This window comes from Polypterus senegalus, chromosome 3, assembly GCF_016835505.1.
Source record: "Polypterus senegalus isolate Bchr_013 chromosome 3, ASM1683550v1, whole genome shotgun sequence".
In the NCBI taxonomy this organism is placed as follows: domain Eukaryota; kingdom Metazoa; phylum Chordata; class Cladistia; order Polypteriformes; family Polypteridae; genus Polypterus; species Polypterus senegalus.
Window position 1 is genome coordinate 38,945,081 of NC_053156.1, and position 255,633 is coordinate 39,200,713.

The 255,633-nt window shown below is 41.2% G+C and overlaps 4 protein-coding genes and 1 pseudogene across 5 annotated transcripts; 2 read left to right on the top strand and 3 right to left on the bottom strand.

Annotated features, from left to right (window-relative positions):
* Positions 1–616: 616 nt before the first annotated feature.
* LOC120525040 (fibronectin-like) lies at positions 617–84,660 on the top strand. Its single transcript, XM_039746990.1, has 10 exons — positions 617–671; positions 4,957–5,011; positions 20,402–20,770; positions 43,440–43,679; positions 50,758–51,024; positions 55,115–55,384; positions 60,365–60,634; positions 69,832–70,101; positions 75,889–75,986; positions 82,930–84,660. The coding sequence occupies exons 2-10, from the start codon at positions 4,975–4,977 to the stop codon at positions 82,990–82,992; spliced, it is 1,884 nt and encodes a 627-aa protein (XP_039602924.1). The 5' UTR covers positions 617–671; positions 4,957–4,974; the 3' UTR covers positions 82,993–84,660.
* LOC120526961 lies at positions 36,826–36,978 on the bottom strand (annotated as a pseudogene).
* Positions 84,661–104,737: 20,077 nt separating the features above from the next.
* LOC120525041 lies at positions 104,738–138,996 on the bottom strand. Its single transcript, XM_039746991.1, has 7 exons — positions 138,821–138,996; positions 129,024–129,179; positions 122,719–122,823; positions 118,133–118,189; positions 117,825–117,980; positions 109,004–109,126; positions 104,738–105,479 (listed from the first exon to the last, which is right to left on the bottom strand). Exons 2-7 carry the CDS (start codon positions 129,174–129,176, stop codon positions 105,447–105,449), a joined length of 627 nt encoding a protein of 208 aa, XP_039602925.1. The 5' UTR covers positions 129,177–129,179; positions 138,821–138,996; the 3' UTR covers positions 104,738–105,446.
* A 7,357-nt stretch (positions 138,997–146,353) lies between these two features.
* Positions 146,354–188,108, top strand: LOC120525042. Of its 2 annotated transcripts, none has more exons than XM_039746992.1 (6): positions 146,354–146,635; positions 156,997–157,090; positions 172,128–172,390; positions 177,538–177,996; positions 184,380–184,676; positions 186,054–188,108. In XM_039746992.1, exons 1-6 carry the CDS (start codon positions 146,471–146,473, stop codon positions 186,570–186,572), a joined length of 1,797 nt encoding a protein of 598 aa, XP_039602926.1. In that variant the 5' UTR covers positions 146,354–146,470; the 3' UTR covers positions 186,573–188,108. The 2 variants fall into 2 exon arrangements, with proteins under 2 accessions (XP_039602926.1, XP_039602928.1); XM_039746994.1 differs by lacking the exon at positions 146,354–146,635 and adding an exon at positions 160,433–161,235 and having other exon boundaries at positions 156,992–157,090.
* Positions 188,109–188,259: 151 nt separating this feature from the next.
* LOC120525043 (macrophage-capping protein-like) lies at positions 188,260–228,172 on the bottom strand. Its single transcript, XM_039746995.1, has 9 exons — positions 228,051–228,172; positions 198,687–198,880; positions 196,573–196,727; positions 196,061–196,222; positions 193,842–193,991; positions 192,452–192,538; positions 191,645–191,777; positions 189,193–189,284; positions 188,260–188,516 (listed from the first exon to the last, which is right to left on the bottom strand). Exons 2-9 carry the CDS (start codon positions 198,877–198,879, stop codon positions 188,451–188,453), a joined length of 1,038 nt encoding a protein of 345 aa, XP_039602929.1. The 5' UTR covers position 198,880; positions 228,051–228,172; the 3' UTR covers positions 188,260–188,450.
* Between the last annotated feature and the right edge of the window lie 27,461 nt (positions 228,173–255,633).

Below are 255,633 nucleotides of genomic sequence, written 5' to 3' on the forward strand. Positions count from 1 at the left end.
GTGTTTAAGATGGAATGAAGAGTGAAAATGAACAAAGGCGGGGAGCATTGGGGTCTGCCACCCTGTTGACAGTAACATGTGCCATATATATCCATCCATCCATTTTCCAACCCGCTGAATCCGAACACAGGGTCACGGTGGTCTGCTGGAGCCAATCCCAGCCAACACAGGGCACAAGGCAGGAACCAATCCTGGGCAGGGTGCCAACCCACCACAGGACACACACAAACGCACCAAGCCCAATTTAGAATCGCCAATCCACCTAACCGGCACGTCTTTGGACTGTGGGAGGAAACCAGAGCACCAACAGAGGAAACCCACGCAGACACGGGGAGAACATGCAAACTCCACGCAGGGAAGACCCGGGAAGTGAACCCAGGTCCCCTAACTGCGAGGCAGCAGCACCACCACTGCGCCACCGTGCCGCCCATGTGCCATATATAGTTTTAAATAAATAACATTAATTATAGATATCCAAATGTGAAGCTCCTGAATGTCTGACGACCACACACATTTACTTATTCAGATCTTTGCTGCACTGTCACTTCCCAGCTTTATGCAAATCGCTGTCTGCATTTCAGTCCCCTTCATAAATTCTGGCCGCCAAGAGCTACGGGCCATTGCTGTTCTCTTCTCCACGGCTGCATCAAAGTGTCTGGGAGCTCCATAAGGTATGGCATGTGCCCGTCTTTATCGGATTCAAGGCTGCTACTGATACAGTTTGGTGTGGTTTGAAACCTGCCACCTGTGTTGGTTTGATGGCACTTTGATTATTTTTTGACAAAAACTAGAAATATTTCATTCCTCTTTGTTGTTTAAACTGCACTTACAGGAGCAAAATGGTACAATATGTTAATATTTAGCCTATTTATGAAAATTTTTATTAAAATGGAAACATATGCAAGTGCCCTAAGGCAATATTCAGTGAAGAGCGTTATACACAAATCAGTTGATCTGAGCAGAACCAATTAGGAGTAAAGTTCAGATGTACCGAGGTGTTTGTTTTCTTTTTTATTAGTGATGTGCCGCCTACGAGGTCACTTTCACATGTAGCGTCTGGTCAATGGAAAGAATTATTATGGGAAAGATTGAGCAACACATAAACAGGAGTTTTACTGAACAGTCAGTGTGGGTTCAGACGAGGGAGGTCGTGTTTTACTAACATGCTGGAATTCTAAGAGGAGGAAACAAAGATACGATCAAAGTGGAGCACATGATGTTATTTATCTCGACTTTCAGAAAGCATTTGATAAGGTGCCACATGAGAGGGTGGGCATCAAAATAAAAGAAGTGGGAGTGCAGGGTGTGGAGTGTAAATGGGTGCAGAACTGGCATAGACACAGGAAGCAGAGGGTGATGGTGTGAGGAACCTCATCAGAACTGGCCGATGTTAAGAGTGGTGACCAGCAGGGGTCAGTGTTAGGGCTGCTGCTATCTGTAATGGATATATAAATGATTTAGATAGGAATATAAGTAACAAGTTGGTTAAGTTTGCAGATGATACCAGGATAGGTGGATTAGCAGATGATCACAAATCCGTTTGGACAGCATACAGGCTTGGGCAGATTTGTGACAATGTAAATAAATGTAAAGTATTACACATAGGAAGTAAAACTGTTAGGTTCGAATACACAATAGGAGGCCTGAAAATTGAAATTACAATTTAGAATGCATAATGGTTTAGACATGTGCAGAGGAGAGATGCTGGGTACATTGGGAAAAGGATGCTAAGGATGGAGCTGCCAGGCAAGAGAAGAAGATAAAGGCCTAAGAGAAGGTTTATGGATGTGCTGAGAGAGGACATGCAGGTGATGGGTGTAACAGAGCAAGAAGCAGAGGACAGGAAGATATGGAAGAAGATGATCTGCTGTGGTAACTCCTAATAGGAGCAGCCAGAAGAAGAAGAATGGACTTTTTACTAACAACTGCCAGAGAGTGTTCAGGAGCCATTAAGAAGGCTAACAGAATGGAGTACAAGTCCAAGGAGGTTCTGCTCAAGCGTTATAACACACTGATGAGGCCTCATCTGGAGTACTGGGTGCAGTTTTTGGCTACAAAAAGGAAATAGCAGCACTAGAAAAGGTCCAGAGAAGAGCGACTAGGCTGATTCCAGGTCTACAGGGGTTGAATTATGAGGAAAGATTAAAAGAGCTGAGCCTTTACAGTTTAAGCAAAAGAAGATTAGGAGGTGACATGATTGAAGTGTTTAAAATTATGAAGGGAATTAGTACACTGGATCGAGACTTGTATTTTAAAATGAGTTCATCAAGAACACGGGGACACAGTTGAAAATGTGTTAAGGGTAAATTACGCACAAACATCAGGGAGTTTATCTTTACACAAAGAACGATAGACACTTGGAATGAGCGACCAAGTAGTGTGGTAGACAGTAAGACGTTAGGGACTTTCAAAACTCGACTTGATGTTTTCTTGGAGGAAACAAGTGGATAGGACTGGCGAGCTTTGTTGGGCTGAATGGCCTGTTCTCATCTAAATTGTATGTAAAATGTAATGCTGTAATGGCCATTCAAATCGGGGAGGATTTTGTTTTACTCATCTCTGCTGTGAGTTGGATGCTTTAAGATCATAACTAGTATTTGTTTATTAAATCCATGTATCTGTACTTTGTGAATATCCATCAGTCCATTTTCTAGCCTGTGTCTCTAGTTCAGGGTCACAGGTAAGCCAGGGCCTTCAGGATTGTATTGATATTTTGACGTGTATATTGCAGTGTTTTTGTCTTTATGATTGTGCATTTTGCATGTCAGTTTTAGGGTTGGCTCATGCTTTGTGTCTTAGCTACTGAAGTCGAATCCAGCTCATTCCCTGAGTTCTGAAAACAAATGCATGGTGCCTTAAGAAATCCATCCAACAGGGAACTGGACAGGGGCAACATCATCGTTAGACTGAATCTTTATTTGGATTTTTTCAATATTGTTATTATTATTTTAGTGGTTCAATTATAAAAATTGTATGTTTTATTGAATGACTTTTTCTAATTAGTCAGGCCACTATATAATGCCAATTATGTAATTAACAACTTTGATTGAGATCATGCAGCTTATAGTAAACATAATGTTTTATTTAATTAGGATTTATTTAATTTATTAAAGTGGAAAATCTTGACATAAAAAATTAATTCAAAGATTTATTTTTTAATGTAGTTGCAATTATGGAATAAATTGTAGTAAACTCTACCCAGAATTGTTGAACAGATTCAACTAAAAAACAACTTACAAATGAAATATGATTATAAATTTGGGGATTTTCATGGAAACAAATTGTACAAACACTTATCTTAAAAATCGGGCGTGGTCTTCCCGAGACTTTCTCGTATACTCAGATATGGAGATGGATATTTGAAGAGTAAACCACAAGACAATGATTATATTTTTATATTATGTACATTAAAGAACCATCAACAACAAATCAAATCAAATTATTAATATATTGAACAATTATTATAAAAGTTGAATAAATCCGACTCTGCAGCTGCATAAATAAAAGGTAAAGTACCACTTCTGGTTAACGGAAATAGCCCAAAATTTGATAGAAATCTACGTTTTGTACCTAATACTTGTAGGCAGAATTTGGTTGACCTAACTCCAAAAATGGTATAATCTGACTCAAGAGGTTTAAAATAAATCTCGACGTTGAATCTTTGGACGATTATAGCACTTTCCCTATACTTCGTATACGAGAAAGTAAAAAATGAATTACCTTCAAAAAGCCATTTTAAGAAGGGTGAAGAATTTCGATATTTGAGGCAGACGTTTCCATAAATAACTGATGGTAAGATTAAGGAGGCCATTTTTGCTTGCCTACAAATCAGACATGTCATCGATGACAAGTTATTAGGAGATCTGCTAAAGCAGCCGGAGGATATCACATGGAACTCATTCAAGGATGTTATCGGCACCAAACGACATCCAGCCTGTTGACAAGAAGCTTCAAGCCAGCACATTTCAGCAGGGCATTACAAAGATGAAAAACCAAAATCAGGGCAAGTAGAATTCATCAATGCCAGCCAACCATTGTTGGTCACTGAAATGAGAAGCAGCACAAATGCTCTTAAAAATGCTGGATCTTTAATGGCACTTAACTGGGTTCAGTGGTTCCTCATAGACCCATTACTTGATAAAGACCCATTTCATTCTGGGAAGGCTCTTTTCGTATGAATTTGGGCCTTTGGTAGTTGAAAATGTGACTGAGAGGTGGACAAAACAGAAATCTGTAATGTATAGTAGCAGGAGACTAAGAAATTGAGAAATGCTGACCTCGGCCTTTGTAACTGGAAGCAGCAAGAGTCCTTTTAAAATGAGGAACGTACTGGGATTTCACAAATTTGTTATCACCAATGCATTGCTGTTTGTGAAGCATGTTACAGATATAAATATGTGAAGGTCATTTCTTGAACCTTCATGTGGACTGTTCTTTTGGGAACAAAGCTTGTTTCCCCCATGGGAGAACCACCATGGAGTATAAACAAAAATCTGCAGCAAAATAATTTTATCTCAACTGAACTCATGCAATGTGTCAGCATCATTAAGCGGTTAAACACACTAAATTCAATGAAAGTTAATTTCTCCAAATGGCTTTGTGATACAGTTAATCTGAAATTACATTTGTGTTCAGCATGAAGCTGTCATAACCACCAACACATGTCTTTGCAAACGTATCTCAAATTCAGACCCATCCTTTGTCCTCACCATTCTCTACTTTTCTACCCCAGTGCTGGGGATGCAGATCTAATTCCTAATCAAATCAGTTCCTCAAAGGCCTGGCACCTTTTCCTGAGCCATTTCCTGCCTTGGCCAGGGGTGACAGGATAAGCTCCATCCCTGTTTACCCTCAGTTGTGGTGCTGTTTCTTCCTTCTGGGCTTCAGGAGTATTTTCTGAGATGCATTACTGGTGACACAGTGTTTGACGCTCCACCTTTCGTTATTCTTTTACAGTGCACTTTAACTTTGAATATGGAAGTCAAGCAGTTGGCAGCATTTGTCTTCTTAGGTGAGTACGACTCTCTGATCTTAACATGTTCTACTGGATATGTTACCCAGAATTGCCCAAGTCAGAAAGTGGAATGGCAGAAAGGAGGGGGAAGTTGGGAGCATGTACTGATAGTTCATTGCCACACCCACCACATGACAAACCACCTGGATTGGGACCCGAGTGGAGTGGGTGACACCTCAGCACCACTCTAGAACAGTGTGAGGTTTTTTTTATGGTGTGCTAATCCTGCCACTAACCCCCAAGTGTCCCCTGTAAATTGGAGAGCTGGATGCAGATTAACGTCATACCCAGGAGAAAGCAATTGGAGATTAAGGGTCTTGCTCAAGGGCCCAATGGAGTAAAGTCACTTCTCGCATTTATGGGTTTCACACTGACACCCTTCCGATTGTTGGCTCAGATCCCTAGCTTAAGAGCTACCACTCTGCCTAATGACAGAAAGGAAAAAAGTCATTTCAAATTATACGAGGGACGTTCCCAAAGTTTTCAATTTTCATTGGAAACAGTGAAGGTGGGAGGAAATAGTAATTAGTCACGTCTGAGAGTGTCATGTGACTAGTTCTGTCTGGCAAGCTGGCTGCCCTTGCAGTTTAGTATAAGAGTTGTCACCCTGTGGTGAAGATGGCTATGAAACTTATAAATTGTACCAAAGAGGAACAGCGTTCTGTCATATGCTTTGTGTGGGCAGAAGGTGTGCCGGGAACATAAATTCATCTCTGCACGCATGCTCAGTATGGGGATAAAGTTCTCTCTCGTAGAGTCATCTATAAGTGGATTGAAATGTTTGAAAATGGCCGTACTAGTGTGACAGATGCAGGGGGCTCTGGACGTCCAGCTACAGCCATGAGGAACGAAGAAAGAACCCTGATGTGAAAGCAGCAGCGCATCAGTGGCTACTCGCTCAACCAAAAACATTTTTTGCTGATGGCATTAAAAAGTTGGCACAACGCTGGGAAAACTGCATTGCAAAGGAAAGTGACTATGTAGAAAAGTGGTGTAACTTATTTTTGAAATTCTTAATAGAGTTAAAAAAAAGGTGAGGAAACTCTTTGAACATCCCTCGTAAATTACTAACCTCTACTACTCATACATTTTTTAAAATATTAGTACACATCTGTTTTTGGGCTTTGCATCCAACATTCTTGGTTTTTACATCTGATGTGAAGAACCTCAAATAGCAAAAAGTTGCTACAGAAACAATACGGCCCCGCGAAGGGTGGAACTGCAAAAACAGTGAAGGTTAAAAAAGTTAAATGCGGTATCTGGGAATTGAATCCAGATTTCTTTGTTAAACTGCAGACAGGGCAATCACAACACCATCCTCGTAACCTCTGCAGTGCCAGATATCACATCATTTTGAAACTGTAGCTCTCCTTCCAGCTTTGCCTGGGCATTATGGCCATAGTTCAAAGTCAATTTAAGGTAGGAAAAATGATTCTGTTTATAGCAAATACAATCATTAATGCCAATTCATTAGGAGATTATGAGTGTTACAGTTCTGAGCCAACTGTCCCCAATTCTCTAAGAGGGGCCACTTGTCAAAAACCTGACATGTGCTGCAGCTTCAAGTACGACAAGGAAACAGTGGCACCCAGGGTGTGATGCTGGTGTGATGGTGAAAGGGTGAGACTGCAATAAATTCAGTGCCATCAGAAAGTATTCAGACCCTTCACTTTCTTAGCATTTTGTTATGTTGCAGTCTTTTGCTAAAATAATTTAAATTCAGCGTTTCCCTTATCAAACAACACTCAATACTCAGAAATGACAAAGTGATAACACGATTTTTGCAGCTTTATTACAAATAAAAAATGAAGTATTACCGTATATACTCAGGTATAAGTTGGGTCTTGAAACCCGAAAAATCGACCATAAAATCAGACTCCGACTTATAAGCCCGTTCAAAAATACGACACTTAATTTTTTTTAACATCTTCTTGCCTCCTCCAATCTCACACCAGTTTCTCAGATGCATCGAATTTTGTTGCAGCAGCACAGTTACCAATTTCTTTCGCTACTTCAATGACATTTAATTTAAAACCAGCTTCATATTGTCTTCTGATTGAATGCTCCATCGTACATAAGGGATGCTGTTACGATAATGGTGAATGAGGGTGTGAGATACAAAAAACACAAATCAGTGCAAACGTTTCTTTGGAGTAGTCCGGGTATTACTCCGTGGTCACGTGGGCACAACAGAGAGCGAGAGGTTAGGAGCAGAGCCAATACGGCGCAGTGCCGCACCCACATACAAAAAAAGGCCGTGTGCTCCGTGGTTACTCTCTCAGGTGGGCGTTAGCATATCATAATCCCTTGTACCCATAGGTGAGTTTTCTGCATTTGACTTATATGACCAACATTATAAAATACCAGAAATTATACTGTAAAATCAAGTCCCGACTTATCTGCGGGAGTATATACAGTAGTCAAAGCTTCATTAGCAGCAGTTCCAGTTTTGGGTCCGACTTGCCACGCTTCAGACACCTGGATTTGAGAAATTTCTACCATTCTTCTCTACAGATCCCCCCCAAGCTCTGTTAGGCTGAATGGAGAACATCAGTGGGCAGCAATGTACAGGGCGCTCCATTGGGCTCAAGTTCGAACTCTGGCTGGTCCACACAACGACATTCCCAGAGTTGCTTAAGGTCATTATCATGCTAGAAGGTAAACCTTCAGCTCAGCGTGTGGTCTAGAGCCCTCTGGATCAGCTTTTTATTAAGGACATCTCTGTATTTTGCTTGTTCTGCTTTCCATCAATCCCATGCAGTCCCTGCTGCTGAAAACCAATCCTACATTATTTGCCACCACCACACTTCATTGTTGGAATGGTATTCTGCATTTGATGAGTGGTGCCTCATTTTTTCCAGAGAAGGCACTAATCCTGGTTTCATCAAACCAGAGAATCGTATTTCTTACAGGCTAAGAGTTTTTTAGGTGCCTTTTTGCAAACACCAAGGGGACTTCCATGGGTCTTTAACTGAGGAGAGGCTTCTGTCTGGCCACTCTTTATAAAACCCAGTTCAGTGGACTTCTACAGTGATGGCTGTTCTTCTGAACGTTTCTCCTGTCTCCACACAGATTTTCTCAAGATCAGCTAGAGTGACCAATAAGTTCTTGGTCACCTTTTCTGCTAAGGCCCTTCCCTCTGATTGTTCAGTCTGGCTGGCTGGCCAGCTATAGAAAGTATTGAGGTTGTGCCAAATGTCTTCACTTAAGAATTACGGAGGCCACTGTGCTCTTAGGAACTTTTGTTGGAGCCTTCCCCAGATCTGTGCTTTGATACAATCCTGTCTCTACTCTCTGCAGGCACCTCCTTTGACCACATGGCATGGTTTTTTCTTGACTGTGAGACCTTCTATAGAAAGATGTGTCTTTCCTGATCATGTCCAGTCCATTGAAATGACCACACGTGGGGGTATTGAGTGTTGCTTGATGAGGGAAATATAAATTTAAATGATTTTAGCACAGACCCGGGTTCGCTTCCTGGGTCTTGCCTGCGTGAAGTCTGCATGTTCTCCCCATGTCTGCGTGGGTTTCTTCCTGGTGCTCCAGTTTCATCCCACAGTCCAAAGACATGCAGGTTAGGTGCATTGGCGATCCTAAATTGTCTCTAGTGTGTGCTTGGTGTGTGGGCATGTGTGTGTGTGTGTGTGTGCCCTGTGGTGGGCTGGCACCCTGCCCGTGGTTTGTTTCCTGCCTTGCCCTCTGTGTTGGCTAGAATTGGCTCCAGCAGACCCCTGTGACCCTGTAGTTAGGATATAGCGGCTTGGATAATGGATGGATGATTTTAGCATAAGGCTGCAATATAACAATATTTGAAAAATGTGAGGGGATCTGAACTTCTTCTGAAAGCTGTGTAAACGCTAAAAAACAATATGGCTCAACTCAGGGTGGCTTGGAGCCATGACAAAAACTAATGAGGGAAATGCTTGATGAAAAGCAAAAGTATTGGGTGTGGTCGCTGAAAGTCCTGAACGACAAAGAAACGGAAATCAATATAAAATACAAAGACATTTCTTTATTCTCGGTGAGTTAGAGGGACTGCGAGACTGCCCACAGCTCAGAGCAGCTGACTTGGGCTGAGGCAGACGGCTCTAAAAGAAAAAAATTCTCTCTTTTATCCCCTAGCTTGTTCATTAGCCAAAGAGAGAAGAGAAAAAACATAGCAGTTCATTTTGACTACATACATAGATTGCTATAAATTACGTTTACATCCTGATTTATTACATGCAGGAGTGCCCAGGTTCTTCCCAAAATAAAGAGTTCTCGGGGCACTCGCATTCCTAAAAATACGCCGTTATCAGCACAGAGACACAACACCAGCTTAAAGCAGTTTCTTATAGTTCAGTACATTAGTTATAAAGAGATTACATTCTTATAGCTTTAATATCTTCATTAGATTTTGTCTGGTTAGATGAATAAATCCTTATTTATTAATCCATAAGGGGCATGTTTCTTATAGTTTTAAGCAAGAAACTGCTCACATTGATTTATAATATCACAGGGTGTTCTGTTAATATCAAGAGGTCAGCATTTTCTCATAAAAGAATGCAAGTTAAACACATAATTCTGTGCATAAACTTAATTCCTTTTCTACCTAAATGAAGATCAAATCATATAGAAGTAAAAAATCATATAGCTCTCTGCAGCATGATTAATACAAAATACAGTCCTTGAGTTAATTACTTATAATCATTACATTTAATGTTTTTTCTTCCTCATGGGTTAAAATCAAACGCTAATTTCTTGGTTGAAAGGTAAGTGTTTTAACAATCACACTCTGCACAGCATTGCTTCTGTGTTGATACTGTTATAAATAGGAGTCGTGGACACAGCAAAAAAAGGGGTTGAGGCCTCCAAAATAAGCCACAAACACAGTCTAGGACCTTCACTGACATGCCCAGAAGACGTTCACCCCAAGGTAGCCTCACCTCCACACTCCAAACTCCACATGCAGGCTTTAGCCTAACTAGGCCCAAAATGGAGACTGTCTTTTAAAGTTCAAAATAACTTAAATGTCCCAAAATATCAAAGCTTCAATTCAAAAGAAAGGAACCATAAAAACCCTGGCTTGGAAGAACAAGTCCAAAGTAAAATCTTTCAAAATAAAAATATTTATTTGAAAATCCCAAACGAATAAAAATAACAGAAAAGGGCAGTGATAAGGAAAAAAGGCTTTGCCTAAAATTTCACTCAAAGCAAACAAATCCCAATACACAATACAAAAATCAAAACCCAAAAGGAAAAGCAAAATAGTCCAGAACCAGAAAACTCACTGCTTATAATAGTGTATACAGTAATCCCTCCTCGATCACAGGGGTTGCATTCCAGACCCCTCCGCGATAGATGAAAATCCGCGAAGTAGAAACCATATGTTTGTATGGTTATTTTTATATATTTTAAGCCCTTATAAACTCTCCCACCCTGTTAACATTATTAGAGCCCTCTAGACATGAAATAACACCCTTTAGTCAAAAGTTTAAACTGTGCTTCATTACAAGACAGAGATGACAGTTCTTTCTCACAATTAAAAGAATGCAAACAGATCTTCTCTTTAGGAGCAGAGAATTTCAGAGAGAGAGAGAGCTCGCAAAGAAAAGCAAACAATCAAAAAATCAATACGTGCTTTTGGGTTTTTAAGTATGCCGAAGCACCGCGAAAAAGTGGCATTTTTTAGAGGACCATCCGTATCCACTGTGCAAACAGCCCCTCTGCTCACGCTCCCTCCGTCAGGCGCAGAGAGAGTGAGAGAGACAGAGAAAAGCAAATAATCAAGCTCCACTCGGGAAGCATATCTTATAGCACTGAGGAATTTTAGTTAATATGTAATACATGTTCTGATTTGGTAGCTTCTAAGCCATCCGCCAATAGCGTCCCTTGTATGAAATCAACTGGGCAAACAAACTGAGGAAGCGTGTAGCATAAATTAAAAGACCCATTGCCCGCAGAAATCCGCGAACCAGCAAAAAATCCGTGATATATATTTAGATATGCTTACATTTAAAATCCGCGATAGAGTAAAGCCATGAAAGTCGAAGCGCGATATAGCGAGGGATCACAGTACTCCAGAACAACGATAAATGACCCACTGAAGGACCAGCATCCCAGCTTCAAATATTTGAAGGCCGTCCTACCATTGTGACATCAGGGAGGCTCCGCCTCTTGGGGTTTCACCCACAAAATACAACAAACAAAGAAGAACATGTAAATGCATACTGTTGTGAACTAGGGAGCTCCTGCCAACAAAGTCTCAAAAACTGTAGCAAAAAAGTCCCACCAGTGTAAGGGTCTGTCATCCTTCAACTTGTGTAACAAAAAGGACAAACAAAGAATCTTCATAAAAGGAAAGTTTTATTACACAAAAAAAACTCTGAGGAGCACAAAAGACAAAGAAGAAGTAGCCTTCAAAATAGATAATCTCATGGCAGAGAAATCCTAAATACACAATTCCCAAAAAGGAAAAGAGGTTAAAGAAAATGGAGCAAAACTGGTCAACATGCAGAACACAGCAATAATCAAAGGAGAACTCACCAGAACCAGGCATAAAAACGCAATGTGCTGCCAGGGGCTGTATAAGCAAAGGGTGCCTCTTGGGGAACTGCCCACAAAACACATGGAACATAAGAGAAGGGGCTTAGACACATAGAAATTAAACAACACAAAAATTATTTTAAAAACAGAGACCAATGCAAATATTTAACATAAATAACAATATTAACAGGGGCGGCACGGTGACGCAGTGTGTAGCGCTTCTGCCTCACAGTTAGGAGACCTGGGTTCGCTTCCCAGGTCCTCCCTGCGTGGAGTTTGCATGTTCTCCCCGTGTCTGTGTGGGTTTCCTCCGGGCGCTCCGGTTTCCTCCCACAGTCCAAAGACATGCAGGTTAGGTGCATTGGCGATCCTACATTGTCCCTAGTGTGTGCTTGGTGTGTGGGTGTGCCCTGTGGTGGGCTGGCACCCTGCCCGGGGTTTGTTTCCTGCCTTGCACCGTGTGTTGGCTGGGATTGGCTCTGACAGACCCCCGTGACCCTGTAGTTAGGGTATAGTGGGTTGGATAATGGATGGATGGATGGAACAATATTAACACTAACAAAAATGACAGAGAAAAGGAAGTTGAGAATCCCTGGCTGAAAAATAACACATAGACAGACAGAAAGACAGATAGCCATGAAAAGCATTATAGATCTTTTTATTGCCGAGGAAGAAATTTGGCTATTTACAAATATTCTTTAAATAAATATTGTAATTAAGGAGAGCCAGAGACTCAAAATCGTTTGGGGATGGCCACCCCATATAAAACATAGATTCATAGATAAAACTGAGGCGTTTATATGGAGGAGACAGGAAAGGGGTCGAAGATGGCCAGAAGAGGAAGTGATGTCTTTGGTAGGTGGGTTCTGAAATGAAAGTTGTCATCAGGATAGGCAGGAAGTGACATCATCAGAGGACAAGTTTGTGGTTATGTCACTCTTTAGTTGATTCTTCTGCTGGTCTACAGAGAGACAAAAGGAGAGATGGTTAGGTAACAGTGCCAACTCTTGGTCCGGCTGAGAAACCAAATTATTTGAGCGCACGTGTCTGACAGTGTAAATATTATGGTCTGAACACACACGAGAATGGCCAGGTTTACACTTCACGTGAAGCGACGTATGCTCCAGCAGACGCTCCTGCTACGGAACTGTTTTACTGTTTATACTATAAGAATCCAGCAGGTGGCAGTGCGAGATATTATCACGGTGAGAACAGGTTCGGCTTTGCTGTGTTGTGAATTGCCTAGAACAGCCATTAAATTCTATTAACACCTTACCACCATATCTCTGAAAAGGATGTTTAATGATTAAATCCATCAATCCAGGGATTTGTGCAAGTCAGCAAGCATTGGGCACGAGGCAGAAACAATCCCTAGACATGGCATCAGCTCATCGCAAGGTGAATACAAGCACTCACATACAGTTAGGTTATATAATATTTGGACAGAGACAACTTTTTTTCTAATTTTGGTTCTGTACATCACCACAATTAATTTTAAATGAAACCACTCAGATGCAGTTGAAGTGCAGACTTTCAGCTTTAATTCAGTGGGTTGAATAAAAATGTGAAGCAACTAAAGTATTTTTTTAACACAATCCCTTTATTTCAGGAGCTCAAAAGTAATTGGACAAATTAAATAACTGGAAATAAAATGTTCATTTCTAATACTTGATTGAAAACTCTTTGCCTGCAATGACAGCCTGAAGTCTTGAACTCCTGGACATCACCAGATGCTGGGTTTCCTCCTTTTTAATGCTCTGCCAGGCCTTTACTGCAGAGGCTTTCGGTTGCTGTTTGTTTGTGGGCCTTTCTGTCTGAAGTTTAGTCTTCAACAAGTGAAATGCATGCTCAATTGGGTTAAGATCAGGTGACTGACTTGGCCATTCAAGAATTTTCCACTTCATTGCTTTAATAAACTCCTGGGTTGCTTTGGTTGTATGTTTTGGGTCATTGTCCATCTGTGTCATGAAACGCTGCCCAATCAGTTTGACTGCATTTAGCTGGATTTGAGCAGACAGTATGTCTCTGAACACCTCAGAATTCATTTGGCTGCTTCTGTCCTGTGTCATATCATCAATAAACACTAGTGTCCCAGTGCCACTGGCAGCCATGCACGCCCAAGCCATCACACTGCCTGACTCCACCGTGTTTTACAGATGATGTGGTATGCTTTGGATAATGAGCTGTTCCACGCCTTCTCCATATTTTTTTCTTGCCATCATTCTGGTAGAGGTTGATCTTGGTTTCATCTGTCCAAAGAATGTTTTTCCAGAACTGTGCTGGCTTTTTTAGATGTTCTTTAGCAAAGTCCAACCTAGCCTTTCTATTCTTGAGGCTTATGAGTGGCTTGCACCTTGCAGTGCACCCTCTGTATTTACTTTCATGCAGTCTTCTCTTTATGATAGACTTGGATATCGATACGCCTACCTCTTGGAGAGTGTTGTTCACTTGGTTGGCTGTTGTGAAGGGGTTTCTCTTCACCATGGAAATGATTCTGCAATCATCCACCACTGTTGTCTTTCATGGACGTCCAGGTCTTTTGTGTTGCTGAGTTCACCAGTGCTTTCTTTCTTTCTCAGGATGTACCAAACTGTAGATTTTGCCACTCGTAATATTGTAGTAATTTCTCGGATGGGTTTTTTCTGTTTTCGCAGCTTAAGGATGGCTTCTTTCACCTGCATGGAGAGCTCCTTTGACCGCATGTTGTCTGTTAACAGCAAAATCTTCCACATGCAAGCACTACACCTCAAATCAACTCCAGGCCTTTTATCTGCTTAATTGATAAGGACATAACAACGGACTTGAACACACCTGCCCATGAAATAGCCTTTGAGTCAATTGTCCAATTACTTTTGAGCCCCTGAAATGAGGCGATTGTGTTAAAAAAATGCTTTAGTTGCCTCACATTTTTATGCAATCTTTTTGTTCAACCCAATGAATTAAAGCTGAAAGTCTGCACTTCAACTGCATCTGAGTTGTTTCATTTAAAATTCATTGTGGTAATGTACAGAACCAAAATTAGAAAAAAGTTATCTCTGTCTAAATATTTATGGACCTAACTGTACAATGGAGTCACTTTAGTGTCACCAAATCTGCATACCTTTTGAAGGATACTGGACCTCACTGTGGAAACCAGCAGGAAAACATGTACACTCCATTCAGGGAAGATCAGTGACGTGACTCCCTGTGAGACAGCAGTGCTAACTCTCCGCCACCATCTTTATCTGTAAAATGTAACATACATACTTTAATGCATTTCATCATGAAAGTGATCTCATGTATAAATCTAAGGATTCTAAATGTGCAAAGAGTTGGAATATCACACATTTAATGTGTTCAGTGTGGTGATCTGTTGCTGCTGTTGTCAGTACCGGAGGAGGCCCCAGAAAAAAAGACGACGCAGAAGGTGGCATGTGAGACTTTTAAAATGTATTGTGTCATTACGATGGAAAATATGCGACGCTTGAATATAAAAGCACCACGAATGCATCTATTTGTCGGCATTTTGCTTCACCACATCAAACCATTCATCAAACATCAAAGAGCGCACATGTGGACGATGACTTCAGACAAGACAGCAGGTGTGGTTATAAAGCAGCTTTATTTTGCAGTGTCACAGTGAGCAGAGTTTCAGAAAAGCAGACAATCAAATATACATGACAGCGTCAGGGCTCTTCTGAACCCCGTCTGTTGGGTGGGGTCCAGTTTTATACCCCTAGAATGCGTGATTTAATATCATTTTGAAATGTAACAGTCGACACTTTATTATACACAATCCTTGAGCCCCTTCAACGCCCCTTATGCAACTCGATTTCTTGGCCCCTTTTGTTATGCCGTTCAGATGTAAGCTAAGGGAAAACGTGATAAGGCAGACTCATGTGTGGAATGCTTAGACCTTGAGTCCTTTGGACAAATATTTTTCTGTTTGCTCGACCTCTCCCCCGGCCTCGGAAAAATCCACGTCCTCGGCCCCTGTCTGAGGCGGCTCCACCTGCATAATAGTTCATTTGTGCTGCGATTAACTTGGTCTGAGTATCTGACTCTTTTTGCTTAGTCTGTCATTCAGCATGCTCCGAGTGTCTTTTAACTTCATCAAAAGTGGCACTTTCCCATCCAATACAGGACATGCGTACCTTATTTTGGATATCACTTCTGAGTCCTGACACAAAAGGAGGAACTGTTGCCTTGGCACGGTCGTCTGGGCTGTCTAAACCAGAATGGTTTTTCATCAAGTCCTGAATGCGGTGTGCCCATTCATCTACTGTCTCATCTTTCTTTTGTTTGGCAGCTGAAATAAGGGACCAGTCGGTGCCCTTTTTATATTTTGCGGCTATTGCAGTTTTCATGGGTTCCCATTGGGCAAGGAAAGGACCATCATTATTTTGTCCACGAGGCAATGCCTTATTCCACTGCCACTATACTCCATTATGCTGCCCATGGTTGACAGTATCCCAAGTTGTGCCCAACTTTCTGCATAGCACCTGGGTCCACTCGGCCGCACTGGGTTTGTACATGTCGTCTAGTTGCTGCAATTGTTCCACAAACTTCAACCCCCCGATTACCTTAGGATCAGGCAATTCGGACACTATGTCTTTCAGCTCTTGAATATCCCAGTTACGATGTATCATATAGTGGGATTATCATTTCTTGGGGGTAGTGTGGGATCATGTCGGGGTTAGGGATCTCAATTAAAGGGCATGAAAATGTGGGTGCTAAAGGTTTTGGGGACTTAAATGGGGTAAAGTTTTCAGGGGAATTCTTTCGGAGGGTCTTGCTTCTAGTACATTGTGAAATGGAGGGCTTTTTGTGTGAATTAGAAGAGCCTCCCATAGCCCCTAACAAGTGGCCGTCAGTCTCATCATCCGGATCCGTAAGTGAGGAGGGGTCGCACTGATATTGTTCATCAAAGAAATCATCAGTAGCTGGGGCATCGGTAACCACAAGAGCCATTGGGGCAAGGAGTAAATGTGGCAGTAGAAGGGGTTGTGGGTAAAGTGTTGGGGAAGAGAGCACGGGATATAAAGGGTCTTTTTTATCATTCCTCTTCCTCCTTCCTTCAGACTGGGGTCCCGAATCAGCCTGCACTTTCTGTAAAGCTATAAGCAGCTCTTCCTTTTCCTTTCTAGTCTTCACTACAGCAGCTAAAAGCTCATTCCGTTTTTGTGCTGCTTCCAACGTACGGTCTTTAATAACCAATTCCCATCTGTCATACATATCCATCCGATAAGGACCTCCATTACAACAACCCTGTGTATTTCTGCACAGTATTTTTCTAATATTCTGTATCTCACTCATATCTCCGGTTCCTTCCACTGGCCATCTACCTCCACTGTCCTTATTCCACTTCCTACATGCCTTTTTAAAATCGAATCCTGTCTTCTTTTCAATGAGCTTTCTAGGGGACCCGCCTTTCGATCCCGACGGCGTACTATGAGCCTGGTGATTCCCCGAAAATAATCCTTCTAACATTAGGTTTTTAGGACCCTGGGGGGACTGTTTGACTGGCTTGCTATTTGTTTTTCCCATAGTGAGGTAGGCAGGATCTCAGCAGAAAGTGACTCAGCCCTTGATAAACCCCGTTCCATCCGCTGTCCGCTCCTATCCCCGGATTCTAGCTTCAAGTGACTTCATGTCCATTTATTCGCATCAGCAGAATCCTACATCAATACGCCCCGTGGAGTCCGGGATATGGAGGTTTTTACCCCGATCCCATCATCAGACGGTTTGTATGCGTCAATCTGCCAGGGTATTGTCTCCTTCACCTTAGCAACCCATTAAAACAAGAGTATAACTAGACAGGGGATGAAAAACTCGACCTCCCATTTATGTACACACACATTCTCTAAATACACCCTTTCACCCCATTCCTCTAATTATTATAGGAGCGTGCCACTCGCCCTTTTCTATTCCACTTCACAAGGGGTGACTTGCTAACATTCACACTGTGCCATTTTCCGTAGTGTCCCAAAGCCACCTTCCGTGAGTCCCTATAACCCTCCTATGGGTCTGATAGAGTATGTTCTCTTATTCTTTATTTTGCATATGCTTTCTATTCTTTTTTCTTTCTATATTCGTATTACGTCCGGCACACCAGTCAAACTAACAGGAATCCCCCAATCTACTCACTGTGACTCCATCCACCTGCCTGGAAATGGCCGTCAAGTCGTGCCTTGTATCGGCTAGGAGGAGGTCAGGGACTCCCCACGCATGAAACACCCAAGGCAGGCCATTCCTAACTTTTACCGAAGCTGGACCCAATCCAGCCGGAATCGGCTCCACCACGGTCCTCTGGACGATCCTGCTCGAGGAGTCGTCTGCCCTTCTCCTGCCCCACGTTGGGCGCCAAAAAACTGTGGATGAAGACATCAGACAAGACAGTAGGTGTGGTTATAAAGCAGCTTTATTTTTCAGTGTCACAGTGAGAAAAGTTTCAGAAAAGCAGACAATCAATATACATGACAGCGTCAGGGCTCTTCTGAACCCCTCTGTTGGATGGGGCAAGTTTTTATACCCCTAGAATGCGTGATTTAATATCATTATGAAATGTAACAGTCAACACGTTTATTATACACAATCCTTGAGCCCCTTCAACGCCCCTTGTGCAACTTGATTTCTTGGCCCCATTTGTTATGGCGTTCAGATGTAAACTAAGGGAAAACGTGATAAGGCAGACTCATGTGTGGAATGCTCAGACCTTGAATCCTTAGGACAAATATTTTTCTGTTTTGCTCAGCAAAGCATGCTTTTACATCAGACATCAATTAGTACAAGGGAACGAAGAGAACATTCATTTTCCACACACATCAGTCTCATAGGTTCGACATAGAGACTTTCTGTCACATGTAGATAGTATCCAGAGAATGTGAAGTCACTTTCCATCTTTTTGCACACTGTGCCCCCTTGTGCACGCGTCGCATTCATTTCTGAAGACGTTCTCAGCGGACGCATCAAATGAACGCTGGGAATGCATGGCAGCCATGATACGTGCACGTACGCGTTCTGAGCATGAAGTATGAACGAGCCCTAAAAGCAAAGAGAAATAAAAAGAAAGAACAATTCTGACTTGGCAGTCCCAGTCTCAGTGAGGCACTATAAAAGAGTTTTGCTGTTGCTATAAAGGAGATTCCATATTGTTTCTTGACACACTTCTATTAAATGATTCGTTGGCTGACAGTCCTGAGTGTTGATGTGTCAGTGAGAAGATATGCAGCATTGTTCATAATGGCACTGAGTTTGGTTTTACTGTACTTCTCTCCTTTGCCACAACCTCCAAGGAAGGGAGTAAATTCTATATGACAAAGTGGATCAGGAGAAGTCTACAGGGAGCGGGGTGAAGTCTATGAATTATTTTAAGTTTAATGAATTGGTAGTGTGTGTGTGGTAATGTGATATTCGTAAAAATATTTGGCCAAGACAGTGGAGAAGCCAGTGGAGCAAACTCACAGGACAATTGTGAGATTAAAAAAAAAGGTTTTGAGCTGATTTACAGAGCGTTTTGGGAGAAAAGGAGCAACATGGAAAAAAGAACACTGATGGTAGCTGTAAATAAAAGAAAAAGGAGTAACTGGGAAGATGGAAAACAAGATTATAGGGATTGAAACGTCAAACAGATCACCAAGATGACTGACTCCTTGGTGGTGCCAGAGAGGAAAACTGCAAGTCTTTCTGCCAACTGAGAAGACAGGGTTACAAAAGATGAGAGTACAGATGTGCCATTTTATAAGAGAGGCTAAGAGTTTCTCAGCATAATGCCAAAAAATCAATGATATAAGATAGCAGTGGTCCTAAAAACAACCTTGATGTTTTTCACTTTAACAATATTGACACTACATGTTGCAAAGGGAGAGGGGCAGTTAAATTAGATTTGAAAAGGAGCCATGCAGGTGTATGGGAAGGGAGATAAAGCCAGAGCTAGAGGGATGCAGGGTGAAGAGAAGCCACCAACTAGCCTAATACACATCTTTGAGATGTGGGGAGAACGTGCAGGTTCTGGAAAAGATTGTATATGGACATCTGAGTCTTTGGTAGTGTTGGATTGGTACTAACATTTTGACTTTGATATCAATACCAGCTTTTGGACCTCCTTACTAGTACCAAAATAGTTCCTGAAGCACATAATAGAAAACTCCAATATCCTCCATCTTTCGCCAGCCTCCCTGGTGCCGACACACTTTTTCCCTCTTGATAGCTGTGAAGTACCATTCACATCAAATCAATAAGTTTTGGGGTCTCCCATGAAGTCCTGATCACGTCAAAGTAATAAGGGGGATGGCAGGGGTTTCCTGTGAAGCCCTGCTTGTGCTGCAGCATGTAGTTTAGTTTCATGAAGTCTATGAAATGGTCTTTGTCCACACCTGCAATAGAAGGTGTCGAGGGAAGATTAGGGATGATGGAGAAGAAAGCTGATGTTTACTTCCTGTACTGGAAATCCTGAAATGCCGGTACTGTAAGATTTGAGTTTTTCAGTACTTTTCAAGTAATGATATTCCACACAACTGTGGTTGTAAACACTCTGTTGCCACACAATCATGAGCAGAGTCCATTCAAAACAATGCAGACCCATCTTGGTATGGAGGAAGCCTTAATTCACCCAGCCAGGTCTGTGTAATGCATAAGTGGGCAAAATGTGTAGAATAAGCCCATGAGTTTCCCGTGCAGGTGACTGTCAAAATGGCTGCCATGAAATCCTTTGTGACTGATTTTGCCTAACGTTCTTTAAACTAATCAGGGTCTTTTTATTAGTTTTCCTAATGTTGGTGCATCTAGACCAGTGAAACAAGATATAACAGTTGAGACCCTCATTGATCCTGCATTGTACTTTGATTTCAATCCTGTTCTCCATTTCAATATTTTACTTTGCAGCTGCAGTGATTACCACCCAGCTGGGTGCAGCAGAAAGATTGTACTTCAAACAGAACAACAACTTGTCCTGGGATAACGCGAGGAGTTACTGCCAGGCCTGTTTCAAGGAACTTGTGAGTGTGACACCTGACAACAGTGCTGTGCTGGGGAATATCCTGACCAATGATTCTTGGATTGGGATGAGAAAAAAGCTTGGTGGTCCTATGGGCTGGTCCCGCTGGTCAGACAATACTTTGCTTGTCTTCCAAAACTGGTATCCTCAAAGTCCTGACCCTAACAATACAGAAGACACCTGTGTCAAGCTACTTAGTTTTGGAGCCTGGCTTGAAGAAGACTGTAACTCCTTGCTGCCTTCCATATGTTATGAAGGTAAACAACATCTTAGTTTAATAGGCACAAATAAGACTTTTTATAGTGCCTTTCATTTCTATCTATCTATCTATCTATCTATCTATCTATCTATCTATCTATCTATCTATCTATCTATCTATCTATCTATCCATCTATCTATCTATCTATCTATCTATCTATCTGTTATATAACGCATTTCTATCTAACTATCTTTCTATCTATCTGTCTATAGTGCCTTTCACATTATCTATCTATCTATCTAATACTGCTCTGTACCTCTAAAATTTACAACTTACCCTAATAGGCAAAAATAAGACTTTTTATAGTGCCTTTCATATCTATCTATCTATCTTTTGTGAAGTATAGCGGCGCAGACACACACAGACGGACACTATTTTAATCATCACCCACGTTTATTTACAACTATATTACAAAAGTGCACCGCCACCAACCCCCCAGTCTCCCCAAAGTCAAAAGTCACAGTCCACACACAAACACTCGGGCCTCTCCTCGCCTCCTCTGCCACGACCTTGTCCTCCTCCTCACCCGACTCCAGCCTTGATTACAGGGCGGCGGCTCCTTAAGTAGGTGGCTGATTGGTGACCACATCCAGCCACCTGCGACAGTACTCCCCCACTAGCTGGGACCTCCCGGTACCAGCAGACCATTCCACGAGGACGAAGACGCCTCGGCGCCAAGCTGACACATTGCAGGGTAGGGCCCGAGCCTGTAAAGAAAACAGAAAAACAAGGGGCGGGGACGTTGCCCTGACGCAGCCCCTTGGCTCGTCCTTGCAGCTGGGCCAACATTCTCCGCTCCAATCGGCACTCTGTTGCTCCCCCATTCGGCTTCCTCGTTCGGTAAGTCGGTGGTCCCTGCCAGGGTACCACCCGTGGGCTCAGGCGTTGTGTCCACCTCCCACGCTGCAGGGTTTTCCTCTGCCTCCGCAGAGGACAGCCCTTCACGGGACGTGCGCACTCAGCGACACGTCCTCCCATGTCGGAGGAAATGGCTTCCCCAAGCCGCTTCCTCCGCCTAATTTGGGATGCCGCAGTGGCTTGGATCTGCTCATTGTAAGAGCGCAAACCCGGCCCCACGGGGTCGGTCTCACTTACCTTCCCCGCTGTGTCTCTCCGTCCAGGAGCTCCCGCTGTGCGCCAATCCTCACTTGCATGCGGCTCTCGATCTGATGCCACTGCCATCCCTCCTGACTGCAGCTTCTCCGCCCGGAGGGCACATCGCTCGGCCGGCGGCGACAGCACAAGGCGCAGTTCTTCTTGCAGCTCCTGTAACACAGCTGCCAAGGAGAGAGAAGCAGCCAGCGGTGGGCTTACCTTGTGAGTGGTTCCACCGACCGACTGCTCTCTATGGGCCTTTCCCTGCGGCCCACTCGGGTTTCCTGGGTGCACGGGATGGACATTCCCTGCTCTCGCCTTTGACCAACTGCTGGCAAGAGAACAGGGCACACTGTCCAATCCCGTGCCTGTATTGAGGAGGAATTTCTGGCTGGCCTTCTCGCTCTCCTCTCTCACTGGAGAGCGTCTCTCTAGGCAGCTCCGCTGCTGCTGCGCTTCCACAGCCCCAGTGTCACCTTCTCGGCAGCCCCCGTCCTGGGCTCCTCATCGGTGGGCCGCCCCTTAGTCCCAAAGTCCTTCAACGGACCCCCAATGGTCCATACAGCACTTTGTTGCTGCGGGGTTGGGTGCACGCCGTCCCTGCGGCACATGGGTGGGCTCCCCTGTTGCGCCGGGCCTTTCACAGAACATTTCTGGAATGCAGGTCCCCACCTCGACCCAGGTGGAGCATCCTGCCGGCTACACCAATGTGAAGTATAGCGGCCCGGACACACACAGACGGACACCGTTTTAATCATCACCCACGTTTATTTACAACTATATTACAAAAGTGCACCGTCACCAACCCCACAGTCTCCCCAAAGTCAAAAGTCACAGTCCAACACTCGGGCCTCTCCTCGCCTCCTCTGCCACGACCTTGTCCTCCTCCTCACCCGACTCCAGCCTTGATTACAGGGCGGCGGCTCCTTAAGTAGGTGGCTGATTGGTGACCACTATCTATCTATCTATCTATCTGTTATATAACACATTTCTATCTATCTATCTATCTATAGTAACTTTCATATCTATCTATCTATCTATCTATCATCTATCTATCTATCTATCTATCTATCTATCTATCTATCTATCTATCTATCTATCTATCTATCTATCTATCTATCTATCTATCTATCTATCTATCTATCTATCTATCTATTATATAACGCATTTCTATCTATCTGCTGCTCTGTACCTCTAAAATTTACAACTTAGCATTTCATGTGGTTGGTTTATAAAGGCAAATTAAGCAGAAAAGAGATCAAATTCCTAAATTCCTTCTTGACGCAAAGTTTATAGATTAAATACTCAATTTCTCTACATTTACATAGATGTGATAAAGAGAAAGTGAATACCAAGAGAATGAAAAAGAAAAAGACACTTTAAAAAAATGTGGAATGCTTTTCACTTGGCCAGCAGGGCAGCTTTGTCTAATGGCCGAGGGCTTCAACTGGCCAGATCAGGCACTACCACAGACTCCCGATGTGACTGAACGAGCCTACTAACCTCCTAGTGTAGATACTCGGTCACAGTCACTCTAGAGTTGTACCTGTTATGATGCTAGACAGGCTAGCAAGGATGAAATATAAATAATATTAAGGAGAAAAAGGCAAAGCCAAAAAAAAATTGTTGGAAACCAAGAAGTCAGGCACACTACTCCCAAGGTGGAATTCAAGGATAAAAACAAACTGAAAAAATTCTGCGTTAAGACAAAACTAGAGAAGCAGAAGTAACAGGATTTAAAGGCACAAACAGGTTGTTCTAAATCCACAAACTTGGATAAGGAAGTGCTACCAAAGACAATCTTCTAAACTGCTGCATTGTTAAGCAGAGGTCAAAACCACTAAAGAAAAAAGGGTGAGGTAGATGGATGGAAGGAAGAGCTTACACAAAGGAATTGTTGATGTTGGTGGTAGTGAAGGTGTGCAGTCCTCAGTCACATTGCTTCACTTTCTGGTGGGACTCCATGTGTTTGGGTGGGCTCTTGTTGGGACATGAGAGGGATGCTGACTCAGTCTTAGTCAGGACCTCACCACTGACCCTGTCACCATGGGTGGCCCTACAAGGAGTACATGACTCTGACATCACTAAAGGGATCATTGATCACACAAACCACTCCACCATGGTAAGGTATTGGTTCAGTGGAAACAGACCAAAATAAAGAACAAAAACAAAAGAAAGCATTAATTATGAATACTCTTGTGAGACTGAGGTTCTAGGACTCAAGAAACCCCCTAATGGCTTCTGGATCTTGTAAAAAGATGGAGAAAAACATGCAAAAATGAAAATAATAAACCCATTCACAATACACCTGTAAACTGCCTTGGAAGGGGGTTCACCGTTTTTATTTCTGATTCTCCGTCTGCATAATGTTTAAACTGAAGCAAGAGACCCACCAGTTCATTCATGTTTTCTAGAACTGATATCCGTCCATCCATTTTCCAACCCGCTGAATCCGAACACAGGGTCACAGGGGTCTGCTGGAGCCAATCCCAGACAACACAGGAACCAATCCAGGGCAGGGTGCCAACCCACCGCAGGACACACACCAACACACCAAGCACACACTAGGGCCAATTTAGAATTGCCAGTCCACCTGACCTGCATGTCTTTGGGAGGAAACCCACGCAGACACGGGGAGAACATGCAAACTCCATGCAGGGAGGACCCGGGAAGCGAACCCGGGTCTCCTAACTGCGAGGCAGCAGCGTTACCACTGCGCCACCGTCTACTGTTGTCCATTTTCTCTAAAATAAGGACATAAAAACATAAGAAACCTGACAAATGAGAGGAGATCATTCACTCCATCAAGCTCATTTGTTTAGCTAATAGCTAAGCTGTCCCAATGTCTCATCCAGGTTCTTCTTAAAGGTCGTCAAGTCTCCAAGTCTTGGTGGCTTGTCTCAGATTTCCCCAACTATTTGTGTAAAGAAGTGCCATGATGAAAACAATACCATGTGGAGCCATGATAAAAATGATAATTAAATGCATATATAAAATATCAAGGTTACACTAAAATGAGGTTATAAGAAAGTCATATTAAAATAATGAGTTTTTAGCAGTATTTTAAAGTGCTCCACCGTATTAGCCTGGTGAACTTCTTTTGGTCAGCTATTCCAGATTTTAGGTCCATAACTGCAGAAGGCCGCTTCACCACTTCTTTAAGTTTAGCTCTTGGAATTCTAAGCAGACACTCATTTGAAGATCTAAGGTTACAATTTGGAGTATAAGATGTCAGACACTCTGATATATAAGATGGAGTGAGATTATTGAAGGCTTTGTAAACCATAAGCACTATTTCAAAGTCAATTTTAAAAGACACAGGTAACCAGAGTAGTGACATCAGAACTGGTGAGACGTGCTCGGATTTTCTTTCCCTAGTTAAGATTCCGGCAACTGATGTAACCAATTGATATTTTTGGGGGAAGTCATGAGAGGAGTGCATTACAGTAATCTAGTTGACTAAAAAGAAAAGCATGGACTAATTTTTCAGCATCTTGCAAAGTTATAGGGATCTAACTTTTGCTATATTTCCTAAGTGAAAAAATGCTGTCCTAGTGATCTGATTAATATGTGATTTAAAATTCAGGTCAGAGTCAATAATTACCCCTAAATTCTTTGCCTCCATCTTGACTTTTAATCCTAATGGATAAAGTTTATTTCTAATATCCTCATGATATCCATTGTTGCCAGTCACCAAGATTTCCAATTTCTCTTTATTTAGTTTGAGAAAATTACTACTCATCCATTCAGAAACACAAGTAAGACTTTGGGTCAGTGAGCCGAGAGAGTCGGGGTCATCAGGCGCTGTTGATAAACACATAATTAAATGCATTTCCCCTCATTTGTTCTGGTATCTTCCGGTGTTGGAGTCACTCTTTAGTTGTAAGAATTCTCTAGGATCTACTTTATTGTTGCCTTTGAGGATTTTAAAGACCTGGATGAGGTCCCCATGCTGTTTCCTCTGCTTGAGACTAAACAGGTTTCATTCTCTGAGTCTGCCACAGTAGGACGTGTCCTTAAGTCCTGGGATGCACTTGGTTGCTCTCCACTGCACAGCTTCAAGTGCTGCCATACCTTTCGTGAACTTTACTGTTCTTTACTTTGTTGTAGCTTCTCTTGTTTCAGTTGATTTATTTTTTCCACAATAGATGGCAGGGGGCTAGTGGTTGAGACTCTTCCTTGTCTCTGTGATTGTTACAATTCTCTCTGCATCCAGGTGGATTTTCTCCCATGTACCAAAGATTTGTGTTAATTGAGTATATTCATTGATGCCACCAAATTGTGATGGTGGTGTGTGTGCAATTGGCACCCAGGTTGGTGTACCATCCAGTGTTGGTTCTAACTACACTTTTAGTGCTCTCAGGGATACACAATGGCATCTAGGGACTCTAATGGAATCAGCAGGTTCTGAAAATGATGGACATAAGCATCACAATTCTACTTCAGCATAGATTTCTGGTGCTTATTAAAAATGAATGCTGAGAGATTTGCCAATCTTGTGTGTTTTTTTAAGGAAGCAAAAAAAATCTTTGTTGCTTTTTCAGGAGAAAGTATATATATTCCTTTCTAATCAAAATATATTTTTGACAAATGGCATTATATAGTAAAACCTCGATTATCTGTCAGGGGTTGGGACCGATGCAGTGACGTTTAAGAGAACAGCTACTTTAAAAATGATATATGGTAGATTAATTTAGCAAATATTTATTTACAAAACAAAACTATATTAACAAAATATAATATAGTATTAACAAAATTAATTATTGAATTATAATATTGTAACAACCAACGTAAAAAGCAAACACAACTCAGAGGTACTGGAGTTTTCTACGCTTTACTTGAGTCTTTGTTTTGTAACAAACGATGGCCCTGTCTTATACTCCATTATCTGGGTTGCGGAACACACCTCCAAAACAATAAAAGAAAGCTCTCCCTACCAATCAGTTTATCTCCTGCCACTCATGTCCTTTTCTTCTCTATACCACAAACACTCCTGCTTATTGTCTCCTCACTTCCTACTGCCTTCCACCACACCTTCCTTTTTCTCCTAACTTCTCCTGTCACTCATGTCTGTTCCTCACAGAACAGAATTACTTCACCCAGTCCCATCACTTACAGCATTACACACTTTCTGCTCTCCTATAGCACATCACAAGATGCCTGCATGTCACAATATATTAACAAAACATAATATAACAGAATTTGAAAAGAAAATTACAAGACAGGAGAACATTAACTTAATACATTAACATTAATGCAGAATAACATTACTGTCAGTGGTTTCGATTGTCAACGTTTTTCACATTTGTCAGCATCACGCTTTATAACGTTCAATGTTGTTCTTCCTGCTCCATAAATTGAAGCTGTACTTGAAGGACTTTTACCATTTTGTAAACGTTTAATAATACCAGTTTTTTGATGATGATTTCAATAAATTAATTATAACAAAAGAGAGAAGTTTCGAAACGTTATTAAAACTGAAGGTACGTGACTGACACTGTGATTTCAAAATGCGACCTGACAGCTGGTGTTGGGGAAGAAGACTACACGCTAGCAGAAGGGAGAGCCGTTCCAATGTGCGGAGCTCACAGCGTACCACACGGGAGTAATAGTGCCGTAATACAGTAGGTAGGCACTGGCGTGGGCATTTTTTTTCTTTGGCCCTGATGGTTAACAGAGACTGATGGTTAATCGAGTGACAAATAATCAAGGTTATACTGTATTAGAAAAAAAGTTACAAATAATCTTTTCAACAATTTACTAAACACCCAAGAAAACCATCATGGAGACCACTATAAACTGGGCCTAGATTTCATTTGGGGTTCTATGGTCTATTGCCAGGGAAGAAGCTGGCCAGCAAACAAAAGCGTCTGTAGCTGAAATGACTTTTCGACTAAATATCACAAGAGTTGAGGACAAGAACGGACAGATTTAAAGGGATACTTTAGTCAATTATAATTCTAAACTCCACAGAATGTTAATTCAAGGTGAGCAGTTTACTTGAAAATTGTTTAAGAAATGTTGTTCGCTTTTCGATTCCACTCACTGATGCTTTAAAAATCTTTCTCAGACTCTGAAATTTTAGGTTTTTTAATTTCTTTGTTTGTGTCCTTGTTTTACACTTTTTTTTGCATAGAATTACGAAACTGTATTCCCCGTATTCAGTCAGTCAGTCATTTTATAACCCACTGGAGTCTATTCCTGCTACTATAGGGTGCAAGGCAGGAACAAACCCTGGACAGGATGCCAGTCCAGTGCAGAGCGAACACACGCACCCACCAACTACAGACCAGGGCCAATTTAGGATCAATTAAGGGACCAATTCACCTGAGCTGCATGTCTTTGGACTGTAGGAGGAAACCCACACAGACACAAGGAGCTAACTTCATACAGGGAGGACTAGGGACACAAGCCCTGGCCTCCATACTGTGTGGCAGTAGTGCTACCCCTGCGCCACTGTGCTACAGTATTCCCCCAAAATTTGCTGTATGGACAGCTTAAATTAATTTTTTTTGCCTCAGTGCCCCATGATGCTTTCCAAGGCCAGCAATGCCATGACGGAGCTGAAGCAGCCATGCTGGATGGGGATCTTACTCCCTGATCTGTGCTACCTGCCTGATTGGGGTGTCACATGTACAGGAGTTTCACACATTCATGCTGTAGGATTACTTGCTGTGTACACGTGTGAATAATTTACCGCATACACACACATGCATGATGTCCCTACTCGATAAAGTAGTTTGCACCCTGCATGTGTTTAAATGAGAAGTATTTTCATTTGAGGGCTACTTTAGCTGATCATAATGAGAATATTATGAGAATACTTATGCATCGATTTATTGTGTCTTGTGTGTTCATTTCTGGATTAAGCATGTCAAGCTCCTCGCTATGTAAACTCGAACATTAGAATGATTTAGATGAGAACAGGCCATTCAGCCCAAAAAAGCTTGCCAGTCCTGTCCACTCAATTCTTCTAAAATAACATCAAGTCGAGTTTTGAAAGTCCTTAAAGTCTTACTGTCTACCACACTACTTGGTTATCTTATTTCAAGTGTCTTTGGTTCTCTGTCTGAGGAAAAACTTCCTAATGTTTGTATGAAATTTACCCTTAACAAGTCTCGATGAACTCATTTCAAAGTAACAGTCTTGATCCACTTTACTAATTCCCTTCATAATTTTAAACACTTAACATTCTGTTAGGTTAAACTTGCTTGTTTTCACTTTGTAATTATGGGTTAATAAGTGTAGATGAAATGGCAAATCTATCCATTTAAAATTACACAATGGTGTAGTGCAGGTAGTGAAGGAGGCTTTACGGATCCTTTTCTAGTAGAACTGAATTATATTTCTTGGGTATCATATTTTATTTGCTGGATCAAATCCCGTTACTGCCAGAAGGGATCCTTCTCTATTGACTTCTTAAGCAAGGCCCTTATCCTAAAAATATCTCCAATATCTCCAGAGACTCTGTACAATGGCTAACCAAGTTTATCTAATCAAAATCAAAATAATCAAATTTGCAGATTTAATTAAAGTGAAAACAACTAAAATGGATTCCATTGCTTTTAATAGAAGCATCAATCACAGAAATAATGTATAGGGATATTGGGATATATCACCCAACTGCCTTATTAGACCATTAGAACATTAGACCGATCTAGATGAGAACAGGCCATCAGCCCAACAAAGTTCACCAGTCCTATCCACTTAATTCTCCTACAATAACATCAAGTTGAGTTTTGAAAGTCCCTAACGTCTTACTGTCTACCACACTACTTGGTCACTCATTCCAAGTGTCTATGGTTCTCTGTGTAAAGAAAAACTTCCAAATGTTTGTGTGAAGTTTACCCTTAACAAGTTTCTGTGTCCCCGTGTTCTTGATGAGCTCATTTTAAAATACAAGTCTCGATCCACTGGACTAATTCCCTTCATAATTTTAAACACTTCAATCATGTCACCTCTTAATCTTCTTTTGCTGAAACTGTAAAGGCTCAGCTCTTTTAATCTTTCCTCATAATTCAACCCCTGTAGCCCTGGAATCAGCCTAGTTGCTCTTCTCTGGACCTTTTCTAGCCCTGCTATGTCCTTTTTGTAGCCTGAAGACCAAAACTGCACACAGTACTCAAGATGAGGCCTCACCAGTGTGTTATAAAGGTTGAGCAGAACCTCCTGTGACTTGTACTCCACACATCAAGGCGCTATATAACCTGACATTCTGTTAGCCTACTTAATGGCTTCTGAACACTGTTGGGAAGTTGATAGCTTGGAGTCCACTATGACTCCTAAATCCTTCTCATAAGGTGTACTCTCGATTTTTCGACCGCCCATTGTGTATTCAAACCTAATATTTTTACTTCCTATGTGTAATACTTTACATTTACTGACATTAAATTTCATTTGCCACAAATCTGCCCAAGCCTGTTTGCTATCCAAGTCCTTCTGTAATGATATAACGGATTCCAAATTATCTGCTAATCCACCTATCTTGGTATCATCTGCAAACTTAACCAGCTTGTTACTTATATTCCTATCTAAATCATTTATATATATTAAAAATAGCAGCGGCCCTAGCACTGACCCCTGCTGATCACCACTCTTGACATCGGCCAGTTCTGATGAGGTTCCTCGCACCATCACCCTCTGCTTCCTGTGTCTGAGCCAATTCTGCACCCATCTAAAAACATCACCCTGAACTCCCACTTCTTTTAGTTTGATGCCCACCCTCTCATGTGGCTCCTTATCAAATGCTTATGTTGACTTTACTCAAAATACATGTTTTTTACATTTACGTAAAGATTTTCCTACTTAAGTGTTTGCTCCTATTTTATGTAGACAGTTGCGAGGATGAGTAATGCACGGTGCGATTTTGAACAAATCGTGGTCAGGCGACTATTCACACTACATGGAGTTGCCAGTTGTGCCTGTGCTCAAACTGCATGGACACGTTCAGTCCGATTGACATGCCACGTTGTGGGTGCTCAGACTAGATGTGCATGTGGCCGGCCACGACAGACAGTTTACGTGTTCAAAATAACATGATGGCCACAGGCTTCTCTATATGTCAACAAAGAACTGGCTCTTGATGTAATGTGTTCTGAAAGTACAACGAAAAAGAAAAAAGGTGTAGCTGGACACACGGATGGCTGAGGCGCAGCAAATCTGTTTTTGTTAGAGAGGTACTTAGTCTATGTAATTTACAGTTCTGTGTGTTTATTTCAGGTTGTTCCAGTAAATGTTCCCTAAGATGCTTTTGCCATTGGCTGTTTAGTTGTATGTGTTGCTATATGATATTTAAATTTTTGAAATCAAAAATGTGAAAATGAGCAAGACAACAGCAATAACCAATGTACTGTGATCAACATACAATGAAATTTTATAACAACATCAAAAAGTTAGGTCGGGAAACTGCTCACACTATAAGATGGCTGACTGAAATTTCAGACATGACACAAATTTGTCCGATCATGCATAAGATGCAATATGGCCTCACTTTCTGTGGAACCTAAAGAAAGCCCAACTCCTGGTTAACTTCTTCAGGGGCACCGTAGACTCTGGTCAGGTACTGCATAACAATGTGGTACCTCTGAGAACAGGAAGACCCTCGGGCGTATCATAAAAACGGCTCAGAGAATTACTGGCACTCAGCTACCATCGCTGGAGGAAGTCTTCGCTGGCCGCTGCAGCAGAAAAGCAAAGAACATTTGTAGAGAGCCAAGCTGCCCCGACCATAGCTTTTTCACTCCTTCAGTGCCCTGCATACCCGCACTACCAGGGTGAGGAACAGCTTTTACCTCAAAGCAATCAGCCTATGAAATGCACAGCGATCACTGGCCCTTCCCATAACAGAGACCACCACTGAGTGAACTGAACGTCTGCATCAATCACACACAGTCACACACTTCTACATGACCCGTGTGGAACTCATGCATGGCCATTACATTGACTGTAATCTGCACTATGACTTCATTTATTATTTATTTATACTTGCAGATTTACCTTTACTTTTACTCTGAGTATATTTGGAACTGTTTATTGTAACTGTACTTCCCATATTTTAATGTCTACTTTTAAATTTGTGCTTCTTGTAGTTTAGTGTCTACTTATACATACGTTTATCTAAGACATCTACAGGCTCACTCCCAATGATATTTTATTGTTTCGTTTTATTGTTACTCTTACTCTTACATCACAGCCCTGGTCACACTGCACGTGAAGCGATGGTTGATGGAGTTGAAATTTGGGCTGACTCAGAAAACCAGTCAGCCATTATAAATTGGGATTAAAATTGTGCCAATCTTATGGCTGGCATAAGAGGTTGGCACCCTGTCCTAGGTTGGACCCTCTCTTACACCCAGTGCAGCCAGAGACCCTGATGGACACAACAAAGCCTTGTTATAATAATCCAAAGGTAAATGCAAAGCCTCCATTATTTCATTACTGATGATTATGCTACTGTGTTAAGAAGTTAATAATCTCACCATTCACTCAACAGTTGATTACTCACATCATCACTCTTTTAAAGCATAAACAAACCATTTATAATTCTCTAATATTATAAAAGTGGCATTAATGAATGTCTGTTTATGCACTGAAGGCGTAGATGTCAGATTTTTTTTTAAATGGGTGGGATACCTACAATCCTATGCCGAAATTCAAGCTCTTTTATGTTTTGTATCACCATCTTCTGAATGAGAAAATTGGAACCCAAAGCTTTACAAACTAAAAAAACTTAAAAACCAAGAGTTTCAAAGGTTAACAAATCATTTTGAACACTGTGGCAAAATCAAGGGAAGTGAAAGAGACCCAAACAAAACGTGAGGGACGACCTGCAAAGCACACGGACATCACAGAGCGGTCCGCCCCACTCGAGGCCCACACTCCATCAAGTTTGGGAGGCTGACCTGGATGAAGGCAACAGCCATTCTTTGGAAATTTGTCTTTAAAAGTCACGCTGTCTGCAAGCAAATGAGCCAAAGCAAGTCTGCCATTTTTAGGCCTCAAACTCACAGTTCATATTCTCTGGTTTATGTCCTATTTGTTAGTCAATGTGTGGCCACCACAAGAAAAAAGTAGACAACATAAAGTCTAAATTTAAAAAGCTGATAGGAAGAACCGTAAAATGGTTTCATTGCAATGTCTGCAAAGGTAGCAAATGCAAATAAGAGATAAAATCATATTGCAATTAAGTTATGATAAAATAAAAAGATCCATACAAGAGACTAGTGGGACCTGAAATGCTGACCAACAACCTTAACCCAAGTTAACAAAGACAACGCGTTGTACCGTAGTACTTATTATTTACATGTGTATTTGCAATATGCAAATCTCTGAAGAATTTATTTAGTTGCATTTTGTTCCAGGGGAAAACCCATCAGTCATAAAAGGAACTGCTGTAGGGTGCGATATGAGCGCGGTGAGGCGGTGTGCTGTGGCTTTTAATTTGGTACTGCAGGCTCTATATGGAGCCTTTGGGAAGCCTTCACCCCTTGTGGACATTTTCACATTTTATTGTCATACTACATTTTTTAACATCGATCATTGCAAACAGGTCTCTGCAGACTGACCTACGGAAAATGCAAAATAATTGGATTGAATCGATTATATCGCCCCTTGACGTCCATAGTTAGTAGATGCACCTTTAGCAGCCACGACAGCCTTGAGTTTATATGCACAGGTGTCTCTCTGTCATCTTTGCACATCTGCACTTGTCCGTTTCTCTCCATTGTTCTTTGCCGAACTGCTAAAGCTCTGCCAGCTCTGATGGAGATCCTGAGTGAACAACCTTTGTCAAGTTCATACACAAATTCTCAATTGGATTCACATCTGGTCCCGTATTCATCAAGCGTCTCAGAATTACTCCTAGGAATTACCCAAGAGTCACACTCTCTCTGTTCTTATTACTTTTTGTGCCCAGTGGTACATAAGGGGCTCTATTCAATAAGGGCGAGCACAAAAAGGCGAGCTTCCAAAGGGCGACCTCAATTGAGTGCGGCGAATAAAGGCGTTCGTAGATAATTGAGTTCAAATGGCTCTGGAATATGTGAAGAGCAACAAAGGTGCAGATCTGCTCGTAGTCGAAGGCTACACATTCAGAAAGGAGAAAACTATCAACGGGAAATGCACTGAATCTAGGATTGGAAAACGTTCGAAATATAGAGAGCTTTAGAAATAGTTTGTTAGAAGTTCATGCATTAATTAATTGGATGTTTTAATATTCTTGCTTTTGCCTTTTTAACGTTTACGTTCAATCATTGCCTTTCTCTAATAAATTTTCTGTAATAATTTTGTTGCATTTGCCTTTATTCGCTGCGCCTAATTGAGGTCACCTTTTTGAAGCTCGCCTTTATTTACGCACCCTTATTGAAGGCAGGAATATGATGACGCCAAGCAGATTTGTCATGTCCCAGTGATTGTGCTTCTGTCCAATTCACACCCAGTAAGTGAAGGTCTTCATTAATGTTCTGCAACCAGGTTGTCCTTGGTCTGTCTAGTCAGCATTTTTCAGGAAGGGCCCACTGCATGGCCTGTTTGCGTAGTCTGCCATTGTCCATTTGTATTAGATGCCCGAACCAAGCCAGGCGTCTTTTGTGCAGTCTGAAACTGATGGGCCGATGGGCAACTCTTGTTTAGACCATATACGTAGTGGTCATTTCTTGAAATTGTGTGTGCATGATTTGGCGTGGACAGCATGAATCAAAGCCATCCAGTTTAGCTCATTGTGCCTTCATGAGGAACCATGTCACACCTCCATATAGAAGAATTGGGATGATAATGCTGTTAAATGCTGGAGTATATGAAGGGCTGCTTGTTGTCCCATATTTTCCTCAGGATGCCTTGAGTCTCAGTGATGAGTGGGACTTCATGTTTGAGAATGAATGATGTCATGACTACACAACACCTCGAGCCATTCATTTATACTTATGAAGACATTTGTAGTTTTCTGATATTAAAACTAATGATGCACCTCAAAGACAGTAATAATAATAATAATAAGAAGAAGAAGTGTAAAGTATTACACATAGGAAGTAAAAATGCTAGGTTTGAACACACGATGGACGGTTAGAAAATCGAGAGTACACCTTATGAGAAGGATTTAGGAGTCATAGTGGACTCTAAGCTATCAACTTCCTGACAGTGTTCAGAAGCCATTAAGAAGGCTAACAGAATGTCAGGTTATATAGCGCCTTGATGTGTGGAGTACAAGTCACAGGAGGTTCTGCTCAACATTTATAATGCACTGGTGAGGCCTCATCTTGAGTACTGGGTGCAGTTTTGGTCTCCAGGCTACAAAAAGGACATAGCAGCACTAGAAAAGGTCCAGAGAAGAGCGACTAGGCTGATTCCAGGTCTACAGGGGTTGAATTATGAGGAAAGATTAAAAGAGCTGAGCCTTTACAGTTTAAGCAAAAGAAGATTAAGAGGTGACATGATTGAAGTGTTTAAAATTATGAAGGGAATTAGTACAGTGGATCGAGACTTGTATTTTAAAATGAGTTCATCAAGAACACGGGGACACAGTTGAAAACTTGTTAAGGGTAAATTTCACACAAACATTAGGAAGTTTTGCTTTACACAAAGAACGATAGACACTTGGAATAAGCTACCAAGTAGTGTGGTGGACAGTAAGACGTTAGGGACTTTCAAAACTCGACTTGATGTTATTTTAGAAGAATTAAGTTGATAAGACTGGCAAGCTTTTTTGGGCTGAATGGCCTGTTCTCATCTAAATCTTTCTAATGTTCTAGATTACATAGCGAGAATCTTGACATGCTAAATCCAGAAATGAACACACAAGACACAATAAATCGATGCATAAGTATTTTCATAATATTCTCATTATGATCAGCTAAAGTAGCCCTCAAATAAAAATACTTCTCATTTAAATGATGTTTTTTTGGAAGAGTTAAGTGGACAGGACTGGTGAGCTTTGTTGGGCTTAATGGCCTGTTCTCATCTAGATTGTTCTAATGTTCCAATAATAATAATAATACTAATAAGAAGAAGAATATTGAAAGTAGTGGAAGTAGAGGAAGAAGAAGGAAAACATAATAAGGTACTGCGCTAAGCTGCACATGGTTCTTGCCAATTCGCTACTGACACTGACATCGTCATCTAGTGTTTTAAAAAACATCCCATTGCCTGTGCAATTCACACTTGGGGCAATAAATTAATTATATAAAAAATATCACAATACAGGGGTGGGCAAAAGCAGATTTACAGTTGTGAGTAGGATTTGGACCCTTACGGGAGTGTACCTTTTAGTGTCATTAAGACATTCTTTTGAGTTAATAAAGCTTTTATAATAACGATAACCTACATGTCTTTTTCCATACAAACATCACAAACCTACTTTTGCCCACCCCTGAATATACCAAAAGCCCCACAAGATGAAGGGTATCTGACAGCCTTCAGCTTATATAAAAGGGAAACCAAATAATCTTTATAGATTAAAGATTTATTTCCAAAGTAGCAAAAATTACAGAAAAGACGCTCAAAAGAGCACAGACACAATGGGGTTGCCAAAAAGGCAATCCCAAGAAAACAAGTTCCAAAACTAAATCTAAAAAATCATAATCCTTTAAACCAGGGGTGTCCAGCTCCAGTCCTGGAGGGCCGCAGTGGCTGCAGGTTTTCATTCTAACCTTTTCCTAATCAGTGACCAGTTTTCACTGATAATTAACTCCATTTTCCTTCATTTTAATAGGATTCGGTCTTCTCAGTTTATTTGTTTCTTCATTAAATGGCAGCCAAACAGAAATGAGATGTCAAACAAACCAACAGATGATCAGCTAAACTGGAACATCAAACTCCCAAACAGTCAATTTCACTCCAACCAGTTTCTTAATGAAAAGACAATTCTTGCTGTTAATTAAATGCGTTATTGAATATCATGACTTGTTGCTGCTCTCATTCTGCCAGCAACAAGTTGATTTTCTGTTTTTTCTTTTTCTTTTTTTCTTTTTTTCTTCTTTTTTCGGAGCAAGCCCCTATTCCATCTCCCTGTTCCAAAAATCAATTTAATATATGGTCCCCAGATAGGGGACGTATCAGATATTAAACTGTTAAGAACAGATACTACACTTGATCTTAGCCAAAAGGCCGAGAAGTGAAAGAGATTTTCTGTTTTTTCTAAGACCACCATCAAGATATTTTGGTGACCTGAGCAGACCAACATGACCAAGACTTTCACCTTTCTTTATTTTCAGGTTAGCTGGTCATGTGGCAGCTTGTTTTGTGTCTCGTTATTGCTTGGCTGCTCATTAAGGAAAAAGAACCAACTAAGGGGCCAGAGTCATGTCAATTAAAAGTAAGGCCAAACAAGTTATTCAGCAGCAAAAATGGCTCACTAGTTAAGAAGATGGTTAGAATGAAAACCAGCAGCCACTGCGGCCCACCAGGACTGGAGTTGGACACCCCTGCTTTAAAAGGTGCAAAAAAGATCAAGAAAGCCAACAAATCCAAGATGGAAAATTCAATAATTATTAGATCTCCACAACACATGAACGATTTCCACTCTTCTCATCAGTTTAAATAGACAGAGGGGGAGGGCCCAAGAGTGGTGATGTCATTGTGGCCCCGCCCCTTGTGGCCCCAGGCACAAAGAACATGGAACTGAACTACACTTTAAAGGAACAGTACATAATTATAAACATAACAGAAAATACATAAAAATAAAACACATAACAAAAACAAAACAAACTCTGACCCTAGGACCGCCCTGCCAGGTTCAGCCAGTGCAGACATGAGCTTCTGGCTCTTAAGTTCAAAGGTGAAGTGTCGCTGAGGTGGAATTGCAGCCCCAGCTGGGACTACTTCTAAGACAATCCAGAAAAACTTCTAAGGTCAGGAACACTCCTAGTAAGTCCTCAGCCTTTCTTCAAGAGCAACCTCTGCCATGTCTGCATTCAGAGCCCCAGTGCTTACTGTCACATACAGTATATGGCCAGGGACCCATTGTGTTCCAAGCCTTGTCTGGTCCATGAAACAAGACACCAAGCTGCACCTCTGTACTGGTACCATGTGCTAAAACCCTGCCAGTTTGTGGGAATTGTTCCAGTCATTTGTGTCCGGATTACCCACCTCCTAGTGTCCTAGGGAAGCATGGCACGACTGACTCCATACAACAGCTCTCTCTATTTTGTTCTGGTGTTCCTGTCTGTGATGGCTGTGTTACCTTCAGCCTTCTCACCTTCTTGAACCTGCGTCATTGACAGTCATGACCGGGATGGACTAGAGCAATGAGAACACACAACACCAAGATTGGTGCAAACAAAAGTGTATCTGCGGTATGGCAGTGCACACGAATGAAAGGGTCTCAAAAATGTAAAAGTTGTAGTCCCAACTAGGTTGTCCCATTTAATTTAACAGAAAAGTTCAACACAAAGCCAATGCCCCTGAGCTTTATAGGTGTCTTCCCTCAGGCTTTCAAAAAAATAAAAAGGCTCGGCTTTAGCCACAGGTTCAAGGTTTTTTTGCTCGGGAGCTCCATCCGGTGGGTGCACTCTTTACAAAAAGACGAGGTTCTTCTAGCTGGGGAAACGGAAGGGGCGGAGCTTAGTGACCTCACTGGGCAGTTTCTTTGTGCTTTGGGGAGAAAATGAATAGACAGTGTTAACGACTGACAGCGCCCTCTCTCATCCTGGCAGGTCATTACATACCTTGACTGATCCCAAGAGGAGATCCTCTGATGCACATGTGTGACAACAGTTTTATTCATAAACAAATTAATCCCATAAATAGTCCAATCGTGTGCAGTGTGGCTCAAAATCTTCAATAAATAAATAATCCAATAAAAAACTGTTCTGAGAGAAAGCTAAAAACGAATAAATAACGATAAATAATCTGTTAAAACCAAGAGTAAAATGGAAGTTACTGTAGAATTGCCTTTTAATTCGTTCTTCAGTGGTTCTCTCTCACATCTTTACTGCACACCCGTCACCAGGTATACCAGCAGCAGTGAACGTGGCCCACAAACCACTCGCGTCCTAGCCAGCTTCCGTCAGCAACCGTCTGATTCTATCGTCCTGCCGCCATCCCTCAGCATCTGCTGGATCCATGGACCACTCAATTGCTCCTTATGATGCCTGGGTTGCACATGGCTGGTATAACATTTATCATGCATGTGTGTCTGTGGATCATCCTCAGGGTTTGTGGCACCACCCCGGGTCAAGAGGGGCCGCTGTCGTTAACCATGTCCTCTCCTATTCCTCCAGAAAAAAACATTCAGAAAAACAAAGAAAAATAGCATAACGTTATGGTTCTGATTTCTGCATGGGTGTTAGAGGAAGAAGAGGGAAGGACTAGGAAATGATATGCAGTTGAAAACAAAGCCAGGGTCAAAAAACAAAACAGTCCATCAGTTTTTTCCTTTCAAATACATTTTCAAAACTTTCTCAAAGTATGTTTCTACTAAATTACAAAGGGAATTAATATAGTGGATTGAGACTGGTATTTTAAAATGAATTTAACAAGGACACAGGGACACGGTTGGAAACTTTTACTAAATTTCGTACAAATATTAACAAGTTTTTCCTCAAAAAGAGAACTGTAGAAACATGGAATAAGTGACAAAGTAGTGTGACAGACAATAGGACTTTAGGGACTTTCAAAACTCGAGCTGATGTTATTTTAAAAGAATTAAGTGGATAGGACTGGTGAGCTTTGTTGGTCTCAATGTCCTGTTCTCCTGTAAATCTTTTGAATGTTCTAATGTATGATGACCTGAGTTCTGAGTCTTATTCAGGAGATTTTGAGAGTTGTACTTGTGCGGTAATATAATATAATCCTTTAATATACTTTGTCAAATTAAGTGACTCAATGTGAAATTGGGAATCTCGGCAGAGCTATGAATCAATGGCCTTGTGGTTACAGTACATTGGCGTTGTATATTAATAGTACTATTAACATTCATCTTTGTATATAGTGCCTTTCCATTGAGAATGACATCCTTGCTGCATTATCAGGCACAACATAGAATAACTGTTTCTGTATTTCTACCAAGTGAACAAAATGGAGGGCACTGGAAAACCTTTTGCTATATTGTCTGGAACCTGCCATTATCTCACGTTAGGATTAAAATGAGAAATCAAGCAATGATTGGGACTCACCAAGTTCGTTATTTTATTGGTCGAATCTTGCACTCTAAATTTCACACACATACACACACACATATATATATACACACACACACACACACATATATATACACACACATATATATATATATACACACACACATATATATATATATATATAAACATACACACACACACATATATATATATATATACATACACACACACACCCATATGCACACGTACACACAGACCCTATCCACATAAGCACTGATTTGGAGTGATGCCTGCACTGCCTAACACTCTTCAGTACTCCACATAGGGACTCCATAATTTCAGTGCACACAATACACAGGTGTCCCCAGATATAACCTACAACTAAGGCTACCTTGGTTCCCGAGAATAACTCAGACACATGGAGAGTCATAAACTTTGATTAAAACCACTTACCAACCAACTACACTTTACATGATACCCACCCTAATGGGGTGCCCTCCTCTGCCTGCTAACCCTGTATGAATATGACAATCTCCCCTACACCAGGTATCCAGAATTTATTTTATCATTTTAGTCTCTCTAGATAACATAAAGTATAGAAATTTTATTAAAATAGAATAATACCAAGAAAATTTAACAGATAGCAAAGTCTGGGGTGTATATATATATATATATATATATATATATATATATATATATATATATATATATATATATATATACAGTGCATCCAGAAAGTATTCACAGCGCATCACTTTTTCCACATTTTGTTATGTTACAATTTATTCCGAAATGGATTAAATTCATTTTTTTCCTCAGAATTCTACACACAACATCCCATAATGACAACGTGAAAAAAGTTTGCTTGAGGTTTTTGCAAATTTATTAAAAATAAAAAAACTGAGAAATCACGTGTACATAAGTATTCACAGCCTTTGCTCAATACTTTGTCGATGCACCTTTGGCAGCAATTACAGCCTCAAGTCTTTTTGAATATGATGCCACAAGCTTGGCACACCTATCCTTGGCCAGTTTCGCCCATTCCTCTTTGCAGCACCTCTCAAGCTCCATCAGGTTGGATGGGAAGCGTCGGTGCACAGCCATTTTAAGATCTCTCCAGAGATCTTCAATCTGATTCAAGTCTGGGCTCTGGCTGGGCCACTCAATGACATTCACAGAGTTGTCCTGAATCCACTCCTTTGATATCTTGGCTGTGTGCTTAGGGTCGTTGTCCTGCTGAAAGATGAACCGTCGTCCCAGTCTGAGGTCAAGAGCGCTCTGGAGCAGGTTTTCATCCAGGATGTCTCTGTACATTGCTGCAGTCATCTTTCCCTTTATCCTGACTAGTCTCCCAGTTCCTGATGCTGAAAAACATCCCCACAGCATGATGCTGCCACCACCATGCTTGACTGTAGTGATGGTATTGGCCTGGTGATGATTGGTGCCTGGTTTGCTCCAAACGTGACACCTGGCATTCACACCAAAGAGTTCAATCTTTGTTTCATCAGACCAGAGAGTTTTGTTTCTCATGGTCTCAGAGTCCTTCAGGTGCCTTTTGGCAAACTCCAGGCGGGCTGCCATGTGCCTTTTACTAAGGAGTGGCTATCGTCTGGCCACTCTACCATACAGGCCTGATTGGTGGATTGCTGCAGAGATGGTTGTCCTTCTGGAAGGTTCTCCTCTCTCCACAGAGGACCTCTGGAGCTCTGACAGAGTGACCATCGGGTTCTTGGTCACCTCCTGACTAAGGCCATTCTCCCCCGATCGCTCAGTTTAGATGGCCGGCCAGCTCTAGGAAGAGTCCTGGTGGTTTCGAACTTCTTCCACTTACAGATGATGGAGGCCACTGTGCTTATTGGGACCTTCAAAGCAGCAGACATTTTTCTGTAACCTTCCCCAGATTTTTGCCTTGAGACAATCCTGTCTCGGAGGTCTACAAACAATTCCTTTGACTTAATGCTTGGTTTGTGCTCTGACATAAACTGTCAACTGTTTGACCTTATATAGACAGGTGTGTGCCTTTCCAAATCATGTCCAATCAACTGAATTTACCACAGGTGGACTCCAATTAAGCTGCAGAAACATCTCAAGGATGATCAGGGGAAACAGGATGCACCTGAGCTCAATTTTGAGCTTCATGGCAAAGGCTGTGAATACTTATGTACATGTGCTTTATATATAAAATCCAACATCTGTCTGTATGTCTGTCCTCATTTCACAAGATTGAAATTGTTTTTTTTTCTATAATTTGCTTGAACATTCCGGTTGATTTGTGACTCTCTCATTGCGCTAAATATCATAGCTCGCTTGCCATAACGATTTATTTGTGCAAATTCAAGAGAGAGGCTGCGGGCCAAGGGGCGGTGCCCTCCTCTCTTACGTGCCAGCCTCCATTTGAGTCACCATGTGTTGGAGCGTACCTGTTTGTTCAGCAGACATTATCATCTACAGATTGTTAAGGAGTAACGTTTGACATTTTTGAGAGAGAGATCAGAGCTACGTGTGTTTTAGAGGGTAGCTGCTGATTAGCAGAGACATGGGGTACGCTTTCCTGTCAGAGCTGAACACGATCAGATACAGTGGCAACATTTAATGTTAAAGCGTACTACCTTCTGCTTGGCCAGAATTACATATTTTAAAATTTTTTTCATTGATTTTTAAACTTTGTCCTGTTTGAAGAAAATAACATTCCATACAATCAAGTTGAACTTAACAAAACAGAATTCAAACCCCATCCAAGAGAAAGAGAGGAGAGCCAACAACAAAGAAGGGAAAATGTCCTTGTCCCCAATATAAATGCTTATTCTAAAATGTTGTTAATTAATTCTTGCCATATTTTAAAACAGTTTTGAACACATCCAATTTATGTCAAAAATTCACATGGGTTCCAGACCTCCTGATATTACCCACATACTGTATGACTGGCTAGTCATCCTGGCGATGGTTAGCCCTGCCCAAAAGGTTTGATTCTCATAGTTTATCTGTGTGATTTTGTGCTGTCTCTAACTCTTTTACTATTAAGTTTTGAATTGTTTGATTATTTGAATCTAAAAAAGCCACAAATTATTTACATAAGAAGAAAGAAAGAATGCCAATGTAGCTTGGTAAATTGCCTTCAAGAGTTCTTTTAGTTAATCCCAGTCCATTTGTAACTGAGGCAGATTGCGGCTTGTTTTCATAGAGTTAGAGTTCATAATTCCAAAATTATGATTTACTTCCTCCAGAATAGAAACCAACAATCAATCTTGTGATCGGATCCCCAGATTCCTTATACATACGGGGCTGTGGAGTCAGGTGAGGTGACTTGGTCATTCATGGTTGGAAACAAAAATGACATTGACAGTGTTGGAGTGTCCAAAGTCCAAAGCTTTACTACATAAAATGACTGTTTTGTATTTTTGGTCTCTTTTTCAACTGACTTGATATTTAAATGAGAACTAATGACTGGTAGACGTAGACCACCAAATCATACGCTTTGTTTTATCTCATTTGCCCATGCAGATCGTTTCTATGGGATGCTGAACATCTCCAATATCAGAACAAGAAATCTTACTCTTCAGTGGACTGCAGGCCCAGGCAACATCTCTTACTACCGGGTCACGTATTTATCGAACTCTTTGAATGTCGTGGCTTTGACATATAATATTCCTAATCTGCTCCCGGGAACACTTTACGAGTTCAAAGTCTACCCTGTGAAGTGTGGCAGAGATCTCAACGCAGAGAATGCATCAGCGTATACACGTATGTCTGTTATTTAAGTAGCGATGTTTTCAGCAGCCATGTCTTCTTATCTTTGCAGATTAAAAAGGGAGGACTTGTGTCTTGGACTATGTGTTTAGTTGGCTCTAACAATGCAGTGCCTGCTGTCATTGTTAGAGCAGTAAACTTCTAATTGCTCTTTTTGTTACATACACAAGCAATTTGGTCTGAAATGGAAAAATGAGTTAATACTACAGAATGTCATATTTTACTTCTACCTATTTTTGCACAGAAATATTTGAATATTTTTGAAACAAACTTTCTTTTGCAGATGAAGTAAGTTCAAGCAGTATAAAACTAAAGCCGATTTCACATTACACGACTTCCAGTCGGAGGGGATGTCAGACTTGATGGCTGCAGGTGCTGATCTCATTAACTGAGAATGTCAGATAACATGACTAGACATTGCTGGGGATTACACGACTCCATGGTGACTTTCCAGCACAGTTTCACATTTCCAAAGTATCGTGAGGTTGCCCCTTTATCTGACAGCCAATAATGTGCTGCCTGATGGAGCTTGTAGCATTATAGGGTTTATAGGTACAGGGAATTCTGCCACAATCGTGGCCTGTTGTTTTGTATTATATCGTGGTTTGTAAAACACAAGACATCAGACAGACAGGCCTCTCTACTGGTCTAAAATAGACAGACAGATAGATAGATAGATAGATAGATAGATAGATAGATAGATAGATAGATAGATAGATAGATAGATACTTTATTAATCCCAAGGGGAAATCCACATTTAAAAATAGCCATATTGCAGGATTCCATGCATTGTAATTGTGGCTGAGCGCTCATTGGTCATCTGCTGTCATGCACACAGAGCTCACCAGCACAACTTTAGGTAAAATCATACCTGTTTGACTTGTCGAGGTGAGTCGCAGCCTTGTTGGACTGAGACGCTGGACTTGTCAGACTACATGACTGAAAAGTCACAGGAGTTCACAGTGACTGTCCTCGACTCACAAAGATTATATAAATGAAGTCTGTGACTGAAAATCTCTGGAAAAGTCGTGTAAAGTGTTCAGTATTTTTGTTGCAAATACTTTACAATAAATAATTACCCGAAGCCTTCAAACCATGCCATGCATTTGCTACTGCCATGTTCAGCCGGTTTTTGGTTTGCTGGTTTTCTTGATTCACTAAATATCTGATTGAATTTAAACTACAAGATCAATTTGCCCAGTTTTTTGGTTTTCCACTTTTGCCCCCGAATGCATTACCCGGTTGATTTGTGTCTTGGATCTCTTTGACAGATTAGATTTCTATCTGCTTTTGAAATTGTTATACTGTACCACTCATTAGCTTCAGTACCTTCAGAAAGCCCTTCAGATCCCTTCACTTTTAACACATTTTGTTGTGTTGCAGACTTGAGATAAAACCATTTTAATTCATCCGGTGTAAAATTTTGCCAAATCAATATGCGGACAACAATACAAATTTCCATACCGGATCGGTCGAGCCCTGGGTTAACAACGACTGCCACCAGTACTGTTAGTCAACAGGGAGCTGGTGGAAATTGGGCTACTGTTGGCTGAAGAAAAAGAAGGGGGATGTGACCGGAGGCAGGACAAGAGGAGAAAGGTACAGAGAGTGGAACTGAGGGTAGGAACTTTGAATGTTGGCAGTATGACTGGTAAGGGGAGAGAGTTAGCAGATATGACGGAGAGAAGGAAGGCTGATATATTGTGCGTGCAAGAGACTAAATGGAAGGGGAGTAAGGTCAGGTGGATTGGAGGTGGATTCAAATTGTTCTATCATGGTGTGGATGGGAGAAGAAATGGGGTAGGAGTTATTCTGAAGGAAAAGTATGTCAAGAGTGTTGTGGAGGTGAAAAGAGTGTCAGGCAGAGTAATGATTATGAAGCTGGAAATTGGAGGTGTGATGATGAATGTTGTTAGTGCATATACACCGCAAGTTGGGTGTGCAATGGGTGAGAAAGAAGATTTTTGGAGTGAGTTGGATGAAGTGATGAACAGTGTAACCAAGGGACAGAAAGTGGTGATTGGAGTGGATTTCAATGGGCATGTTATTGAAGGGAACTGTGGAGACAAGGAGGTGATGGGTAGATATGGTGTCAAGGACAGGAATGAAGAAAGTCAAAGGATAGTGGATCTTGCCAAAAGGATGGACATGGCTCTGGTGAATATGTATTTTAAGAAGAGGGAGGAACATAGGGTCAAGTACAAGAGAGGAGGAAGATGCAAACATCCTATGCAGAAGAGTTGATCTGAAGGAGATTGAAGACTGCAAAGTGGTAGCAGGCAAAAGTGTAGCTATGATGCATAGGATGGAGGTCTGTAGGATGACATTGGAGATCAAGAAGAGGAAGAGAGTGAGGGCAGAGCCAAGGATCAAATGTTGGAAATTGGAAAAGGAAGACTGCAAGGTTGAGTTTAGGGAGGAGGTGAGACAGGCACTGGGTGGCAGTGAAGAGTTACCAGACAGCTGGGAAACTACAGCAGATGTAGTAAAGGTGACAGCAAGAAGGGTGCTTGGCATGACATATGGAGCTGGTGGAAGGAGGAAAAGGAAACCTGGTGGTGGAATGGGGAAGTACAGGAGAGTATACAGAGGAAGAGGACAGCAAAGAAGAAGTGGGATAGTCAGAGAGATGCAGAAAGTAGACAAGAGTACAAGGAGATAAGGTGCAAGGTGAAGAGAGAGGTGGTGAAGGCTGAAGAAAAGGTGTATGATGAGTTGTATGAGAGGTTGAACAGGAAGGAAGGAGAACAGGACCTGTACCGATTGGCTAGACAGAGGGACCGAGCTGGGAAAGATGTGCAGCAGGTTAGGGTGATAAAGGATAAAGATGGAAATGTACTCACAAGCGAGGAGAGTGTGTTGAGCAGATGGAAAGAGTACTTTGAGAGGCTGATGAATGAAGAAAACGAGAGAGAGAAGAGGTTGGATGATGTGGAGATAGTGAATTAGGAAGTGCAACGGATTAGCAAGGAGGAAGTAAGGACAGCTATGAAGAGAATGAAAAAACGGAAAGGCCGTTGGTCCAGATGACATACCTATGGAAGCATGGAGGTGTTTAGGAGAGATGGCAGTGGAGTTTTTAACCAGATTGTTTAATGGAATCTTGGAAAGTGAGAGGATGCCTGAGGAGTGGAGAAGAAGTGTACTGGTGCCGATATTTAAAAATAATGGGGATGTGCAGGACTGCAGTAACTACAAAGAGATTTTGAAAATTGATTAGCCATAGCATGAAGTTATGGGAAAGAGTAATGGACGCTAGGTTAAGAAGTGAGGTGATGATTAGTGAGCAGCAGTATGGTTTCATGCCAAGAAAGAGCACCACAGATGCGATGTTTGCTCTGAGGATGTTGATGGAGAAGTATAGAGAAGGCCAGAAGGAGTTGCATTGTGTCTTTGTGGACCTGGAGAAAGCATATGACAGGGTGCCTCGAGAGGAGTTGTGGTATTGTATGAAGAAGTCGGGAGTGGCAGAGAAGTACGTAAGAGTTGTACAGGATATGTATGAGGGAAGTGAGACGGTGGTGAGGTCTGCGGTAGGAGTGACAGATGCATTCAAGGTGGAGGTGGAATTACATCAGGGATCAACTCTGAGCCCTTTCTTATTTGCAATGGTAATGGACAAGTTGACAGACAAGATTAGACAGGAGTCCCCGTGGACTATGGTGTTTGCTGATGACATTGTAATCTGTAGCTATAGTAGGAAGCAGGTTGAGGAGACCCTGGAGAGGTGGAGATATGCTCTACAGAGGAGAGGAGTGAAGGTCAGTAGGAGCAAGACAGAATACATGTGTGTGAATGAGAGGGAGGCCAGTGGAATGGTGAGGATGTAAGGAGTAGAGTTGGCGAAGGTGGATGAGTTTAAATACTTGGGATCAACAGTACAGAGTAATGGGGATTGTGGAAGAGAGGTGAAAAAGAGAGTGCAGGCAGGGTGGAATGGGTAAAGAAGAGTGTCAGGAGTAATCTGTGACAGACGGGTATCAGCGAGAGTGAAAGCGAAGGTCTAGAGGATGGTGGTGAGACCAGCTATGTTATATGGTATGGAGACGGTGGTACTGACCAGAAAGCAGGAGAAAGAGCTGGAGGAGGCAGAGTTAAAGATGCTAAGATTTGCACTAGGGGTGACGAGGATGGACAGGATTAGAAATGAGGACATTAGAGGGTCAGCTCAAGTTGGACGGTTGGGAGACAAATTCAGAGAGGCGACATTGTGTTGGTTTGGACATGTGCAGAGGAGAGATGCTGGGTTTATTGGGAGAAGGATGCTAATGATAGAGCTGCCAGGCAAGAGAAAAAGAAGAAGGCCTAAGCGAAGGTTTATTGATTTGGTGAGAGAGGACATGCAGGTGATGGGTGTAACAGAACAAGATGCAGAGGACAGAAAGATATCGAAGAAGATGATCCGCTGTGGCAAGCCCTAAGAGGAGCAGCAGAAAGAAGAAGAAGATCAAGCTACACTCAATACTCCAGAATGAAAAACAGCATGTTAGAAATGTTTGCAAATTTATTAAAAATTTTAAAACTGAAATATCCCATTGGCACATCTATTTACAGTGGGGGAAATAATTATTTGATCCCTTGATGGATTTGTACATTTGCTCACTTACAAAGAAATGAACAGTCTGTAATTTTTATGGTAGTTTTCTTTTACTGGAAGAAGACAGAATATCAACCAAAAATCCAGAAAAAATACTTTACATAAAAGTTATAAACTGATTTGCATGTCATAGAATGAAATAAGTATTTGATGCCCTACAACCCAGCCAGACTTATGGTGTCCACAGATTGGCTGTGTGCTCATGTGGCACACAGATTACAATCAATCGATCAATCAATCAATCAATCAATTACAGATACTCCTGATCTAAACTTGTTATGTGTATAAAGCACACCTGTCCACAGAATCAATTTCATCCATTCTAACCTCCCCACCACCATGGGCAACACCAAAGAGCAGTGAAAGGACGTCAGGGACAAGACTGTAGATCTGCATAAGGCTGGATTGGACTACAAGACCATCAGCAAGAAGCTTGGTGAGAAGGTGACAACTGTTGGAGCGATTATTCAGAAATGGAAGAAATATAAAATGACCATCAATTGCCCTTGATCTGGAGCTGCATGCAAGATCTTGCCTCATGGGGTTGCCTCATGGATTGAAATTTTGCAACGCCCGCAAGGTCCCCCTGCTCAAGAAGGCACATGTACAGGCCCATCTTAAGTTTGAGAGTGAACATCTGGTGTAGTTTTGGGCTGATCCCTCACCTTTCTCATGATTATCCCCACCCCATGAGGTAAGATCTTTCGTGGAGCTCCAGACTGAGGGCAATTGATGGCCATTTTGTATTTCTTCCATTTCTGAACAATCACAGTAACAGTTGTCACTTTCTCACCAAGCTTTTTGCTGATGGTCTTGTAGCCCTTGTGCAGGTCTACGGTCTTGTCCTGACGTTCATTGACAGCTCTTTGGTGTTGCCCACGGTGGTGGAGAGGTTGGAATGGAAGAAACTGGTTTTGTGGGCAGGTGTGCTTTATAAACATAACGAGTTGAGATCAGGAGTATCTGTAATTGATTGATTGATTGATTGATTGATTGATTGATTGATTGTAATCTGTGTGCCACATGAGCACACAGCCAGTCTGTGGGAGCTAGAATTGTGGCTGGGTTATAGGGGATCAAATACTTATTTGTCAATGATATGCAAAACAATTTATAACTTTTATGTAATTTGTTTTTTTCTGGATTTTTGGTTGATATTCTGTCTCTCTCCATTAAAATGAAACTACCATAAAAATGAGAGACTGTTCATTTCTTTGTAAATGAGCAAACTTAAAAATTCAGCTTAGGATCAAATAATTATTTCCCCCTTTACTCAGGACTTAGCGATTCCAGCCTGGAGTCTTCTTGGGTCTGACACAACAAGCTTCACTCACCTGGATTTAGGGGCTTTCTGACATTCTTCTTTTTCGATCATCTCAAGCTCTGGCAGTTTGGATGGAGACTGTTAGTTGCCGGATATTTTTAGGTCTCTCCAGAGATGTTCAGTTGGATTCAAGTTGTTCCTAAGCCACTCCTGTGTTGTCTTTGCTTTGTGCTTAGGGTCATTAGAAGTTGAATTCTGGGGTTCTGACTGCTCTACAGGAGGTTTTTCATTAAAAATACAGTATCTCCGTAATTTGCTCCATTCATCTTTTTCTCATTCCTGCTATTCTCCCAATCCCTACCCCACAACATGATGCGGCCACCACCATGTATTACCGTCGGAATGATATTGCACAGGTGATGAGCGGTGCCTGGTTTCCTCCAGACGGGACACTTATAATTGAGGTCAGGCTGCTAAAGCCTTTTCAGTTTAAGCAAAAGGAGATTAATAGGAGACATGATTAAAGTGTTGTGCTGGGCTGGCGCCCTGCCCAGGGTTTGTTTCCTGCCTTGCACCCTGTGTTGGCTGGGATTGGCTCCAGCAGACCCATTTGACCCTGTAGTTAGGATATAGCGGGTTGGATGATGGATGATTAAAGTGTTTAAAATTATGAAGGGAATTAGTCCAGTGGATCGAAACTGTTATTTTAAAATGAGTTCATCAAGAAGATGGGGACACAGTTGGAAACTTGTTAAGGGTAAATTTCGCACACAGAGAACTACAGACACGTGGAATAAGTGACCAAGTAGTGTGGTAAGACTTTAAGGACTGTCAAGACTTGACTTAATGTTTTTTTGGAAGAATGAATTGGATAGGACTGCTGTGTCTTGTTGGTCTGAATGGCCTGTTCTCATCTAGAGTGTCCTACTGTGTAGTTTGTATGTTCACCCAGTTTGTCTTCATGACCTTAGTTTGGTTTTCCTCCCACATTTCAAAGACATACATATTTTAGTTACTTGGCTCCGTGTGTGTGAGATTGACCTGCACCTGACTGGCGTCCAGTTTAGAGTTGGCTTCCAACCCAGTACTACCCTGAATTGGATTTAACAACTGTTGAAGGCTGCAGGTTAAAAGTATAACAGCTACTTTCTATGTTCATAGAATTCAATGAATTAAATAATCCTTATTTCTGTGATTATTTTTCCATTCAGAACCTGAGGCGGTCACACAATTGTCTGTCACTAATATAAGCACAACTTGGGCCTTACTCACATGGAAAGAGCCGGAGGGGAACTGCTCTCATTACCAGGTGAACGTTTCCATGAATGGCTCCTTTGTGAAAACTCCCCTTGAGTTGAAAAATTTGAGTACAAACATTACAGATCTTCAGCCAGGCACCAACTACACTTTTACTGTCACTGCCCTGGTGGAGGACCGGTCCATTGAAGGAGTCAACACTTCTGTCTGTAGCACAACATGTAAGAATCAATTCATTTATTTATTCCTTTTCTATTTATAAATGATTCCAGTTTTGGTGTGGTGGGCACAAAGATTTCTGCTATGTAATGTAAAGTGACTCAAAGCCTCATCCAGTAAGCTGAAAGAGTTCACATTGAATCTGAATTACTGATCTGTGCCAGACAAGTGAAAGTGCCTGACGTGAGATCCTGCAGTTCAACTTCTTGTCCTGTACATTTAAATACTTGTAGTAAAATCCCACAAGTCTGGGACTGAACTGGAGCTTCCGAACTATCAAAGGGGCTTTATATGCACTGCAGTATACTAAAATAGTTAGCTTTTATGTTTGTCAAAATATAATGCTATGAGGGACATTCAGAAAGTTTCTGCACTTTTTATTTTTATTATTATTACCACACTTATTTTAACTTCACCTGTTTGTTGTCTGGTACAAATCTTGTAATCGATATTTAACCCACTTCCTATTGTCCAAATGACATGACATTTTTCACACTGACTCACTTCCAATGACAATACATGAATCAATAATCAGTTTCACTTATTGACCAATTAATCCATGTTAATTAAGAAATGAATTTTTCATATGAAGATGGCACTAGTAACAGATAGAAATATTAAAGGAAGTGTTAAAATATTGATTCCAAAATTATACTAAAACAAACCCAAGACTAAAAAGTTGAAAATAATATATATATATTGTGAACGGGCCCAGGACACAGACAGACGGACATCGTTTTGCACCCAACACACACGTTTATTTACAATATTTACAAATACGTTCGTGCACAAACCCAGTGCCTCCAGCACCAATCCCCCAAAGTCCGGGCCTTTCACAATCTCTTATGCCTTTCTTCTGGCCGCCTCCAGTCCTCTCTCCAGCTCCGTCCTCTTCCGCTCTCGAATGAAGGGAGGCTGCCTCTTTTATCACACCCCGGAGGGGCTCCAGCTGCTTCCCTGTATTCCTCCGCAAACATGCCCCAGTGTGGCGGAAGTGCCGGCTGCGCACCCGGAAGCCCTCCGGGTGTCCCCTGTCTTCTTCCCCCACCAGGTTTCTTCAGGCACCGGGGCGCCACCTGGTGGTGGCCACGGGCCCCTACAGGGTTGGTGCTTCCAAGCCCCTTACCCGAAGCCACCAACAAAATCAAGGGGGTCGCCCCCTCGTGGTCGGAAGGAGGCATCAGCCCTCCTCCGATCCGCTCGGGTGTCCCGGCTGGGCTGTAACAATATATATACATAAATACTTTTTAAAAACCACTCGTATATTAAGTTAAAAACTAAAAAATAAGTCTCTCATACATCACTCGTAAAATAAAAGCATGGGTGCTTTTCATCAATCAACATTCAAAAAACACTTCTTAAAAGTTTAGCAAAAGCGCCCACCTTTTATTTTACAAGTCATTGCAGGAGTTCAAACCGCAGCAGCAGTAAAACTGTCAATGGTCAAATAACATGTAGCCTCCAAGAGGCCTAAAAATCACAAAGTATCTGCCAGAAAAAATAACAGATACAATTCAGGGCTTACAACCTTTGCTAGTCATACATTTTCTTTGATTGTGAAAGACTTAAAAGCAAAAGAATAATAATAATAATTAACAACAAAAAGTAAAAAATGATGCTACAATTCATAAAAAATATTCACATGTGTATGTTTGTGTAATAATAACCTGAAATGTCTAAACTGTAATCTACGTTCATTTTGATTTAGGAAGCTACAAGCTGCGTTGCCCATTTATGACGGGTTGAAATCTAAATAATCAACACAGCCCTCCTGTTTCTGATTGGATACATCGGTTGCCCATTTGGTCACATTTAATAAGACACACCTGTTCTTGTTCCCTCATGGCAGCCTTTTCTTCTTCAGACACAGCCACTCTCTCAGTGTCGCTCTTCAAACTGACCACTCTTACAGTCGAAGTGTTTTTCTGGGCTCAAGCGTGGCAATGGTCGCTACCACATCGGCCTGGTTTAGCGGCTCTAGTCTAGTCATTTCAGAGCTTTGGTTTCCCAACGTGTATGGCCATTTGCTCATCCATTGCCCACCATGTGAAGTTCTCAGTCTTTAGCATTAGAGCTATCATCCTCGTTCACGTGGTCCAAATGGGTACAAGAAAGTCGCCACCACCCTGCAGTTTCTAGTATATAACGTTGGACAGCAGAATAGGCTGATAATTTTCTTATTTTTAGCCCCTTATTTGGCATTCATATTATCATTTTTGATTGTTTTGACCCTTCTTTTACATTTTTTGCCAGTTTTTTCATTTTTCTTTGTAATCCTAGCAAACAGACCGACACACAAATACACAACAACCAAAACAATGACAACAACTTTATTTCTATAGCACATTTTCACACAAACAATGTAGCTCAGAGTGCTTTATAACATGTCGAAGAGAAAGCTGCCAGAGAAGAGAAAAAAGTAAGATTAGGCAATAATATTAAAGATAAGTAATAAAGAAAGAAGAAAATAAAACTGAATCTAAACAGTCATATAAACAGATAAATAACAAGTAGAAGAGCAGCGTCCTTACATGCAGTGTCATGGTGTAAGTCTCTAAAGATGAGTCCAGTGACATGGTTAGATGGCTGAGAGGACAGAAAAAAACAAAAGAGCACTCCAATTAGGGTAGATAAAAAAAAAAAATACAAAATCTGCAGGGGTTTCAAGGCGAAAAGACCACCCAGCTCCCACTTGGTATTCTACCTAACATAAATGTTGTTAATTCATTCCTTTTTGTCACCAGGCTACATATGAGAGGATTCGATGAAGTTGGTCTTGTGGGCAACCGCCTTCATTCCAGCATTACAGGTGGCTGCATGGTGCCCTGATCAGGTGGTGGCAGCGCAGATCACCACCTCAGAAGAACTGGAAAAGACAGCAGAGAACAGTAGAGAGAGATTAGTAAAGACTGCAGATCCCTGAAGAATATGATAACTCTATGCCCCATATAGACTACCAGCTGTACCCGGTGCCTTTGCCCACATAGTAATGAAACAGGACAAACTTTAAAAATCAACAGACGTTGGCACTGTATCAGCTCTGACGGGAGAGTATTCCCCGCATGGGAAGAAAAGCACATGGCCCTGATATCTCTGGCAACCAGCAGCTACCCTCTAAAACACACGTAACTCTGATCTTTCTCTCAAAAATGTCATACGTTACTCCTTAACAATCTGTAGATGATAATGTCTGCTGGACAAACAGGTATCGCTAGCTAAGCGGAGGCAAGGTGCACTCCAGCACGTGGCGAGACGTAGATTATAACTCGAATTGAGGCTGGCGAGTGAATGAGGAAGGCCCCGCCCCCCTGCTCTCGACCCACAGCCACTCTCTTGGATTTGCATAAATACATCGGTACCGCAAGCGAACTATGATACTTAGCCCGATGACAGAAGTCGCAAAATCAACCGGAAAATTCAAGCAAACTATCGAAAACAAACAGATCTAAATCCGTTAAGTAATTCTCTCGAGAAAAGCTCACAGACATACAGACAGAACACACTTGGACCACAAAATTTTTAAACCCGTTTTTTAGCGAGCACCTATTGGCCAAGGGTAACCTACATTCCAAACTTCAAGTCCCAAGTCATCATGGTCCGGGAGATTTCGTGATGAGTGAGTCACTGATATTTGGCTTTTATATATTGTGAAAGGCGCTATATAGGCACCCAACCCGACACAGACTGACACCAGAGGCACACGTAAAATGTGCAAACAAAAAGATTTATTTTTCTTCATCTGGAGGGCACATCTTCCCCGTGTCCCCCAGCTACGGCACAGTCCAAAACACCAACACAATATCACCAAAGAAATATCCTCCAATGCTCCCAGGCAGCTTCGTTGTTCCAGAGTATTAACCTGGTGATCTTCCACTTCTTTTTAGCTTGGCTCTTGGAATTATAAGCAGACCACTATTAGAAGATTTAAGGTTACATCTTAGAGTGTAGGGCATTCCAAAATATAGAAAGGTTAGTTAAGACTTTATAATATTTTAAAGTCAATTCTAAATGTCAGACAGACAGACACACACACACACACAGACACGTGTCCTTTTATTACAGTGCACATTTATTTTTGTTCTTTCTTTCCAGACCCAGCTGCTGTCACAACCTTCAGTGTGTCAAATTTTAACAGCACATCAGTTGAGATGAATTATACCAAGCCAGAAGGAATAATAAATGGATACAACATTTCAGTCAGTGAATATAATTCTTCTACATTTGTTAGAAACGTTCTATTGAGTGAATCAAGCACAAATACATCCATCACTAATCTTAATCCTGGCCTCAGCTACTTATTCAGCATTGCCACCTTTTCTGGGAATCTTTCGAGCCTGTCAAAAAGTATCATTAAGGCAACCAGTAAGTTTCATTTAAATCTATTCATGTTGATTGTTTTTAAAAGTGCATTTCTTCTTTACTTTGTAGTAACATGTTAACTCCTGTTACATTTCATGATCATCGCCATCCTAATTTTCTTTCTGCTTTTCCTGCTGAGACTCATGGTAGTGTTATGCTGATTCGGGCTGACCAGGTCTCCTTATTCCCATAAAGTTTCTCTACACATACCTAAGGAATACGCAGACACTCCCTGGACAACTGAGACATATAATCCCAGGCCATGCCTTTTATACATCTCTTGTGGGGGGGGGGTGCCAAGTGGGTATCCTAACTGCATGCCCAAAACACCCTAACTGGTTCTTGTCAAGTCACAGTAGCAACATTCCTCCTAAACTGCTGAGCTCTTCACGCTATCCCAGTGAGTGAGGCCGGCAGTCCTGCTCAAGAACCTTGTTTCAGTTGCTTATACTGCTTATACAGAAGGACTGTCTCTTGGGGCCAAATAGTCAACCAGTATGCCAGGTGGATTTGTACACCTGCAGGGAACCTTGGGAATTGCAGTCCTGATGGACAGCCTTGTCTGGGTACATGAGTGCCACCAGAGGGAGATGTAGAGAGAAGACTCACACGCTTTAAGGAGGCTCTGCCTGAGCTGGAAGTGCTCCCAGGGTGGAATTATGTGGAACCAGAATAGCTTCCAGGTCTGGTATAAAAGAAGCTGCTTGACCTCATCCATGTGAGCTGGAGGCAAGAAGTAGCAAGCAAAGCTTTGCCTGGAGAAGAGTAGAAAAGAACCATTATTGGAATCGTGCTTGTGAATATTTACTTTGGTGGAAGAATCTGCAAAAAAAAATTTTTGTATATAAAAATTCACTTTATTTGACCCCTTAATTGTGTATGTGCACTTGTGTCAGGAGTCTGATGTTCTGATGTGACCCCTCTTTGGTGATGATAGATAGATAGATAGATAGATAGAAAGATAGATAGATAGATAGATAGATAGATAGATAGATAATGTGAAAGGCACTATATAATAGATAGATAGATAGATAGATAGATAGATAGATAGATAGATAGATAGATAGATAATGTGAAATGCACTATATAATAGATAGATAGATAGATAGATAGATAGATAGATAGATAGTTAGACAGACAGATAGATAGATATGTAAGGCACCATATAATAGATAGATAGATAGATAGATAGATAGATAGATAGATAGATAGATATGGAAGGCACTATATGATAGATAGATAGATTCGGTCTACAGAATATATATACAGTATACTGTATATTACTCTCAACATGAATGCATTATAAATCTTAAAAGCAAAGGCAAATTTTGAGTATACATAATTATATAGTTAGCTTAATTATGTATGCTTTTGTTTATTCTATTTTCTGCCAAATACCTTCATTTTAAGCCAAGTAGTTCATGATGCTAAGTCTTGTTAAGAATAAAAAATCAAGCACTGTCACTTTCTGGGGTGGTGCAGTGGTAGTAAGGAGGCCAGGGTTTGTGAGTAGTAAGTAAGTAAGTAAGTAGTAAGGTTTGTGTCCTGGGTCTCCCTGCGTGGAGTCTGCGTGTTCTCCTTGCGTCCGCATGTATTTCCTCCTGTAGTCCAAAGACATGCAGGTTAGGGGATACAAAATTGGGTGTAGTGTGTGGTCAGGGTGTGTTTGTGTGTGTTTGCCCTTCAATGGACCGGCGCCCCCTTCAGAGTCTGTTCCTGCCTCCTTGTGCCCTATGCTAGCTGGTATAGGCACAGCATGCCCCGTGACTCTGTTCAGGACTAAGTGCTTTAGAAAATGACATGACTTTCATTTTCTTTTAAACTTAAATTTGATACCATTTTTCATTTAAGCTCTAAAATGAAAGACTTGCACTAGAAAATTTGCTCATAAAAATAAAGTATCAAAAACCATTTAAGGTTTTACATTCTGGAGGGGTTGCATTGGGATAAAGGAGCCAATCCAAGGCACACTGAAAACAAGACAGAAATGTCGATGCCGGTGGCATATACTCATATGAGGCTGAACTTGACATCACTTGTACACACTTCAGTGAGATTCTTACTCAGTTTTTGAACTGCACTTCAGCCTCTCCAGTATGTGCCTTGTTAACGCGAGGAGACTGGAGTCCCCACATCTATGAAGAGCACAGGCACACTTACTGTGCATAGCACTACAGAATGGTGCTAACCTAACCTCAGCTCTCCTGTGCCACATATCGTACAATGTTGAGAGATTACAATTAATCATAATAAACCAGCCATGCTCTGATAAGCTGTATGGACACTGGCACCCTGCTACACTCAACTGGAAAAAGCAGATTAAAAATGAATGGATGGATGGTTGTTGTCAAAGTTGCTTGCAACTTATAGTTTACCATACTGAAAAAAAATCTTCAGTACTTCAGTTGTAAGTTAAAAAATGTTTAATAATTGGATCTTAATGCTGAATTCTGCTTGAGACAAGCTACCTTATTTTCTTATTATTTTTCTATTCCTGGTCTTCCAATTTATAACTTATTTACATTTTTCTTACTGTGCTTGTAATTATTATGAGGAAGTGGGAAAGTTTTGATGTAATATGAAAATTAATTGCTTTATAGATGTGTATATACAAAGTCTGTCTGGAAAGTATCCAGCCATGTATGTAAAATAGACACATTTACGGAAGAAGATACAAGAAACATTGTACAAAGAACAATGACTCCTCAGGCCCCTTCAAAGCAGACACCTTGGGACCTCACACAGTTTTCCCAACACTCTGCAAAATCCTTTGCTGAAATCGCCATCAGCTGCCTTCTCGTATTTTCCTGAATCTCATCTACAGTCTTCCCTTTCAAAGGTGATTTTATTTTTGGGAAAAGCAAGAATTCCAGAAACTGGATCACTTTCAACAGATTCTCTGCCATCTTTGAAGCATTTGTTCCACACTTTTATTTGTGCTGCACTCATTGCATCGTCCCCGAAAGCCTTCTGAATCATCCATTATCTACTATTACAGTAATAGAATTAAAGAAAAACATACAACTAACATGAATAACAAAATAGAAATAAAATAAATGAACATAAATAAAATAAATAATAAATAGAAGTAATGTTACATAATCACAATTAGGAAGCCATCAGTATTACTGAAGTGCAAGTGAATACAAATGAGTCTTTAATCTTGTTCTGAACAGTTCAGTTGTAGACGACTCCTTTATATAATGAGGTAAAGAGTTCCACAGGCGAGGAGCAGCAACTGCGCAAGCCCTCTCTGTCCCCCTTGTTGTCCCCCCCCCTAGTTTTACACTTGGTACGAGGGACAACAAGAGACAACTGACCAGAAGATCTAAGCACTCTGGATGGCTGGTGTAAAACACACAATTCAGATAAATAGGCAGGAGCAAGCCCATGTAAAGATTTAAAAACTAGCAACAAGATTTTAAAATCAATTAGAAAACTGACAGGCAGCCCATGTAAAGAAGCTAATATTGGAGAAACAGAATCAGACTTTCTTTCCCCAACCAGAAAGCAAGCGGCAGCATTCTGGACCAACTGTAACCTGTGTATAACGGATTTGCTAATCCCAGAATACAGCGAGTTGCAGTAATCGAGGTGACAAAAAATAAAAGCATGAGTAACTTTCTCAAGATACCTAGAAGATAAAAAAGGCTTGATCTTACCTAATAGACGAAGCTGGAAAAAGCAACTCTTGACTACCGAACTAACCTGTTTCTCAAAAGAGAGGTTACTGTCAAAGATAACACCAAGATTGTGGACTTGAGGTTTGCAAAAGACAGAGAAAGAGCCAAGAAGTTTAAGGGGGGTTTCGGAGGAGCGGCTGTGTCTCCTTGGGGTGCGTTCAAGCCCCCCTCTTCACAATGCAAGTGGCAGTTGCGAAGCGAGCAGGGGGCAAACCCCCTAGTACATATATATATTGCCACAAAAGCCACAAAGAGACATAGCAAGGTTTGGGGTAGCCACCCGTATAATTTGGTTTCCCGGCTGGAAATCGTCTTTTTTAAATGCTAGCACTGCTGTGCACAAAACTGAGTCCAATACAGAACTGAGGGAATAGGGAAAAGGTGGAGGCTTTTAAAGGGGAAGACAGGAAGTGAAGTCAAAGGAGTCGGGCTCATGAGGGTCTTCTGCCATTGGTGCGAGCCCGGACGTGACATCACAGGGGCCGGAGCCGGCAAGGTCTCCTTCCATTGGCTCAGTCCCGGAAGTGACGTCAAGAGGACCAGGTGAAAACTCCCATGAACGGTCTGCAGGCAAGGGAGAAAAAGAGTCAGTGCAATCTGCCACATCCCGGTATATCTCGGAACTGTCCTTACTCAAGCCCTTTAGCTGCCTCCCATGCGCACGTGTGAGACAATATATACAGTGGTAAATAATCAAGCCTTGACTTAACAGAAAGGTTTGGGGCAGCCTCCTGTATACTTGAATGTGAAAGTTTGAGAAAATGGTCTTTACAGATAAGAGTCCAAAACAGAACTGGCAGGCAGACAAAAACATGGCAGATTTAAAGCTGGGCAGGGGAAATGACATCGTCTGGGCAGGAAGAGGAAGTGACATCATCCTGGCTTGAACCGGAAGTGATGTTATTGGGCCTGGAACTGGAAGCGCTGTCATCGAGCCCAGGCGGAATTTCTCATGTTCGATCTGGAGAGGAAAAAGAGATCAGTGCAATCTGTCATCCCCTGGCTTGGAATTTTTCTTTTATGAGCTCTTTAGCTGCCTCCCATGCACACAATATATATCTTCTTCCTTTGGCTGCTTCCATTATTGGTCGCCACAGCAGATCATCTTTATATATATATATATATATATATATAGTGTATACAGTATATATATATATATATATAATATATACATACTATTTATATATTTACAGTATACTATATATACTCCAGAAGAAAAAGTGTCAATTTGTTGAAGACATGTGTGTACCTTGATGATACCTTTGACTAATCGTCTCTCTGCTTGTTTTTCCTCTTTCAGCTCCTTCTCCTCCCACCAATTTGTCTGTAATCGAATGGCATAGTGACAGCATTACTGTGGCATGGCAAGCTCCGATTAATAATATCTCAACTAACTATAACTTGAGTGGCAACAATTTAGAAGTCATTCTTCCAGCCTCCACAAACAACTACACGTTTAAACAATTGACATCAGGAACTAATTACACAATTAGCATCTACAGCTGTGTATTTGATCCATACAACAAAAGCTACATCAGAGGAAACGCAGCATCCATTAACGCACATACAAGTAAGAAATTCTTTTTTTATGTGTTTTTGTATTGGGGTGGGGGTTGAGCATTAGCTAGCAATGTTTTCATCACTGTTTATAGGACTAAAGAAACAGAAACAAATTAATGAAATTGTTCATTTGTTTAAGAAGCAGATAGCACAGTGGCTGGAATTGCTGCCTCATATCTGCTCAGACTTGGATTTCAGTTTTCAGTTGCTCTCTAAATGGCGTCTACACATTCCCTCTGCCTTTGCGTGTTTTCTTTGGCCACTTCTTTGCTTCTGACTGTGTTACCACTACCTTGAAGAATTAGAATAAGTGCACAAATCACTAAACATTAACCTGCTTAGTCCCTGACTACCAAATTGAGGCACTCATAGAAAATCAATTGCACAAAATACTGATGTTATGGTGTCACCCCAAAAAGGAATTCAATACACAGAAGATGAAAAAAGACAAATTACCAGTGCACAACCAATAACAGTCAGGTGAAAACGTAAGCACACCTACGACTTATGGGAAGTGCAGTCCCTTGCGGTTCATCTGAATGTGCTCTGGAGAAGGTGGTGGTCATTAGCTGTAAGTTTTGTACCTTTTGTTTTTTTCTGCTCCTCTATTTTTTTTAACGTCTCTACTCTGATTTTTGGATTCTCCAAATTGGATTTGTGTTTTTGGGCTCATGTTGCTTAGGACTGCCTTTTGGGGATTTAGTTTTTTTTTTACTTTTTTTTGAGTATTTTGCTGTTTTCCTTTCAAGTTTGGAAATACATTTCTTTATTATAAAGATTCTTTATTTTCCCTGTTTTGTAGAAATCTGGGTGTTGATGGTTACCCCCTCCGCATTCTTATTATTTTTGGATCTTTTGAACTTAAGAGAATAAAGCTACATAAAGACCAGGGGCCTCATGTATAACACCGTGCGTAGAACTCGCACTATAACATGGCGTAAGCACAAAAGCCGAAATGTGCTTACGCACAGAAAAATCCAGATGCAGGAATCTGCGCATCTCCAACTTCCACGTTCTTCCGCTATATAAATCCCGATCAGCGTGAAACCTAACGCTCGTGCACGCGCATTATGTAACGCCCCAAATCCTCCCAGAATTACGCCTCTTTGAATATGCAAAATAATATAAATCTCCCTTAAGCGCAGCCTTCTGTGAAAAGACAATGGGAAAAGCACGGGGGAAAATATAAGAATTTCAGAGAATACCGAAGTGGAGGCAAAGTAAAAACATACTATTTGTTCAAATAAACCGTGGTATAATCAACAAAATCAAGTTGATCGAGTGACATAGCGTGTTGGAGAAACTTGAAAGCTCACATCCACAAACCGCACAGTGCCGGAAATAAAAAAGAAGTCACATATCAAAGTCGCCGTGAAAAGCCGAGTTGTAGCCCACTGTCTGAGTGTCATATGAAAGTTTATTAGGGTACAGAGAAAAAAGGCACACGGTGGGAAAAAGCACGAAATGTCCACTTCAATCTCGACATTTCCACTTTAATCACGTAGTTTATTTTGTCATTTAGTAGAAAATCATAAACTTCATCTTAAAATCGTTTAAATAACCAGTTTCTCAAATCACATCGTAATTAAAGTAGCACGTTAAATGCTTTGTTTTGTATTTGATCTTCTACTCGTATGTGATCTATGTGTGTGAATCACTACTTGCTTCTTAAATCGGCTCTCTTCCTCCAACTGGACACAGAGTCCATTACATTTGTGATATTACATTTCTCTGAATAACTAAAATACTGAGATGTATATGTGATATCATTTTCATGATGATAGGAGCTAAAGCACGTTATTAAACATGTGTTTCACTTCGATGAAATAATTTATTGCAGCAGTACTCAGGGGCGGCTCTAGGCTTGTGGTGGCACTGGGCAGAGGAAGAATCGGTGACTCTTTCGCCCGCCAATGTCATGCACGGTGGATGGCCACATCCGTTGCAGACACTGCATAGCCGCCTCGTGCCCATGACACAAGCATTTAACTTTGGCCGCTGTGTTGTTATTTTCTCTTTCTGTTTTATATTCAATATATATTGGCGTAGCCGTCACTGCAATCAGTGCTTTTCTTTCCCCAAGTAACCGATCGCCACACAATCAGCTCTGTAATAGAAGTTAACGTTTAAGGAACATTGAAATATCTTCGTAGTACATGTGTAATTATTCTATCCTTAACCACACTCCCAGTGAAGAATATAGATTATTTAAATGAAGTTAAAGTTTTATCTGTATAATTTAATAAACATATTTTGCTGCATTTCACCTTAAAAATGATATCGTCATCATATGTAAATACGCGTTTTATAAAGTGGCTCAGGTTGTGCGATATTATAACTATAGTGCAAGTTTACAGTGGGGTGATTGTACTTATAAGTACAAACAGATCTACAAGGTGCAATTGATTGAGTGCGTTTAAAGTTCTTGGGATGAAACTGTTTCTGAACCGCGAGGTCTGTACAGGAAAGGCTTTAAAACGTTTTGCAGTGGCTGAGACACTAATAAACAATATGCGGTTAGTTTCAGTGTATTTATAAAGCCGGGAAAAGGAAAATAAGGAGTAACCACACAGGAACAGTACCATTGCTTTGACGCTGGGTGCCGCCAGTCTGCAAAACCGAGCGGAGAACTTGCGTACGACAAGGTATGAGGTACCGTGGAAAAGTGCGTGGCTTTACGCCAAGTGTAGGTTTTATACATCGCGATTTGAACGTGGAAAAGTTCTTACGCAACATTTCTGTGCGTACGCACCGTTTATACATGAGGCCCCTGGAGTCAGATTTGTAAAAAAGAGGCATATAATGTGCATGTACAACTTTCCATGAGAAAATTGGGATTTACATAAGAAGACCTGACCTCAAAAGTGATGAATATGATGCACTGACTGTATTTCAGTTCCCTTTAAAAGGTCCAATGCTGCATATTTGCACTGAAGACCCTTCTTAGTCAGTTTATATTAGCTACCATTGTCATTTCTCAGGATTACAGACCAATGCAGTCTCTTGTTTCCAATAGTTGAATGAAGTAAAACCACCGGTGGGATTCACTCCCTGCGTACAGAAAACTCTAAATCTTACGCCCCACAGCCTATTCATAACTTAATGCTTTGACACAATATGGCCTGTTTGGCACCGCTTGAAGATTATCCAAACGGCCCTATACGAAATGAACGAGCTGTTAGAGACTGCAGGATTTTTTTTGCCCATGATGATGACTGGCTAATGAGCTGATCCGGGCTCCCATGAGCCATTTTCTTGGAACTATGTGTTGAGTTGGGCCAGGCATTCGAAAGACAGATTGTTCAAAATCACACTACACCTGATCATACACAGGTTAGGTTTTGGGTAACGGGCACTTAAAAGACCGAACTGGCTGACAGATCAGTAATATCTCTTTTTTTTGTATTAATTTTATTGCAATCCATACAAAGCAATCAAGTTTTTACGAAAAGAAGAATTTAGTTAAGAACAGATCGATCCCTACTCCTGAGAGAGAGAGCAAGCCAAACGGCGTAAAATTTAAGGCTTGTAAACATACCTAAATTAATAAATTCTCTGTGCTTCATGACCTTATTTTAAAATATTACTGATTAGATCCTGCCATATTTTGAAAAACTCTAACTGAGTATTTGATTTTTTCCAATTTCAAATAGTATAACACATCGGTTTCCCACTGACTTAAAAGAGGAGAGTTTGGATTCTTCCAGTTTATCAGAATAAGTCTGCGTGCCAACAGTGTAGTGAATGCAATCACAATTTGTTTGTCCTTCTCCACTTTAAGCCCCTCTGGAAGAACCTCAAACACAGCTGTTAATGGGTTAGGAGGGATTGTGAGTCCAAGGCTGTCTGACAGGTAATTCAAAATTTTGGTCCAGAATGATGTTAATTTGGTGCAGGCCCAAAACATGTGACCCAGTGAGGCTGGGACTTGATTGCTGCGTTCGCAGGTTGGATCTTGTCCTGTCTTGTGCTCGATATATAATTTTGAATTGTATAATTGTATGCTTTGCGCATGTGGAGCTCGAGTGAATTCTCTGCATTGCTACTTTTCACTCCTTTTCTGATATATTAATTGAGAGATCTTTTTCCCAGTGTACTCTTGGATCTTTGAAAGGGAGGGATTGTAAAATGATTTTATATATTGTAGAGATGGAGTCTAAGTCATTTAGATTGAGCAATATTTTTTCCAGCATGGATGAGGGTGCAAGATAAGGAAAATCTGGAAGGTTCTGTTTAACAAAGTTCCTGATTTGAAGATAGTGAAAGAAATGTGTAGCTGGAATGTTACATTTGGAATGTAATTGTTCATAGGAAGCAAAGACGTTGTCTATATAAAGATCTCTAAGCAAGTTAATTCCAATTTTTTCCAGATATTAAAAACTGCATATGTTTGTGAAGGTTGAAAGAGATGGTTCTCTTGCAGAGGTGCCACAGATAGAAGCTTCTCCGTCTTAAAATGCTTTCTACATTGGTTCCAGATTTTAAGTGAGTGGAGCACAATTGGGTTATTAGTGTATTGCCGATAACGTGTGTTTATTGGAGCACAAAGCAAGGAATACAAAAGTACTGCAAGATTTTACTTCTATTGCGGTCCATGCCTGTGTATGTTCTTCTATTTGTGTCCAGGTTCTTATCGCCTGTATATTTGCTGCCCAGTAATAAAGCTGGAAGTTAGGTAGAGCCATGCCGCCTTCTGCCTTTTGTCTTTGTAGGGTCGTTCTTTTGATGCGTGGATGTTTTGAGTTCCAAATAAATGAGGTTATTGTTGAATCTAATTGCCTAAAAAATTATTTATTAATGTGAGATCAGTAATATCTCAACCGAACTTCAGCTCCATCATGCCCGCTGTGCTGACGAAGTGCTATATTCTGATTCTGCATGGTGTGAGTGTACAGGTCAACCATTCAGCCATGTCCAGTTTTCTTGATATAATCAGGTCAATCGACAGCACTCCTAAAGCAATAAGGGCCCCGACAAGTATGACATTGCTTTCACTAACCATGAGCAGTTTCATTCCTCTAATGTTCAATTCATCTGTGATGCCACAATGAGACTGACAAACACTGTGGTTTGGTTGGTTGGGTCAGCCTATGATTCATTTATTTTGAAGCAAAGTAGCATTGATTGTATGACTTGTTGAAGGTGCCGTATGTAACGGCTGGAGGTATCAGGTGGGAGGCTGCTCTACCAGTCAGTGAAGTTCTACAGCATTGTGATTGCAAATGTATGAGGTTGATTAGCATACTCCATATTTAGATGTTTCAGAGTGGCATTTGAGGCATCGTCACGTGCGCACATTTACAAGATGATTGTGATCTTATTTAGGTAGGTTGCGTACAAATGTGCACACACAGATTTGATAACAGATTTTGCTATTTTTTGCATTACAACAACAACAACAATATTTATTTATATAGCACATTTTCATACAAATGATGTAGCCCAAAGTGGTTTAAATGATGAAGAAAAATAAAAAAGACAAGATATAATAAAGATATAATAAAAGATAGACAAGATAGAATAAAAGTAAGGCCCGATGGCCAGGGAGGACAGAAAAAACAAAAAAAAAACTCCAGATGGCTGGAGAAAAAAATAAAATCTGCAGGAGTTCCATGCCATGAGACTGCCCAGCACCCTCTAGGCATTGTACCTAACATAAATGACCTCAGTCAGTCCTCATGGTATTCAGGGTTCACATGGAAGGACTTGATGATGATGGTCATGTGGACCTCTGGCCTTTAATCCATCAATGTAGGAACAGCATGGTGCTTTGATCAGGTGGTGCAGATCTCCACCACAGAAAACCGGAAAAAGAACAGAAGAGAAAGTAGGGGTTAGTGTGGATTACGGAGTCACCAGGAATAATCATTATAATTAAATGCATATACAGAGTATCAGTATTAAGTTAAAGTGAAGTTATGAGAAGGCCATGTTAAAGTAATGTGTTTTCAGCAGTGTTTTAAAGTGCTCTACTGTATTAGCCTGGTGAATTCCTATTGACAGGCTATTCCAGATTTTAGGTGCATAGCAGCAGAAGGCCGCCTCACTGCTTCTTTTAAGTTTTGTTCTTGGAATTCTAAGGAGACACTCATTTGAAGATCTAAGGTTACAATTTGGAGTGTAAGGTGAAAGACATGCTGAAATATAAGATGGAGCAGATTATTTAAGGCTTTGTAAATCATAAGCAGTATTTTAAAGTCAATCCTGAATGACACAGGTAACCAGTGTAGTGACATCCAAACTGGAGTAATGTGTTCGGATTTTCTTTTCCTAGTTAGGATTCTAGCAGCTGCATTCTGCACTCGTTGCAAGTGATTTATGTCTTTTTTGGGTAGTCCTGAGAGGAGTGCGTTACAGTAATCTAGCCGACTGAAAATAAAAGTGTCAACTAATTTCTCAGCATCTTGCAATGTTATAAGAGGTCTAACTTTTGCTATATTTCTTAAGTGAAAAAAAATGCTGCCCTAGTGATCTGATTAATATGTGATTTAAAATTCTGGTCAGATTACGCATACTTTTACACTTGAATCTGCGTGAAGTTTTATAAATGAGATCCCTGGTATAGGCTAAAGCCATGCTGCCCTTTAGAGTACCTTTTCTGGTCCAAAGACATACAGATTAGGTGCATTAGTGATCCTAAATTGTGCTTGGTGGGTGTGTGTGTGTGTGAGTGTGTGCCCTGTGGTGGGCTGGTGTCCTGCCTGGGGTTTGTTCCTGTGCTGGCTGGGATTGGCTCCAGCAGACCCCCGTGACCCTGTGTTAGGATATAGCAGGTTGGAAAATGACTGACTGATGACTATGCAAAGGAACTTCAGAAAGTAGAATCTACTGAAGGGTGAAGACTGAATAAACCGCAGCCCTCATCTAAACATATATATTGCAACAAGATCCGCATGATTGTCAACTGATGTCAAACCACAGCGTTTGTCAGTCTCATTGTGGCATCACAGATGAATTGAACATTAGAGGAATGAAACTGCTTATGGTTAGTGAAAGCAATGTCATACTTGTTGGGGACCTTATTGTCTTAGGAGTGCTGCAGCTGTCATGATCTGGCTATTGTTTTTAATTTATTAGCTTCTAACTGCTAAAATGATTGAAATGTTTTTGCTGGTTTTAGAGGTTGTAAACATCTGTTTTTGAGTCAGACATGTTTTTGACAATGTTAAAAATAAATCATGTTCTCCTGTTCGGCCATTTTGTGACTTGTGTTTTCTTGGCGGTCCAGACAATTGCTAGGCAGGATGGATCATGTAATGTCATTATCGTAATGGTCTGAAGTGGAAACCAGTAAGCGCTCTATTTGAGCACTTATCTAATAGTCCATTCTAGTAATGAGATTATTTCCTAACTGGCTTAACTACCACTCAGTTTTACAGATATAGCAAAGGAAGTTCTATTTCAATGTTAACTTACAGGAGGTAAAAGACTATATATCATATTCTAAATAACTATAAGAAACTGATACTCTGTTCTTGAAAGTAAGTAATTCTTACATTAACATTAAACTTTCTAGGACTGGCTCGTACAATGCATATTACATCATACAGGTTGTCCCCTTGGAGTTTCAGTCACGATGGCGGGAGTTTCAATCTGGATGATATTTGTACATTATGTTGGATCAGGGGGATTGTTCCCCCTTGAAGGTCAGAGCAGGAAGTATTGGTACAGTAGGCGCCATGGATGAAAAACGGGCATCTTTGGCGGGATAACGGATGGGCTGGGTGAATGTGCAGAATTGGAGCAGTTTATTCCCTCACACAGCAGGTGGCAGTGTTCCTCAGGGCTGAATCTGATTAAAACACTTGCAGGGTGACATGGGAGTTGGAGTCTGGAAACGCAGCCCAGTTGAGGTCTTTGGGTACCACCAGAGGGTGCTGCCGGGGGGTGGTTGGGGGATACTGCCATGATTTCCACACGATTAGGATTTGTTCTGGATGTCCTGGTAATGACTGCAGAAGCAGCCAAACCATTTACTTCTGATACCCGGCAACGAAAAAGCTAGTGAGAGTTTTTGTGTCTGCTGAAAGTCTCTTCAAAGGAACCTTTTCCATCATTCTGGCTCTTCTGTGACTTGATTTTGCTCTGTCTCGTGTCTTGGATTTCGTAAAATTCCTACTGTGTGGTATCAGTGATCTGTCACCCAGTTCCACAACTTATTCAAACCGCCATTGCCATGTGTAGCCAGTAGTTCAGCAGCACAATATACCCCGAAATAGCAGCACTCTCAAGAAAGGTCAGAAACAAAATGGCACCAAAAGATAAAAATAAACAACATAAAGAAAAAAAATCACTAATGTGCAGCCTGGCGATTGGAGATGCGGAGAACATCAACTTAGCATTGCTTGCAAGGAACCAGAAGATAAACTGGTGAACATCTCATCTGAACAATTCCATAATTTTATTTCAAGGATAAGAATTTTCCTCAGAGTAAGTATTAGTGGCACTGTATACTTCTTTGTGGGCTTTATTGATTTTGCTTCCTGTGTGGGGTCACTTCTTGGAGTCTTCATGGTGCTACTGGCAAATAACACAGCAAATTTGACAAACGAGAGGAGACCATTCAGTCCATCAAGGTCACTTGTTTAGCTGTCCTAATATTTCATTCAGATTCTTCTTATAGGTTGTCAAGAATTCTGCTTTAGCTCCATGTCTTGGTAATTTGCCCTGGGTTCCTACAACATTTTGAGTAAAGAAGTGCTTCCTCCTGACTTCTGTGTCTTCACTTCCATTGGTGTCCTCGAGGATGTGATTCAAAGAATTCTGCTGGATCTACTAAATTAATACCTTTGAGGATTTTAAATACCTGAATTAGGTCCCCACGCTGTCTCCCCTGCTCGAGACCAAACGGGTTTACTTCTCTGAGTGTGTCAGAGTATGACATGTACTCAAGTCAGGAGACACACTTGGCTGCTCTTCTCTGCACGGTTTCAAGTGCTGCTATGTCTTTTTTATCGTGGTGACCGGAACTGCACAGAACACTCCAACAGCAAGGACATTATATTCATCACATCTGCTCCAACTCCATCGGGGGATTATTTTGTCTGTGGCAAAATAATGGATGAATCTACTGTATGTGACCAAAACGTTCCTCCAAATCAGAATTAGAGGACATCAACCATTCAAATCCCATTATTAATGTAAGGCATACTAAGATTCACTGCATAATACAAGTGGCACTGATTTTGTTTTTTTATTTCTTTTTAGGGCCAAATCCTCCTACCAATCTTAAAGTCACAAAATGGAACACCACCTGCGCCATTTTGGAATGGATGAAACCAGCCAACGCAGAAAATGCTTTAAATGAATTTCAAGTAAACTATACAAATGTATACTGGAATGACCTGAAAAATTTTACAACACATGACACTTCAGTCACATTAAGTTCCCTTTATTCAGGAGCAATTTATACAGTTTATGTGAGGACTAAAGCACAGGATGAATACAGCGATCCAATCAGCATTAACTTCACAACTGGTAAGAATCATTCATTTGGAATTTCAAACTTTTAAATGGGGGCGGCACGGTGGCGCAGTGGTACTGCCTGCGTGGAGTTTGCATGTTCTCCCCATGTCTGGGTTTCCTCCCGCGGTCCAAAGACACGCAGGTAAGGTGCATTGGCGATCCTGAATTGTCCCTAGTGTGTGAGTGCTTGGTGTGTGAGTGTGTGTCCTGCGGTGGGTTGGCGCCCTTCTCAGGGATTTGTTCCTGCCTTGCACCCTGTGCTGGCTGGGATTGGCTCCAGCAGACCCCCGTGACCCTGTAATTAGGATATAGAAGGTTGGACAACCGATGGATGGAACTTTTAAATGGGGATTACCTTCTCACCCATGCATAGTCATGGGATCAAATTCATGTGGAATTTTCTTATTCTACGTGTACCTCAATGTGTTGTCTTCAAGTATTCTGCTTTCCTCTGACATCCTAAAGACAAAGCAGGCTGGACTGAGTGAACATGTACAGTTTATGTCCATGAGCGTGCCCTGAGGTGGACTGACATATCATCTGGGTTTAGAAATGAACCACAGCATTTGATTTTTTTCCGTTTTTGCTACAGTCTTTCCACATGTCATCTTGTTATTTATCTATTCATTTTGTAAAATGAAATGTACAGAACAAAAGCTACCAACCAAGCAAAAGAGCAAACCAAGTGATATCAGCACACATGTGACACTCGAAACTTCAGCTAAACCTGAATGTGGCCTTCAAAGTATTGCAATGCTTGTGCCCTTGGGATAACCGTCACAAGACGTGGAAATGGGAGTCTGTGGGTCCACCATCTCTTTCCAAATCTTTGAATGAGGAAGCCGAACGATTCTCCAGGTTTATGTTTGGAAGGTACTCTCCGTAGAGATTTGGAGCTGTGCTTGGTTTGTTACGGCTGTGGCCAAGGAATAGAAATTACATACAGTGGACTCAGAAAGTATCCTGACCCCTTCACTTTCTGCACACCTTAATGTGTTGTAGATTTAATGTTAAATGGATAAATTGGCCATTTTTGATCATCAGTCATCACTCAATAACCCATAATGACAAATTGAAAACATGTTTTCAGAAATGTTTGCAAATTCTTCAAAGTCAAAAACTGGCTTTTGAGCCGTGCTTACCTCCATGAAGGCCATTCATTCACTTTAGTGTTCATTCTGAAATGCATTTTGGGCATACAGCTGGCTTTCTGCATTTCTGTTAAGTCTGCTCTCTTATGTGCCACAGAATACCTAGTAAAATGGTGAAAAAAACTCCACTTTACCTGATGGTGACATTGACCAAAGTGGCGTATCTACAGTGGACTCAGAAAGTGTCCAGACCCCTTGACTTAGTGCACACTTTACTGTGTTGTAGATTTAACTTTAAATAGATAAATGTGCCATTTTTGCCCCTCAATCTACACTCAATAACCCATAATGACAATGTGAAAATGTGTTTTCAGAAAGGGATACAAATTAATGAAAAAACAAACACCTGTAGGTCCCCAGACCTTTGATTCAGTACCCTGTAGAAGCTCCTTAAGCAGCAGTTCCGGGTTTGAATTTTCTTGAGTAAGACTCTAAAAGCTTTGCACACCTGGATTTGTACAGTTTATCCCATTTTTCCTGGTCATTGCTTTCTTAGCATTTCTCAATGCACTGGTGTCAAATGACAATCTGAGTTTGTCTAATGTGGTTGGCAGGATTGACCTGGCCAAGCCAAAAAACCTCAAACCATTCCTCAGAAAAAAGAAAGTGGTCATAGTATCATTTATTAAGGGATGGGCACACATGAGCACACCACTTTCTTGTTTGTTTAGCTCACAGGTTAATCTCAATTTCTCTTTACTTGGTCGATGAGCCCCTTAGTGAGGACATGTGGCTTCGCCTGGGAAGCATTACCTTATTTGAAGGGTGTGTTATAGACCACCCAATACAGAAAGTAATTTCAATGCACATCTATTTAGTAATATTAAAAAGGCAAGTTTACAGGGGGATATTATGGTCAAGGCGGACTTTAATTACCCGTATATTAACCCCATTAATATTTGTGTAAACATTTCACGTCTAACTTGAGTTTACATGAGTTTAAACACAACACACACATTTCAAAGACACACAGCTGACCCTGACTGTTAAGGCTAAACTCGACACAGAGACTATAGAGGTATGCCTGAGTGTGAGCCCTGGGTGTTGCCAAGACAGGCATCTTCCCTTGAGAGCCTGATAAGGTAATTGCGTTCCCAAAATCAGTTCATAAACTTTCAAGGCACTGCATCTTTTCTGCAGAAGAAAACTAATAATACAACGTTTAGTTAAAACCACTGAGTATCATTTGTTAATGGAATATTCCACACAAATATTATATTTTTTTATATGTTACTCCATGTAATTTGTAGTGATGGACAAGAAAAAAATGTAATCTGATGTTTTCATGCAGAATGGAGATCACAAAGTTACTGATAAAGTATGGGCCTATGGTGGCCAGTGCTGGACAACAGCAAACCCAATCAAAAAGTCCATGCAAAAATCTCATGTTACTCATGCCGCATAATCCACATGTCAAGTTGTCCAGTTGTATGCTTACAATGTCCAAAACAAATGTATTTTCTATATAAAATATTGTTAAATACTGCGGTGGGTTGGCACCCTGCCCAGGATTGGTTCCTGCCTTGTGCCCTGTGTTGGCTGGGATTGGCTCCAGCAGACCCCCGTGACCCTGTATTCGGATTCAGCGGGTTAGAAAATGGATGGATGGATGGATGGATATTGTTAAATAAGCCACTTCTGGTAAACAATCTCACGAATGTACAGTAAGAGGACAGCACTCAGATACGTCTAATCATAAAAGACTGGCTCATTCATTGCTCAGGTGTCCAGTCCATGTAAACTGTAAATTTATATTACAGTATTACAGCATCCACAACGTTAAAGTTGATACATTCTGTTGCTTGCAAGAAAAGAACATACTGGGTTCAGGACCCCATTAATCTGCAACTTACAAGGATGGTGACAGTTAAACTGCTCAAAGAATTAAAGGAACACTTTGAAAACACATCGGATCTCAAAGGGAAAAAAAATCCTGCTGGATATCTATACTGATATCGACTGGGTAATGTGTTAGGAATGAAAGGATGCCACATTATTTAATGGAAATGAAAATTATTAACCTACAGAGGGCTTAATTCAAAGACACCCTGAAATTGCAGCAACTCCAAATCGTATTCAGTAGTTTGTATGGCCCCCCACGTGCTTGTTTGCATGCCTGACAACATAGGTGGCGGGGGGGGGGTCTAGTGGTGGTGTGCTCCTAATGAGATGACGGATGGTGTCCTGGGGGATTTCCTCCCACATCTGGACCAGGGCATCACTGCGCTCCTGGACAGTCTGAGGTGCAACCTGGCGGCGTCAGATGGACCAAACCATAATGTCCCAGAGATGTTCTATTGGATTAAGGACAGGCGAATATTTGGGCCAGTCAATGGTATCAATTCCTTCATCCTCCAGGAACTGCCTGTATACTCTTGCCACATGAGGCCGGGTATTGTCGTGCACCAGGAGGACTCCCTGCACCAGCATATGTCTGACAATTGTTTTTAGTAGTATATATATATATATATATATATATATATATATATATATATATATATATATATATATATATATATATATATATATCACTTATGAGATTGTACCTTAATGTAGTGTGCCATTGTAACATTCCTTTCAGTTAATAAATTTAAAAAAGCTGTTGACATAATAAAGCTATTGTACTAATCATACCCTGCATATCTTTTCCATACTGTATATATATTAAACTTGCTTTAAAATGCAGCTTTCACCCACAGTGTACATTGTAGTTTAATCATTTATACATACTGTGCATATCCAGGTTGAGGAGAAGTTGTTGGAGCAGTACCTTCATCATCCAGCTCTTCAGTGGGGAATGCGGGTGATTGTACGTCTGGTGTGGCAAACTGCAGGAGTCATTCTTCTTGTAGATGGCTTTTGCCTTCCAGTAGGTCCTTTACCTTTAAACAGGGGTGTTGAACTCCAATCATGGAAGGCCACAGTGGCTGCAGGCTTTCATTGTAACCCTTTTCTTCATTACTGACCAGTTTCTGTGGGTGATTAACTTCTTTTGCCTTATTTTTAATTGACTTGCTATTTAAGGCACAGACCCCTTTTGTTTCTTCTTTCCTTAATTAGCAGTCAAACAACAATGAGACACAAAGTGAGCCAGCACATGACCAGCTAAACTGTGTGCTTCATACAATATCTGAAAATAAAGAAAGGCAAAGGTCTCAGTAATGTAGATCTTCTCAAATCCATAAAACATTTTGATGAGAAAATAAACCATTTTTAAAATAACTGCTATGGCAGAATTTGAGCACCAGCAAGCCTTTGAGCCCAACAACAGGTTTAATTAACAATGATAATTGTCTTCTTATTAAAAAATAGGTTGGAATTAGCTGATCTGTTGGCTCACTTCACATCTTATTTTTGTTTGACTACCATTTATGGAAATAAAAATTAATTCAGATTATGGAGTCTTTAAAAACATGTCAATTAAAACGAAGGGAATCGAAGTCAATTAACAGCAGAAATTGGTCCCTGATGAAGAAAGTGGCAGGAAATAAAACCAGCAGCCACTGAGGCTCACCGGGATTGGAGTTGGACACGCCGGCCATTATAAATACCCACACATTTTTTCATATTCAGAGAGCTTTTCATGAAACTTGCCAGGTATGGGTAACTGCCATCTGAGTTTTTGGTATATAAGGACTCTGCTCTTCTGACACCCGAATAGTATATTTATTTATTTCATCTGTCTATACACAGTGGACCTGCTCTAATCACGCATGGTGTCTGCCTGAAAGTGATGGGTCAGGCCTGCTTTAATCAACCAAGATCTTTACCTGAAGGAAATGTCCTTACTTCAGCTGCATGTATGCAAACACAGGATCACAAATGAAAATTATCAAATAGTTATTTTTCAGTTCTGGTTGCACTGACAAATTTCTAGCATTCAGTCTTCAAACAGATAATTATCTGCAGTAAATCACGTTCACTAATACCAATTTATCCACAAATACTTGAGGAGAACGTACAAATTCCATGAAGACCTTTACCAAGTCAGCAGTCACACCTGAGCTCCTGGTGGGGTGAGGTAGGAATGCCAGCTTTGCACCTCCGCTTCACCCTACACACTAAACTATAATGTGATGAAAAGTAAATGTATATGGACATCATCCGTTTAGTTGTCACTTGGTTGCATGCTACGTGCCTCCTAAGCCTCTCTGTCATTGGTGTCACTAGGTGACCGAAGCACATGTATGCACAATGACAAAGTCTGTACAAAATAACACAATCGTAATTGCAAAAGAGCACAACTGCTATAATGGCACGATATTTTTGTGAAATAACACAATTTCTTTTATGAGTTCAGAGTGTAAGTTTCTCTAATATGATGTCTTTTTGGTTTGAAGATTTATTTGATTTATGAACAGTCATTAAAGTAAAATTCTTCAGCCCTTGAATGTACACTTGCTCTCTTAATTCAGACTGCACTCTGAAAAATCACGTAACACCATGAAGAAACTGCTGGAGAACTTTGTCCTCTCTGTCCATCCATGCATGTGTCAGCAGCACAGCGTGGTTTGACACAGTTATAAACTGTTTATGATGGTGTAGGCTTGATGCAGAACTATAAATCAGCCTTCAGATTTGTGAAAGGAAGACTGTGGACTGGACTGAGGCAATCTTTACTAACAAAATGTTCTTTTGCATCCCACAGAAATGAATGAAAAAGTTGTCATATTTGCTCTTCGTTGTACTTCCAGTACACTAAACGGATGTGACGGAAAGGATGCCATAAATGCAGCTAACTCTTCGGTAAGAAATCACATTCATCTAAATAGAGCTGAATTCTCTGAGAATCGCTAGTGCTAAAATTTGGAATCTCTCAGCCTGCTTATTTCTGCTTTCTGTGTGTTCACTGGTCTACAACTTGGTTTGTTCTTTAACGCTAGTTCACTGTGCATTTATGTGTGACAATGTCTCCTGGACTGGCTCCAGCCAGAATAACAAATGCCATAAGAATTGTCAAATATATTGTGACCATGGTGGGGTAATGAAGCATCATGAATAAAAGTCGATTAGATTTTCCACCCCAGACTTAAGGGATGCTTTAATTAAAGTGAATTCAAAGCAAATAAACAGTCAGTGCTGGACTCTACACATATATTAAATGGACAGATTTGTCTTCAAGTTTTCATCAATGTTTAGTGCGGCCTGTGCCACGGTCTAAATATTAAAGTCCCCAGGTAGCCTGTCCAAAGTATGTGAAGCAAGTCTGATGGCATTTTTCTAGCTCCTTGTTCTAGCTGCTTGGGTAAGCCCTTATGATATCAGATTTAATTGATCAGGTTGTCTAACTGTCCTTCTCAAAGACATCTCCTGTTAGGGTGTATACAAACCCACCTTTCACAGATATACTATACATGTTTTGTAATTCAATTGATCAATGTGTAATATTGCTATTTTGCTTGAGGGGTCTACATGCAGGGCATGTCATCAACCTTCTTGAGCTTGTGATGGTCTGGGACAGCTCCACTCTCCCTGGCTTCTCGAACCTGGAACTGTCGATAGTCAGAAACTGAAATGAGCCGGGCAAATGAGGATGCACACAGTTAGCAAGGGGTTGGTGCAAAGTGCTTCAAGTGCTTTTAATAAAATCAAAGAAAGCAAACAGTGTTCTAAAGTGCAGCGCATACAAATCATCAATAAATAAATAATCCAATACAAAGCAAATGATCAAGCCCTGAGTTAAAAACCAAATAAATAACCCATGTATAAAACCAATATAAAACACAATCATATCGTCCGAGATCTTTCTCCCATTCTTTACTTCCTCTGTCTCCGCAGATCACTTATAGCTTGCTCAGCTGGCAGAGACACCAGCAGCCACAATCCTCCTTGCCGACCCCCGTCTTCTTGGCTGCCTCTGTCGGCGTCTGCCAGACTGCTCAGAGTCAGCTGTACTCTCACCTTCCTTCTCACAGACTCACCATTCCTCGATCCCTAAGGAGGACTCCACCACCATCCAAACTGCTCCGTATATAAATCAGTGGTGACGAGTTTCAACCTTTGCTCTTCTGTGCTGTCGCTCTCTCCTCAGGTACTGTACCTGATACTGCGCTCACTCATGGTCTTCCATTCTTTTGCTCTGATTCTGTTTTTGATCTGATTTTGATTCCCTCCTTCTACTGTGCAGGCTCCTCTTATATTGCCTGATTGGGTGTAGTTGCTGTCCTACACGTACTCCATGGTGTGAATGAGGCACCTGACTGTCCCGCTCATATCAGCCAAGCATCCCAATCAATCCCGGATTGGCGCTGCATGCACACACATGCACTCGCAGCCCTTTGGAGCCTGCACACTCTGAGACCCGATTATTTAATTAAAACCGTGCTTCACCTCATTCCCCTTATCACAGGGCGTTGTTATAAAAAACATTCTGTGACATTCACAAAACGGATTAATGTCTTCATAGTGTGTGAATCCCCTTGTGGTTCTTTTTATTATTTTTTATAAAAAGGCTTGTAATTGTCTCCCCTAAATTAAGGGTGAAGCTAATCTCTTCCACAGTATAAACAGAATGCTTCATGCCCTTCATAGAGATATTTAAGAGGTTGGTCATAAACTAAGTTTCTCCTGTTTGTTTAAACTAATCCTGTGTCACGTGATTGGACGTGTTTGCCCTTTGGCCTCAAGAGTGAGGTAAATATGAAATCGAAAAGCATGAGTCAAAGCCAGGAAACCTAATGATCACGTGGTGAAACAAACCAAAACCCAAAGTCAAAGGATTCCCAATCAAAAGGTCTGTTAAAAATGTCAGACAATTAAGCACTAGTATAAGGATTTTGTTTTCAGATCCAGAAATTTGGGAGACTAATAACATGTGGTGCCGTTTTTTAAAAGCATTGCATTAATGACGTCATGCCATGCGGCAGGGCAATAGAGACCTGTGTCTCAGCAACAGTATGCATATTTTACGAAAAATTACACTGAGACACAATGATAAAGTAAAATAAGTTTTAACAACAAAAGAAATTTGTAGCAATTGTGTTGTCTGGCAATAAAAGTTCAATTTTATCTTCAAAAATAAAACTGAGAAACAAATTGAAAAAGTACTTTGAAAGTACCACTTGAAAACCTAAAGAAAATGTAAAAAGTCCAAAATAACAATTCTTACAGCTCAAGAAAAATGTAATCAAACCAGCATACACTGTCATGAGTGAAGCGATTCCCCACTGACTTTGCCCTCCCGTCTGAGATGGTTCTGTCTGCTTTCATTCACCTCCTACAAAAACAGAAGAAAGTTTGAAGCAGCTGGAATTCCGTGTTTTTTCTCTCTTAATTTTCCCAATGCTCCTCACTTGATCCTCAAGGTAAGGCACAGTAAACTGTAAAAATATAAAAACAAATAACTTTTATTACACACAAATACAAAGGAAGCATAAGTGCAAGTGGGGCATATCATATCCAACAGATGGGAACATAGTAACACTGGACAACACGTGTTTTTCTTTTCAAATATTTTGCTTCTTGAAATTTTGTTTTGGTGAGTATGATGAAGAGCTTCAAACTAAACAAAAAATGTAATTTCAGATTGATGGTATCGCATAGAAATTTGGAGAAAAATGAAATTATCTTTAAATAAAATTAGTGTGTTTAATCACTTAATGATGTTGACGCATGTTTTACTTTGGATTTTTATTTGATAGATAGATAGATAGATAGATAGATAGATAGATAGATAGATAGATAGATAGATAGATAGATAGATAGATAGATAGATAGATACTTTATTAATCCCAAGGGGAAATTCACATAATCCAGCAGCAGTATACTGATACAAAAAAACAATATTAAATTAAATAGTAATAAAAATGCATGTAAAAGTAGACAATAACTTTAAATAATGTTAGCATTTACTCCCCCGGGTGGAATTGAAGAGTCGCATAGTGTAGGGGAGAAACGATCTCCTCAGTCTGTCAGTGGAACAGGACAGTGACAAACATCTGTCACTGAAGCTACTCCTCTGCCTGGAGATGACACAGTTAAGTGGATGCAGTGGATTCTTCATGATTGACAGGAGTTTGCTTAGTGCCCATCGCTCTGCTACAGATGTTAAACTGTTCAAACTTTACTCCTACAATAGAGCCTGCCTTCTTAACAAGTTTGTCCAGGTGTGAGGCGTCCCTCTTCTTTATGGTGCCTCCCCAGCACACCACCGCGTAGAAGAGGGCACTCGCCACAACCGTCTGGTAGAACATCTGCAGCATCTTATTGCAGATGTTGAAGGATGACAACCTTCTCAGAAAGTATAGTCGGCTCTAACCTTTCTTACCTAGAGAATCAGTATTGGCAGTCCAGTCCAATTTGTCATCCAGCTGCACTCCCAGGTATTTATAGGTCTGTACCCTCTGCACACAGTCACCTCTGATGATCACGGGGTTCATGAGGGGCCTGGGCCTCCTAAAATCCACCACCAGTTCCTTGGTCTTACTGGTGTTCAGGTGTAAGTGGTTTGAGTCGTACCATTTAGCAAAGTCTTTGATTAGCTTCCTGTACTCCTCCTCCTGCCCACTCCTGATGCAGCCCACAATAGCAGTGTCATCAGCGAACTTTTGCACATGGCAGGAATACGAGTCATATTGGAAGTCTGATGTATATAGATTGAACAGGACTGGAGAATGTCTAGTCCCCTGCGGCGCCCCTGTATTGCTGAACAGAATGTCAGACCTGCAGTTCCCAAGACGCACATATTGAGGTCAGTCTGTAAAATAGTCCACGATCCATGCCACCAGGTGTGAGTCTACTCCCATCTCAGTCAGCTTGTCTCTAAGGAGCAGAGGCTGGATGGTGTTGAAGGTGCTAGAGAAGTCCAAAAACATAATTCTTACAGCACCACTGCCTCTGTCCAAGTGGTAGAGGGATCGGTGTAGCATATAGATGATGGCATCCTCCGCTCCCACCTTCTCCTGGTATGCGAACCTTATCTGATACTTCTCTTTTCATGTGTCTCATAAGAGTCAACCATAGAAGGATTGCACTTGTATTGATTTTGTTTTTTCATTGTTGCCATGCCCTGCTGAAATCTTTTACAATATTTGTCACTGATTGCACCAAGATTAGCATGGAAGGACTCCAAGTGTAAATGCAGAGAATGAACCTTTGGTGACATGTTGCCAAAGTTAGACAGTCTGCCTTAAATGTCTAAATGTTAGTGTGCTGCTGAGATGGTTGTCCTACTAACATGTTCTCCCATTTCAGTACAGGACTTCTGAAACTCTTTTAGAGTGACCATTGAGTTCTTGGTCACCTCCCTGACAAAAGACCTTCTTGGAACAGTCCTGGTGGTTCCAAACTTCTTCCATTTTACAACTGTTGAGGCCACTGTGCTCCCGGGAACACTGTAAGCTTTAAAAATGGTTTTATCCAATTGCCCCGATCTATGGCCTCACCAAAATTTGATCCCACAGGTCTACAGAAGTGCAGAAAGTAAAGAAGCCTGAATGCTTTCTGAATCCACTGTGAAATGGTGGGGTCTATGAGAAAAATCCAATTCTACAATGGTGCAACGATGATAAAAATAATTAAATCCCAGAAACAACTCATAGCATGATAAAAATATAGCTGGGCTCTGGAGAAAGCACATAACTGAGCACCTCGATTAGACTCGAGGGAAGAACACATTTTGGGACCTCTGATAAGCAGGACCTTACTAGTCCCAACTGGAGCCTGTCCACAGCTCGTTACCGTCATGGAGGAGTATTCTGGATTCCTTCCAATTCACCACCGTCAGAGTCTCTTCTCTGGGGTCCTCTTAGTATTCTATTTCTGGACGCTTTTAGCTGAAACTGGGCTTAACGTCTTCTGACGAGTCACAGCAGCTTTGTAATGGTGCATTTCATTTTTCCACTTGAGTTCTTCTGTCTTTGTATGCCCCCCATCAGCTTTGTGCTCCTTTTGGATCCTCCTGGGCTGTCCATAGTTTTGTTTTCTCTGCAATTGCTTGAATTGTTATGCACTTCATTAATTGGTACTTAAGAAGTACAGTGGTGCTTGAAAGTTTGTGAACCCTTTAGAATTTTCTATATTTCTGCATAAATATGACCTAAAACATCATCAGATTTTCACTCAAGTCCTAAAAGTAGATAAAGAAAAACCAGTTAAACAAATGAGACAAAATATTATACTTGGTCATTTATTTATTAAGGAAAATGATCGAATATTACATATTTGTGAGTGGCAAAAGTATGTGAACCTTTGCTTTCAGTATCTGGTGTGACCCCCTTTGCAGTAATAACTGCGACTAAACGCTTCCGGTAACTTTTGATCATTCCTGCACACCGGCTTGGAGGAATTTTAGCCCATTCCTCCGTACAGAACAGCTTCAGCTCTTGGATGTCGGTGGGTTTCTTCACATTAACTGCTCGCTTCAGGTCCTTCCACAACATTTCGATTGGATTAAGGTCAGGACTTTGACTTGGCCATTCCAAAACATTAATTTTATTCTTCTTTAACCATTCTTTGGAAGAACGACTTGTGTGCTTAGGGTCGTTGTCTTGCTGCATGACCCACCTTCTCTTGAGATTCAGTTCATGGACAGATGTCCTGACATGTTCCTTTAGAATTCTCTGATATAATTCAGAATTCATTGTTCCATCATTGAAGGCAAACCGTCCTGGCCCAGATGCAACAAAACAGGCCCAAACCATGATACTACCACCACCATGTTTCACAGATGGGATAAGGTTCTTATGCTGGAATGCAGTGTTTTCCTTTCTCCAAACATAACGCTTTTCATTTAAACCAAAAAGTTCTATTTTTGTCTCATCTGTCCACACAACATTCTTCCAATAGCTTTCAGGTTTGTCCACGTGATCTTTAGCAAACTGTAGACGAGCAGCAATTTTTTTTTTGGAGAGCAGTGGCTTACTTCTTGCAACCCTGCCATGCACACCATTGTTGTTCAGTGTTCTCCTGGTGGTGGACTCATGAACATGAACGTTAGCCAATGTGAGAGAGGCCTTCAGTTGCTTAGAAGTTACCCAGGGGTCCTTTGTGACCTCGCCGACTATTACACGCCTTGCTCTTGGAGTGATCTTTGTTGGTCGACCACTCCTGGGGAGGGTAACAATGGTCTTGAATTTCCTCCATTTGTACACAATCTGTCTGACTGTGGATTGGTGGAGTCCAAACTCTTTCGAGATGGTTTTGTAACCTTTTCCAGCCTGATGAGCATCAACAACTCCGAAGGTCCTCCGAAATCTCCTTTGTTCGTGCCATGATACACTTCCACAAACATGTGTTGTGAAGAGCAGACTTTGATAGATCCTGTTCTTTAAATAACACAGGGTGCCCACTCACACCTGATTGTCATCCCATTGATTGAAAACACCGGACTCGAATTTTACCTTCAAACTAACTGATAATCCTAGAGGTTCACATACTTTTGCCACTCACAAATATTCAATCATTTTCCTCAATAAATAAATGACCAAGTATAATATTTTTATCTATTTTGTTTAACTGGTTTCTCTTTATCTACTTTTAGGACTTGAGTGAAAATCTGATGATGTTTTAGGTCATATTTATGCAGAAATATAGAAAATTCTAAAGGGTTCACAAACTTTCAATCACAACTGTACATTGCATGGCTTACTTTACAGCTTCCTCCCTGATTTTATCCACACAATCATGACTTGTTAAATAAATAAGAGAAATGTATAAACAGCTGACTGGGCTTTTTCTTTGTCTTTTACAGCTGCAGTCTCACTTTGAACGCCAGTTACCAGGACTGAATTTTACCTTGAGTTCTTTCAATTGATAAATGAAGATATCTTAAGGAGTAAACAGAAGAAACTACAAGCTTTACTGTGAACTTTACCAATAATGTGGGTTATTATTATGTCAGATGCTTTGTCATTCTAAAGGATGTCTCAGTTGCAGCTCTGTTTGTATCTTTAATGGAAACCTTTTTAATTTTCTGCTTCTATTTCAGGACTTAGTTTGCAGATTTAGAATGCTGGCACAGAATAATATGTGAGTTTTTTAAAATGTGTCATAACTGTGTGTATATTTCAAGTTTTTTTTTTGGAAGTGAAATGTAGAAGGTGTGCTGGGATAGGTTTAAGAAATGTACTAACAGAATTACTTTTTTTTATGCTTCCATTTTTGCTCTGCTGTTCTTGCTTGCTCCTTCTGAACCTGTCAAACCCAAATTGTCCAACTTCATATGCAAGGAACCCTTCACAACCTCCGGCTCTCGCCACCGCTGTCTCCATCGGCATCTGCCATGACACTCTGAGCCGTCTTCGACATTCATAAATTCGGCTAGGATGATCCACCCCTGGAGCGCCAATCACTTGCCCCTCCATGGGGCTCCCAACCGCTCTGCCTCTTCTCCCTCACGCCAGCGCAGACACCTGATACCTCGTTCTCACTCACTGTTCTTTTTTCTCCTCTTGTTCTGATCCTTTATTCCCTCCTATTTCTGCTGTGCAGGCTGCTTTTATACGGCTGACTGAGAGCAAGTGTGATACGCTTCGACCTCTGAGGTGTGAATGAGGAACCTCACTGATCCGCTCACATTCGCATGTAAGTGCGCGATCAGCCAAGCACCCCAATCAGTCCTGGAGTGATGTGTGCTGAACAATACAACAAAATTTAAAACAGCTTTCCCAGAGATGCATTCATCACTCCCACACATAACCCTTATACATACTCAGTTAAAAAACTGATTGGATTTGCAAAATAATGTAAACAAAATTAAAGTGCATAAAATATTTAAAGTGCATTTGAGTAATTGCACACAGGTTCTCACATGAAAACAAGTCCAAGGCTATTGAAAGTGAAAGTATGGGCAATGGGATAGAAGGCCGAGAGTGAAGTTCTTGGACAGCTGAGGGGTAAAAGCTGTTCTTCAGTCCCAGAGGGTAGCAATGTGAAGACGTGGAGTAATGTCGCAGATAATTCTGCAGGCCTTGTTGTAGAAGCGTGACCTGTAGATGTCTTTTACATGGAGGAGAGAGAGTCCAATTATTTTTTGTGCTGTGTCGACCACCCTCTGGAGGGCTGCCCTGTCTGCCTTTGAACAGTTTCCAAACTATGCTAGGATGGAGTAGGTCAGTAAGCCCTCTATTGAGCAGTGATGTGGTTTTTCCTCAGTATCCTGAGGAAGTTCAATCTTTGCTGGGCCTTATTCACTGCAGCAGTGGTGTTTATACTCCATTTTAGGTTACTGCTGATGTGGATCCCTAGAAACTTAAAACTGGCACCTGCTCCACCTCTTGGTCTCCTATCCTGAGTAGCAGGATAAAAACCACACTTGGCCACTGTCGGAGATGGCTGGGGGGGCGACCCATCTGGGACGCCCAGGAGGACCGGAGGAGGGCTTATGTCTTCTCCACGGCGACCGCCCTGGTACTTTTGAGGGCCACGGGTACAGAGCTTTGAAGCTCAACCCAGTAGAGGCCTATGGTCACTGCCAGGGGGCGCCCCTATGCCTTGGGAGCCCTGGACCTCAGCACTTCCACCACAACCAGAAGTGCTGGGGGGAATATGAGCAGGGACACCCAGAGTGCTTCCGGGAATGCAGCCGGCACTTCCGCCACACTGGGACGTGTCGGTGGAAACACCTGGAGCACATCTGGGGGAGTATAAAAGGAGCTGCCTCCCTTCATACAGTGACTTGAATCGGGTGGAAGAGGACGAGGTCTCTGGAGGAGGCAAGGAGGCGGCCTGAAGAGAAAGTGAGACATTTTGATGTTGGCCAGGACTTTGGGGGACTTTTGGGGTTTGTGCACTTATTGTAATTATAATTATGTAAAATAAACGTGTTGCGGGTGAACCTACGATGTCCACCTGTCTGTGTCCAGACCTCACATCATACGCCATACCCTGGTTCAGCAGGGTAACTACCATCAGAAGAGCCCTTCAGCAGCCTTCCAAAGGCCCGCATGTGACACTTAATATTATATTCTCAAATTTTCTGACCTAATTTAGACTTCACTCTGTCAAAAACATCATCAGTTTCAGCATCAGGGTTATTCTGAGGTGCTGCATGTCCTTTACATTGTCATACACCTTTAGATGACCACAGGTAGTGATCTTTGTGTACAGCTGCATTCAAATTTGTTACGCTTGGACCATCAAGTGGATCCTCATGTCAGTACAGATGAGGCCTAGACACACTATGCCGTCTTTGGGCTCATGGTAAGGATCATTTTCACAACCTCCAGTATACCAGAGATGTCGGTTAATGGTGACCATCTTATTTTTTATGCAGTTCTTCTCTGTGACTGCATAAGGCAAGATCTGTTTGTAGTGAAGTATCGGCCTCTGATTCTGAAAGGCTGCTCTCCACTTCCTAAGGCTGAACAGTTGTGACAAAGTTACTGTTGGAACGTTCAGGCCATCACATGTCATCAACAAGCGCCATAATTTTTTAGGTAATTTTATAAGACGTAGCAAACCCTGTCAGCTGAAAAGAGCTACTTGCTGCATCAGTGTATATTTTTGTTTCAAAGTTGAATGTCTTAGAAAAATCACCGGGCACCGTATCGGCATTTGTTAGATCTTGCAGGCTGACTAGTAAGCAGTCGAATGTGGCTGTGCTTTCTCAACTTCTTAGTTCTGAAACCATTTTTGCCCAAAAACAATGGACCAATTTTTTTTTTCTTTTGACATTTTATTGAATTTATTAAAATCAAATAACATTCTATACAAGCAAGTCAAGTTTTACAAAGCTAGGTTTGAAACAAATCAACCCCCACCCATGAGAAAGAGAGCCAGGCCAGCAGAGTAAAACATTAATATTAGTAGGAAAAATAAGTAAATAGATAAATCCTCTTCCTCAATTTAAATGCTTATTCTAAAATGTTATTGATTGTATCCTGCCAAGTTTTCAAAACGTTTTGCACAGATCATCGAAGAGAGAATTAGATTTTTTTCCCAATTTCAAATGGTATATAACATCAGTTACCCACTGAAGTAGAGGTGGGTTGGGATCCTTCCAATAGAACAAGATAAGTCTACGTGCTAATAGTGAAGTAAAGACGATTACAGTTTGTTTGTCTTTCTCCACTTTAAGCCCATCTGTGAGCCCACCAAACACAGCTGTTAATGGATTAGTGACACCAAGGCTGTCTGACAGGCATTAAAAGATTTTGGTCCAGAATGTTTCTCAGCATTAGAAAAGGAGAGGAATGAGCGAACACGGGATATGTTATGGAGGTGGAAGTAAGGAAGTTTCTTAATGTGATTTATGTGGGTGGAATAAAAAAGGAAGGAATCAAAAATGACACCAAGATTCTTTGCAGTAGAGGCATGTCTGATGAGATCACCATCAAGAGTGACAGAAAAGGAGCTCATTTTCTTAAGATGTGCTTTAGTGCCAATGTGCAGGAGTTCAGTTTTGTTGCAATTTTTTTTTAAAGAGTTCTGTTCCATCCAGGTTTTAATTTCACTGAGTTAAGTGGTTAGCTGGGTAGCAGTACCCTTATTAACCAGCAGTGGACAAGAAGTCCTTCAATACACCAGACAGGAAGGCCATAATATAAGACCTATTACAGAGTCTGAGGTTCCCCAGACAGCTGGGGGTCTTCACTGCCATATTGGGGAGGACAACTGATCAGGCCCCCTTCAGCACACCTCTGTAGAGAGGCTAACATGCTGTAAACTTTGGGGATGTCCTACCCATGTGACACCAGAGAGTGTTGTCAGCTGGGACCCTAGATATGCTTACAGCAGGGTACCCCAAAGGTCATGGGGGCACAGTGTAAAAGGGCTTTGCTTCCTTTCCTTCCTCAGGGACCTTAAAGTTGGTAGGACAGCTGGTGACAGGAGCTCAGCTGGACTGTATGGAGGAAGGAGACCCAAGTAGTGGAAAGTGAGCAGCAAAACATGTTAACAGAGTAGCCAGGGGTTACTATTGTTTAGTTTGGACCTAGCTTATTATTTTTTGTATTGATTGTACTTTATTGTTCCCCTATATCACTCGTTTAGATTTTGTTTTTAAAGCGTTTGTTTTATTTTATCATTTGAACTCCTGAATTGGTGTTTGGACACAACTCCAATTCAAATACTCAAAATTCATTACACTTTATAAATGTGACAGATGATGTAAATTCTTTATAGTCACACAGTGGGGCAATGCTGGAAATTTTACACTCCAAATCATGTAATGATATTTCATTCTCACTTAACTTTGAGCATCACAGAAACTTATAAACTGTGACGTGAAGATAATGGTAAATACAAGAAGTAGCAGTCTGTCTCTCCAGTCTATTTGAGCTTCAATCATGGAAACAGTTTCAGAAAAACAGTTTTCCTTTCTTCTTAATGCTTAATATGAATCCATGTTTAAAATACATTTGAAAATCAATTAGAGCAATGAAATCAAGACAGATACGAAATAACACAGTGGAAGGGATTAGAAGAGTGGGAGACAATGGAAAACTGGTGTGATGTGGGCTTCACCCACAATCATGCGCAATCCCTACAAAGCATCTGATAATGGTGTGAGCTGTTAATGGTGTTACATGAAATAAAAATGGATTGATTGCCCATCCTGTTTTTTAGTATAGAAAATTGTATTCTTAAAATTGGTAATATACACATACTAGAAAAGTATTATAAGCACATAAGAAAGTAAGCTTTGTTTTATACTAAGCATTAAGAAGTAAGAGTTAGGATTAAAAAGACTTATGCCTACATATTCTTTATTATTTTGTATGAGCCAGAAAACACCAGTTTTTCATAAGCCAAACTTCAGACGTGCTAGAGAGCCGTAGAATGGACCCCTCACTTAGAGAAGGAAATGTGAACTCTTTGATTATAAATCATGGTATAATAAGTACTGTACTGTGGAATATGGCCAGCCAGTCATCCCGGCCAATACCCCCAGGCCGCCAGGTGGAGCTCTCCATACAGCATGGAGGTGCCCCGAATGGCAACAGGGAATTATGGATAATGGAGTTTTCATCCACAGACCTGCTGGATACCACAGGGACCCCCTAGAGGACGCTGCAGGGAGGCCCAAGGACTGTTATGTGCCCTATAACCCAGAAGTACGTCTTTCCTCCCGTCGCTGTGACTAAGATGTACTTCTGGGATGAAAAGAAGACTTTTGATCTGACCCTGAAGTTCTAGGAAGTCACATGGACTACGGGTTCAGAAGCACTTCCGGGTCATGAACTATAAAAGGACTGTGGGAGATCCCAGATGTTGAGCTGAGCTGGATGGAAGAGTGGCAACGCGTCTGGGAGTGGAGGATTGATTATTGTAGTGTGTATTGATTTATGAGTATTGTGGAGAGGAGGGTGCTTTGTGCACTGTATATTATTCACAACTGGTGGCATGGATCATGGACTATCTTACAGACAGACCTTAGTATGTGCGTCTCGGGAACTGCAGGTCTGACATTGTGGTCAGCAACACAGGAGCACCGCAAGGGACTGTACTTTCTCCGGTCCTATTCAGCCTATATACATCAGACTTGCAGTACAACTCAGAGTCCTGCCTCGTGCAAAAGTTCGCTGATGACACTGCTATTGTGGGCTCTGACCACTATGGGAGGGATATCACCTCTTTAGAATATATCTATTTAGGTTCAGGTTACTTAAAACGCCACAATTGCAAAACGAACGTATTTCCAGGGAGCTAGCGCCTCCAATTGGAAGACACATGGTAACAAGAGCTGAGATAGTAGGGGGAGAGAATAGCCCTTATCAAAAAGATAAGATGAACAGAACAGGGTTTGACACCCCCTCTACTAAGAATTATTGGAGGAATTAAATAGAGGTGAGACTAGAGCAATGGAATGCTAAAAGTCAGATGAGGAAGAATAATGGCTGAAATGATAATAATTGTAAAAAAAGTAAAAGGTGCCCAATGCTAGGGGCTCATTGTTCCATCTGAGTTGAGTCTGTATGTGCGCCATACAATAAAGCCTGATTCTGCTGCCTGTCCTGAGTCTCCAAGGGCCTTCATTGGGGCTAAGGGTGCTTGTGTCAGCCTGCTTCAACAATCATTAGCTGTGAACTTTTTTCCCTAGATGTGCATTGTTATTTTAAATAAAAAAGATTTATTAAATCATTTGCCTAAGGGTTTGAATTATTTTTTTTTAACATTTTACTTTTTTTGCTTAACAGACATGTTTATCCAAATATTAGATTAGAGCAACTTTATTAATCCCATGGGGAAAATCAGATGCATACAACAGCAGCAAAATAAGATATAAGACACCTTTATTGTCACTGTACAATAAAATGTAATATTGTTTGGAGTGAGCCTGTAGACGCCTTAGGTAAAGGTATGTAAGAGTAGACATTAACCTACTAGAAACACACATTTAAAAGTAGACATTAAACAATGAGAAACACGGTTGCTATAAACAGTTCCAAATATACTCAGAGTAAAAGTAAAGGTAAATCTGCAAGTATAAATAAAGAAATAATAAATGAAGTTCACAGTGAGAATTACAGTCAAATTTAATGGTCATGAGTTGCACACGGGTCATGTAGAAGTGTGTGACTATGTGTGCTTAATGCAGGCATTCAGTTCAATCAGTGGTGATTTCATGTATATGAAGGGCCAGTGATCGCTGTGAATTTAGTAGGCTGATTGCTTTGGGGTAAAAGCTGATCTTCAGCTCGGAAGTGTGGGCGTGCAGGACTCCAAAGGAGGGAAAATACTGTGTCCGGGGTGGGTTGGATCTCTACAAATGTTCTTTGCTTTTCTGCTGCAGTGGCCAGTGAAGATATGTTCCAGTGATCGTAGCTGAGTGTCAGTTATTAATGATATGCTGAAAGGCCCTTCTGTTCTCAAAGGTGCAGGAAGAGTACCCCTCTGTAATACAGTATGTGATGATAGATTCTATGGTGCACCTGTAGAAGTTAACCAGCAGCTGTTATAAGAGTTGTGCTTTCTTCAGGCTCTTCAGAAAGTGAAGCCTCTGAAGTCCTTTCTTGGCCACTGCTGTTATGTTTGTTATCCATGACAGGTCCTGGCTGATGTCTCCACCCTCTCACCGTTAATGTGTATGGGATAGTGACCACTGTAGTTCAGTCTCCTGAAGTTCAGAATCAGTTCCTTTGTTTTCCTTGGAATTGAGTGCAATATTGTTGTTCTGAGTTGTTCTGAGTCTGCTTTGTCAATTTTGGAGATCAGGTCTATCACTGTGGTGTCATCTGCAGACTTTATTATGATTTTAATATCATAGTTAGGTTTGCAATCGTTTGGGAAGAGGGAGTAAAGGAGAGGGTTCAGTACACAGCCCTGTGGTACCCCAGTGTTCAGTATTATGGATGAAAAGAAGTGCTTACCCGTGTACACAGTTTGTGGTCTGTTAATGAGCTGCATGGTTGTGAGTTGATACCCAAGTTATTTAGCTTAATAACCAGTTTGCTGAGGAGGGTGGTGTTAAAGGCAAAGCTGTAGTGGATTGTGGTGTTATGGGTCCACAGCTCGTTGAGCAAAAGGCCATTCATTTTAAATAAATAATCACCGCACCCGAGGCGGCTTCGTGAGGGGGGCGTTAGCGAGCAGCGCTGGCAGTCGTCGATGTGGGCGTTTCTCACCGTGTGCACAGGTGAGGAACTGCCCACATTCGTGATTGCTCCCGTGGCTAATGCTACAGCTGTAATGGCCCCTCACGTTTTAAAAAGAAGCGCGAGTCGGTTGTGGAGAGGTGTAAAAAAATGGAGAGAGGAGAAAAAGAGGACGGAGGTTACAGGGAGCGAGGAAGCATGCGGTGCGGGAGAGACAGACAACGCAGTGCGTGCGTGTGGTGAGCGCGCGATCGAGCGCTCGAGGGCAGCTGCAAGGAAGCTGGGTGTTAGGCCGACACCCAGGTGTTTGAGTTGAGGTTGCTCCCGCTGAGCGACCATGTAGCGGGAGTGACCAGGTGAAAGCGACGAGCCGCAGAAGGCCGTGGAAAGGCAGCGGAAGTCGGGAGGCTTGGTGGTGGAGTCCCCAGTGTGTGCGTCCTGGTCATTGGTGGACATCAAGTCTCGGGGACTGGGATGAGTGCCATACCGAGCCAGGGATCGGGAGGTCTCCAGTCTCGTGAAAGTGTAGAGGAGGGCAGCTGCAGAGAGCGTCTTGCCTGCTGCTTGGCCCATACGGGATAAGCAGGTGAGACGCTAATAAACGATGCACCGGATTTGTTTGTTGTTTTTTTAAGACTGCTTCCATAAGAAGATTTTAACCTCTGGTTTTTAAAGGATTGTTTTTTCTATTGATATTGAATGAACTGCACTATTTATGGAACACTGTTTTTGTTTTGATGGACAGTTTGTAATAAAAGCACTATTGCACTTTTTGCACCACCCCTTGCTCAATTGTTTATTTGCCTCCACTGACTAGCTCACTTGGTTTCATTATCGACGGTGTTGGGTTCAAGGGTTCCCAAACAGCCATGGGAGCGTGGAGCCAGAACCCACATCGTCACATGGATGAACAGTATCCACACATAGCTGTCTCTCTGCTCCAGGTGTGGCAGGGCAGTGTGAAGGGCAAGTGAGACAGCGTTCTGTAAGCCAACTGGTATTGGTCCAGGGAGGTGGGGATATTAATGTGTCTGTAATGTGAGGATACAGACTCACAGGACAGATAATACAGCCAATCAATCAATCAATCAATCGATAAGTCAATAAATAAATTTAAATTTGCACAGATATTTCAAAATGAACTTACAGTGTATGTTTGGAGGAAGCTTTTGAATTGAGCCACACTGTGGTGGCATGAGCCTGTGGTTAAAAGTGCTCCAAGAGAGTGCCTCCTGAAGGGGATTTTTCATGACGGTGTACAATTTTGCCATAATTTTCTTTTCCACAAAAAGCAACCTACAAAAGAGGTCAGCATAATCAAGTAAACATCAGTCTGGCGGCTTTAAGATGCTACAGGACAACGTTATAAAACTGACCATCACAACTAAACAGAACAACACAAGACTAGTGTGACCACCAGGGGTGCTCCAGCTCACCAAATACCTGGCACAAAGGCTCGGACATAAGTGTAAAAGCACAGGTGAGTTTATTTGGGGGAAACTCTTTTAAAAAGTGTTTCCCATGCAACAACCACAAGTACAATAAGCACAACAAATAGCAAGCACACAGCAATACTTTGTCTTCTCTCTCCCTCTGACTCTCTCTTGGTCACTGCCTCCACTCCTCCTTGCAAGCATTGTTTTCCTTTCTCCTGACTCTGGCTCTTGGAGTTGAGGCAGCTGGCTCCTTTTATGTAACACCTGGGAGTACTTTCGGTGTCCTGTAAGTGTGGTCCAAAAGCAGGTCCAGGTGAAGCGGAAACCCCATGAAGTAGGGCTCCCCAGCCACTGCGGCAGCACCCATGGAATCCAACAGGGCTAAACTGGCAAATTCCGAGGACTGCTGCAAACAAGGAAGGCTTCTATCTAGGGATCCATGTGGGATAATGCCCTGTGCATGCCTTCTCCCCTGGTCCTTCCATTGCATAGGTTTACCTCACACTAGTTAATCTTATCTTCGCTGCTAAGAACCTTGCATGAAAGCTATCATCAATTGAAAAGATTTTCACAGAACAAGAAAGTCCTCAAATGCTTCTCAAACATATTGAGAGAGTCAGCATTATGGATTGAGGTGGGGAGCTCATTCTACCAGTTTGCAGCTACACATGAAAAGAGTCTGGACTGAGATTTGATGCCATGCAGTGGTAATATCACCAGGCACTGTTCATTCTCAGACCTGAGTAGGCGAGAAGGACCATGGGACCTCATGAGTGCCTCCATATACACAGGTAGATATACTGTATTCTTTGACTACTCTGTAGGCAAGCATCAAGGATCTGAACTTAATGTGTACAGCATCAGGGAACCAGTGGACTGACCTGAAAAGAGGAGTGACATGTATCATCCTTGGGTGTTTGAACACAAGAGATTCTGCTACATTTTGAATCATCTGTAGTATCTTGGTAGTGTGTGCAGGTACTCCTGGTTTGTCCATCTGACTATGACTCTTGCTTCATGTTATCATCTCCTGATTATATTCAGTTCTCCTTCAACAACAGCGTGTCATAATATAGAGTGAGTCTCCTTGATAAATCCAAAGACACAGCGTAACTTTATTAAATAAAAGAAGAGCAAATGGTGCCTGTAACAGAGTCTGCCATAACTTAACCTGTCAGAAGTTGCCATGAGGGGCAACTCAAAAGCCTTCAAGCTGAGGAGTCTCTTGTGGTTAAGCTCACCAGACCTGAAGATAAGTCCTGCTATTCTAATCTCCATGGTTTGGGTCTTAAAGAAGGTCTTTCTTGATAATGTTATAGGCTTAAATAATTTTGATGCAGATAGAGAGAAGCATTGGCTCCAGCAGACCCCCGTGACCCTGTAGTTAGGATATAACGGGTTGAATGATGGATGTATGGATGGATAGAGAGAAGCTGCAGGATTTACACCAGGACTCATATCTTAATTCATCAATGGCCTCTTATTTTAAAATTTCTGAATTATAAAGACCATCAGCAGGCTGCAAAAAATTTACAAAGGATGCCACCTAACCTTTGCTCAGGGCTTTGGTGCCACCACTGCTACTGTGAGATGAGTAATGGAAATGCCAAACTAGTAAACAAACAGATGAGGCAAAATTACTCATTTATCCAACATGCCTGAAATTTTTCATGGGAGCAGTCATCTTATCTACAGCTCTCTGTATGATGATTTCCAGACATCGGGTGTATTCCCTTATAATGGGGTCCTGTTCATGTTGTTTCTCTTTCTTTACATTCATTGAACATCCTCAGCAGCAACAGAGAGACATTTTGTGCTTGGATGTAACGCTTATACTCCTCTGCCTCTTTCATTGAATCTCAGCAAGGTTTTTGATGGTTTTTGGTGTAACTTTGTCAGCATCCTCATTACTACAGACATGAATGACTTGATACAGCCATTTGACTGGATTATACTACAGTAGATTTATAAACTGTTGTTGATATCGATGACGTGTATGTTTTCTTAATGTTTGCATTTTTTTTCTCTTTCTGGGGTAGTGTGGACAGAGGCATGCGTCATTTTCATTTTGGATGCCAGATGCCGCTTGGCTGTTCATCATTTTTCTTTTTTATCGCAGATAGCAGTAGGCCTCTGTAAGCTTTCACCTCATCGTATCTTGGCAGGACAGAAGCTGGAGGGTAAAGACCTTCTGACATGACTTTAGAAGAGTAGAACATTATAGTTTTCGTGGAGCATGGAGTTGTTTTTATCCACTTCAGGACATTTTTTGGGATGAGGGTGGAAGCCTTGACAGACAGGAAAATAGAATGTGAGCGGACAACTGCTGTGGGTTGCAATCAGAATTTGGAGGAGATGTCAGTAGCTTGTTCTCTCTATTAGTTTCGTCTTCATTTTCTTTGTTTCTGTTTTTTCTATATAGATGACTAAACTGAACATTACATCATGTTAATAATAATAATAATAATAATTCTTTACATTTATATAGCACTTTTCTCACTACTCAAACCGCTTTACATAGAGAGTGAGGAGCCACTTCAACCACCATTAATGTGTTGCATCCACCTGAATGCTGCAACGGCAGCAATTTTTTGCACCAGTATGCTTACTCACATTAGATGTTAGGGGGTCAAGGGGTGAGACAGAGACAGAGACAATTAGAGACAGGATGATTAGGGGGATTAGGGGAAAGAAATACATATTATCTTTCTTCAAAAAATCTACTTAGGACTTCATGAAATTCAATGGGTGGTCTCCAAACAGTACTCTGTGGTTGCTGCATCTTCAGCCCATAGTAAAAGATGTGGATTGTCATTCTTATAGGACGTTCTCTACAGCTTAAGGTTAGAGGTAGTGATAAGTGGAAGTTTCAATCTGCATGCCACTTCATGAAACTGACAAATTCTTTTTGCAGGTGATTTTGCAACTGGGAAATGGAAATTAATTATAAGGAGATTTTTGAAGGTTTTGAAGATTTCTACTGATGGAAAACAAGGAATGCTTCTCCTGTAGGTCTTGCTCACACATCCATTTCATCCCAATTTCTTTTCTGCAGTTATGTAATGCATGTAGTCTGCCGCACATCAGTAAAATCAATTCTATTTATACCTCTCATCCACAACCTCTGTGTTGTTTAAAAATACTTTTCATACAAAGACACAGTAAAACACTTCACTCTGCACATTTCTGTGTTTTCTCACTACCCAGGAGACGCCTATCCGCCCTTTCCTGTTTCTTGACACTTGCAGAAGATGTTGAGGGTGCACTCTAAATGCACTTTAAATTCCTCTTCTGTTTCCGACCCATCTTTAGAAGTGCAATCACCAAGATTGCCATCATTACTGGCAAAGTGTGCATCATACTACTAGAACTTGTCTGCTGCACAACAAAATGTCAGCGCTTGACAAGAGATGCGTTTGGTATTTTTTTTAACTAAAGATCTTTATTAAAATACTAAATGACAGAAAAATAAGTGTGGAATTAAGATATGTAAATGCTTCTAGGCAAAAGTGAATATCTTTCTATCTGAGTCAACTGCATGAAGTTTACTGGGTATGAATCACAATTCTTTTTGCAAATTTTTTTGAATGTCACTGTGAATTATTTTTTTTAGAAATCATTTCAGTTATTACTAGTTAGAAGATCAGAAGGGGAAGCTGTAAGAAGGTTCTGTTACCTCCTGTCTGAGACAAAAAAACAAGTTGCTTTAATTGTCATTTATGCCACACACCATTTTAAAGTTCCTTCCACCAGGACATGACCAAAGAACGTCTCCAGTTTCAGTGTAGTAATGTGATGATTGGGGCTGATGCTAATGCTCTTTTAGACTGATTTCCTGCGCCTTTCCATTTAGGCACTCTGCACATTCACTGCTGGTCTTAGTTTAATTTACTCGTTTAGATTATTCGATTCAATGGCTAAAATTGATTTATTCTTTTTCAACAGTTCAAGTGCCAATCTCGACTGGACTATATTTTTATTTCTTAGTCATTGGCACACCTCTATAACTAATGCCTACATCCTCTCTTCTTACCTTTTGGACCAGAGATGTACCGTTTAACAATTCCATTACAATTCCCTCCCTTCCTTCTCTGTATCCATAAGCACAAAGATGGGCGATTAATGCAGCCTTTCTGCAGAATTCTCCATTCTGTGAATGCTAAGAGACTAAATTACAAGAGTTATCTGAATTAATACCAGCGTTATAATTCAGAAAAAATACAATTTCCTGATCAGTCTAAAATTTTATTTCATGGTTAGTTGACATTTTGCAGGGAATTTGTCTGTGTTGTTATTTTTTGTTATTGTTTGTAGACATATTGTTATGCTCCTTTCTGGCTTTAATTTTTTTCGCTTTTCTCCATTTACTTTTTTTAATGAATTTTTGAGATTTATGTTACAAAATATGTTCTTGTTTTCTTTCATTTTGTATTATATTGTTTTTAATTTAGTATTTTTTGTTTATTAACAGTTTTATGCTCTTCCTGTGTTTTGTTTCATGGTTTTTGTGGCGTATCTGGATGCTGCAGCTATTACGTCTGTCTTTGGTGTGGGTCTCTAAAAGGCCTTGGAGGCCTCGGACTGGTGCAGACCCTGCTCCTCTAGTTTGGATTCATGTTCAGCCCTTGAGAAAGTTTATAAATCTTGTAGGTCATTTTGTTTGAGCGTTTGGTTTTCTGGTTTTTGGAAAATTGCCTCTATTTATAATGATCAGTTTTGTATTTCAAATCTGGTTTTGTCCTCCAATTTTTTTATTTTATTTTATTAATTTTATTGTAATCATTCCATACAAATCGATCAATTTTTACAAAAAATAGGATTGAAAACAAGTCGACCCCCACCCCTGAAAGCTTAAGGCTTGTAAACATACCTAAATTGATGAGTTTAATAGGCCGATAGAGAAGAACGGAGAAGAAAAAGAAATGCGGAGATAATTGCTTCCTCTGTGCTTTAAGAGCTTATTCTAAAATATTATTGATTAGATCCTGCCATGTTTTGAAAAAAATCTGTACAGATCCTCTAACTGAGTATTTGATTTTTTCCAATTTCAAATAGTATAATACATCGGTTTCCCACTGATTTAAAAGAGGTGAGTTAGAATTCTTCCAGTTTAGCAAAATCAGTCTGCCCAATGGAAGTCCATTATAACAGGGAGATTGACTCCCTGCAGTGCCCTCTTGTGGCACCCAGTGACTCCAGCAAGGCTGCTCTGCCCGACTACATCTCCCGGCATGTCCTGCTGGCTTCCCACTGGGCACTGATGACTGGGGCTGCTGCCATCTAGCGTGCTAGGGGAGAAAAATGACCCCAGCGACATCTTCCCTTTTTAATGGGCTGCCCGTCCAGCCTATGTGGCATATACAATTGATACAGATTGTATGCCAGCATTGCCAATTTTGTATTTATTTTTCAGTTACTAATTATGGGATACTACTTTATTGGGTATACTTACAAAAATGTTATGTTTAAGAAAATCAACAATAAATACTCCCTGACCCTCCACCACTAACACACCTCAGTTGATGCCATTTTCCCATCACTTGAATTGCAGTCTGCTGTGTATGAAAGCTGTTGAGCGACCACAAGCCTCTTTGTTCTCCACTATTGCCGCCATTGTAAAATGTTAAAATTGTAAAATAACAAATACAATTATATTCTGTTATCGCTATTACTTAAGAATATCACTTATTGTTACAAAACTATTTAATAAGTAAAAATTTAATAACTGACCTATGGGTGAAGTAAATAAAAAAATATGAACGGCTCTAACTTTCACATCATTTAACTTAGTTGTCGAACACTCCTGAATGTAACGCCATGCATTAAAAGGTCTAAGTTGTGTGTAACTGCAGGCCTTGAAATCAGAACAAGTACGGCTTCACTCACCTCCGTCCATTCTTCCTTTTCCAGGCTTCTCCTCTTTGTCTATTAGCATTGCAGTCTTCTTCCAGCTGCTCTCGGTTTTCTTTTCATTCACTTCATAAATTTTCATTTCCAGATTGTAGCGTGATATTATTTTTGCACAGGGCCCTGTGATGATGTCTGTTACACTCCTCTGCACCAAAATCCTCCATGCAAAAAAATCTGTTTCCTTTATAGATTTAGGTGTGCTTCATCCATTTCTGAAATTGGAATTCACCTGTTTCTGTGAGCTATCACATTGGATGAAAAATGTTGTTTTCAAAAAAATGGTTAATTTAATAAAAATGTGTTATGTTTGTTTAATGGCATTACTATTTTTCTGCTTAGTATAATATGTGAAGTATAGTTTTCTCTCAAAAATGTCAGTCTTCCTCATTCTAAATGATAGTTGAGGTGTAAACAACCCAAAATAAATTATCTACACATCTTTTATGCTGAATCTACTGTATATACTTTCTCTCTTGTTAATTCTTCAAAATAGCAGAGAATGTATATAGTAGGTTAGAAAGATGCCTTTTTTATTATTCAGATCAGAGAAAATTTGTTGTTTAAATGTTTTTACCAACATACTCAAGGTCTGATTGATCCATTCGTTGCCTTGGCCAGGTAAGAGCGTCGAAGACATTGAAGAGCATGTGTCACAATATTCTTGGGAATATGAAAGTGGAAGACTACAAGGAGCGAACTGAAGAACTTCTCTCTTCCGACCGAGCACTTGGGTGTCTTTAAAAATCCCTTTCCTATACTCTCATCTGGATTTTTACTCCCGTAACCGTGGCAGTGGTCACTGATGAACACCACCAGAATTTTGCTCAAATGGAAAGATGTTATAGTGGAAGTGGAGTGAGTCTGTGTTAGCAGACATCTGTTGGTCATTCCACCATCAAACTCCTTCAGAGGACAATCTTCTTCCATATTTTTCTGTCCTCTGCATCTTGTTCTGTTACACCCTTTACATGCATGTCCTCTCTCACCACATCCATAAACCTTCTCTTAGGCCTTCCTCTCTTCCTCTTGCCTGGGAGCTCTATCTTTAACATCCTTTTCCCAATATACCTCAGCATCTCTCCTCTGCACATGTCTAAACCAACACAATCTCGCCTCTCTGATTTTGTCTCCCAACCGTTCAACTTGAGCTGACCCTCTAATGTCCTCATTTCTAATCCTATCCATCCTTGTCACACCCAATGCAAATCTTAGCATCTTTAACTCAGCTACCTCCAGCTCTGTCTCCTGCTTTCTGGTCTGTGCCACCATCTCCAACCCATATAACATATCTGGTCTCACTACCATCCTCTAGACCTTCGCTTTCACTCTTGCTGATATCCATTTGTCACAAATCACTCCTGTCACTCTTCTCCACCCATTCCACCCTGCCTGCACTATTCTTCACCTCTCTTCCACAATCCCCATTACTCTGTACTGTTGATCCCAAGTATTTAAGCTCATCCACCTTCGTCAACTCTAAACCCTGCATCCTCACCATTCCACTGACCTTCCTCTCATTTGCACACATGTATTCTGTCTTGTTCCTACTGACCTTCATTCCTCTCCTCTGTAGAGCATATCTCCACCTCTCCAGGGTCTCCTCAACCTGCTCCCTACTATCGCTACAGATCACAATGTCATCAGCAAACATCATAGTCCACAGTGACTCCTGTCTAATCTCGTCTGTCAACCTGTCCATCACCATTGCAAACAAGAAAGGGCTCAGACCTGATCCCTGATGTAATCCCACCTCCACCTTGAATGCATCTCTCACTCCTACCACAGACCTCACCACGGTCACACTTCCCTCGTACATATCCTGTACAACTCTTATATACTTCTCTGCCACTCCCGACTTCCTCATACAATACCACAGCTCCTCTCGAAGCACCCTGTCATATGCTTTGTCCAGGTCCACAAAGACACAATGCAACTCCTTCTGACCTTCTCTAAACTTCTCCAGCAACATCCTCAGAGCAAACATTGCATCTGTGGTGCTCCTTCTTGGCATGAAACTGTACTGCTGCTCACTAATCATCACCTCACTTCTTAACCTAACTTCCACTACTCTGTCCCATAACTTCATGCTGTGGCTCATCAATTTTATCCCCCTGTAGTTACTGCAGTCCTGCACATCCCCCTTATTCTTAAATATCACCACCAGTACACTTCTTCTCCACTCCTCAGGCATCCTCTTACTTTCCAAGATTCCATTAAACAATCTGGTTAAAAACTCTATTGCCATCTCTCCTAGACACCTCCCTGCTTCCACAGGTATGCCATCTGGACCAACGGTTTTTCTTCATCCTCTTCATAGCTGTCCTTACTTTCTCTTTGGTAATCCATTGCACATCCTGATTCACTATCTCCACATCATCCAACCTCTTCTCTCTCTCGTTCTCTTCATTCATCAGCCTCTCAAAGCACTCTTTCCATTTGCTCAACACACTCTCCTCGCTTGTGAGTATGTTTCCATCTTTATCCTTAATCACCCTAACCTGCTGCACATCTTTCCCAGCTCTGTCCCTCTGACTAGCCAATCAGTACAGGTCCTTCTCCCTTCTTAGTGTACAACCTTTCATACAACTCATCATATTCCTTTTCTTTAGCCTTTGCCACTTCTCTCTTCACCTTGCACCTTATCTCCTTGTACTCTTGTCTACTTTCTGCATCACTCTAACTATTTCACTTCTTCTTTGCCATCATCTTCCTCTGTATACTCTCCTGTATTTCTTCATTCCACCACCAGGTTTCCTCTTCCTCCTTCCTCTTTCCAAATTTCACACCAAGCACCCTTCTTGCTGTCACCCTTACTACATCTGCTGTAGTTTCCCAAATGTCTGGTAACTCTTCACTACCACCCAGTGCCTGTCTCACTTTCTCTCTAAACTGAACCTTGCAGTCTTACTTTTTCAAATTCCACCATTTGATCCTTGGCTCTGCCCTCATTCTCTTCCTCTTCTTGATCTCCAATGTCATCCTTCAGACCACCATTCTATGCTGCTTAACTACACTTTCCCCTGCCACCATTTTGCAGTCTTTAATGTCCTTCAGATCAACTATTCTGCATAGGATGTAATCTACCTGTGTGCATCTTCCTCCACTCTTGTACGTAACCCTATGTTTCTCCCTCTTCTTAAAATACATATTCACCACATCCATGTACATTCTTTTGGCAAAATCCACTATCCTCTGACCTTCATTTCTCTCCTTGACACCAAACCTACCCATCACCGCCTCGTCTCCTCTGTTCCCTTCACCAACATGTGCATCGAAATCGGCTCCAGTCACCACTTTCTGTTCCTTGGTTAAAGGGGAAAAAACTGATCAGATTTTGTAAGTAATGAATAATATTTTTGCATGTTAGGATGGCTGTTCTCACTCTCAATGTCGCTCATTATGCCTCTCTCCCCAGGCATCACTTAACATTCTCCACATTCTCACCACTCTCTGTCACTGGCATTTCCAACCTCCTCTCCAGTCTTCCCACTACCTTTCCATTTGTCCCTTTCCTCTCACATCTCCTTCAGGCCATCTCCCCCTCTCTCATTTCTGCAATTACACACATCATTAACACCTCACTCAGCTCACGCACATTCCCTAACATCTTTAAACTCACTCTGATATCCCCACTTCTCCAAAAGACAACACTCGATCCATCCCAAGTTAACCATTATAGGCATATCTATCTCCTTCCTTTTCTTTCGAAACATTTAAACGTGCTGCTTCTAACCAGGTTTCTTTCTTCCTTGTGCAGAATTAATTGCTTGATAACATACAGTCTGGCTCCAAGAGGAACCACTTGACCAAGATGGCTTTACTAACGGTGGTCAACCAGCTATGACTATCTACAGCTAACAACATGTCATCAGTCCTGATCCTGCTAGATCTCTCTTCGGCCTTTGACATGGTCAACCATGACATCCTTCTTGCCATCCTTTCTGACCGTGGCTTTACTGGGACTGCTCTCAGAGTCCTACATCTCGGGCAGATCTACAGTATGTCCTGGAGAGGCAAGTTGTCAAAGGCACACCAGACATACACAGGGGTGCCCCAAGGATCGGTGCTGGGTCCTCTACTTTTTTCTTTGTACACCACCTCACTGGGCTACATCAACCAATCCCACAGGTTATCTTATCAGTGCTATGCTAATGATACACACCTGTACCTGTCACTCCCTCTGGAGGACAACACGGTATCGGCTAGAGTCTGTGCATCTGTTACTGATATCTCAACCTGGATGAAGGACCACCAGCTACAGCTGAAAAACAAAACTTTTTGTGATCCTGGCCAGCCAATCTGTTCAATGCCCCATCTCTGCACATCTTGGCTCACTGCCACTAAAACCTGCCATGTCAGTATGCAACCTTTGGGTAGTGATTGATGAGCAGCTGTCTTTTTCTGTCCACATTTCTACTGTCTCTCATTCATGCAGTTTCACATTAAACAACATCTTCAAGATTAGACCTTATCTGACAGAGCATGCAACACAACTTCTGGTCCAGGCTTTGGCTTTGTCACGTCTGGACAACTGCAACTCGCTTCTGGAAGGAGTACCTGCATGTGCTATCAAGCAGAATGCAGCAGCCCATCTTGTATTTAACCAGTCGAGACAGTAACATGTCACTCCTCTCTTCAGGTCGCTACATTGACTCCCTGTAGCAGCAAACATTAAGTTCAAATCCTTGATGCTTGCCTACAGAGTAGTCAAAGGGTCAGCACCTGAGTATATTAAGACACTGGTGAAGTGAACTATGCCTGGTCGCCCACTCAGGTCTGCTAGTGAACAGCATCTGGTGATACCACCTATTTGTGGCATCAAGTCTCAATCCAGACTCTTTTCCAGTATATATCCTAGTGGTGCAATGGGCTGCCCACCTGCGTCTGTACTGCAGACTCCCTCAATGTATTTAAGAAACAATTGAATACCCTTCTGTTTTGTGAATATCTGTCGAATTGATATGAAAAAAACTTTGCTCTGTGATATTATATATTATTTAATTTGTTGTTAGATTAAGTTTAATTGCTTTATCATTTGTAATCTTTGATTCTAAATTATTAGTTATTACCTTTTCATTTGTGGCAATCAACTTTAGTTACCTGTCCTATTACACTTGCTGAACAAATAGGCCCAGCATCATGTTACTGAATTATGTTTAATTCTTTTGTAAGTCGCTTTGGATAAGAGCACTTGCCAAGCAAATAAATGTAAATGTGCATGTAGTAATGATTATGTTTAAAATAATTATGTGTGAAATTTATCATTTTTTTAAGGCTAAAATATTAAATAAGAAATGGATGACGCTTTTTTCTTAGAAAAGTGTTCTTTTGTTTTAAACTGTGTGGCGGACAGCCGGGTCCCATGCCCGGCAGGGACACCCCTTTTGCATTTTTTCCGGGTGAGCAACCATGGGCAGCTCAGTACCTCCCCCGGGACGCTTGGTGGCAGCCTCCCTAGCCGACGGTGATTGCCCAACCTCCCGCAGGGCTCCACGTTAGATGGAGTCCTCCACAGCCTGGTTGGGGCCCGGGGGGGCTGCTAGGGGGGGCTGTCTGATTTCAACAGCCTGGCTGGATGAATCTTTAGCCCCACCCGGAAGTGCAATTAAGTCAAGGTGGTCAACCACCTGGAACGCTTCCGGGTATGCTATAAAAAGGGCCAGCCACCACCACTCAGGAAGCCAGGGTTGGGAGGAGGAAGACTACGCTTGAGGAGGAGTGGTGGTAAAGGAAAAGGATTGTTCGTGTGTTTGCTGTGCTTATTAGTGCTTGGGGACTGTGTATTGCCTGTGGGTCACAGGGAAGACGTGCACCCACGGGTGAAGAAAAAATAAAGGTCTTGTTTAGTTTATACGTGCCTCTGTGTCCATCTGTGTCGGGTCAGACGCCAATATAGCGCCTTTGTTACAACAGGATCTGAGAGAGCAGTTCTGTTGACAGATTTGTATTTATCACCCTTAAATCTATAAAGAACACCTAACGTTTGCGATCAGAGATAAAAGCAATTTTTTTCAGGCAGACCAGATTTTTTAATGACTCTGAAAACAAAGAATAATTTAGTCACTGTGTGTGTGTGTGTGAGTCATTAATTATTTTTCATTTTGAATTTGGGTGGGTTTATTTTTGGCCTGCGACAGACATACAATATCCTTCACCACACATACTTCCCTCTTTTATGTACTTTGCCTTGCAACACCGCTTTCATTTTTTTTTTATTATTCTTTTATTGTAAAAAACTGATAAAATGTTGCATTAGTAGTAGCAGTATAATTTTTGATTACAAAAGCATTTGGTTTTCAGTTCCAACAAATATTTATTTATAATGGCTATTGAATATTGCATAATGAGCTAAATGAAAAATGTACAGTAATTAATATAACTTAAAAGGGGACAGCAAGGCTTTTGCATGGGAGAAGATGGCACCTGGGTGTCACGGGATACTGAAAGACTGCAAAATCTGCTCTGACAAGTAGGGGTGACCTGCACTGGTCAGTTTGGGCATACATGGGACACCCTGGCAGCATTTTCCGTCACTATGGATGCATTCTTAAGAGGTAAATCTTCTCAAGGTGCTGGAGTGAAAGAGAAGCCCAGTGAAGCTTCTACAGTCCAGTAGGGTAGCACAAGAGAGACAGCAGGCAATCCGATAGTGGGATGGTTCGTCCAGGGTCTGCATAGTCATATGGAACATCCTTAACCTTGGTGTCATTTCTTCAGGATGTGAGAGAAAACCTAATACTGAGAGAGAGCCCATATGGACGTGCCAGACCAGCTACACTCAGGCAGTGACTGGACTGGGCATTGAACTGAGCTTTGTGTCATCAAACTGATCACTGTGCGCTCACAGAGTTCCCAATTGAATTCCATTAGAACAGAGTAAATTCCTAAAATGGAAATTTAAGTGGACAAATTAGCAATGTGCCTTCATTAAGGTAGGACAACCCAAAATCAGTCATACAGACCTCAGGTGTTAAAGCTGGTGAACCTTGTACCCAATCTGTTTGCATTTCCTCCAGTCTCCTCTCCTCTTTGGCAAAGTCACAGTTTCCTAATCTTGGAGTATTGGAGATTCACAGAAATGTTTAAAACAAGAGCCCATGTTGCTGGCATTATATTAACTTATATGGTCATTACTGCCATGTGCATAGATTACAGTGAAATCAACATGTGCTTATCAGCATGTACCACACTGCCACTCCATGGTGCCACCATGATTAACGTGTGTACTGTATAGGCAAACCTACAGAGGTATGAAATGGCCTTATTTGTACGTGTGGTTGTTAACACAAAATGTGTATGCAGCAGTACACTGATTTCACTTTATGGTTTGCTGAGCATAAATGCGGTTAAATTAAAGTTTTCATTGTCGTCCTGTTCATTCCTTTTTATTGCGAAGGATTGGTCACCAGTGCCACCTCCTGCAAAAGAAATGAATCACATTGTTAATAGAGTGAAAGAGACAAAGACAATAATCCAAACCTCCAAAATGAAACATTACTGTACTACTACTCCATAGATCATGTGGAATCTTACTTACGCGTAATAAGGTTCACTTACTTTAACCACTTGTATGTACAAATTATATTCAGTCAGTCACGCATCAGTTTTACAAATTTATAATAACAGCTCTGGTAGCCCAAGATGGAAAACTAGAGGCAGAGATAACCCAGACTGCATTGTGGATGGAACAATTGGAAGAAGGTGTCAAGAGTATAGCGTGATTAAAGAATTAAGGTGAAGGTTAAAGGTGAGGTTTTTAAAACATTCATAAGACCATCAATAATATGTGGAGCTGAAACATGGGCAGTAAAGGGAGCACAGAAGAAGTAGCAGAAATGAGAATATTAAGATGAATGTATGGAGTTACAAAAAAGAACAGAATTAGAAATGAGGCAATCAGAGATATCTAAGAAAGTAAAGGAAAAGAGGCGGAAGAGGTATGGACAGGTGATGAGGAGAAACAATGAATAAGTGGACAGAAGGGAAGTACAGGGGAAGAGAAAGGGAACGAGGCAAAAATGGATGGCTGAAGTAAAAGAAGATCTGAAAGAAAAGCGTCTGACTGGGGAGGAGGTGCAGAGCTGAGCTGTTTGGAGAAGGCTGAACAAGCACATCAACCCCAGATAGAAGAGAGCAAAAATGAAGAATACTTCTTTAGGTGTTTATTTGTGTAAAGTGGTTTAATGAATATGTTAGGTGGCAGAGGTTGAGTTTTTCATTAATTTAGGCAACATTTTTAAATGAAAATGATTTCTATCCACACTAGCATTTTCACATTATTTACAAAACGCCCCCTTCCACACTAAAACAACTAAAAACACAAATGACAAAGATGTTTGCCTACACTGGGCATGCCCGTTTTAGCAGAAATGTCCTTGAAAGGATGGTAACACCACCTACCACAAGATTTATAGCCAAATTGCAGGAACCAGTAAATTATTTGCCTTTTAGTGCATGTACGCAGCATTCAAACTGTGCAAAACGGAATGTCGATGCATAAAAAGGTGTGAATGAATGAAAATCAGAAGATGTCATGCACTGTTATCAGTGTCAGAAACCAGTGGGATGCTGGTAGACCCATTTACAGGATAATAAAGTCTACATAAAACATAAACCCTAAAGTTCAGCAACACAGCAAGCAACTCTTCTGTGTCTGCCATGTGGGAATCTGATGCTCTTCTGTAAAGACTAACCAATCAATGTAATGAGCAGCATCCAATTAGGGAGGGGCCATGTAATAAGTATGAACAAATCAGAGGCTGTGTTTTCAAAAGTGTACATTTTCACCCATCCACACTATAACTCTGAGCAAGCATTTTCAGAAATATACTGTACATCTCTGGAGGGCGCTTTCAAAGCGTGTCTCTGTTTGAGGGAGTTAATGCTGAGGTAGTGTGGATGAAAATGGAGACTAATGTCTGAAGAAATTACAGTGGCGTAGATGTAGCCTTCTTCAAGCAAAGCTCTTTGAAATACTGAAAGCAAAACACAATGCAGGATCAGAATTAAAAATGAGTAAAATATGTCAAATGTATCATCAATAATCGATTTTACTGAATTGCAATGTTAAATTAAAATATTTAGGTAAGATAAACGTATGTTTCAAATACTGGGCTCAGTTTACAGTGGGCAACGAGACACAAAAAAAAGGAAATGATCTATATATTAATAGATGAAATGCTAAAGTTTAGACAAGACACTTAATGAGGAGAATGGAAGGGAGCGAGAGAGGCAGATTGAATGTGGGAATGTTTTCAAAAATAATGACAGGAATAGCTTTATTATTGAATACAATTTCTAGAAAGTGCAGTAAACAAAAACAAAAAAGAAATGAAATTAATTTTTTGTCCTAGTGACCACTCTTTACCTTTCTCTTCTCTGAAGGTCCTCAGTTGTTTGTTTTTAATTATGTTTTGTGAAGAATTTGCGCCAGTTCCACTGCAGACTTTGGCTATTATTATTATTATTATTATTATTATTATTATTATTATTATTATTATTACCACGCTTTTATTAACTTCGCCTGTTTGTTGTCTGGTACAAATCTTGTAATCAATATTTAACCCACTTCCTATTGTCCAAATGACTTGAAATTTTGCACACTGACTCACTTCTGATGACAATACATGAATCAATAATCAATTTCACGAATTGATCAATTAATCTATGTTAATTAAGAAAATACATTTTCACATGAAGAATAGTTCAAGATTTCACCAATAGATGGCGCTAGTAACAAATAGAACCATTAAAGAAAGTGTTATAATATTGATTACAAAATTATACTAAAACAAACCCAAGACTAAAAAGTTTAAAATAATATATATATATATAATACTTTTTAAAAACCACGCTTAAGTTAAAAAGTGTACTAAAAAGTAAAAAATAAGTCTCTCATACATCACTTGTAAAATAAAAGCGTAGCTGCTTTTCATCAATCAACATTCAAAAAACACTTCTTAAAATATTAGCAAAAGCAATGTGTAATCCCACATTGGCTCAAAAAGTTGAGATCAGGGCTATGTGGGAAGTATAACATCTGTGGCAGGACTCCCTGTCCCTCTTTTTATGATTGTTGGGGTCGTTGTCATGCTGCAGAATGACGTCAGGACTGATCAGTCACCTCATGCATGATGGGTAAGAATCTGCAAGTATTTCTCAGCAGTGAGGGAGCTAACAAATCTGATCAAATGATGAAGTCTTGTTTATTCTGTGCTCAGTTTTTTATATGAACTCTTTCAGGGCAGGAGTCGACTAATGTCGACACATTTAGTTAAGGCAGATATTGACATTAGTCGACATCCAGGGGCAGAAGGCGGTAATCAGCTGTAAACATTGACAGAACCCACTGTTACATTATAGTTCAGCTCTATTTGTTAGCAGTATACTGCTTCTAGTGTACATTACACAGGTGCTGCTGTTTTAGGCGTCTGTTGCTGCATGCTGTGACTGTCGGCTGTGCAAAGATGGCTGAACAGATGTCTGAAACAGCGGCACCAGTGTAACACATACTAGAAGCAGTGTGATGTGGCAATGCACACCATTGGCTGCTTCTGACATTAACATACCTTGCAGGACTATGCTGTGTAATAGGTATGTCAGTCAGTCAGTGAATTCACATAATGTTGAACCTCATGGAACATAAAACACAGTAGCATTTGTTATAAATATTTAATGTTGACTTATGTGTGAAATCATTGTTTTGTGTGCTATTCAGAGTTTTTTTGGAAAAAAATGTTCAGCCTTGGGCCAAAAGAAAAAAAATAATAATCATAGTATTCAAAGAGCTAAAGTAGCTTTAATTTATGTGCTTTTATTCAAGTAATAGGAGCAAAGACTAATTCCAATGTAAAATTTACAATTGAAACAAGACATCTGTAAAAAAAACTTTGCCCACCTGATGGTGACAGGTCATCCCAGGCCACCTCCATTCTTGACTTACCATTTCTTGGCCTTTCTGACAAAGCTGGACCGCCTTACAGCAATACACTGCCACTGCAATGCTGATTGCTGTGCCCACCAGGAACAGGAATGCCGACTCATCGAAAATAATTATCTTTATAGTCTGTAATTATAAAGAGAGACAAATTATTGAATTTAAAGAGTAACATAAGATTGTGCCCCACCAAAGTCAGCCCCCCTGAAATGAAGGTCCCTGTCATGCCCCAGAGTCCCTATCATAGGCTTTAGCAAGACATGAAGTATCAAGACTGAGAGTCAGTGGGACAATAAGGTAGGCAGACACAGCTGATTAAACAACTAAAAAGGTGTACTGTGTTTATTGAAGAAAGAAAAAAGGCACACTAAAACTGCAAAGATGAAAAAAGAAAAACATTCTAAAAACTGCATTTAACACATGGGCGCACCAAAAATTGATGTTCCAAAATATATATATATATATATTGTAAAAGACGAATCAGTAGACAGCAGAAAGGTTTGGGGTTTCCGGCCCACATATACTGTAAAATTATCCACTGTACAAAACAAAAATCAAGGTCAAAATACATAAACATAAATAGTTCATATGCACGACGCAGAAGATGGTGTCGGCGGCCATTTTATGTAGGAGGGGCCGGAAGTGGAGGAATGCTGGGAAGGAACCGTGAGGGAAGATGGGATTAACGATTAAGTAACGTGCTGCGGGAAAACGAGGCTTATGGTGGCAGAGCGTCTTTTTTTCTGCAAGAACGTCTTCCGAAGCGTGTTAAGGTCCGTCCGCGGTCTCCTACTCCTACGACACCCCCTCAGCCCAAGACCGTCAAGTCGGGCGGACCTAACCGAGAGGTCGTGGATACGAGAGAGGGCATCGGCATTGGCCTGAAGGTTGCCGCAACGATAAGTGACAGTGAACTTATAGGGTTGCAAGTCCAGAAACCACCTGGTGACCCGCGGATTCGACTCCTTGTGTAGGGACATCCACTGAAGCGCAGTGTCACCAGAGTGAATTCGCGACCCAACAGGTAGTAACGGAGATGAGTTACTGCCCACTTAATGGCCAAGGCTTCCCTCTCCACTGCCGCATACCTGGTCTCTTGGTCCTGCAGTTTCCGGCTTAAGTACATCACGGGGTGTTCGACACCATCGACGCTTTGGCTCAACACGGCGCCCAGGCCTGTGTCTGAAGCGTTGGTCTGGAGAATAAAAGGGAGCACAAAATCAGGTGTCCTTAATACAGGTGCCTTTTTTAGGTCACTGAATGCGTGTTCTGCCTTGTCGTTCCATACCACGTATAAGGGAGCGCCCTTCTTTGCTAAATTAGTCAAAGGTGCTGCCCTTTTGGAGAAGCGGGGTACGAACCGGCGGTAGTACCCCGCCAACCCCAAGAAAGTCTGCACCTGTCTCTTGGTATTCGGATGGGGCCATTCCAAAATGTCCTTAATTTTTGAACATTGTGGTCTCCCTGTCCTCGTCCCACAAGGTAGCCTAAATACTTGGCCTCCTTCAAGCCAAAAAAACACTTACGAGAGTTTATGCAGAGGCCGGCTTTAGCTAGTGTCGCAAGGACAGCAGAGACCTGCAATAGATGCTCCTTCCAGGTGCCGGAATAGATGACTACGTCATCCAGGTAGGCGGCACTATTGGACTGGTGGGGCTTCAGCACTCTATCCACCAGACGTTGAAAGGTCACGGGGGCCCCGTGCAGCCCAAATGGGAGGACCTTGTATTGCCAATGTCCGCTAGGGGTGCTAAAGGCCGTTTTCTCTTTTGTAGATGCCGTTAAGGGAATTTGCCAATACCCTTTCGTCATATCAAGAGTAGTCAAGTATCAAGCCGTACCCAGCTGCTCAAGTAGGTCATCAATGCGGGGCATCGGGTAGGCATCGAATTTGGAGACCTGATTCAGACGTCTGAAGTCATTACAGAACCTCCAGGAGCCGCCCGGCTTGGAAACGAGGACGATAGGACTAGACCAGGGACTATGGCTTTCCTCAATAATGTCCATATCCAACATCCGTTGCACCTCCAGTTCCACTTCAGCGCGTTTTGCCTCCGGGAGTCTATAGGGCCTTTCCCGGACGATTATTCCGGGGTCTGTGACTATGTCGTGTGCAATCAGCGAGGTCCGGCCCGGTGACTCGCTCACTACTTTGGGGACGGCCCGGATTGCCTAGGTTATCTCCTGCCGCTGTAGGGGTGTCAGCTAGTCACCGAGGTTAAGGGCAGACGTGCTTGTGTTAGGGAGAGGGATCTACGTGTGTCGGGAGACTCCTCTCTGTCCTTCCAGGGTTTTAATAAATTAACGTGGTAGATCCTCTCACTTGGCCAACGATTAGGCTGTTTAACCAAATAGTCGACGAGCCCCTTTCTTTCCTTAACCTCGTATGGCCCTTGCCAGTGAGCTAGTAACTTGGAATGGGAGGTAGGAACGAGCACGATCACTCGATCCCCCGGGCGGAACTCCCGGAAGACGGAGTTGCGATTGTAACACCAGGCCTGCGCTGCCTGCGCACGAGTCACGTGGTCCATTAGGAGCAGCCTGATTTTAGCGAGCCTGTTGCGCAGTTGCACCACATACTACAATATATTGGAGGAGGGAAGGGCCTCAGCCTCCCAGCCCTCTTTTAGTATGTCTAAAATTCCTCGGGGTTGTCGCCCATACAACATCTCAAAAAGGGAGAAGCCCGTAGAGGCCTGGGGTACTTCCCGGTAGGCAAAAAGCACGAGCGGTAGGAGCTGGTTCCAGTTCCTGCCATCTGCGTTGACTACTTTGCGGAGCATCTGTTTAAGCGTCTGATTAAAACGCTCTACCAGCCTGTCTGTTTGCGGGTGATAGACAGACGTCTTCAGGTGCTTTATCCGGAGTAATCTGGCGACCTCCCTGAACGTATCTGAGGTGAAGGGTGTACCCTGGTCCGTGACTTCTTTGGGTATACCCACTCTAGAAAATAAGTTGACTAATTCCCGTGCGATATTTTTTGTGTTAGCGGAGCGCAGGGGAACTGCCTCTGGGTATCGGGTAGCGTAATCCAGCATGATCAATGTACTTATGGCCACGGTTTGACGGTTCCAGGGGTCCTACTAAGTCCACCCCTATTCTGTCAAAGGGAATATCTATCAGGGGTATAGGGACTAGAGGAGCGCGGTCCCTCCTAGGAATCTGGCGAATCTGACATTCCGGACAGGATTGGCAGAAACGCCGGACCTCCTCATTGATCCCAGGCCAGTAAAAGCGGAGTTTTATCCTTTCTAAAAATTTTTTGGCCCCGAGGTGGGCGCCTAGGAGGTGAGCATGAGCTAGTTCACATACCTCCAGCCGGAAGGTACACGGAACTAGCAGCAGCTTCCGCACCTCGCCCTCGTGGGCCGCCACCCAATACAGCAGATCATTTTCAAGCACAAAAAAGGGCTTGCGTGGTATGGATCCGTCAGCTTGTGAGCTGCCTGGAAGAACAACCGCATTCCGGGCAAACCGCAGGGAATCGTCATTCCACTGCTCCCTCTTAAATGAGGCAGGCGTGGACCGAAATTGATGGTCCAAATTACTCAGGGGGTCTTGTGAGTTGGTCAGCGGAAGAGTTCCCTGGCTCGTCCCTTCTCTGGCAGATACTCCGGGTCAGGGTCCGTTGCCGGGGAAGAGTCCCCTGATGTGCCTGCACCATTAGGGCCTGACCCAGAGCACTAGCCAGACCCAGTGAGTCTCCGGGAGTGGTGTGTGTCTTACCGCATTTGTTGTGTGACCAGTCTTGTCTCAAAATCACTGGATAGGGGGGTTCAGGCAATACCGCGACCATCAATTTAGACAATTCCCCCTTCCAGGTGATGTAGCACTGTGCGGAACGATACGACTTGGTCTCCCCATGCACGCAAGTGACTTGCAAATGTTGCTTTAGCCACTGCGGTGGCCCAGATGCAGTCCATTGGCTTTGTGGCGGTGTTCAAAGGACAGGTCGGCAGTAGGTGGCCGGTCTCACCGCACTTGTAACAGCGCGGGGAGGCCGGCTTTTCTTTGGGTTTCTGCGGTGCTTCCGCAGCGCATCGAGAGGGCTCGGGGGTGGCTGCCCGTCCCTGTCGGTTCCCACGAGCTTGCCTTTCTGACCCCCCGGCTCAGAAGACCGCAAGCTGATGTTCCAGGACTTCCAGGAGTCCTGGCATGTCCTTATAAGGATGGCGCCGGACCTGCTGGGCGAGGGACCTAGGCATGGCTTTAACAAGGCCCTCACAGGCCACCTGCTCCACCACCTTCCGGACTTGGGGACCCTCGGTCCGTAGCCAGCGCCCCATTTTACCCCAGAAGTCGAAGGCCTGGGCTCGGGCCGGCTTTTCTGGGTCAAATTGCCAGCTCCGCCATTCACTCGCCTGCTGGCCCAGCGTGATGCCGTAGCGTGCTAGGATCTCCTGTTTTAGGAGGTTGTAACTCGCGGCCTCCTCCTCGGGGAGATCGTAGTAAGCCCGCTGAGCGGGTCCCTTTAGGTAGGGCGCCAGAATGGATGCCCACTCGGACTGCTGCCACTCATTCCGGGTGGCCGTCCTTTCAAATATGCCCAGGTATGACTCAATGCCGTCAGCCTCTGTCATTGGCACTAGAGGCGGAGGCGTTGGCCGAGGTGGATCGGGCCTTACCCTCTAGGCTTCTGCCAACCTGGCCTTCGTTGCCTCCAACTCCCGGGTGGTAGCGGCTTGCGCCTGCTGCAGGGGCAGGATCTGGGCATTCATCCCCTGCAGCACTGTGTTGAGGTCCTGTCCTTTGGTCATTTCTCTGGGATCAGTATCCTGCCGGCTACGCCACTGTAAAAGACGAATCAGTAGACAGCATAAAGGTTTGGGGTTTCTGGCCCCGTATACTGTAAAATTATCCACAGTACAAAATAAAAATCAAGGTCAAAATACATAAATAGTTCATATGCACAACGCCGAAGATGGCGTCAGCGGGCATTTTATGTTGGAGGAGCCGGAAGTGGAGGAATGCTGGGAAGGAACTGTGAGGGAAGATGGGATTGATGACGTCAGGAACAATGGTGGAGGAAGGGCGGAAGTAACGTGCTGCGGGAAAACGAGGCTTATGGTGGCGGAGCATCTTTTTTTTCTGCAAGAAAGCAAAGGAGAAAGGTTAGTACCCTGCCACTCCCTGCCGGTGAACGTCTTCCGAAGCGTGTTAAAGTCCGTCTGTGGTCTCCTACTCGTGCGTGCGTGACAATATATATATATATATATATATATATATATATATATATATATATATATCTCCATTATAAAAAAAATCCTGGAGAGAAACAGTATGGCGACGAGATGTGATCTTCACGTTAAGATCATGGAAGACACTTAAAAGACCCGCTAGACTAAAGAGATTGGCCACGGAGACATAGAACATGAGATTCTTGCAAGACACGCCCTACTTACAACCAAATAAGAGCACGAACAGCAACACATTCAGTCACACACTCAGTGACACACTCAGTCACATATTCAGTCATGTTTTGGCTTTGAGCACACACAGATCCTGGGCTCTCAGGGCATATAAAGTGTATAAGGACAATACGTTATAAATGAAATTTAGACGACTAAGCGAAGAAGAAAGCAGCGCAGAGAAAAGAGACTCAAAAGCACTGGAGAGACAAAAAAGAAAAAGAATAATCTAGGTGCAAATTCAGAAAATAACTAAAGTAATTATCAGCCCGGAACAAGTGGAATTGAAAAAAAGCACATCCAATCTGTACATTGCAGAGCAGGTTACAGATTATGAAAGCAGTGGAAGTCGAAAGGCTCAACAAAAAAAAAAACATTGGCACGATACAAATGTGGAGAAAGTTAAAGATCACAGGAGTGCAAATAAATGGAAATTATTACTCGAACAAGGAAAAGTAATCACCATAGATCAGGTGTCATTGAAAAAAAAGCAGGATAAAGTGAGGTCAGAAATAAAAGACAGAGTAGAAAACAAAGTAAAATGTCATAAAGAGGTTAAAAATCAAGGGGGCCAAACACATGCAGAGCAGGTTAGAGATAATGAAAACTGGAATTCAAATGACTCAAAAAAAATGTAGGCACGAAACACATGCATAGCAAGATACAGAATATGAAAGCAGAAAAAAACGACAGTGTCAAAACAAAGAAAGTAAAGATCGCATTAGCGATCAGAAAGAGAAATTTTTACTTGGAGAAATAACGAAAAGGCAAGTAGAGATCAAATATATGGAAATAGGTGATATGTCAGAAGTATGTAAATATTGTAAGGCTTTGAAGTTTAAGTTAGAGAATTTCAAAAATGGAGTTTACCTCACATGCATTTATTGGTGACTGTGCAAAAGAATTTATTACCTTCTGATGATGAAAATCGTTTTGTCTGTGCTGAAATTCCAAAACAGAGAAACCTATCCTGAATTATGGTACAAAGTCATTAAACACATGTCTCACTGACCTCATTAAAAAGATTCAGCGTTGGGACTCCAAATATTGTTTTTACAGAAGTTCTGAAATAAAAGTGAAACTAATGAAATAGCAACAATTCAAAGGAAAAAAAAAATCTTAAAAGTGTGTATCCGGAAAAACAAACACAGGGGTTGGCGAGCAAAGCCCCCTATTGTATATATATATATATATATTGTCAGGCACGCGCGAGTAGGAGACCGCGGACAGACCTTAAACCGCTTCGAAAGACGTTCGCCGGCAGGGAGTGGCGGGGTACTAACCTTTCTTCTTTAATGTCTTCCAGGAAAAGAGACGCTCCGCCATCATAAGCCTTCCCGCAGTACGTCTACTTCCGCCCTTCCTCCACCATCTTTCCTGACGTCAGCAGTCCCATCCTCCCTCACGGTTCCTTCCCAGCATGTCTTCCACTTCCGGCTCCTCCCCTATAAAATGGCCGCCTCAGAATGGCGTCGCGCATATGAACTGTTTTGTTTATATTTGACCCGATTTTTGATTTAAACCTTTATGCTGTTTGTTGTTACATCTTTTACAATATATATATATATATATATATATATATATATATATGTATATATATATATATATATATATATATATATATATATATATATGGGCAGCACGGTGGCACAGTGGTTAGCGCTGCTGCCTCGCAGTTAGGAGACCTAATGTATATATACTAGGGGCTCTGCTCCATCCTTGCTTTGCTCGCCAATCCCTGGGCGGGCGCTACACTCTAGCCACTTCGCAGATCTGCCGCTCGCGTATGTGGAAGCTGATGTACAATTTAAACAGATTGTTATTTTCATGGGAATTGTTACATATGCATAATAGAACTAACTATGTTACATTACAGAGAGTAATTAACCATAGTAAAAAATAGTAAAACATAATAAATTGAAAGAAAATTATGTTTCATGTTGCATTAGAGGTATTCATTGCATTATACTTTTTCGTTCTGTTTGGCTTTGAAATTAACATGCAAATACTTTTTAAACTTACACTTTTACTATAAAACTTCAGTAAAAAACTATTTTTTTAATTAACTTTTCTTCAATATTGCACTGAATTTTGATTCCGTGTTTGGACTTACTTCGTGACAATGCAACGTATAAATGCCTGTGAGTGAATATCGTTTCTTTCTCTCTAATAAGTAAATCGACCTTGAGATGAACTTCATCCCACCACACACATAACAGCGAGCTGTTTGACCTAACTGCTATATGAGTTATGGACCAGTCCAGTGCCTGAGGTCCTCTGAGTACTAGGGGACTTGTGGAGGCTTAAGCCCAAAGAAATTGTACTGCAATGTATAAACGAATACTGTATAAACTGCATTGCTGAATATGAGGCTGTTGCTGTCCCACATTAAGGAAACTGGTTCCCCATTCAGGTGTTGTTCTTGCCTTTTGCCCAGAGATTGCTGGAACAGGCAAAATGGAGGGATATGAGTCAACTAATGAATAATAGCAACATTTAAAATAGATTTGAATACCAAGCCCCTCCAGCAGCTTAGACAACCATTTCTGTTCTTATTATTCTTTACAGCCTTTCGCACATTTATAGACTACAAAGTACATCTGCAGATTCAAATAATTTATATTTTTATATCATTTAAATTTTTCTGCAAGCAAAATTATTTGAAGTAAGAAAAAGGGTCTGACTGCACAAGATGTGCAGGACCCAGCTGTATGAAGAATATTTATGAAGCACATCAGCCCCACAAACAAATGGGAAAAGATGAAGAAGAAGACATCTGTTAACACCAGGGAAAACTTTATTAGAATCCTGCATGGCAATTGTATGCCAATCCAGTGCAATATAGTAATGTAAAATAAAAATAGGCAATGAATGCTAAGCGTTAAAGAAACTTGACCATGTTAGAAAGTGTGAGTGATTGAAGTCTCTCACTGTTCTCACTTAAGCAGATCTCCTTTGGCAATTGAGATATTTCGTAATATCAATAATAAATAATGGATCAAAAAAGATGCTGTTGATTCCAAACAGGAAACTGTAAAGAATGGAAAGGCAGGAGAAGTAGTTTTGCTTCCAAGAGTTCCTACTATTTCAGGAAATGATTGGATGTTAATAACAAATTCATTGTAGATCAAATATATTACTATGACATGAGTATGGTCCATCTCTGTCAATGTAGAGTGGATCCCAACTTATCAGTCTCTGAACACCTTTGAGGTGCTGGAGGTAAAACTGAAAAAGTCTCTGTGAACAAAGGAAGAACACGTAAGCTCTATGCAGACAATGACATGGCCAGAATTTGAACTCCGACTCCCACCATGCCCCTGTGCTTCCCAGGTTTAGAATATTTATGAGCTGTGCAGATGGCGGTGTTACACAGATGCAGTCAGAGTCATAGCACAATACAAAGATGATGTGCTTACCATTGCATCATGGCACTGGACATCCTCCAGTAAATCTGTGCCATTCTCCATTGTACAGTTCCACAAATCAGATGTCATGTATCTTTCTTCATAGATTAATGTAAAGAGGGCCCCTGCGGTGGCTGCCATGATATCCATAGCCATGCAAGCTTTGATCTGAGGAGTCAAATGCAGAAAACTCAACAAGTGGTTTTTATTTTGGGAAGTAGCTTTTAAATCAGTGGATACAAGAATGTCCTTCCCTGAATGCCTCTGAGATATATTAGATGACCATAGAGTATGTATGTAATCTCCAATAATGGACTTACCAGAGCAGGAGAAAGCTTTTTTTGTGCAATGATTGCCAAAATTCCGCAAATAGTCAGCTGAAAAAGGAAAAATTTACTTTCATTATTTTTGCACAAGAAGCATTGTTCTGTGAAAAGTTCATTCATGGCAACCATTTTAGTCTACTAAAAGGCATATTCATTTTTCTCTTGAACTTAAAAAGCAAATATCTTGCCCAGGCTTAGTTGATGCCTTGTACGCAATGTTGCCAGTATAACCTTGTGTCACCCATGACTCTCAGTTGGACTAAGTAGTGACACCTGAGGGATCACTCGGGGTAGAGCGCCTACTAATTCACGTCCTCGTATGGAAAGGCTGGTTGTGAAACCTGTGAGTCTGAACTGAATGCTTATCCACCCCAGAAGAAGATTTTTCCATGGGCACGATGGTAAAGTGGCCTGGGGTGCAATCCAAAGGTACTGAGTTCACAACCTACTGCAATACAGTCAGGTCCACAAGTATTTCAACAGTGACACAATCGTCATAATTTTGGCTCTGTACTTCAACATGATGGATTTGAAACAAAGTAATTAAGATGTGATTGAAGTGTAGACATTCAGCTTTAACTCAAGGGGTTTAACAAAAACACTCTTATGAGCTGTTTAGAAAAGACAGACATTTTTATACATCGTCACCGAACCCCCCCTTTTATCAGGAGCTCAAAGGAATTTGGACAAACTAACATAATCATAAATGTAATAATCATTTTCAATAATTGGTTGAAAATCTATTACAGTCAATAACTGCCTGAAGTCTGAACACTTAGCCATATCCAAGTGCTGGGTTTCCACCATAGTGATACTTTGGCAGGCCTACTGCATCTGTCCTCAGTTGCTGCTTGTTCATTGGACTTTCTGCTGTCAGCTTCGTCTTCAGCAAGTGAAATACATGTCCAGTTGGGTGGAGGTAAGTTGAATGACTTGGCCACTGAAGAATATTCCATTACTTTGCATTGAAAAGCACTTGGTTTGCTTTCACAGTATGTTTTGGCTTGTTGTCCATCTGTACTGTGAAGCATCGTTCTATCAGTTTTACATCATTTGGCTGAATCTGAGCAGATAGTATAGCCCTGTAGACTCCATTCATCCTGCTACTTCTACCACCAGTCATATCATCAATAAACACTAGTGACTGACGGCCATTCACAGCCATACATGATCATGCCATAAAACTGCTTCCACCATGTTTCACAGATAATGTGGTATTCATCAAATCACAAGCTGTTTCTTCTCTTCTCCATACTCTTCTCTTTTGAAACATTCTGGTATGTATTGATCTTAGTCAGAACTGGACAGGCTTTTAAAAAATGTTTTCTGGCAAAGTTTAATCTGTCCTTCCAATGCTTGAGGTTTATCAGTAGTTTTTACTTTATGGTAAGCCCTCTGTCTTCACTTTCATGAAGATTTCTCTTGATTGTAGACTTTGGAAATGATAGGTGTGCCTACCAGAGAGTGTTCTTGGTTTGGTTAAATGTTGTGAAAAGGTTCTTCTTCTTAACCAAGGTCAGAATTCGGCCATCATTCCGCTCAGACTGTAATCTGAATTTTAAATCATATATTAATCAGATCATTAGGACAGCATTTTTTCACTTAAGAAACATAAGTAAAGTTAGACCGCTTATATCACTGAAAGATGCTGAGAAATTAGTTCACGCATTTGTTTTCAGTCGACTAGATTACTGTAATGCACTCCTCTCAGGACTACCCAAAAAAGATATAAATCGTTGGCAAAAAGTGCAGAATCCAGCTGCTAGAATCCTAACTAGGAAAAGAAAATCCGAGCACATTTCTCCAGTTTTAATGTCACTACAACTGGTTACCTGTGTCATTCAGGATTGACTTTAAAATTCTGCTTATGGTTTATAAAGCCTTAAATAATCTCACCCCATCTTATATATCGGAATGTCTGACACCTTATATTCCAAATCGTAACCTCAGATCCTCAAATGAGTGTCTCCTTAGAATTCCAAGAACAAAACTTAAAAGAAGTGGTGAGGTGCCTTCTGCTGCTATGCACCTAAAATCTGGAATAGCCTGCCAATAGGAATTCGCCAGGCTAATACAGTAGAGCAGTTTAAAACACTGCTGAAAACACATTACTTTAACATGGCCTTTTTATAACTTCATTTTAATCGTAATTTAACTTAATCCTGATACTCTATATGTTCAATCTCCTCAAATAACTATTCATGGTGGCTCTAAAATCGGTACTGACCCCTACTCTCTCTTCTGTTTCTTTTTCCGCCTGCGCCACCACCACCTACTCAAAGCTTCATGATGCTCCAACAATGATGGACGGATTAAAAGGCAGAAGTCTACGTGACCATCATCATCATCAAGTCCTTCCATGAGAGCCCTAAATCCAAAGAGGACTGTTTCATTTATGTTAGGTAGAATGCCCAGAGGGGACTGGGAGGTCTCATGGTCTGGAATCCCTACAGATTTTATTTTTTCTCCAGCCGTCTGGAGTTTTTTGTTTTTCTGTCCCCCCTGGCCATTGAACCTTACTCTTATTCGATGTTAATGTTGATTTATTTTGTTTTATAATTGTGTCTTTCATTGTTCTATTCTTTAATATGTAAAGCACTTTGAGCTACTGTTTGTATGAAAATGTGCTATATAAATAAATGTTGTTGTTGTTGTTGTCAGTTATCTTCTGTGGTTTTCCAGACCTTTTGGTGTTGCTGATTTCACCAGTGTGTCCTTTATTTTTAGGAATGTGTCGAATGGTTGATTTGACCATATCTCGTGTTTCTGCCATCTCTATAAAGGGTTTGTTTTGTTCTGTAAGCTTAATGATGGCCTGTTTTTACTTGCATGGGCAGCTCTTTGGACCTCATATTAAGAGTTCACATTGACAGTTTCCGAATGCAAAATTCACACTTGGAATCAATTCCAGACCTTTTACCTGCTCAATAGTTACTGAGATAATGAGAGAACTGCCCCTGGAAATCGGTTGGGGGGCATGCAGAAAAATGATTGTCATTCCTAAATGGCTCATATGATATTTTTGGTAAACCACTTAAATTAAATCCACTGTGGTGATGTACAGAGCCAAAATTATGAAAATTGTGTCACTGTTCAAATACTTGTGGACCTGACTGTAGTCTCAGGAGAGCTAAGAGGGGTAATCTGAATGGGGGAAACACAGCAGAGGCTGGGAGAGAGCCTGTCAGCGCAGAAGTGGCCCCCTCACAGTTTACTTACAAGAAGCTCCCCTTAAGAAAAGCTGAAGGAGCATTTCCTTCTAACTTGAGGCCCTTGTTTTGCAGCCAACTTTTACCTGTCAGGAGGACATGAAACAGAAAAAGAAGAGACGCTGAGAGATTTCTTGCAAGTGACAAGTCTGAGTTTTCATATCTGAGTTGATCCCACATTTGCCTTCCAAGGTGTCTGAGAAGTAGTCTTGAAATGGTGGCCTAATTTGATTCATCCTTACAGCTATGAACAGGAACATTAGGAAAAAAGTTGCCTGTTCTGGTAAATTGTGATTATTGTCGTGACATTCAGACAGTTTGCTTATAAGCTGGTCTAAACAGCATGAACCCATTAATCCATCCTGTCTTGCATCAATGGTACAGGCTGGCGGTGGTAGTTTAATGATATAGGAAATAAGTTTGGTACACAATGACCATCAGAGTGTCATTTGCAATCTACAGCATACCTAAGTGATGTTGCTGATCATTTTCATCCCATAAGGTCCACAGTCTACCTTTTTTCAAATAATCATCTGATTCATTCAGAGAATAAGAGAGTGGCTTTAGTTTGCTCCAAATATCCACACATTTCCCAGATCTCAATCCATTTAAGTGAAACAGGACGTTTATAGCATGAATGCGTGATGTGTGAGGCCCAGGCCCTTTCATTCAGGCAAGTATGCCACTTCAACATGAATAACTAATAATGATGAATTAAATAAAATTACTATTAATAAAATATGAAACAAAAATGCAACAAGTTCCTGGACAGCAATGAAGTGTGGTTTCAAATATTAAATAGATTCAGTTTTCAGGCTTATCAAGTTCAACTCTTCTGTTGGCAAGTGAAGTGGTTTAACATCTGCCTTTGTATGTGTGTATGTTTAAGATTAAGTGCACATTCACTTTATCTACAGTGACGTGTTTTAATAGCTAAACTTCTAGCCGACAGTGCATTATTTTAGTCGCCTTATAAGCTACATGTAGATGTAGGATGACGTATTATTCGTGAGCTTTTATGCCTGCATCTATTTTTTATTTTTAAATGTCACTTTATTTAATGATATTCTTTTTCGCAGAATGGTATATTGAGTACCATTATATGTTTTCCTGTGCACATGAGCCCATACCCTTATGGGGGCCAATTGAATGTGCTGACTTTCATTTTCCAGAAGTATACATTTAACAATATTTTAGCAAAAAATAAATTTTCTTTGAACACTGTACATATACAATTGGATAACCCACATGTGGATTATGACACAAATGTAACTTCAGATGTTTTTCATGAACATTTTAATATATCAGATAAGAACTTTTCTATGAATTATAATCCCAACCAGGTCATTATCAATTTTAACTGAATCTTACCAAAATGCCCAGAATTTCATGGATGACAAAGAGGTTAACTATAATTCCAATAGAAAGGAGAAAGCCATAGCCAGCCACAAATATTCCTGTCATGATCTGAACAATCTGTAATGAAAAAAAAAATAATAATAATAAATAACCAGTGAAATTCCTGCAATGACTGTGAAACAACACCACACAGAGTTAAATGAAAGGGTAATGACAATCCAGGTCAATACACACTTCCAAAGTATTCATACCTACTACACTGTTAGAAACATTTACCCATGTCTCCTCAGTGTTCTGTATTTAATCTCTGTCCAGGTAAATGTTGATATAATTATGCCATAATTATGCCACATCTCTTGCATTTTATAACATTCATTTTGAGAAGAACTGAGAGGAACTGCTATGCCAGAGTTTGGTATTTAAATTGCAGGTCAGCATTTATACTATTAAAGATAATCACACTGTTTTCCTTGTGACTCTCTGGATTTTGGAATTTCTAAGTGGCAGACCTCAGCACAGGCAAACTGGCAGCATCATTTACCCCTGGGATGATCCTCCACACACCCCTCCTGAGCTCCATTTTGTACTGCTGGTTCACCTTCATATGCATGACCAGAAAAATCGTTGACTTCATCATTTGCTGATGATACCACCATGATAGGCCTGATTACCAAAAATGATGAGGCCATTCTCACTTTCACTAGCAGATTTAGAGAGTTTCTTTCAAAAGGTCATAAGGTTACAGAATCAGCCAGTCATAATAAAAAAACAGAGTAAATGCTGTTATGACTTAGGCCTTAAATAATCAAACGAATCAAGACCTAAACACTCAAAAAGGCCTGAGGCCTAAACAATCAGAAACCACCTAAGTTCTCAAAGCCCAAAGGTCCATTAAATGAATAAAGTTCCTCCTCCTGAAGAGTCAACTACAGAATCGTGTTGCCACCAGTGCAGCGTTTGCTCAGTATTGGCAACAGGTGGGTATGGGTGCATCTGCACGCATAGTAACGCAAAGACTTTTAGACAATGGCCTTGTGTCAAGAAGGGCTGCAAAGCAACCACTTCTCCCTAAGAAAAACATGAAGGACAGACTGAAATTTTGCAGGAAGTACAAGGATTGGACAGCAGAAGACTGGTGCAAGGTTATTTTTTAGAATGACTCCTCCTTCCAACTGTTTGGGACATCTGGAAAATCGATTGTCCAGAAAAGGAAAAGGTGAACTCTACCATGAGTCCTTTGTCGTGCCAACAGTGAAGCATCCTGAGACAATCCATGTAAAGGGTTGCTTCGCATTCAAGGGAGTGGACCCACTCACAGTTCTGCTCAAGAACACCGCCATTAATAAAAATAATATTAAAATGTTCTCCAAGAGCAACTTCTCCCAACTATCCAGGTGCAGTTTGGTGATGATCTCTGTATTTTCAAGCATGACGGAGCACCATGTCACAAGGCTAAAGTTCTAACAAACTGGCTCGGAGATCGTAACATTGAAAGTTTGGACCTGTGGCCAGGAAACTCCCCAGATCTTAATCCCATTGAAAACCTGAGGTCAGTTCTCAGAAAGCAGGTGGACAAGTAGAAGTCCACAAATTGTGATCAACTCCATAAACTAAAAAGGCAAGAATGAATCACCGTCGGTCAGGATTTGGCCCAGAAGCTGATATCCAGCATGTCAGAGAGAACTGCAGAAGTTATGAAGAAGAATGATCAACACTGTAAATATTGACTCTTCACATAAATTTGATGCATTTGCCAATAAAACCCTTTGAAGCATATGGAATGTTTATAATTGTTCTTCAGTATACCATAGAAGCATGTAAAAAAATAATCTGAAAATACGGAAGCAGCAAAGTTTGCAAAACTCAACATTTGTGTCATAGCCAAAATGTTTGGACACTCAGTGACATGTAGTGAGGTTCATGGCTGGTGAGGCATTGATTCCTTCAGAGTCAGATTTACAAATATATGAACCCAAAAGAGTAGCTTATTCATGGATCAATTGGCAGCATGCACACTGACTACTGGTTATGTTTCATATCTCATTAGCATTCTTTACACACACATACGTAAGGTAGATATTTGGCTAAGAAAGAAGTTACATTTATAGCAGCGAGAGAGAGCAGGGAGCTCTGCACCCTCCATGTCTTCTAAATTTGCTGTTGCAATTCTACAATTCATACTCATTCAATACAAATGAAAGTATAGAGTGATGTACAAAAAAAACTATTTTGACCTTAATTGAAATATTTAGTTTTTTTAAAAAGCTTTTAATTCTGATGCTTTAATCAATTTTAATACAGATTGTTCAACAAAATGATAACAAGAAAAAAAAGAATATTTTATTTAAGGTCAAAATTTAGGTTTTAACTATTGGATTGTTTTTTCTTAGTCTGATTCCATTTTTTATAAAATAGAAAACTGTTAATGGTTTTACCTTTATTTGTAAATGAAGTCTATGTGCCTATCCTTCTCCGTGAAAATCTCTGTCACTTTCTTGTAAAAGACCTCCTTGTTTTCCTTTAGTTACAAAAATCTTAATCTTCCATTTTGGCAGTCAGTTGGAACAAAAATAAAAACAAACGGACCGCTGCAGCGCACTTGACTTTGTGATATCGCTAACTTATTGGCGCGTAGAGCCTCTGTGTAGAAGAACAGCAGCAACAAGCACCTGTTTGGCTCACATGCGCCCCCTTTGTTACGGCACGGTACTGTCTGCCTCACCTTGTGCCTTCTCACTGCAGTTTTATGTCCAATCGGTGAGACTGAATATGTCACACACATTCATTAAAGATATTAGCCAGACTCTGGAAAGTCAGGGTGTATAATAAATGTGTCTGCAAACATTATATTGGCGACATACCGAAAGACAGCAACAGGCACCTGCCAATTGCATGCATAAACCCAATGTGGTTGAGGGAGAGCGCAGTCCGAGGTGAGGTGAGGTGAGGCTCGTCGCTGCTGCACCTCGCGTTTGTCCTCTGTATTTGAACATGAAATGCGTTTATTCAGTGAGTTTGACTATAAAAGTGATCAAAATTATTGGAATCATACAGAAAACAAATTTATAGCACAGACCAGTTGACAAATTTATTTTATGTTATCATTATTAGTTTTTTTACTTTTCATGATGACAGGCTCTGCCTCTCCTGATTACACGTCCCTGTGGCCACTATAGTACCTAAATCCTGAACTTAGACAGAAACAAACCTAAAAGGAAATGGCTGAGATCATTATGGGCTCCCCTGTTGATTTCCTCAGGCCTTCTCATTCATTATTTGACTGCTGAAAGCAGAAACGGGTAAGAGAGGATTAGGCTCAGTCTACACCAGTGGTACCAAACCTGTTCTATGCCCCACACCCATGAAAAATTTTGATTTATGTTCACACCCCCTACAAAAGGAGAAGAAGAAATCAAATTTGTACTTTTTGAACGGCAAACTGAACCACATAGCATACAATAGCAGTATTGTGAACAAACTGAATTAAATAAAAAAGATCTTTTAACTCCATGCATACAAATTAAATATAAATTGAACAGTTTACCTTTATAAATGCCAACAGTCTTGTACAGTGAAGCTTAGACTTTCAATTGATAATCTGGGGGTTGGCGTGTCCCACAAAGCATCAAGGAGGAAATGACACACACTCAATGATCAAGTGGTTTGGGGGATCTGAGGCCCGTGTGAAGCAATGGGTGCCGGCGCACCGCTGAGCACTGAAACTGAGTCAATGAGCTTTGTCTCCCAATAACACCAGCATTGAAGTTCAAAAACAGATGCACCGCACAGTGAAAATTGCTGCGCTACTACCAGGACTGCCAGCAGGAGAGATGGGCTGAGTGTAAGCAGCAGGTGTTATATCCAATTCAGTCCCCATTGCCCCCCTCTGGCAAAAATGTTAATCAAACCTCAAAATCAATGATGTTTCATAAACAGGGCTTTCACGGAAATCAATAGTAGACCTGACCCTTCTCTACAGATCATTGCAAAACCTAAATTCCATTCTCTTAAAAAAAGTTATCACCTTCATGAATGCTCTGCTAGCACCAAGTGACCCATGAGAATGTATATTTCTGTGGCTCATTCACTGGTGACAACACGTGTAATGCTTGATTCTTTTCATATCATAGAACAGGAGCACAAACTAATAAATGACCTACAAGTGATGGCACACTGCAAAACCCCAATTCAACCACTATAAACAACACACCTCATTCAATTTTAGGGAATCGCGAAGAAAGCCTTTTCCTTTGTCACACCTCCAGAAATGCCATCTCTCACTCCTTGGGGGTACAGGCATCCCAAGTTTGGGAGCCCCTGGTCTACACTAATATGGATACATTTGGAAACACTGCCTTCATTTTGAATGTTTTCCATCTTCACTTGTGTTTTCTGATCATTTTCTGAAAGTCCGACATCCATACTGAAATGGCCCTAAACTCATAAATCTTGCCTGTTGGACATGCACAACTCATTAGCCAAGTACTTTGTTTGTTCATGGAGTAGATCGAAAAACTGAAAGAATTAGGAAAACAACAAAATGGAGTTCTTTGTATGAACAGAGGATAAAATATAAGGGCTTTTAAATATTGTAGGCCAGCATAAGGTTGCCAAAGCCTCATAAATATAGACTATGAGTCCTGCCAAAAAATACAGCAAAATATTTGAGTGATTCAAGGCACTGTAGTCATTGGCTGATGCAAATAAGTTAGGGAATGTCTATCCCACAGCAAAGATGGGATCATAAAGGGAATTAGCTGGAAAAACTGAAGTCAATGCCTGATCACATGACAGGTATACACCAGCATTTTCATAGAACTGTGTTCTTCCTTGTCCACGCTGCTATGTGGAAACCAGCATTTTCAAATGTACACACTTGTAGAACAAAGTGGCCATTGCCCATTCAGTTAGGCATTTACAGGCACTGTTAAGACAGCAGATTTTCCAGTGATACAGAAATCCACCTTCACCCCTCCCTCCACTTGCATTCCTGAGTGAATGGCTGAACTGTAGTTTGTACCACCACTTTGGTCAACCATGTACTTCATCTGAAAACAGAGGGAGTTGAACTGACACCTCGGGAGAGACTCCTTCAAACAAGAAGAAGCTGAGGTGAAAATTCATTTTAGGCTTGTGACTGCAAACTGAACCCTGCCTGGATGTGGTGGACAAAATAATGCTCCGTTAAGCAGGCACTGGCACCTTCCTTCAAAACATTCATCTCTTCTGCCTCTTTTGGTTAGCTGAAAAATAAGGATTTACTTCTTTTGGGGACCTGAGAGCTCCTGAGCTGCTCTTTTTTGTGGAGCCTAAAGCTGATGAGCCGCTGTCTTTGGGGGCGCTGAATGTCGATGATCTGTTCTCTTGGAGCTGGATGCCCTGAACTAGCTCTAAGACTCATTCTGCCAAGCCAAGCTCTGTGCCAGTGACTGAGCTCACTTTCCTACAAATGATATGCTTGCAGTGGTCACAAACATATTCAATATAGATAAAAGTACAAATTTATCCATATTAGTGTGGTTTAGGTCCAAAACCAAATAATTGGAAAAAGAAAGAGTATCTTATGTGCCCCAATCAGTTCCTTATGAAATTACTACAGGCCCACGGTACTTGAAGAAAAGAAACACCCACCTAACCTAAAGCCCACACTTAGTATTATACTATCAGAATGCCTTAATTGAATATTTTTATTCAATATTTTTATGTAACTTGACATAATCAGGCTTGACTAAAAGCTCTGTACTGTACATCTAGTCCACAGCCATGTCACAAGCTCTAAGTAAACTGGACTTGCCAGGCTAATGTTATTGATTAGGAGTATTTTTAATAATTCTAAAAATATACCCTAAGACATTAAACAGAAATAAAGTGCAGAAATATTCAGGCTTAATAACAACAATAACATTTATTTCTATAGCACATTTTTTGTACAAAGAATGTAACTTTATAAGATGTCAAGGAGAAAGTTACAAGAAAAGAGAAAACAAATAAGATTAAGTAAGAATAATAATGAATAAGTAACAAAGAAAAAATATAAGATCAATAAATTTATAGGACTTTTATATAATTAGTAGAAGAGTAGAGTCCTTATATACAACATCATATTGTACATCCATTGATAAGGACAGATGGCTTGGGAGGACCAAGTTACCTGGAAAAAAAAAACAAAATCTGCAGGGGTTCCAAGGCCAAAAGACCTTAAATATTAATGTATGAAGTAGGGCGATAAAGTACAGTAAATGTTGTCACATTATAGGTGAGAATAGAACATTCAAGAAATCGCTATATGAAAAAAATGTATAAAATGTCAACATTACCCCAAGAAGTTTTGGCTTCACTTGTAGGAACTGTTCCAAATTATTGGAGGCTTTCTTCAAAGTAATGTTCAAAGTTGGTTCCTTTGGTTCCAGCTGAGCATCAGGGTCTGTATCATGATAGTCATTCTGCTGTGCCTCCTGCAAGTGTTCCATTGTCTGAGGGCAAACAGAAAGTAAAGATGATAATAAGATATACTCTCTGGGTGAAAGACGTGACACAAATGACAAGTACTGTACATGGTTTGGGAATGAAATTGCTTCTTACTTTCTTTCTGCACTAAACTTTTGTCTAAAATATTTAATCTCATCTCATCTTCCCATTCGATTTTCCTTAGGGCCGTGGTAAAAATATATCATCAATTAGTGTATTATCTATGCAATGGATTTGTGCCTTGTCCAGCGCAGATGCATGCTCAGAACTCTGACTACACATGATACTAGCACAGGAAAAACTGTTCAAAAGACGGAAGGATGATTGCATTCATTGATTTTCACTCTGGCTTTCGAGATGAAGATCACAGTGGTGACATGTTAATCTGGACTAATTAGCCCATCCTATCTTAACAACTTCTTGCAACATCTTGTTTGGTAATTCCCACATATTCCAAGGCCATTCATGAGATATAATGCCTATCACTTCTAACTCTTCTGCTAGGAGGCCATGCATAGTACAGCTCTAGTGTGAGAGATTTAGGTCGATTGGGCCATTTCTGGGCATAGGCTGTCCAGGCAAGGGTCTAGGGTCATCCTCTAGTGGTCGGAGCACATTACTGCAGCCCTCTATAGAGATTCATATATTTATTTTGGTAAGGAAATTTTGTCCAGGCTGGGCCAGACCACAAAGAACTATTTATGTTGTGTGCCCCAGCAGCACCTGCACTGTCTGCATTATGCACAACACAATCTGTGTGCTGTTGCATACACTAGTACAGGCAGCGTGCTGGGCATGATGTGCGGCCTCCTTGCTACCTGTGCGCTGTGCATGTGATAATGAGGCAGAGCAGCCTCAGCAGTTTTAGCTGCTTCTTGGACCAGCAGTCAGGATTCAAAATCCCGGTCTTCCCATGTGACAGCTGGGTCCCAGTCCCTTCCTCCTCTTCTTCAAGTGCAGCACCGCAGAATGAGTGACTGAGTCCAGACAGCTTCCTCCTGTCATCTCCGCTGCCCACTTGGTTTGTTCTTCTGGTTGGGAGGTACTAATGTGAGATAGCGAGCCTGAAGAGAGGTCTGCTCCCATAACTGTAGCTTCTACAGAGAGAAGCTTCTCAAAACTGAAGCTCATAAAAAATTACTTGATGGTCTACAATGTCACAAGATCTCAGTGGTCTTTCAATGATGAGCATTAACAGAGATGTGTCCAGGAATAGGGCATATGCTGATGTTATTAAGGATTTTGCTGCAAAAGAGTCAAGTCGTGTCATATTTTCAAAAGACTTTTATTTCTAATATTATACTTTATATCTTATTTATTTGTTGTATGTCCTTTTCCTATACAATTTTTGTAGAGTCTGCTAAATAGGTTATTTACATGCAAAGTGGTTATTTTATTTTTCTGTGTAAGTTTTCTATGTTTTGGTACATACATAATTTACATGCAAAAGAGTCGCATTGTTATATTAGTATTATATTATTCTATTTACATTTATTTATTTTTAATTAAATAATTTATTCACACATTATAGCATATTGTGTGTCTGTCTGTGGTGTGAAAGGGGGGTGGAGACCTGGGAAGAAACACTTCTGCAAATGTATGAGAATCGCTGCAGTCCTCACCCTTTGGTATTAAAGGCAGCAGGATGGTAGCAAAAACGTGTCATAGTGTACACCCCACCCTGGAACCCCCTTAGTTGATTTACAAAGCTTTGGGAGCGGTGAACAAAACAGAGTCATCAAAACCTATGATTAAAAAAAAAAGCTCTTACTATATCAAAACGTGAAGTGTGCGCTCCAATTGCTCATCCCAAACTCTATAAAGAAATTGGGAAATTTCATCCACATAATCCAGAAGGTTTGGAGGCAGCCAGAAGATCAGAAGGTTGGTCATTTATGCCTTGCAATGCCAGTTTATGAAGAAATGGATGATCCTTTTTAAAGTAGAATGTCCAATGAAAGTGTCTCCCGTGAAGAAACTACTTGCACAAATGATGATGCTTTTTTGCAAACTATTGCTGAGCTAATGAACATGCCACTACCATCACTAATGGACTGCTGAATTGCGGTCATTAAATGTGATTTTGTTTGAAATTTTAATTTTATATTAAAGTGTGTTTCTTATGGCGGCACGGTGGTGCAGTGGTAGCGCTGCTGCTTTTGCAGTTAGGAGACCTGGGTTCACTTCGCGGGTCCTCCCTGCGTGGAGTTTGCATGATCTCCCCGTGTCTGTGTGGGTTTCCTCCGGGCGCTCCGGTTTCATCCCACAGTCCAAAGATGTGCAGTTTAGGTGCATTGGGGGTCCTAAATTGTGCTTGGTGTGTGTGTGTGTGCCCTGCGGAGGACTGGTGCCCTGCCTGGGGATTTGTTCCTTCCCTGTGCTGGCTGGGATTGGCTCCCATGACCCTGTGTTAGGATATAGCGGGTTGGGGAAATAACTGACTGACTGTGTTTTTTTAAAGAGCAAAGAAATGAATAAATGGCAGTTGTGTTCTTTCTCGTAATAATGAGTGATTTATAAGCTGATTTAGACATCCCAGCACATCTTGGAGTTATGTGCTGAACTAGAGTCTACATTACAGAGGCCATCACACAGAAATCTTGTGATCCTCTTTCTGTTACAGGTTTACAACAACTGGGTTTAGAAAATAAATGGATGGATGGATGGACATCATAATGTGACTGACACATGATTGAAATTCAAACTAAAATGCGATTTTCACTTCATTGTCCTGCTTGCCTGGAGTCACTAAAATTTCCACAACAAAAAAGTCTGCGTAGGACTTATGGATGATCAAAATTTTCGTTAACTTTATGTCGATTTCCATGCCTGTTTTGTGTTTCATAAATCCTGACTTTTGCCTAAGAAAAGGCTTATGCATAAATCCTAGCATAAGCAAGTTTTTTACATGAGCCTCAGATGAAATCATAGGTTTAAAGGAAAAGGTAAGTTAAGATAACAGGTGGGATCATTTTTAAAAAGACGTTACACTTCAGTGGGTGATAAATAAAGAAGGTGCATTTAGCATATAGTGCATTCAGAATCAATTCAGACCCTTCATTTTCTGCACGCTTCACTTAGTTGTAGATTTTATTTTAAATAGATACATTTGCTATGATTGCCCATCAATCCACACCTATAGTCCATAATGACAAAGTGCAAACATGTTTTTAGAAAGGTTTTTTATTAAAAATCAAAAACTGAAATATGTCTTTGACCGAGGTATTTAAACCCATATTTCAGTAACTTGTAGATGACCCTTTAGCAGGAATTACAGCTTCAAGTTGTCTTGGCAAGTCTCTTCAAGCTTTGCACACCTGGATGTGGGCAGTTTATTCTGTTCCTCCTGGCAGCTCCGTTACACCTGATGGGACACACCTTTTACTGCCATCTTCAGGTCTCACCGCAGATGTTCTATAAAGTTTAAGTCTGGGCTTTGGCTGAAGGACACTCAGAGACGTGTCCCCAGACCACTCCAACGTTGTCTTGGCTGTATGTTCAAGGTCACTGCTGAAAGCTGAACTGACCCATCAGTTTTAGACCCCATGCACTCCATTTTGTCTCCCTGTCCCTGCCACTGAGAAGCCCCCACCATAGCATGATGCTGCCTCCACTGTACTTGCATTATAGGGATGGTATTAGGCAGGTGATAAGCATTGTCTGGTCTTTGCTAGTCATAATGCTTGGAGTTCTGCCGAAAGACTTACATTTTTGTCTCCTCAAACCAGAGAATTCTTTTCCTCCTTTAAACTGCCAAAAGTGACATCTATTTCACTATTACTGAGGCCAATTGTCTCCTGGGAACACTCAAAGGTTTAGAAATGATTCTATACACTTGCCCTGATCTATGCCTCAGCACAATTTGATCGCTGATCTTAAAAGTCGTCCACCCAGAAAGAAAGCCTGGAGGAAGGAGCAGGTGGAATTAATGAGCGTAAGGAAGGGGGACAAGTTTTAGAAGCATGAGTACCCCTTCGATCTCCAGGAAGAAAGCCTGGGAAGAAAGGTTTGTGAGTAAGAGTAGGTAGGACAGGGACATTAAGGAAGCTGTATAAAGCAAACAAGTGCCGACTTATGATGTGTTGACCAGACAGAAGAGAGGCTTTGTGTGGCTACAACATTAAGTGCCAACTGAGAGACTGAACATCTAGCACTACCTGGTTCTGTGGTTTGGATAGCCACATTTTCATTTTGCTTTCATTAACGACACTAGCTGATTGATGATAATATTTAAAAAATAAAACTTATTAAGCCTTCATTCCAGCTTTGCTTTATTTTATCATGCAGTTTTGAGAACCTGAGTTCTTTTTCTCAGTTAGATCAATCAGAGTAGGGGAGACAGAACACAACCCATTAGAGCAGCTACAATAACAATCATGTAATCAGTTATATTTGCAGAGGTGGAACATAACTTTGGATCAGCAGGAGGCCAGCAAAGACACGGGAGCACCATTATGAAATTTAGTCTTGGAGTAGCATTTTCAAGCAGGAGATCAAGTTCGAATGTATGGGCCAAAAAGACAGAAGGGGCACAGCCCAAAATTGAACAGTCCTTGGGTGAGCCCATGTTGGGTGTCAGAACATGTAGTGGAGGTTTTATACTGGGTCAAGTTACCACCTCAATGCACTAAGAGGATGTTTTTGCATTAAGAATGGCGGACCACATATGTGGGTGGTGTCCCTTTTCTAGCTGATCCTATAACTACCACAGTGCCTTCTCCAAGGCTTGACGCAAAGTTTGTCACGTTTATTCCAAGAATGTGTTTAATGTTAAATTTGCTGTATTGATTTATTACATAGTTTCTTTGTGTAAAACAATACTAGGGCGGCACGGTGGTGCAGTGGGTAGCGCTGCTGCCTCGCAGTTAGGAGACCCGGGTTCGCTTCCCAGGTCCTCCCTGCGTGGAGTTTGCATGATCTCCCCGTGTCTGTGTGGGTTTCCTCCGGGCGCTCCGGTTTCCTCCCACAGTCCAAAGACATGCAGGTTAGGTGCATTGGCAACTCTAAATTGTCCCTAGTGTGTGTGCTTGGTGTGTGTGTGCGTGTGCCCTGCGGTAGGCTGGCGCCCTGCCCGGGGTTTGTTTCCTGTCTTGCGCCCTGTGTTGGCTGGGATTGGCTCCAGCAGACCCCTGTGACCCTGTAGTTAGGATACAGCGGGTTGGATAATGGATGGATGGATGACATTACTAACTTATGTTCCTTGTATTCTGTGGATGGTGGGACCACTATTGCATCAATGCTAAGGGACCACCTCAAATATCTACAGGTAGGCTGGGTAAGAGAGTCTACTGGCAGTTCTTTGAGTGCATTTTGCAAAAAATATTGTCAGTATTGTTATGTTTTGGCTGGGGTTCTTTTCCTGGCTTATTTTTATGTTCCTTTAATTCGTCTTTTTTGTTTATTTTTCAGTCTGAATTATTTAGTTTGGTTATTTTTGTTGGATGGCACGGTGGCGCAGTGGATAGTGTTGCTGCCTCGCAGTTAGGAGACCCGCGTTCGCTTCCCTGGTCCTCCCTGCCCGGGGTTTGTTTCCTGGCTTGCGCCCTGTGTTGACTGAAATTGGCTCCAGCAGACCCCCGTGACTCTGTAATTAGGATATAGCGGGATGGATAATGGAAGGATGATTATTTCTATTATCATTATTATGTTAAATTCTCATTTAGTTGATATGTTTAATGTATTACTAGGGGGCTTTACCTCCTGCTTGCTTCGCTCGCCAACCCCTTTCCCCTCCCTGCCTGAGCTTCGCTCCATTGTGAAGAGGGGGGCTGAACGCACTCCAATGAGATGAGGCCATTCTTCCAAAACCCCCCTTAAATGGTGATACAATGGGAACCAAATACATTTTTAACTCCTCTTTGCTCGATCAGCTGCTGCCATGCCGTTTGATCTGAACTTCGCTCACATACCAATCACCCCCTGCCAACGCCATGCGTCGTTGTGAAGAGTGTGACTGAATGCACACCAAGGTGATGCGGTCGCTCCTCTGAAACCCCTCTTAAACGGTGATACATTGGGAAACAAGTAATGTTTTTTTTTTTTACCTTGTCTTTGTTCGATCAGCTACTGGCTTGCAGCTAGCTTGCTGCTGCTTCCGTTCTGCGTAATCGGCATTTTGGGTGGCACTTCGAACATTTCAAAGCCTGTATATCACCTGCCCTTTTGGCCTCAAACACTATGTGATCTCTTTTTGCTTTTCCGTTATTTCATCGAGTAATATTTTCTGTTTGTTTGTGCTAATGTGATCTTTTCACTCATTCTTTTGAGACGTTCGAATTTTCCTACTTCCATTATCTCTAACCTCCTCTGCATGTGTATCACGGGACTTGCTCACAAAGGTTGTAAGTATGACATGACGTGCCGATCTCGCGGGATGTGAAAGCGTCTCTCTGTCTCACTTTAAAAGATCTCTGTTCAAAAGATGTCTCTTCAAAAGATCACGTCTCATCGCCGGAAAAAGTCTCATCCCAAGATTTTTTTACATAATAGAGAGATTGTTTTTGTTATGCTTAACAATATTTGTTTAAGGTTTCTTCAAATATCTTTATGTTGCCTGTGTTTTGTGGATGTTATCCCAAGAGGTGGGGCCACCTGTCCATCATAGTCGAGGAGCTGCTCCCAGCCCTAAAAAGGCTCATGGGATATGAAGTCCCATGTGGTTCATTGAATACTCTTTGGAGGTGAGTTATGTTAGCTTTACTGTTGTGTTAATTCTAAGGCAGTTATTTTGATCTTTCTGCCTCCGTTTATTGGGTTACTCTGTTGCATTATGATTTGAAACTTGTTTGGTGTGTTTGAGTCAAATCCTTTCTGCCTCCTTTTTTGATAATGTTTTGAGTATAATGTTATATTTACATTTTTTGAATAAATCCTCTGGCTGGACTTACTTTTGTGAGATGGATTTTAAAAGATTTGAGACTGTCTTTTGCATTTGCAAGACTATTTTGAAGCCTAGACAGGCCTTAAGCCTCCTATTTCCTGGGTCAGGCATGCCTCGAGAGATATTTGTTCAGTGGACTTTTTGGAAGACTCAACTCGTCGCCATTTTTTGAAGTGAAATTCATAACAGTTATTTCTTTGATTTCTCTTTCTGGATTTTTTATTTGTATTAGGACTTTTTTTCAATAAAATCTGATTTTTTTTTTTTTTATTTTCAATTGGGGGCAAATGAAGTTCTGTCTGTCTATCTATACAAGCCAGAGTTTTATGGTTCTCTCTCCTGAGAGATATATCTGAGACTCTTTTGCTGTTTTTGAACTTTAAAAGCTATTAATATTTTGGGGCCAGGAGAGACCTGAGCCCTCCCATTTGTCCAAATTTAAGTTTGCCTGGGTGAGGCCTAAATTGGAGCAGGTCATTGAGAATTTTGACCTGTTTTTGTGGGTCTCCTCGAAGGAAGGCCTCACCCGTTTAACTATTTTTATGGTGCCAGAATCATAACAAAGACATCTGCAGGACTGCAGTCGTGGCCAAAAGTTTTGAGAATGGCACAAGCATTGGTTTGCTGCTTCTGTGTTTTTAGATCTTTTTGTCAGATATTTCTTTGGTATACTGAAGTATAATTACAAGCATTTCATAAGTTTCAAAGGTTTTTATTGACAATTACATTACGTTTATGCAAAGAGTCAGTATTTGCAATGTTGGGGAACAAAACATCGAAATTTTGGGTCCATGGCCAGGAAACTCCCCAGACCTTAATCACATTGAGAACTTGTAGTTAATCCTGAAGAGGCAGGTGGACAAACAAAAACCCACAAACTCCAAACATTGATTATCCAAGAATGGGCTGCCATCAGTCAGGATTTGGCCCAGAAGTTGATTGACAGCATGCCAGGGCGAAATCCAGAGGTCTTGAAAAAGAAGGGCCAACACTGCAAATACTGACTCTTTGCATAAATTGAATGTAATTGTCAATAAAAACCTTTGAAACTTTTGAAATGCTTGCAATTATTACTTCAGTATACCATACTGTGTCATTCTCAAAACTTTTGGCCACAACTGTAGGGGATGACCCATTGACTACTCTGTCAGTAAGCATCAAGGATTTGAATTTGAAACAGGCCTCTACAGGAAGACAGTGGGGTAATCTGAAAATTTTTATATGCTTTATTTTTTACACGACAGCTAAGTGCCGAAAAGGCATTGCCCCCAGTGCTGAGCCAATAAATGCAAGTGACAATCAAACCCTGTAGACTTACAGCACATGGAATGTGCGCAGTGTCACACTCGAGTGCTTGTGGAGCATTTACCCCAACCGATATGAGAACACTAACCACTAGGCGAGGGCAAATGTGAGTGCTAACCACTTTTTCTCTTTTCCCTGCCGAACATTCCCGGACCATAACATCACTTTCGGTACGCTTCTGGAGGACCTGCCCCTTCCTCCTCCATTTGGACCACCCTCACTTAGACAGCAGAACTCAATGATGGAGAAGCATTTTTGCCATGAGCTTACAAAGAGCTGAGATGTCCTACTATTCCTACTTTTTGACCTCCACTATCGTTATTAACAGAGCACCTGGATACTCCATAAGCTCTTTATTCTATTCTGCTTACTAAGTTACAGCAGGTAGGGATGTCCTCTCAGTTCAGTATTGTACTGGGAATGATGCACATGCAGGAGAAGCATTTTAATGTCGTAATATGTTATGACTAAAAATACAGCAGGAAACAATCCAGATTGAAAATGAGAGGTGTAACATTTGTAAAGCATGCTCCTATTTGCACACTTTTGGGATTAACCAGCTCTCCCAAAGTTTTCCAAATCCATGAAAAATACTCGGAACAGGGGATCCTTTATGCTACATTTTGTGATCTAAATGAAAAATGCAATAACACAGACACAAATTTCTTTTTCTTTTTGGCCCAGTACAGCGCTGGAAAATATGCTGACACATGATACAATTTGCATTGTTTTAATAAAAGAATTTAAATTAAATTTGGCATGTTATTTTTCATGATAAACAAAAATAATGCTTATGTTTTAAAAGCAGCAAGTGGGGACACAGTAAAAAAAATCATCATGTTTATGTTAAGTCAGAAAAGGAGACATGGAGACACATTGGGAATTGCTTTATAATCACATCATGGCACCCTGAATCGCAAATGCATCGAGTTGTAAGGTGCCCAGTGATTACCCGTCCTTAAAGTTTATAGCCCCCTTCACTCTTACTGGTGCATCATTGATTGAACTTGATAATTTCACTGGTCCAGTGGAGAGCAGGCTGGTGTATAAATCTCAGATTTGCTTCTTCCCTCCCCACCGCTGACCCCCTTTGAGACCCTAATCTACTCACTTCAATCATCCCTGCTCACAATGGATAAACAAGGAGAGAAATTTTACTGTTGACTTTTGAGTTGTATGTAAACTTGTGTTAAAGCATCATCTAAAGAAGCAAAAGTAACGAAAATGTAAAACATATTTGAATAATGCAAAAAAGCTAAATCAGAGTAATCTACATTTATCTCCCTGGTAATCAAATCACAGCCAGGAGACAGTTAACAATCCGAAGAGCCCATCCTTCTTTAGCTTGTTGGCAATGGAAACTTGGGAGTTTGTGACTCAGGCAGTGAAGCACCAGGCCTTTGAAGGGTGTTTTAAAGGGGGAAGAGGAGGGGGGACAAGCAAAGTGAAAAGATTACCTACCCACAAGATCCTGCACTGAACTTCTTTTTTCTCCTCGTTTCCTTTTTCTCCACCCTTGATTAGCACTTTCTGTATGCAGGAGACGGGTATTTGAAGTGAATTCCTTGTAATGGCTCCCCCTCACAACATCCTGTTTCACTCTGAACAGATCCCAGTGTTTGGGCTGGGGGTTAGGGCCCCCCCCAGACTTTGTTGATCATGTGATATAGCCTGTTCTTATGCAAGTGGGGAGATGTGTTCTGAGAACAACTGAAGGGATCTTAACTGTGGACAAACAGAAAGCACTTTACAAATGCATTTGAAAAAGTTGGCAGAAATGGCCACTGCAGTAAAGTGACATGTACAGATGTTTTGGCGGAGAGTGGGAGAAAGGGAAAAGGGGCCAGTATATGGGATAGGATTTCTTATATTTTCAACTTTGACGTAAACTAGTGTCCACTTTTATTTCTGTTTTTAATTTTACTGGACATTGTGTATATTTTAACATTTACAACCTTGACAAAAATACTTGTCCATGATTGCTAATAATGTTAGATTATCAGGAAAGTCCCTACACTCCTTCTACTGCGCCTACACTTTATTTTCCTAAAATAACACAATATAACGGCAGCACTTGGCAAACTCCATGACGTCATCAGCGCCTTAGAGATGGCTCATCCCGATGCTGTTTTTATTGCAGCTGACGACTTTAATCAGTGTAATTTATGGACTATACTTCCTAAATACCACCACCACTTGAATGTTTCCACCCGTGAGAAGAACACAGAGGGTGCTGGGCGGTCTCATGGTCTGGAATCCCTGCAGATTTCATTTTTTCTCTCCAGCTGTCTGGAGTTTTTTGTTGTTTTTGTTTTTTCTGTCCTCCCTGACCATCGGACCTTACTCTTATTCTATGTTAATTAATGTTGTCTTATTTTAATCCTTACTTTGTCTTTTTTTCTCTTTTCTTCATCATGTAAAGCACTTTGAGCTACATTATTTGTATGAAAATGTGCTATAGAAATAAATGTTGTTGTTGTTGGATCACGTTTTATAGCAACATACACGGTGCATACAGGGCTGCACCCCACCCCTACTTCGGACACTCAGACCAAATCTCTCTGTTTCTGTACCCAGTCTACAGACAAAGGCTGAAACAAACAAACCCAATTATTAAGCAAGTTAAACTTTGGACCCCAGAGACTGAGAGCCCCCTGCAGGACTGTTTTGTTTAGACAGACTGGGATGTGTTTAGGGTTGTAGCCACTCTGGAGGACTCTTCTATCAGCAAACAGGACTACGTTGAGTACGTGACTGGGTACATTAGCACCTGTATTGACAACATCATGCCCACAATACCAGTCAGGAAGTTCCCCAACCAGAAGCCCTGGATAAACAGTCAGGTACGCCACATGATGCATGCTCACTCTCTTGCATTTAGATCAGGCACTGAGATGGAGTACAAAGCTGCGAAGTATAGATTAGTGAAAGGCCATCATAGCAGCCAAGAGGCAGTACAGCGAGAAGCTGGAGGGCTTCTATTCTACTGCTGACTCTGGAAGTATGTGGCAGGGCCTACAGCACATCACAGACTACAAGACAACCACCAGCACAATCAGCTCCACAGACAGTCTGCCAGATGATCTCAACACTTTCTACACCCGCTTTGAGACCTCCAGCAACAGCACAGAGTGGAGGCACACACACATCTGGACCACCCAACCCCCCTCTCCTCCCCCAACGATCTTTTCAGGTCAGGTACACGAAGTACTAAGGAAGATCAACCCCCGTAAGGCATCAGGACCAGACAACATCCCTGGGCGGGCTCTCAGAGCATGTGCCAACGAGCTGGCTGATGTTCTCTGCTCCATCTTCAACCTTTCCCTCAGTCAAAGCATCGTTCCGTCCTGCTTTAAGACTACAACCGTCGTCCCCCTTGCTATAAAAAGCCCACCCACCTGCCTGAATGACTACAGGTCGGTAGCACTCACTCCAATCATCATGAAGTGTTTTGAGAGAGTGGTGCTGGCCCACATTCAGAGCAGCATACCGGATACTCTGGACCCCCTGCAGTATGCCTACCGGCCCAACAGGTCCACCTCAGATGCCATCGCAGCCGCACTACATTATTAACTCTCCCATCTGGAGAACAAAGACTTCTACATCAGGATGCTCTTTGTTGACTACAGCTCTGCCTTTAACACGGTTATCCCCCATAAAATCACCCATAAACTGTCTGCACCTGGCCTGCACCGCACCCTCTTTGACTGGCTCCTAGATTTTCTGACTGGCAGGCCCCAGTCTGTCAGGACTGGTAATAGGATTTCAGCCACCATTATCACAAACACAGGCACCCCATAGGGATGCATCCTCAGCCCCATCCTCTACACCCTGTTCACCCAGGACTGTGTCGCCTCCCACAAAGATAACATCATCCTAAAGTTCGCAGATGACACCGCAGTGATTGGACATATCACTGGTGGGGATGAGGCAGCCTACAGGAGGGAGGTGGACAGTCTGGCGTCATGGTGTGAGAACAACAACCTCACCCTCAACACAGACAAGGCGAAGGAGATGATAGTGGACATGAGGGAGGAGAGGAGACCTCACCAGCCACTGTTCACCGAGGGTGGAGAGGGTGAGCAGCATTAAATACCTGGTCGTCTACATCAGTGAGGACCTCACTTGGACACTTAACATCACACAGCTGGTCAAGAGGGCTCAACGGCGGCTGTACTTTCTGAGGAGGCTGAGGAAGTTTGGTATGTTGATTAAGATCCTCAGAAACTTTTACAGCTGCATTGTTGAGAGCATCTTGACCAGCTGCATCACCGTGTGGTACAGCAACACTACTGCCATGGACTGCAAACGCCTGCAGAGAGTGGTAAAGACTGCTGAGAAGATCACCAGGACCACAATGCCCTCTCTGCAGAGCATCTACAACTGCAGAGTCCGCAGGAGAACTGCCTCGATCCTCAGGGACCTCACTCACCCTCAACGCGAACTGCTCACACTGCTACCCTTAGGCATGACGTATAGAAGTACGAAATGCATGACTTCCAAACTAAAGAACTCTTTCTTTCCCAAGGCCATTAGACTCCTAAATAACTGACTGGAGTTTATAACCATGGGCCAACTCTTTCTATCTACCTCACACAACTGTATTGGACTTGTCCATCATACACCTACCTGCACATTACACTTTATATTTCTATTCTGTTTTTATACTTTATGCTGCCTCTGTTACTTATTATCTATCTGCTACTTATTATTTATGTTTATCTTTATACACTGGTTTTGTCATTTGGTGTGGACAGCAAAGAAAGAATTTCATTGTACAGGAAAACGTGTTTCCTTACTGTGCATATAAAAATAAACTTTGAACTTGAACTTGAACTTAACAAGATGGAAGAGCAGATTAAAGAATTCCAATCTACTGACTTGAATTACTAAACAGACTTTAACAGCAAGAATTCATATCACTGCACATCAAATCAAAGATTCTTTTCCTCCATAAAGTGCCTATTGTGGGTCAAATATTCCATAGATCACCAACAGATGTTTTTAGCTAGGAAGTGTTTTATTATTATGATCCAGAAAGATTTCTCAACCTTTAAGTATTTGCGACCCGAGTTTTCATAACAGTTTTAATTGCTCCCCCCCTAACATTTTCTTGAAATGTAGATTTATATTTTATTATACCTACTTAACTTTTATCGACATTTATCTAACTATCTATTTATTTTTCTAGAATCAGAATGTAGTTTAAGTTAATGTGTTTTGGTTTCAACAGATGTTTTCTTCATATTTTTGATTCTTGTTTTCTTTTTTTCACATCTTCGGGCCCCTCTTTTTGTTACTTTGTGCCCCCCCGGGGGGCCCGCCCCACAGCTTGAGAACCACTGCTGCAGTAAAATAATTCTTTATACGGTTTACCATATCAGTAACAAAACAAAACCAAACCAAACTAGTAAAACTGTAATGATACAATTAATGACTTGGTAAGGGGAGAACAGGCATCCAAGCTGGGAAGGGGCCGGGGTGGTTTCTTACCTGGATAGGAAGCCAGAGAGGAACAACAGGTGGATTGGCTGGCAGGACAAGAAAATAATTTTGTGCTCAGCCAGTATGATATAATGGAGGAAGCTGAGAGTCGGGAGCTGTTCCATCACCCATACACCTGGTGGCAGTGGTATTTGTATGGCAGGAGTGCTTGGGAGTTGGAGTCCAGAAATATAACCCTGTTGTGGTCCTTGGGTGCCAAAAGAAGGTGCTATCAGTGGGTTGGGTGGAGCCCGCTGCCTCATATCAATGAGTCAAACTCGAGAATTACTCAATGGGAGATGACAGAAGTAAGAATTTGGTTATTTTTGTGTATTGTGGATACACTTTGGAAGGATGATTGTTGGAAAGGTGCTTTGGTTAAATAAATATCTTTAATTTAAACCTAAAGGTGTGCTGGACATTGTTGTGTTTGAGGTTCAGGGGTGGGGGTACACGAGTTCTATGTGCCGTTCCTTTCTTTATACAGTAGGTTTCTGAATTTGGACAGCAATTTTTGTCCAGCACTTGCTGTTGAGACAGGCAATATGGCGTAGATTTTCAGCAATTGCAAGAGTGATGGAAGCACTGAATTAGCAGCATTGTGTGGACGCTCTTACTTGGGCAGGTGTGCATAGAATGAAATACTTGTAGCCTAGTCAGCAGGCCAGATCTGACTGAACTCAGATTTCACTGCCAAGATCTGCCAAGCTGCCTCCTTTCCTGTCAAAGTGAGTAGATGCTCATCCACACATTGTCACAGACGCCCTGGTTATATGATGCTTTGGTAGTTGCAGTGTGCTTGAGCATGAAAAACATAAATTTAAATCTGTAATATTTTATAAATGCGTGAAGCAGCTGATAACCGTAACAAAAAAAGCTGGGGTTATGAGTGAAGTGAATATGTGTAGCTTGTGCACAGAAATTACAGCCACATCTCATTTCAACAATACTAGTAATACTAATGCATTCTATTTATATGGCACTTTACATTAGTAGTAAATCTCAAAGTGCTACAAGTTTAAACAAAGGCAAAGCAAGACAAAAACAGAGATAAAACAACAATAATGCTAATATCATAACATAATACAAACCAACATGAACAGCATGTAAATATTTATTACATATTTTTTGAGGAATTAGTAGCAATAACCATCACAGAACATACTTTATTTCCATATGGGTTAGCAAATAGTAGCCTACCTAGTGCTATGAATAGTTAGGTTTTGTAATTTTTTGTGGTGATTCCTATCTGGATATGCTTGACATACTGTATACATCTATCCCACACATGCACATGCGAGACAATTTGCAGGCTCAAAAGTAAGCAATTCTCTACCGAACCAGGGGTTGGCGCTGTCCTCTGATGCGCCTCCCTTTTCTCCCACTGCTGACCATCAGAAGAACTCACCTCCCAATGAGGCAATTTACTCAGTTCTGTTTTGGACTCCATTACTATTCTTTTGCAAGTCTTAAAGTATACGGGGACGGTTTACCCAAACCTTTATTCTTGTTTTTATCTCTTATCACACGTTGATTTTTTTTTTGACAAAAGGAATTCGATTTTAACATTAGTTTTTGAATTGGAAGTAAATGACAAATTTATCATTTTTGAATGTGTTGCAGCCATCACAACTTTATTTTCAGTTGGATGCCATCATTTTCAGACCTTTACCATTGTCCAGGATAGCTTGAGGAGTGTGCCACATCTGAAGTCAGAGAAGCGACAGTACAAGGGTACACACCCAGGCATTTCTAGGTTATCTGGTTTTGTGGATAAAAACCCTAAAACCTTTTGCAACTTTCTGTTGCAAAAGATCTTTTGCTATTGACATCCAGCGTAGTGACGGTAACTCTATGCCGCAAAAAGAGGTGCCATCCTTTGGATGAGATGTAAAACTGAGGTCCTGACTCTCTGTGGTCATAAAAAAAAACACTGGCCATCTTTTCAAAAGAGCAGGTAGTTCCCAGATCTCATGGCTAAATTACTCACCATTACCTTGTCCATTCTGGCCCCCAAATCATCACCTTTTCACTTATTTGTTAATTATCTCTCTCACCTCTTCAGCACCTAATAGCTACAGTGTGGTGAGCACACCAGCAGAACACACCAGCCCATGGGCTCAGATTTTCCAAATAGAGTCTTGGCATCTTTTTGCTATGGTGAAATATATGGACAATCATTTGTGGTAATAAAACAACTTACTATGATTACAAACCTGTAGTCCTTTCTTCTGAATAATCCTGTTAGTTGCTCTAATGTCACGTGTATTGCTGTGCACCAATTAGATCAAATTCATCCTGGAAGAAAAGGCAGGTAGTGTGGCATTGTGGCTATGACTTCAGACCTGAAACATGGAGATTGTGGGTTTAAGTTCTACTGAGATGCTGTGTGACCAGGAGCAAGTCGCTTTATCTGCTTGTATTCCGATTGGAAAAAGAAAAGTAACTAATTGTATCTCAAATGTAAGTCGCCTTGGACAAAGGCACCAGTCCAACAACAAGTAAAATTATGAAATGTTGAAAGAGATTAAAAAAAAAAAGAGAGATCGTGACATGATTTTTCAAACCAAATTCTCCATTTTCACTCCTTTTACCTCAGTTGTATCTAGGGTTTCTAAAGCTGTTAGGAGAAACAACCATGACAAAACTGACACTAACATGAAACATAAGCGAGAATCTCTTTCAGTCTCATGAGCTATTAAAAATCATTTCTATTGGGTGAGACTGTGTTTTTATGGGATTACAGCATTAATCAAACGACTTTTTTTAATTATGAGGATAAAAAGATTCCAAATTAAATTAAAATGATAGTGTAATCAGCGCATGCTCCCAACCTATGATCATGTGTGTAAGACTTCTATATTAATAATGTTTAACATGCAGGGCCAGATTTAGACTTGATAAGGCCCTAAGCTATTTGAGACATGGGGCCCTTTATAAGTTCAGATATTCTATAAAAGTGCCAAATATGATTTGTTTTGGGGGCCCCCAAGAGGGCAGGGGGCTATAGCTTGTGTAGCTTATACATAAATCCTGCACTGTTAACATGCACCCTGAAATCCTGATTCAGGCAGGCCTTTTTTAGAAAATTAAAAACAGGCCATTTATAAGAATATAATTAAGAGAACAAGAAAGTGGTAAATTACTAGGACACTTACAAAACGGAGAATTAAGCATTTAAATATAAGCGAAAATGACGAATACTTGTACTTTTAATATAAATGTACATTTCACACTGCTGTGCTTTTCTGAATGGAAAATAAAAAAAGAAATATGCTCCATTAAATTAATTTGAGATTAATTACAGGAAAACGATCCTTGAAACTGATCGGAACAAACCCCTGCGCCTCCAGAACACAACTTAAGAACTCGACCATCCTAAGTCGGTCGCTTCGCTGTAATGACACTCGCTCGGCGTTCATTTTAACTGAGGGCAAATGACGCATCACATGCGCCGGCTTCATTTGGAGTAAAACGATAGGGCCGTCCCACATCTGCCATATTGCTTAATGGCACGCGCCATAATTACTTTTATTACTACTCTTTTACTTCGTGTAGGCGTTAGGACGCCGTACGCTGAAAGTGGGGACCCATTTAGACACGTCTGGAAATCGTATAATCTTTGCAATGGAGACAAAATGTGACGACGTCAGCCTTTTTGAGTCGTTGTGCGACGAAACTAGCGGTTCTGGACCCCAGTGCTCCGCTGTGGAAAACCGCACCGTTTTTCCCTCAAAAAAATTCAAAACAAGCAGGAGAGGAAAGAAGCGACCTCGACGAATTGTTACCCAGGTAAAGCACCGTCATTTCTTCATAAAACGATATTTTTAATAAACAGAAAGTGCGCCTGGCTAGTTTTTGCACATCGTAGTATAAAATAAAGGCGGTGTCTGCAGAAGCAAGTCACTTTTAGCGACTTCATCAAAGGTGTTGTGCTGTAAAGATAATTATTTATTAATGATGACGCAACGCTTTTTTTTCTTGTTTATATTTTAATGCACACGCTTAAAGTTTGGCAAACTTTTCACATACTTTTCTTACATGTTATTTTAAGGCTGTATTTACTTCGTGCATAAAGAATATGAGCGAATTAGTAGATGAGCAGATGTGAAGATATCTCAATCTTGGGTATAGGAAGTTTTAATAATACTTATGTTCAGAAATATTCGTTTTATTCTGACAGCATTTTAGAGATACAGAATGCAGATTGAAAACAATAAACATCACTCCATCAATCATGCTGTATCCTAATACAAGGTCACGGGGGTCTGCAGGGCAGGAAACAAACCCCGAGCAGGGCGCCAGCCCACCGCAGGGCACATACTAGGGACAATTTAGAAACGCCAATGCACCTAACCTGCATGTCTTTGGACTGTGGGAGGAAACCGGAGTACCCGAGGAAACCCACGCAGACACGGGGAGAACATGCAAACTCCACCCAGGGAGGACCCGGGAGCGAACCCAGGTGTCCTAACTGCGAGGCAGCAGCGCTACCCACTGCGCCACAGTGCCGCCCTCAACATCACTCCTGCTTGTCAAAACAGTTTATAAACATGTGTGACGTTCGAGGTGTGACTGAAAATTTGCATTTTAAAGCAGTTTTCTAATTAGTAGTCATTTATTAACCAATAGTTTGCACATACACATAGGATAACTGAATGTGTTTTTACATTCGTTTTTCTTCATAATCACAGTTGGCTTCAACAGCCTTACACCAGCAAGAAACAAGAGTGGCCCGGGTACCACCTTTATGCACCAGCCTGACTCTGGCACTCTGGCTGCCACCTCTTCAATAACCACATAGTCACTTTACTTAATAAAATGATAGCCTTAAACTACTTCTGATAAGTTTAATGATGTTATTCCATTGACTGAGCCTAAGACGCAAAAACAGAATGAAGGATTCCATGCTTCATTTAGTATGTAGTATATATTTATGGCAAAATCTTACACCCGCAACTACATAACTTGAGAGCAAATCTGAACACACCTGCTTCTGTGCAGTTTTGTCCTCAACAGTTACAATTTGTGGAACCCAATATGACTGGCATTTTGAAATAACGTTATGAATCCGGTTAAATCCAGTTCAGGATCACAGGTAGCCAGAGCCTATCCCAGCAGCAATAGGTGTTAAGCAGGAAAGAGCTGAGCACAGCACAACAGTCCATCATGGAATTCAGTCATTTGTGTATCCATTGGGACAATTGGACATTTCCAAATAATAATAATAAATTGAGCTAACCTGCACATGTGAAGATCTCCTCACACAGGGACATTGTGCAGACTCAACATGGACAGCCCAGAATGCTGTATCAGAGAGACGGCAGAGCTAGCCACCATGTTGCTCCATTTCACAGTATGTTGCAGGCGTTTCCTGTTAATTTGACTGGATTCTAGAGTGTGTTGCAAAGTTTTGGGCAAGCTTCTCTAACAATTCCTGGCATTGAGGGGTTGAAGGCAGAGTGATGGCTCTGAGGCTAGGGATCTGCACTGGCAATCAGAAGGTTGGGCCCTTGAGCACTTAACCTGCAATTGCTGAGCACTTTGGGTAGTGAGAAAAGCGCTATATAAATGCAAATAATAATAATTACTAGCCATGTGCGCCCAACTACATTGCGCATGTTAAAGTTGTCTGTGAAGGGCTCCCTGTTTAAACGCGGCTGCCAGTTGTGAACTGGGCCCTTCGTCACACAGCATTCTGATTTTTTATAAGGAAAACAAAATTACAAAAGAAAACCCTTGGATATTGATTAGATAGGAACGGCCTACTCGGAATCACTGTCCGAATAGTAATTATGTGGTGGTGTAGGAGCATTTCTGCTTCTGTCCGTTCACAGTCCGTCTCGTTTTCACGACGCTATCGTTTCCTCTCATGATGTCTTCTCAACCTTTCTCCAATCTCGCAGGTTGCTTTGTGGCAATCCAAACAGCTAGGCAATATACACAGAGCAATGGTTATAAAAGGGGGACACATAGGTATCCAGGCTCTTTAAAGTATAAATAGGGATCACTTCACTGACATGTGAGCAAGCCACGGTACAACTGTGAGACGTGCAGCAGTCGGTGGCTACAACGTAACAATAATAATTTCCGGAACGTGCTGTTACGTTGTCATTCATTTTACCCACTGTCTTTCTTTCATTCATATGTTACGTAGGCATGTACATTTTATCTTCGGCAATCTCATTCTCTAACCAGGCCTCAGGAGCTAACCAGCGTAACACTGTCCACCACCCCTTTCGTTATTCCGGCATATTGTTGACAGCCGTGAGTAACAACAATGTACTAAACTGGAAGGTGGTCTACGCATGTGTGGAATTCGCGGACAAACAAAGATCAAGATCTAAATGAAGATCTCTTTAGTTAATTTAAAGCACAACAATTTGTTTAGTTTGAATGTCTGTGTTTTGAGGTGTGACTGGAGTACTACAGTCTTCAGTAGTATAAGCCTGGAGGAGATTCTTAATGCAATGCCTATGTTTTAGCTGTCTCTCTACTGCCATCTAGTGCTTCTTCTTCTAATTAATTTGCGGACAAACAAAGATCAAGATCCAAATGAAGATTATATAGAGATTATTATATTATAAGGTGCATACCAGACCATCACTGAGCTTCTCCATGCACATACTCTCATTCACTCATACTCAAAATAGATTTCAGGTGCCAATGCACTTTACTTGCATGTCTTTTTATTGAAAAAGATGAGAAATGGGATCTCTTCTGGCAGTAATGGGATTTGAACCAGCAACCTTCCAGATACCAGCACAGACCCTTAACCTCTGCGCCACCACTCTGCCTTCTATTCAAATAACTGACAAAAAATGCCGATAGGAAGTGGTTGTACTATAATTTGTGGGTGTTTAATGTACTCTCGCAGTGTAAAATATTTTAAATGTGGTTTTGTTTAAAAGCTGCATGATTTTTTTATTTTTATTTAGAAAATCAGCATTTTTTTTATTTAAACAGCAAATCATATTAGTACTAACAGTAACCCATAGAAAATGCAGAAATATAAGGTAATTTTTTCCATTTAAACAAACACTTCACTGGAAACGTAGCATACAACTTCATAAAACAATCATAACAAAAGGACAATGTGGCGTAAGGTGCCTGGATGTGGATGTTGAAGCCGACATCGAAGAAGTGGAAGGCATTGATGGAGCAAAGTGTATGAGCAACTTTTTTTTTTTTTAAGTGTGTCTACGTATTGCCTCACATTTGACATTTTTACAACTACCCTTTTGAACCAACGCTGACAAATAGCCTTTCAAAAATTGCAGAAGTTGCATTAAATTTTTGACACAATATTCATCTTCAGGGTCACTTCTTAAAATATTTTTTATCTAGGGCCATTAACTAGGCAGCATCTTTTTCCCCCAAGGGTGTAGTTGCTAAAACAACCCAGCCACAGGGGATGCACAAACCAGTGTGTTTCTTTGTGCCGGTCCAAAGCCTGGATAAATGAGGAGGGTTACGTCAGGAAGGGCATCAGGTGTAAAAGTTTGCCAAATCAATATGCGGACAACAATACAAATTTCCATACCGGATCGGTCGAGCCCTGGGTTAACAACGACCGCCACCAGTACTGTGCTGGCGGAAATTGGGCTACTGTTGGCCAAAGGAGAAGAAGAAGAAGGAGAAGGAGAGGGGGGTGACGTGTCTGGAGGCAGGAGGAGAGGAGGAAAGTAAAGAGAGTGGACTGAGGGTAGGAACTTTTAATGTTGGCAGTATGACTGGCAAAGGGAGAGAGTTAGCAGATATGACATAGAGAAGGAAGGTTGATATATTGTGCGTGCAAGAGACTAAATGGAAGGGGAGTAAGGCCAGGTGGATCAGAGGTGGATTCAAATTGTTCTATCATGGTGTGGATGGGAGGAGAAATGGGGTAGGAGTTATTCTGAAGGAACAGTATGTCAAGAGTGTTTTGGAGGTGAAAAGAGTGTCAGGCAGAGTAATGATTATGAAGCTGGAAATTGGAGGTGTGATGATGAATGTTGTTAGTGCATATGCACCGCAAGTTGGGTGTGCAATGGATGAGAAAGAAGATTTTTGGAGTGAGTTGGATGAAGTGATGAACAGTGTACCCAAGGGACAGAAAGTGGTGATTGGAGTGGATTTCAATGGGCATGTTGGTGAAGGAACCAGTGGAGATGAGGAGGTGATGGGTAAGTATGGTGTCAAGGAGAGGAATGAAGAAAGTCAAAGGATAGTGGATTTTGCCAAAAGGATGGACATGGCTGTGGTGAATATGTATTTTAAGAAGAGGGAGGAACATAGGGTTACATACAAGAGTGGAGGAAGATGCACACAGGTAGATTACATCCTATGCAGAAGAGTTGATCTGAAGGAGATTGAAGACTGCAAAGTGGTGGCAGGAGAAAGTGTAGCTAAGCAGCATAGGATGGTGGTCTGTAGGATGACATTGGAGATCAAGAAGAGGAAGAGTGAGGGCAGAGCCAAGGATCAAATGGTGGAAGTTGAAAAGGAAGACTGAAAGGTTGAGTTTAGAGAGAAAATGAGACAGGCACTGGGTGGCATGAAGAATTACCAGACAGCTGGGAAACTACAGCAGATGTAGTAAGGGTGACAGCAAGAAGGGTGCTTGGCGTGACATCTGGAAAGAGGAAGGAGGAAAAGGAAACCTGGTGGTGGAATGAGGAAATACAGGAGAGTATACAGAGGAAGAGGATGGCAAAGAAGAAGTGGGATAGTCAGAGAGATGCAGAAAGTAGACAAGAGTACAAGGAGATAAGGCCAAGGTGAAGAGAGAGGTGGCGAAGGCTAAAGAAAAGGTGTATGATGAGTTGTATGAGAGTTTGGACAGGAAGGAAGGAGAACAGGACCTATACCGATTGGCTAGACAGAGGGACCGAGCTGGGAAAGATGTGCAGCAGGTTAGGGTGATAAAGGATAAAGATGGAAACATACTCACAAGTGAGGAGAGTGTGTTGAGCAGATGGAAAGAGTACTTTGAGAGGCTGATGAATGAAGAAAACGAGAGAGAGAAGAGGATGGATGATGTGGAGATAGTGAATCAGGAAGTGCAACGGATTAGCAAGGAGGAAGTAAGGACAGCTATGAAGAGGATGAAAATGGAAAGGCCGTTGGTCCAGATGACATACCTGTGGAAGCATGGAGGTGTTTAGGAGAGATGGCAGTGGAGTTTTAACCAGATTGTTTAATGGAATCTTGGAAAGTGAAAGGATGCTTGAGAAGTGGAGAAGTGGTGTACTGGTGCCGATATTTAAGAATAAGGGGGATGTGCAGGACTGCAGTAACTACAGGGAATAAAATTGATGAGCCACAGCATGAAGTTATGGGAAAGAGTAGTGGAAGCTAGGTTAAGAAGTGAGGTGATGATTAGTGAGCAGCAGTATGGTTTCATGCCAAGAAAGAGCACCACAGATGCAATGTTTGCTCTGAGGATGTTGATGGAGAAGTTTAGAGAAGGCCAGAAGGAGTTGCATTGTGTCTTTGTGGACCTGGAGAAAGCATATGACAGGGTGCCTCGAGAGGAGCTGTGGTATTGTATGAGGAAGTCGGGAGTGGCAGAGAAGTACGTAAGAGTTGTACAGGATATGTACAAGGGAAGTGTGACAGTGATGAGGTGTGCGGTAGGAGTGACGGATGCATTCAAGTTGGAGGGATCGGCCCTGAGCCCTTTCTTATTTGCAATGGTGATGGGCAGGTTGACAGACAAGATTAGACAGGAGTCCCCGTGGACTATGATGTTTTGCTGATGATGTTGTGATCTGTAGTGATAGTAGGGAGCAGGTTGAGGAGACCCTGGAGAGGTGGAGATATGCTCTAGAGAGGAGAGGAGTGAAGGTCAGTAGGAACAAGACAGAATACATGTGTGTAAATGAGAGGGAGGTCAGTGGAATGGTGAGGATGCAGGGAGTAGAGTTGGCGAAGGTGGATGAGTTTAAATACTTGGGATCAACAGTACAGAGTAATGAGGATTGTGGAAGAGAGGTAAAAAAGAGAGTGCAGGCAGGGTGGAATGGGTGGAGAAGAGTGTCAGGAGTGATTTGTGATAGACGGTTATCAGCAAGAGTAAAAGGGAAGGTCTACAGGACAGTAGGAAGACCAGATATGTGTTATGGTATGGAGACGGTGGCACTGACCAGAAAGCAGGAGGCCGAGCAGGAGGTGGCAGAGTTAAAGATGCTAGGATTTGCACTGGGTATAACAAGGATGGATAGGATTAGAAACGAGTAAATTAGAGTGTCAGCTCAAGTTGGACGGTTGGGAGGCAAAGTCAGAGAGACGAGATTGCATTGGTTTGGACATGTGCAGAGGAGAGATGCTGGGTATATTGGGAGAAGGATGTGAAGGATAGAGCTGCCAGGAAAGAGGAAAAGAGGAAGGCCTAAGCAAAGGTTTATTGATTTGGTGAGAGAGGACATGCAGGTGATGGGTGTAACAGAACAAGATGCAGAGAAAGATATGGAAGAAGATTATCCGCTGTGGCAATTCCTAACGGGAGCGGCCGAAAGAAGATGTACTTGCTAAAACACTATCACTAACTAAAGGCAGAAACTACACAATCATGTCTTAGAAGAACTTGAAATTAATTTTTAGAAGTTTGGAAAGTGTGGAATTTGGGCACAACTTCATTGGTCCTGATTGGTCCACCCCAGGTAGCATCAGTGACGCCTGTGGTTTGTTTTGTGCTGCTGTGTTTGTTACATGTATTCTTTATACCCCTGCCTATTGTTTTATATTAACATTTTAATTTTCACTGCTTGGTTATCTGTTACCAATGCAGGGTTCTCAAATTTATTTGCCATTCAAAAAAAGAAAACAAAAAGCTAGTTAAGTCAGATTTTGCCCAAATAAGTAAACAGGTCACCATTGTGGGTAGGCCAGTTAAACAGCAGTGCTGGCCTACCCACAATGACAAGTGAATTCACAACATGAATTGTATGTATTTAATAAAACTGATAGTACAAGAACGTTTATTTATATAGCACTCAAACTTGCTTGGGGCAAAGCAAATTTAGAAAATGGATGGATTTTCATACATGAAAGTGCTTAATAATAATAATAGAAAAAATAAGTTGCAACAGAAAAAAAAGTTATTTATTACAATAGTGAGTCATAATGTCTAGCTTCATAACAAAAGTCGCGGTCAGATATCTGAAGGACAGGAATATAAACATTCCATTTGATGGGATGTTGGAGAAAATAAACCTGCGAGGGTTCCAAGGGCAAATCCCCTCATAGGCATCACCATCCATAAATTGTGTCATCATTAACGGATACTTTTGTGGTCTCTTCATCTCCCCAGCGTCTCAGGTGGCTGCTGCATACTTAGGCAATGAGGCCGTGGCACGTTGCACCAACTGCTGGGGGAGAAAAAAAAAACCCTGCAAAATTAGTGATTAGTGTCCAGTACGTACAACAATTAAAATGAAGTTTACCTCCTTCTCTTAGTGTGAAGAAATGTTACTGATGCTAATAATTTCTTTAGTGACTGAGTATACAACTGTACAGGCCTGGCATATCAACAAATTAAAGAGGTGGGTTTTCAATATATTTTTTAATTATACAATTGTACAGGCCTAGTGTAGCTCTAAAGATAAAGTATTCCAGATTTTTGGTGTTTAAAAACAGAATTCCACCTCACCAGTTCTTTTATGCTTCACTCTTGGGTTGCTGAGTGCAAGAGGATCTTAAATTATGATTAAAAGTATAGGGGGGCAAGTAGTCCAAAATATAACAAGGTGCTAGATTATTTAAAGCCTTGTTTACAATTAAAGAGCCTTGTATACAATTAAAAGTATTTTGAAACCAATCCTAAAGGAAACTACTCGGATTCACTGTGTTTGGCTGACATTTTTTCCAGGCCTAATTCTCCACCTTTAACCTGATGCTGCTGGAATGTAATCTGGCTTCTTTGTGTGATCTTGTAAGAGTAAAGATGTTCGAGAAATGAACAGGGAGATCTACTCTTTGTATTTTACTAGATGACAGTATTAATAATAAAATCTGTTTCTACACATCTTGCAGTGTAAAAAGGATTAAAACTATTGTGTATTCTTTGCAGCAAACTGTAAATACACTAGGTGGAGCCAGAAGATTCTGCTACTAATATTGCATGGCTGGCACAGGACTTTTTCGCACTGAGTTCTGGGATTGATGAACTTCCTGCTCTGTATGTAGTATGTGTGGTGAGTGTGGAGGGAGGAAGGATCTTGCCAGGGTTGTCTGATTGTTCAGGTTTTGTGTTTGTACAGTTGTGTTTACTGTTAACGGATAAACAGATTATAACTGTTCTAAAATAATTGTTATGTGTTTGCTGTGGTTACTGCAATGCAATATCAAGGCCGATTACAATTATAAGTACAATTGTTCCCATACATTTTTGCTGTTAGGTCACAAGCTAATTACTCACTCTGTGACTCAGGGTTGGAGGAGCAATTTTGTGTTTTAAATCCAAGGCCATTGCCACTAGGGTTCAACAATGATTAAATATACTAATGCAAAAATGAAATGCTGCATGTAATGGAATGTAAAAACATTACCTCACAAGCTTTTGTGTGTGTTTGGAAAGTTATGATAATCATTTAGGTACAGCAGGCGTAATGTTCTAAGTTTTTTTTCCCTCTGAAAAAGCAACTTTCCAAACACACACAAATAGCTTGAGAGGTACTGTTTTTACCTTGAGAGGTCCAGGTGGACCAGTACTTAATCAGGTCACCTTTGAAAAGACATTAATTCCAACATTTGATCACTGAAAGACAAAGGCAAAATATAGTCAATTTTCTGAAAAACCCATAATGCCTTAAATTCCACCAGAAGCAAAGCATGTATGTTGTGGTGCAACATTTTCAGATGCCGTGCATTAAACTGCTACATAAGAGTTTAGTAGAACAGTAGAATGGATGACCAACCAAGATTTTATTACCCTTGAATAACCACATCAGAACAGGACCAACATATCAGGCTTGTTCGTCTGAGAGATCGCTTCATACCTGTCACCATACTTCTGCAGACACAATTCCCACATCAGTGACGAGGCATTGAGGGCCAGGCTTTATCCCTCCTTAGTAGGAGGAGACTTATAAGAGGCCCTTTGATCACCTCATCTACATTCACTGACACTGCAGTGGGCCAGAGTGCTGGGACTGACCTTAACCTTAAGACAGGCAGTGTGGTTATGGTTTTGGACTTCAAACTTTGAGGTTGTGGGTTCAGATTCTGCTACTGACACTGTGTGACTATGAACACATCACTCTACCTGCCTGGGCTCCAATGGGAAACACAAAACAATTTGTGTCTTAAAAGTTATAATTTGTCTTGGATAATGAAGTCATCCAAATATTAATAATAATAATAAACAGTATACAGTACCTTTGGGATGCCCTGTATGGCAGTTAAGGGCCAGCATCTTAGTGGGGACCTTCTGATCACATCCCTCAAGTGTTGCATTAATAGGTTATTGTCTCTATGATGGATTCAGAAAACTGTAAGAGTAGTGTTGTTCATATTCACTCTTGTTTTCCTATTATTCTAATTTAATACCATTTCAGCACAGAAAGTTGAGATATCAGAACAATAGTGAATGTTCGTTTTTCATCAGTATGTAAGTTGAGCCTCAGATTTAAAATTACTTCTTGCATCCAACCTTCTGTGTGATCCTAAGCAAGTCTGGTCACCTTCATGTCTGACTGTTTGAAAGGAATAGCTGCATTGTAACAGCTGTAATTAATACTGATCTTGTAAGCTAACTTCGATATAGTTGTCAGCCAAATATAAAATAATAATACATTTGGTAATTTGGTTATTGGGTCCTTTACATAATTTATGAACTGCTGCATTCCTGTTTGTCTTGTTCAGCAGAACTTAACAGTGTGACTAAATAAAATGAAAAAAGGGTTAGGCTTAATTAGGCACTGAAAAATTAAAATATTAAATGACACAACATTTCTATTTTTGAACATTCCTTAGATGAGTGTAATAATAAAGTCATAATTTCAGTACAGTGGAACCTGGCTTGAGTTGGCGCCTTTATTGTCAACATAGATATGTACCCAGATTCAGAGACATTTTTACAACTGGCCTCTTAGTGCATTCCCACATACTCTATATATACTCTGCATGTGTTTCTTCTTTCTAAAATGTTTTCTACTTTCTACTCATCCAAGGCAACAGAAGATGATGCAGGAAAAAGGTCTGTGAAAAGGAAGAGAAGTCCTGAGTCCGTCCAGTCCTCCAGGAGTGTCACACAAGATACAGGAGGTATGTTGAGCATGGGGATGGATATCCTAGAGTCTTTCTCCTCTGGATAGAGTTTGTAGACGTTTTTCTTAATGGAAACGCCCTTTGCTCATTATGTAATCATTGCGCTAAGCTACACTTTTCTGCAAACTTCACCTTTTTTTGATATTTGGATTTGTGGTAATATTTGGAAAGGCCTACTTGACATTAGAAGATTAGTTGATTTTATTATTGACATTATTGATCAGGTTTGTTTTTGTTTTTTTTTTTTAATTTTGATAAGAGCAGACCATTCAGCCCACCAAAGCTTGTCCACCCAATTTCCTCCAAAATAGTAAACTCAAAGTTTTGAAGGTCCCTACAGTCACCCTCTGTATTACTCTATTTGGTAATTTATTCCATGTGTCTATAGTCAGTGTGAAAACAAATTAAATTCTATGTAAACTTTACTCTGAACAAGTTTCCATATACAGTATGTCCCCATGTTCTTGTCAAACTCATTTTAAAATAACAGCCTAGATTCACTGTACTAGCACCTCTTATAATTATGAAAGCTCCAGTCATGTCACCTCTTAATTGCCTTTAATTTTCCTTGACGTTCATACCTCTCAATCCTGGAATCGGCGTAGTCAGTCTTTTGTACACTTTATTGCCACTATGTCTTTTTTTGTATTCCAGAGACCAAACCTGCAAGCCGTACTGACAAGAACTCGCCATCAGATTATAAAGTTTAAGCTACACATCATGCTATATAACCTAACATTCTGTTACAAGTCCACTATGCATCCAAGATCCTTTCAGGGGGTACTTTCAAGGGGTAAATTCAAGTTTCAGACCTCCATTTGTGTATTCAAATCTTAACATTTTCTCTTCCTACATTTACTTATATTAAAATATCCCAAAGTTATTTTACATGTTACCCAATATTTTATTTGATATATACATGTTACACAATATTTTATGATTTTTTGACAATGCAATTCTAATGTATTATCTTTAGCCATGCTTTGGCCATGTCCATATTGGAAGTTGTGCTATTTGGAAATATGGTTACTTCCTACATTTAAAAATTGCAACAGAAAGTGTTACTGCAGGGCCATAAAAAAATATTTTTAAAACTTTGAAGGATTTCAAGTGAAACTCACTCATGTTGTTTTTTTCTAAATGTACACTTTAGAAACAAAGTTATTTGTCTGTAGGCATCTTGAATTGTAAAGCTCAAATCTGCTGCTCACTGAAGTATTCCGAGCTAACATATTCAGGCGCCTTTTGCCTTATTAATAGCATTCAAGTCTTTTGAGCATGGTGTGTGCTTGTTCCTTCCCCTTTGTCATTTTTGCTACATCTCAATCAAGTGTTTTGGACAGCACACATGGTCTTCATTAAATCAGCTACACACTTTTAGTAGAGCAAATATTGGGACTAGAAGTTTGCACAAGTACTTAAACTATACTGGAATCCCTCCATCCTTAAATACCAAATGCTAAAGACCCTTTTTTCCCCTAAACACACCAGCTTGAGTTTTTTTTTTTGCCACAGTTACATTTAAAATGTTGTAGCTGTTTGTTTTATTTTATACAGACTTGGAAAAATTTTTGGTACACATACAGCTATTGCTATTATTAAGTGCTATTATGCCTCTTGAAAAGTGATTAAATGAATAGCAGCTGTCCAATGTACTCCTGCTTGCCTTTGATATGTCGTTGAGTAGAGCAAAGCAAGTGTGAAAAGAGATTAAGTATTGCTTATTCAACCAAGATGTCCTAAAATGCCCTGGACATATTTGTAGAAAATAATAATTGGATTAGAGTGATGTTTCAAATCAGCTGTTTTCTTAGATTAGTATAACACATGTCCCCAATTGTAAACTCAGTCATTCAGCCTATTTATTTATTTATATATTTTTTTTGTTCTTTATTTCACCTTATATGATTTCTTGTATTAGGAATTTGTTAGTTTTCACATACCCTTTTGGGGTCAGAGTGCAGCGTCAGCCATTGTACAGCACCCCTGGAGCATTTGCAGGTTAAGGGCCTTGCTCAAGGGCCCAGCAGAGTAGGATCTCTCTTCGCAGTGACGGGGATTCAAACCGGCAACCTTCGGGATACCAGCACAGATGCTTAGCCTCAGAGCCACCACTCCGCCCTATTTAAATGGAAGTCGTCACTCTGCTGCTTGGTATCATTGTCTGTCTCACACTGAACAACGACCAGATAAAACAAAGGAGAGAGTTGTCTGAGAAGATCAAAATGAAAAATAGACCAGTATGTTAAAGGCAAAGGGTGTAAGATTACCTCCAAGCAGCTTGATGCTCCTGTGACAAGAGTTACAGATATTATTTAGAGGTTTAAGGTCTGTGGGTCTGTAGCCAAACTCTGTTACGTGGTTGTAAGAGGAAAATTGACCCAGAATGGGCAGAAGGATAGTGAGAATGGTAGACAAAAAGCCAAGAACAGCTTTCAAAGAGATACAAACTGAACTCCAAAGTCAAGATCCTTCAGTGTCGGATCGCATTATCCATCACCTTTTGAGTGACAGTGGGTTCAATGTAAGATGACCTCTGATGAAAGAAAGACATTCAAAAAGCTGACTGAAATTTGTTAGAATGCATATTTACAAGCCACAGTGCTTCTGGGAGAATATTCTTTAGACAGATGAGATAAAACTGGAGTTTTTTGGCAAGTCGCATCAGCACTATGTCCACAGGTGAAAAAAAATGAAGCTTTCAGAGAAAATAATACTATATGCACTGTATGGAAGAGGTTTGCTTATATTTTGAGGCTACTTTGCTCTGTCTGGTATAGGGTGCCTTGAGGCTGTGCAAGGAACAATAAAATTTCTCAAAATTACTTAGACATTCTGGAGTGAAATGAACTGCCCAGTGTCAGAAGGCTCTGTCTCATATGTGGATCATGGATCCTCCAACAGGATTATGACCCAAAACACACATCTAAAAGCATCCAAAAATGGATAAGATCAAAACATCAAACTATTATGAAGTGGCCTTCTATGAGTTCTGATTTGAATACTATCAAACATCTGTGGAAAGAGCTGAAACATGCAGTCTGGAGAATCTGACACACTTGGAGCAGTTTGCTCAGGAGGTGTGGGCCAAATGACTTGTTGACAGGTGCAGATGTTTCACTGAGATCTCCAGTAATTGCATGTTTGCAGTGATTGTCTCTGAAGGATGTGCAACAAAATATTAGGTTATTGTTCCCATTATTTTTGTCCATTCCAGTTTCATTTGTGTTATATTTTGAAGCATTCTGTTGAATCAAAGCTCTAAAGCAATGTCTGATTTTTGGACATTTTGGATTTTTTTATTTCAGAAACAATTGTGAGTTCTCCTTTTTTTCACAGACAGGTACTAACAAATTTGACCATGGCTGTACATCTTCATGCATCATTCCAGTTCTGAGTCAAAAGGTGATGTCATCTGTTTGGCCAGCATCAGGCACAAGAACTGAATCAACCTGAGTGGATTGCCCATAATTGCAGGACATGATCAATCGCACACCTAAGGGCCAGTGTATTTACTGGAACCATGCAGAATCCTTCTTAAAGTTTGTGCTTGTACGGGGGAAAAACATCTGGAATTAAGCAGTCAGCCTTGTTCTCATTCATGGTAATTTCTGGTATTAGTGGAAAAGTGGCATTAGTTGGTGGTTAATCTAATTTACACATGTAGTGAACCTGTTAAACGAACACAGTGCTAAAGCTTATTCTAGTAGCAGCTTGAACCAATCCTGGATGAGACACTGGTCCATCATGAAGCCCACTCATGCACATACCTATAATTAATCATGGGCCATTTTATAGACAGTCAACCTAAAATGCATAACTTCAATATGTGGTAAGAAGCTGGATTACATACACTAACAGAACAAGTACAGTCTGGGATTCCCTTGGCAGCGATTTGAACCCAGAACTGTGTAGGAGCCTTGTAGAAGCAGTGTTAGCCAGTGATTTTTTATTTTTTCAGTTTCCTATAATATTAACCACCCTTCCATTTTCCATTCGAATTAACGGTTGTAGGGTCACACCCATGCTTCCAGCCAAAGTGATAATTGAAACTTGCCAGTCTAAAAAAAAAAGTGGAGTACCCACAGGAAACACATGAGGACGTGGGAAGAAAATGCAAAATCCATGCAAGGAGTAATCAGGTTAGGATTTGAAATTCAGTCTCTGGAGGTACCATCTAAAGATGCTTACCATTGTGTTCCTTACAATATGAAGTAGTAAAAACTAATCCATCTACTATTAATAGTGTTGTTAACTTTGTTCAGTGTATTAACTAGACATTTGTAATTCTTGCAGTGTAATTATAAAATATGGTTACCATTTTAATTATGTTGTATTTGTTTCATGCCAAAACTTATCCTGTATGACACACAGCAACAAAGGATAAACACAGTACAAATCTTTAAAAAAGCCTATAGTTTACTTAGCAGCAATTTCAAATTTGTCTTTATCTTTCCTTTTTCCATTTAAAAGTGTAAGCCATTGCATTTTAAAGGGGTTTAACTCGCTGTCCAAACTCAAGACGTCAATGAGTCATTTTCCAACCCGCTATTTTTTAACACAATCCCAGCCTGCACAGGGCGCAAGGCAGGAATAAACCCCGGGCAGGGCACCAGCGCATGGCAGGGCACACACACGCACCAAGCACACACTAGGGACAATTTAGGATCGCCAGTGCACCTAACCTGCATGTCTTTAAACTGTTGGAGGAAACCGGAGTACTCGGAGGAAACCCACACAGACACGGGGAGAACATGCAAACTCCATGCAGGGAGGACTCGGGAAGCGAACCCAGGCCTCCTTACTGCGAGGCAGCAACGCTACCATGAAGGTTTGAATTCCATGAAGTAGCTTTTCTTGCCATTTTTCTAGTTGCACAGGATGACTTCTCCGGTTACTTTTTTTCAGTTTATTCCTCCACTTTCTTTAATGTAAAGGCTAATATTCTGATTGTGTCTCATTCACTGATAAAACAAGCTTCCACTTGCTGCTCTTTGTTTACACTACAGAAAGTTTGCTGCAAAAAATAAAAAGACGAGCTGGCTCAACTACTGTAATACCTTGCGTAAAGGAGCATTAAAACCAAATTATCATAAAGCCTACAAAAGCAGGAGTTAAAAATATTGTTTTTCAAAAATTTTTTTTTTTCACCAATTGAGTCTTTTTGTAGTGGAAATCGTCCGATTTTGATTTGCAGCTGATCGATTGGAGCACCCCTATAATCACACAGATTGCTGAACTTGAAGAACCTACACTCTAGTTATCCTGGCCTTTAATCAAACCCAGATTCATCTCTCTGAAGGCAATGCCATAAAAAAACCTCTAGTCCTTTCGAAACTAAGAGAGACATGCCTGTTAGCTGAAATACATCAGCTATGTTGGCAAAACCAATACAAAATTAAGCATTCATATATTGACACACGTAACCTGCAATTTACTGCATAATTTACGCCTGCAACATGCAGCTACTCTACTGTTTCATTATAATAGTGTTTACTCTGCTGTTTGGTGATTGTCATAAGAGATTAAGATTACAAATATTACTGTATGTCTTAAAAAGGTAAAAATCACAGTGCTATGCCTTTCTGAATGCAGATTATGACAAGACAAAAAAAAAAAAACAATGAATTTAGATCAGAGATAAAATGACTTGCTGATTGTGAAACTGTTAGGAACAAAATTCTGCAGCCTCATTGCCCCCCCAGGACTGGTGAGAGAGCCACTGCACTAGACCAACAGTGAACAGGGTGAACACGGCTCAAAGTGGTTGCTAAATGTATTCTGAGTGTACTTTCAACCCATGCCGCAGTTTTTTCCACACCCAACTTGATAACATCCTTGTAATTACTACTTTTTAAAATGTGCCTAGACATAATTTACATTTACTGCTAATACTTTTCTACTTGTTTTTTTTTTTAATTAAAAAAAAACATATGGCACTGGGGAGAAAGGGATTCCTACAATTGTGTGGGTCTTTAAGGCAACTGTTTTCCCTGATTTACAGAAGGTATGCCCACCATGTAATAAGATTTCCAGTTTCTTCTTCATTGGCCTCTGATACATGCATATCCAGTCATCCACAAAAGGAATCAATAATATTGACTCCCTGTCTTGTTAAGGTGTTGCAATTTCTTTACATTTTGATTGTCAGGACCCTGAACCAGAAGTTGCAACCAAAAGTGATGACATATTGGGTCATGCTGTGATTAACAAAGACTGCATGAGCACCCAGCCCACCTGTTTACACAGGAGAAGTAACAAATAGTCTGTAATTAGAATGTTTTTTTTTATGTATTAATATTCCAATTTAGATTATTTTCGATGTGTGTTCCTAGATATTTATATCAGTCACTCCTCTGAATGAAGTATAAGGGGTGAAAATACAGATTTCTGTATTTAAAAGTAAAATATTATATTTATAAGGTCTGGGAGATTGGATTTCGTGTGGAATTAAAATTTTTTTTACAAGCAACTGTTATGCAAATGGTTTGAGAGGGTAACACTTGAACTACCCCTTTATGAGTCAATACATTTATAAATGTTGTTATTTGGATTTATTAGAACAATGCTGAAACATAAGGTTTACAGCAGGTCATCTCATCTTTTTGTCAATCAATCATTTGTATTTTAGAAATTGTAACAAATTGAAAATGTACAGCATTTAAACATGACACAAGAGAGCGATAACCCATGAATTGGTGAATTATCTAGACACATGAATGAAACAGAAGTCAAAGTAAATGTAAGAATAACTGCAATTGTTTTCTTTTTTTTTTTTTGCTATTCAGCAATAATTTTGTTAGTATTGTTGACAGATGATGTTCTCTGTCTTTCTCTTTGGCATGAGGAAGCCCGTTTTTTTTAAAAATGCTCCTAGGTTCAATAGTAGCCAATCTTTCCTGCCCTCATGGGATGCAGGCCAGGAACCAACCCTGGCCAAGACCCCAGTTCATTGCAGCCACTCTATTACACATTTATACCAGGCCAGTCACCCTACACAAAAATAAACAACTACTGTCTTTGATGTGAGCCAAGAGAAAAAGAGCAGGAATTTAACATTCAGCAGATGCCAGTGCACAGGCTTAATTTTTTTGCAAATTTAAGTTTGTTAGACAGACTGATTGTGTTATAGTATATTAAAAAAAGTTTTAAAATCAGTTTTCATTTAAGAAAACAAAAAAAAACGGTCACTGTTAACATGCCATCTCTCAGTCTTATTGTTTTTATATTAATACATTCATTTAAATAACCTTCATTAGGCATATTGCCAACGTGTTATTTAATCCATTTCTTGACTTTGCAAGTGTAAAATATAGAAAACTGCTATTAAGAAACTGATAACCAGTAATTTTAAAATGCATAATTAATAGTACTGTAATTGTAAAATGGCGATTAAAACTGTGACAATTTAATCAGTTACCGAAATTCTGTTGTGAAATGTTAAAATATGGCATGAAGTGGGTTCATTTACATTCTTGTTTGTGAAATGTGTAAGTTATGATTATTACAGTTAGAAAATAATTTATACGTTTTTAATTTGAATCACAGCAAATAAAATATCTCTACACAGAACAACAATTCTTTGATTTTCTTTTTCATTAAAGTATTTAATTAAGTCATAGTGAAATTCAGATTCACAGATACAGGATTATTTATAGAGAGTAGGCAGATTTCACAATTCCTGTCCCCTGTCTCTTTGAAATACTGCCAAAATGTAGCATGCTTTCCAGTTAGATAGATAGATAGATAGATAGATACTTTATTAATCCCATTCACATACTCCAGCAGCAGCATACTGATGAAAAACAAAAATAAATTAAAGAGTGATAACAATGCAAATAAATGTTAACGTTTACCCCCCCGGGTGGAATTGAAGAGTCGCATAGTGTGGGGGAGGAACGATCTCCTCAGTCTGTCAGTGAAGCAGGACGGGGACAACAGTCTGTCACTTAAGCTGCTCCTCTGTCTGGAGATGACACTGTTTAGTGGATGCAGTGGATTCTCTATGATTGACTGGAGCCTGCTTAGCGCCCGTTGCTCTGCCCTGAATGTCAAACTGTCCAGTTAAACTATTACAATAGGGCCGTCAGAAAACAATACATTTGGTAGCATTACAGCATACTAATTTCATACAACAAAACACTGCCTTAACTATATTTCTACACTTTGATGTAAAACAAATGGTGAAGAAGACAATGGATCGATATTCCTAAAAGAGATGAGTGACACCTTACAAGTGAAGTAAACATCAAGGATGCTAAGCTACAAGCAGAAACTGCAGCAGCTACTTTGGGTAGCACTTAAAGATTTGGAAACACTTCTGTAATCTTAAGACCTATCTCAGGGTTGCTAGTATTTTTCCTTGAACTGTACTGAGTGAGCCAGCAAAGACAATGTTAGCCTTCACCTTCAGAAGGATTGCAATAATAGGCTCTTGTCACCATACCGATCTTGAGGTAATCTCGACTGTCATGGCAATCTTCCTAGTGACTTCCTTCAGCTGTTTGGGTTGCAACTCAACCTCCTGTAAGAAACGGCAATCATATATTGCTTGGAATAATGTTGTGCATCATCCTTTGACAAGAGCATTATCAATCAAGTTGTGATACTTCACTCTTTTTTTTTTTTTTTTTATTTTTATTTTATTAATTTTATTACAATCAATACATAGCAATCACATTTTTACAAAAAAAAAAGGAAAAAAAAAAAGAATTATGCTAAGAACAGATCAATCCCCACCCTTGAGAGAGAGAGCAAGCCAAACGGTGTAAAATTTAAGGCTTTTAAAAATACCTAAATCAACAAATTCTCTGTACTTTATAAACTTATTTCAAAATATTACTGATTAGATCCTGCCATGTTTTGAAAAAGTCTGCACAGATCCTCTAACTGAGTATTTGATTTTTTCCAATTTTAAATAATATAACACATCAGTTTCCCACTGACTTAAAAGAGGAGAGTTTGGGTTCTTCCAGTTTATCAGAATAAGTCTGCGTGCCAAAAGTGTAGTGAATGCAATCACAATTTGTTTGTCCTTCTCCACTTTAAGACCCTCTGGAAGAACCCCAAACACAGCTGTTAATGGGTTAGGAGGGATTGTGAGTCCAAGACTGTCTGAGAGGTAATTAAAAATTTTTGTCCAGAATAATGTTAATTTGGTGCAGGCCCAGAACATGTGACCTAGTGAGGCTGGAGCTAATTTGCAGCGTTCACAGGTTGGATCATGTCCTGGAAACATTTTGAGAGTTTTAGTCGAGACAGATGTGCTCGATATATAATTTTGAGCTGTATAATTGTATGCTTTGCACATATGGAGCTCGAGTGAATTCTCTGCATTGCTACTTTCCACTCCTTTTCTGATATATTAATTGAGAGATCATTTTCCCAGTGTCCTCTTGGATCTTTGAAAGGAAGGGATTGTAAAAGGATTTTATATATTGTAGAGATGGAGTCTAACTCCTTGAAATTGAGCAATAAATTTTCCAGCGTGGATGAGGGTGCCAGATGAGGAAAATCTGGAAGGTTCTGTTTAACAAAGTTCCTGATTTGAAGATAGTAAAAGAAATTTGTAGCTGGAATGTTAAATTTGGAATGTAATTGTTCATAGGATGCAAAGACGTTGTCTATATAAAGATCCCTAAGCAAGTTAATTCCAAAATCTTTCCAGATATTAAAAACTGCACATGTTTGTGAGGGTTGAAAGAGGTGGTTCTTTTAAATTATTAGAAATTGCCAATCTGTCCTTCCAGGGTCCTGTGAATTCCGTCACCAGGATTGTTTTTGTGCTCTGAGATAACAGAATCAAATCTGGTTGGATTGAAGCTACTGCCCTCTCTTCTGGAAAGAGCTTCTTTCCCAAGTTCACTCTCATCTCCGAATCTGAAGCTTGTTGTAGAATGGAAGGGTGATTCTTGGCAGTTGTTCTCGCCCTAGGAGTCTTATCACCATCCTTTAGGAATTTGATGGATTCAGGTGGTGATGCCTAGAATTTATTAGCTTTGACCCATTTCTTGATGCACCCATTTAGCAGTTCTTGTACAGACCTTGCCATCCCTCCCCGTGTAGCCTCCTTTCTTAAGTGCTTTGCGACGTCCTGTCAGGATGTGGTTCAGGTTGCAAAGGGTTGTGCAACATTGCTTACAGGATGGATCTTCCAATTTACCCCAAATCCTTAGGTTGTCAAGGTTTGGCACACAGGACGACGGTCAGCCTGCTCTGGTCAATACCCCATAGTTCCTTAGAGGATAGCAGACACCAAATTACATGGTCCCACTGTGTCCACCATCCCTGGCTTGAGAGTGCCACTGTTTTCATGCAATATTCTCCAACTGTTTTTCTAACCCTTTGCATCACAAGTTCTTGTTTTCCTTTGGTGGTTGCCTTCATTTGGCATTGTAATTGCCAAGTCCCAGCTGACCTTGATGGACTATCTCAAAAATCTCCACCGTCACTGCTTCCTGGTGCTCCATCTCCTGTCACATTTAATGGACGTCACATTCCCTGGCAGCACCATTGTACTGACTGCTGTTGCCTTGGTGGCTTTGAATTCTTCCAACACTTCTTCCAAAACTGGCAACCTCAACTTGGAGGTCCTGCTGTAGAGATTGACCCGTGAAATACTGTGGGAACATCTTAACTATTTTTGCAACAACTTTTTTGCACAGTCTTTCCTTTGCTTCCACTTGGGGAAGGAGGATTGGAGTTCTGGGTATAGGTCTTTTCTGGAAGCACCATACCTTAAACCTCAGAAGCAGTTGGCTATTGTCAATCATCTTGAGCCAGTTGTTTAAATCAAGGGTCCCCATCTCCAGTCCTAGAGGACCACAGTGGTGGAAGGTTTTCATTCGAACATGTTTCTTAATTTGTAACCTGTTTTTGTTGCTAATTAACTTCTTTTGAATTACTTTTAATTGACCTCTTTTTTTAAGATTTGTTCCCCTGAATTTCTTCATCGTTCCTCTGAATTGCTTCATTACATCCTTTATTGGCACCCAAACAAAAATGAAATTTGAAGTGAGTGAGCCAACAGAAGACCAATTAAGTTAGGGCCTCAAACTCCAACCAATTTGGAGTTAATAATTAGGTGCAGAGTTTGTCGTTAATTAAACCGTTCTTTAATTCCATGGCTTGTTGCTGCTCTCATTGTGCAATAGCATACATTTCCGAAATTGTTGATTTTCTGTTTTCTAAGAACACCGTTAAAATGTTTTGGGGACCTGAGCAGATCAACATTCCTGAGACCTTCATCTTTATTTATTTTCAGATTTGGTATGAAGGACACAGTTTGCTAGTCATGTTTTGTCTCATTTTGTATCTCATTATTGTTTGGCAGCTATTTAAAGAAAAAGAAACAATGAAGGGGTCTACATCTTCAAGAGAAAATCGATTCAAACAAATTCAAAAGAAGTTAATTAGCAGTAATACAGGTCACTAATTAAGAATATTGTTAGAATGAAAACTCGCAACCACTGTGGTCCTCTAGGACCGAAATTAGGGACCTCTGGTTTAAATGACACTTGTTATTTTTGAGGTTGTCACTATCCCTTAAGGTGCTATCAAAACGTTTTCCCAAGGCATCAGATATCGTGATCTTAAATAGATGGAATCTCAGCTCCTTGAATGCTTAAGATGTATTTTGATGGCTTTACTTTCAGGATACTAAGACTCATAGATTTTGCTGGTTTGAGTGGCATTTGTACCCATGTAGCCATCTTCTGCAGTGAGTTTAGGATCCATTGTGTTCCTTGGATTGATGGAGTGATTACTGTTAAATCAAGACACTAAGTTGTCGCTGTTACATGAAATGATATCTGAAACATGGAAGTTAGCTGTATTAATAAAAATAATGGCTTAAAAATGAAGGCTGTGTACAGCCCTTTTTAGTGGACCAGTGTATATTCTCCACAGATTCATATAATCTAGTACTGAAGTGGCAAATCCTTACTTCAGTGTTGACACGAGCTGCAACCTTGTGTAGCATCCTTTTCCCAATATTGTTAGTCTGCAACAAATGCAATATCATGCCATATGTGCATTATGTTAGTGAACTTGTTAAGTCCAGTTTTAGAATCAGAAATAGTAGTAGAAATGCCAGCAGATAGAACAATAGGTACCTGTGGTGATATGGGTCCACAGCTCGTTGAGTAAAGGCCATTTTTTTTAAATAAGTAATCAATGTGCTCGCGGCTTAGCGAGGGACGTTGGGCCATAGTGGGCCACGGGACGATCCGTAGGGTGTGGGCGTTTCTCACCTAGTGCACAGGTGAGGAACTGCCCACATTCATGATTGTCCCGTGGCTAATGCTGCAGCTGCTGTGGCCCTCGTCATTTTTAAAAAGAAGCGCGAGTCGGTTTTAGGGAGGTAGAAACGATCGGAGAGTGAAAGTAAAGGAGAGGACGGAGGTTACCGGAAGCAGGAGAGGAAGCAGGTCGGTGAAAGAGAGAGAGCCGCGAAGAGCGAGCGGACGGGCGAGCGAATGAGCGCTCGTGGGCAGCTGCGTAGAAGCTGGGTGTTAGGCCGACACCCACGTGTTTGTGTTGATGTCGCTCCCGCTGAGCGATCAGGTAGCGGGAGTGACCAGGGAAGGCGACTGGCCGCAGAGGGAGACTTGGTGGTGGGAATCCCCAACGTGAGCGACCTGGCCGTTGTGGGAAACCAAGTTCTCCGGGACTGGGATGAGTGCCATACCGAAGCCAGGGATCGGGAGGTCTCCAGTCTCGTGCGTGTGTTTCAGGAGGGCAGCTGCAGAGAGCGTCTTGCCTGCTGCGATGCCCAAACGGGATTAGCAGGTGAGACGCTAACAGAAGAGCACCAGATTTGTTTGTTGGGTTTTAAGACTGCTTCCTAAAAAGATTTTAACCTCTCGTTTTTAAGGATGTGTTTTTTTTTCTATTTATTGATTTTCAACCTCCATGTGTTCTTTTTAATGGATTATTTATTTAATGAAGAACTGCACTATTTATGAACACTTGTTTTGTTGGTTTTTAATAAAAGCACTGTTACACTTTCTGCCTTCCCCTTGCTCAGTAATTTGCCTCCATTGACTAGCTCACTCGGCAACATTATCGACGGTGTTGGGTTCAAGGGTTCCCAAACATCAAAGGGAGTGTGGAGCCAGAACCCACATCGTCACAGTACCTTGTACTAGCAGAAATGAATTAATGTTGTAAAATGTGCCCAGTACATTTTTAAAATTAAATTTATTGAACTGTTTTAAGTTTTTGGTATTGCCAAAGAAACAAATCAAATGTTAAGTACTCCCTTTGTGTCTCATTTTTATTTAATTAATACATCAGATTTTCAGCTCTGGTAATTGTTCATATAAAATGAATTATGGCCACCAAAGCAAAATCCATCAAATTTTAAACTGAACAATATGTGTGCTTTTTAATGTAGTATGACAGAGGCTGCAGAAATATTTCCAAGCAATACATCTCCATGCACAGTTAATTGAGATTTCCTGTCTTTTGGCCTAAATGGCAAAGCCATATAATTTTCTCAAGCTACATCTAACATTACAGGGGTGATGCAGCCAAATCCTTTCCCTGAAGAATTAGGGCAAGGCAGGAAGCATCATTCCATCACAGGGCATGCTCCCCTGTACTTACACATACCAGTCTGTCAGTCTGTATAACATATGCACTTGTTTGGATTGTATGAAAATATAGAGAAAGGATGTGAGGGTCTGCTGAAGCACATGCAAACTTCACATTATTCACTAATCTACCCAAACTTTTTTGAAAGCAGTGGGTTAAGAATCAATCCCTGAAGCTGTGAGCAAGCAGCACTGAGGCTTATGCCATCATGCTGCTCTAAATTAATGCTTATCAAAGCATAATTGATACTCCGCTCTTACCTATGCCACATTAGTGGTGAAAGAGCAGAAGGCAAGATACCACCACAAACTGTAACTTCAGTGAGACAGAAACAGATTTGTAAAATATTAACAAAATAAAAAAATAAACATTATTAAAAGGACAAACACTAACCCAGTGACCAGATTGATTTAAATTACATTGTACTCATGAGCATTGCATCTTTTACTGTGCTTGACACTATATACACACAATGCAAGTTTATTAAACAAAAAAAGAATCACATGCTTGATGGCTTACTGTGCCCAGCGAAGTGAAATGACAACAGCATGAGATGGGTGCTGCACCGCTTGACAAAGCAATGGTGGATTGTGGGCATCAAGGTAAAATCTAATAAACATTCTGGGTTATGAATAAATATGGTAAGTAAATTAACGACTTATTTAAACAAATCCACAATCCAAAAGGTAAATCCAAAAAATGAGGCAGATGCAAGGAACAGGCATAAGGAAATGGGTAGAAATGAAGAACAAATTCCGAAAGAGTCCTGAAACAGACAAGAGGTCAAATTCTGATGATCCTGCCAAAGAACAAATCACTAGACTGAATTCAAATCCAAAATAAGCAAAGCAAGGTCAAAAAAGATTAAACTCTCCTGTCTAGTTCTGTGTGTATCCACTCTTTGATAAACATAAACACATTCTTGCACTATTATCCAGATTTAATCACTTTGGTCTAAAGTATTATTCAAGAGCCATCATAATATCCCTCATTTCTAACTTAGGAGTGAGAGGCAAGAGTCCAACTAAATGCATTGCATGATCATATTGATGTAAAAATTGGAAATGTTTATCAATAAAAGCCTCTCCAAATTTGTTAAAATGGACCAATTAAGTTGATTGATTGAATGAATGATACAAGTTTACTAAGAATGGACATTTCAAGAGAAACAGGACCTGTACGTTTTTGAAAGTTATCATGTTAATTAGTCCAGATTGGTCACCATCATATCACATAATGAGTCAAAGGTGAACTACAACAATTTCTGTCATCCACATGGTTAATATTGCCAAATGTTTTAATTAAGTTTAAATATGTTGTTAATATGTATGTGTATGCATATATAGTGGACTGTGGGGTAAAAAATACTGGCAAATCTGATCTTCTCACTGTCCTCATATTTGTCATTTTTTGGTAAATGTTTATTATTATCTTACAGAAACTTCTCCAAATCTTGGGGATCTGGTCCTGGCTGCTGAACTAATGGAACTGGTCAGTGAAACAGTGCGAGGGGTGCAGATGGGAGTCTGGTTCAGGCGTGGTTTTGAGAATGACCATGCCAGCTACCCACTACCTCCTGATCCAATTGCTCTGAGTGGTCTTGTCCAAAACTTGGCAAAAAAATTGCATAAGCAGGAAGAGGCCCTGTGCAACCTTCAGGCAGTGCTGGAGAACAAAGAAAAGCATTTTAAACAGAGCAAGGTATGTCCAGCTTCAGCTGCATAGGTGGAAGAAGCAGGAGCCATGTGATGCAATGGCATTAGAAGTAATTCGCTTCTCAGACTACTATTAAGACAACCTAAGTAAGTACTAAAAAGATTTCTCCAGGCAGTGGTATAAAGATTTTTCTTCAGTTATGCGTCATCATACAGATATTTTTGCAGCAAATCAAAATTGATGTCTTTAGGAAGATGGCATATAAATAATATGGATTCATGCTGAACCAATCCTTGTGATAAGCACGTGTTTAACCAAAAAATGCAGGTCTAAATTGGCAAGATTTGTAAGCACAAAAATGTTATGTAGTATACACATGTACCTCTGTTATCAGATGCTTTCAGTCTTATTTGCTCGAGTTGTTTTATTACTGCTCCAAGAAAGAAACTGCCAGAAGTATCATTGCAAGGTGGTTTTATATAATTTAGTTTACCTGGAGCTTTCCATTTAAACTACTAGAATCAGGAAACAAAGCAGTCAATTCTCAGTTTTTTTATTAAGTGATCGCTCCTTTTATGGAGTTGGGGGATACTTTTATTATTTTCCTTCCTAACAGCAGATCTTGAAGTGCATGGATTATGTGTAGGTGAATTGGGTTGAGAGTGGGGGTAACTTGATGTTTTAGGGGAGGTTGGTTGTACATGATTGTGCTTAACATATGACCCTGATGTTTGGTTCTAATTATTGAAAATATTATGCAATTGGGAGTTTAAATATGAATCAAAGCAATTCATTTATGAGAAAAAACATTTTACTCAGTGGCTTTTCTAGTTATAACATTATATTTAAATTATTTTGCACTACTATACAGTCAGTTTCTGAGGTATACAGTATCATAGATACTCGTGTTGCTAATTTAAAAATCCATATTGTCAACCTTATGACTTTCAAGGACTTCAAAACTCTTGTTTTCTAGTAGATCTCTTCATCATTCACCACAGTGTCAGTGTATTTAGATTTTCTTCAAGCCCAAGGAAATGTTTCCAAGATCAGTTTGAGTTGGTACTGACACCTCTTTTTGTACATGCACATATAGTAGTTTGGTAGTATAGTGGCTAAGGTATTAGATCTTAAATCTTAAAGTTGCTGGTTTAGTTCTTGACTCTGATTCATTACATGACAAGTCACATAACCTGCCTGAGCTCCAACTATAAAAAATAAATACATATAAACAACAGTACTACGTCATACTTATGATACATATGATATTGTTACACTACTGAAAGGCACTATGTAAAGTTAAAAGGTTGCCGATTGTTTTAACATACATGTTTGAGATTTTAGTAACAAATGCAATAAATATGTTATTAATTCTTGCCAAATATGTAAAGATGTAAACCAAAACAGTTAGGTTTAATTTATTCATTTTTTAATTTTTAGTAATGCAAGAGATGCAACAACAACAGCAACATTTATTTATATAGCACATTTTCATACAAACAGTAGCTCAAAGTGCTTTACATAATAAAGAATAGAAAAATAAAAGACACAATAAGAAAATAAAATAAGTCAACATTAATTAACATAGAATAAGAGTAAGGTCCAATGGCCAGGGTGGACAGAAAAAACAAAAAAAACTCCAGACGGCTGGAGAAAAAAATAAAATCTGTAGGGATTCCAGACCATTAGACTGCCCAGTCCCCTCTGGGCATTCTACCAAACATAAATGAAACAGATAGCCAGCATTGCCCAAATACATTTAAAAGCTTAATGTTTTTTAGTTAGAAACATCTGTATCTTCAGGAAAGCACATTCAAATCTGTTATATTGTAGTAAACAACTTAAAAAATACTAAAATGCTCTTTCCTATCTTTAGATATAATAATGATTACATTTATATAGCGCTTTTCTCATTACTCAAATTGCTTTATAGACAGAGGGCAACCACTTCAGCCACCACCAATGTGTAGCACGTGCCTGAATGATGTGACAGCAGCTGTTATTGAGCCAGTACACTCGCCACACATTAGCTGTTAAGTGGTGAAGGGGTGAAAGAGAGAGAAAGAGACAATTAGAGACAGGGAGTGATTAGGACGAGGTCAGTTTAGCCAGGACATCGGGGTACACCCTACTCTTTTCGAAAGATGCCCAGGGATCTTTAATGACCAAAGAAAGTCAAGACCTGGATTTTACATCACATTTGAGAGATGGTGCCATATTTAGTGCAAAGTGTCCCTGTCTCTGCACTGGGCATTAGGATACACACACAGACCACAGTACACCCTGCTAGCCTCACCAACACCTCTAACAGCATCAACCCTAGCATTTCCTAGATAGTTTCCCATCCAAATTTTGACCAGGCCCAAACATATTTAGCTTCAGTTAGATGTCCTGTTCTGACGTGCAGGTGATATAACTGAATGCCAGTTATACTCAAGTTCACTGCACTGTCCACAGTCTCCCTGTATTTACAATGTTTAACATATTTTAAATCAATATCTTGTGTTTGTCTTACTATTACTACTGCAGATGCACATTTACACACAGTATGTTAAGATATATGTACTTGAGATTTGCATAAATTACATATATAGGGCAGTTGAAGTTATTTAGTTCAATTACTTGAGTAAAATACTCTATGGAAAAAGCAGTATAAAAATTGATGAATGGAAATAAGTTGTATATTACAGTTTTTCTCGATTGGTTTGGCTCATTTCTTGAAACCGAGATGACATTCTCAAAACCATAAGGTCATTTGGCCAAACAGTCTTACAGTGCTGCCCAACATTATAGCTCACTAGCAAAACAAAATATCTTACCCAGAACTCTTCGTCCATGCTTCAAAAGCAGATTCCTTTCCCATAAAAAAGGTCAGTACAGTCAGAATAGCACAGATCCTTCTCAATTGCCTTGGCACATGTGCATTCATTTAGTGCTTTTGTCAGAATACCCCGGATGGTTTAGCACAACACCATGGATCCCCTGCAAAAGCTCATATCTCTCCCAAAAGAGTTTATCCATGTGTCAAAACTAAATATCCTTCCCATATAAATAGTCAATGCCCCCAAAATGCATTATACCTTTGGCATTGTTTAAGCACTGCAAGTCAAAATGCTTAGACGTTTTGTCACTGAGGCACAGGTCTAGCAACAGAATACCACTATGAATAAAACCAAAAGATTTTACAGTAAAATCAGCCTCCAATAAACCACTCATACTCAAGGAAACTGTAAACATTTTTATTCGTACAAAGAAATGTTAACATTAGAGAACATACTGTGAAAAGAAAACATATACAGGATTCTGTAAATGTGAACAGTTATAAACACAAACAAAAAAAACCAAAAAAACTCTAGCCCACCATACTGTAAATAAAGTCTCAGAACTATAGTACAGTAATATTTTCAGTGGTCGCCATTGTCACCCTCTCTTTCCTGGCCACCATCCTCATCCTCCTGGCCATCGACGCGCTGCTCTCTGTCAGGCCATAAATTCTCATCCACATCGCAACGGATATTTTCTCGCGATGCACTAAAATGCTCTAGTCACACAAAGCTGGATTCTGAAGGTGAAAAGGATAACGCAAAACAAAAAAACAGTGGTAACCATGTCTTACTGTAATAGTGTTACAATGATAGACAACCAGTAGTTGACTTACATGCACATACTGGTACCGCAGCCCTTTCACTCTGTCAGAGTTTCTCTCAAATGGTACCCTGTAAATCTGTTTCATGGTCATCTGATGTTTCTTCAATACCCGGTCTATTGTGGAGATGCTGATAGAGTTTATATTTTGGAACATTACATTGTCTAGCAGGATTGCATTACGAATCTGTCTCAGTGTGATGGCATTATTTGCAATGACCATGTTGCATATTTCTTGTTCTTGTTGTTCATTTAGAAGTTTTCTTCTGCCACCCACTTGAGGCTGTCGTCCAATCCTAGACATACAGGTCAAAGGTCAACACTGTAAATTTGTTACAAAATGAGTTACCAATGTAATTGTACTGCTGTCTTATGGTACTAGAAGTGTGATGCACTGCACAGTGACTGGAATACTATTCACAGTATTTTCTCCATTTTTTGTCTTTGTCATTTTTATAGTATCATATAACATCACATGACGATATTACAGTACTCTAGGCCTACACACACACCAACACTGAATAGTTCAATAGCATAGTTCTGTACTTGTTTTCCCGTAAAGGTTTGGATGATGGAGGAGACTGTAGACCGAGGCACATTAGGCTGCACTCGGCACCTGCCTCTGCCATTGTGAGGCGATGGTTTATGACGTGGTCAATAAGGGTGGCCCGGATTTCATCTGGGACATCATGGTGCCTCCGTGCTCCTCGGCCTCTTCCCCCTATTCCTCCACGCATTCTCACTCCTCCTTCCTCCTCTTCCTCGAGCAGGAAGTTGCTGTTGTACTTGGCGAGGTGCTTCCATGTTCACACTGCAAATGAAACTGGCCCCGCGCCAAGCTCTGTCTATATACTTTTGGCAGCAGTCATAATCATAGACAACACCTGTCAGGTATCTGAACAACCTGTCTGATTGGTCATCTGAGATGTGGGAAACTACTCCTTCGTTAGTTCTAATTTCACCTGATTGATTGTCAAGTACTGTCATAACTTTATCAAATGTTCCAAGATATTCTTTCATGGTATTATATCTTTGACTAATTTTGACAGTTGAACAGACAATTGTGCATATGATGACTTACACAATGAAACCATGCTGATATGTTTTGGAGTGAGTGACCATTTCACTGAAAAATCAACTAATCAGTTTAGATCGGCAAGATCTATTTATTTGGAAAATGTGCTAAATGTGGGCTCATTGTGCTAACTGTAGCTACTTGTACATAATCATTTGAAAAGAAGCACAGAGTCACTTGAGACATGTACTAAAGCATTTGCAATTTGATTAAACCAATGAAAAATGACATTCTGTTGTGAACAATTGCAAGGTGGTTTGGAGATTTGTCCATGTTATTTTGAGAATGTCATCTCGGTTTCAGGAAATGAGCCAAACCAATCGAGAAAAACTGTAAAAGAATTTAATTTAGCAAAGGACTGCTTTTTAAATTTTTTTTGAAAGATGGAGTCATTTGTTTTCTGCTTTTGCTGTCATTTTTTAAAATATGTTTCTCATCCGTGACTTTCTTTTTTTGCATGCCTTATATAAAGGATAAATTGGAGTGGGAGCTCCAGACTCTTACAACAGCCCGAGAAACTCGGATTGATGCTCTTGAGAATGAGGTTGCAAGGCTGGTCCTGGAGAACTCGCTGGCTTATCGGGAACTGAGGAAGGCCCAGGAAGAGGCAGCCTCTAGTGCGGAGACAGTGCTGCAGCTTGGCGCTCAGCTCCAGGAAAAGCGTTTCCATGCACGCAGCACCATCATTTCGGCTCAGGTGCTTCGCAAAGACCCCAAATGGCTGAGATTCTATACTGGATTTGAGAGCTATGAGAAATTTTTTGCTTTCCTGAGGTTCTTGAAAAATGGTGATGGAAGTGGACTGTGCTACAGGAGGGAAACTGAGAGTGAAGGGGGTGAAGCATCTGATGGAGAAGAGGAGGAGTTTGAAGACATGGATAAAGAGTCTGAAGAAATTGATGTCTTCACTGATGAGTATATGGCGAAGCTGGTATGTAAACTGAAAATACCTAAACTTGTGTTTAAACTATAGTTATCCCTAATCAGAAGACAATTAAGTTTATACAGGTTGAGCATCAATAGTCTGAAATGCTTGGGACCCAGAAGTATTTTGAATATTTTATATTTAAATATTTTGTGATTTTGGAATATTTGCATATACAGAATGAGATATCTCGGGGATGGAACCCAAGTCCAATCATGACATGTGTTTATGTTTTATATTCTCTTTATACACATAGCCTGAAGGTAATTTTGTACAATATTTTAATAATGTTGTGCATGAAAAAAAGTTTGCTCACAAATATCATCAACAGGATATGTGATTATCTGTTAAGCAACAGCAAACAACAGCAGGCTATCAGTCTCCACCTATGATACTGTGTATTGATTAAACCGTTACTGTACTCGGCGAGTAAGCAAAAACACAGTGTTAATGCACCTGTGACAATGGCTGATAATAGACTGGTGCCAAAAGACTGTCAGGGCCTGTGTTCCCTTTATGCTGCGCCACTCAGCACTTTTGAATTGAAGTGCTGTGCAGCTGTTATTGTGCCTTTGACCCACTGGTAATGCACCCTGGGCTTCCAAAACAACACTGGGGACATCTCTCCGCCAAACCCCCAAACACTGCAGCCCAGTTACTGTCATTCATGTATTGATGTGTCACTTGAACCTCAAAGGGGGAATTGAAGAAACCCATTGTGAATATTAAGTACCACCTCATGTATTAATCAAATCAGCTCAGTGGGAAAAAAAATTGGAAGGAACAGAGACCCACAAGGACAAGTGAGGTCAAGTGTGGAATTTTATTGTTGTAGTGTCCTGTCAGTGCTCAAAAAGTTTTTAATTATGGCCCACTTTGGATTTTGAAATTTTAGATTAGAGATGCTCTGCCCTTACTACAAAATATATTCCACTATATATTGTGATGTATGGCCGGCTGTTTATCCCGGCCAATACCCCCACGCCGCCAGGTGGAGCCCTCCCTGCTGTATGGAGGTGCCCCGAAGACCAGCAGGGCATTATGGACATTGGAGTCTTTATTCACAGCCCTGCTGGATACCATGGGAGCTGCCAGGAGTCGCTGCAGCGAGGCCCAGAGACTATTTGCCTTACGCCCAGGAAGTATGTTATTGTCACATGGACAAAGAGAATGATGTGCTTCCTGGGAGAAGAAAAAGGATTTTTATCTGACCCGGAAGTGTTCCAGGTCACATGGACAGAGAGGGTGAAACACTTCCGGGTCGAGGAGTATAAAGGACTGTGGGAGATCCCAGACAGACGAGCTGAGTTGGAAGGCAGGGTGGCTAAGCGTCTGGGAGTTTGGAGGATTGGTTATTGTTTATTGAGTATTGTGGAGAGGAGTGTGCTTTGTGCACATTATTATTATAATAAATAATAATTGGACTTTTTATCTGTTGTCTGACGTGTGGTCTGAGGGTACAAGGGTGCGAGAAAACCCTTATCTGTCACTATATATATACTGTATATATATATATATATATATATATATATATATGTGTGTGACTTCTCAGTTTTTTTATTTTTAATAAATTTGCAAAAACCTTAAGTAAACTTGTTGAACATTGTCATTATGGGATGTTGTGTGTAGATTTCTAAGGAAAAAAAATGAATTTAATCAATTTTGGAATAAGGCTGTAACATAACAAAATGTGGAAATATATATATATATATGTGTGTGTGTGTGTGTGTATGTATATATATATATATATATATATATATATATATATATATATATATTCTGAAAAGGTTTGATTTTGATAATAATTGTTCTTTCTTGTGAGATAAAACAGGTCTAGATCTGTAGTGTTATTAAGTACCAAATCCCAACCCTCTTCTAACCCACCAGACAGATGTGGCAGATTGAGTATATCTCGCTTTTCAATCCTTTTAATTATACCTGCTTAAGTAGAATAGCTAAATAGTAAGTGACTCACCCTCATGTATTACACAAAGGCTTCTCCAATGATTTTTCTTTATTATTGTGAAAAATATAGAGTGGGTTTAAGATTCGGTGATGGTATGCTGTCATTTTTGCCATGTAAAATATAACATTTTGAGAATGTGTTCAAAGCCCAGTGTAACTGCTTAGAAATTTGTTGATGAAGACCCCCACCCCCCACACACACACACACTCGGGGGACACTTTGTATTACAGAAAACCCCTTACAGCCAGTGGAGCTAAAGGTGAGCTTCTTTTTGGTACTGTACAGTGCCCAGTTGGGCTTTCTAACTCTCTCTCATGGCACCATTTTTTTTCTGCTCAAAATTCACTCAGTGATCAGTAGCCATTCCCTATCCCTTCTCAGCTGGTGGTCCTCCCAAAGACAGTAATAATAATTAATTCATTTATTACATTTCATATAGTGCCTTTCTAACCTACTTAAAGAGCTTTACATGTGCAATGAAGACCTACTTCAACCACCACCAATGTGTCCACCTGGATGATGATGATGATGATGGCAGCCATTCTTGCGCCAGTATTAGCTATGAGGTGGTAAAGGGGTGAGAGAGTTTTTAACTAATTAGAGACCGGAGATGATTTAGGGACCTGAATGTCTATGACTGTGGTGAGCAATTTAGCCAGGACGTCTGGGAAACATTCTTTTCGCAAGATGCTTAGGGACCTTTTATGACCACAGAAAGTTAGGACCTTAGTTTTAGGCCTCATTCAAAAGACATTTTTTGCCATTTTTTATAGCACAGTGCTCCTGTCACTACACTGGGGCATTGGGATACAACAACAGACCACAGGGTAAGTGCCCCCTGTTGGCCACATAAACACCTCCTCGAACAGAAACCATGGGTTTTTCCAGATGATCTCCCATTCAAGTACCGGCTGGGCCCAAACATTTTTATCTCCAGTTGGATTACCTGTTCTAAGGTAGCGGCAGGACTCAAACCCAGGGGCCAATGGAATACAGTAAAACCATTTTAGCTAGGAGGACAAAAGAAGAATGCCTTCTCTAACTGCAAGAAATACCGCTTACATAGCAGGACTCCACTTGTGATTCTGTTAAACATATGAAAGCTGTGTCGGTCCCAAATGTAGATACAGTGCCATTAACATTTAATTTCTCTCATCCTGATTGATTCTATTTAATTTTTTTGACAGTAAATGTATTCGTCTTCTGTCAAAATTTTATATTAGGTCAAACCCATCTGAATGAACATATAATACATTTTTATTAAATTAATAAGTTATTGAATGCCAGTTGTGCTCTGTGTGGGGGGAAAAAAAAGTAATTGCCCCTTAGATAAATTAACCAAGTTAAAGGAATAATTAGAGTTGGTTGATTGAACACAATTACGCCTGTTGAAATTTGTTTGTTTTTCAAAAAAACAGTTTAAAGCATTCCACAGTTTACACTGTAACAATACTGTCAAGAGACTATTAACCAGCAATTAAGAAATCATTTACACAAACAAGTGTTGTCTGACAGTTTTCTAGGTTGATAGCTTTAACACACGAACAGCACAACTGAGGTGAGTGTAGGCAGAGATTTCTGAAAGGTGAGCAAGAGATCCATGATCACTAGCTACAGAGTCTTAGACCATACCACGGAGAAACTACAGAGTCACATGCAAAGCAGCAACAGTCTGCTACCATATTTTTACTTTTACCATTTTGGAAAGCAGCATTAACATCTGTGCTTCCCTCTCACCACAGTTGCTCAAATATGCTGTACACTTTGCTGTTATACAAAAAACACTGTGAAGCAGGTGACACAAGGCTGCATTTTGTGGTAGCTGGGGTTAACAGATAGTTTCCTTTTATAGATTAGATAGAGAGAAGCTCACTAATTTAAGTCTCTTGAGCTGAGATACTTTCTAAATGTGGTATTGGCACTCTACTTCAGCTTTATTTTGTGACCTGGCAAACCCCCTTTGTTTCCAGTATTGAATGTCCCTAATCCTTCCATTGTTTTTACTTCCATTATAGACCTTTACACGTGAACTTAAAACATTTTACAAGCAAGACAAGACCAATCAGTACATCAAGCTTGTTTCAGTAGCTTGTTGCCATGTACAGTATGCTGTTATGTCCTTCTCATCAAACACATGATTTGGTAGTTTGTTGCAAATTCTTTTGTTTCTTTGTAGGAAGATTTACTGTATATGCTTCTGCTTTTAAAAGAACTTCCCATTAACTTCCACTGGTTTCCTCAACTAAATGACTCACTATCACATGGAAATAAATTCTGGTGAGTCAAAGTTATAAATAGTTACAAATCTGGGACTAAAAACGTAATTAGTAGCACAGAGAAGATACTGCTTTTTTTCTTATTACAGTACTTTTTTAATGACAACAATTGAACCTCAGTTACAAATAATCCCTTTCACAGTCATTAAAAAAAAAAAATGTCCGAAAATACTGATTCAGGTCATCGTCACATACAGTACATGTATGTTTTGAGTGTTCAAGCAAGCAGTCTGTTTGCATGGCAGCAACACTAATTTAGATTACCTTTTTCACCCAATTTTGGAAGATGTGCTTGGCATTCAGATAAGCATAATTTTTTTCAAAGGTTAAATGACTGTTTTTATTGGTGGAAATGCCTGAAATATTTTGAAATTTGTTCTATTAGTACTGTGTTTTATTTTTATGTATAAACTGGAATTGGTAAGTTTGCATATCCAAAAACAAGGAAAATCTGACATCTTTAGAAGTGTGTCGCTGGTGGCACAGTGCATTAACCTCCTTAGTGTTATCTCGAGTGTGACTCAGAAAGGAATTCTATGTTATTACAGTTATGTCCGAGTCTGACTTGGGGTGAGTGTAATGACCTGCTTTATGGTGTTGCGTCCAAATAACTCTTGGGACAGTGTTCAGCTACCATATAGTGAATGAATTTCATCCTGCAAATAATCATGAATATTTCCATTTAATCATTAATATTTGTGAGTAGGCCAGTTGTTTCAACGATAAACACACAATAACAAATGAAAGGCCATAAAGCCAGTTATAAACTGAATCATTGATCGAATCGAGCAGTAGTGGTGACGATGTAAATTGATCATCAGACGGTGACAATGATGCATATGATACTGTATGGCTGAACTGTTATAATATGCCTGGTGACTTTGGTTGTGTGAAATTTCACCGTGATACAACATTAGTTGTGTGGCAAAAAAGGCAAAATGATTGTGATTAAGTGCAAGGGCAAGAAATATGTTAGCCCCTTGAGCACTGTGCGCAGTACTGTCACTGTTCATATAAGAGGTAATGTGATAGCCTACAATAACACAGTTGTGCACTAATATTCTACCTTCTCATGTGCCAGGAACAAACATCGAGCTATTTGTGTCACACAAAGGACATGTACTAAATCTACATCAGTACAGCTGTGGGCACTAGACACACCTTTCCTACTTTAATTATGTTGACATATTGTTATTTACATATTTCTGCTACCTTTAATAACATTTTTTTTGTTAACAATTTTTGGCTGATTTTTTCTTATATAAACATAATGCTAAGGTGGTTAAAATTGTCCAATGGTAAAGGGTTTGAATTCAGATATTGCTTGTGGGCTGGTTTAGGGAGTAATAATAATAATACATTTGCAGTGCCTTTATACTTCTGAAGAACACACTCTTTCCACTAGTACCTGCTCCTTGAAATAAAACATCCTATAAACAATCCTGTTAAGAACTATATACATATCCAAACTCTAAGACGAATACTAAAGAGATGGAATGCAGTCCAGAATGGAAATTTCAAGCAACTGAAATGCTAAACTACAAATGAAGCTTGGACAAACTATAACATGCACTTTCTTTTTGCAACAGTAGATCCCTTATTTTAAGGTATTTGTCATTAATGGTTATAAAATACACTGGGTATCTTTCAAAATGGCAGGGTGTTTCCCCGATGTCCTTGGCAAATTGTTCTCCTTGGCCTGTTCATTATGGCACCCTAATCATCTGCCATCCCTGATTGGTTAACTTTGTCTTTCACTCCTTCACCACCTGAATAGCTAACATGTGGTGAGCATACTGGCACAAGAATGGCTGCCATTGCTTCATCCAGGTCGACGGTAAACATTGGTGGTGGTTGAAGAAGTTCCTCTCTTTCTATGTAAAGCGCAATGAGTATGTTCGAAAAACAGTATGTAAATGAAGTTAATTATTATCATCACATAGTAAATTATTTATTTTATATATCATATCCATGTGATATAGACATCAGTAAATGTAAATTTTGATATTTGCATTTGCTTAATTGTATAGATTTCTCAGTGGTGCCAGTTTTCAAAATTAGGACAAAAGGTGAACAAATGTGCTGTTTTTCTTTTTGGCTTTGTAACTGACAAATCAAACATAAAATTTACATCTCTTTTATTCTAGGAGCCAATTCCACACTCAGTAGCACAACAAACACAAGAAGACACAAATTCCAATACATCACTGGGACTTCCAAAATCCCAAGAAGATACCACTGTACGGGGAATGATTCTTAACCGGAAAAGTGTTGGGGGTGCACCCAATCTACTTTGTCCTGAAGACCAGCTGTTGCTTGTCTTGATGAGGCTTCGGCTTGGTCTTCTGCTCCAGGACCTCGCCTTTCGGTTCAGAGTGGCAGAGTCAACAGCATCACGGATCTGGGTTCACTGGATCAACCTTTTACAGGAACGACTACAACAGGTAGGCTACTGTTTCAAGCACTTTTGATTATTATTATTTTTCTTTTATTTTTTGACACGAGTACATTACAAAGATTTAGACATGTCTATGGTTTTCTGTGTGAAGAAACACTTCCTAATGTTTTTTTGCGAAATTGACCCTTAATAAATTTCCAACTGTGTCTCTGTGTTCTTGATGAACTCATTTTAAAGTGACAGTCTCATTCTCGTGTACTAATTGCCTTCATAATGTTAATCCCCAAGGGGAAATTCCCTTTTTCACATACCCCAACTTACTCAGAATTTTATTGGGTAGAGCGCAGGGTCAATTATTTGTACAGCGCCCCTGGAGCAATTGCATGTTAAGGGCCTTGGTCAAGGGTCCAGTGGAGTAGCATTCCTTCTGACACTGCTGGGATTCACACCAGCAACCTTCAAGTTACCAGCCCAGATAATTTTGCCACAGAACCACCACCAATCATGTCTCCTATTAATGTTCTTTTGCTTAAGCTGAAAAGGCTAAGCTGTTTTAATCTTTCTTTATAACTCATCTCCCACATTCCTGGAGTCAGCCTATTCACTCTTCTCTGGGCTTTTTCTAGCACTGTTATGTCTGTTTTGTCACTTGGAGGCCAAAAATGTACACAGTACTCCAGAAGAGACCTTACCAGTATGTTATAAAGCTTCTGCATAACATCCTTGGACTTGTACTCTGCACATAGTGCTATATAACCTAACATTCTGAACACTGTCTTGGTAGCAAAAGTATTCATCGTCCTTTAATATCCACATTAAGACAGAAGTGTTTAGGATTTTTAGAAAACAAAAAGTTACTTGTTTAAATGACATGTGCTGTTATCCTTATTAAAAGTTAGAAAAAGTTACATGTGTTACCTTGAACCCTCTCTTTGATGCCTTTACTTGCAGTTTCTATTTATTTACCCAACTTTGCCAGTTTGCAAGATCTTGTCTACTTTGTCTCAGTAACTGGGGGTGTTTTAGTGTAATGCTGGTTGGAAGATACAGAGATCCACTAGTTTCTCTAAGAAAGAAGGCAACAGAAGAGGCATACACAGAAAAAAGTTATCAAACAAGTATGTATACTCCAGTCAGATAACAGTTAATATATTAAATTATGTATTTTCCATTAAAAAGATCTTTCTTTATACAGCATTTTTTCTAAGAGGACATTACATTACCCACATGCATAATAGCATAGAGTAGGTGAAGAATGCCACTTCCTCTTCTTCCTCTTCATCTTTTCCCATTTCTTTGTGGAGTCGATGTTTTATACATTCCGGCGTGACTTTTACAGTTGGATTCCTTTCCTGATGCCAAGCCTCCCCATTTATCTGCGCTGCAAAATTGTATCTCTTAACATGTGTTTTTTGTGTTTCAGATTCCAGTGAAGTGTACCTCTCGTTATGTTGATTCCTTCCAACCAAAATATACTTCTCTGCTGGCAGATGGACGAACTCTTATAGTCATGGAATGTGCTGACCTGCTTTTTGACGTTCCCACGAAAGAACGTCATCGGACTGCAGGGTCGGGTGTGGGGTCTTTGTCTTTCTCCCAGCCATACCGAGCTCTGTCTTCTAAAAGGGGTTGCATGGTGGCATCTCCCTTAGGGTACCTTGGCTTTGCCAGTGACTTGCGATTGGACAAGTGGAAGGCTACGGTAGAGGTCAATACAAAACTTGCCTTGCCACCCTTTCTGGACCGTGTCCCTCCAGAATCGGCCATGCAGCAAGGACTGTGCCGAGAAGTCCTTAGTGTGCGCAGTCTGACGGACAAAGTGCTTATGTTTCGCTTTCTGCGCTGCGTACATCCCATTAGTTCTGCTGCCTTGCTGGACCGTGCATGGGAAGTGTGCTGCTACCTAGCCTGTCTGCTGCATGAGCCCATGGGCCTAAAATAGAAAGAATGAGCCTAATGGAAACTATATAGCTCGAGGCTCACCCAATCAGCTTGATTTTACCACATAATAGGATGGTTCCTGTTGTTGTGGCTAAAACATTCACTGGGAAAGTGAAGAAAAAAAAAGAAGCCTGTCCTAAAGAGGATGAGAGAGATGAAACTCCATGGTTCCCTATTAACTGCAGTTTTATTAGGCTGAGGTTTGCAGTTTTATTTTGAGAAATAAACCAAGCGTTATGGACAACAATGCAAGGAGGAAGCAGGGTTAATTGGTGAATATTGATGAATTTCAGTGTAAATGCTAACAGTGATCATAATGAGTTGTGTCAAATGAGCATTGAGATCTGAAAAAGTAAAATTAGTGCAAGCCAGACAGTGGTTATGTTCGCCTCTTTATCTGAACAGCATGCTGTATAAGCACATGGCTTAGCTTTTTAGGGCTTCTGGTAGTGAACTTGAGGTTAAGGCTGACTTGGTTAACAAAGACTGTGGTTTCTGTACAACTGCGTATGAATAGGTAGATGGGTGTCAACTGTGGCTATATAAGTACATCCATCTATCTATAGAACTGCATGTACAACTTGTAGATGTTGTCAGATATAAATGGGTTTAACAAAAAAACAATTTATAGTTAGAGGCAAACTTTCATAACTTCTGATTACTTCAGGGTAGTTAGTTGAGCAGCAAATATGATGCAGTTGCTATTTTTATCTGGCTTTGCTACTAGGAAATGATTCAGAATGATAACTTAAAAGTATGTGATATCAATCCCCAGGTCTTAAAAACGTTGCTTCTCCATCACACGCCACACATATCTTATCTGCAGGTATTGCTGTTCAGCTCATTTTGAAGGGCTGATCAGTGTTCATGTATAACCACATCAAAATAACTTGCTGTAAAGGCATTAAAATATGGTATCTTTTTGTATCCAAAATTGTGTTCATAAACACCAACACAGATTAAATATCATTTACATGCATAGGTTTTTATACAAATTTTGTTCATGTTTTTGTAATAATCTGCGGATGTGTATCTGTAAATCTATCTAAATCCCATCGTCTAAAAGAAGAGCAGCTGACCCAGCGTGTAAGGTTCTTTTGCACAAATATGGAGCACAGCAATATTCTGAAATCCTAAAGTGTAAGGGATTTAGCCATATCAGCCATTTTCCTGATTATTAACGTGAAAGGAGCGCCGGTGATTCCCCATCTTTTAGCAAAAAGAGAAAAGCAGTGCTGAAGGCACTGTCGGAGCTCAAATAGTTTAGTATTTTTTTTATTTGCAGTTTTAAGCATTCTTAAAATTATTAGATTCATAAATTGATTTGGTTGTCAAGTCTAAATAAATAAACAAACATCAAATAAAGTTTACATAACCTGTGTGAGAGGAGTTTAGTGAGTGAGCCACATCTGAATTTAGTGTGGCCCATTAAAATAAATAGACTCTATTTGAGATTAAAATCGAGCTTGTGACCTAGATATTTTGTTGAGCAGGGCTCTTCTTATGTGTGATGCAATCGCCCATATTTAACTGCTTTTTGCAATTTTAAAAAAACAGCAGAAACATTACATTGGTTAAAAAATATTTTATTCCAAGTAGTAAAATTCTACTAGTCAACTGAATATTTTATCTCTTACTTGAGAGAAGTTTCCATCGACTTTTGAAGCAATGTTTTTTTGATCGCTACAGTGTAGATATTTATGCATAACAACTTTTTGTTGACATTAAGCAAATACTTTCAGAACCCCATTTCTGGATAAAGTGACCATTTGTCCAGTTTTCTCAGAGTAACAGCATTGCCAGATCCTTTACTTTGCAATGAGCAGACTGTCAGCCTTTTGTCTCCTTTTTTTTCCGTCTGGGGGTGCCCTGTCAATGCTTAGTTCCAGACTTTAAAGAACTGTTTGAACATGACTGTTTCTTTGCCTTGGGGGATGATCTCCACCTTGAGAACAAGAAAAGAACATTTTTCTTACCTTTGATTATATGCTACAGGTTGCTAAGACTACAGGCGTTAGTCACTCATCCAAATTAATTCTATATTTAAGTTCTTCACTTTTAACAGTAATATCACTAACAAACGCTGCACAGTAAGTGATGCAAAGGGCTCCGCGGTAATTGTGGAAGCCAAGTAAGGTTACCAAGATGGGTGCAAATTGAGGCAACTGAGGTGGACAATAAATGCATCACAGTTGTACTAGTTGATGATCATTCTATGGGATGTAGTTTATAAAATGTTGTATGGGGAAACATTGTCTATTTGCAGATTAAGCAGATTAAGAGAGGTCACATTTCTAAGGTAAAAATAAATTTAAATCATTAGGTAGGAAATAGCATTTGCTATTGTGAAGATTTAGCTTTAACAAGTTTAATCAGAAAACGTAAATTATCATCACTGCCAGACTGGTGACATCTAGGTATAAAGGCCTGCATGGAAAACATGAGCTTCTTATGTCACGGGTGGCTGTATAGTACAAGCATAGGTATAAGTGCTTACTTTGCTCCTTGTATATTTTACAAATATTTTTTATAAGTGTAATACCCCACCTTCCTCCCAAATCTTATATTGGTCTCCTATTGCTTTGTTTCCTGTAACCTGTGGGAAATGTGGAGTCACTCACCTGAGTTTTCTGTTTAGAGTAGTTCATCTGCTGTATGAAGTCATCTGCCACTTTTAAAGCGGCTTTTTTCTCCTCTGCATTGGCACCAGTCCCTTTAATGATAATTTGGAGACATTGTTAGCTTGTGTTTAAAAATGACATAAAACAGTACCCTTCAAAGGAGAACAGTTAGCTTCATCAGTCTTGATTTTATTAAGATAATCTTTTCATGCTTAGTTTTTTTTCCATCAGACATTTAACCTCAAGCCTTTTGATGTGTACTACATCAAAACAGTACAGTATGTGAATATGAAAGCAGCTTCACTTGTGCTTTGCTGTGACAATGGCCAAAAGGAAATAAAACACTGATGGCTTTATTCTGGTATCATGCACAGGGGTTGTTTGTTATATGCCACCATTGGCCATGTAGGCTGAGAGTTTCAGGGTACATGTTAGTGACACTTATGAAGCACTCTAGTTTTCTTCTGTTATAAAGGTCAATGTATGTAGTTCTTAACTAATTCTTTCTACGGGACCAGCCAACCTGCTTGAGCTTGGTAATACTAATATTTAGGTTTGATTGAATTATTTTCCTTAATTAGACTAATAATTGGCCAGTTTGGGTTCATTCATGGTAGCAAGCTTTTTCAAGAAATTTAAGAGAGTTTCATTAACTGCATCACTCAAATTGTACTTTGTTCCCCCCTTTCAGGTATCTTATGTACATTTGTGAGGTGGCCATAAATGTTTAAGGGCTACTTTGGAAACAAAGCAGACAGTGCAGCCTTCAAAGAGTTAACTTAAGGACACGTGGTTTCTATTTCTTGGTTCATTTTAAAATGCCATACATAACGCAAATTGAGCAAAGACAGAAAATGTTGCTGTTACGAGAGATCTGCACAGGCAGATGCTGTCAGTACAGGAAGAGATGGTTAAATGCTGAATTGGCTTTCAAAAATACAATATAAATGAATGTGTAGGTGGACATATATAGCAATAAGGTTACTGTTCTGTACAGTCAATGTATACTGAGTAGTTAGTGGGCTGTATTAAAAACAAGATATACTGTATAAGGATCTCTGGAAAGTCTAAGTGAGGATCTTCCAGCTGAGATGGAGCCGGTGAAGATAAAGGAGAACTGTTTCACGTGATGTATTAAACATGTGCTTAAGAAAAGCACAAAAAACAGTTTTATGCTTGGTAAGAGTAGGTGTATAAAAAAAATTGAGCCAGTTAACCATAATGTGGTGCAAAGTCATATGAGCCGGGAGGTTTTAAGCTATAGCTGCATTTAGTTTGAGACTCATGTGGAGCATCATTAACTAATAAATGGACTTTATGGCCTGTTCCGACATAGAGGTATTTATTTCTTGTCTCAGATGCTACCCATAATGTACATGGGATGGATAACAGACCTTTGGTTTGAGGATGCAGTTTTGTTATTAAAAAAAAAAAAAAGTTTTGTATTGTATTTCTGATAATAAAATTTTCTTTTTCTGTACAATGAGTTGAAATGGGAAATGATTCATGTTTTAATAAGTTGTAATGTATTTTGCGCCCTGTGTTTTGAATACAGAGCATAACATTCTCATACCCACTCAGTTCAAGTGAGCGTCAGAGGGATGCCAGAGCTTATCCCAGTGGCACTGAGCACAGGACAACAGCCGTCCATAACAGGGTCCATTTATACACACAGACCAACATATTATCTAAACCTATTTTACATCTTTGGGAAGGTGTGTGAAAAACCTGCTATAGATATGATGAGGGCGTGCAAACTGCACGCCAACAGCAACCAGTCATGAGATTCAACCCCAGGATGTTTGATGTTTACGCCATGAGGCAGCAGCACTTGACTACTGTGCCATGTGCCATGCTACGTATTTTTCCGCAAAGTATTTTTTTCATCCAATAGGTTAAATAAGAGGTTTACAAAAATAAATTAGAAAAACACTTTGGGTGCCAACTTCACTGACAAATAACAAATCTAGCTAGTGTTTGTGTCACCAGTAAGGAAGGCAGTTAGGCCAGTGCTAGTAACTGAGTGTTAGGAGCGGTGAAACTCGGCTCCTTTGCTTTTTACATAGTTGTGTTTTTTTATACAGTTTGATACAGTTACGTATCATCATACCAACATGAATTAATCATAAAGATATCAATATGTTACCCCATGTGCTCCATAATAAGGTTCTGGAGACCGGGGACCTTTCTTTGTAAAACTAGGCACAAGGTGGGACTGCTGTTTCCTGACATAACTACTTTTTCCTCATTGTGTATCTTAAAATGTAATGCTTTCTTATGCCACTGCATGCACAGGGGACAGGTATAATAAAGAAATAAAGTTGCTTTGAATCCCAGTACGATGACAACAAAGCAAACAATCGAATATTGGGATAAATGAATTTTTGAATTGACAAACGTCCCCCTTATTATTATCTCTCTATTCAGGTGTATTAAGGATTCCACAGCCTACCTTTCCACACATAAATCTTTCCATTAGCACCATTGTCCAGAACAAAGCAGTCATCATTGGCAAGAAGAGCTTTATCAAATGGGCTTTTATTTGAAACTTGAGTCAGCTTCATAGTGCCTGTGGCATCAGAAACCTACAACAGAGAAACAGTGTTATGAATGTGCTTCGTAAGTTTTTAAATATCTTTCTTATCCAACCATCTGTTGTCAGACCCATTTAATCCAATTCATGTGCATGGATGGGGGCAAAGACCATTCTTGGCTTACAAGATCATCACGGGGTCCAGTTAAGAGTACAAAGTGTGCTTTTTATATTCTTCATCATATGGGAACAAATCTCTCCATCGGTTCCACCCATTAAGAACTAAACCTGTATGAGGCACCGGTCCTTCACAAAAGTCCATTACTATTAATTTTTTTGCTGCATTTTGGCCATTGTTATATGTTGCAACCTTTATGTGTAAGACCAGTGCTGCCAAAAGCAATAGAGGGTTCATTCCTGTATGCCATGAAGGCTGTGAGGAATACTAAAAGCCAAAGTTAGGGTGCTGGGGTTTGTAGTTAAGCAGTGAAAGAGAAATGTAAAGTTGAGTTGGTGGATCTCATTTGGCTTTTTCACCAGAATAGTTCCTGGTGAAAGCACAGAAAACGTGCAGTGTGCTTGCCTTCTATTAATGGAGAGTTCTACCAGAATGGTGATGTAGGCAAGTTAGCTTGATGATCTGGCCACTTCTCAATGCCTTTTTATGTTAATGAATTTTACAGTTCCACTGGTTGCTTGCTGTAATCTATCATTAGAAGTCTTTACCTTGTAGAGAGCACCGACATTGGAGGCGTCAGCTTGAATATCTTCCTCTGGTGAACCTTCCTTCAGTTCAGGCTTTGATCCAAGGATCTGACAATTAACAATGAAAAAAATGGATAATCTGCAGATATTTGAGAGGATGTTTATCCGTGCTTTGTCCAAGTTTACCTTTTTCTAGTAGCAATCTGGAATTGGCCCAATATAAGGCAGTAATGTATGGCAAAGCAGTGAGAGTCATGCTCACTCAAACTTTTACCGATTTTGAGTTGGCAGTGTAAGAATGTGTGTTTGGACTAAAGAAAGAGCTTGTAGACCTATGTAGAAGATTAAATGTCACTGTCTGGTGGTACTATTACGATTTCTTCACTCAGTTCAATTTAGGGTGGTGGAAAACCACTGCCAGTTTCACCAACACTGGGCACAGGACAAGAACAAACTCTTGAAGATGTGCCATTTATAGTCACTTAAACAGACAGGGACTGTTTGTGCCACCTTTCAGATTTGGACGGAGTGCTGAATTATACAGAAAAAAAAAACTGCATAAGAGACTGGCTCTGGGATTTGAACCAAGTGTGCTGGGACAAAACCAAAAGGTGCACAGAAGTAAGTTAACAAAATTTGAAAAAAAATGTATATTCTGCTAACTGTTCGTAGATCCACACACATGGACACTGCATATCAAAATGTTGTAGTCATTCAGACATAAGTACACCATATGGCAGTGATGAGTGTGAGTGTGAGTGTTTTCATATGTTTGTTGGTGGGCTGGCACCTTGAGGTGTCTCTCCAATGTTACCACGCTTTGCTGTGATGACAACAACCACCACCACATGCACATGTTTGTGAGTGTCTTTCACACTCAGTGTGGGACATCAGTTCTTATTCTGCCAATTTTAATGCCCATATGGTGCACATAACTGTATGAGAATTTCAGCTTTCTTATAATCTCTACTGTCATACTAAATAAGTGAAGCACATTGTAGTTCACTGGTGAAAATAATGAAGGAAATGCAAACAAATGTGAGCATGTGCGGTCAATGCTGATTCCTATTGGAACCGTGCAGACAAATCCACGGTGAAATAACATTGTGTAAAACATTTTGACATGTGCTAACCTGCCATCCCATCGCTTCTTATTACGCCTCCCAAAACACGCACTTTTAGTGGTCAACCCTCTCCTTTTTAACCTAAATTGTTCTGTATTCTGATCTGGCTGTATCTGGTTGTGTAAATGTTGGGCCCCTTTGAATATTTAAGGGAAGTAACTTCTGCGTCGTCATGCATTCCAACAATAAGTGCTTTTCTATAGTCTTTGCTGAATATTTCTACTGACCGCCTAAAGTGAATTTGATCCCCCGGGAGCTGGAACAAATGATATCTGCAAATTACCAACCTTTATCATTTCTGGAGGCTCCTCTCCTTCCATGACAGATATGATCTTTGCCTTGCCGAGTTTCTCTGTGTCTCGTATCAGTGCTGCAATCTCATTCATTTTCTGTTTCTCAAACATGTTGGCCTGAGAACCGGTCCAGGAAATAATTGACTGGTTGAAATTGGGGGAAAAAAATTCAAGTTACATATTTCAACTCAAATGTAACTGTACCTTTGCTCACTTCTCTATAACATTCCAATTACATTTTAATTCTTATTGCTTTTAAAATTATACATTTAACAGAGAGTGAAGATGCTACTAGTTTCTATCCATCACTCAGGTGTACGCTCGAAGTTTCCACTACAACTATATACATATCAGTCTTTCTATCGGCTGTTTTATCAAACTTAAACCATCTGTCTATTAGATGCCACCTGACTCACACAGTTACCTTCTCTACAGCTCCTTCTCTCCCTGGCATACTAAAAACTGTCAAACCTCTTTCACTGTTCCTTAGTCTGTGCTGCCTCTGCAGTGATGGTAATGAAACATTCAGATTGAGGAGTTTCTTCATTCTTCACCCTGCTCATATTTTGGACAGAGCCCTCGTTAAGAGGAATCCCAATAATAAAACCTGCATCCTCATCCATTCTAACAGTCTCTCTCTCTCACGCAGGTCTTTTTCCCCCATTTTTGCCTGTCGAGCACATAAACGGCACACACTTCTCAGCTGCAGCTCACTTTAGAGAGGAGAGACACATTTCCTCAGCAGAAGTGTAACAGGAGCCACTGTGCCATTTGCAAATGTCTCAAGAACAATACCATTGCATCTGGTCCCTCTGGTAAATTCAATATTAAACAAGGGGTCTCCTGCCCATCTAAAAATCTGATTAACTGCATTTCTTGTAGGACGTGTCCAGTCATCTACACAGGTGAAACAGGAAGGCGGCCAGCAGAACATTTCAGGAAGAACAATCAAGCCATTAAAATCAAAGACTTCACAAAGCCTATTGCAGATCACTTCAAATCCCTGGATCATAGCCACCCTGATCTCTGTTTGTGTTCTATCACAGGGCTTCAAAGACACTTTTCAAAGAAAAACCAGCAGACGCTTAAACTCATTCCCACACAGATCACACATTTCTCCTTTCTAATGGCCCATTTTCTCAGTTGAGCTGCCCTGACTTTCTTCCCTTCTGTTTATGTTGCCTGCTTTTCCTTCTCAGTTGCACAACTTGATGAAGGCTATACAGTTCAAAACTGTTGTGTCTTGTACCTTCTTTACTTTTCAGCAAGGAAATAACTTTTATTTTTATTGTTCAGAGAACAGTGTTATAGTTGTAAGACTCCATCTAACAGCTGCATACAAATATCCCTTCCTTTATGGAGGAATAGTTTGGACAAAATTAAATATATAAATATGCAAATAAATAAAGACAGCATGAAATATGAGTATAAATAAACGTCATGAAATGTGAGCATAAATAAATGTGTTGCAAACATATGTTTTTGTTTCTTATTTATTTAATTTTGTCCATAACATTCCTCCAAAAACGTCATGAAATAAAACTTTCATTATCACTCATCAAATTTGAGAGGTTGGGCTCTAGCACGTCGTGTGTTTTGATTGGTGAATCTTCTTCTGTTGATTGCTCATGCCTAATTCGATATGTCAGTGCGGGAGATGGAGGTGAATGAGATAGAACAAGAGTTCATTAGAAAAATGCTTACTACTAACAATGAAACACATTCTGTCGAAGTTATCATACTGTATATTTCACAAAGAAACGTGTTTGCCACTGATCAATGCGGTAAAGTTGTTAGAAAAAATAGCTGCAAATATGCATGTGATGTTAGACTCTCAAAATAAGGGTCAAGTGTTCAGTTCATGTCCAGATGGTATCTCCTTAGCAGCTGGTTCTAGGCAGGATGATAGTCCATAGCAAGACGTACTTGCTCATTCACAACAGGTCACTTTAGACTTTAGAGGTACCGGTTAGCCTTACCTGCATGTCTCTAAGATGTGAGAGGAAAAAAAGTACCTGGAGAAATTCATTAAAACACAAGGAGAATGTGCCAACTTCACACAGAAAAGACAGCCATCGGATCAAAAGGGGTCTGTTGAATTGTGAAGTAGCAGTGCTAACCCCAATGCCACCCCAGCCCTTCATAATTTAAAACTCCTGATGTCAACTTTTCTCCAGAACAGTCCCGTTGCCCGTTGCCTTGCATCCAGTTACCTCATTCAGGTCAAGGATGAAGCAGTCTCCTTTATTGAAGCTACTCCAGATACACTCCACTTCTTTTGCACGAATGTTTTTCTTCCCCTTGATCTGAAAAAGCCGGTAAGATGGAGTCGACCCTGACTGGCTTTTCCGGAATCCCGATTCAACCCCTCCTTCCTTCAGAGATTTTTTTTTGAAATGGGGAAAATAAAAACAAACAAAAATAAATTTAGCTTTCAGTCTGGAAAAAAAAAAGAACTGGTGTTGTTACTTTGCACAAATATGGACATGGGCGTGATGATAAAGGGGGGTTAGAAGGATTGTGAAAAGCTGAGCTCACGAGTGGCTTAAACTCTGCAGGGAGCAGTCATAACAAGTCCGTCCCGGTTGGAGTCACCAAACTGCCAACATGACGTCAGGCTGACAATTTGACAAGCTAAATATTCAGAGCAGAACTTCCAGACTGGGTCACTAACTGGTTAGAAAGTTAAAAAAAAAATGAATTTCATAGAAACGCAGCTTCAAACCTTGTATGTTACTCCACGTGGGAAGAGCTTCATGAATTCTGGTGATTCAAAGCCTTGCAATTCTCGATGTTGTACTGGATATCCGCCCAGAAAATCATCAAGCTGAATAGCCAGCATGGCACATGCCACCTGCTCATCTCGGGAGGACTTCTCTCCTGCCAGGGCAGAAAATGCAGAGTAAGACTTTTATGTGATGGTTTTGTTTCTTATTCTTTCCCCTAATCCAAAATATCATCATGTTGAAATCTGAAGGGCCCCAGGGTGCTACTCTCAACTTGGTAACTTTTTCAATGTAGTTTCTAAAACGTGCCCTTAACCAGTTAGTATCCTGAATGGGTTTTAAAGTTACAGCAGTCACCCTTAGTTTTAAACATTTCTATCGCTATCATATCACCCCTTAGTCTGTGTTTCTGTGGGCTGATCAGATTAATCTCCTTCAGTCTTGACTCATTCATAGCTCACATCCTGCTCACTTGCCGTGGCAGCGGTCTGATGGCACAGGATGTGGCTTCTGTAAAGTAGGTGATGGTTTTAACTGTGCATTTTTATCTTCACCGTGTCTACATGAACGGCTACACACCTGCTAGACCATTATTTAGCAAATCCACAGCCCTTATTGGCAGCATTTATGTTTTTCTTGCACAAAATGTACAGTATATTGTATTTGTGCAACGTTCATTTCATTAAATTATTTACAAGCTCACAGTGCAAATATATACATCCGATCAGCCATAACATTAAAACCAACCACCTAATATTGTTTCGGTCCCCCTCAAGCAGCCAAAGCAGTGGTGACCTGTCGAGTCATGGACTCCACTAGACCTCTGAAGGTGCCCTGTGGTGTCTGCACTGAGACGTCAGCAGCAGATCCTTTAAGTCAAGTAAGTTGCGAGGTGGGGCCTCCAAGGATTGGACTTGTTTTTCCAGCACGTCCCACAGATGCTCAAGTAAATTGAGATCTGGAGAATTTGGAGGCCAAGTCAACACCCTGAACTGTTTGTCATGTTCCTCAAACAATTCCTGAGCTATGTTTGCAGTGTGGCAGGGCGCATTATCCTGTTGAAAGGGGCCACTGCCATTACGGAATACTGTTGCCATGAACAGGTGGTCTGCAACAATCTTTAGGTAGGTAATGCTAAGACCCAGCAGAATTTTGCCCAGAGCATCCTGCTGACATCTGTTCCACCAGTAAACGACACACACGCACCCAGAGGTGCACATGATCCAAAAGAAAACGTCATTCATCAGACCAGACCACCTTCTTTCATTGCTCTGTGGGCCAGTTCTGATGCTCACATGCTCATAATAGTTACTTCTGGCAAAGGACAAGGGTTAGCAGGGACGCTCTGACTGCCATATGCAGAAAACTGCGATGCACTGTGTGTTCTGACCCCTTTCTCTCATGACCAGCATTAAGTTTTCCAACAATTTGGGCTACAGTAGGTCTTCTGTTAGTTCTGACCAGATGGGCTAACTTTGTCTTCCTATGTACATCAATGAGCCTTGGGCGCCCATGACCCTGTCACTGGTTCACCAGTTGTCCTTCCTTCGACCACGTTTTGTAGGTACTAATCACTGCATATTGGGAACACCCCACATGACATTTTGGAGAAGCTCTGACCCAGTCATCTAAGCATCACAATTTGTCACAGTCGCTCAGATCCTTACACTTTCCCATTTTTCCTGCTTCCAACACATCACCTTCAACTGACTGTTCACTTGCTGCCTGATATATCCCACCGCTTAATAGGTGCCACTGTAACAAGAAAATCAATGTGATTCATTTCTCCTGTTGTTGGTGTTAATGTCATGGCTGATTGGCGGGTGTACATTGATTTTAATTTGGCTATTTTGACATTGATCAACTGTTGATAGGTGTTAAAAAAACAAATTATGTTCATTGTGGTTCAGTGTTGTCTTTTATATTTTTATAGGCACTGTATATCTAGGCCTTGTTCTAGAAAATGAGCCCTTTTAGTTTTAAGGGCAATAACTTTTAAGTTACCCAGAGTGCAGCTGCTAACTGCCGTTTAGACCCCCATGACTATGGTGTATACTATAGTGAAAGTGATTGGTGAATGAATGTGTGTTTTTTCCTGGTGTTTGATTCTCACCAAGCCACAAGTGCAGGTTGCTCTCTCCTTCTCCTTTATTGCTCAATACAAGGTAAGCATCTCCATTGTAGAAACTGCCCAACTGATCTGCTGGCAGGGGGACTGCCTTCAGCTTCTCAACACGCCAGGCATGCAGGCCAACTTCACGGGCACTGACAGAAAATTGGTTTGGACTGGCTCTGAGTGGAAGCATCCTAGGAGAAGGAACAAAAAAAAAAACATTTTTAGAAGATTTCTAAAGACCTCTCTTCGGTTAATTTGTAACTCTAAATTGCCCTTGTTTGGTTGAGTCCCGAGATAGACTGGCACCCCTTCTAGGGTTGGTTTGCATCCAATAATGCCCATATAGGCAATGGCTCAAATAGTCCTGAATTAGACAAAGCCGGTACAGGAAATGAATGGGAATACACCTCAGCAGAATACTTCAAAGGGAAAAAGAAGGACATTTGTAAATTCACAGCAGCATGGCAGAGAACACAGAAATTGTATTGTTGAATCCAACAATGATTTCCAAATAAAAGTCAAGTTTAAATTCAAGTCAAAGAATGTTTCTTCAAACACTTGGAGTAAATGAGTAGGCAAACTGACAAGACAATATCGGGGAGCAGCCTCCTGATCACAACAGGCTGCTGGCTTCTCCCATCACAAAGCACTCTTTTCAGACATTCAAAGTTCGTGTGACAGTAATGGCTCAAATATCTATGTTTTATGCTTTCACATACCGGCAAATGTAAAATAGTGAGCACTACAGAGTCCCAGAGTGTGAAATGACTAAGGAGACCTAAATGTGCAAGAACAGAGCAAGCCTGCAAAAGAAGGCTACACAAAGGAGAGAGGAGAGAGCGGTCAGGAGCACACACTGATACCGCGCATTGCTGCACCCACCACATGACAAATCAACTCAGGATCCAGATTAGGACCCGAGTGCAGCCATGTGGCGGGTGACACCTCAGCACCACACTAACTCAGATGGAGTGGAACAGTGTGAAGTTTTATTATGGTGGCCGGAGTGCCAATTCTGCCACCGACCCCCAAGTTTTTCCCTGAAGGTTGGGGGGGCCTACATACAAAGGGATCAACCAAAATGAAAAACTGAAAAGGATCCTAAACTCTTTTACTTTTCTGAATCTTCTTGATGTTGAGCCCCAGTACGGAAACTTATCTACTTACTCACTAAAGAGCCTCAGGCTCACATCTGTCCCTCTCTTTATCCCTCTCGTCCTCTTGTCACTCAAAAGTTTGTTCTTTCCTCACTTAGTCAAAGCAGCTTTAAATCCCAGTCCATCATCACATCTGTCCAAGCCATGAAATTATTTCTGAGGTCACTGTGTTTCTTCTACGACATCATGCAAGAGCTCCTTCTACTGGCATCTCAGCATCACTGAGCCTTTCTTTTGGTGGAAGATCAGCCAGCCTTTTCAAGTGTTGGGTGTTCTCCTCAATAGCACTCTGTAGGAAACACCAATGCCAATAGTCCTTTGGAGCGCACACACACACACATGCAGGGTATACTGCCCCCTACTGGAGTCTACCTGCTTGCAGTGGCATGACAATTAAGTTGCCCTTGCCAGATAATGTTTCTTTAGTCTCTGTACTGTCCATCTCATGCCCCTTACCACATTTTCCATAATGCAGTTCCCATCCTGACTGCATCACCCACAGTATCGTGTATATCGCCCATTTCATTCCTTAAGTATTTGTCCTGGATAATGAAATTATCATATTTTGGAACTACATACTGCTGATAGTAATTGTTTAATTTTGCACAAATGAACCATGATGAACTATAATTATAACTAACTAAATGTAAAGAGAAAATAGACATTGAAAGCATCCTCTCTTGTGGACTAATAATTTCTGACCCAAATACATTTGTACATTCTCTCTGTATTGTACTAGTAATTTATAACTTTAATGCATCTACTTTGTTATCCAAGGAATTTATGCTGCTTTTAGTTAAAATGGTCAGAAGTGTTACAACTTAACACAGCAAGAGATAATACAGATACATACAGGATCAAGGCATTTGGGCAGAGCCATGCATCACCTGGACGGCTAACCAATCGCATGTGCGTAATGTTACATATCCCAGGATTCCACATGTGGAATTTAACATAAATAATAGCCTGCCCAAAGGATCAGAAAAAGCAACAATGTTGGAAGCAGAGACACATCAAAAACAAAGAGAAAGACCATTTGATTTGGACAACGAAGAATGTGACTATGCATCATGTCAATCGCTGCATCCAAAAGCTGCAGAGGACAACGTTCACCCTGGACATTCACCCTGATTTTAGGTAAGCTTTACCTAGATGATAATTTTCTAGACTTTGATATCTATTTTATTTTCTATTATACTTTCTACTATTAGTATTATTACACTTAATAAATACCATGTTACTTTTACATTTCTATACTTTGATGTAATACCTAGTGATTGAAGTCATAAAGTAAATATTAGGGTACCTGGTGCTGGAGAGATTGCCATTTGCTGATCCCTGCAGAGTTTATCAAAACTGAGAGGTTGCACCTCAGTAGGAAGAACAAGTGCATTAGAAGTGAGACACTATTAGTAAATGGTATATAACCAAGAGGGGTATGTGGCTTCATGAGTCTCGGGGACACTAGAGAGGGTGAGTCCCTCTGTGGACTACTGAGGAGTGACAGACTGTAGGCATCACTCATACGTGGTTTGTGGATGGGATCCTATGTGGAATACTACAGAGTGACTGATAGTCTGGCATCACCCATACGTAATTATGTGAAGAGGATCTGACTATATGTGTGTGTGTTAATCCTAAAGTGCGAGAGAAGACCAACCTAATAACGAATGGGGCGAGTCTCACTTATCCCGCAATAACACAGCATTCTGGATTTAGAACAATGTGTCCCTTGAAAGGCTTGTCATTCTGTGAGGAAAAAAAAAATGAATGACACCAAGAAGCTGGGATACAATCGGCAGACACAATGTGCAGCGAGTGAGCAAGATATCATTCCAAAGCCAGAGCAAATGTTTCCCAACTCCGCCTTACATTTCACCACCATATATAATATTTATAAAGTACAATTCATAACACAAAGGCTTCTGAGCAAGTTGCTTGGAGCGAGAATGTCAACAGGAGCAATTAAAGTATAAAAAATTAAACCACAAGGCAAGGTCTACAATACAGTTAGGGTGAACAAATACATTCACTGGGTCACCTCAAGGATGCCACCTGTCTGTATAGAAATGACTGCTGGAGTTCATTTAAGGCCAGGAGTATCCTAAAGCTGGCAGATGACTCTGCCATTGTTAGTGTGTTACAAATTTTGGAAAGCAGCCATTATCCTGTTATTGCCGGTTTTATTAAGTGGTGTGAACTCTCCTTTTTGCAGTTAAATGTTGTAAAACAGAGGCCATGGATTAATCGCCATCTCCTCACTCAAGAATTGACAGGATAGAATCTGGAGGTGACGGAGCAGTATGAATACTTAGATAACACCATTACACACACAGTGCATGTCAGTAAGAAGGTTTAAAGTAGTTTGTCATCATACCACACAGCTTTGATATAGTGAGTGTGTCCCATTTAATGACTGGGGTTGCTGGATGGCATTGCCTTGAGATTGTCAGATTACGTGACTTGAATTTGCAGGGGATATGAGATTACATGACTCCCTCATTACTTCTCAGCATAATGTCAGATTTCCTATTGCTCTGTGAAAGTGCACTGAGGTTAACAAATTTTGACAACCAATCAACGTGGACTACAGTGAATAAACAAATATGAATTGCAATGCTGTGTGAAAGTAAACAAACAACATGGAGAACAACCACATAGTACACACCTTACTGCTGTGTTTGTCTATGCAGGCCCGGTTCTGCCGGTTGTGCAAAGGGTGTATGCATGAAGGCGGCCACCCTCAACAAAACGCATGCACGGCGCGGGGCTCGGCTTTTCCCATCGAATGTCGGTAACTTGCTTCAAAGAAAACCAGGCACGTCACAACATGTGAATTGTGGCAGCTCAAGTACGCAGCACATCAATCAAAAGTTTTTGTAGTATTAATCGGAGTTTTACCGATGAATGAATTAAACTTGTCGCTGATTCGTTAAATGCGTAAGTCAATTTTTCTTCTACATTTTTTTGGACATTAAGGAAATTGCGAAAAATTTTTATTTTAAATACACTGGTTTAGAAAACAAGTGAAGGTATTATAGGGTGAGGGGGCGGCTGAAATTAAATGGCACGATGGCGGCTTCGCCTCTAGAACCGGGCCCGTGTCTACGCTTTTCGATTTTGCCTGTGCAGGCCTCCAAATACCACCAGCAAGTTTAAAACCTCATAGAGTGTGAGTGTAAAATAAGCCTTGTCTCAAGCAGCATGACCCTGACCTCAAAAGGCAGGCTTTGAAGGCCTGCACAGTCCCAAAAATACTCAAGAAATACCAAAAAATGCCCTTCAAGGGAGAGGATAACTGTAAACTTCTGTCTTAAATAAACACAACAAAGTATCTTTATATTATGAAACACAGGGTCTGTTGAGATTATTTGAGAAAAAAAGCAGAAAATGAAAATGCAAGTTAAAAAAATCAGTCAAGGACAAGCAGGGGGTCCTTATTTAGATGGAAAAAAATGCTACCAAAACAATACACCTGAAACAAAAGTCAAAGACAGAAAAATGAGTAAAAAAAAACAAAAAAAACTACCACTTGGGTCACTTGAATTTGAAGCTAACTATCACTGCAAGAAACTAACAGCATACCCAAAGAGGGATAGCAAATACAGTGAATGCCACCATTTTTACAGCGTCACTTCCTGTGACATCAGAGACATGACAGAAATGGTCACATGATGCTGCTTGGCGCATCACGTAACAATAAAGAAAAGTGCTAAAAAAGTATTAGACTTCACATCATAACCATAAAACAAAACAGAATACATGTATAAAATGTGTTAATTATCACACTTTATAAATAAAGAATGTATTTATATTAAACACTAGCAAAATACCCGCGCTTCGCAGCGGAGAAGTAGTGTGTTAAAGAAGCAATGAAAAAGAAAAGGAAACATTTTGAAAATAACATAACATGATTGTCAATGTAATTGTTTTGTCACTGTTGTGAGTGATGGTGTTGTTGTCATATATATATATATATATATATATATATATATATATATATATATATATATATATTTACACACACACACAAACATATATATATACATATCTATACATATACACATATATATATACATATATATATCTACATATATACACATACATATACATACACACATACATACATACACACACATATATACACACAGATACATATATATACATACATACACACACACATATATAAACATATATATACATATACATACATATCTACATATATACACACACAGCTATTTCAGATCAGTGCAATACGCTGCTTGTTAAAACGGATGACTCCGCTCTTACGCAAGTCTGCGTGGATATTATGAACTATCGATTTGTTCAAGTTCTATTTAAATTTTAAATAGAAGGAATTTTTATTTAGTCGACAGAAATATCTTTGGTAGGAATGATAAAAACAGACAGGAATATTATTCGTGAATAAATCAACTCAAACCTTAAACAACTTATAATATTTTGCTCTCCATAAAAATTTATCCTGTCTAAATTATACAAGTTAGAAATAAAGTAAACGTTAAAAGAACAAACATTCAAATTTCTTTACTCTTATGTAATTTTATATAAAAATAAACTTAGATTTTAAATATCCCAAAAGATTTTGCTCTCCATAAAAATATATCCTGTCAAAATTATACAAATTCAAATATGAACATGCTGCATAACAAAACCTAGAAATATAAATAAAATGTGTTCTTTCAGCAATAACAAATCAAATCATTCAGTTGTCTTTGCTCATATGTCATTTTAGAGCTGGACGCCTGGCATCTTTTTTTGGCCACAGGTTCGTTTCTGTTTGGTGTGAGGTTCTGTGTTGTGGAGATTCTCAGGATGGATTGCAGGTGCTCATCAGTGAGGCGACTCCTGTGTGCTGTTTTGTTAGTCTTCATCACTGAGAAGAGCTTCTCACACAGATATGTGCTACCAAACATGCACAAGGTTCGAGCCGCATGTAGACGGACTTTTTGTTCTTCAAAGTCACCAAAGCGCCGTGCAAACTCAGTGCGCTCAGTTTATCAGCAAAGTGCGATTTGGGAACACCGTAGTGACGACTTGGTTTAACATTACTTGGCAACAGGGAAAGTGGGGCAAGGTGAACTGGTGCATTTGTGTCTCCCATAAAAGCAGCTTCACTTGAAATCACTTTGTGATTGTGCACGGGTTAAAACGTCCGCTGAAGTGTCAGATTCTTATTTAATTCTTCTGCTTTCTGTATCTTCTGCATTGCATTCAGGTTACCCTGATGTTTTGTCTCATAGTGCCGTCTTAGATTAAATTCTGTAATTACAGCCACATTAGCTCCACAAATGAGACACACGGGTTCAGTAAACATATACTCAGCCTCCCATCGGTTTTTAAAGGCTCTTATTTTCAGAATCAACTTTTCTCTTCAGCATCGTGTGAGCTAGCTTCGCAATAACTTGCAGCATCATAAGGTAGACTTGATTAACGCGTAAATGTTCGCAAGGCAGCTGAAGTGCTGCATTATGGGATCTGTAGTTTATTGTGTTACCAGCGCTTCATATACCGGCCATTAATAACAATAATACAGTATATAAAATGATCTCGGGCCGGATATAATTACGCCGGGCGGATGTGGCCCTGCCCTTGAGTTTGACACATATGGACTAAATAGAACTTGAAAAGATATATTTTTCAAATGTGATCGCAATTCAGATAGAGTTGACACACACTACAGCCTGCATGCCTCAATAAGTCATCCTCCCCTCGCTCTTACTTTTTTACCGTTCATCTAATGAATACACTGAGTATGGCTTTACCAAAACAATCATTGATGGCGAATAAAGTATCCATTATTCGAGTATGTAGATCGGGATATATATATACATATATATATACCCGCGTATCGCAGCGGAGAAGTAGTGTGTTAAAAAGCTAGAAAAAGAAAAGGGAACATTTTAAAAATAACGTAACATGACTGTCAATATACAGTATTTGTTTTGTGAGTGTTACTGAGTGTTGCTGTCATCAAGGATTTGATTATCATTATTTCTTTCAATCAGGTTCGTATTTGTAGGATGTGTTGTGTTCAAGTTACATTCCGTGTTTGTCAATCGCTGTAAAGATGACAGGTTTCATTCATCGATTCGTTTCTTACTGCATCAATAAACAGCTCGTCTTCTTCTTTATCTGAGACCTGACACACTGCATGCACGGGTTTTTTACACTGTCTTCCTTTAGCGGGACATTGACTTTTTCCAACGTGTGCTTTGTTTCTGCAGTAGCTGTATTTATGAATATCCTTGTATGTATCAGACGCTTCATATTTTTTGCTGCCTTTTCAATTGTGTAATTCGGTTTTGTTCAGCTCTTTGGAACTGTTGCTTTTATCTGTGCACTGCGTCAGTTCACGTGAGCCGCTCGGTGTACATGCATCGAAGGTTCCCAGCTGTGCTGGTGCCATCTCGTGCTATGTCCATGGCTGTATTTAATGTTACCTTAGTCCTGGCACTTAAAACTTTCTCTCGCAGTTTCGCTGAGTTTGTGTCAAACACCACCCTGACCATCTCATCTTCCTCTCCATAAGCACAGTCCTTCACCCGTGAATATTTACCCGTGGCAGTTTGCTATTGGATTGCTGCTGACGGACGGCCTTATATGGGCAGGCACTAAATTACAAACGCCAGCGGCAGCGTGTCTATGAACTTAATTTAAAGTGTAGGTTTACATCGTGCTTTGTTTCTGAAGTAGCAGAACTCATGAATATGGTAGTATATGTCACTCGCTCGCTTCTTATTGTTTCGCTGCCTTCTCAATTATATAATGCATGTTTTCTTCAGCACTTTTTGGAGGTCTTCCTGGTTTTCTATGTACTGCGTGATTACGTGGGAGGCGTGATGATGTCACACGAAACTCCCCACGGCGTTGAAGCTCATCTCCATTACAGTAAATGGAGAAAACTGCTTCCAGTTATGACCATTACGCGTAGAATTTCGATATAAAACCTGCCCAACTTTTGTAAGGAAGCTGTAAGGAATGAACCTGCCAAATTTCAGCCTTCCACCCACACGGGAAGTTGGAGAATTAGTGATGAGTCAGTGAGTGAGTGAGTGAGGGCTTTGCCTTTTATTAGTATAGATAAGATGAACAAAAATGACAAAAAAATGGCAAAAAAGGCAACCCAAAGCTAACAATCCAATCTATAACCCAGTAGTCAGAAATAAATAAAATCTGACAAATCAGAAAATCCAATCCAGCACTCACAAATGAAGATGTTACCTCTCCAACAATCAATGAGGCTCTGAGGGACTCCTCCACCAGAAGATAAAGGTGGAGGGTGGGCACTCAGTCAGGGTGTCCCGCCTCTTACAGGTTCCACCCACAAAGCACCAGGAGGCCTGAGGCCCAATACACAATACATAACCATTAGATAGATAGATAGATAGATAGATAGATGTGAAAGGCACTATATAATAGATAGATAGACAGATAGATAGATAGATAGATAGATAGATAGATAGATAGATAGATAGATAGATAGATCTGCCAAACCCAATATATCGTGGCGCCTATCCTAGCAAGGCAAAGGTGCAAAGTAGGAACAATCCCTGGACAGAGTGTTAGACCATCACAGAGTGAACACAAATACACACACACAGACATACACTAAAACCAATTTAGCATCATCAGTCCACCTGCATACATTACACAAAAATGAATAGTAATAATTTAAAAACAACTAAACAACCACATACAGTAAAGGGAACTCGCCCTGCTTGAGTAAACATACTAGCTTCCTGCCTTGGATGCCCCGAGTTGATGGCCAACTTCTTCATGTGAGGATGTGAAACACAGAGAGGGGTGAGCCCCACATGATTTATCACCAGCGACACATCACTTCCGAGATGGCTGCTCTTGTCTACAAAACTTCAGTAAGCACCCAAGTTTTGTTAACTGCAAATGACATTCATAGATGCTTTTGAGGAGCAGCAGAAGAGAAGTATGTGATAATCTCTTTTGCATAAAAAGATAACCATCTGCATCAAGTCCACTGAGGTTTGTTCGGGGTGGGAAGGCTGCTCTTGCTTGTGCTCTGCCGTTTCCTTGTTGCTTAATTGCCGAGTTCACCATCTGACTTTCTCTCTATTTTTGCCTCGATTGGTTTGTTGTACATAACAACAGAAGAAATTTCACAAACGAGAGGAGACCATTCAGTCCGTCCAGCTCGTTTGCTCAGCTAATAGCTAAACTGTCCCAAACCGTTGTTGTAGTCTACCGGCCTGTCCTGTATGGCAAGTCCTGCATGGCAAGTCCTGCTTGTCTCAACCACACCTGAGCCTGCTGTGCTGCCAAACCTGTGCCACCACTGCTGCTCCCTCACTCCTTAATAATAAGCCCCTAACACCTCCAGTAGAGCGCACCACATGAGAGGTTTCTTTCTTTCTTTTACACATGGGGACAAATCAAGATTTGATCTTTATTTAAACAGCATCTTTTTAATAAAGATGATGCAATTTCTAAAAAGAAAATTTCACTTTGTAATAATTTGTGCAATGAAAAAAGTTCCCCCTTGGCTCTAATAGCTGGCATTGCGCCCTTCTGGTCAGAGTTTCCTGTAACTGTCTGTCAGTCTCTGACATCCACTGGGACAAAGTTTTTTCCCTCTGCTGCATGCAGAACTCTTTCAGCTGTGAGACATGTGGGAGTGAGGGTGGGCTCTTGCATGAAAACCCCATGTTAAATCTCCCCACAGCAATTCAACAGGATTCTAATTTCAGCTTTGATGTGGCCATTTTAGAATCCTTTCTTTCTTTCTTTGGTGGATTTACTGATACGTTTAGGGTCATTGTCATGTCACAGGGTTCACTTTCGGTTGCTCTGCAGTCTTTTGGCAGATTGTCTCATGTTATCCTCACGCGCCCTCTGATACAATGAAGAACTCCAAATAGATTCTATGATGGTTAGCTTACCTGGTCCTAATGCAGCAAAGCAGCCCCAAACCAGAACATTTCCACCACCACCACGCATTCTAATTGCTGCAAGTTTTTTTTTTCTGTTCAAATGCTGTGTTTGATTTTCCTCTGGTACTGTGGCAAAGTAACTCTACCTGTGCTTCTTCTGTTCAGAGCACGTTGTTCCAGAAGTCCAGTTCTTTGCTTAGGTGTTCACAGGCACACGTCAGTCAGTTATTTTCTGGCCAGTAAAAGTTTCCTGCTGGCACACCTCCCACCTAGATCTAATTTGTGCAGCCTCTAACTCAGGGGTCCTCAGTCACGGTCCCGGAGGGCCGCTATGGCTGCAGGTTTTTGCTCCAACCCATTTGCTTAATAAGAAGCACTTACTGGTCAAGTAACACTTCTGCTTCACTTTAGTCGTCTCGCTTGTTAAGATTTCGAACCCTTATTGCTTATTAAACAGCTGTATTCTTGGTTTTTAATCACTCCTAATTAGCAATAACATGCAAATGACAAAAGAGAGCTGCATTTCTCCATTTTGCTTGTTACCATTTACACTTGTGTGGATTTATAATGCACTATTGGGTTTAATGAAATACTTGGAAGGAAAGTGAAGAGAAAAAAGTGAAGGACTGAGAATTTCTCCTCCATTTTAGCCTTCAGATAATTTGGATGATATCTTTAGAAAAGGGGAGAAAATCAAGGATATGAGAATGACCTGACGTAGCAGAGTTAAAGCACTAACAAGACATGAAATTAAATTATTGGCAAGAATTGCCTCCTAATCAAGCAACCGAGTTAGAATGAAAACCTGCAGGCACTGCGGCCCTCCGGCACTGTGATTGAGGACCCCTGTTCTAACTAATGCAGGGATCTCAAGCTCCGGTCCTGGAGGGCCGCACTGGCTGCAGGTTTTCATTCTAACCCTTTTCTTAATTAGTGACCTGTTTTTGCTGCTAATTAACTTCTTCTGCATTCATTTTAATTGACTTGTTTTTTTAAGATTTGTTCCTCTGAATTTCTTCATTTCTTTCCTTAAAAGGTACTCAAACAGAAATGAAATGTGAAGTGAGGGAGCCAACAGAAGACCACCTAAGTCAGGGCCTCAAACTCCAACCAATTTCACTCCAACCAGTACGCCGACTCTTGTTGTTAATTAAACCCGTTCTTTAATTCCATGGCTTGTTGCTGCTCTCATTGTGCAATAGCAGACATTTCCTACATTTTTGATTTTCTCTTTTCTAAGAGTGCTGATAAAATATTTTGAGGAGCTGAGCAGATCAACATTCCTAAGACCCTCGCCTTTCTTTATTTTCAGATGTTGTATGACGGACACAGATTGCTGGTCATGTGTTATGTTTTAGCTCATTTTGTATCTCACTATTGTTTGGCAGCTAACTAAGGAAAAAAGAAGCAATTAAGGGGTCTGAGTTTTCAAGAGCTAAAGTTAAGGGGTCTGAGTCTTCAAGAGCAACTCAGTTAAAATGAATTCAAAAGAAGTTAATTAGCTCCAAAAAACAGGTCACTAATTAAGAAAAGGGTTAGAATGAAAACCTGCAGCCACTGTGGTCCCCCAGGACTGGAGTTTGAGATCCCTGATCTAATTTGTGCACCTTATCATCAACAGCGACAGCAGCCACCTGCAGGTCCTGTAGTGAAATACTGAGATTCTTAAAAACGTCTTTCAGCATCCTGGTGTTCTGCTCTCAGGCTCAACTCGATGGGGTGGCCTGGCCTGGTCAAGCCGGCAGTCATTTGAAATCTTCTCCACTTGCAGGTGATCTTCTGGACAGTGGAATGGTTGATTTCACGTGGTTTTGGAGATCTATTTAAATCCTTTCTCAGATTCATTTGCAACTATAACTTTCTGAGTTTTCTTTGATCTGGTCATGCTGATAACACACAGCTCGGCCACAAGGAGCAAAAAAAACGAAATGTCTGAGGTTTAAATAAGACCCTCTCTAGTGATGTGCTAATCATTTGCGGCCCCTACACCTAATTTCAGGTATTGGTGGTGGTAATAAATGAAGGGCTGTGCTTACTTTTTCCATATTTAAAATATGCATTTATGTTTATTTAAATTATACAATTGCCTACAAAACATAAACATATGTTGTTTGTTATATCATTTTGATTTGTTAATTAATTGTCTTTTCATATGACCTTCGAGGGTCAGAACACAGCGTCAGCTATTGTACAGCACCTCTTGAACAATTTTCAGGTTAAGGGCCCAATGGAGGAAGATCCCTTCTGGCAGTAACGGGATTTGAACCGGCAGCCTTCTAGATAACAGCACAGGTCCTTAGCCACAGAGCCACCACATGATAGCACCTCTATCCAGATATATTGTTTAAACAAAGATCAGACCTTGACACATCCACATATGTTGAAAAAGAAAAAGCATTTCACGATGTGAACATTCGTTTCCTGTGAGAACCTCCAGGTAGCGCTTGCCACTGTTGACATCAAAGTTCTCGAGTCTGCCATTAGAAGGCGGCTGCACGAATGAGGTCTACATGGGCTGTGAGCCAGGAGGAAACCTTTACTGACAAGGAAGAACACTGTGAATGGGTGCTGTCAACCACAAAGGTGAAGAAACAACAAGACAGAGCTGGTGCTGTCATTGGATATGACACTGGGTACTGTAAATCCTTTACCTGAGCGCAGACATAAAGCTCTTTAAATTGCAGTTGCCCTGAAAAACACTTCACTGCACAAAGGTTGGTTGAATGGCTTGAACGTTAGCTTTAAGATATTTAATGTCAGCCGAGAAAACTCCCCCCCCTTTTCTCTACACACACACACGGTCACAGGATATGAATGCCCTCCAGTAGTCTGGCACTTTCCTGGATGGGTTAGGATACCAGACTTCTAAATGGGACTTCTCCCTGGGGATGATATGAACTGATGAGCTATCTCGGTGATGGCTGCCAGACGACTCGGTTACACAGGCTTATCAAATTGATCTTCTCAAACCTGTTCTGCAGGTTGTCTTTCACAGTCAGAGGCAGTTGCTTTGAATGTGAAAGAAGAAAATCAATCCAGAGGATGGACTCACCACTGTTGTTCATGGTGGCCCAAAACAAATTACAGCTTCACCCTCAGCAGCAAAATCTGGGCAGATTCTGTTCAGTCTGCGATTTCTGTCTGTTTCATAATCTTTATAAGCAAATCTTAAAAGTAAATTAGAGTGAGTGAGCGGCACAGTGGCGCAGTGGGTAGCACTGCTGCCTCGCAGTTAGGAGACCTAGGATCGCTTCCCGGGTCCTCCCTGCATGGAGTTTGCATGTTCTCCCCGTGTCTGCGTGAGTTTCCTCCCACAGTCCAAAGACATGCAGGTTAGGTACATTGGCGATTGTGTGTGTAGGTGGGCTGGCACCCTGCCCGGGACTTGTTTCCAGCCTTGCACGCTGGGATTGGCTCCTGCAGACCCCCATGACCCTGTTGTTAGGATATAGTGGTTTGGATAATGGATGGATGTAAGTAAGTAGGTACACATTTTGCTTTCCAGGCCAGGACGAGAACCAATTTGAGGGCCCCCAATTTAATTAAAAAAAAAAAAGAAAAAGAGGACCCTGTGGTGTCATTCAGGAGCCCTCAGTTGGAGGTATGAAGGGCAGAGTCTTGGCATAGGGTTCTATTGAAAATGAGCCATTCAGAGGGTCCGCGGGACTAAAACATTGGTTTGCTGGTTACACACGAGTTCATGTAAGAAGTGTAGCTGCATTTCGCTAACAAACCCTAATATCATAAATTAACAAGTGTTCGACTTCAATTGTTTTGCCGTTTTTACCATAGCGGAGACCTCCTTACATTAATTACATTGTGCATGCATTTAACTCACTAATATATAAAAGTTACTCTCAGGTTAAATAAACTAACAAATATCAATACTGTATGGAAATTGTGAGGCACACACCAAACAGCAGTTAAGACCAGTAACAGACACAGTTATTTTACAAAGACTTCGCCCCCTGCTCGCTTTGCTCGCCAACCCCTACGGCCTGCGCTATGTGCCAGCCACTTCACGTCTCTGCCACTCGTGTTGTGAGGAGGGGGGCCGAAGGCACCCCAAGGAAACACAATCGCTCCTCCGAAACCACCTCTTAATCGGTGATAAAATGGGAAACAAATACAGTTTTCTGCCGTGCTGCGTGATTTACATCTCGCGCGGCACACTTCTGTCATATCACCTGTGTCCATCTATTCGATTTCTTTTCGCTTTTACCTTTTCGTCAATATCGCATTGAATTTTGATTCCGTGTTTGGAATTACATTGTGACAACGCAACATATAACTGCCCGTGAGTGAATATCGTTTCTTTCTCTCTACAAGAAATGTGTCTGACAATAGCATTCTCACAAATGAGTTGCGGGATTTCACTTTCACCAAACAACAAATCTTTTAATTCTCACGGATACGCTGCTTTTTTTTTTCCCTGATGGCAACACAAATTAGACAATCTACAAGTCTCCGACTTAAAGTTTAAATCTGAACAATATATTTGATCTCTTTTCATTGTTCTGTTATTTCACCGAGTAATAATTTCCATCTGTTTGCGCTAATGCAATCTTTACTGTTCTTTTTTTGGGACTTTCAAATTTTCGTACTTCCATTATCTCCAACCTGCTTTGTATGTGTACCTCACCAACGTTTTTGAATTTTTTATGATGTTCTACTTTGTCATCTACTCTTTGTCTTTTCTTTCCAGCATTGGACGTGGTTAAATCCCTTGGCACAAAGACTCGTCTCGCGGGACGTGAAAGTGTCTCCCTGAAAAAGTCATGTCTCGTCTCCTTCCAACCTTCCAAGATTTTTACAAAGACAAATTGTCTGTCCATAGTTTGGGATGCCTAACATCCTCAATTGCACTTTCACGCTGCTGTGGGACATGAGACATACTTCATAAAACAACAATTGCGTATTTAGCACTAGATACAGCTACTTTTGTGCTGTCCCCCCTCATGCGGCAGTACCTCAGAATGTCCTTCCCGCTGTTGCACTTTTCCCCTTCAGTTGACCAAAGACAATCATCACCATCTGCATGGGGTTTCTATTTATTTACTCCTCTCGAAGTCTCCGCCTACATTGCGAACTTTTCCTGAAATGAGTGAAATGCAGCACTCCCTGAACCATGTGACAGGCTGCTGTCAATCATGGATCCAGCCCCGCCCAGTACTATATTATTTCCATGAGGTCATGCCTCAGTCCTGCAGCTGGAGCAGCCAAGAACTATTCAGACACACATTTCCATCTCCTGAAGTCTGCTTTCCATTAGCTGTAGTTAACATTGAACTCACTCACTTGATTGAAATAACGGCTTTCAATATCCTAGGACAGACATCCCGTCCCCATACCTGATAATGTCTCACATCATGTGAAAAATGCAGACAACAGAGCAAAACTCAGAGGAGCCCCTGTGTTTGACTGAAAACGTGTGCTGTAACTATCAGTGAATATCTGAGAAGAATGGTCTTAAATCAGAGAGGATTAGCACTGTTTGTTGTACCGGTCAGTAAGCGAGACTGCTTTGTATTAAATGGATTGCCTCAGAATCCGTTCCTCTGGCATGGATTGGCTTGTCAAATAAAGAGCAGATGTTACATGTTAATCATGAACGCTCCGCCACACTTCTGTGCACACAGTAAAAATATAGCCAGTTTTCTTGACGTCATTTACATGTTTCTCGCCCCAATGCAGTTTATTGGTGTGGATGTGAGGATTGCTGACACTTTAGAACATGGGGTAATGATTAACCGTGTCCAGAGCTCCAGCACAATGGCACAGCTCAGGGACCAGTTAAAGAGCAGCCAAAGCTGGAGAGGACTGCTTCATACAGGACTTAAGGAGCCACCATGATACACGGTCTGCCTTGGTTGGTTGGTTGGTTTTCACCCGGGCACAGACATGTCTCCACTTTAGCTATGCTGAGCTGCATTACGTAAACATTTCCGGCTTTCACAGCTTCCCTTTTTCTTGTTTTCTTGCCCACATGTGGCAGTACCTTCTTGGCCCCAGAAGGGAATATATTTGGCTATGCTGTCCCTTAAGGCCACATCACATTACAACAACAATTTATTTCATGTATAGTCCAAAATCACACAAGGAATGCCTCAATAGGCTTTAACAGATCCTGTTTTTTGACAAGCCTTGACTCTCCCAAAAAATTACTTGTCCAGCAATTTTCAGTTGTAACCTTCAAAGTCGGAAGCAGTCCATAGTGCACTCCTGCGAAGTCCGGTCACATAGTCTGACATACCCAGAAACTCAATCCAGCTAGTCCACAACTTGCCCGATGTGGTCTTTAATCGTACGGACAGCTCTGAGCACATGACAGCTGACAACCAATGAATGCTCATCTGGAAGTCCAGTGCATAGAAGGCAGCAAAGAGGAAGAAGGAATGTGAGTGTTTTGGACCTCACAAACAGAAGAGAAGCTCGTCTGCCTGAAGTCTTGTGTTTTATGGACCATGATAGAATGGAAAAAAATTAAAAAAAGGAAATAGATTGTGGCTGAATGCACTGTACCTGTTAACCATCCGTGTAGTGCAGCAAATTATTGGCTCTCATTAAAAAAAAGAGTGAGCATGATTACACTGGAAGTTCATTAAATATGAACAGCCAGTGGTTTTCAGTCATGTAAATGGACATGGTCCAGAAATGAGATCTGCAACTGTGACAAGTCTGACAAACCCTACGACTAGAAGTCACACAATGTGACATCGGCTTTAGCTAGTGCAGGCAGTTGCCCTGGAGGACTAACTGTTTAAAGGAAAACGAAGACTCTGTGAAGATTCTGGGATGCATAGACAACATCCACTAATGGGAGATCTAGTCTGATGTTCCTGGATCATGTGGAGAGCCAATTGTGGCTATGGAAGTGATTTGGAGCCTTGGCAAGAAATGACTCTAGGATGTGAATTACAGCCTTGTAGGCAGACATTTACAGAGATGAAGGAGGAGGCCAGGGTTTAGCGAGAGGAAGAGAGAGAAACAAAAAAAGAGAGAAAGGGAGTGCTTTGGTGTAGCAGTGTGGTGGGCAGGTGCCACTGCCACCCCACCAGACAAACAAATGCCCAGACAGGCATCAGCTGTTATTAAATCGCCTTTGTTTACATGGACTTTGAGTTTCCCCTCCATTGTTGTAATGTTTACCCTCCTGTATCTTCTTATAGGGGCAGCGGGCTGCCACAAAGACCACCTTCTATTACAACAGACACAAAAGAGACTGGGCCTGATATACACACTGACAAGTGTTCAGATTGTGAACCACAAGACTGTACTGCCACTCAGATAAGAAAGGCAGACCACAGAGGGCAAGTGTGATTGGGCTCAAAAGACCCAAAAGATCCTTCAAACCAAAGCATCGAATTCAAAATGTCAAATGGTACTCACAGTCAAACACCTAAATCACATACTAGCAATGCTTTTAGAATTAATAGTTGTGGAAAGTTTATCCACAATCTAGGATACTGAATGACACGCAGTGCTACAGTTTAAACTGTTGTGCTGATGACTTTAAACCGCGTGACTTCTAATTCAAAAGGGAAGGATGTAGGAGAAAAAAATCTGAATATCTGGAGAAAAACCTTTGTAGACAACAGGAGAACATGCACGGGCACAGGACTTGGACCCCCGAGGAAGTACACTTTGATCTCAACCACTTTATAATGTAAAAAGTGAAATCATTATGGTGTCCTCTGTATCTTAATGAGGACAGAGTAACATGACAAACTCTTATGGCCATACAGGCTGAGACAGACGAAAAGCTGGGCCAGTTGCTCTGTGGACGCCTAGCGACACAGCACTGGGTGGCACCGGGCCAGCGTTCAGTTAGCCTTTCTTTCAGGTAATAGTGATGCAGACTAAACTCGGTTAATTCATGTGGAGACATTTGGCTGAGCAATCATTTTATAAGATGGAAAGCATCTGCGTCTGCCAGTGTGCAGGGTGAGTTTTCACTTGTTATTCTTAAAGAGTGCAAAATGTTTTGGAACGATAAGTGGTTTGTGGTGCGATCAGCACTTCTGCAGTAGAGTCTATGCCTTCTGGATGGGATGGTTGTGCCAAAAAAAGACCAATTAGTCACTGGACTGTTTTGAGTCACCCGGATAAGATGGCTGGTAAAATAACCACAATAACTACCACATATCCTAAAAAACATGTACACCCAAGCACTATGAATATCACATACAACAGAAAAGATGTTGCTGTGGGGACAAATAAAGCATAACCTATCTATCTGTCTATCTGTTATATAGTGCCTTATCTATCTATCTATCTACCTATCTGTTATATAGTGCCTTATCTATCTATCTATCTACCTATCTGTTATATAGTGTCTCTATCTATCTGTTATATAGTGTTTTTCACATTATCTATCTGTTATATAGTGCCTTTCACATTATCTATCTATCTGTCTATCTGTTATATAGTGTCTTTCACATTATCTATCTATCTGTTATATAGTGCCTTTCACATTATCCATCTATCTGTTATATAGTGCCTTTCACATTATCTATGTATCTCTCTATCAATCAATCTATCTAGTATACAAACAAAATGCAAATAATAATCTAAGAGCTACAACAATTACATAACATTTATTTAAACAAGTAGACAATCACTCACATCAGAAAGTAGCTCAGGAGCCAAGCCTGGACAGGACACCAGTGAATAGTCACCTACAGATGAAGAGTCTAAAGCTGGTCAACTAATATTAACTGGAGGTTACTGCATTGTGGGAGAAAATCCACATGAGCAGGTGAAACGCTCCACACAGGGCACTCCGAATGGCTGACTGCCAGCATGTAGCCAGGTTTTTTCCTCCTGGATGTTCCCACTGGTCACAGAGTAACAACCATCTTATGCATATCATGCAAAAGGGAGTGGACGTATTTAATCATAAAAATTCAAACAAAATACAAAAAAATCCTAAGAATTGCAACAATTATGTTAACAAGTAGGCAATCAGTCAGTCACAACAGAAGGGAGTTCAAAATAATGACATTATAAGAGAACAGTCGCAAGTCTTTGTGTCGATCTCCAAAAAAAGAATGAAAAGGGCATCGGAGGAGTCCGTCTCAGATCCCTGGCTGTTCCCGAGGTGCCAGATGTTGCACAGGCCACTCGCCAAACTGCTCAGAAGTGTCAAACCTACGGAGCTTGTGAGGAAGGCAACCACCACAGAGGAACAGCCTATGAATGTCAAGGCCTACTGTGCCTTCTTCAGGGCCGAGGCATGTGGGACTTTAAATCAGTAAACAACCAAGTAGAACCAGAAAGATAGAAAAAGAACATGAAACAGTGATAATCATTTTTTTTATCTAGAAAAATATTTTTTTCATGTTTTTGTGGAGAAATTAAATTCTGAATATTCAAACTCAGCAGAGTCGACAGGTGGCCAGTGCTGCACAATGCCAAGCAATGTGAAAAACGGAAAAAAAGAAAAACAATTCTCACGTAACTCGCTGCATAATCCACATGTCTGATATCCATTTGTATTATCAAAACGTACAAAGTGTGTGCAATGTTTGCTAAAAGGTTTGTGGTGGAGTGACGTCTAGCATATACTGTAATTTGATGAATATTTTGTATGTCTTTATGTGTAAGCTAGACAAAGCAACTGTAATATTAGCCTGTGTTTCAGGGCTCACATTTAACTCCATTTGCAACCCCTAACAGGAGCAGCCGAAAGAAGAAGAAGAAGCAGCTGAGAGCAGCGGTGCTTTGATGTTTACCTATCCCCCCCATCCTCTCCCCCCCATGTTGTTAGGACTGACTCAGGATGAGGAATTTATGGCAGGGGAGACGGAGCATCAGACCAGCTTGGCAAGGAGGACTTGTGTTTGGGCTTACATGGGCCTATCAGGCATCACCTACAGGAAGGCAACTGGGGGACGTGTTGTACCTGAGCGCTCTCATTGTTATCTGGTCAGGAAGGGACAGGTAAGTTAATTCTCTGAATCACTCTGAAATCTGGCTGTTTATGACTAGTTTTGGTGGAGGCCATTCTGTACCACGACACCTCATTGGTTTGTGGTTTGTGATGAGCATCGTATGAAGTTGGTCAGCCCACCTTTACCTTTCTTTCTCACATTCTGGCCATGAGGAGAAGACCATGATGAAGACAACTTTATCTCAGCAGCCATATGGAGACAAACATGTGTCCATTTTCAGCACTCTGTTCAAGTCCACGTGGCAGCAAAGTCAGCAGATAAAAGGTAAGCTGAGAGTCTCCAGTGGACTCAAGATGAACTTCTACTTAGGCTGTAAGCGTATGGCTTACCAATATTCATGTAGTATTCTCTTTCCTTAATATTTTTGGGCATTTTTTCAATAATAGATAATTAAATGTGTAACTTAACTCCTGTCTGAGGTTACAGATGTAGAAGGGACGTGGGGAGGAAGAGCTGAAGTACCTGACCACAGTGTGCTAAAGTGTGTGGGATTTTCGACATTTCATTAAGCTCTACGCAATAAAGAGCATAAAAGGGAAAAACAGGTTCACCATAGGACCTTACACAACAAAACAAGAGGACTTCCTGAAACACTGCATTGGACCTAAACAGGGAAGACATAACTCCCACAATGCCGCCTCTCAACCCCTCAATCATTGGTGAAGAACTGAAGTATGGCACATCCTGGCCACAATGGGTTCTAATCCCTTTCCCAGTTGGGTAAAAAAATTGAATGGATGGATATGTTTGGGGTCATCTGCCAAGAACAGTCACCCCCAATATGACAGGTGGTCTGGCCCCAGTTTGGAGGAGGCTCCTCCTTTTTTTGGCTCAGAAGTGCTTCCTGGTTGCAATGATCTGGCACTGGAAGTACTTCAGGGTCCAACATACAGGAAACTGCTCCAGAGTCGGAGTCGGGGTAAGAGGAAGGACAAAACTTGCTGAGGAGAGTTAATGATGAAGAGGAAAAGAAAGACAAGTATTAAAAGAATCATATCATTTTGTGAATAAAGGAGGAGGAAGCCTGGCACGGTAAGCACCCCTTGTTGGCCTCACTGGCACCTCTTCCAACAGCAACCCAAGCTTTTCCTAAATGGTCTCCCATCCAAGTACTAGCTGGGCCCAAACATGCTGAGCTTCACTTTGATGAGCTATGGCTGCTAAACCAGAAAGTGCACAAAAAAGAGCAGAATTCCCAGTATTTAAATTTTAAAGACACTTCATTTCTCATTTGCAAAAACAGATGCAAAATCGTCTAAGCTTACATGTAAAAAAGTCTGTCGATGTTAAAACTTCCAGGGTAAGTAAGTTTTTCATTTGTTAGTATAAATATGAAATCATCAGCCTTCTGGCATACATCGCTACCTTCATGGGGTCAGAGCCAATGTTTAAAGCTGCTTATTGGAAAGAAAGAATGGCTGTCCTGGAACACTGAAGCTCATGATGGAACAACAAGAACCTGATGATAATCTGACCATCCGCTGTCTTCCATTCACATCAGATATGCCCGAGTGTGCATGCAAAGCAGGGCCATTTTACCAGCATCATAGGCTCCCCCGGGCGCTGGCACCCCTGTTTTGATAATAAAAGAGAAACATACATAGGCATCAAAAACATTGTGGGTCCCCAGCCAGTGCCCACTGTGCCCATGCGTTAAGACGGCCCTGAAAGCAGGACTCTGGAGCAAACAGTGCCACAGGTTCAAACTGAAGCCCCACGAGCTGAGAGGCAAGCAAGGGTTGTGGCGTAAGGAGGAACCCATAAGCGTGTGAACTCTCACACAAACAGAGATGCCGACACACAGAAGTAAGCAGTACAAAGCATGGTGGTCTGCATAAAGCGAACCCCCAACCTCACAGAACCCTCCCTTCATGAGGCGGACTGGTGGTCCCCAACTTCCAAGCTCCAGCTTTATCCACGTGAACAAATTGTGGGGAGCTGGGCGAGTCAGTCATTCCTCTAGACAAGTCTGGCAGAAATCCTCCTCGCGAGTGAGCCATGCAGCTCAGTGGGATTAAATCAGCTATTGTCCGGTTGTTAGACGCTAAAACTCATTTGATGCCAAGTAAGATTGCTCATCCATGCGCGTAGATGTTAGAATAAAGACAAGAGCTCTCGCGACTCATTTGTCTCAGTAAAGAAAGCACCATATGACCAGACAGATGTTCACTCCTTCCAACCTGCAGAGTGATTACCAAAACGGCCACGTGCCATCATGCCGTCCAACGCAGTCATTAGCTCTTCTGACCAGTAAGGAGTTAGTAGTGGTGTTAATATAGCCTATTAATCGAGCGTAAGGCAGGACACGGACGCTAATACGGGGCCAGTTCAGAGCTGCAAATTACATTAATACAAAACGTCTAAGGACGCAGGGGGAAACCATAGGACTCAAGTGCAGTGCCAGTAAATTCTCACTCTTTACTATGCACTTCTGGGCAGCTTGATGTCCTCAGAAGGCACACTAGTGACAGTTCATATGTGACTTTGGCTGTTTTTATAGGCTCCCCTGCAGCTGGCTCTGAAGCTTCTCATTGCCTTGATGGAATGGCAGGTCATACTGTTGGTTACTCTTGTAACTTGTACTGTTGTCACCGTCCTGCTCCATTGATAGACTGAGGAGATCGTTCCTCCCTCACACTATGCAACTCTTCAATTCCACCCGGGGGGGTAAACGTTAACATTATACAAAGTTATTGTCTGTTATACCTGCATTTTTATCACTCTAATTTAATATTGTTTTTTTCATCAGTATGCTGCTGCTGGAGTATGTGAATTTCCCCTTGGGATTAATAAAGTATCAGATCTATCTATCTATCTAATATGTTATATAGTGCCTTTCACATTATCTGTCTAATATTTTATATAATGTCTATCTATGTTATATAATGTCTCTATCTATCTATCTGTTATATAGTGCCTTTCACATTATCTATCTATCTATCTATCTACTATATTATATAATGTCTCTATCTATCTATCTATCTGTTATATAGTGCCTTTCACATTATCTATCTATCTATCTATCTACTATATTATATAATGTCTGTTTCTATCTATCTATCTATCTATCTATCTGTTATATAGTGCCTTTCACATTATCTATCTATCTATCTATCTAATATATTATATAATGTCTCTATCTACTATATTATATAATGTCTGTATCTATCTGTTATATAGTGCCTTTCACATTATCTATCTATCTAATATGTTATATAATGTCTCTATCTATCTATCTACTATATTATATAATGTCTGTATCTATCTATCTGTTATATAGTGCCTTTTACATTATCTATCTATCTATCTAAAAGTGCCAACAGCGTTAGCGCCAAGCATTGCTCAGGAAACGATATAAGCGTGTTTTACATAAGTGACAGGCCCGACTGTTAGCCGGGCAATGGAGCAGAAACATCTTCTGCTAGCCTCATAATGGTGTCTAATAAGAAACGTTTCTCAGCAGCCGAGGTGTTGTACGCTCTTGACAGAGTGAATCAATCTTCAGGTGGTGACACTGAAACAGACAGTGAAATCGAAAAGTGACACATGTGGAGTGTGCCGTTCTGGAACAAAAATCCGCAAGGCATCAGGCTACTGCTGTCCGGACTGTGACGTTGGATTCTGTATTTCAATGTGCTTCTAGTAGTACTAGGGTGTTGTACCGTGTTAGCCATTATGGATGAGGTGAGAAGTTAAGTAAAGTGACAAAGTGACACCTTTTATTTCCTGAAGAAGGGGCCTGAGTTGCCTCGAAAGCTGGTATGTTGTAATCTTTCTAGTTAGCCAATAAAAGGGGTCATTTTGCTTGACTTCTCGCCACAATGTGCTTTTAGATATTCCACACAAACCACACATTGACAGCATGTACAGTATTTGCATTATTTTATTATTATTATTCATTATTTTTATTACTTTCTACATTTCTGACTTTGTACTTTTAGTGTTTTGCACATTTTACAGTAAAAGATCAGATTTCACACGTGTGTCATTTTTCAAGCCAATTTAATGCATCGCTTTTTATGTGTTTTTTTTTTCGAGAATGTAACGTGAAGGAGGTTAACTGCACTTTCCTGGGATGTGGGGTCCTTTGTAGACTGGGTGACCAGCAGCCGCCCCACCTGCACTTCAGAACAAAGCTAAGGATGTTTGTGCCCAGCCAGTACTTGGACCAGCTTGGGTTGCTGCTGGAAGGGGTGTTGGTGAGGCCAGCAGGGGGCGCTTACTCTGTGGTCTCCGTGTATGGACCCCAATGCCGCAGTGCAGTAAAAATGTCTGTCGTCCTTCAGATAAGACCCTCGGTGTTCATAAAAGATCCCTGAGCATAGGGTGTACCCTGATGTCTGGGCTAAATTGCCCACCCTGGTCTGGTCATTCTAGGCCTTTAATCATCCCCTGTCTTTAAATGTCTCTCTCTCTCTCACCCTCTTGCCACCTAATGTGAGGTGAACATACTACGTTCAGAAATGGCTGCCATTGCATCCTTCAGGTAGATTAGTGGTGGCTGAAGTGGCTCCTCTACCGTTTCTATAAAGCAGTCTAAGTAGCGAGAAAAGCGCCATATAAATGGAATGGAACTATTGCTTGGTAAAGAACCAACAAGGGGCCTTTGCATAAGAAGTTGGTCCTTTTGGCCTTGAAAAGATTCACAAATCGAAAATGTAAGGTACGCTGCAGGATACAAACAGACCAAGAAAACCTGAACTCAGCCTGTCTTACTGTGTGCAGCAGGAGTCCGGTGCGATTTCACAAATCTCTGTTCTTGTCTATTCGTGGTTATCTACGGATCCTGTTACAGATCTAAAAACATATCTTTCTGGAATCTTCATGTGGATGATTCTTTTGGGATCAAAAAACGGTTCCCCCATGCCACCTTAAAATCTTTATTTTTAAGAGTGTACCCAAACGAATGTGAACGCCTGAAACTGAGCGCCGGTGCCTGAAACAGTCAGGAGCCGCGCCTTCGTGTATCTCGCCATTGCAGTAGTAAGTTCAGTGGACAAAAGAACGTGGAGGAGTAAAACCTGAGGTGCCCCTTCGTATACGCAGATCACCCACTGGATGCGGGGTCCGCAATCAGTGCACTGGCTGAGGAGGCGGCCCATTAGGGGTTTGCACACGTCCACCATTCAGGAACTACGCTGGCCAGCCAATGGGATTGCACGTTTCTTGCCTTGAGTCAGGTAACTCCTCCCCAAACCCTGACTGTTGTGTAAGCAGGCGTATCACGTGACATCCCTGAAGTAAAGTGACAGCCTCCTCAACGGAGCGCAGCTCTGGAGGTCCGCAGCTTGAAACTACTGGGGTTATTGCTGTTTCATGAATCGTCACATTAACGTCATGGACAGTCACCTATTGTCATCGTTTTGCAGTGAGATGACTTCACGTCAACACCAGTAAGGAATCCAGAAAAGAAGAGAAGCAACTTGTGTTGCACTTGCAGGTGTGTTTAGAGACTCTAAACTTGTCCAACTTCCAGCCAGCTAAATAACGTTACATCAGACGTTACGACGCTAAAGCTGGAGCTTTACTGGAGTGATAGTTTTGACGTTGACCGTTTAACAGATATTATAGGATGTTACAGAGCCTAGCTGACGAGACCCAGGACCCCTACACATTGTTAAGGGCTGCCAACATTAGCGGACATACAGTATGAAGTGCTCCGAGTGTCGTTGCATTGAGGACGCGTTTGTCAACTTCACCAACACACACCCAGGCTCTCCTGCTAGTGAGTTACAGTAAAGCAACACACAATCCAGAAAGAGCAGTGAGCTCAGATGAACTTCAACTGCTGGTGCATTTTATTGGCAGCACACATTGCTGATTCAGTGAATGCCTTATTGGTATCTGCTGTCACTGGAAGGACAGCATGAAGTTTAGATAAATTCATTAGTATGTGTCACATATTCACATAATAAATAATAATAATTCCCTACAGCTTTTCTCACTACTTAGAGTGATTTACATTGTGAATGGGGAGTCACTTCAACCACCACTAATGTGTAGCATCCACCTGGATGATGTGATGGCAGCCACTGTTGTGCCAGTACTCTCCGCACACATGGTGAAGTGGTGAGAACGAGCCACTTAAAGACAGGGGATGATTAGGGGTCCAGAATGACCAGGCCATGGTGGGCAATTTAGCCCAGACGTCAGGGTACACCCTACTCTTTATGGGGGATGCCCAGGGATCTTTTACGATGACATGGTGTCAGGACCTGATTTTAAGGTCTCATCCGAAGGACGGCCCCATTTGTACAGCTCAGCGTCCCCATCACTGCACTGGGGTCCACCCTGCTGGCCTCACCAACCCCTCGTCCAGCTGCAATCCAAGCTTTCTCCTGGATGGTCTCCCATCTAAGTGCTGGCTGGGCCTGAACACGCTGAGCTCTTTGCAAGTGCTGGAGGTATGGCTGCTGTTCATTTTTTAATTATCTGAATATTCAGCTTCATTTTGACCCTGTATTTACTGCATTAAGTGAGTTTATTAATCCCACTCAGTAGCAGTAGTACTGATAGTTTTTATTTCAATATTATTATTCATATTAGTAGTGGGCTGGCACCCTTCCCGGGGTTTGTTTCCTGCCTTGTGCCCTGTGTTGGCTGGGATTGGCTCCAGCAGACCCCCCGTGACCCTGTAGTTAGGATGTAGCGGGTTGGATAATGGATGGATGGATGGATGGATGGGTATTAGTAGTAGTAATAGTTTTGTTTTATAATATTATTTTATTAGTAGTAGTGGTAGTATTAAAATTGTTTTTGTTGCTGTTGAAACACATGTTACAAGTGATAATGTATCAAGTAACAAAGAGTAACAACACATTGATACCCTGGACCATTATTATTATTGTTGTTATTACTATTATTATTATTATATTATTAGGCCTTCATTTCTAAAGGAGACAAATCCATTGACATATCATGGCTATTAAATACACTGACATCTAAATCTTTGGGTTACCCTCCGGATTGCAGCAAACTTTCCAATTATTAGTTTGTCCAAACTTAATTCTCATCGCGACATATTTGAGGTCCTCAGTGGCCCGATGATGTATAGGCAGCTTAGCGACGGCCAGGGTCCCACGGAGGCTGTCATGTGGTGACCTCATAGGTGACTCTGCCTTCAGAAAATGTAAACGTGTGCTGTTGTGATAGGCAGCAAAGAGTCTGAAGAAACCGCTGAACACTAACTTTCAAAGTTTTGGTTATTTTAAAATAATATGCGACGTTAAAAATGATAGTTAAGGCTGTGATGGGTGTTTCTTTGTCAGTTTATTAATTATTTTATGTATTCCTTGTTCCAATTAAGTGCTGTTATAAGAAGCGCAAATATAGTGGAGTCAGGGAGCGGCGTGGAGACAGGATGGGGGGCCTCAAGGAGACCCCACTTTGAATTGTGAAGGGGGTCGAGGGTCCGCCAGGTGTTGCTCTTCGTCGGACACCGCCTGGCCAATTCACTCACCCGAAGGGAGTATCGCGAGCGTACACGGTGGACGGACCGAGAGTTTTTACCGATACACAGACGAGCACACAAACCCGTGGCGCATAAGCCGTTTCGGAAATTTCGTAATGCGGCCCGAAAGCAATGACTGTACCAGTTTCCATTCGTCTTTTGCCAACCAAAGAGAATGCGACATTTCCCGTCACGAGTCTTAAAATGCCTAAACCCGATCGCTAACTTGAATTTATAGTGGAGTTTCGATTTGTGCCACAGAAGCCGAATTGGAGCCGAGGAGTGGGATGAGAGTTACGGGTTGACGGAGGACTTGCTACAGGCAGAGGCTCTCCTGATCCCCGTCTTTTGCACCTATTTGCAGTGTTTGTGTAGTCATCCCGCTGAATAACGTGAGCTCTTTCCAGGGCCAAAAAAGAACTCCACCCCAAAATAAAGCCCACCGCAGCTCCGAGCCACTAATATGCATGTCGGCGTCTCTTTCTTAATGGAAAACTTTTATTTGCGAAACTAAATGGCAGCATGCGGCCATCTGGAAAATAAGACTTAAATCCACTTCGAAATCTTAAAGGATCATCGGGACTGAATCTGAAACCAGTGGTCGATTACATTGTGCACCACGCAAGGCGCTATATGCCCTATGAAACGGGGGCTTTCTGAATCGCACTTTGTTAACTGCAATCTTTGCTATTTGATATATCGTTAAAAAAAATTACGCATCAGGCCGGTCTTCAGTAAAAATCTACCGCTTCATTTTCTCTGAACTTGATTTTTTTTTTTTCGCATTACCGGGTCGTGGACTGGCTGCCCCACCTGAAATGCAAGTCCGGACGGGACGCCATCACCGCTAATCAGATGTTATCCGGGTACTCCAATTTTAACTTCGCCGAAACACTTCCATGGAACTATTTTTAAAAACACATTCAGAAGATCACCGGCAATGGAGTGGGAACCTTCCTTGCAGGGTTAGACTCAGGATAAATGGGATGGATATCCCATCGACTAAACCATTTTTAAAAAATTGTATATTCATGGTAAAAAAAATTCCACCAGCGTTTTTGCAAATTCGGGCACTTTGCAATGTGCAAAGTGAACTCGTCATTTTACCCATGTGAGTGTTTCTCAATCTTCTTTTCAGATATGTTACAACACCATGCATATCACTCATGCCGCCCAGCCCTATTGTGGTCTGTCTGTGCCGCGGGCTAAGCCGCTTTACTGTGACAGATTGATGTGCTGGGGTCCGTCCAAAATGACGACTTTTAATACACGTTCGTGCTTTACAGTAAGAATACCTGACTTTGAAGTTTAGTATTCACTGGACAACCTTACGATTTGTTGTACTGCTGCTTTCTTCACGAATCCCGTATTAAGTGGCACTATGAAAAGTGCTATATAAAATTTAGATCGATCAATTTATATATGGAGACTGCAGATCTTCCAATAAAACCCAGCCGTGAGTATAAAGCATATGATTTCTAACGTAACTCACACAGATACGACGAAGATATTAAGGCTGATTTTTATTTAGTAAAAACCTCGGCTTTTGTAAATAGGAATGTGCTGCCCAGATTAATGTATAGAGAGTAAGTAAATCTCTTTAATCCCGAATTTAATTTAGCTTCTTGCACCTCTTTTTACGAAGCCTGTCACCAGACGAGGGGTTCATCGACTGGAAGCTTTCCTTGGGTGCGCCCTTCGAACTAACTTCCAAAGCGCACCGTATACTCGCCGGTCAGCTTTGAGACCATCAGGCAGTGTATAAAAAGATGTTTCAAATCCTCACTGCTGCATTCTCAAAGAAGAAGGTGCAAGATCCCCGACACAAATGGCTAAACAAAACACTCTCTTAGTAAAAACTTGAATCTGAAACTCACTTGAATGAGAATCCCGGGGGAAGACGAGCAGCTCAGAGTCGTCTGTAGTCTTGAATGAGTGAGACTCACACAAACCGACTGACTGGGCGCTGCTAGAATAAAACTTCCTGCGGAGCATTCATTAGGCGCGTGGCCACGCCCCTTTGAGGGGGCGGAACTGACGCCGCGGTGCAGAGGCAGACTTTCCAGCGCCAGCAGACAATGCGGTGTACAGATGTGCGGGCAGGCGTCGACTTCCGAAATCGTTCGACTCCACGTCCGCAATTAACTGAAGTCGTATTTGAGAAACTTACTCGGTATGTGGGCTGGTCACGTGGAAAAGTAAGTACACCCCCATAGAAACTGTTGACTTTTTAAACATATTTGAACAGGCAAACAGTAGACATGCAAACAGTGACTACAGATAAAGGTGATATAACTAAACAAATGACACATACAACTGACATTGTGTATTCATTCTCATAATCTAAATGAACAAAAATGCAGGTTTGTCACATGGAAATAGTAAGTGCATTCCTACATTTATCATCGCTTCAGATCCATAAAATTAGAATCAGGTGTTTCAGATGTGGGCTGCTCATGTGAAAAAGTAAGTACACCCCATGTGCATTGTTGACGTTTTCAACATATTTGAACAAGCAAACGTGAGATCTTCATGCAAACAGCGCCTACAGATAAAGTTCAGGTCAGATTGGGGAACATGCACCGGTACAGCACGTTGCTGCACCCACGACATGACAAAACAGTTCAGGATCCTGGTTGGCAACCCCCCAGGCAGAAATGCGGTCCAGTACCACCCTCTGGAAATGACCCTCTATCTGCCGCAGTCCGCTGTTACGTGTGTGTCCCCTTGTCCTGGTCCAAAGTCACCCTCTGGGAATTGTGCCACATGTGCCTCATTTGGGACTCCATGAGCAACCACTCATTCTACACAAAGTCAAACCAATGGTACCCAAGAGGCGCTTTTCCACTGCATAGTACGGCACGACACGATTCAGTTCAGCTCACTTTTGGGGGTTTTTCCACTGGGAACAGTACCTGGTACCTGGTCCTTTTTATAGTACCACCTCAGCTGAGGTTCCAAGCAAGCCGAACTGTTACCAAAACGTGACGTGTAAACTCTGCTGGTCACTGATTGGCCGGAGAAAATCGTCATTACTGCGTCACTGAACTTGTGACACGAGACACAACAGACCCGCTAGATTTTTAGCACAGCCAGCGAAGGTTCGGACGCACCATTTTGTTTTAACCAAAAATGGCTGTTTCGTGGTCTATTGAGGAAGTACAGACGTTCCTCGTTGGTAGCCGAGCGGATCCAGCGAGAGCTGGATGGGGCGACGCGGAATGAAAACGTTTTTCAGGAGGTCACTAAGCTCTTGGGCGCACACGGCTACCATCGGACTTACAAACAGTGTAGGGACAAGTTAAAAAAAATGAAGAGCAAGCAGTAGAGGCGGCACAACTATAACGACACGTGAATAATCCCGCCCACTCTAAAGCGGTAATAAACTGCAGTCGAAAGGCAAACCGAGAACTGAGCCGAACCAAGGTGAGCTGTACTGAACCGTTCTGTGCAGTATTATGCAGTGGAAAAGCGCCAAAGGATTCTCTGAAGAGACACAGCAGCACAGGAGTCCAGTCTTCATCTCATGTCACTGGATAGCATCCATGACTCACAACCATATACTGTAGCAAGAAAGGAAGCAGCAAGACTCTGAAGACTTGGACCTTTGGTCTTTTGCAAAGATATTGGGAGTGCCACACACTGACTTCAAAAGAAGAGTCACCAGAGACATGAATGCCACTGCCGAGGTAAGTAAACCTCTCGACAAGATCGACATTCTCTCCGCAGACAGACACCCTGCTGATGGCTGTGTCCAAGAGGTCATTAAAGTCCTGCATCTTGGTTTTTATTCAGGACACTCGCAATCCCAGACACTTAGACTCCTCACTCAGTCTCTCGAGAACTAAAAACATAACAAATATGTGCCTTTTTCAGTCATTTATATAATAAAAATATAAATAGAGGTAAAGGGACTGGGAAAAAGAAAGTCAACCCTTGTCCTCTAAAGCTGGTATTGCCCCTTTTATTAGAAATAGCTTCTTGTAGGCGTTTTGCACAACTGCCCACCAGTCTCTAACATCAGCCTGGAGACATTGTTGACCACTCAGATTGATTGTATGTACCGCCGTTTCAAATCCCCCCCACAACATTTCAAAGAGAAACATATCAGGGGTTTGACTGGGCTGGTCCACAACCCTCCATTTCTTTTTATTGAGCCATTCTTTGTAAAAGACGAGTAAAGACACTGAAGCCGTGCGTTCCTTTTCAGCCTTTACTAGTACTGTACACCGAGTCTACAAAAACACGTGTTTCTTTTATTTCTCCCATCCTTTTCTCTTTCCAGACCCAACCTTGTCTAAGGAAAATGCAATCAATTAAGAGATCACAAACAACTGGACTGAATTATATACAATAACAACATTATCCATCCATCCTTTAACCAACCCGCTATATCCCAACCACAGGGTCACGGGCGTCTGCTGGAGCCAATCCCAGCCAACACAGGGCGCAAGGCAGGAAGCAAACTCCAGGCAGGGCACCAGCCCACCGCAGATGACAACATTATTTGTATCTATAAGTTAAAAGTATTATATCAAACTATTATCTATATTATCTAAAATATCTCTTATATTAGTGAGCTTCAACAGCATTTCTTTCTCTGGCACATTTTCATACACAGGAGGTGACTCAAAGGGCTTTACAACATGGCAAAGAAGTAGTAACTCGCAAAAGAAGCACAAATTAAAATTAGGTGAGAATAATAATGAAAAATAGAATACAAAAAATAATGCATACTTACATTGATAGTTATATATTGTCACACACGCGCGATTGGTAGACAGCTAAAGGGCCTGAATGATAGTAATGCCATGCCAGGCCAGGGGGCGACGAGGTGTATTGGCTTTCTTTTTCAGTCCCTTGCAAACCATCCACAGAGAATCCTGCATGGTTCTGGTGCCACTGATGACATCACTTCTGGTTCTGGTGCCTTTGATGACATCACTTCTGGTTCTGGCGCCTTTGATGACATCACTTCTAGTTCTGGTGCCACTGATGACATCACTTTTGGTTCCGTTGTCTTTGATGATGTCACTTCTGTTCTCGGCATATTAAGCTGCCTTCTTTGGCAACCAAAGCCAGTTCTGTTTTGGACTCGGACTTGTGAACATATTACAGTTACTTAACCCTTTTGCAGCCAGGGCACATTATACGGGTGGCTGCCGCAAACCTTCTGATGACTTTGTATTGTTTTTGTGACATTATAAATATAGAAATATATTATTTAAGTCATTAACTGATGACAACGATGATAAGGTCAGATGGCCTGGAAAAACTCCAGTCACGCTGGAGAAACAAAATCTGCAGGAGTTCAGAACCAGAAGACTACCCAGCCCACACTGGACATTCTGCCTAACATAACATTCTTTAATGTTGTTTTTTTGTTACTTTAAGGCTTCGTCTTAGAGGATTTGACGCAGTGGGTCCCACATTCGAACAGCACAGGTGGCTGCACGTATCTTTGAATTATTATTGTGTTTAAAGGTCCATTTCCGGTTCAGCTTCACCTTTCCTACAGATGGCCTCACAATCTCCTCAAGCACACTTTGAGATGTTGCACAATTCATAGTTCACTCAATGACTGCAAACTGCTCAGACCCTGAAGTAGCAAAGCAACCCCAAACCAGAGCATTTCCACCACAGTTACCATGAGGTTCTTCTCCTGAAATGCTGTCTTTGGTTTGCACCAAACATGTCTACTGTTACTGTGCCTAAATATCTGTATCAATAGCCACTTTTCCCCCCACAGGAACATTTTTCAGGAACCAGGGACATTTTTAAAACTCAGGAACCTTTGTAACCTTCCCACTGCAGGCATTTGGACCATTTGGAGTTCCTGGTACTTTTCTTCAGCTCCTACTGCAGGGTGTGTACTTTTTGTTCAACTGGGAACTACCATGGGTGGGGCTCTGGCAATGAATTGTGCTGATTGGTTGACCACAAGCACTGGCGCCATCTTACAAATGTGTTACTAGTTTGGACTTTGGAGAGTTACCTGTGAAGATGAAGCTCCACACTTCACACCACATCACTCATTTCATTAATCATCTGTCCAGAATGAATTGTTCCAGACGACCTGCTCTTTGCTTCGCTGTTCAAAGCAAACTGTACTTGCACTCTGATTTTTTTTTTGTTAATCCCCAGGGGACATTGTCTTTTCAAATGATCATTAGGGGTCAGAGTGCAGGGTCAGCCATTGTACAGCACCCCCGGAGCAATTTTCAGGTTAGGAGCCAACGGAGTAGGATCCTTTCTGGCAGTAATGGGATTTCAACCAGCAACTTTCCGGACTGGGCAGCAAAAGGCTTTTAACTGGTCTAAGTAGGATGTGGCTCAAATTTGTGAAATCTAATTGTAATTGTAGGTGCTTGAACTTTGACATCAGCTTTAGTAAGAGTTACCTGAATATCCTGTAATGAAATTTTGAGGTTCTTAACATCTTTAACCCTGCTGTCTCCAGCTCTGTCTCTTTCTTTCTGGTCAGTGCCACTGTCTCCAGCCCATATAACATAGCTGGTCTCAGTACCATCCTGTAGATATTTCCTTTCACTCTTGCTGATATCCATCTGTCACAAATTACTCCTGACACTCTTCTCCACCCATTCCACCCTGCCTGCACTATCTTTTTCACCTCTCTTCCACAATTCCCATTACTCTGTACTGTTGATCCCAAGTATTTAAACTCATCCACCTTCACCAACTCTACTCCCTGCATCCTCACCGTTCCACTGACCTCCCTCTCATTTACACACATGTATTCTGTCTTGTTCCTACTGACCTTCATTCCTCTCCTCTCTAGAGCATATCTCCACCTCTCCATGGTCTCCTCAACCTGCTCCCTACTCTCACTACAGATCACAATGTCATCAGCAAACATCATAGTCCATTGGGACTCCTGTCTAATCTCATCTGTCAACCTGTCCATCACCATTGCAAATAAGAAAGGGCTCAGACCCGATCCCTAATGTAATCCCACCTCCACGTTGAATGCATCTGTCACTCCTACCGCAGACCTCACTACTGTCACACTTCCCTCGTACATATCCTGTACAAATGTTACTCACTTCTCTGCCACTCCCAACTTCCTCATACAATACCACAGCTTCTCTCGAGGCACCCCATCATATGCTTTCTCCAGGTCCACAAAGACACAATGCAACTCCTTCTGGCCTTCTCTAAACTTCTCCATCAACATCCTCAGAGCAAACATTGCATCTGTGGTGCTCTTTCTTGGCATGAAACCATAATCACATAACCACTAATCATCACCTCACTTCTTAACCGCCATCCATCCATCCAACTATCCATCCTCTTCCACTTATCCGGGGTCAGGTCGTGGGGGCAGCAGCTTGAGCAGAAAGGCCCAGACTTCCCTCTCCCCAGCCACTTCTTCCAGCTCTTCCGGGAGAATCCCAAGGCATTCCCAGGCCAGCCAGGAGACATAGTCCCTACAGTGTGTCCTGGGTCTTCCCCGGGGCCTCCTCCTGTTTGGACGTGCCCGGAACATCTCACCAGGGAGGCATCCAGGAGGCATCCTGATCAGATGCCCGAGCCACCTCATCTGACTCCTCTCGATGCGGAGGAGCAGCGGCTCTACTCTGAGCCCCTCCCGGATGACTGAGCTTCTCACCCTGTCTTTAAGGGAAAGCCCAGACACCCTGCGGAGGAAACTCATTTCAGCCGCTTGTATTCGCGATCTCATTCTTTCAGTCACTACCCATAGCTCATGACCATAGGTGAGGGTAGGAGCGTAGATCGACTGGTAAATTGATACCTTTGCCTTACAGCTCAGCACCTTCTTCACTACGACAGACCGTTGCAGAGCCCGCATCACTGTGGATGCCGCACCGATCCGCCTGTCGATCTCACGGTCCATTCTTCCCTCACTCATGAACAAGACCCCGAGATACTTGAACTCCTCCACTTGGGGCAGGATCTCTCCCCCAACCCTGAGAGGGCACTCCACCCTTTTCCAGCTGAGGACCATGGTCTCGGATTTGGAGGTGCTGATTCTCATCCCAGCCGCTTCACACTCAGCTGCGAACCGATCCAGAGAGAGCTGAAGATCACGGCCTGAGGAAGCAAACAGGACAACATCATCTGCAAAAAGCAGTGACCCAATCCTGAGTCCACCAAACCGGACCCCCTCAACACCCTGGCTGCGCCTAGAAATTCTGTCCATAAAAGTTATGAACAGAATCGGTGACAAAGGACAACTCTCACTGGAAACAGGCTGGACTTACTGCCGGCAATGCGGACCAAGCTCTGATACCGGTTGTACAAAGACCGAACAGCTCTTATCAGGTCCGGTACCCTATGCTCTGGGAGCACCCCCCACAGGATTCCCCGAGGGACACGGTCGAATGCCTTTTCCAAGTCCACAAAACACATGTAGACTGGTTGGGCAAACTCCCATGCACCCTCCAGGATTCTGCTAAGGGTGTAGAGCTGGTCCACTGTTCCGCGACCAGGACGAAAACCACACTGTTCCTCCTGAATCCGAGGTTCGACTATCCGACGGACCCTCCTCTCCAGAACCCCCGAATAGACTTTTCCAGGGAGGCTGAGGAGTGTGATCCCTCTGTAGTTGGAACACACCCTCCGGTCCCCTTTTTAAAGAAGGGGACCACCACCCCGGTCTGCCAATCCAGAGGCACTGTCCCCGATGTCCATGTGATGTTGCAGAGACATGTCAACCAAGACAGTCCTACAACATCCAGAGCCTTAAGGAACTCCGGGCATATCTCATCCACCCCGGGGGCCCTGCCACCAAGGAGTTTTTTGACCACCTTGGTGACCTCAGTCCCAGAGATGGGGGAGCCCATCTCAGAGTCCAGGCTCTGCTTCCTCATTGGAAGGCATGTTAGTGGGATTGAGGAAGTCTTCGAAGTACTCCCCCCACCGACCCGCAACGTCCCGAGTCGAGTTCAGCAGCACACCATCCCCACCATATACAGTGTTGACACTGCACTGCTTCCCCTTCCTGAGACACTGGACGGTGGACCAGAATCTTCTCAAAGCCGTCTGAAAGTCATTCTCCATGGCCTCTCCAAACTCCTCCCATGCCCGAGTTTTTGCCTCAGCAACAACCTAAGCCTCATTCCGCTTGGCCTGCCGTTACGTATAAGCTGCCTCCAGAGACCCACAGGACAAAAAGGTCCTATAGGACTCGTTCTTCAGCTTGACGCCATCCCTCACCACCGGTGTCCACCAACAGGTTCGGGTATTGCCGCCACAACAGGCACCAACCACCTTACGGCCACAGCTCCGGTCAGCCGCCTCAACAATAGAGGCACGGAACATGGCTCATTCAGACTCAATGTCCCCCACCTCCCTTGGGTTGTGGTTGAAGTTCTGCCAAAGATGGGAGTTAAAGCTACTTCTGACAGGGGACTCTGCTAGCCGTTCCCAGCAGACCCTCACAACACGTTTGGGCCTACCAGGCCTGACCGGCATCTTCCATCACCATCGAAGCCAACTCACCACCAGGTGGTGATCAGTTGACAGCTCCACCCCTCTCTTCACCCGAGTGTCCAAGACATGTGGCCGCAAGTCCGACGACACGACCACAAAGTCGATCATCGACCTGAGGCCTAGGGTGTCCTGGTGCCAAGTGCACATATGAACACCCTTATGCTTGAACATGGTGTTCGTTATGGACAATCCGTGACGAGCACAGAAGTCCAATAACAAAACACCGCTCGGGTTCAGATCGGGGGGGCCATTCCTCCCAATCGCGCCCTTCCAGGTCTCACTGTCATTGCCCACGTGAGCATTGAAGTCTCCCAGCAGTATGAGGGAGTCTCCAGAAGGTATTCCCTCTAGCAACCCCTCCAGAGACTCCAAATAGGGTGGGTACTCCAAACTGCCATTCGGCGCATACCCACAAACGGCCACCACCCAACTCACACTGCACCCAACCTCCTTGGCCCCTCCCATAGGTGGTGAGCCCATGGGAAGGAGGACCCACGTTACCTCTTCGAGCTATGCCTGGCCGAGCCCCATGGGTGCAGGCCCAGCCACCAGGCACTCGCCATCGAGCCCCACCTCCAGGCCTGGCTCCAGAGGGGGGCCCTGGTGACCCGCGTCCGGGCAAGGGAAAACGTTGTCCAGAGATTTTGCTCTTCATTGGAGGTTTGTTGAACTGCTCTTTGTCTCATCCCTCACCTAGGGAGGGGGGGTTGCAGGTGTTAAGATGATCTATTTCCTCCATTGGTCTGAGATATGGCTGTCTGGATTGGCTGAAGGGGTTGGACAGAAAACCTATAAATTTGCTTGCTCATCCACACTCTCTCTCTCTAACCAACATATGATGAAGAAGCATCTCTCTTGCTAACCTGTGATGATTTAGAAGTACATTTCTCTTGTTAACAACTGATGAAGACCATCACACCATCTGAAGACAGCACAATGAAGAGCACAGCTCAGCAGCCATATTGAACAGACATGTGGCTGAAAGCTGAGCACCAACGATGCCTTAACTAGAGACATTTTAAGTAACTACAAGTCTGTGTGCCACCTGAATTACACATCACCATTTTATCAGGTTGTATGGTTGCCAATATTCAAATGTACTTTGCATTTTGTTATTATTTATGAATATTATCAGTAATACATTATTTTATGTGTAACTTAACTCCTGCTTGTCTTTTACTACATCTAATTGCCTGAGGTTATAGATATAGAAGGGAAGGTGGGGATAAGTATATATACAGTGGTAAGTCTGTGAGATTAGACATTCTAAGGCTACATATTAATAAAACAATAGGGGAGAGTAGAGCAATACATATATTACTCTACCAAGATAAAACAATTGGCGTAGCCGGCAGGATTTTGGGTAACCAAGTTTTGCACCCTGTTTGCAAATACTGTTTTGATGTATGTGTTTGTTTATGTATGTGAATTTTAGGGCACCCAGTGTACAAATGCGGTGGAAGTAAAACATTGTTTGGTTGCTGAATGGAATATAACCAACAAAGTGTAGAGACTTCATGTGTGTCACAAGGACACCCGCATGTTTGTTAGTGCTGGTGGTAGTGAGTCCCTAATTAAAGTGCTAGGGAGTGGTGAAAGATGCATTCGTCATTCATACGGCATTTAAGTGGTTAAAGTGCTAGGGAGTGATGGGACATGCATGCGTCATTCATACGGTACTTATTCATTTAGAATCTTTGTGTATGTATGTGTATGTTTGCTTACAGGGCAAAAGTAGGCCAACCCATAACAATTTGGCAAATTGTATTAGAGTATATTGTAGATTCAGAAATGCCTAAGTTCATTTTAAAGTCAGCCATCTTCCAGTGGAGTGGCAGAGGAAGCAGGCTAAAGCTAGGAAACCTGTAGTTCAGGAAGAGAAAGCAGAAGCTGAGCTGAGCGTGCCACAAAATGGAAGAAGGGCTGGAAGGATTAAAAGCAAGAAAACAGAGATCAGGTTTAAAGAAGACAGCTGCTGTTATAAGAGGTTTACTAGCTTGTATTATTGGTAATAAGGAAGATCATGATAAGGAAGAAAATAGCAAAGTGAATGAAAGTTATGGAATGTTGAGTGAGAGTTTTGAAAGATGTAACAGTTGGTGTGATAATTGTGAAGTGTTAGCATGTAGAACACCCGCTGCTAAAGTAGAAAGCAGAAAGAAGTGGAAACAGAGAGAAACCACCCATGGTGAAAGTTAGGGCAATAGTAACCAGATCGGACTGGAACCCTAAAACATGGGTGGGTGACTTACATGAGACAGATGTGTGCTCAGATAAAGAGTGGGAATGTGAGTGTGAGGAAAAGGAGAGAGATGAAAGGAAGGGAAAACAGCAAGGGTGTTTCGTTCCTTTATTCTCCACTGCACCCCAATCTCCAGGTAATTCTGAGGTCTGTCCAGTATTTAAAGAGCATGCTACACTGATAGATATTTCACCACTGTTAGGAAAGGTAACCAGTGCTGCATTGAAATTTGATTTAGGACAAAGAGATCAGATAGAAGGCAGAGAAGCTGGTGAGTGTGAATGGCAATTGTTGACTAGAGGGCATGAACTGGATATTGGCTTAAGGATACTGAGTAAAGAAAGTGTGGAATTTAAACAAGAACAATGGAAATGAAAGGAATTCAAGTGCTTGTGTGTGAAAGGTCTGAATGTGTTAGTGCAAGAATGGCTGAGCTGGAAAGAAAGTGCACCAGTTTAGGAGTTGGTTTGAATGAAACAGGACAAGCCAAAGAACAAAGGATGGGGGATGGTGCAGCAGGAATCCAGGAATGCACAGGGGTTTGAGGGTCCTAACAGCTGTGCTGGGTCAGCAGTAATTAAAAAGCACACACACTTAGGTTCAGTAATTCAAAACCTGACTGACCAGTTGTTTAAAAAGACAGCCTATGACTCTCCATGCAATAAAATGGAGAAAAGTGAGCTGGTCTTTAGTAAAGAACACAGGTCAGTTTTAGAGATATGCTGGATTTAGAACTTGGATTCTGGAGAGGATTTAGCCCACACTTTCAGGTAGCAGTTACCATACAATAAAAAAAGGACACACAGGCAATGAAAAAAAAATAGAAGACATTAAAGGGAAAACAGTTATTTCTGTTTCAATTTTCTGGCCTTTTGCAATAGTGCTACTTTTATTGTAAGGTTTTACAGACTTTGGTTTGGTGCAGGTAATAAATAGTGAAGGCAATTAGCAGAGTAAAATCCATGCAGGAGATCGGGTTACCATTGGCACATTGGAGTGGCGTGGCACTAGTGCCAAGCTGTTCCAATGAATGCCTGGAAGCAAAGTTTGAGTGTTGGCACCAGGTCAACAGCCAAGAAAATGAGATGGACAGAAACTGCTTTGTCACCTTCCATTGTGCAGACCTGCCTACATAGCGGAATGAAAAAAAGACAACAAGCAAAGACAAAGACATGAAGAAGAACTGAAGAGACAGCAAGAAAAAGACAATTACTGGGGTTTAAGTGAGTAACAAGTCCACAAGTCATGCAATAATAGGACTAGTCACAATAGCTATAGTTTAAAAGGAAAGGTTTGTTCATTACTGCAGCAAATTTATATTCCAAGGGGTGGAAACTGAACAAACCAGTTAGGAATGCCAAAATAAGGGGATTCATTTTGGGCTCATAAAGTATACATTCTGGGTATTAATTAATTAAGTGGGATAATTAATATAATTAATATATATTAAAAAATGTATACTGAGCAAATTGGTGAACTTTTCAGGAAAGCAGGTGCAGCTGGTACATTTGCAAGACATATGGGCTCCGATGTTTAGGTATAGTCTAATTGGGAAAATACGGAAGCCCTGCTGAGATTGTCGGCTGTGGTATAAGCACAGGACCAGTGGGCCAATTCTGAACCGAGGTGTTTAGCACAATGAGTATGCATATGGTGAGCAAACAACTCTAGGGGTGGCCTACGGGGGGAATGATGAGAGTTGCATAGCTTTGATGTCTCATGGTGGTGATGCCAGCCTATACTGGTAAAGGCTGATGGCAGTCAAGAGTTGCACCATGGGTAGGAAAGCACAAGAGGCAACTAAGTCAACCCCAAATGTGTGCAGAGGGGCCACAGATGTTGGTTTGTGAACAGTTTATGCAGTGGCACATGGGCTGTCACTTGGGCAGAAGTGGTTGTACTGGCACCTGTGGCATGTTACCTTTCAAATTTTGATGTTAATTGTACAGCTGCATATGCTTAAACAGATAGTTTGGGACAGGGGTCTAATTAGCAGTTAGACAGAGAACAAGTACAGATTAAAAATTCACACAATAGACTCAATTGTAGTGGACTAGTTTAGTGGAAGGTGTGGACTTGTCTCATTTTGAACCACCAGATTTGATGACATATGAAGACTGCAGAAAGAGTTGACGCAAGCTGGAGCAGATACAAGTCATCGGGAGCGCTTCCAAGTTCTTCAGATTGTCTTTGAAATAAAGAAGATATGTAATGGACAAATGGTCACGGACAACTTTTAACACTGGGAGAGCAAATACTGCCAATCAATGCACAAGTTATGCATCAGACTCTTGAAACAATTTAAAGACATTGTTTATAAAGACATTGTACAAAACATTCATCGGGGTGGAGTGTTGTGATGTGAGATTTTACATATAACTTGATAAATGTTTTGTATGTCTTTATTTATAATTTAGGCAAACCAAGTGGTGAGAGGTATTCGTGTTTGCCCTCCCTTTACGACTGTCTCTTTGTAATTTTATGACAGGATTTGGGGGACGTGTCTTAAACCAGTTTGATGAGGATTTCTCTGCAAGGAAGCCAGGATGTTTAACATATGGTTTGGGGGGTTGCAGGTGTCTGGATTGGCTGGAGGGGTTGGACAGAAAACCCATAAATTTGCTTGCTCAACCACATTCGCTCTTTCTTATGAACATCTGAAAGAAGTATCTCTTGCTAACCTGTGATGATGAAGACAACACAATGAAGAGCACAGCTCAGCAGCCATTTTGAACAGACATGTGGCTGAAAGCTGAGCACCAACGATGCCTTAACTAGAGACATTTTAAGTAACTACAAGTCTGTGTGCCACCTGAATTACACATCACCATTTAATCAGGTTGTATGGTTGCCAATATTCTAATGTAATTTGCATTTTGTTATTTTTTATGAATATTATCAGTAATACATTATTTTATGTGTAACTTAACTCCTGCTTGTCTTTTTACTACATCTAATTGCCTGAGGTTATAGATGTAGAAGGGAAGGTGGGGAGAAGTTATCATCCTCTTTAATAAAACCCCTGTGTGCGTCCAGGTGTCCGTGTGTGTGTGTCTTCTGGTGATGTGCGCATGCGCGGGGCCACACGGCACGTGTTCAGTCTCTTCCTGTGCATTCCCTGTGTGTGCAGAGAGAGAGAGAGACAGACAGACAGACACGCAGGCCCGCATGGGGGACAGACACGCACACACACACACAGGCGCACACACACACACGCAGGCAGGCAGGCAGGCACGAGAGACACACTCACACACACACACAGGCAGGCCTGCATGGGGGACAGACACGCACGCACACACACACACACAGGCCCACGACAGAGACAGACAGACACACACACACAGGCGCACGTGTGCATTGTTGAAATGTTACTTTTCTTGGTTGTTTATTAGATTACGGATTTTTCATATTTTCTTTTTTTCCCTGTGCTTAAAAAAGTTGTTTATTAGCGAGCAGGTCGTAAGGCTATAGCGCGAACTCTTGCAGTGTTCGTTTTCTCTGTTGTTCAAGGTTTTCTTAGTGTTATTCAATGTTTTTACATTTAGTTTACTATTATGCTGTGCATTCAATGGTATAATTAGCTATATTTGTGCTTAAAATCTTAAAAAAATATATATTAACATACAGTTCATAGGGTCTGGAACGGATTAATTGTATTTACATACAATCCTATGGGGGAAATTACTTCGGTTCACGACCAAATTGGGTTACAACCAGAGTTTTGGAATGAATTATGGTCGTGAACTGAGGTTCCACTGTATTACTGTCAGACAAAATTACAGGCATTTTACAGAAATACAAACCAATATTACTGAGAGAGAAAATTAAAGGCACACAATACAGTGACACATATTACAGCCACATGCAAGGTCCCTTGCCATTTAATATAGACTGTTCCTACTAATGTTTATGTACTACTGTTCTAGCGACCGTTATTGTAACAGGCTTAATGTCTAGTATATAATAATGCCTTATAAACAGTAGTAAGTCTGTGCGATTAGGCATTCTAAGGCTGCATATTAATAATACAATAGGGGAGAGTAGAGCAATACATATACAGTATTACTCTACCAAGATAAAACAGACACAAAACCCCCTCCACCACGATAAGGTGACGGTTCAAGGAGGGGTCTTCTTAACTTAGCTTCCACCACTCTTTCCCATAACTTCATGCTGTAGCTCATCAATTTTATTCCCCTGTAGTTACTGCAGTCCTTCACATCCCCCTTATTCTTAAATATCGTCACCAGTACACTTCTTCTCCACTCCCCAGGCATCCTCTCACCTTCCAAGATTCCATTAAACAATCTGGTTTAAAAACTCCACTGCCATCTCTCCTAAACACCTCAATGGTATTACTACTTCTGCTGTAGTTTCCCAGCTGTCTGGTAACTCTTCACTACCACCCAGTGCCTGTCTCACCTCCTCCCTAAACTCAACCTTGCAGTCTTCCTTTTTCAGTCTTCCACCACAGGTATGTCATCTGGACCAACGGCCTTTCCATTTTTCATCCTCTTCATAGCTGTCCTTACTTCCTCCTTGCTAATCCGTAGCACTTTTCACTATCTCCACATCATCCTTGGCTCTGCTCTCACTCTTCTCCTCTTCTTGATCTCCAACATCATCCTACAGACCACCATCCTATGCTGCTTAACTACACTTTCCCCTGCCACCACTTTGCAGTCTTCAATCTCCTTCAGATCAACTGTTCTGCATAGGATGTAACCTACCTGTGTGCATCTTCCTCCACTCTTGTACATAACCCTATGTTCCTCCCTCTTCTTTAAATACGTATTCACCACAGCCATGTCCATACTTTTGGCAAAATCCACTATCCTTTGACTTTCTTCATTCCTGTCCTTGACACCATACCTACCCATCACCTCCTCATCTCCACAGTTCCCTTCAATAACATGCCTATTGAAATCCACTCCAATCACCACTTTCTGTCCCTTGGGTACACTGTTCATCACTTCATCCAACTCACTCCAAAAATCTTCTTTCTCATCCATTGCACACCCAACTTGCAGTGCATATGCACTAACAACATTCATCATCACACCTCCAATTTCCAGCTTCGTAATCATTACTCTGCCTGACACTCTTTTCACCTCCAAAACACTCTTGACATACTGTTCCTTCAGAATAACTCCTGCCCTATTTCTCCTCCCATCCACACCATGATAGAACAATTTGAATTCACCTCCAATCCACCTGGCCTTACTCCCCTTCCATTTAGTCTCTTGCACGCACAATATATCAACCTTCCTTCTCTCCGTCATATCTGCTAACTCTCTCCCCTTACCAGTCATACTGCCAACATTCAAAGTTCCTACCCTCAGTTCCACTCTCTATACTTTCCTCCTCTCCTCCTGCCACGTCTCCCCCCTCTTCTTCTCCTTCTTCTTCTTCAGCCAACAGAAGCACAATTTCCACCAGCTCCCTGTTGACTAACAGTACTGGTGGCAGTCGTTGTTAACTCTGGGCTCGACCGATCCGGTATGGAAATTTGTATTGTTGTCCACATATTGATTTGGCAAAATTTTACGCCGGATTCCCTTCCTGACGTAACCCTCCTCAATTATCCGGGCTTGGGATGAAGAAACACACTGGTTTGTGCATCCCCTGTGGCTGGGTTGTTTTTGTTAATTATGAAAGTAAATACACCGTGTCACTTTTAAGCACTGTTTTCATGAAGATCTACTGCTTTAAATATGTTGAAAAAGTAAATAATTTCCAAGAGGTGCACTTACTTTTTCACATTTGCACATGCCAAATGTACATGTGATTTTTTAGGGTCTCTCAAATTATCCCCTACAGGGTTTGGGGTTGGGGGGTCATTTGAAGAACTGGTGTTGGGTGCCCGATGCCCACGGCTTTCGTAGATTTACAGATAAAGAATGGCTGGAATTGCAGTAAAGATTATCCACCCACACTTTTTTTTCAGTCCCCTCATTCCAATACAGGGCTGGAGACGAGCACATCACTAAGCCCTTTACCTCAGCTCTGGTGGAGGATGAAAGATGTAATCATCCATCACGTGTGTCAGTGTGTGTTGCTGCAATCAGGAATGTCGGGTACCGTGTTATCAACAAAAGATCAGCCTTGTGTGGTAGTTCAGCCCAGACACAAACACAAAGACACAGAATGTCCTGAAAACACCGACACGTTTATTTACAGTTCCAGCACACATCACAGTGCCCATGCACCAAACACCCTTCAAAAGTCCTTCTCTCCCGTTTGGACTTCCTTCAGCCGCCTTTACTCCTCTCCTCCCAAGCTCCGTCTTCTTCCTCCCAACTCCGGCTCGTCTACTCGAGGGAGGCGGCCTCTTTTATAATCACCCGGATGTGCTCCTGGTGCTCTGTGATGGTCTTCCAGTGGCACTCCCAGGTGTGGCAGAAGTGCTGACATCCAGGGCTCCACAATCCTCTGGGTGCACCCCTGTGGTGGCCACAGGCCCCAATAGGGTTGAGTTTCCATGCTTGGTTCCCGTGGCCCCCATACAGACCAGGGTGGCTGCCCTCTTGTGGTCTGGGGGAGGTATAGTCCCTCTCCTGGTCCTTCCAGGTGTCGCAGCTGGGCATAACCCCCAGCCGTCTGCCACACTTGATTTCTCAACATGGGTGCAGAAATTGTTTGTTTGCTGTTGCCATAAAGGATGGTGGGGTGCCCACTCCAGGATGATCCACAGATACCCAGTGAAACTCATGAGAGTGAGTCCAGTACATGAATGGGTGGCTGCGTGGTCACATAGAGACATCAGGAAGATGAACATTATCTTGCTAAAAACACCTTTTATTGTGTAGGGAAGGGCATCAGGCCATCTTCTCACAGATCCACCATGCTCGGTTTGAACCCTGAGGCCAGTCATTGTCCGTGAGGACTTCACATGTTCTCCCCATGTTGGTGCTGTGGGTTCCTCCCATATGTCCAGATACTTGCAGGACAGGACAGGTTAGGGTAATGCTTGAATCACAACTGACCCAAAGCCCAGTGTTGCCAGGTACTTCCGTCAAAATCCCCCCATCAGTAAGCCAACCCTCCTCCATTTTCTGAAAAACTAAATCTTTTAAGTATTGTTTATTGCCTAACTGAACAGATTACGTTATGCCAACTTTCGAGGGAGCTCAGGCCCCGTCTTCAAGTATGTTGTTTCGTAATGTACATGCTTAATAAAGGCTGTTTCAAAAAACAAACGGAACACTGATCTGTGGTAAAGGAAGATGTTGTCACCTGTACAAGTAAATTATGTTGTCCGCACTGGTTGGCTAACTCGCTCAGACTACAGTTGTACTAAAACATTACTCTGATGACAAATGATTACAGAATGCAGTCTGCTGCAGTGTGAGAAACATATACGTCCACTTATCCATCCACTTGTCTACCAATCTATCCATCCATCCATCCGTTTTCAAACCCGTCTATTCTGGGCAGGGTCATGAGGAAGCTGAAGCATATCCCAGCAAGCAATGGGTTAAAGGCAGGACTAATCCCTGGGCGTTGCACCAGAATACCACAGGTCGTGAGAGCGTTACTTTGTTATCTAAGCATTCATGGTATCCCAGTTCAGGTTTCGTCTGTTATTACATTCGATTCATCTCTGTCATTAGTTCCACATTAACTTTATCACTTAAGGAATTTAGCCCAACCTCAGCCATCTTTGACCTTGGCAGATGCCAAATGTTCAGCCCACCTAGGCTGTAGTGCCTTAATATTTAGTATTTCAAAGTCTGTTCTTAATAAACTACAGTATATTCACAACACTGCTGCTAGGGTTCTCACTTCGCGCCAAGCCCTGGGCACACATTATGCCAACTCTGAAGGAACCACATTGGCTCCCAATCGAATCTCATATTCATTACAAAATGCTTCTGTTAACTTACAAATCCTTACACGGTCAAGCTCCATCTTATCTCTCTGACCTCCTGCACCTGTATGTTCCTGCCCACCGACTCCGATCATCTCAAATTGGTCCTCTGCTTACCATTACCTGGACTAGGAAGAGTGCAGTGGGTGACAGAGCCGTCTGTGTCTCAGCTCCAGCATAGCGCAGTGCTCTTCTTCAGAAGCTCAGAGACATCAGGTCACCACCAGTTTTTAGAAATAGACTTAAAACATATCTGTCAACTAAACCTGTGGTGTAATTCTGTTTTGTTATCCTTTACTGGTAGCTTTATATGTATTTTTGTCATGCTTTGTACCTCGTCCTTAGGCTCTGAAACGCGTGTTATAAGTATCACCTATTATTATTATTATTATTATTACGAGGGAAGTTCAAAAAGTTTCCGCTCTTTTATATTTTCGCTGGAGATGGTGAAGGTGGGAGGAATAGTAATTAGTCGTGTCTGAGAGTGTCATGTGACTAGTTCTGTCTGGCAAGCTGGCTGCCCTTGCAGTTTAGTATAAGAGTTGTCACCCTGTGGTGAAGATGGCTATGAAACTTATAAATTGTACCAAAGAGGAACAGCGTTCTGTCATACACTTTATCTTGGCAGAAGGTGTGCCCGGAACACAAATTCATCTCTGCACGCGTGCTCAGTATGGGGATAAAATTCTCTCCCATACAGTCGTCTATGAGTGGATTGAAATGTTTGAAAATGGCCGTACTAGTGTGACAGATGCAGAGGGCTCTGGACGTCCAGCTACAGCCATGAGGAACGAAGAAAGAACCCTGATGTGAAAGCAGCAGCGCATCAGTGGCTACTCGCTCAACCAAAAACATTTTTTGCTGATGGCATTAAAAAGTTGGCACAACGCTGGAAAAACTGCATTGCAAAGGATGGTGACTATGTCGAAAAATTATGTAATTTGTTTCTGAAATTCTTAATAAACAGAGATAAAAAAAAGTGCGGAAGCTTTTTCAACGTCCTCGTTTTATTATATCCGTTATGTAATATTATGTAATTACATCACTATCGCTGGCCTTGTTTACGGTGTTTGGGAATTACTTTGGCAAGGTATTCGATTACCGGAGTTGAGCTGATCACAGCTACTTTGCCACTCTGGGTACACATACTGTGCCACCTCGTAGGGCGTAATGGGTGTCTTCCTGTTGTATGTGATTGGGTGTTTCTTCAGCTGCCCTCCGATTTTTACAACCTCCTACTCTATTAATGTTGAGCAGTCTGCAGATTACACTCAAGATGGGTGGGGCTGGATGTATGATTGACATGCCACATGGGTACATGGAGTGCTGCATTCCATTAACCTCAGGATTATTTGCAAAGCACCTTACACACCAGGGAAGGTTCAAGAAAAGAGATGGAGACTCACAAAGTAGAGAACAAATAGATGCTCTCACAGAATGTAGGGGTCTTCAGTTGAAAGCGGAAAGAGAAAGACAGCATGATAACGGACGAGCCAATGTGACGTGCAAGAATAGCCATAGCTTAGTTTCCAGTGGATGTTTATTATTTTATGGGACGTTTCAATGGCAGTAACAGTGGCAAGGATTACGTCTGTGAGTACGGGGTACAATCTTTCACTGTTAAATAAATGCACCTGTGCTTGGGCTTTGTTATGAACTAGGAGTTCCAAAGAGCATACAGTGGTGCTTGAAAGTCTGTGAACCCTTTAGAGTTTTCTATATTTCTGCATAAATATGACGTAAAACATCATCAGATTTTCACTCAAGTCCTAAAAGTAGATAAAGAGAAACCAGTTAAACAAATGAGACAAAATATTATACTTGGTCATTTATTTATTGAGGAAAATGATCGAATATTATATATTTGTGAGTGGCAAAAGTATGTGAACCTCTAGGATGATCAGTTAGTTTGAAGGTGAAATTCAAGTCCGGTGTTTTCAATCAATGGGATGACAATCAGGTGTGAGTGGGCACCCTGTGTTATTTAAAGAACAGGATCTATCAAAGTCTGCTCTTCTCAACACATGTTTGTGGAAGTGTATCATGGTACGCTGCAGATCTTCAAATTGAGATGCTTCATGCTGTGGGTCCACTGCAATTCACTTGGTGATGAGGATGGGATTTGCACTGTGGATGTGTGGATTGTAGTAGCTAATGCTTCACAGAAAAGCTGGGTTACTTAAACAGAGAGGGATCAGCTGGCGTCACCAGGAAGTGCTCCACTCGCAGTATTCAGAGGTGGTCTCTGTGTGGCTGGGCAGTGGAGGCTCCCATTTAGCTTAGGCTGATAAGAGGCTTTTTCTGAGAGCCGTTGTAATCCAGATGTTATGAGTTCAAGGCTGGCTAAAAGCAGTGCACCACAGTACAGATCGTCAAATTGAGAAGCTTCATTGTGTTGAGTCTGTGGAAATTCACTTGGCAACGAGGGTGGGATTTTCACTGTGGAGGGATGGAGTGAGATCAGCTGACATCACCAGAAACTGTGTCCCTCGTAGTGTTCAGAGGTGGTGTCTGGGAGAGTTACACCTTTAGCTTACGCTGCAAGGACGTCATAGATGACCACCATCAGGTCACCACAGTACAGATCTTCAAACTGAGAAGCTTCATGGTGTTGAGTCCTTAACAATTCACTTGGCAACGAAGATGGGATTTGTACTGTGGATGGGTGGAGTGTGGTGGCTGATGCTGTACAGAAAACTTGGGGGCTGATATAGAGAGAGCTGAACTGACGTCACCAGGAAGCGCACCCGTGTCCGAGACCATCCTTGTGTGGTGACCAAGGGAGGCTCAGGGTGATGAGACTGCTCCTGAGAGCTGTTGAGTTTGAGGTTAGTCACCTGCAGTCGCTACAGTGCAGATCATCAAACTGAGGTGCAAGTCCAAGGCACATCACTGAACATCCATTAATGGCTTTGTAAAGAGATGAGCTCATGAATTCTGGACAAGATCATCACTAGGGTTTTTGTTTGTACCCATGACATGACATGGCATGCTTCTGCTGGCCGAATGCCGGTGCTCGTTACTAAAGAGAGTGGCAGTGACGGACTCTGCCTTGAAACAAAAAGAAAAGAAAAGAAAGCAAAGTTTTGTGCTTTAGATAAAATCAAACCGGACAATGAGAAGACCCAAACACAGAACTTTCAAATGAACATTTTGCACTTAGCACTGCTATGGTAACTGAGTTAGTGGGCTCCGCTTTCCAGTGCAGAAGTCCTTTATGTGTTCTGACAAGTGGCTCTTCTGTGTGACACTCGTCACAAGTACAAGAAGCTGGCTTTCCATGTTTGATGTGATTCATCTGCTTCAGATGTGCACATCATAAGGGGTGGCTTTATTACACATAGTCATATATTCCACATTGGCAGGCTGAGAATGGGGCAGTGAGGGAGCCCCCCCATTACCATGGAAAACTTCCACCACTACCTGAGACTCTTTGCTTCTACCACGGCTCCTTGTGGAATGAGCTCATTGAGCTTCCTTATGTCTTCATTGCAGAGGACTGGAAGGTCAAGGTGGGCATGTCTGGTGATCAACTCAGGGATGTTCATTTAAGAGTATCGTTCATGTCTACAAAGGTGGAGGTTGGAAACGCTAAGGGAGTGTCCGGTGAATCTCTGCTGTCTCTTAAATAAAACCCATTCGGTCAAAAGGAGACAGAAAGGCCATTCGAATGGTTTCACTTTTACAATAATGGGTGTTGTTCATGTGATTTCACCTAATCGTTCTGGTGTGGCACCCCTTGGGTTGTGTGCCCCTGGATTTGGGGGCAGACTTGCTTGCCAAGGAGAGCCAGCAGTTGGGTTAAGAAGAGCCATGCCAACATATGAAAGTATAATCAGCTCTTCTACTGAGGTGACATGCGACTTACAACAAACATCTTCTATCAGATTGCGTGAAGTTTGCATAGTTTTCTCCAGGCACTCCACCTTCATCTCACACTGCAAAGACATTCATGTTAAGTTAACTGACAAATCCATACTTACTGCATGGGAGTTTGGGTGTACGCATAAGCAATGTGAAAGCATCTTCCTTGGGTGGGTGGGTGCATGGTGTTGGATGGGATTGATTACATCCTACTACATGAGATGGCACCAGAAACTTGTGACCCCGTATCATTCAGCACCGCTACAAATCGCAACCCTGTACCGGCATCATAGACTACATGGATTTGAATAAACACCCAGTGACAAGAAACAGTAAAAGTTACTAATTACTAATAAAAGTTAACAACTACCTTGTAGCGGTCCGATGCCGCTAAGATTCACACCGTCGAAGAGACGGAGATTTATTTATTTTTCTGGTGGGGATTCCAGGGATGCACCCAGTCTTGGCCCGACCCGCACACACTCACAAGCAGAGACACAAAATCAACGAATGAATAATGAAAACCCAAAACAAAATAACAACAATCAGACAAATCTCCCTTTTCCCCTACGGCGATAAAATTGTAACATAACAATGAAGAACAACAATAAACACTCACAACAACGTCCTTACACAGTCCAATACAGCAAAAACAGGTGAAATGGTTTGGTGTGAAGATGAGAATCCCGAGAACAGCTTCCGTAAAAAATGAGTGAAACAGTCCTGCCGATAGTCCTGAGCGGCGAGGGGTGAAATTTGCTGGAGCGCTCCTTTTGAAGACGCACAACGATAAATCCACCACTATACACACGACAGGCAGGCACGAGACAGTCCATTCATACGAACGGGAAAAGATCCAGGGGCACAATTGACTTTTTAGACAACACGTTGGACAGGATACACAAAAACACCGATCTCCTGTTGCTCCGTCAGGTCCCCCTTTTCAACTATCCCGCTGGCCTCTTTCATTGCCAGCAGCCCCTACTTCTGTTTCAGTCATCCTATGTCGGTAATCCCCCATGGGCTGCTGGGAAATGAAGTTCTTCCCAAGGTAGCACTGCTACAACCTTTACTCACTCAGGCATGCCATCTGTCCTCAGGTGTTCCCTTTCTTTCCACCATATTCTCAACAGGAGAAGCAGAGCTACAGTGGATTTGTAATAAATTCGGAGCACAAACTCCAGATGAGGCCTCACTAGTGTCTTGTTGGGTTATAAAATTCTATCTACAGCGGGGAAAATAAGTATTGAACGCATCAACGTTTTTCTCTGTAAATATATTTCTAATGGGGCTATTGATATGAAACATTCACCAGATGTCGGAAACAACCCCAATAATCAACACTTACATTACAAAGAAATCAAAACAAATAAGTCCATAAATTAAGTGGTGTGTAATAAAGTGTAGTGACACAGAGAACAAGTATTGAACACATGAAGAAAAGGCAGGGAAAGCCAAGAAACCAGCTGACATCTGTTAGGATTTACAAAGCAATCCTGGTAGCCCCCCGTCAGTGCAAATGAATATCAGCTGGTTTAGGCCCAATTCATGGCCTTTCATTACCAAGGTGTCGCACAAGAAGCACCTCATGATGGGTAAAAGCAAAGAGCTCTCTCAAGACCTTCGCAACCTTATTGATGCAAAACATCCTGATGGCATTGGTCACAGACGTTTTTGTAAACTTCTGAATGTTCCAGTGAGCACCGTTGGAGCCATAATCCGGAAGTGGAAAGAACATCATTTCACCAAAAACTGGCCACGGCCAGGTGCTCCTCAGCAAGATTTCTGACAGCGGAGTCAAAAGAAGAATCAGAAGAGGTGTTCAAGAGCCAAGGACCACTCGTGGAGAGCTTCAGAAAGGCCTGGAATTAGCCGGTCCAGTTGGTTCAAAGAAAACAAGAAGTAATGCACTTAACCACCATGGCCTCTATGCACACTCACTGCACAAGACTCCACTGCTGAAGAAAATGTGTGTTGAAGCTCATTTAAAGTTTGCTGCACAACATTTGGATAAGCCAGTGAAATACTAGAAGAGGAGAGTCTGGTCAGAAGACACCAAAACTGAGCTCTTAGGATGTCATTGTTTGGAGGAGAAATGGCACTGCACATCACCCCAAAATACTGGCAGACCTCACATAATTGAAGGAAGGATGAATGGAGAAATTCTTGATAAGAATCTACTGCCATCTACCAGGATGCTGAAGATGAAACAAGGGTGGACATTTCAGCAAGACAAGGATCCCAAACACACAGCCATGGAAACTCTCAATTGGTTTCAAATTCAGAAAATAAAGCTGCTAGAACGGCCCAGTCAATCACCTGACTTGAATCCAATTGAAAAATCTATGGATAGTTCAAAGTATCAAAGTTCATAGATGAGGGCCCCAGAACCTTCAAGATTTGAAGACAGTTGGTGTGGAAGAATGGGCCAAAAATCACGCCTGAGCAACGCATGCGACATACAAGGAGGCGTCTTGAGGCCGTCATTACCAACAAAAGCTTTTCTACTAAAGTATTAAATACATTTCAGTAAGCGTGTTCAATACTTCTTCCCTGTGTCTTTCCACTTTATTCCACATTATTTATTTATGGTGGCTCTAAAATCTGTACTAACCTCTACTCTCTCTTCTGTTTCCTTTTCTGGTGTCTTTTTGGTGGTGGCCACCACCATCTACTCAAAGCACCGTGATGTTCCAACAATGATGGATGGACTAAAAGCCAGAAGTCTGTATGACCATCAACATCAAGTGACTCCGTGAGAACCCTAACTACAAAGAGGACTGTTTCATTTATGTTAGGTAGAATGCCCAGAGGGGACTGGGTGGTCCTGTGGCCTGGAAACCCTGCAGATTTTTTTTTTCTCCAGCCGTCTGGAGTTTTTTTTGTCCACCCTGGCCATCGGACCTTACTCCTTTTCTATGTTAACTAATGTTGTCTTATTTTAATTTCTTATTTTGTCCTTTATTTTTCTTTTCTTCAGTATGTAAAGCACTTTGAGCTACTTTTTGTATGAAAATGTACTATATAAATAAATGTTGTTGTAATTTATGGGCTTGTTTGATTTGAAAATTTCATATCAAAAGCTCCATTAGAAATATATTTACTCTGAAAAATGTTGCCGCTTTCAATACTTATTTTCCCTGCTGTATCTGTCCACCTCACTATCACCTTCACTGGCGTAACGATGTTTAAATGTTTATCTTTCCGTTAATATTTTACAATGTTTTAATTAACACAGAGAACAATGGACCCATGGAATAAGTGACCATGTAGCGTGGCAGATGGTGGGACTAATTGAGTGATGGGACTAGCGAGCTTTGTTGAGCTGAATGGCATGTTCTTCTTGTTCGGATTGTTCTAATGTTCTTTGTTCCATAACACATGACATTCTCAAACGCATGTAACGAATTTGAAGGTTACCAGGAGTAAGAACATCTTAGATGAGGGTCCTGCCCATGCTGCCGGCCATCTGCATCTGCACACCTAGTTTTCGTGTAACACATACGTCTCTGGGGTATGGAAGACCTAACAGAATAGCAGGAAGCTTGTTCTCTGTGTCAGTGTGCATTGTGTCCTTGTCCTGCGGGTGGACATGTTAGCTCCACAAATGCAGCAGGTTCCATTTTTCAGAAATGCACTCTGGAGATCCTCCAGCTTACGATACTGCAGTTCAGTGCCTGAAGGAGCCCAAGCCTGAGTCTCTCCAAACACCATCAGGCCAACCACGGACAGAGTGGCACCATTGTGACGTGAGGCCTCTCCATGCTGTGGTCATCTTGTTCACCATGTGCAGAGAATTATGGAAAGCTGAAGTTCAATAGAGCAGCTGTGGGGGTCCCAAACACCAGGGTTTGGCAAGACTTTTAATAAGATATCATTGTTCAGGTCATGCTAATCCCATCGGTGCTTATATGGGTGCCTTGCCCCCTTTGACAAGAAATCTCTGTGAACAAAGAAGTTTCACGAAGATAAATACAGAGACTGATGAAGAGCAATGGTGGAGAGAAAAAGCAGGAAGGCATAATAAAAAGATTTGGACATTTATTTTAAAGTTAAGATATATTGCGCATCGAAGAGGAATATTTTAGGAGCAGGTTATATGAGTGCTAAGCTTATTGAACACTCAGACCGCAGGGTAATTCTGGATAGCCAAAGCCTTTCATGGCAGGCAGCACTGAACACAAGGCAGGAACCAAAGTGGACGGGGTGCCAGTGCAGCGTGGGGTACACTCACTCACACAGCCACAGGGACAGTTTGGGAGTGGCAGTGGGGGGTCATGGGGAGAACGTGCAGACTGCACACCTACAATGACTGGCTGTGAGGTAGCAGCACAACCCACTGAGCCGCCGTCAACAAGCACAGTAACGGAGTACAAACCCCACGCGCTTGACAGTCTCATAAGCCCGTCTTTCTGAAGTCCTGTTTCATTTTTCTATATTGACAGATTCCTCACCCTAGAAATAGCAGTACCACCTTGGACCCCAAAATGACCTGCTGCAGCGAAAGTGAGGGGTATGCGTTTGTGTTTATCTTGTTCAGCAACCCAGCTAGTGTGCGTCACATACGGTGGGCCTGATGCGAAGGGGCTGAAAAGTAAAACAAATGACGCATCCAAAAGTAAACCAGGGGTGCGCTCAAAATACACGGCGTGCCAGCATTAAGAGGTGACAGAAAACTCAAATGAGTGACTAGCACAAAAGGAGGTGCCACCTGCAAGTGTCTACGGGCGGCCATTTGTAAAATGGCGTACTTGCTTCAGTACCATCATTTACTGTACATTTACAGCATTCTAAATGGAAAATTTTTTTCCCTCAAATGTATGCATTTTTGGTGCAAAATCACTTGTTTAAATGGTACACATTTAAAGTAAATCGTAAATGCTGCTACTAAATGTCACACTTAATATTAACATTCATCATTCAAGTTGGATATTTTGCTTTTAAGTGTGACATTAAGCATTCAAGTTGAAACATTTATATTTGATACTTAAAATGTTACTTTATGGACTTAAACGCTAAGGTCTGAGTAAGAAAAAAAAAATAATCTGTGTACCACAAGCATAGAAACAGTAACAGGCAAGCACTAATCTTGACATTTAAAATGGCTAAATATTACATTTTAGTGTAAAATATAACATCGCAATATTTAGTTTATGAAAAACACAAATGACAAAATCTTATTTGTCAATCTTTTAAGTGTGATATTTAGTTGTTTAAGTGCGACATTTAACAATTAAGTGCAATATTTAGCTGTTCAAGTGTGAGATTCAACATTTGACATTCATCTATCATTTAACATTTACCATATATACTCGCGGATAAGTTCTCCCATGGATAAGTCGGGACTTGATTTTACCGTATAATTTCTCGTATTTTATAATGTTGGTTGTACAAGTCAAATGCGGAAAACTCTCCCTATTGGTCCAAGAGATGATGATATGCTAACGCCCACCTGAGTGTAACCAGGAGCACACGGCCTTTTTGTACTATGTGGGTGTGGCAATGCGCCCTATCAGCTCTGCTCCTAACCTCTCGCTCTCTATTGGGCCTACGTGACGACACGGTCATACCCAAACTATTCCGACATAATGTTTGCACCGATTTGTGGTTTTTGTATCTCACACCCTCATACACCTTTATCGTAACAGCATCCCTGATCTACAATGGAGGCCATAATTTAAAACCACCAAGAAAAGTAACATTGCAACAATGCACGCTACGAACCGATCGCTGTAAACAAAAGTGAAGCGGAGGTTAAAATCCAATAGAAAAAAAAAAAATTCTTCCATTAAATACGAGGTTAAAACAATGCTCAAATCTGTCTCTTTAAAAACAAGCCCGGTGCATTCTTTAACTGCCTTCTCGGCCTTATGCGTCCAGCCGTCTCTCTCTCGCTGCACAGGGAGAGACTGAACATATGCGGAGATCATCGGAGCGCACAAACCAAAAGGGAAACTGGCTTGTTCGTATACCGAGTGTGTGGTCGTGAACAGATGCAAAAGTTTGGCGA

What these genes read in the sequence shown, in the direction of transcription:
- LOC120525040 (XM_039746990.1), top strand. Translation starts at nt 4,975, where the DNA reads ATGGAAGTCAAGCAGTTGGCAGCATTTGTCTTCTTAG. An exon ending in GAATGCATCAGCGTATACAC is followed by an intron (nt 43,680 to 50,757) that starts GTATGTCTGTTA and finishes TTTTCCATTCAG; the next exon opens with AACCTGAGGCGGTCACACAA. An exon ending in ATCCATTAACGCACATACAA is followed by an intron (nt 60,635 to 69,831) that starts GTAAGAAATTCT and finishes ATTTCTTTTTAG; the next exon opens with GGCCAAATCCTCCTACCAAT.
- LOC120525041 (XM_039746991.1), bottom strand. Translation starts at nt 129,176, where the DNA reads ATGGAACACTTGCAGGAGGCACAGCAGAATGACTATCATGATACAGAC. An exon ending in TGAAGCCAAAACTTCTTGGG is followed by an intron (nt 122,824 to 129,023) that starts GTAATGTTGACA and finishes TTTTCATTACAG; the next exon opens with ATTGTTCAGATCATGACAGG. An exon ending in AAAAGCTTTCTCCTGCTCTG is followed by an intron (nt 117,981 to 118,132) that starts GTAAGTCCATTA and finishes TTGACTCCTCAG; the next exon opens with ATCAAAGCTTGCATGGCTAT.
- LOC120525042 (XM_039746992.1), top strand. Translation starts at nt 146,471, where the DNA reads ATGGAGACAAAATGTGACGACGTCAGCCTTTTTGAGTCGTTGTGCGAC. An exon ending in CTCGACGAATTGTTACCCAG is followed by an intron (nt 146,636 to 156,996) that starts GTAAAGCACCGT and finishes TACTCATCCAAG; the next exon opens with GCAACAGAAGATGATGCAGG. An exon ending in TACAGGAACGACTACAACAG is followed by an intron (nt 184,677 to 186,053) that starts GTAGGCTACTGT and finishes TTTGTGTTTCAG; the next exon opens with ATTCCAGTGAAGTGTACCTC.
- LOC120525043 (XM_039746995.1), bottom strand. Translation starts at nt 198,879, where the DNA reads ATGCTTCCACTCAGAGCCAGTCCAAACCAATTTTCTGTCAGTGCCCGT. An exon ending in AAAGATTTATGTGTGGAAAG is followed by an intron (nt 189,285 to 191,644) that starts GTAGGCTGTGGA and finishes TTATCATTAAAG; the next exon opens with GGACTGGTGCCAATGCAGAG. An exon ending in ACTCTAAACAGAAAACTCAG is followed by an intron (nt 188,517 to 189,192) that starts GTGAGTGACTCC and finishes CTTGTTCTCAAG; the next exon opens with GTGGAGATCATCCCCCAAGG.